Here is a 256,240-nt window from a genome sequence, read left to right as displayed (position 1 = left end):
GTCCAAAGTTTATTTTGCGTGCTTGTAGAAACGAACAATAGAATCACGACCGGTTTATTTCTCTCTCGGTTCCCTAAAGTTTCTGAACAGGAAATGTTTCGCATGGATTTGAAAAATGCAAGTCATTTGCCAGCTGTATAATGCAGGCTGTAAAGTTTAGCTTGATGCAGCACGTTGTGAGGCTGAGTAGGAATATATATTTGGAGAGAAAAACAGAAGCCTTTTGGCTCATCAGTTCCTTTCCTCCAATGAACTTTACACAGAACATAGAACAGTACAGCACAGTACAGGCCCTTCAGCCCACGATGTTGTGCCGAACCTTTAACCTACTCTAAGATCAAACTAACTACCTACCCTTCATTCTACTATCATCCATGTACCTATCCAAGAGTCGCTTAAATGTCCCTAATGTATCTGCTTCTACTACCACCGCTGGCAGCGCATTCCACGCACCCACCACTCTCTGTGTAAAGAACCTACCTCTGACATCTCCCCAAAACCTTCCTCCAATCACCTTAAAATTATGCCCCCTGGTGATAGCCCTTTCCACCCTGGGAAAAAGTCTCTGGCTATCCACTCTATCTATGCCTCTCATCATCTTGTACCCCTCTATCAAGTCACCTCTCATCCTTCTTCGCTCCAATGAGAAAAGCCCTAGCTCCCTCAATCTTTCTTCGTAAGACATGCCCTCCAGTCCAGGCAGCATCCTGGTAAATCTCCTCTGCACCCTCTCTAAAGCTTCCACATCCTTCCTATAATGAGGCGACCAGAACTGAACACAATATTCCAAGTGTGGTCGAACCAGGGCCTTATAGAGCTGCAGCATAACCTCGCGGCTCTTAAACTCAATCCCCCTGTTAATGAAAGCCAACACACCATACGCCTTCTTAACAACCCTATCAACTTGGGTGGCAACTTTGAGCGATCTATGGACATGGACCCCAAGATCCCTCTGTTCCTCCACACTACCAAGAATCCTGTCTTTAAGCCTGTATTCCGCATTCAAATTCGACCTTCCAAAATGAATCACTTCACACTTTTCCAGGTTGAACTCCATCTGCCACTTCTCAGCCCAGCTCTGCACCCTGTCAATGTCCTGTTGCAACCTACAACAGCCTTCCACACTATCCACAACTCCAGCAACCTTCATGTCATCGGCAAACTTGCTAATCCAGCCTTCCACTTCCTCATCCAAGTCAGTTATAAAAATCACAAAGAGCAGAGGTCCCAGAACAGATCCTTGTGGAACACCACTGGTCACCGAGCTCCATGCTGAATACTTTCCATCTACTACCACCCTCTGACTTCTATGGGCCAGCCAATTTTGTATCCAGACAACCAACTTTCCCTGAATCCCATGCCTCCTTACTTTCTCTTTTATAGTCCAATATATCACTGGTAATTTGTTGTTTACTTGAATATTGGCTCGTCTCTCTGCCACCTACCATTTATACTTCTCCCACCTCCCTACTTCATGCACCATGCTCCTGCTGATAGGAAGAGGAGGCTGTTCAGCCTCTGTAACCTGTTCTACTATTTAGTTCGATCCATCCCATATGTACTTCAACTCCATTTTCTCACCTTTGCTCTATATCCCTTGATAACCCTTACCGAACAAAAAGCTGTTGATCTCTGATCCCATCCTTTGCTACATTTAGCCAACCACTATACCCTCTCTCTTATCTCCTCTGTTCAGGCTCATTGCCTTCCTCTGCTCCAACCTGAGCTTCTTCCACTGTGCTACTCCACAGCACACATTGCTTGTTCTCTGCGTGCTTGTCCTCTCCAATCCGCTCAGTAAGTCTTCCCATGCGCCCTCCAATTCTCCTAGTTAGTCTCAGGCTCTCCATTATCTCCATATCGTGCTGCAAAATATCCATTAGATCACAAACAATCATCCCCTCAAGCCCATTCTGCTACTCAATCAGATCATGGCTAATCTGTACCTCAACTCCATTTACCTGCCTTTGAATCTTGTCCCTTGATACTCTCGTATGATAAAAATTAGTCGCTCTCAGTCTTGAAAATTTTAATTGACTTTAATTAAATCCATAGCCTTTTGGGGAAGAGAATTCCATATTTCCACTATATTTTGTGTGAAAAAGTGCTCCAGATTTCAATCTTGAATGGCCCAGTTCTAAATTTATGATCGGTGTCCTTTGTTCTGTATTGCCCACCAGAGGAAATAGCCTCTCTGTATCTGCCCTATTGAATTCCTCGATTGTAAATGCAACAATTAGATCACTGCAACCATGTAAATTCAATGGAGTAAAAGCCAAGTTTATGCAAGTAAGACCTTGCTCATTCACAACTTTATTCTGGATGGCCATGTAGACATTTGACCCTGAACAAATTCTGACTCACCAACAAAACCTTTTCCTCCTCACCAAGTAGTCCTTCTTTCTACATGTTTGTCTATTCTTCTCCTCCCACTCAAATCTTCCCAAAGATGGCAGGTGTCTCCAAATCTAATTTTGGCCTTTGGCCATATGCCTCTGACATTTATGATCATTTGAACATCTCATTCTTCCCACTTTTCAAGATTTTAGCTCCCTTTTGCATTCTCAGCACCCGCTACCTCCTGCTAACCTATGTCAAACTTCAGGATTTTGACACTTGTTCACTTCATGGAACAAAATTTGGGATTGAGTTTTTGTAAGTGTTGTAATTTAAAACAAAATTAACCTGCATCAGTTTTTACAAAACTCAGGCTGTAGGTGTTGAAAATGTGTATTGAAGCCAGTTGGGCCAGTCTGTGGAATGTCACATCACACCCTTTATTTCAAACACAATGAGAGTCAATTGTCTTGACCCAAGCCCATGAGCCAGGATGATTCCTCGTTTTGAGAACTTCAGCTGTCTTTCTTAAACACATACCAAAGTGGAGTTGGAGAACTGTCCTGAAATGTTAACTCTGTTTCTCTCTCCACAGATGTTGCCAGACTAGCTGAGTATTTCCAGCACTTTCTGTTTTTATCTCTGTTCCAGCACCCCATCTAGTATTATACCCTTAACTTTATATAGCCTCTCCTCATTCTTCCTACAAGAATGTATCACTTTGTACTTCTCTGCATTAAATTTCATCTGCTGCAAGTCTGCGCATTCCACCAGTCTATGTCCTCTTGAAGTTTATCACTATCCTTCTCACAGTTCACAATACTTCCAATTTTTGCGTCATCTTCAAAGTTTGATATTGTACGCTGTGCACCCAAGGCTACGTCATTATTATAGATCACGAAAAGCAGTGGTCTGAAGAACGACCCCTGGGGAACTCCACTGTATACCTTCCTCCAGTCTGAAAAATAACTGCTTACCACTACTCTCTGTTTCTTGTCACTCAGCTAACTTTGTATCCATGCTGCTACTGTCCCTTTTGCTCCATAAGCTTCAACTTTGCTGGCAAGTCTATTATCTGGCACTTTATCAAATGCCTTTTGGAAGTCCATGTACACCACATCAACAGCATTATCCTCTGTTACCTCATAAAAAAACTCAATCATATAATAAAAGCAAAATACTGCAGATGGTGGAAATCTGAAATAAAAACGCAGTGCTGGAAAAGCTCAGCATCTGTGGAGAGAGAAGCAGAGTTAATGTTTCAGGTCAGTGACCTTTCATCAGAACTGGCAAAGGTTAGAAATGTAATAGGTTTTAAATGAGTAAAGTGAGGGTGGGGGGGAAAGAGAACAAAAGGGAAGATGTGTGATCAGATAGAGGGCTGGAGAGATTAACTGACAAGGTCATGAGACAAAGGTAAAGAGAGTGTGCTAATGGTGTGATGAAAAACAAAGTATTAGTGCAGAGGGAATGTTAATGACAGAATACTGAGCAGCCCTAGCCAAAAACACAAACATGAAAAAGCAGTAGGCAGGCAGATGGTAAAAAAAGATGGAACAAAATAAAAATAAAAAACGCCCAGTCATGGTCTGAAATTGTTAAACTCAATGTTCAGTCTGGTAGACTGTAGCGTGCCTAATTGGAAAATAAGGTGTTGGTTCCTCAAGCTTGTGTTGATGTTCACTGGAACACTGCAGCAGGCCCAGGACAGAGATGTGGGCATGAGAGCAGGGGGGAGTGTTGAAATGGCAAGTGACCGGAAGCTCGGGGTCCTGTTTTTGGACTGAGTGGAGGTGTTTCACAAAGCGGTCACCCAATCTGCGTTTGGTCTCCCCAATGTAGAGGAGACCACATTGTGAGCAGCGAATACAGTATATTACATTGAAAGAAGTACAAGTAAATCGCTACTTCACCTGAAAGGTGTGTTTGGGGCCTTGGATAGTGAGGAGAGAGGAGTTAAATGGGCAGGTATTACACCTCCTGAAATTGCATGGGAATGTGCAGTGGGAAGGGGATGAGGTGTCGGGGTAATGGATGAGTGGACCAGGGTGTCGTGGAGGGAATGATCCCTTCGGAACGCTGTCAGGGGAAGGGAGGGAAAGATCGTTTGGTGTGGCATCACGCTGGAGGTGGCGGAAATGGCAGAGGATGATCCTTTGGATTTGCAGGCTGGTGAGGTGGAAAGTGAGGATAAGCGGAACCCTGGTGTGGTTCTGGGAGGGAGGGGAAGGGGTGAGGGCAGAAGTGCAGGATATAGGTCAGACACTGTTGAGGGCCCTGTCAACCACAGTGGGGGGGAATCCTCAGTTGAGGGAAAAGGAAGACATGTCAGAAACGTTGTTTTTTTTTTTTGGTTCATGGGATGTAAGCATCGCTGGCTACACCAGCATTCATTTTGACCCAGCGACAGTGAAGGAACAGCGATATAATTCCAAGTCAGGATGGTGTGTGGCTTGGATGGGAACTTGCAGGTGGTGGTGTTCCCATGCATTTGCTGTCCTTGTCCTTAGAGCTATAGAGTCATAGAGTTATACAGCACAGAAACAGGCCCTTCGGCCCATCGTGTCTGTGCAGGCCATCAAGCACGTATCTATTCTAATCCTATTTTCCAGCATTTGGCCTTGTATGCTATGGCATTTAAAATGCTCATCTAGATACTTTTTAAATGTTGTGAGGGTTCCTGCCTCTACCACCCCTTCAGGTAGAGTGTTCCAGATTCCAACCACCCTCTGGATGAAAAATGTTTTCCTCAAATCCCCTCTAAACCTCCTGCCCCTTACCTTAAATCTATGGCCCCTGGTTATTGACACCTCCACTAAGGGAAAAAGTTTCTTCCTATCTACCCTATCTGTGCCCTTCATAATTTTGTCTACCTCAATCAGGTCTCCCCTCAGCCTTCTCTGCTCTAAGGAAAACAACCCTAACCTATCCAGTCTCTTTTCATAGCTGAAATGCTCCAGCCCAGGTAACATCCTGGTGAATCTCCTCTGCACCCTCTCTAGTGCAATCACATTCTTCCTATAGTGTGGAGACCAGAACTGTACACAATACTCCAGCTGTGGCCTAACTAGCATTTTATTACAGCTTCATCATAACGTCTCTGCTCTTATATTCTATGCCTCGGCTAATAAAGGCAAGTATCCCATATGCCTTCCTAACCACCTTATCTACCTTTGCTGCTGCCTTCAGTGATCTATGGACAAGTACACCAAGGTCCCTCTGACCCTCTGTACTTCCTAGGGTCCTACCACCTGTTGTATATTCCCTTGCCTTGTTAGACCTCCCAAAATGCATCACCTCACACTTCTCAGGATTAAATTCCATTTCCCACTGCTCCGCCCATCTTACCAGCCCATCTATATCATCCTGTAATCTAAGGCTTTCCTTCTCACTATTTACGACACTACCAAATTTTGTGTCATCTGCGAGCTTACTGATCATACCTCCTATATTCACATATAAATCATTAATGTACACTACAAACAGCAAGGGTCCCAGCACCAATCCCTCTGGTACATCACAGGTCACAGGCTGCGAATCGCAAAAACAACCCTCGACCATCACCCTCTGCCTCCTGCCACTAAGCCAATTTTGGATCCAATTTGCCAAATTGCCCTGGATCCCATGGGCTGCCATGCGGGACCTTATCAAAAGCTAGATGGAAGAGGTCATGGGTATGGAAGGTATTCTCTAAGGAGACATAGTGAGTTGCTACAGCACATCTTGTAGATGGTATACACTGCTGCCACTGTGCGTCGGTGGTGGAGGGAGTGAATGTTTGTAGCTGGGGTGCCAATCGAGTGGGCTGCTTTGTACCGGATGGTGTTGAGCTTCTTGAGTGTTGTTGGAGTTGCACCCATCCAGGCAAGTGGAGAGTATTCCATCACACTGCTGACTTGTGCCTTATAGATGGTGGACAGGCTTTGGGCAGTCAAGAGGTGAGTTACCCCCTACAGGATTCTTACCCTCAGGCCTGCTCTTGTAGCCATGCTATTTGTATGGCTACTCCAGTTCAGTTTCTGGCCAATGGTAACCCCCAGATGTTGATAGTGGGGAATTCAGCGATTGTAATGCCGTTGAATGTCAAGGGGAGATGGTTAGATTCTCACTTGTTGGAGATGGTCATTGCCCCTGGCACTTGTGTGGCGTGAATGTTACTTGCCACTTATCAGCCCAAGCCTGGATATTGTCCAGGTCTTGCTGCATTTCTACACAAACCGCTTCAGTAGCTGAGGAGTCGTGAATGGTGCTGAACATTGTGCAATCATCAGCGAACATCCCCACTTCTGACCTTATGATTGAAGGTAGGTCATTGATGAAGCAGCTGAAGATGGTTGGGCCTAGGACACTACCCAGAGGAACTCCTGCAGTGATGTCCTGGAGCTGAGATGATTGACCTCCAACAATGACAACTATCTTCCTTTGCGCTAAGTATGACTCCAACCAGCTATTGTGGAAGGTTGCATCATTAGAGCAGATGCGTCGGAGATGGAGAAATTAGGAGAGTGGAATGGAGTCCTTACAGGAAGCAAAGTGTGAGGAAGCATATTCGAGGTAGCTGTGGGAGTCGGTAGGCTTATAATGAATATTAGTGGACAGTCTATCACCAGAGATCTTCTTTCAAATCAGAGGTGTTGCTCTGGGTACCCGTATGAGTCCTAGTTATGCCTGTCTTTTTATGGGGTATGTCAAACATTCCTTGTTCCAATCCTACTCAGGCCCCCTCCCCCAACTCTTTTTCTGGTACATTGATGACTGTATCGGTGCCGTTTCCTGCTCCAGCCCCGAACTTGAAAACTTTATCAACTTTGCTTCCAATTTCCACCCTTCTCTCACCTTTACATGGTCCATCTCCGAAACTTCCCTTCCCTTCCTCGACTTCTCTGTCTCCATCTCTGGGGATAGGCTGTCTACTAATATTCATTATAAGCCCACCGACTCTCACAGCTACCCCGAATACGCTTCCTCACACCCTGCTTCCTGTAAGGACTCCATTCCATTCTCCCAATTTCCTGCCTCCGAAGCACCTGCTCTGATGATACAACCTTCCACAACAGCACTTCTGATACGTCTTCCTTTTTCCTCAACTGAGGATACTGCCCCACTGTCGTTGACAGGACCCTCAACCATGTCCGACACATTTCCCGCACTTCTACCCTCACCGCTTCCCCTCCATCCCAGAACCACGACAGGGTTCCCCTAGTCCTCACTTTCCACCCCATCAGCCTTCATATCCAAAGGATCATCCTCCACCATTTCCGCCACCTCTAGTGTGATGCCACTACCAAACGCATCTTCCCCTCCCTTCCCCCATCAGCATTCCGAAGGGATCATTCCCTCCGCAACACCCTGGTCCACTCCTCCATTACTCCACCACCTCGTCCCCTTCCCATGGCACCTTCCCAAGCAATCGCAGGAAGTGTAATACCTGCCCTTTTACCTCCCCTTTTACCTCCCAAGGCCCCAAACACTCCTTTCAGGTGAAGCAGCGATTTACTTGTACTTCATTCAATGTATTCACTGCTCACAATGTGATCTCCTCGACATTGGGGAGACTAAACGCAGGTTGGGTGACTGCTTTGCAGAACACCTCCGCTCAGTCTGAAAACAGGACCCCGAGCTTCCGGTTGCTGGCCACCACCACCAACCCCACCCCCCACCCCTACCCCACCCCGCTCTAATGCCCACATCTCTGTCCTGGGCCTGCTGCAGCATTCCAGTGAACATCAATGCAAGCTCAAGTAACAGCACCTTATTTTCCAATTAGGCACGCTACAGTCTACCAGATTGAACAATGAGTTCAACAATTTCAGAGCATGATTGGCCCTTTTTTATTTTTATTTTATTTTATTCCTTTTTTTACTATCTGCCTGCCCACTGTTTTTTCATATTTAGAAGTACTTTGTGAGGTGGATGCCCATCAGTTGGATAGTGATGAAGATTTGGACCTTCAATTAGAGTTCTTCACAGAATCACAGAATTGTTGTTGCAAAGAAGGAGGCCAATCGGTCTATCATGTCTGGTCAGAACAGTTGCTGGGAAGAAGAGAAGGCCTGATATAAGGAACTGCCAGGCCCCTGGCCGGAAGGACATTTCTTGCATAGTAACAGATATTGCTTGGAACAAAGGACCAGTCCCTGCTCCCAATACACAGAACAGACGCGGTCAGAACAGTTTAGTCACATGTTGCAGAGTTTGAACTGAGAGTTTTAAATTGGAGAAACAGTGTTTGAAGATTGAAAATTCTTGGCTCCTGGATTGAAAAGAGCCTCTCCTATCTGCTCCCATCTCTTTCTCACCAGCTTCGGAATCCATTGAAAACACAGGAATCCCAAGACAGAAAGGTTTCCTATAGTGAACAAGGTTTAAGAAGAATACTGGACCCCAATGAAAGGCAAGAATTACCTACAAGCAAGGACTCTACAGTGAGCTCAAAGAACTGTAACAACTCTTCAGATATTGCCTCAAGCCTTTCCACTTTATTTTTTCTTCCACACTTTTCTGTCCCTATTTGCATGTGTGCATCACATATGCATGCTAGCATGGGGCGTGGCGTGTATCCGTAGGCGTTAACCGAATTAGATTTACAATTAAAAGTTTAAATAAATTTCCCTTTCCTTCTTTAAACCTAAGGAAGCTTGTTTGTGCTCATTTCTTTGCCTTATAATTGGAAAGCGGTGAACAAGGATTCACCAAGGGGGAGCTCAAAACACGGTGTGTTTAAAATTAAACCCTATTACAATAAGACCAGGGTGAAGGCTGAGATGGGCCCCTAGACACCTTTGTCACCTGGTCGTAACACTATATAATTCCCTTTCAAATGCCTTAATTGAATCTGCCTCCACCGCACTCTCTGACAGTGCATTCCAAATCCTAACAACTCGCTGCGTGAAAAAAAATTTCCGCATGTCACCATTGCTTCTTTTGCCAATTACCTTAAATCTGTGTCCTCTCTTTCCTGATTCTTTCTCGAGAGGGAATGGTTTCTATCAATCTACTCTGTCCAAACCCCTCATGATTTTGCATACCTCAATCAAATCTGCTCTTAGCCTTCTCTTCTCCAAGGAAAACAGGCCCAACTTTTCCAATCTATCTTTGTAAATGAAGTTCTCCATCCCTCTCGTGAATCTTTTCTGCATTCTCACCAATGCCTTCACATCTTTCCTTAAATGTGGTGCCCAGAACTGGACACAATACTCCAGCTGAGGTTGAACTTATGTCTTATACAAATTCAATATAACCTCCTTGCTCTGGTACTCTTTGTCCCTATTAATAGCACTTAGGAAACTGTATGCTTTATTGACTGCGATCTCAACCTGTCCTGTCGCCTTCATGATTTATGCACATATACACCCAAATCCCTCTGTTCCTGCACCCCCTTTGGAGTTGTACCCTTTATTTTATATTATCTCTCTATGTTCATCCTACCAAAATTAATCACTTCATATTTCTCCGCATTGAACTTCATCTGTCACTTGTCTAACCATTCCGCTAGCTTGTCTTTGTCCTTTTGATGTTCTACACTATCCTCCTCACAGTTCACAATGCTTCCAAGTTTTGTATAATCCATCAATTTTGAAATTGTGCTCTGTACACCAAGGTCTAAGTCATTAATATATATCAGGAAGAACAAGGGTCCCAACACTGACCCCTGGAGAATTCCACTACAAAACTTTCTCTTGGATGAAAGCTACCAAAAAGATGATCTGTCAAATGTCTATGAGGTGTAGTCAGAATTTGATAGATTTCAGAAAACAGATGGTCATTCATTGGAAGAATATATCATTGACTTTAATGGATTGTATAAAAGGTTGCCAAAATTCAATTTTGGGATCCCTGGATCAGTACCAGCATTTAAATGACTGGATTATGCTTAGGTGCCACAAATGGACAGACTACTGGTTCCAGCTGGTGTTTGGTTCTTGGAGAAGGATACCCTGTTGGAGTGATGTCTGCTGCCTTAAAAAAAATCCCAGGGAAACAGTCATTTCCTTCAGCCTTCATGGAACAAATGAGACAGTCCACAGTGACACAAATAATAGAGGATTCAATGATTACCAGATTTCAAAATAGTCTAGATATTGGATGCAGGCATCAGTCGAACAGAAGGATTAAAACAGGCAGACTGAGGATAAAAATACCTCGAGCAGAAGACAAAATTAGAATAAAAATAATGGGCAGACAAATTCCAGGAATGCCCAAGGAACAGTTAATAGGTGTTTCAGGTGTGATTTGATGTATCATTATGCAGTGAACTGCCCAAAGTGAACAGGCAGGGTCCTCAAAAAGACACATGACAAAGAGAATTCTGAGGAACAGAACGAGTTATACTGATTACAAGGAGTTTTATCCCTGTGATGTGTGTGTTAGTCACGGACTCCTTAACTGTGCAGTACTAAAGAGTGTTTGTACTTCAACAGTATGTGGAACAGATTGATTAAAATGTTATCTTGATTAACTAAGTAGTGAGGATCAATGCAAGGATAAGAAACATAAAAGTATTACTTTCTTTAGGTTCAGCAATGACAACACAATGAGGTCACTAAAGAGCCTTGTAATTCCATGTAAGGTATCTATTTTATAAGTACTGATGTAGTCTCTAGTGAGATACCTATGCTGGACAGTAAACCTTCTCTTGAAACTTGACATGGAGCATGATAAGGCAATTATTTTTGGAAAGTCAATTGATCTGCAGTTTTCTGCAGTCAGTATATTATTGTATTCCCTTAACAAAACACGATGTTTCTCAAGTTCGACAAGTATTAATGGCATCAGGTGATAAGAATCAGAGATGAAAAAATTGTCTTAAAGTTATATAGACCATTTGATCACCCTACTTGCCAAAGGTATCCTGCTAAAAGATGCAAATGTGGTTGTTGAAGAGTATATGAGGCCAATAGAAGAGATTAGTGAGAAGTGTGAAATCTATAAAAAGTATCAGAGGATGCCACCAGTCCTATTGTAAGCCTTCCATTGGCACATGACTTTAATGAGGTAGTTGCCATGGATTTAAAGTTATGGAACAAAGACAGAAATACGTTCATCCTATATTTTATTGACTTGGTGACCAGATTTAATCTTTCTACTTAATAAAGGCAAAAGGATTATCATGGAGAAATGGATAGGGACAGGACTTGGGGCAGCAGAGAAGTTTCTGACTGATAGTGGAGGGGAATTTGCCAATGATGAAAACATGAACATCATGGTCATGAATGCTGCAGTTGAAAGCCCTTTCAGCAATGGATTTTGTGAAAGAAATCATGCAGTGATCAATGAAATGTTGCATAAAATTTTAGCTGATCAACCAGTCTACAAGTTGCAACATGGTGGGTACAGAATTGGCTCAGTAGCAGGAAACAAAGGGTAATTGTTGATGTATTTTTGCGACTGGAGAGTTGTTTCCAGTGGCATTACACAGGGGTCAGTACTGGGTCCCCTGCTTTTTGTGGTATATATTAGCGATTTGGATATAAATGTAGGGGGCATGATCAATAAGTTTGCAGACGACACTAAGATTGGCCGTGTGGTAGACAGTGAGGAGGATAGCTGTAGGCTGCAGAAAGATATTGATGGTCTGGTCAGATGGGCAGAGAATTCAACCTGGAGAAGTATGAGGTAATGCATTTGGGGAGGTCAAACAAGGCAAAGGAATACACAATTAATAGGAAAATCCTGAGAAGTGTAGAGGAAGTAAGGGACCTTGGAGTGAATGTCTACAGATCCCTGAAGGTAACAGGACAGGTCGATAAGGTGGTTAATAAAGCATATGGAATCCTTTCCTTTATTAGTCGAGGTATAGAATATAAGAGCAGGGAGGTTATGCTGGAACTGTATAACTCATTAGTTAGGCCACAATTTGGGTATTGTGTGCAGTTCTGGTCACATCATTACAGAAAGGATGTAATTACACTAGAGAGGGTACAGAGGAGATTTACGAGGATGTTGCCTGGACTGGAAAAATGCAGCTATGAGCAAAGATTGGATAGGCTGGGGTTATTCTCCTTGGAACAGGGAAGACTGAGAAGAGATCTGACTGAAATGTACAAAATTTTGAAGGGCCTGGATAGAGTGGAGGTGAAGGGCCTATTTACCTTAGCAGAGAGGTCAGTGACTAGGGGGCATAGATTTAAAGTGAATGGTAGGAAAATTAGAGGGTAGTTGAGGGAAAATGTTGTCACCCAGAGGTTGGTGGGGTTCTGGAACTCACTGCCTGAAAGGGTAGTTGAGGCAGAGACCCTCAACTCATTCTAAAGGAGTCTGAATATGCACCTCAAGTGCCGTGATCTGCAGGGCTACGGACCAAATGCTGGAAGGTGGGATTAGAATAGGTGGATCGTTTTTCAGCTGGCAGAGACATGATGGGCCAAGTGACCTCTTTCTGTGTATTAAACTTTCTATGAGTCTATGATTCTATGAAACTTTTCAAATGACATAAAAGGATAGGAGGATGGTGTGAGAAAAAGGCATTGAAGTGGATGATCAGTCATTACCATATTGAATGGCGGGGCAGGCTCAATGGGTTGAATGACCTACTCCTGCTCCTTTGTTCCTGTGTTCCTATGTTCAGAAAGAAGAGATTCTGAAACCATCCAAAGAGACAGAAGATATATAATTTCTACCTAATTAAGCCTATTATATCTATGTTTCATCACCATCCCCCACCCCACCCCACCCGGCCCCCGATCAGTATAAAGGCTAACAATGAAGATAGGTTGTTTTAACTAAGTAATGTCTAAAATGTAAACATTCAATAAAGTGCCATTACCTATTATGTAAAACAGTGCAATAATACAAAAGACTACATCGACAGCAATCATAGTCCGTGTTTTTACATGGATCATCTAAATTTTGCAATAATGAATCTTTTAATTTTATCACTAAGTTCAGAATAAAACTATACAAAGTGTCAATGATCTGAGGTCGCAAAATGCTTAATGAGATGACTGTATCTTGACATGTCGAACATCAATAATGAATCGATGAACCCATGTAATGAGGTAGAGAAGTCTGACGAAGCAAGATCGACACATCTTCGATGAAATGGACAATAAGGCTGCTCAGCACTGGTCCGAGATTCTATTTGCAGAACTAAAAAAAACTTATAGTAGCAAAAGTTAATCCCGGCATGGCCTCTACCTTGGCCTGTGGCCAATCTAGAGCTTGCCAAATATTAGTCAATTTAGCCTGCAACAGCAAGCATTGTACCCTTTTAACAATTTCCTCAACTAAATAATCGCTACAGTCAAGAATCATGTCTATGCCCTGTAACTGGCTAAGTATAATACGAAACTTATTGAGTTTAACAGGCGTATAAATAACACAAGGAGCAGAAGAAATTCTAGATCTAGAGGATTTAATATGTAGGAAGGTGTGAGCACAGCAAGTAACATCCTCAGAGGGCATGTTCGTGGAGAAGTAAGGTTCTGTAGCTGCCGCTTGATCTTGAACCGATAAAGTTCTGTTGAGATAAACTAAAATGTGCTTTAGTCTATTTTTAGTCACATTCCAGCCAACGTCCTCACGCTAGGAATAAATGAATAGAGCTTAACGTCAGGGAATTCTGATGTGTTCTAGATAGAAGTGTTATTCAGAACTTGATTATCTTTATAATTCCATCAGAAGCTAACTTGGCGATACAAGCAAGAACCTTACCGCCATTTTTCCTTAGCACCATCACACTCTTCCAGTGTTATAATGAATAAGAACATCACATGCATTACCTCCCCTCCAAATGTCACTAAGGGCAAATGCAGTAAAATGTTTTATTTCTGCTTCTCAGCAAGAAATTGCATAGTGTGAGGTGTTCAAGCAGTAAGACATCCCTGGCATATCACATGAACTGCTTGCATCCAGAAGACCTTCAACAAAGAATCTACCAGTACCTTTATCCTTGCTTTACACAAGGGAAGGTCTCATCACTGAGAGTCTTAGGTGCTTTGTTCCTTTCCCACAGTGTTTCCTACTCCTGTTGTTGTGACTTGACTATCGCTTGTTACGTCGGGTGTGGTTCCCTGTGAAACCAACCTTTGAGGCGCTGCAAGGCCCTGCGTGGAGGAGGAGGAGTTATTGATGCAGTTGGTTGCAGTTTGATTAGCATTGTTTCCGATGCCATCCTCCATGCTGGGTCCAGAAAGACAGTGTACGACTACACCTTATACTGTTCCTCCATTCCTGTTCCCTTCAGCATACCTCTTCAGGTTGGCTACAGAGACAATTTTAAAAGAGTGCTTGCCATTCGGCTGGTTAGCAAATATTTTGAGACAGTTCTTTCATTAATAACAGAATGTATTTGAACAGGTTTCTTCCACTCCGGTCTCAAACCAGGTTTCTGTACAAACGTTCTCTCCTGAACCTAGTCCCCGGTTACAGGTTGCCGAGCTTTGTTAGTTACCTGTTTTTGTCTATTCTTCTCTCTGATCCTCTGATCAATTTCATGAATTTGATTTGTTATTTCCTGTTTCAATCTAATTGTTGCTGTCGGATCAAGGAATCAGAAAGCATAGAGGCAATAAAAGAAACACGAGTAAGTGGTGTATGCATTTCAACAACAAACATTAAATAATACGGTGTTCTAGGGAACACTGTCCCTGATGCACAGATGGGCACATTATTTAGTGATAGCTGTACCTCTGGAATGATGACGGCCCACTTATTCCCTCTGGTTCTCAATAGTATGGTCAATAGCTTTTTTGCTTCCTGGTTTTTACGTTCCACCAGTCCCACTGACTGCGGATGATGTGATGTGCTGTGTTCTAACCCAATCCCCCTTTGCACACAATCGTCTTTGAAAACCTTGGAAACAACGGCTCTACCTTGATCAGAGTGTAGGATTTTGGGTGCACCAACTACAGTAATAATGTCAGCAGTAGCATTGACAGGTGCGGTTTCCGAAAAGGTTTTGTGGGGACCAGCCAGCAAAAAGAATTGCAGCCATCAACACTGATGAGGGCAAGTTGTATGAAAGAGCAAAGCTTAGCAAAAATGCACAGCAAAGTGGCATAAACAGCAGGTGTTGACACAAGAGTGAAGTAATGGGAAGTCTGGAAAAACCACAATTGTAACGAGTAATGACCAGACACTAAAATAGGAGATGAACCATTATACGGCGACTTGCTGAAGTTGCAGAAAGGGAGACTTGGAGAATTGTGTAACTACCTGTGTACATGCTTCCAAGAAGTAGGAAGAATTATTTAACCATCATATACGTGCTTTAACTGTGATTGGATAAGCTTAAAAGATGCACCGTAATCAATGTAATGCGAAGATAACGATTGGATATTAATGAAGTAATGCTTTGTGTGCTAATTGGGGAAGGGGCCAGCCGAAATGTATAATTACCAATGTCTGTGGACGTTCAGAGAGCCTGTCCTTGATCTCTGATTGAGTTACAGCTCCCCTGCATATGCTTGAATAAACCAGTGAAAGAGAACTTCCATCTCATCTGTTTACTGCATAGTGAGGAAAGGAGAAAACTCCCACAACAAACACAACTGAGAACATGTTTATACCCCATTGATGGGGGAAGTGGTCCAATGAAATCAACAAAAAATTTCTCCATTGATTTATTCGGCTTCACTGGAGCCAACGGTCATGGTTTAATAAGTGATGATTTGTTGATCAAATTACATGACTCACAAATTGCCACATATGTTTTACAGGCTTTAAGCATACCTGGCCACCATATAAAGGAGTGAATTTGCAGAATGTTGCTTGGGCACCACTGTGTACCTGACAAGCTGTTCTCGTTTGTGACTTGGGGGTACTTCCCAGACACCCTTGGGCAACTTAACCAGTACAATACCAGTCGGGTTCTCCGAATAGAAGTACTTTGATGGATATTCTTTTGGATCCTTTGTCGTTGGGTCTAATAGCTGAAACAGTTCCTCATCCTGATTGGCTATCCGTCCTGCCCTAGTGATTACATTATCTATGGCAGGCCCCTCTTGAGGGGGTGTCATGCAGACTGAATGTTTTACCTGTCCATCTGCAAGACTGTTGCCCTTTGAATGTACTGAACCAGTGGTAAGCCCGGGTACATGAATTACCTGACAATTACGTTTCTTCTTTCACAAATGGAGAATATCTTCCCACAATGATTTGTGTTTTATGAGTTTACCTTTATGATTGGTAAAGCCTGTTTGCTCCCAAGGTCTTGGTTGTAAGCCTGTTTACAACAGTCACTATCTGTACAAATTAATGTGGGCTTGACAGGGTCTGCCTTTTCTAAAGCACACCATAATGCTGCAGCTTCGGCATGGATAGAAAGAATAAGAATCCAGAAAGGTACCTATTACTGTCCCTATCCCAGCTGATGATTGTTGGGATGTCCCTTTGTAAATCATCATTGATGACCCATCACAGTAAATAACCTGATGATAATCTGTAAGTGGTTTCAGAGGTACTTGTTTAACTCCCTCCTCGGTATCATCACCTTCCATAACAGGGAGGTGTTCTCAGTCCATGTCTGAGGATAGAAATTTAAAAATGAGTGATGGATCATTCAAAATGGAGGCTCATTTGTTGTATCGGATTTGAGTGGCTCTACTCTCATCAGAGGCTATTCACAAAACTGATCTCAAGTCTGGTATTTCAGTATAAATTGTAATGGGGTGTATCCCGTGAAGGGGTCGTGCTTTAATGAGGCAGTGAACTAACGTCGTCATAACTGTTTCCTTTTTATTGTACTGTCTTTCAACATTGGAAAAATTATAAGAATGAAACTGAACTGGCACAATTTATTTTTCAGTATAAAAAACTGCAACTGCTACTTTAAGAGATGTTTTCACATGAAGATTAAGTGGGACCTGCAAGTCCCTTTGCCCCAGATCTTTAGCCTTCTGTACATCACGGCAGTTATTGCAATTTCAAGTAATCATCTGGGGGAAAAATGAATGGGCTTTTTACTGTCTGACCTACTTTAGCAGACAAAGGTGCTGAGAGCTCAGCAGAAGTCTGTGTAAAAGATCCAGCAAAGTTCAGGAGTCCTAAACTTGCATGCAGATTTTTCAAAGTTTGGGGATATTGAATTGTATTTAATTATCCTCTATTGGACTGAGTTAATTCCCTACCATTCCCAGTTATATGGAGGCCTAAGAAATCTACTTCCTCTCGAATGAACTGACTCTTTTTAATGTTGATCAGGTATCCAACAGCAGTGAGCCAGGATAAAACTGTATCAACAGCCTGCAAGTGTTCTTGGAGATCACTATGGGAAATTTCAGTGAGTCTTGAAAACTGACCATTTATTCAATCTTTAATTCTAGAAGGTATAATATATTAACTATACCTAAATTCTACCTAATTAAGCCAATGATAGCTATGTTTCATCACAGGTCCCGGAGACAGTTTGTCAACAAAAAGTCTTTGTTAGTTCCTTCCTGTAGATAGGAGCCATCAATATGCAATGGGCTTCTTTCAATTTCAATGTGTTCCACCCCAGCGCTAATTCAGACGGGGTTCACAAGTTTCATCTTCCACAGATAGATGTGTTTATTGACAGCACAGGAGGGAGAATGGGACTAACTGGATTGATCTACAGATGTGCCGAATGGCCTCCTTCTGTGCTGCAATGACTCTATGACTCTACGGCTATTTTGAGTCTGATCACCCTGAAATCTTATTTTACTGTGCTGTATTATTATTTTTAATTATATATTATCATATTTTTATTATTGTTATATTATTATATTTTATCATTTTTATATCCTGGCAGGACAAAATCACGAATTTGGCAGTTGTCCGAAAGGCAGAGCTCCCAAGTGTGTTGGCACCAATCAAACAGAGGCGGCTTTGGTGGATCGGGCACATCTGCAGTATGAAAGATGGTCACGTACCCAAGGACCTTCTGCATGGTAAGGTTGTCGGAGCCAGATGAGCAGTGGGGCACCCAAAATTCCACTTCAAGGATGCCTGCAAGCATGACATTAAGGCCCTAAACATCGACTGTCGCGCCTGGGAGTCACTGGCTGATGAAAGAGGGAAATGGCAACACCTCTTATGGGCTGACAGGCACCACCACCATGACCAATGGCGACAGCAGCTTGGCAACAGGCACCAATACTGAAAACAATAACCGAAAATGTCACTTGGCAGCTTCATGTGCGGTACGTGTGGCAGAACCTGCCTGTCAAGGATTGGCTTCCACAGCCATCAGCAAAGGTGCACCAAGGTACACCCCATCTAAATGTATTGTTTGCTGCGTGTCCATCATTTCTCGTAGATGGAAGGACGCCGACAACAAATATATTCTTGGTATTTTAACTCTTGCATTGTAGCTTATTTTATGACTGTAATAAAACATATACTTTGTACAAGGCTCCCTCTAGTCATTGAGTACTAAATACTGAATCACATATCATTTACATACATATCGGAGCCCAAAGTGGGGCCTTGAGGTGCTGTTTTGACGAAGTATCTCCATATGTGTTTAGATTGTTGCACCTGTCAATGTGTTTTTGGATCGTAAGAGACCTGTGTAATATTCCAGCAGCAGTACCATGGTGGGCTCACTGATGGACTCACGGGTTGGGTGGGTTGTTTAACATGGTAAAACATGGACTCACGGGTGGGTTGGTTATCATGATAGAACACAGACTTATGGGCCAGAATTTTACGCTCCCCCCATACAGAGGGTTCATGGCGGGTGGGTGGGGGTAGTAAAATGGATTGGGAGGCTCGGGCAGAGGTGGAAGTCCTGCCTCAGACCAATTAAAGGCCTGGGCACTATAAAATGGGGTCTGGATCCCCAGGCCAGGCAGAGGCAGGATCGCCACCAACTTTTCAGTCGGTGGACAGCTCCCATCCGACGAAAGTAAAATTCCAGCCATGGGGTGGAGTGTGGAGTCCTCTTCTTCTTCTTTGGCCTCCTTGTCTCGAGAGACAATGCGTAAGCGCCTGGAGGTGGTCAGTGGTCAGTGGTTTGTGGAGCAGCGCCTGGAGTGGCTATAAAGGCCAATATTAGAGTGACAGACTCTTCCACAGGTGCTGCAGAAGAAATTGTTTGTCGGGGCTGTTACACTGTTGGCTCTCTTGTGCTTCTGTCTTTTTTCCTGCCAACTGCTAAGTCTCTTCGACTCGCCACACTTTAGCCCTACCTTTATGGCTGCCCGCCAGCTCTGGCGATCGCTGGCAACTGACTCCTACGACTTGTGATCAATGTCACAGGACTTCATGTCGCGTTTGCAGACGTCTTTAAAGCGGAGACATGGACCGCCGGTGGGTCTGATACCAGTGGCGAGCTCGCTGTATAATGTGTCTTTGGGGATCCTGCCATCTTCCATGCGGCTCACATGGCCAAGCCATCTCAAGCGCCTGTTGGAGATACGGTCCTGCCACCTGATGCCAAGGATTCTCCGGAGGCAGCGAAGATGGAATGAATTGAGACGTCGCTCTTGGCTGACATACGTTGTCCAGGCCTCGCTGCCATAGAGCAAGGTACTGAGGACACAGGCTTGATACACTCGGACTTTTGTGTTCCGTGTCAGTGCGCCATTTTCCCACACTCTCTTAGCCAGTCAGGACATAGCAGTGGAAGCCTTTCCCATGCGCTTGTTGATTTCTGCATCGAGAGACAGGTTACTGGTGATAGTTGAGCCTAGGTAGGTGAACTCTTGAACCACTTCCAGAGCGTGGTCGCCGATATTGATAGATGGAGCATTTCTGACGTCCTGTCCCATGATGTTCGTTTTCTTGAGGCTGATGGTTAGGCCAAATTCATTGCAGGCAGCCGCAAACCTGTCGATGAGACTCTGCAGACACTCTTCAGTGTGAGATGTTAAAGCAGCATCGCCAGCAAAGAGGAATTCCCTGATGAGGACTTTCCGTACTTTGGTCTTCTCTCTTAGACGGGCAAGGTTGAACAACCTGCCCCCTGATCTTGTGTGGAGGAAAATTTCTTCTTCTGGGTGGAGTGTGGAGTCCAGAGTGGTGGTTAAAGAGTGCTTCACTAACAGAGTGCTCAAGCCAGGAATTTGGTGCAAGTGGGAATTCTCTGCCAAGTATTTCTCAAGCTAAAATTCAGTCTAACATTTAGAATTTGACTTAAAACCATAAAAAACACTGCAAGCTAGTTAAGATACCTTGTTAACTGAAACTGTCGGTCTGTTAACTGTCAATCAACTGAAAATGGCTGCCTGACTCTGTGTTAATTACTGTAGCAGATAGTTGAGTTAGCAGTTGTAACTTGCAATTGAGTCATAAGCTTTAAAGCTTTATATATGTAAACATTATTTGCCACTGACCAGATTGTGGAACAGAATGGTCATGAAAATGTATGTTGTTAACAGAGTGCTAAAGTGGGAGTTCAGTGCAGAAGGAAAGGAAGTGCTGCTTTTTATTCTTTTTTTACCTCCAGTAGCTGGTGTGTGTTTTTCTTTTGTCTCTAACCTAGGAAAATGCAACTTGCTATGACTTTACTAAATTAGTAACTTAAACTAGATAAACCAATAAATAAAGCTAAAATAAATGATTCAATTTAAAAAATAAACTAATTAACTACTCAAATAAATAACTAAATAAGGATAGATCGACATGACAAGGCAGGTGTGGTGCCATACTGCAGCATGTTGATGTTTGTGAAGAGCATTGCAATCTGCAGTAAGTGTCTGTAGCTCGAGGAACTTCGGCTCAGAGCTGACCTTGTGGGGCATCAGGGAGGGGAGAGTTAACAGGACACTTTGTTCCATGAGGTAGTCACATCCATTAGGTTAAGTAGAACTTGAGAGTTGGTTAATGGTCAGGTACAGGAGGGTGTGACTGTGAGTCAGGCAGGTATGGGGATCTAGGAGGAGGAGCCTAGGCCCTTAACTTTGACCAACAGATAAAAGGTTCTTGTTGCCTGTGTGGATGAGAACTAGGACTGCAGGGTGGATGGGAAAACTGACCATAGCACATGGTACAGCAGTGGGAGGAGTGAAAAGGAATGTGCTAGTTATAGGGGTCAGTATAGTCAGGGGGATAGATAATGTTCTCTGCAGCCCCGACCAGACTTCCGAAGGTTGTATTGCCTGCCTGGTGTCAGGGTCAAAGACATCTCCTCAAGGCTGGAGAAGAACTTGGAGTGGGAGGGGGAGGATCCAGTTGTCGTGGTCCATGCAGGAACCAACAACATAGGTAGAACTAGAAATAAGATTGTGCTGAAAGAGGTTGAGGAGTTAAGGTTCAAATTAAAAAACAGAACAAAACTAGAAATCTCTGGTTGTTACCTGAGCCACGCACCAATTGGCATAGGGATAAACAGATTAGAAGGTTAAATGCATGGTTGAAAAAGTGGTGTGGGAGGATGGTTCATGGGCCACTGACACCAGTACTGGGGAAAGAGAGAGATGCTCCATTGGGACCGGCTCCACTTAAACCAAGCTGGGACCGGTGACCTGGTGAATTGAATACTAGGGCAGTAGACAGGGTTTTAAGGGCCTTTTCCCGCCTTCACTTCAATTTTGTGAAAGGCAGAGGGTCCCACCACCGTGGGGAAATTTTGCTAGGTTAAGCCTTGAGGCCTCTGGGTCGGGGGGTCCCTCCTTTGGGGGCAATCGAGGGCCGCCAGAGGGCACGACTGGTGGTGATTGCCAACCCACCTAGGAAGACACCCCCACACCCTCACCAACACCACTACGTCCCCCCACAATCTTGTCGCCAGTGCCTGCCTGACTGGCCCAGCGACCCCAGTCCCACTCACCTATCCCGGGGACTCTGGACATCTTCGGTGCTACAGGGCCTCCTGCAATACTGGCAGTCACCACTGCTCCCAGTGACCCTGCCAGTACTGCAGAGCAGTCGGTCTTCCAATTAGTCGGCAGCTCTGGAGGCACGAGCTCATCCGTTAAAGGGACGGCATCCCTGATGCGGGAGGTTAATTGGCTGCCTGCCATGAAATGGCTTCTGGGGTCTGATGGAGGGCTGAGGCAGGGTCCCCCCTCACCTTCCAGCCTGCTGCCGGGACCACCATCACCAGAATAAAATGCAGTGTGGTCTCACCAATGCCCTGTATAAATGTAGCAAGACTTCCTTATTCTTGTACTCCAAACAATGGCCAACAAGCCATTTCCCTTCCTAATTGCTTGCTGTACCTGCATGATAACTTTATTCCGAAGAAGGGTCACTGACCCGAAACGTTAACTCTGCTTCTCTTTTCACAGATGCTGCCAGACCTGCTGAGTGTTCCAGCATTTCTTGTTTTTATTGCAGATTTCCAGCATCCGCAGTATTTTGCTTTTATGATAACTTTATGTGTTCCTTGTACGAGTACACCCAAGTCTCTCTGAGCATCAATATTTACAAGTTTCACACCTTTTAAAAACACCTGCCCTAAAGGGAGTGCAATGAATATTCACTAGACTGGTTTCTGTGATGAGGGGATTGTTCTATGAGGAAAATTGGCCTATATTCCCTGGAGTTTAGAAGAAAAAGAGCTGATCTAATTGGAATATATAAAATTCTTCAGGGACTTGACAGGGTCGATGCTGAAAATATCTTTATCCTGACTGGGAAATCTAAAACATACGGTGACAGTCTCAGAATAAGGGGTCAGCCATTTAGGACTGAGATGAGGAGAAATTTCTTCGCTCAAACGGTTGTGAATCTTTGGAATTCTATGTTGAGATATTCAAATATTCAAGACAAAGGTCAATAGATTTTTGGGTGCTAAGGGAAATAAAGAAAATAAGGGATATGTGGATAATGTGGGAAGGTGAAGGTGAGATAGAAGATCAGCCATGATCTTGTTGAATTGTGGAGAAGGCTCGAAGGGCCAATGACGTACTTCAGCTCTTATTTCTTATGTTCTTACAGTTTTATATGAGTTATTTAATTTAGTGACATATTATCATAGGGACTCTCAATTTTTTTTAACATAGGGGTTGGCAGATGCAGACGTTGTGACAAAATGTAGGCTGAGAATAAAATGTTGAAAGATAAAGCACAGAAGAGGAAGGATAGGTTTACATCAGTCCTTTCAGAGGTTGTGAAAGTGTTGCACAAAAAATTTGTGTTAGCCACTAAAAGAAAAGGGTTAGGATAAAGAGAAAGAAGTTAAAAGCTCCTGATCTGCATTCTAGAGCATTTATTTTTTTGAAAGTCTTTACTAAAAATGTGTCAGTGTGATGTTTATATTCAATGTTAAATTCACATTCTTCTCACAGAGCTAAAACCAGTTTAACTCCTTGTCATCTTATCTTTGATGTTGGAAGTAATTTAAGCATTTTAGTCAATGCCTTCTGTAAGCATATGCTACTTTAAGTTAATTGTTCTCTATAAGTATGTATAAACATGTATATATTTTGAGATATATTGAGCCCTGTTTTTGGTTTTGAACTGATTTAAATTTTGTGGATATTTCTTGGGTTTGTAACCTGAGAATATAATATAATATTTAATATTTCCTGAGTTTCTAACCTATTATAAAATTAATATTTTTAGGATACATGAAAGTGTGAATATTTTTGTTGAGTATGTTCATTTCAATTTAAGGTTGTGTACCCAGACTAGGGTAAAATTCTGTGTTTTACATTTTAAGTTGAAGATGCTGGTGTGGATTTATTTTGACAGAAGTTACAGTGTATCTGTGAAAAGGAGTGAAAGTTTGTTTTATTACAAAAAAGAAAGGATGCAACCTTGAATAACTATTAAGTTATAGTTGCAGAATGGTATCTGGTACTTGCAGTTTAAATAAAAGATGTGTGATTTTATTTTAACTTATTTTGAACATCTGCAAAGTATTGTTTTCTTAATTTGGTTACTGCAAGTCTAAGACTGCTATGATGATTGGCTGCTCGCCCAGTTTTGACAAGCAAAAAGTAATTTGAAATAGAGGAGAATTTGCCTCTGCGGATGGCAGAGGCTGAGAAGAAGAAATAGCCCTAAGGGGTGGTTGAAGTCTGATCTCTTTCCAGGCCAGTTTGAGATTGCCTTAGAAGTGCAGGAACCATGTGTGGCCTTGCAAGATCATATAAATAAAGTTGAAACAGGAACAAAAAAAGAAAGTGCTGAAAATACTTAGTAGGTCAGGCAGCATCTGTGGGGCAAAAGACAGAATTAACGGGCTGAATTTTACACCACCCCGACGAGTGGGATGGTGGCCGGGGTGGGGGGCGGGGGTGGGTGGTGTAACATTGGTGTGGGAGCTCCGGGAGGCCTTTCCAACCCGCTCCCGCCTCCGCTGCCACTTTACATAGGGCGGCGGGGGCAAAGAATGGCCCACCCGCCCCAGGCCAATCAAGTCTCTTAAGTGGCCAAATTAATGGCCACTTAAGGGCCTTCGCCCGCCTCCACACTGATTTTACTTGTGGCTGGTCGGGCGGCCGAGGACCGAAGAAGCCGCCTGGCAAAACCAAGCACCTTCTGAGCGTCACGGGGTGGTCCTCATGATCAGGCACCCTGTGCCCAATGGAGGGCTGTCCCCCGCTACCCAACCACTCCCAAGACCCAAAACGCCCGCCTTCCCCCCAATCGACCACCCTTGCCTAGCCGGGGCCCGACCGATAGCTCCCGGCGAGGCAACCAAAACCTACCTCTCTTCCCGACTCCCAGGCATCTTCCCTTCATTGCTGGGCTGTAGTCCCAGCAGTGGCCACCGCTCCCACTGGCACTGCTGGGACTAAGAGCTGCCGGCCCGCTGATTGGCCAGCAGCTCTATTAGGTTGGCCTTCCTACCTCAAGCACATGGAAGTCCTGCCTCACACAAATTGAAGCTCGGGGACCCACAATATATAGGTCGGATCCCTGGGTGAGGCGGATGCGGGTTCACCACCGACTTTTCAGTTGATGGCCAGCTCCTGTCCACTTACCGTAAAATTCCGGCCAACGTTTCAGATCTCTGACCTTTCATAAGAACATAAAAACATAAGAACTAGGAGCAGGAGTAGGCAATTCAGCCCCTCGAGCCTGCTCCGCCATTCAATACGATCATGGTTGATCTCAGCTCAGCCTCAACTCCACTTTCCTGCCTGTTCTCCACAACCCTTCAACCCATTACTAATTAAAAATCTGTCTATCCCTTTGAGAGAAATAATTTCTCCTCAACTCTGTTTTAAATCTGCTACCCCTTATCCTAAAACTGTGACCTCTCATTCTAGATTGCCCCACAAGAGGAAACATCCTCTCTACGTCTACTTTGTCAATCCCCTTAACCATCTTATATACCTCAATTAGATCTCCTCTCATTCTTCTAAATTCTAGAGAGTAAAGGTCTAAACTGCTCAATCTATCTTCATAAGACAAACCGCTCATCCATGCAATTCAATCTAGTGAACCTCCTCTGAACTGCCTCCAATGCAACTACATCCCTCCTCAAGTAAGGGGACCAAAACTGTACTCAATACTCCAGGTGCGGTCTCACTAATGCCCTGTACAGTTGCAGCAACCGTAAGATCTGACTCCACAGATGTTATCTGACCCACTGAGTATTTCCAACATTTTCTCTTTTTGTTTTAGATTTCCAGCATCTGCAGTATATTACTTTTGTGTTGAAAGTGAAACACCCTCTTTTGATCTTGTAGAGGTGCAGGGTGAGAACCTTTTGAAACACCTGTCCATAGGCCAGAACTCAGCGGGGGATTTTGTTAGTAGTTTGCTTGCAATTCCTCACAACTGTCAATGTAAAATAAGGGAGAGCCCCTCCAAAAAGCCAAAAGTAAATGACTAGTTCATAACTTGTCATGTCTTTCTAACTACATCTTGCCAGATTAAACATTAGCCAAACCAAATGTTTTGTAGTCAGAATTTCTTATTGAGTTAATGACCATAATAATAACTATCATCATCTGCTTTGCATTGCTAGTTATTTAGAATAATTCATAAATCAATCAGTAAGAGTTTGTGGTGGACCAGTTTTAGTAAATGCCATGTGTATTTTTAAATTTAAAAAATATACTAATTAGCCTTTACGATAAGCAGAAGCCACCTGATTAACATTGGTTAGGAAACGGGACGAAAGATACTAAACTCGGATTGTTTTCACTGGAACGACGGAGGTGGAGGGGCGACATGATAGAGGTTTACAAAGTTATGAGTGGCATGGACAGAGTGGATAGTCAGAAGCTTTTTCCCATGGTGGAAGAGTCAGTTACTAGGGGACATAGGCTTAAGGTGCGAGGGGCAAAGTTTAGAGGGGATGTGCGAGGCAAGTTCTTTACACAGAGGGTGGTGAGTGCCTGGAACTTGCTGACGGGGGAGGTGGTGGAAGCAGGTACGATAGCGACGTTTTAAGAGGCATCTTGACAAATACATGAATAAGATGGGAATAGAGGGGTACAGTCCCCGGAAGTGCAGAAGGTTTTAGTTTAGACAGGCATCAAGATCAGCGCAGGCTTGGAGGGCCGAATGGCCTGTTCCTGTGCTGTACTGTTCTTTGTTCTTTGTAAATCAGTCCAGGCAGTCTTCAAAGGTGAGGGTTCATGGTAAAAACATGCCTTTAACAGAAAAGACAATTTTACAGTACAGGATATCAGGGAAAATGTATGGTCCCATAGTAACTTCACAGTAAAGTGGTCTATTGAGCCAATTACATAGTATGGAATGAGAAGGATGAGAGAAATTTGCAGATTGGTTATGTTGGCCCATTTAAGTGGACTCAGAAGAATAATCAGCTCATCAGCTTGGTTACAATTGACTGTTTTTTCAAACAGGGTTAAGGAGAAAACATAAGATATTATAAATTGGTTAGCTAGTCAAAGGATAAATTAGTCTATAATGGAATAAAGAAAGAGAAAGGGGAAGATTCTGTCCCTTTTCCACTGTTACATGCTGCAGGAGTTCTTTTGATTTTCAGCATACTTGCTCTTTAAAAAGCCTGTGTAAATGTTATGGAGCCTACACGTTGTAGGAAGTCCACCATTTTTCCCCTTTTGTATAAGAATATTAAAGATTTTGTTTAGCTGTGAAGGCTAACATTTTGTTCAGTCATTTAGAAATACACCTACAGAAAGAATAAAAAAAAGGCATAACTTACTGCTTTTTGTAAGCGTGTGCTATTTTGATAATTTTATCTGCTCTGTATTGTGTTATGTTTAAGATATTGCTCTGAATTAAATTAAAGTTATTGTGGTTAACTAACCTATTAATAAACCTATAAAAAGCCAGACTTTTATTGTGACAATGGTAAAATTCTGTTTATTGTAAATTACGTGGTGATCTCTAATTCTGGACATGAAATAAACACATACTAAAAAAGGTTACATTTTTGAATTTCTTAAATGTTTAATGATTTTGAAGTGGGTAAGGAATTAATGTTGAGTGCAATTGATGTGTTTGGAGTGGTGTTGAGTGTTAGACAGTGTGAGTATAGACCTGGACTTTGCTGTACTAATAACAGCAACCCTGTTAGCACTCGCTGTTATTACAGGGTAAACCTTTCTTTCTGGCATGGTTAAATGCAGAACTCTGGACATTGCTGTCGGTGATAGGTTGCTCTTCCACAGGCTGCACTGTTGCAGCCTTCGCCAATGGAATCTGAACAGAAATTACTGTATTGGCATGAGCGTAAGGTAATTACCCCTTAGTCTTATACTAACCATGCTTGCTGATCTACATTAACTCCTGGTTAAGAAACCCCCTGAATTTAAAAGTCTTATCCTTGTTTTCAAATCCCTCCATGGCCTCAACCCTCGGAGATATCTGCGTTCCTTGAATTCTGGGCTCTTGAGCATTCCGATTTTAATCGCTCCACCATTGGTGGCCATGCCTTCAGCTGCCTAGGCTCTGAACTTTGGAATTCCTTCCCTAAACCTCTCCAATTCTCGACCTCACTTTTTTCCTTTAAGAACTTCTTGCAACCTATCTCTTTTTGCACTCGTAGCCAGAGAACATGCTCGGCTGAACATTGACATCTCGGCACTCAGTGAAGTTCAAATTGCAGAGCAGGGATCATTGACAGAGCCTAGAGCAGGTTATATACTTTTCTGGTCAGTGAAAGCTAAAGATGAACGATGCCTCTCAAGTGTTGGATTTATGATTGAGAACTCCATTGCCAGCAGGCTTCAGAATGACCCATTGTTTTTTCTGATCAATTCCTATTCCTATGACTATCAATCCAGGACAACCAGTTCACCATCATTATCATCATATATGCTCCTGCCCTACAAGCCAATATAGTGACAAAAGGACAAAAGAAAGCTTCTACCGTGACCTACACAACGTTCTACTGAAGGTTGACTCCAATGGATAAGCTCATCATACTTGGAGATTTCAATGCAAGAGTTGGGCGTGACCAAGAACATTGGCAAAGTCCTTAGGGCAGATATGGCTTTGGCAACTGTCATGACAATAGTCAACTTCTGCTGAAATTCTGCATGGAGAATGAACTCAGCATCACTAATTCTCTATTCCAGCAAAAAGCCAGATTTAAGACCAGCTGGGGGCATCCACATTCACAGCACTGGCACCTTTTGGATTATATTCTGGTGTGCCAACATGACATATGGAATTATGCACATTGCTGACTATTACACTGACCACAAGCTGGTGCGAGCTAACTTTGCCTACAGAATCAAACCATCACCCAAAAAGAATGGCCCACAAACAAGGAAACTACAAATCCATGGACTCTATCTACCAGACATAAAAGCAGTTTTCCAGGGCAAGCTTGAAGACAGGCTCCACAGTGATCCGACTCCGGGCAGTGATATTAACCCAGCAGAGCAGTGGGAACAGTTAAAATCCATCCTACAAGAAACCGCTGCAGAAGTGATTGGTGAAAATGACATGAAATCCAAGAGCTTCTTCAAAAGAAACACTCCTGCCACAATAGATTACTTGCAGTTCCTGATGACCAGGCTACAAAAGCTGCATATAGGGAAGGCTGCAGCATTCTGCAAACCAACCTCTGAGTCATCCAAAAGAACTGGTGGACAGCACTCGCTGACAGGGTGCAAATGTATACAGATATGGGAGATATGAGATCCTGCCTCGAGGTCTGTATATGGATCTTCCCATCAGGTGCAGGCACCACTAAAATCTTCAAATGGCACAATTCCGCTCATCAATAAAGAATCCATCTTGAACCAATGGTCAGAACACTTTGAGAGCCTATCTGGTGAACAGCAAATGATGCAGGAGACGCCCATAACAAAGATCTCCCAGAAGGAAGTGAAGTCTGATCTGGATGAAACACCAACCCGTGAAGAGATTAAAATCACACAAATCCCTCAGAATAGTTGAGATTCCAGCTGAGATCTTTAAACAGGGAGGAGATGTGATTCTTGATTGGCTTACAGATCGGTTTACAGCATGCTGGGAGAAAGGTACACTGCCTCAGGACTTTCGAGACGCAGTGGTTGTCTCCCTGTACAAAAACAAGGGAGATCAGAGGCCCGATTATTAGAAATCTGCACTGACAAGCCCATATTCACAGCAAATTCCAGGCCATTGTTGTTAAAAGTTAGAAGGATGTGAAATGGACCCTGTTTGTTTAATAATCTTGGTTGTACTGAAATATGATAGCTCCTAGCAAACCCTTTCGCCTTATGATTGTGGTTAGAAAAAATGACTGAGATTGTCAATATAATTTTGGACACCTCTGTAATAATTCTGAATGGTTTAACAACAATCGGTGTTTAATCTGAAAAAAGCTATCTTGACAAGAATATGTATAAAACTAATCCAGAATTTAATTGTATTAGGATCTTTGAACACGTTTTAATGGCACAAAAACCTTTTAGAAAAAGTAAAATGGAGTATAGACTCCTCATTTGACAAAGTTTTTTGAAAAACAAGTTTTCTGAAGTGATGCAAGTGCATGAGTTTGATAATATCTCACTCTGTCTTCTCATAAACAAGCAGAGAAGTTAACCATTTCTGTTGACAGCTGCTTTTAATTCACCAAGCAGCAACTTCTGCTTTGCTGAACATAAATATTTCCTCATGGTAGCAGAAGAAAATGGAGAACTGAAAAATGAATTCATTGCATTCTTAAGCAGAGCCACAATGGATTCTCAGAGTTATGAAGTAACTTTTGCTGGAAAAATGTTGATGCAGGCAGAGGGGAATTTAAGTTCGTATCAGCAGGCATCAAATGTCACAGCATAGTGATGTTTTGCATTAAAAGTTTGTCTCTCAAAGACTCGGCTTTAAACCACCTCAAGACAGAGGGCTTGGGGGTGGGGAGGGCTGCAGGGGAGATGTGGGAGTTATCCCCAAAAGTAATTGCGAACAATTGTATCTCTAATGTCGCACCACTAAATCTGGGCATCATTTATTCCCGATATGAATTGCTGCTCAAGCACTGAAAAACTGAAGTTTGCTTGAAGTTTAACAACAACTTATATTTATATAGTGCCTTTAATGTAATAAAATGTCCCACGGTGCTTCACGGAATTTGGCAGGCAGTGAATAGTGGAGTGCTGCAAGCATCAGTGCTGGGTCCTCAGTTATTTACAATCTATATCAATGACTTAGATGAAGAGACAGCGTGTAATGTATTTATGTTTACTGATGTTACAAAGCTAGGTGGAAAGGTAAGCTGTGGGGAGGACACAGAGAGACTGTAAAGAGATATAAACAGGTTAAGTGAGTGGGCAACACGATGGCAGATGGAGTATAATGTAGGGAAGTGTGAAGTTATTCACTTCGGTTGTAGAAAAGGAGAATATATTTTAAAATGTGTGAAACTTGTAAGTGTTGCTGTTCAAAGAGACTCAGGTATGCTCGTACAAGGAATGCAGAAAGTTAACACGCAGGTACAGCAAGAAATTAGGAAGGCAAATGGCATGTTTGCCTTTATTGCAAGGGGATTGGAGTACAGGAATAAAGAATTCTTGCTACACTTGTACAGGGTTTTGGGGAGACCACATCTGGAGTACTGTGTGCAGTTTTAGTCTCCACATTTAAGAAAGGATATACTTGCATTGGAGGCAGTACAGCGAAGGTTCACTAAATTGGTGCTGAGGCGGTTGTCCTATGATGAGAGGCTGGGCAAATTGGGCTTATATTCTCTGGAGTTTAGAAAAATGAGTGGTGATCTCATTGAAACATACAAGGTTCTGAAGGGGTTGGTTAGGGTAGACACTGAGAGATTGTTTCCACTGGTCAGGGAATCTAAAACACGGGGGCACAGCCTCAGGATAAGGGGCTGATCATTTAGACCCAGAAAAATGTGAAAAGTTAGACCCCACGTCCTCCTCTGTGAATGCAGACTCTAGAAGCACCCCACCAGAGTTGCAAACAGCATTTACAGGAACCTGCAGAGACAAAGAGAGACCTCTCGGGGGCAAAGAAATCATGAGGGTGTGCCTCACCGAGTCGAAGTATCACAGGAGAATGCTGTTAATTTTCCCCAATACCTGCAGGTAGGAGTGTCCCAGAGAACAAAGGAGAGAGTAATAAAGACTCCTCCCTCACAGTCAAAGGAAAAGGGAATCTCCTATCCCCTGAAACCAAAAGTCTTTGCATGAATCAGGGAGTTCAGGATAGTCCCGCCCGCCACCCCCACCCACTAACTCTCCTGAGGGAAAAAAAGGGGGAAGTTAATGCAGTCCTGGCGCCCAGAACAGACCATTTTTAATGAGCTTTAAGATTGGTGAATGAGTGGAAATGAATGAGAGAAATGCATGGTTTTCTTTCTGTATCTTATATTTCTCTCAAACTCTGTTATGAAATTTGCCGTTTTCTTCAAATCACATTTCATTCTCCTGGGTGTGGAGGTGTCAGGCAAACCCCCGACCTGCCAAGACTGAGACACACATTATTTCACCACATGAACAAAAACTTAAAATTGCAAGCCCTGACTGAAAGAACATTTATATAGTACCAGACAATGTTGAAATGATGGGGACCCAGCAGTTGCTTCTCCAATACACAGAAGTGGTCAGGCCAGTTTTAGTCACATGACTTTGACTGTTGCAGAGAATTTGAACTTCCAACAAAGTAGATTGAAGAGACTGTTCCATATAAGAAGCTAGTCACAGGACTAGCCTGCTGGGCAACCTGGTAGTTTTTTTTGAATTTGAACTCCCAACAAAAGGATTTGAACAGAGAACGCCGTGTGCTCATAGACTGAGAACACCTCCTCTCCTGTCTGCCTGCCTCCATCTCTTTCCCACGGAACTGAATCTTGTGAAGATACGTAAACTCAAAGAGGAAACAGTCTCCTATGTGAACAAGGTTTAAGACGAATACTGGTCCCCAACGAAAAGCAAGACTACTTCCAAAAGGATTACATTGAGCTCGAAGCACCATAACTAGATCGTGCCTCAAACAGTTCCACCTTTTCTTTTCTTCTCTTTTTTGTCTCTATTTGCATGTGTGTATCACATGTGCATGCTCGGGTGGGCATGTCGTATATCCGTAGGCGTGAACTGTATTAAAGTTCAAGTTTAAATAAAATTTCAGCTTTCTTCTTTGAACCTAAGAAAGCCTGTGTGAATTGGTTTCTTTGTCTTATAATTGGAAAACTGTGAACAAGGAGTCACAAAAAGGGGAGCTCAAAACACTGTGTGTTTAAAATTAAAATTAAACCCTGTTACAATAAGACTGCAAGGTGAAGACAGCAAAAGACCCCTAGATACATTGCCCACCTGGCTGTAACAATTGATTCTGGTATCACCGGGATTGCCAAGACCACACCTATCAATAGGCTGTTATTGACAATACATTTCTCAACAGTTTTATACACATGTGTTAAACCTCTGAACTGGCAATGGTTCTGGTTCTGGTGATGGGACAAGTTAGATTTGTGGGTATTTAATATCCACAGGAGAACTTCACCCTCATGTAGCTGTCTCAAGCTCGCCCGAGTCTGCTCAAGCATCCAAGATCCATAAGTGCTGCAGACATCGTTCCTAACCGCATCCTCTGAGATGTTACGCTAAAGGCCTGCTACCCAACCCGAACCCGACTGGACCCAATAACGTGTTGGGTTTGGGTCGGGCCCCTCTTCCAGGTCCGGGTTTCAGGCTCGGGTTGGGTCTGGCCGGACACACACGGTAAGTACTCTGCCGGTAAGTAGTAAAAATAAAAAACTTATCTGAGCTGGGAGTCCGGGACGAAACTGAGTCTGCGCAGTGAGCAGGTGACGTCCATCATGCATGCGCTTTGTGAAGCTTCCCAGTCGGAAGGTATGTAAAGGGATGGTCGAGTCGGGGTCGGGCTCAGGTTGGGTCGGGCGCGGGGCGAAATTGGAGGGACTCGGGCTGGGTCGGGCTCGAGTCCGCTGTGGATCAGTTGGGTTCGGGTCAGGTTCTTTCTCCCGACCTGAGCAGGCCTTTATGTTACGCCCCTCGCCAATTAATTCATTAATGGTCCATGCGTGACTCTCAAGCACTATCACCAAATCTTGAACTGTCCATGTCAGGGTTTGACCCGCACCGAGCTGTCTGCTCTGGATCTTTTGTCTCTGTCTGAGGATTACTTTAAGTTGGATGCTTAGCGTCTGGACCTTTTGATCCACTGAAGCCAAGTCAATCAAATTTATGACTGAAGTTTCAGTATTAAATAATGTGGCAGCATCATTCAGTAGACTACGGTTTCATCGGTACCTCCCCTGAGTGACGGAGCTCCCCTTGGTCGCGCCCCCCCAGCATTGACCCAAGATGCCTGCATTATTACTTGTTTTACCAAAGCCTCATACAATGTCCAGGTTTCCACCAGGCACCACTGAGGTAATTTAATGTCAGAAATGTTTAGGACAGTGAGTACCAGCTCATGGTGTACATTATCATACTAAGTCTTACTAGTTTTTGTCAATACTAGCCCGTTCTCTGGCCCAGGGTTTAGTGTTGGGCAAGGAGGGGTCCGTTAATTGTGTTCTTAGCGTCGGTGTTCTGTTCGTTGATCCCTATGATCTTGAGGTCTGTTGAGCTATTGTGATATGATCTGTTTGTCGCTTGACAGGTTGAACCTTTGCCGATTCTCAGTCCCGGGAGCATCAATATTGTGAATAGCATTCTGTAAGATATAATGAGCCTTCCACTGGTCAGTTTTGATTAAATTCTGCAAAACAAAATCAGTCAGTTACATGTTTCAGTTGCGTCCAGTGTTTCCAGTGTCCCTTCCCTCTAATGTCCATACAGGCACAGGTGTCGCTTGTCGTTATTACCTTGTAGTGTCCTATCCACCTAGGCACGAATCCAGGTTTCTCAGGCATTACCTTTACCATTACTTTTTCTCCTACACTAGGCACCTTCGCCTGTTCCTCCTTCATGTCTGTTTCTATATCCTGTATTATCTGCTGATCTCTGACCTCCTGTTTTAGCTCATGCAATTGTTTGCACAGCTCTTTTACCAATCTTTTAACCCTTTCTCTCGCGGGTCCTATTTCCTCACTACCTGCTACAACAAACCTTGACAGTCTCATCACCCTTCCTGTCATTAGTTCAGTGATTCTACATGTAACAAATCACATCTGCATACTTACACCGGTATTACAATATCATGCCACACATTCTCAACTCTCAGGTGACCTTATCAAAAGATCAAATGTCAGGGGCGGGGTGGAGGGGGAGGGTGTGGAGTGGTGTGGGGGGGAGCTGGTGATGTCTGTCTGAGATCTTTGTTTACCTCCCCCCTGCAGGGTCCAGATGTCTCGGATCATGGCCTGACTTTCAAATGTAGCTCTCTTTAAAAAAAACTCATAGGCAAGGATACCAATATCTCCAAGAGAAAACTATCAAAGTACCAGTCTCATCTACACTTTCTTGACTTTCACTAGAAAGGTCTAGGCTTCTTGGAAATTCTACACTATATTAATTAGATAGTTTGAATTCTGATTAGCTCCTGCATCAGTCAGATCTAATTGCCAATTCCCATTAATTATAATTCTATTTCATTCATGAGTCCTGGAGAAAAAGTACAGTCATAATTCTTTAAAACAGAAATCAAACATTCCCATTTGATTCCAGACATTACCATATTTTGTTTATTTTTTTTCCCTCTATCTTAGATGACATTTTAATTTCTGAAAAGTAACAGGCTAAATTACACTGGATTTTCGACATCTCAAATTATTCCAAATTTAAATAACAGTGTTGCTGGAGTGACAGGTTTTATTAATGTTCCATTTAATATCTCCCCAAAAGAAACTTTCATTTTGATACTTAGGAACCACCTGGACTGTTTTTTCGGTTTTCTAAACTTTGATTATCCTATTAAATGTCAGATAAATTTCCCTTTGAGTACTTTAAATAACCACTCATATCAATTTAATTTTATTTATCGATTCCAATTTCTTATGCCCGGACTTGGTGGTGTTGCATTTTTTTTACATTAACGACAGAAGTGCTTGCAACTATCTCTCCTTCTCAAGCACTTTGTCTCATAGATAACAGATGCTGTGACATTTGTTGTCTGCAGTTATGTTCTTAAATTCTTAAAGCTGCTGGATCTCTTGCTGTGGCCTCAGTTCTCATGTGGCCTTGGAGCCTACCGTCACCTTCTTAAGAAACACAAAGAATATATTGTGACTCTGTCCGGAGACTCAATGGGTTAATTTGTCCAATTATATGTCAGTTTAGAAATTTAAAATGTAATAATGTCCAAGCTGCAGCGGGGATAATTTCTTTGCTTGTCTCGAAGGAGTGGAGCCAAACATTCTCAGATGCATCACTTTACCTAACTTTTAGAACAAACTTTCTTGATTGAAAAAGAACAAAACTCCATGTTAAACTGTTTTTTTTCTTTTGGTATCCTGAGGGTTTAAAACAACAAAATCTTTAGTAACATTATCAACTTCAAAGGAAAGCATTCTCCATTAGAGAAGACAGCATTTTAGATTAAACTCCAATTGTTTCCAAACTTTTAGCATCTTTTGTAATTAAAGACTCCCTCGACTTGACAAAATAAACTTAAAAGTTAATTGTGGCCACCACAACTTAACAGGTTAGTTAACCTTAATAGTATAAACTTAATTCAGACTTATTAACTTATAATACTTACTAACTACATACAGAATATCACATGGTTTTTTTTAAGAAAAGGTACATTACGACATTTTTTTTCTTCAGGCATCTTTTCAAATGACTGTAATAAAGCCCAAAAACTAAAGAAAAAGTTATTTAGCATTCTTTAAACATTCCAATCTTTCCTATATCTCCTTTGTTTGTCCTTCTCTCCCTTAAAACAATATCCAATTCCTGACATTTACTACTTAAAAACAGTCAATAAGACATGTCCTAAATTTAAACTGCAAAAAACAAGAACGGATTTTGAACTTTGGTTCAATTAAAGCAGTGTTTTAAACTTCAAATTGGATTCCTGCCAGACATCCTCAGGCCTTCAAGGCTGAAGCTTATCTCTTAGCAAATTGTTCATTGCCTTTTCACAGTTGCAAAACCAACCTTTAAAATAAAAATAAAACTTTAACTTAAAATATAATTCAATTTTGTATCCCATTCCTGGGTGCACAATCTTAAATTGAAATGAACACACTCATTTTCACACTATTCAATTCCAAACTTAGAAAATTGATTCCTGTAATGGGTTATGAATTCAAAGTACCAAAATCTGTGTCAAATTCCCCGTCCTGATTGAAATGAACACACACTAGGTTCAACTAGTTCACACCCAAAACATGACTCAAGGTTCCCACAAAATATATGTATAAAAATAGAACCACAGACTCATGCTTTCAACATTAAAGCCGGGTAACAAAGAGTTAACAACTCAACTCCACAGTACACATTCGTGTAGTCCTGAACAAAGACACGGCGACTTGTTTTTACTCACTTAAAATTTCACTAAAAACATAGTCTTTTTATGCTGCTCTGCCATAAACCTCGTCATGCGGACCCCAGTTGGAAAACATTTTGTTACTCAACTTCTTATCTGACATGTTAGCTTCCTGAGGTCACCCAGCGTGGTCCCCTTTCCCCCTTTGTCTCTCCCGACAAGCGCGGCTTCATGTTTCGTACACCTTACGGTAAATGGTTCTGACCTCTGCATGGTGTCGGACTTACTGTCCCACCTTCTGCCTCCTTACCCAGTGCGTCTCCTGTCCTGAGTCCTCCTTCAGATTCTTTGAATACTCGACCGGACCTTCACTTGGACCTTTACTACGCTAACTATAGGTGGTAAATAAATATATTCACCCGTTTGCAGTGCTGCTCCGATGGTCCGATGCAAGTATCCTGCCAACTACGCCAAACTGTTGTGGGACAATTCAACCACCACACGAGGAGACTCAGGTACAAGTTCAATTGATTTATTCAAGCGTACGCAGGGAGAGACACCACCTCGGGTATTCCAAGGTAATACTCTAACTTTACATTCAGGAGCACAAATTTATATACCATTCTTATCATACAATGTGTTCAAAATGAACACACATCCTCAGCCTTATCAATACTCATACCAGATGGTTCCATGCCGAGCTTATTACCTCTTTGTTTCCCATTACACCAACCTTCCACGGAAACAGTGGCCTCGAGGTCTCGGCTCCAACATTTGTACCCTAATCTTGTCCTTTACCCTAGCAGCATGTTTCTTTCTTTTCTCAGCCTGACTGTTCAATTCTCCTGAGATGCTTTTCTAAAACTCAACTTGTTTCTACTTAACCCCTTCAATCTTATATTATGAGGTCATAGTACAGGAACTGCTGGCTATTGTGGGGTGTATGGGAGTGGTTCGGAGGCTGCTTGGACTAGGGAAATGTTGAAATCTATTGACCTACAGGAACAAAAGCAGGCTCAAGTTCCCATATTGGAATGAGTGATTTAATGTATTTAAGGAAGATGTAAAGCCTAGAATATGCTTGGAGTGAGACTGGACACAGTCATGTGTTACCACATGGCTATTTGAAAACTGATCACCAAACCTTGTAGACGCTGACAGGTTGTATTTTTCTTATTTTACTATACTATAAATCTAACCTTTGTATTTAACTCCTTATTTCTTGTATTGTAGCTTATTTTATGATTGGAATGAAACATATATGCTTGTACAAGGCCCCCTCTAGTCTTTGAGTACCAATTTACCCACATCATGACAGTGCTCAATAAAGTCAAGAAAATGGACTAACGGGATTAAGGTTAAGGTTGAGGTTGGGGTTGGGGGGCACCTGATTTCCTGTGCCCTGCACACCTGAATCGAGCTAATGGGGTTGATCAATGCCCTTGTGGGTAAATTCTGTTTGCCGTCAACTTGTCCCATTCGAATTCTTAGCTTTGAATTTTGTTGCATAGCTTCCACTTCCGTACGAATGAGAAACAATACTCCCCAGAAGTTTCTGAACAGTAAAGGTTATCTTGCCAACATATCGGGTAGGATTAAATCTGATCAATGGCTATCACTTGAATTGGTAACCGAGAACCACTCTCACTCCCTCCTTTCATTCCGAATTTAATAGATATGAATGCAAAGGAAATCCTACCAATCATTCACATAGTGTTCAACTCACAACCACTTGCAAACACTTCAGGCAGCATGTTATAACAGAGGAAATGTGCAACCATTGTAAGAATAAAAAATACTGAAATGTTGTATCTACAGCTTGTGGAAAATTACCAAGAAGTCATTTCTACACAACATAATGAAATCACTGAACAAGGGAACTGATAAGGGGATGTGAGTAAAGAACTTGAGACAGTACGGCAGTTAAAAATTGTGCTTATGCAGAGAAAAGAAAAACAGCAAGAGTTAGAACAAAGGATGTAGTGAATGAGTAACTGACAGCTGCAAGTTAACACACACACAGGAGGCTTGCAAAAGAATGGAGAGCCAAATAAGGTAAAACAAAAACAAGAGTCAGGGGTTAGAAAGTTAGAGTAGGGAGAGAAGTAAACAGAGGAGGAGACTGTAGCAACCATAGGATAGGTTAGTGTCATAATACGTTATAACCAATAATGTAAAATAAAGGCGTGGACAAATGGATTTGTATTGTATGTTGATCGGTGTGCCTGCTTGTAGGACACCCGATCTTGCAAGAACGTTAAATAAACTTACTTCTTCAGAGTTTGACTTGGTGTAAATTATTATCAAGTGGGCTATGTTTCTCACACCATTAACACGAAAAGGCTAAAAAAACTGGATACCGCGACAACAAAATAACAAAGTGCCGTGTGTCCTGCATAAAGTTCATTAATCCGGATTTATTTTGAAGTACGTTCAATGACTGTGCTCTGCATCAAGTGTTCAGCTTTGTTTTTTTACTGGCAGGCTTCGCATTTGGTATTCAGACACGCCCTGTGGTTACCGAATTGCTAAATTACAAGTGAGACCGAGAGAACAATTCAGACTTTTTCAGCACAGCAATGACAACATCGGCGGGCATGTATCAAAGCTTCTTGTTCCTTCTGATGACTTGGACTGGGTCCTCTCTTTGCGGCAGCGTGCTTGTCTGGCCGATGGAAACCAGCCACTGGCTGAATGCAAAACATATCATTGAGGAACTGATTAAACAGGGTCGTAATGTGACAGCTCTGCTGTCTAGAGCTTCTGTCTTCAGGCTACGCGATCAGCCAGAAAGCATGAAGACTGAAATCGTGCAGGTTCCATTTGGACAAAACAAAGTAGAGGAAATGATTGATGACTTGCTAAAGTTATGGATGTATGATAAGCCTGTTGTAGGGTATTCCCAAGTGCAGAGGCATCTGCAGTAAATATCATACAGTTTAAATGTTATTTGAGTAAGTAGATTCATATAATCCTAGTGAATATATATATATATATATATATATATATACAAGTTGAAAGTATAGCCACATATTGTTACAAAATGGAGTACTCATCCAAGGCATTGTGGGAACAAGATTGGCTAAGTCATATCCCTGGGAATGGTACCGTGAGACCCAGACAGTTAGGCTGACCAAGGAGGCCCCTCATATCAGTGTATAAGACAGTTGCTTTGTGTAACTGCAGACTGCACGAAGCAATCAGGAATGCAAGTTTGATAAAGGTAGAAGGATTCATTGTGAAGACTCAAGGATAGTTGATAAGGGGGTCTGGGAAACATCACAAGATGATCAGGGGGCTTGCATGAGCTGATCACGTAGCCACATGATGCCTAATGAGCAATCTAATTGGTAATATGTATAATGTATGTAATCAATAACCGTTATGATTGGATCATGTCCAGCCAGGATGGGTTGAGTAACTGTTTGAAAAATGTATAAGTATGGATGATTTTCCTTTGTTCGGTGGAGAGGCATCTGGACAGACCAGTGACCTGCTCCCCGCTGGCGTAACTAAATAAACTGTTTGACATTGGAGCAGACCTGAGTGTCGAGTGATTCTTCTAGATTCATTCCCGCTAACAAGCCCTACCTGTCTTCATGGAAGTTCTATGAAAGAATTAAAGTCATTATGGCCGACATCATCATGACTAACAGGCAATTCTGCAGTGCTGTGTTGAGGAATGAAGAGTTAATGGAAAAATTGAGACAATCGCAGTACGATGTTATCCTTGCTGATCCAGTAGTTGTTGAAGCGGAACTGCTGGTTTTACAGCTTAAGATTCCTTTTGTTTATACTCTAAGATTCTCCCCAGCTTTTACACTGGAGAGACACTGTGGGCAATTGCCAACCCCTCCTTCATATGTACCCGCTACCTTGTCAGAGCTCAACAGCTCAATGACCTTCACACAACGAATAGAAAATATGCTCTCTTACATCATTCAGGATTATCTCCTCCACATTTTGGGGGGAATGGGATTCATACTACAGTGAGATTTTAGGTAAGATTTTCAACCTTTTAATTGTGTATCACTGTGTTATGAGTGTGTAATTAGAATTTTAATTGACAATATAAAGTATACAAGAGAGATAAAAAAAAGGTGGTGTGGTAAGCTGATATTATTTGACTTAATGTCTGTATTAAATAGCAAACCTTTTTTTTATTCTTTCATGGGATGTGCGCAACACTGGCAAGGCCAGCATTTGTTGCCCCTCCCTAATTGCCCTTGGCAACTGAGTAGCTTGCTAGACCATTTCAGAGGGCAGTTAAAAACCAACCACATTGCTGTGGGTCTGGAGTCACATGTTGGCCAGATCAGGTAAGGACAGCAGTGAACCAGGGATAGTTTCATGGCACCATTACTGAGACTGGCGTTCAATTCCAGATGTTTTTAATTAACTAATTGAATTTAAATTTCACCAGCTACAATGGTGGGATTTAAACCTATGTCGCAAGGATATTAGCCTAGGCCTCTGGATTACGAGTTCAGTGTCATTGTCACTATGCCACTATCTCCCCCTATGCAGGAAGATGGCTTTTGGTAAATGTCCTTTGAAATGTATGCACTTAGTTTGTTGCAATATCTGAGACCAATGTAAACCATCTTCAAGATATTGTGGTGTAGTTTTTTTTCTCTCAATTGGTTTTAATGCTAAAATAGAACCAGGAATGCACTTCGTAGTGACCCAGTGTGACCCTGACTGATTTTCCCAATTTTAACCCATAACATGATCTTGGGTAGGCTCCAGGTGCTATTTTCACCCTCTGTTGAGAGCATTTAAGTGGCTACATCAGAGGAAGTGCCAGGATATCCATTTTGAATGCTTCAAAAGTTAAAGAAGTCACAAGCTTGATCCTTGGCACATAGAGCTCCCAAGTTTACAGATTTAGCTCTAAATCCAATCTTTCTGAATTTAGCACAGAGATTACACCAAAAAATGGGGTTAAAATAGCAAGACAATTTAGTTCTGTTTAACGAAATGTTTCTCCCCTCCACTCCTCTGCTGTCTCAGTTACTTGATGAAAAGGTCTAAGTTTTAGTTAGATCTTGAAAATCCAAGCTGCGTGACAAAGGCCTAGAGAACAAGATTTAGAAAAGTACAACAGATGATACTATTGGAAGTCTGGGTTTTAAAGGTTAATTTTGACTTAATTTAGCTAGTAGCTAAAGTAAATGTTGGTCCTTTAGAGGATGAGAAGGGGAATTTAGTTATGGGATATGATGAAATGGCCGAGGCATTGAAGAGGTATTTTGTATCGGTCTTCACAGTGGAGGACATTAATAACATGCCAGTAATTGACAAAGAGACGAACGTAGGTGAGGACCTGGAAACAATCATTATTACGGAAGAGGTAGTGTTCGGCAAGCTAATGGAGCTAAGGATTGATAACTCTCCTGGCCCTGATGGAATGCATCCCAGGGTACTAAAAGAGATGGCGGGAGAAATAGCAGGTGCACTGGCGGTAATTTTCCAAAATTCGCTGGACTCTGGGGTAGTCCCAGCAGATTGGAAAACAGCAGATGTGACGCCACTGTTTAAAAAGGGAGGTAGACAAAAGATGGGGAATTATAGACCGGTTAGCTTAACCTCTGTAGTGGGGAAGATGCTTGAGTCTATTATCAAGGAAGAAATAGCAGGGCATCTCGATAGAAATTGTCCCGTTGGGCAGACGCAGCATGGGTTCATGAAGGGCAGGTCATGCTTGACAAATCTTTTGGAATTCTATGATGACATTACGAGCAAGGTGGACAATGGGGACCCAGTGGATGCGGTGTACCTAGATTTCCAAAAGGCCTTCGACAAGGTGCCGCACAAGAGGCTGCTGCATAAGATAAGGATGCATGGCGTTAGGGTTAAAGTATTAGCATGGATAGAGGATTGGTTGACTAACAGGAAGCAGAGAGTGGAGATAAATGAGTGCTATTCTGGTTGGCAATCAGTCACTAGTGGTGTGCCTCAGGGATCGGTGTTGGGACCGCAATTATTTACAATTTATATAGATGATTTGGAGTTGGGGACCACGTGTAGGGTATCAAAGTTTGCAGATGACACTAAGATGAGTGGCAGAGCAAAGTGCGCAGATGACTGTGAAACTTTGCAGAGGAACATAGATACATTGAGTGAGTGGGCAAAGGTCTGGCAGATGGAATACAATGTTAATAAATGTGAAATCATTCATTTCGGTAGGAGTAACAGTAAAAAGGATTATAACTTGAATGGTAAAAAGTTGCAGCATGCTGCTATGCAGAGGGACCAGGGTGTCCTTGTGCATGAATCGCAGAAGGTTGGTCTACAGGTACAGCAAGTAATTAGGAAGGCAAATGGAATTTTGTCCTTCATTGCTAAAGGGATTGAGTTTAAAAGCAGAGAGGTTATGTTGCAGCTGTATAGGGTACTGGTGAGGCCGCACCTGGAGTACTGTGTGCAGTTTTGGTCTCCTTACTTGAGAAAGGATGTACTGACACTGGAGAGGGTGCAGAGGAGGTTCACAAGGTTGATTCCGGAGTTGAGGGGGTTGGCTTATGAGGAGAGACTGAGTAGATTGGGATTATATTCATTGGAATTCAGAAGAATGAGGGAGGATCTTATAGAAACATATAAAATTATGAAGGGAATAGATAAGATACAAGTAGAGAGAATGTTTCCACTGGCAGGTGAAGCTAGGACAAGAGGGCATAGCCTCAAGATTAGAGGGAGCAGATTTAGGACTGAATTAAGAAGGAACTTCTTCACCCAGAGGGTTGTTAATCTATGGAATTCCTTGCCCAGTGAAGTAGTTGACGCTTCTTCAGTAAACATTTTAAAAGCTAAGGTAGATATCTTTTTGAACAATAAAGGAATTAAGGGAGACGGTGAGAGCGCGGGTAAGTGAATCTGAGTCCACGAAAAGATCAGCCATGATCTTATTGAATGGCGGAGCAGGCTCGAGGGGCCGGACGGCCTACTCCTGCTCCTAGTTCTTATGATCTTATGATTAAAGAAAGAAAGGAATAACTGACTCCAAGGGCTGGATTTTAATTTTGAACTCGGCACCCTGGCATTGGCAGCATTTCGGGTCCCATTTCCACTCTGAGGGGGAAGCAGTCATGGTATGTGATTTTCCCAGAGGTTGGTTCTAATTAGCTGGAGGGCAGATTTGCTGGCCAATTAAGTGCAGTGGGCATAGGAAGAAGGCAGGAGGATGAATGCGCAGGTCTGATTTAAAAGGTTGATGGCAGCCATTATTGTGTACATGTTGTTGTGGACAGGTGGGAAGTGTTGTGGGTGTTGTGGTTTTCACCTTTGAACTGGCTGCAGATTGTTTTTTAAAAATTGTGTTTTAGTCCCTGAGTGTTTTAAGGGTCAAATAAATAGACAAACAATAAGTTTTTTCATAGGTTATAAAAGGAAGATAAATATTTATTTTATACAATAACACACACACACACACGAAAAGATAGAATAGAGTGGTAGCATGCAGTTAGAGTCCAGTTGTGGGAAAATAGTTCATTGCTTTAAGAAAACTTTTTGAAGCTTTTCAGGAGGAAATCTTTCAATGATGCAAGCCTGAAAGTTTATTATCTTGAAAAGTATGAAGTGTTGCAGGCTTCTTGTGGTTAAGCCTCAATCTGAAGTTGATGGTGGAAATCCTGGTTCACTTTCGCAGATGGGGAGTTCCAAAGTTACCTTGCAATTTATCTGTTATAATAGTTAAAAGATGGCGTGAGTAGAGCTCCTGCTTAGCTGGATCTGTCTCACAGCTGTTCTGGCTGAAAAAGACCTCTGGCTGTTCTGCCACTCTCTCCAGAGAGATAACTTTTAAGGTAGAAAATCGTCAAGTTGGGGTGTTGGTCAGGTGACTAAGTGCTCTCTCCCCTGGGTTGATTCATACAAGGTTCCAGGATATGGGACCCATTGTTACATTATAGCATCTGAATGTGGGCCATTCAGATAAATAGCTGTTATTTCACACCTATTATTTTGCCTTGGCTTCGGAGTCAGTCTGTCTGCAAAAGCCTTTGTTAGTTCCATTCCTACAGATATGAGTTATTAGCATGAAATGGGCTATTTTCCATTTTAATTTGTTTTCCCTAAACCTAATCCAGACATGTATAATATGTTTCGTCTTCAACAGACAAACATATCTATTGAACGGTACAGGAGGGTTGTTAATCTGTTAATTGTGTCAATTGTTTAATTATATGCAGGTGGAGGGTATTAATTGGGGTCTTACTTGAGCACTGATAGCAGATTGTGTTTTAAAAATTGTGTTTTAGTCCCTGAGTGTTTTAAGGGTCAAATAAATAGACAAACAATAAGTTTTTTCATAGGTTATAAAAGGAAGATAAATATTTATTTTATACAATAACACACACACACACATGAAAAGATAGAATAGAGTGATAGCATGCAGTTAGAGTCCAGTTGTGGGAAAATAGTTCATTGCTTTAAGAAAACTTTTTGAAGCTTTTCAGGAGGAAAACTGGTGAAGGTTTTTGAGTAAGGAGCTACATGCTTGTAATCCTTTTATTCTGTACAATAACTGTGAAACTGAGTAAAGACAGGCTCCAGCATTATCCTTCCACAACAAGATTTCTGGAATTTAACAGGGGTCACCTGATCTCTACTCCATTTTGTCTCTGGCATAAATGTATCCATTTTCTTCTATTTCACTTGGATCTACTGTTGGAATTTGTGGATGAAATCTACAAGAAAGATGACCTATTGAATGCGTATGAGGTATGGTCAGACTTTGATAGATTTTGGAAAACAGATGGTTATTCAATGGAGTTTAACAGACTGTATAGAAGATTGAGGAAATTCAATTTGGAGATCCCTGGTTCAGTGCCAGCATTTAAATTGCTAGATTGTGCTAGGGTGTTGCATATGTACAGGCCCCTGGTTCTAACTGGGCTTCGGTTCCTGGAAAAAGACTCTCTGTTAGATCAGATGCTTGCTGCCTTAAAGAAATTCCTGGGGAAACAATCATTTCCTGCAGCCCTGGTAGAAAAACCAGAGCATTCTGCAGTGAGCAAAGAATGGAGGACTCAATGTTTACTGGATTTCCAAATGTTCCAGCTACTGGACGCAGGCATAAGTACAATGGAAGAATTAAAGACAGGAGGAATGGGGAGAAAAGCACCTTTAGCAGGTCTGATTATTACAGCGGAAGGCAGAATTGGAACAGCAATAATAGGCAAATGAATCCCAGGAATGCCCAAGGAACAGTTTCTTCAGATATGACTCAAAGTATCATTATGACCAAGGTAATGAGGCAGAGTCCTCAAAATAACACATGACATAGAGAATTCTGAGGCAGAAGAGGAAGGTAATGATGAATCTGAACAAATTGTCCTAATCACAAGGAGTTTTAGTCCCATGATGAATGTGTTAGTTGCAGATTTGTTCAACTATGCAGTATTAGATAATACTTGCATGTCGACAGTATGTGGAACTGATAGGCTACAATGTTGTCTTGATTCACACAGTACTTGGCCTTACAGCTGCACTCAGAGCTACAGCTTGTTCTGTTATACTCTCGGTCACGGCCCCTTACTCTGCATTGGCCTTGTGTACCCCAATAAGTACCATAGGTTTACCCCACAACTTCTAGTATTCTGCATGAAGGTGTCTCACCTTGTGGCAGTGGAAATACTTAGGCTTTTGGACCTCATTTCCACCCTCAGCATCTTCCTTTCTGGCCTGAGGAGGAGATCCCGGGGCGTTCCCAGCTATCACTTCTTGTCCCTGGCTACTTGCCTTCCTTTCACCCTCCCACCTTCTATCCTTCTTGGGTTTGTGGGCATGACAGACAAAGGGTTTGGGCTCACCACCACCTTCTCAAGGGCAATTAGTGATGGGTAATAAGTGCTGTTTTAGCCAACGATGTCCACATCCCATGAACGCATTTCAAAAAAACAAGCTTGTAATCATCTGCGATCTCAGTTGCCTGTCTGGCTGTTGAAACCTTCTGGTTCTCTACATGGGTTCTTACTAACAGGTGGAGTGAATTTTTAAATTCTTCCAGGAGAATTATTTCACTAAGGGTCTCATACGTGGCCTCTACCTTTAGTGCCCGCATCCAACAATCAAAGTTAATTTGCTCTACCCTCTCAAGTCTTCCTAGGTTGTGTAAGAGGTTCCATTCCTGTACCCCCTTACTACAGTGCATGGACTTTAGGAATTACAAGAACAAAATTGCACACCACACAGGGTTTGACTTAACCATGAATTGTTGTTTTATTGAATCTAATAATATCCCTAATACAGACACCTCCATGGTTAGTTGAAACAGAAATAAGACAAAATTGTCCTCAGTACAAAGCCTCCTGCAGTAACTTAAAATTTACACCCCAATTCTCAGCTGAACCCTTCAGCGATTTGACCACTGTTCCCAGTTACCCAAAACAAAGTCACTACGACTTGGCTCTTCACTTCCCAGTTACCCAAAACAAAGTCACTACGATTTGGCTCAAACTTACAAATTTCAGGCAAAAACACTACGCTTTTGTCCCGAAACCCTCAGACCAAGATCAGTACGATTTGGTTGAACCACAATTACGGGCAAAACACTCTGCTTTGTCGCAAACCCTCAGACCAATATCACTACAAATTGGCTGAACACAAATACGGGCAAAAACACTACGCTTTTGTCCTAATCCCTCAGATCAAGATCACTATGATTTGGTTAAAAACACTTACACTCACCCACATGGCTGGTCGGTCCCGGTGTTGATTGTAGGTCCTGAGTCAAGATGACCAACTTTGACCCTTCTTCTGACTGCAGCCCCCACAGTACAAACTCCTTCAAGATTTGACCGAAAAACTTACAATCACCCACATGGCTGGTCATTACCAGTGTTGATTGTAGGCCTGGACCTGAGATGACCAGTCCCCGTCCTTCTTCACATAACTGCGGGGCCAAACCCTTCGATATTGTCCTTTTTATGATGATCCTTATTGAAGTATCATAAACACATCTCCTGAAGTCATCCTGCTGGATGGTCAGCACTTAGCACCTTTTAATCTCTTTCCTCTGTTACCTGCCTGGTCCAGACAGATCCATTTAGTGCTGATGTGATTTCCATGCCTGAGAACAATGAACTGCACCAAGGTGAGGTAATCCAGGCTCCAAAGCTGATATCCATGAAAAACGTTTCTGTCCTGTCTTGACAGGAGTGAATGCAGTGGTCTGGGGCCAGTTAGTTGTAACAATGGCCTCCCTTAACATGATGGCAGTTATCCTGTGTTACTGTTATGTTAATGTATCAAATACCAGTCCTTTAACAGTATCAGTTCTGTTGTGATGTTGGAATGTTTGAAATTGACCCATTGGAATGCAGCCTGCTTCTGTGTGCTTTGTGTTGAGGTTTGGCTCTCATTTACAGTACTATTGTCCGTGGGGGTTGGGGTTCCTTCCCCATACTCCACAAAGTCCAGTTTTAAAGTCCAGTTGGGGGGTGGGGGAGGAATTCTGATCCTACAGTTGGTTCTGGAGGTTCCGAAATTTCTGCCTGTAAGCTTCAGGGACTAACTCACAAGCAGTGAGAATAGCCTTTTTTGCCATATCATAATCTGCAGAAGCCTCCTCAGAAAGCATGGCATATACTTCATGAGCTCTGCCTATCAACCTTCTTTGCATGAGCAGTGTCCAGCTTTCCTTCGGCCACTTCATCTGCCTGGCTATCTTTTCAAAAGAAATGAAAAATGCTTCTATATCCCTTTCCTCAAACTTTGGGAGGGCTTGCAGAAATTTGAAAAGCTCCCCACTGGGTCCTGGGTTGAAGTCAGAATCTTCCTCCTCAGAACTTTCACTGGAGTTCTGTTTTAGTTCCAGCTTTTAAAATTCAAATTCCCTTTCTTGCTCCCTTTCTCTCTCCTGCCTCTCTTTTTCCCTTTGAAATGCCCTTTCTTTTCTATTTTCTTCTATTTGAAGTGCTTTTCTTTCAAGTTCAAGTTTCTTCATTGCCAATTCTCTTTCCTGTTCAAGCAGCTTCATCTGCAACTGGTTTCTAGCCAAATCAACTGAATTATCATCTGGATTGCCTTTTCCTTCTTCCAATTTCAAATGTTGTGCTATTACTTCAATTATGTCTGCTTTGTTAGACCCTGGTTTTAACTCTAACTCCAACTTTTCTGCCAATTTTTCAGCCTAGCTTTGATTAAGTTTTTCAAATCATTCGGGGATAAATCCTCCCTCTCCAGAAAGGTCGTAGCAACTGACAAAGCTATTCCAGTAGTGTAAACATTATGCTAATGCACAAGAAGCCTGGTGTTTTCTTTTTCCCTTGTCAATTATTATTAGCTGACTTAAAATTGCATGCCATCGGTTTTGGGGTATTCCACACAGAGCCCCAATTATATGTTATGACCAAGGCTGGAGGAGTGCACAGTCTTTCTCTAGTTCTATTTCTCCACTGGTCACAACATATACTTAAATGTTTACCCAGTTACCTGATACAGCCAATTATGTACTCTATTTTTATTTCAGAATAAAATCCACCAACCAGGTTTTTTAAAATTAACAACAGAATTATCCATTTATTATAAAACAAGACTTATTCAGTGAAGATGCAAAGCATTAACACACAGATTGAAATATGAAAGATCCCTTCTAAATTCGCCCAACACACACACACACAGGTTAAAGAAAAAATAAAGAAGTTTTCACCGCAGGGATCTCTTTACCAAAAGATGAAAAAAATACTTTGGCCAAATACTTGTTAATTCTTGAAGGAAAAGGAGAAGATATGGAATTATATCAATTGTCCCTTTACTCTGGCATCCCAAATACACATAGACGGCTGTCACTGGGATCTTTTGGAGCAGTGCTTTTCAGGTGACATCGAGGATTAGTCTGGCAGGCTTTACAGGAGAAATGTGGCATCAGGAGTTTCAGCTACCACAATGGATTCTCAGGGTTTCTCAAAGAAATGGAGCAGGATGAACTGATGTCTTCTCTCTTAGCAGGCTGATCCCCAACTGACTCAAAACAATATCCAAAATGAAACCAACTCTTGACCACCATAAATCTTGACATGTCACTTCTCAGTAAACAACTCCCTCTAGTCACAAAGGCTAATGCTGTTTATTTAGCTTAAGACATATGACATCCAGTAAGGGTTGTTTTAAAACAAAAATCTCAGGTCCTTCCAGTGACCTTTCAAAACAAAAACGCATGTTCAGCAGCTCCTCAGATAGTTCCAGAGACTTTTACCCACAAGTCCTCAAAAAATATTATAACATGGAAACATCTTCATAACACAATCCCCACCCCCCTTCTCCCCATAACCCCGCACGTTCTTCCTTCTAATATAACTGTCTAATTCCCTTTTGAATGCTCCAATTGAACCTGCCTCCACCACACTTTCAGGCAGTGCATTCCAGACCTTAACCACTTGCTGCGCGACAAAGTTTTTCCTTATGTCACTTTTGCTTCTTTTGTTAATTATTTTAAATCTGTGCCCTCTTATTCTTGATCATTTCACGAGTGGGAATAGTTTCTCTCTATCTACTCTGTCCAAACCTCTCATGATTTTGAATACCTCTATCTAATCACCACTCAGCCTTCAAGGAAAACAGTCTTAACTTCTAGCACAATCCATCTTCATTACTGAAGTTCCTCATCCCTGGAACCATTCTTGTGAATCTTTTCTGTACTCCCTGCAATGTCCTCACATCTTTCTTAGAGTGTAGTTCCCAGAACCGGACGCAATACTCCAGCTGACGCCGAACTAGGGTCAAATACAAATTCAGCAGAACTTCCTTGCTCTTGTACTCTATGTCTATATTAATAAAGCCCATGATACTGTATGTTTTATTAACTGCGCTCTCAACCTGTCCTGCCACCTTCAATGACTTATGCACATATACACCCAGGTCCCTCTGCTCCAGCACCCCCTTTAGAATTGTACCCTTTATTTATATTGTCTCTCCATGTTCTTCCTACCAAAATGAATCAGTCCATATTTCTCTGCATTGAACTTCATCTGCCACCTGTCTGCCCATTCCACCAACTTGTCAATGTCCTTTGTGAGTTCTACACTATCCTCCTCACAGTTCACAATGCTTCCAAGTTTCGTATCATCCACAAACTTTGACATTGTGCCCCGTACACCAAGGTCTAGGTCATTAATATATATCAGGAAAAGCAAGGGTCCCAACACAGACCCCTGGGGAACTCCACTACAAACCTTCCTCCAGCCCAAAAAACATCCATTAACCACTGTGCTTTGTTTCCTGTTACTCAGTCAATTCCATATCCATGTTGCTACCATCCCTTTTATTCCATGAGCTATAACTTTGCTCACAAGTCTGTTGTGTGACACTGTATCAAACGCCTTTTGAAAGTCCATGTACACCACATCAACTGAACTTCCCTCATCAACCCTCTCTGTCACCTCCTAAAAGAAACTCCAGCAAGTTATTGAAACATGATTTTTCCCTTAAGAAATCCATGCTGGTTTTCTTTAACCTGCACTTGTCCATGTGACTATTAATTTTGTCCCGAATTATTCTTTTTAGATGTTTCCCCACTACCTGTAGTTGCTGGGCTTATCTTTACACCCGTTTTTGAACAGGTGTAGACCATTCGGCCCGTCAAGCCTGCTCCGCCATTCAGCCAGATCATGGTTGATCTTCTACCTCGACGCCATTTTCCCACACTATTTCCATATCCCTTGATATCTTTAATATCTAGACATCTATCGATCTCTGTCTTAAATATCCTCAATGACTGAGCCTCCACAGCCCTCTGGGGTGGAGAATTCCAAAGATTCACTATCATCTAAGTGAAGAAATTCCTCCTCATCTCAGTCCTAAATGACCTACCTCTTATTCTGAGACGGTATCCTTTGGTTCTAGACCACCCCCCCCCCCCCCACCCCAGCCAGGGTAAACATCCTTCCTGTATCAATTTGTTGAACCCTGTAAGAATTTCGTATGCTTCAATGAGATCACCTGTCCTTTTTCTAAACTCGAGAGAGACAGGGCCAGTTTCTTCAATTTCTCCTCATAGGACAATTCTTCAATCCGAGGAATCAGTTTGGTGAACCTCCGTTGCACTCCCTCTGTGGCCAGTATATCACACAAGAACACAAGAAATCGGAGCAGGAGTAGACCATATGGCCCATCAAGCCTGCTCTGCGGTTCAGTATGATCGTGGCTGACCTTAGGCTTCAATTCCACTTTCCTGTCTGCTCGCCATATACCTTGATTCTCTGAGAGACCAAAAATCTGTCTATCCCAGCCTTAAATATATTCAACGAAGGGGTATCCACAACCCTCTGCGGTGGAGAATTCCCAAGATTCACAACCCTTTGAGTGAAGTAATTTCTCCTAATCTCAGTCCTAAATGATCGGCCCCTTATCTTGAGACTGTGCCCTGTGTTTTAGAGTCCCCAATCAACAGGAACAATCTCTCAGCTTCTACCCTATCCAGCCCCTTCAGAACCTTGTATGAAATCGCCTTTCATTCTTCTAAACTCCAGAGAATATAGGCCCAATTTACTCAACCTCTCATTATAGGACAAGCCCCTCATCCTACGGAACAATTTAGTGAACCATTGCTGTACTGTCTCCAATGCAAGTATATCCTTTCTTAAATTTGCAGACCAGATGTGGTCTCACCAAGACCGCTGATAATGTTTTAAAAATAGCGTTTTAGTCCCTAAGTGTTTTAAGGGTCAAATAAATAGACAAATTACAGATTTTCTCATAGGTTAAAAAAGAAAGATAAATATTTATTTTGCATAATATCTCAAAAATGTTCACAACCTCACCCAGTCATGTATTCACACACACACACATGAAAAGACTGGTAGCGTGCAGTTAGAATTTAATTGTGGTAAAAGAGTTCATTGCTTTAAGAAAACCTTTTGAAGCTTTTCAGAAGGAAATCTTTCAACGGTGCAGACCTGAATGTTTGTTAACTTGAAAAGGATGAAGTGACACAGTCTTCTTGTGGTTAAGCCACAATCTGAAGTCAATGATGGAAATCCTGGTTCACTTTCACAGATGGGGAGTTCCAAAGTCATCTTGCAATTTCTCTGCTGCAATGGTTAAAAGATGATATCAGCAGGGCTTCTGCTTAGCTGGAACTATTTCATAGCTGTTCTGGCTGGAAAATACCTTCTCTGGCTGTTCTGCCTCTCTCTCTCTCTCCAGAGATATAACTTTTAAGGCAGAAACTTGTCAGGTAATGGTGTTGGTCACTTAACTAAGCACTCCCTACCCTGGGGTGATTCATACAATATTCCAGGATATGGGAGCCATTGGTACATGATGGCATATGAATCTGGTCCATTCTGATGAATAGGTGTTACTTCACGCCTATTATTTTGACCTTGGTTTTGGAGTCAGTCTGTCTGTAAAAGTCTTTGTTCGCTTCATTCCTGCAGATATGAGTTATTAGCATGGAATGGGCTATTTTCCATTTGAATGTGTTTTCCCCAAACCTAATTCAGAGATGTAAAATGTGTTTTGTCTTCAACAAACATGTCTATTGAACTGACCTCTGCTCCATTTTGCCTGTGACGCAAATGTGTCCATTTTCTTGTAGTTCAGTTCAACAGTTGACTTTTATTTCATAATTCTTGCAGTTCATTTCATATTTCATCACTGTTCCCTTCGTGAGTGTGATAATATTGTGTATTAAAACGCTATAGCAGGGAGAAAGGAGCAGGAAAGGACAGAGGATAGACACCTGTGGCAGGGCAGCCCCAAGGTTCAGTGATGCTGGCCTTCAGGTGCTGCTGGAGGTGGTGAGAGTTAATCGTGATATCTTGTCCCTGGAGAATGGCAGGAGAAGACCATCCAGCTGGACCAAGCAGGCCTGGCTGGAGGTGGCAGAGCACAATGACCTTCATTCTGACAAGGTGAGTGCAATGCGTCGCCTAGATGACAGACCTCCAGGTCTGCAGCCACCAGCAGACACACCAGCTGAGCATCCCGAGGGTGCAGGGTGCCTGAATATGGGAGAAATGTGTGCCAGGCTAATTTCTGACCCATGAGAAAGGCTCAAAAACCTGGCGCTCCTGAGGAGCTGGTAGCACTGATAAATGCAGCATCTCATTGAAATAAGCTGCTGGAATTGGTGATATAATTATTGCCTTATCTCTCTCTCTCTTTTGTCTTTGCAGGAGAAGAGGGTGCACAATGCCAAGGAGAAGGGCTCGCACCATCTTTACTAGAATGGAGGAGACGGCCCTTGGCATTGTGAGGGTGGCATTTCATGAGGAAGTGGGCGATGGAGAAATGGGAATACCTGTAGGAGAGGGTGTAAAGATATTGAATTTTGTAGATGAAGGGGATGAAGTGCCCTCCTCCCTGTGTGACAGCACACCAAAACTTCAGCTGCATTGGGAAGTCTCAGCTTTGCAAAAGGATCTGCTGTCAGAAGTGAGTTCTCATGAACTTCTTATGTCCCCCAGAGGGCCAGTTGTGGAGGGAGAGCATGCCAGTGCCACAGCAGCATCACTGGGGTCCTCAGAAGAGATGGAAGCCACAGAACTAGCACCATCACATCATTCCAGCACACCCTCCGCCAGTGCAGATACACTCACATCGGTGGGTCCTCAAGTGCGATTAGAAAGGGTGGCACTAAACAGCGCATCAAGAGTGAGCAGGAGGAGGTGAGAGAGACAGAAGCAGCTGTGGGCAGTTCTCCTTGGAGGATGGAGGACAGCCTCAGGCGTCACAAGCAAGGTGGCTTTACTTTGACTAGTAGCATGAGATGTGTATTCACATGTCAGAGTTCCCTGAGGCAGTGTGGGGTCACGGGCTGAGAATGGAGCAGTCCATGCAGCTCACATGCACCACCATGGCTCAGGGTTATGAACACATAAGCTCCTCCATTAAGAGAGTGGCTGACCTCATGGAGAGCCATATGCAGCAGCACTCTGAGTGGATGCAGGAGCAGTGCACTGACGTGCACAGAATGAATACTATTTTCTCTAGCATTGAGAGGTCAGTCGCGAAAATACATGGAGTGAATGGCAGTTGCGCCCAAGCTGAAGATCACTTCAGTGATCCAGAGCACCATCAAAGGGCTGAGACACTCACCAATGAGGATGAGGGTGCCACCCCTCACAGGGCACCATCATCATCATCGGCCTCTTTGGCCCCTCTGAGGGACGATCTATTCAGCAGGGTCTTGTGACAGAGGATGTCCCTGCATTGGCACCAGTGCAGCAGCCTCTAGAGGTGCCCCTGCTGGCATATACACAATGAGGATGACCACCTCGGACATCTCAGCTGTAAGCAGACACATGCTATCTCTATCTAATCTGAAGCCAAAAAGGGAGCACTGGATAGAAGTGTCTGAGGGCAAAGTGTTGTGGAGAAAATAACCACACTTTTGAGTCCACAGAATTGAAGCAAATAAAGGCTTTTAATCAAGCATATGCAAGGGAGAAGCTCTCTGGTCACCCTTAGAACCTCTTAGTGAAACAGAGTCTGTAACACACATTTATAGAATAAAATAACCATTACTCATTGTTCATATTACCCTGACACATTCCAGGTCTACAGCTTGATCAATAACCTGGATTGTATCACCCCACAAACATTCTCCTGCTATCTCCTCCCAATCCTTGAAGCTGCCAGCTTCCATAGTTTTTTGCTTACTGCATCTTGTCTCGTCTCCAGCTTTTCCCCTTATCTCTTTGATTAGTGAAGCAAAGACAGCATGTTTACACAGACTGTGGAGGCAATTAAGTAGAGTTGTCCAATCCCAGCATAGTGGTCAAGCATCCCATCATTCAACGGGCCCCGAACAACTACAGTGATTCTTATAAACCTATCAATACATTCTAATACTAATTCTACTAATGTTGCCCTTCTGGTCCCACTTCAAAGGCCATTGCCTCGTTCGTTGTACTGAGTGGTTCACTTGGATGACTTTCATTTGTGCTTGTGTGAATTGTTAATTTTTAATTAAATTGGAGATATTGTGCCATGATCCCCAATGGGTGAGCTTCCATTCTTCGATGGCAAAACTGCAAAAGAGGGAAAAAGTAGTGAAGGGAAGCAATCGTCTTTGAACGGAGACACTGAGACCTCTGGAGAGATGTGGACCATGCATTGGCAGTAAGAAGGGAACTATTCAAAGTTGTGTGTTGAATGGATGTGTCCTCACAATTAGAGCAAAGTGAGTACCAGCCTATGCAGTTCTGCTGGGTGAGTAGCGCTCAGGTGAAACGTGCCTGGATCAGATGTGCCCTAGTGTTCACACCATCCTGATGAGTGCCCTGTCTCCTGAGATGGCCTGGGCCACCTCCCTGTACAACATGGGCACCATTCAGCTCTTCATCTTCCTCCTCTTCCTTCTCCTCCTCCTCCGATGAACAGTGTTGTTTTGGGAGCCGTTCTCCTGCAGCGTTTTCTTCCAATGTTTTCCTATGGACTGAATAGTCAAGCAGGATGGCCAAAAACTGAGACAGGTTGACCACCGCTCAGGGTCAACCAGCTGTGAACCTCAGCTCTTGTGCGCCAGTAGAATAGTGAAGTTTTGTTTCCATTCCCCTCAGACTCAACAGTCTTCAATTGTTAAATGCTTCAGGTTCAGTCCTAATGTAGCCTGTGCCTAATCTATAACCTTGTGTTTGCATTGTGTGCAACAGGGCTAAAAGTTTGATTACATCTGTTGGTGGGTACGGGATTCATGATGCACGATTTACCGTGTGCCTCATCACTGTGATTGTGGTGTGCAGTCCAGAACTAAATGCACTGTTGACTGGCTGCACACTCAGCAGGAGTCGCAGTACATGCGTGGCTAGCATGAATTACAGTTAACCTGTGCTTCTTAAAGAAACCTGCTTCTTTTAAAGGGAAAGTCCATTCAGGATGCAGCTGCTGATGGATTTGTGTTGCAGGAAAGGAATAAGACTAGCAATGGAGCAGCAGGCCAGGGAGAGGGTTAGGAATAGGACGGTTGGTATCCAATTAGATAAAAAAAAATTGCCTTGAGGACAGAAAACAGTGAGTTACGGTAAATATTGTTTTTCAGACTTGAGAATGGTAGACAGTGGTGTTCCCCAAGGGTCACTGCTAGGACCACTGCTTTTTCTTTGTTATATATAAACAAAATGATTCCTGACAACGCAGCCGGCCACTGACATCATCAGGCTGCGCCAAGGTGCGCACATGTGCAGACGGGCTCCTGCTCTCTGCGCGTGCGCTGCGTTCCAACTTGCCAGGACTGGTTAGCCGATGACGTCATCGCGTGACCTGTGCATCTTCGGGCAACGCGCCTGGTCAGCCTCTGTGCATGCACTTTACGCGTACAGCAATGCAACGCCAACGGGTATTCACGTATGCGTCAAGCTCTGTTCCCCCCCACCCCTCGCTGCTCTCTCCGGCCGCTCTGCTCCCCACCCTCGCTGCTCTCTCCAGCCGCTCCGCTCTTTCAGCCTCTCTGCTCACCCACCCTCGCTGCTCTCTCCGGCTGCTCCGCTCTTTCAGCCGCTCCGCTCACCCACCCTCGCTGTTCTCTCCGGCTGCTCTGCTCTTTCGGCCGCTCCGCTCTCCCCCCGTCCCCGGCCCGCTCCCCACTGTCCTGCTCCGCTCCCCCCCGGCCCGCTCGCTCGCTCTCTCCCTCCCGCCATTGTGTGCTGCCATGTGTTTAGGTTAGGTTGCCTTCGTGTGATTATTTGAGCAGCGCCTGAAGTCGCAGACTGTGACGTTTTAGTGGCACATGCTGCATTTGCGCATTTTCAGACTTGAGAATGGTAGACAGTGGTGTTCCCCAAGGGTCACTGCTAGGACCACTGCTTTTTCTTTGTTATATATAAACAAAATGATTCCTGACAACGCAGCCGGCCACTGACATCATCAGGCTGCGCCAAGGTGCGCACATGTGCAGACGGGCTCCTGCTCTCTGCGCGTGTGCTGCGTTCCAACTTACCAGGACTGGTTAGCCGATGACGTCATCGCGTGACCTGTGCATCTTCGGGCAACGCGCCTGGTCAGCCTCTGTGCATGCACTTTACGCGTACAGCAATGCAACGCCAACGGGTATTCACGCATGCGTCAAGCTCTGTTCCCCCCCCCACCCCTCGCTGCTCTCTCCGGCCGCTCTGCTCCCCACCCTCCCTATCAAATTTGGAGAAGTGGCAAACAATGAGGATGCTACAAATCACCTGCAACAGGACATAGATAGGCTAGCAAAATGGGCAGACAAGTGGCAAATGGAATTTAATACAGAGAAGTGTGGGATGATGCATTGTGGCAGAAGGGATAGGGTGAGGCAACAGAGACTTAATGGCACAGTTCTAAAGAGATTGCAGGAACAGAGGGACCTGGGGGTGCATGTGCAATGACCTTTGACAGGCCATATTGCAAGAGTGGTTAGCAAACCATATGGGATATTCGGCTTCATAAATAGAGGCATTGAGTACAAAAGCAGGGAAGTTATGCTGAACCTTCATAATGTTCTGGTTAGGCCCCAGCTGGAGTATTGCATCCAGTTCTGGTCACCACGCTTTAGGAAGTATGTGAGGGTCCTTGAGAGAGTGTAGAGGGCTGTTCCTGATCCCCCTGCTGTTCCGCTGCTATTTTACACAGGGTGGTGGCGACGGTGAGAAATGGCCCACCTGCCGCAAGCCTATCGAGGTCATTAAGTAGTCACTTTACTGGCACTTAAAGGCCTCCACCAACCGCTGTGGGTATTTTACCCTTGGCTGGTGGGCGGCCTGGGCCTCAAGAACCCTGCCTGGTAAAACCAGGCGTCCTTCTTGCAGGCTTGGGGGGAACCCTCCTGATCGGGCACCATGTCCCATGGAGAGTCACCCCCGAATCCTCAACAGCCCCCAACACACAACACTCCCCCCACCCCACCCCCAACCACCCGTTCCCCCTAACGGTCCCCCCCCCCTTGCCTCATTGGGGCCCGACCGATTGTCCCCGGTGAGCCCTAAAAACCTGCATTTTTTCCAGGGCCGTCCTTCATCTTCATGCGATGGCTGGGTGCAGTCCCAGTAGTGGCCACCACTCCTGGTGGTGCTGCTGAGACTAATAGCTGCCGGCCCGCTGATTGGATGGCCCCTCCATTAGGTGGGATTTCCTGCCTCAAGGAGGTGGAAGACCTACCCAAAACCAACAAAAGACCTGGGGAGAGAAAAATCCCGGTCCTTGTCCCCAGACTTGGTGGAGGCAGGCTCGCCACCAACTTTTCGGCCGGTGGACGGTGCCTCCCGCCCAATGAAAAATTCCAGCCTATGACTCTATGACTTAATAGATTATTAACTTAAACAAGCAATAGCAATAATAAGTGACATTTGGGTTAATGCATATTCAGCAGATCAATATTAGTATCACTTCCCAGATAGCTGCCTGAACAGTTTCCCCTTGAAGTCTGTGTTTCATTCTGCCTCTTTTGGTGGCCTTAGACCGCTTTGCTTCTGCTCTCTGTGGCTGAGGACTGCTCTATCTCCTTCTGGTGTCTGAAGTTTCTTTGCATCTTCCTTTCCACTGTTCAAACATATCTCTTCTGTTTCTTGTTCTTGACAAGTTAACTGTGCCCTCGAGCTCTACCCTCAAAATGTTTCCATTCCTGGTGCATTGGGTCTGGCGTAGACTGCCAGCCTTCTCAGACAGCAGACCCAACCAAATCTATCCCAGCCACAGACTGTTACTCCCGCAAGGTCTTGTCTTCATGGTAGCACTCTTTCCCCTGAGTCAGAAAGGTCCTACTCCAGACAAAAAAGCACTAAAGCATCAGCGAAGGTGGCATCTAGTTCGAAAAATGTCGACATGTCCAGACAGTGACCAACTGCAATCAGCAGAAGGAGCGTTCAGAAATTCAAGCATCCCGTTCACTCGCCTCACCAAACACCACCTGCCCCACCTGTGGTAAAGTGTGCGGATCCAGAATTGGACTATTCAGTCACCTAAGGACTCAAAACGCTGGAGTAGAAGAAACTCATCCGCGTTCCCGAGGGACTGCCTAAGACTGAGAAGACTGAAGACTCCAGACACGAGCATATATTGTGGGCTGATGCTGCAGTGCAGTTTTGAGAGCCTGCTGGACTGTTGGAGTGTTATCTGTTAGATGGGATGTTTAGGCAAGGCCCCGTTTCCTCTCAGATATATGTAAATGATTCCATAGCAGTATTCAGAGAAGATTGGGAGTTATCCCTGGTGCCCTAGCCAATTTTTATCCCTCATCCAACACTGTTACAATGGATTATCTGGTCATTATTTCATTAATGTTTGTGGGACCTTGCTATGGGCAAATTGGCTGATACATTACAACGGTAACAACACTTCAAAAGTCCATCATGGTCTGTAAAGTGCTTTTGAATGTTCTGAGCTTGTGAAAGGCGCATTATCTTCTATGCCGGTTCAATCCTTTTCCACAGACCTCCTGCCCATCCATTGTAGGTTTCAGCTCAATCTTCTGTTGTTGCAGAGGCTGCCATGCCTGATACTTATGGCTGTGTGGTTCCCAGAGGTATCTGCTGATACAGCATGTCTTCTTGTCCTTCATGTCCTCTACATCCATGCCAACAGCAACAGAAGTAGCTGCTTAAAGTCTGTTGTGTTCCAATCAGCTGTTTCTGGTTTGCAGCCAGACAGGGCCACAGTTGGCTATGTATTGGTGTTCCATTTGGATGCAGTGCTCTTTGTGTTTGGGGATGGTGCCATTGCTACCGTATGAATCGATGGACACAGCAGTGTGTGGCTGGAGAGGAACAGTGGGTGTTTCAAGGTCCCATGTGGCATTAGGGCAGCAGGTCAGCTGATTTACTGAGCAGGGATTGTTACCGCTTCTTAGGTGTGCATATACATTCAGAGAAATCATTGGTTAACTTCCCAGTTAATAGAATCATAAAGCACAGAAAGGGGCCATTCAGCCCATCAGGCCTGTATCAGCTCTTTTAAAGAGTGACCAATTAGCTCCACTGCCCTTATCTTTCCCCATAAGCCTGCCAATGCTTCATTTTCAAGATTATATTCAATTCATTTTTAAAAGTTACTATTGAATCAGAAATTCAATCCTGACATTTTTAAAATCCAGTACAGGTTTTGAATTTCTTGCAACTTTATTACGTAAGGGTGAACTTTATCTCCCCAATGACTCATTGTTTGATAGTTAAATTGACCTTATTTGTTCTGACCCATACTGTATGTAAAGGTGTGATTCAAGGAGTCAGTGTAGATCTACGACTCTGCACCATTCCCAATGGACATGATGCGTCTGTTTGCAATGTTTCTCTTTCTCCAGAGGGTTACTGGTGAGAATGTGCTAATCTGGCCTGCAGAAGGCAGTCACTGGATTAATTTAAAACTTGTCATTGAGGAACTGATCGAGAGGGGTCATAATGTTACCGTGGTTGTGCATACAGCAGCACTTTACATAAACAATTCTGAACCCTCACCCATGAAATTTGAAGTATTTCAAGTACCCTTTACGAGTGAGACAAACCTAGATGTTCTGAATATGTTTCTGCAATTCTTGATTTACGAGAAACCTCATTTATCCTACTGGAGCACATACAGAAGATTTTCTGAATTCATGGCAAATGAAACCAATCTGATGAGACAGATCTGTGATGGAATACTAAAGAACCACGGGCTGATGCAAAGACTGCAAGAATCAAAGTTTAATGTCCTGCTGGCTGATCCTGTACATTATTGTGGTGATCTTCTGGCTATGAAGCTGGGAATTCCCTTCATCTTCACTCTAAGATTCTCCCCAGGATTTGCAGTGGAGAGGCTCTGTGGACAAATCCCAGCTCCTCCTTCCTATGTACCTGCTACTCTGTCAGAGTTTTCTGATAAGATGACGTTCATTGAGAGGTTTCAAAATGTCCTTTACTTTCTCATGTATGATTGGGTGTGCACTCAGTTGTGGCGTGATTGGGACTCATATTACAGTGAAGCTTTAGGTGAGTTGAGCAGTTTTTCTTAATGTGAAATGGCTTGAACTATTATCAGCAAATGAACATATACTTGTAAAATTCTGTTGCCTGCTGATTTAACAATGCCAATAATGTTATTCTAAACATGTTGACCTCAAATTTTCTCCCTGAACAAAACCCAAAAATGCTCCTTTTCCCATGCCCAATCTGCTGATGTCAAGTCACATTTGGATTTCCTGTAAACCTCATTAGAATACAGCTGAATGTAAGATGGGTGGAAATCAACATAACTAATTAGGTTGAAAGGCAATTCCCAACCCAGTCCTTATATTCTTCCTTTAATTATGAAGTATAACATTTACACTCATTTCAGCATCATCCATGCACAGTAGGCCCAGTGCATATTTAAGAACTGGCAACGAGTGGGGGTGAGGTGGGGGGGGAGTAGCTTTTCAATTACCAATGTGATGAATACTGATGCTATAAGAATGCATTGAAAGAAACAAAAAATAGAGAGCAGGTCTTGGTGAGGATACATTAAAAATTAAATGCTCAAAAGAATTGCAATACAACACCAGAAAAGGTACTTTGCTTCCTGCTGTGCCTGAAAATCTGTTGTAATTTAAAGAGAACCTCTGAGCAGGTGCAATTGCAGGAACCCACGTAGATGAGGCTCTGGAACTTGTGGGCCGGTATTATGGGCGCAGAGGTGTTTGGATGGAGGGATTGAAAAATGACTGAGGAGATTTTGGCATTTGCATTTACGGACATAACTCAGTGGAGGGGTCATTCGGCCCATCATTTAAGAGCTGCCAAATAGTCCAGGTTTACCAATGTACGCTTCACTTTACGTTAACTCTTCTGAACCCTCACCCACGAAATTTGAAGTATTTCAGGTATTGTTTACCAGTGAGACATATCGACAGGAATTTAAACTTTCTTGACTGGCCAGGTGGCGGCTGGGCCAGTAGAAGAAAGCCAGGGTTCCCTGCCAGCTTTGGAGTTTGAACTCCATGATGTGCATGTAATGTTACCAACAGGTTTCCCCGCCCAGATTCCAGCTTGATTGGCAGTGTTGGCTTCCACTCGGGCGGGTAGCAGTCTGAAGGAAGACACAGGACTAAGTATGACCACACCCTGACCAGGGAGGAATGCCTGTCTAACTCTGTAAGTTGGCGACTGGACACTGATCTGGGTGAGGGGGGGGGGGGGGGGGGTGTCTTAAACTGTGAGGGGGGAGGAAAATAATCCAAGTGGTGTGGTCTGATCCTGAGGTCTGAGGTGCAGCCTATCCCAGAGAGAGACTGAGAGGGAGAATCTGATCCCGGGATTCTGGGGAAGTTCGCAGGCTTGGGGCTTCGGATGCTGGCAGGGTTGGCAGAGTCAGAACCCTCGGGTGGTGAGATCAGAGGTCTCGGCAGTATGCAGAGATTGGTGACTTCGGGAGGACAGAGATCGGAGACCTGAGTGGGAGGTCAGGGGCATTGGTGGTGGTGGGGGGAGATTGGAGGCCTCACGGGGAGAGGTTGGTGGGTGATCTGGGAGAATGGGGGTGTGGTGTCCGATTGCTGGCTGAGTTAGATTTCAATTGGTGAATACAAATGAAACACACAGCCTCATTATAACCTTTAAAGCTCCAACCTGGTTCCTTGGAGCCAGGATGGCCACCTGCCCCTCTCAGTTAAAATGGCAGGTTGGAGGCAGGTTAGTCTTTAATATTTTCCAACTGGACTGAAACCCACACTTTTTTGGGGGGAGAAAAGTCCCACCCATTGTATTTTTTCAAAGAGCCTTCTGGCGTTCTGGATCTATGAGCAATCTCATTTATCCCACTGGAGCAAGTACAGAAAAACAGCAGCAATCATTGCCACTGGAACAAAACTGAATAGATTTGTGATGAAATAATAATGAACCACAACTGGTTCAGAAACTGTAAGAATCACAGTTTAATGTCCTGCTGGCTGACCCTTGGTGATCTTCTGACTATGAAGCTGGGAATTCCCTTCACCACTCTGAGATTCTCCCCAGGATTTGCAGTGGAGAGGCTCTGTGGACAATTCTCAGCTCCTCCTCCCTATGTACCTGCTACCCTGTCAGAGTTTTCTGATAAAATGACCTTCATTGAGAGGTTTCAAAATGTCCTTTACTCTCATGTATGATTTATGATTGGGTATGCATTCAGTTTTGGCATCATTGGGATTTGTTTCACAGTGAAGCTTTAGGTGAGTTGGGCAGTTTCTCTTCCTGATGTCAAATGGCTTGAACTTCTTCTTCTTCTTTGGCCTCCTCGTCTCGAGAGATAATGGGTAAGCGCCTAGAGGTGGTCACTGGTTTGTGAAGCAACGCCTGGAGTGGCTATAAAGGCCAATTCTAGAGTGACAGGCTCTTCCACAGGTGCTGTAGATAAAATTGGTTGTCGGGGCTGTTACACAGTTGGCTCTCTCCTTGCGCTTCTGTCTTTTTTCCTGCCAACAGCTAAGTCTCTTCAGCTCGCCAAGAGTTCACCAACTCCACCGGCAGCAAGACTGAGGCAATTATCTTACAATCTGTGTTTTGCAGCGCTCTAAATACATTCTGGAAAGAAATTGAGTGTTCTTGTGAAACAAAATCAAGAAATGCTGGAATCACTCAGCAGGTCTGGCAGCATCTGTGGAAAGAGAAGCAGAGTTAACGTTTCGGGTCAGTGACCCTTCTTCGGAACTGACAAATATTAGAAAAGTCACAGATTATAAACAAGTGAGGTGGGGGTGGGGCAAGAGATAACAAAGGAGAAGGTGCAGATTGGACCAGGCCACATAGCTGACCAAAAGGTCACGGAGCAAAGGCAAACAATATGTTAATGGTGTGTTGAAAGACAAAGCATTAGTACAGATTAGGTGTGAATACACTGAATATTGAACAGCAGCAAGTGCAAACCTGAAGAAAAACAACCTGAAAAAAACAGTGGGTAAGCAAACTGAACAAACTAAGATGAAATGAAATAAATGCAAAAAAAGATTGTAAAAAATGTAAGAAGGAATGTAAAAAAAGGAAGAAAAAATAACTAAAAATGAAAGTAAAATGGCGGGGCTGTCATGCTCTGAAATTATTGAACTCAATGTTCAGTCTGGCAGGCTGTAGTGTGCCTAATCGGTAGATGGGATGCTGTTCCTCGAGCTTGCGTTGATGTTCACTGGAACACTGCAGCAATCCCAGGACAGAGATGTGAGCATGAGAGCGGGGGGAGTGTTGAAATGGCAAGCAACCGGAAGCTCAGGGTCCTGCTTGCGGACTGAGCGGAGATGTTCCGCAAAGCGCTCACCCAGTCTGCGCTTGGTCTCCCCAATGTAGAGGAGACCACACTGTGAGCAGCGAATACAGTATACTACATTGAAAGAAGTACAAGTAAATCTCTGCTTCACCTGAAAGGAGTGTTTGGGGCCTGGGATAGTGAGGTGAGAGGAGGTAAATGGGCAGGTATTACACCTCCTGCGATTGCAGGGGAAGGTGCCCTGGGACGGGGACGAGGTGGTGGGGGTAATGGAGGAGTGGACCAGGGTGTCGCAGAGGGAACGATCCCTTCGGAATGCTGACAGGGGAAGGGAGGAGAAGATGCGACTGGTAGTGGCATCACGCTGGAGGTGGCGAAAATGGCGGAGGATGATCCTTTGGATATGGAGGCTGGTGGGATGAAAAGTGAGGACAAGGGGAACCCTGTCACGGTTCTGGGAGGGAGGGGAAGGGGTGAGGGTAGAGGTGCGGGGAATGGGTCGGACACGGTTGAGGGCCCTGTCAACCACAGTGGGGGGAAATCCTCGGTTGAGGAAAAAGGAGGTCATATCAGAAGCACCGTCATGGAAGGTAGCATCATCAGAGCAGATGCGTCGGAGACGGAGAAACTGGGAGAATGGAATGGAGTCCTTACAGGAGGTAGGGTGTGAAGAAGTGTAGTCGAGGTAGCTGTGGGAGTCAGTGGGCTTATAATGGATATTGGTAGACAACCCATCCCCAGAGATGGAGACAGAGAAGTCGAGGAAGGGAAGGGAAGTGTCAGAGATGGACCATGTAAAGGTGAGAGAAGGGTGGAAATTGGAAGCAAAGTTGATAAAGTTTTCTAGTTCGGGGCGGGAGCAGGAAACGGCACCGATACAGTCTTCAATGTACCGGAAAAAGAAATTGGGGGAGGGGGCCTGAGTAGGACTGGAACAAAGAATGTGTTCTTGTGAGCTTGATTATCTGAAACCAACATAAGAAATTAAAGTCTTTAGCCCCGCCTTTATGGCTGTCCGCCAGCTCTGGCGATCACTGGCAACTGACTCCCACAACTTGTGGTCTATGTCACAGGACTTCATGTCGCATTTGCAGATGTCTTTAAAGCAGAGACATGGACGGCCGGTGGGTCTGATACCAGTGGCGAGCTCGCTGTATAATGTGTCCTTGGGGATCCTGCCATCTTCCATATGGCTTACCTGGCCAAGCCATCTCAAGCGCCGCTGGCTCAGTAGGGTGTATAAGCTGGGAATGTTGCCGCCTCGAGGACTTCTGCATTGGAGATACGGTCCTGCCACCTGATGCCAAGGATTCTCCGGAGGCAGCGAAGATGGAATGAATTGAGACGTCGCTCTTGGCTGACATACGTTGTCCAGGCCTCGCTGCTGTAGAGCAAAGTACTGAGGACACAGGCTTGATACACTCGGACTTTTGTGTTCTGTGTCAGCGTGCCATTTTCCCACACTCTCTTAGCCAGTCTGGACATAGCAGAGGAAGCCTTTCACATGCGCTTGTTTAATTCTGCATCAAGAGACAGATTACAGGTGATAGTTGAGCCTAGGTAGGTGAACTCTTGAACCACTTCCAGAGCATGGTCACCGATATTGATGGATGGAGTATTTCTGACGTCCTGTCCCATAATGTTTGTTTTCTTGAGGTTGATGGTTAGGCCAAATTCGTTGCAGGCAGCTGCAATCCTGTCGATGAGTCTCTGCAGACAGTCTTCTGTTCTGTGGGATGTTAAGGCAGCATCATCAGCAAAGAGGAGTTCCCTGATGAGGACCTTCCGTACTTTGGTCTTCGCTCTAAGACGGGCAAGGTTGAACAACCTGCCATCTGATCTTGTGTGGAGGAAAATTCCTTCTTCTGAAGATTTGAACACATGTGAGTGCAGCAGGGAGAAGAAGATCCCAAACAGTGTAGGTGCGAGAACACAGCCCTGTTTCACGTCATTCAGGATAGAAAAGGGGTCTGATGAGGTGCCGCTATGCTGAATTGTGCCTTTCATATTGTCATGGAATGAGGTGATGATACTTAGTAGCTTTGGTGGTCAATTGATCTTTGCTAGTAGTCTGAAGAGACCACATCTGCTGACGAGGTCAAAGGCTTTGGTGAGATCTATGAAAGCAATGTAGAGGGGCATCCGTTGTTCATGGCATTTCTCCTGTAGCTGGCAAAGGGAGAACAGCATGTCAATGGTGGATCTCTCCGCTCGAAAGCCACACTGTGCCTCAGGGTAGACACGCTCAGCCAGCTTCTGGAGTCTGTTTAAAATGACTCGAGTGAAGACTTTCCCCACGATGCTGAGCAGGGAGATTCCACAGTAGTTGTTGCAGTCACTGCGGTCACCCTTGTTCTCATAGAGGGTGATGATATTGGCATCGCACATGTTCTGTGGTACTGCTCCCTCATCCCAGCACAGGCAAAGCAGTTCATGGAGTGCTGACAGTATCGCAGGCTTGGCACTCTTGATTATGTCAGGGGTAATGCTGTCCTTCCCAGGGGCTTTTCCACTGGCTGGAGAATCAATGGCATCACTGAGTTCCGATTTTGTTGGCTGTTCGTCCAGCTCATCCATGACTGGCAGAGACTGGGCTACATTGAGGGCGGTCTCAGTGACAGCATTTTCCCTGGAGTACAGTTCTAGGTAGTGCTCCACCCAGCGATCCATTTGCTTGCGTTGGTCAGTGATCGTGTCCCCTGATTTAGACTTGAGGGAGCGATCTTCTTAATGGTTGGCCCAAAAGCTCTCTTAATGCCATCATACATTCCTCTGATGTTTCTGGTGTCTGAGGCCAGCTGAATACGACTGCATACGTGTTGCCAGTAGTCATTTGCACAGAGCCTGGCTGTTCTTTGTGCAGCGCTTCTGGCTGCTTTAAGTGCTACAGATGTTAACTCGCTGGGGGCTTTCTTGTAGTTCAACAGTGCAATGCGCTTAGCGGCTATGACAGGTTCCAGCTCTTCAAAGTGAGGTTGAAACCAGTCTGCATTCTGCTTCTCATGTTTGCCATAGGTGGTCATTGCTGAGTCATAGATAGTGTCTCTGATGTGGGCCCACTTGGTCTCTGCATCCCCTGCAGGAGTGTTTTGAAGGGCTTTTTCAAGTGAATTTAGAAACTTATGTAACAGCTATGGATAAGAAGTTCTGTTAGTGTTGATGCGCAGCAGCCCTTCTGCTTGGAGTGATGCAGCTTCTTTGATTTGAGTCTAACTTTGCTGCGCACCAGGGAGTGGTCGGTGTCGCAGTCTGCACTGTGGAAGCAGTGTGTGATTTGAACGCTGTTTAAGGAGGCTCGCCTTGTGACGATGAGGTCCAGCTGGTGCCGACAACGTGATCTTGGGTACCTCCATGAAACCTGGTGACAGGGTTTAGTATGAAAGAACGAGTTGGTGATGCAAGGTTGTGATGGGTACACAACTCAAGCAGTCTCTGTCCATTCTCATTCATCCTTCCAATGCCATAGCGCCCTACTAGTGGCAAATTAACATGCACATATTAAATCTCTTGCCCTGCTGACTTAACACTGCAGTTACCGTTATTTTAAACCTGTTAACCATAAGTTTACTCAGTGAACACAACCTGAAAATGCACCATTTCCTATGCTCAAACCACCAATGTCAAGTTACGTTCAAGTTTTCTGCAAACCTCATTGGAATGTTTCCATATGTAAAATGGGCAGAAATCAGTATAAACAATTGGATCCCAAACAAACTCCCAACCCACACTATATATTTCTTCTTTAATTATGAAAATTAATTACGTATTTAGTCATTCATTCGAAAAAGATGTCACGCTGGAGGACTGGTGGGTTGCTAACGTCATATATATATTGAAGGAGGGTGATAGAACATGTCCAGGAACTGTAGACCAGTCAGCTTAACATTCGTGGTAGGAAAAATAATGCAATCCTTACTGAAAGGGGGAATTTAAAAACATCTAGAAACCAAAAACATAATGAATAAACTGCGAGGATTTCAAAAGGTAAAGTCTGGTTTTACCAACTTTACTGAATTCTTTGAAGAGGTAACAGAGCGAGTAGACAAGGGTAATGTATTAGATGTAATTCATCTAGATTTCCAAAAGATTTTCAGTAAGGTGCCACATTATAGACTAATGAATATGGTCAGAGTGTGTGGAATTAGGGCACAACTGACAGAATAGATAGCTACCTATACTCAAAGGATAACAAGTCAGGTCTCTTTGCTCTTGAAAAGAGAACCCTAAAAGAGTGTGCAGGAACAGAGGGACCTGAGGGTGCATGTGCATCAATCTTTGAAGGTGGCAGGACATATTGAGACAGTGGTTTGTAAAGCATATGGGATCTTGAGATTCATAAATAGAGGCATTGACTACAAAAGCAGGGAAGTTATGCTGAACTTTTATAAAACTCTGGTCTGGCCCCAACTGGAGTATTGCATATGGCTCTTGTCACAACATCTCAGGAAGGATGTGAGGGTCCTTGAGAGGGTGCAGAGGAGATTTACCAGAATGGTTCCAGGGATGGAGAATTTTAGTTAAAAGGTTAGATTGGGAAAGCTGGGTTTGTGTCTGTGCTGTAACTATTCTGTCATTCTGAAACTGCTTCTGTTCTCCTTAGAACAAAGGAGATTGAGGGGGGATTTATGAGATTTACTGGAAGTGCACAAGATTTTGACAGGCTTAAATAATTTACAAGGAAAAGCTGTTCCCATTAACAAATGGTACAAGGACTAAGGGCCACAGATTGAAAGTTTTGGACAAAAATGCAGGGGGAATATGAGGAAGCACTTTTTACGCAGTGGCTGGTAATGACCTGGAACTCGCTGCCCACAAGGGTGGTGGAAGCGGAGACGATGAATGTCTTCAAGAGGAAGTTTGATGATCACCTGAGAGAAATAGACTTGCAGGGCTACGGGGATCGAGCTGGGGAGTGGGACTGACTGCATAGCTCCGTGGAGAGCCGGCATGGACTTGATGTATCAAATGGCCTCCTTCTGTGCCATAAATAAATAAATGACTCTAAATAAATGACTAAATGACCTAATGAAGGTCTTGATAATTATGAAAGCTTTTATAGAGCAGACACAGAGAGCGTGTTTCCACTTGTGGGTATGCACAAAACTAGAGGTCACCAATATAAGAAATCATATCGGGAATTCAGAAGAAACTTCATTATCAAAGACTGGTGAGAATGTGGAACTTGTCACCACGGTGGTTGGTTTAGGCAAATAGTATAGATGTATTTAAGGGGAGGCTAGATATGCCAATGAGGGAGAAATGATAGAGCGTTATTCAGATAGAGTTGGATGAGGAAGGATGGGAGGAGTCTTGAGTGGAGCATAAATGCCAGCATGGACGATTTGGGCTGCATATTGTATGTAATTCTATGTAAAGTTTAAACTTATTTTATCAACAATTATGCACAGTACATGTTTTAAGAACTTGCAATCAGGGAAGCTTTTCCAGTTTTTAAAAATTCATTCTTGGGATGTGAGCGTCACTGGCCAGGCCAGCATTTATTGCCTACCCCTAATTGCCCTTGTGAAGATGGTGGTGAGCTGCCTTCTTGAACTGCTGTCATCCATGTGGCGTAGGAATACCCACAGTGCTTTTTTTCTGTAGCAGTTTGATACAACTGGTTTGCTATTCCATGTCAGAAGGCAATTAAGAGTCAACCATATTGCTGTGGATATGGAGTTACATGCAGGCTTGACCGGATAAGGATGGAAGATTTCCTCCCCTGAAGGATATTCGTGAATCAGATGCTTTTTGTAGCAATCCAGCAGTTTCACAACCATTATTAATAAGACTAGCATTTTATTACAGATTTATGAATTGATTTTATATTCCCCCAGCTGCCATGGTGAGAGTTGAACTCATGACTCCAGAGCATTAGTCAGGGCCTCTCGATTACTAGTCTATTATGCTATTGTTCCCCTTAATTTTTGACGTGACCTATATCATTAGGGCCCAACTGTATTCAAACCGTGAAAAGTGCATCACAGACTGTGAAATCTCGTGTCCTCCATAAAATCAGCCATTTTGAGAACTTCGCTCATTTTAGTGATTGACACAAGGCTCACCTCGTCGATTGGTAGATGAGGAAGGGCTTCTGGTGCAATTTTGAGAGTAGCATTCACAAGTATTAACAGACAAGTGAGAATGACAGAATGAGCAAATCAAAAACGGCCACAACCATTACTGCAGTACATCAAGTGAAAGAATTTGGAAGCTAAATTCTACATGCCGATGGTGGTTTAATGTTTTGTACAAGCTGCAATGTTTCATTGGATCACACACAGCGGGCAATGGTTCCACGTCACTTAGAGTCCAAAAGCCATCGCAGCAGAAAGACAGCATCTGACACTGCACAGATGGAAAACAAATATGCAAAAAAAAGCAACAATTTCATCTCTAGGAAGTTGGCAGAGAGCTCAGAAGATCATCAATTGTTTACAATGGAACTTGTGGATACTTTTGCAAACGCCAGCATACCATTGGAAAAACTTGATCACCTAAGCTGTGGGTATTCATTCAATGTAATGTGCAAAATGGTGGTTGCTTGCCAAGTGCAAATAAACTACAACAGGACTACCTACCAAAGGTTTTTGCTGTACATTGTGAGCAGATGAAGTCTCAGATTAACACGTGAGTCTTTTGCAATTATTTGTGATGAGTCCATTGATGAGCAAGACAACAATATGCTGCAAGTTTTGTTTGATTTTATGTCTGGTAAGGCCAAAAATGTACAGTCAGGAAAGCTAACAATTGTGCTCACAAACTGCGTCCACTTAGAAAGTGTTGATGACACCACAGTTTCCCAAGCAATAATCAAAGTTGTTTCAAAATATGGTGCAGATCTTAACAAAGTCGTTGTGTATTCAGACTAAATCTGCATGAGGTCTTTACTGGGAGAAGCTATGTGAAATTTTTTTTACACTTCGTCACAGAGAGGCAGCAGAGAGGCACTATAGGACTATACAAATAGTTAGCTATTTTAGGTTTCACACTAGCTCAGCCAGTATCACATCCTTGTGAGCTTCAGAAATTTCTCTGGCAGACTCTGGCATGTTACTTGTGTATGTAAAGAAATTCACAGGTAACTCATTAGCTAAAAATGAATCAGCCTTCAGTTCCTCAATGTCAGACATGCTCTGACTGATCCCTACGGTAAATAAATCAGGCCAGTTTAACTGTATTTTTAAGTCAATTTCTTCCCATTAGGGAGACTTTATTCCCTCCTACTACTACCAATGGCAAGTATTCCACTCTAACACTAACTTCACTGTTATACATAACTACTGTTATTGGACTAACTAGTCAGTTTCACACCAGTTTTTTGTAAGAGAATGTGACTTTGGGACTTCTTGAACTCTCTGAGATAACAGACATGCTGCAGCTAAATCAACGATGAAGGTAAGCTGTGAATCTATGACTTTCATTTTTACTGTGGGCACTGGAATTATATCTTCAGCCCTTTATCTCTCATCTTCCATATGTTTTTTTTTTGCTCTCGGACTGAATACAACTCTTGATGTTCCTGCTCGATAACATCAATTTCTGTTTCCATAGCAACCATATGCACATTTGAGGACTTCCAGGCTCCTAAACTAGCTTTATGTCTACCATGACCGTGACCTGATACATTGCTGCGACCTGGAGCTTTACTGCAGCCTGGAGCATTACTGTTTCCTCCACTCCTGCATGCCATCTGGATACGACTGACATTCCCAGGCACAGCATTTTGACTGGAAATAGCAGCATTTAGATGGCTGGTGGCTACCAGGGCAATGCTAGCATCTAAATTTCTGACTCTGAGTCTGTGAACTTGCTGCCATTCCCTAGTTCCTGTGGAAATCCAGTGGACTTGCCCTGCTTGCTCAGGAAAAGAACTTCCTTACAATCTGCCACTATCTTTACCTGCCATTTCCATGGTTGTGGTCTCATCACAGGCCTCCTTACATGTCAGCTTATTGCCTTTGTTCAAAAGCTTGGCCTGGATTTTATTGTTCTTTGGACCCCCAACAAACATGTATCTAAGGTTAACTTCAAAGTTTGCGCAATAACCATAGTGACAAGAGAATTTCTTTAATTTAAGAATATAATTTGCAATAGACTCACTTGGCAACTGCTTCCTTTCACGAAATGCAACTTGCAGTGCAATTTCGTTCTTAGTCATGCTACAAGTACAGAATCTCATTAATTTCTGAGAAGTCCAAAGTACTGGGGTCTTACGGTAACATTGGTTAAACACTACCTCAAAATCATCTGGCCCTATCATGGTGAGAAAAACATTAACCTTTATCCGCACCCCCTATTTTATTAGCTTGCAGCCAAATATGTAACCTTCATTCATAATTACACCAGTGCTCTTTGTGAGGGTTGAGTTCCCCCATTGTCCTAAAATATGTGCCATTTTTTTCAATTATATACTGTGCTCAGACACAAGCGAAGCAATATTTCAAATAACGCAAACTTCCTCAAAATCAACTTTGGGAGTTCCAAAAGGTGTGTCACAATGTTCTTCAGACTATAATCTCTCAAATGAATGTAAAAAAAAAAATCCATCCCGCCACATTGCCATGTTTCTGTTGTGTATTCACAGAGTAAATCTGCATGAGGTCTTTACTGGCAGCAGCCAAATTAAACTTTTATTTTACACCTTCCTAACAGAGAGGACAGCAGAGAGCTATTATAGCAGATACGCAACCTTAGGTTGCAATTCTATGGGTTCCCTCACCTCCAAACCCATCTCGGGTTGGGGGGTGGGGAGGGCATAAAATTCAGCCCATAATTTCTCTTGTCAGTGAGCTGTGGAAAAGCGAATTTGGCAAAGTCAACAAACTGGTCAGCTACTTTAAGAAGATCTTCAAATATTGCCCTAGCTGCAAGCTTCAATACAGGCAACATAATGCAAATGTGGTTGCAATGGCTGAAACTGGGGCAAAACATCTTCCTTCCTCCAGAATCAGTAATTACACGTTGAAATTCTTGGTTTCAGGCTGTACAGTATCATGCAGCTCACCTGAAATATTACTCAGACTTCGCCTCAGAAGAGCTCACACTGACACCGGTTTTAATAGACATTGTAGCTCTTCTAATTGATTTTCAGCTTAATGAGGAGATTCAATTTGTTACCAAGAATGCTACACAACAGATGAATTTAATCATTTGGTTTGAATCTCGACATGCCACAATCCACAAAGCTTACAATAAAGTAATGGATATACTGTTCTGGGCTGAAGCACAGTCAAATGAACAACAGTCTGATGATGCTGAAATATTCTTGCATGGCAAAGAAGCTCAGACAATATTACTGCTGCGGGGAGGAGACAAGCAGTGAAGAAAAAGTGGCTCAGAAATTTCAACAACCTTCTGTGGCATTCCTGAAAGCTGTGCATATCTTTGATCCTGCAGAAATGCACCTGTTGATGGTTGATTTAAATTTGTTTGATGCAATTCCTGGCTTTGGCAAGAACTATAAGCTGGATATTCCTGCTCATAAAAACATTGCAAAAGAAGCAGATTGTACTTTGCCTGTTCTGCAGTTTTGGTACTCTGTGGAATGCAGAATTCCCCACCTTACAAGTCTAGCACAGTGCTGTCTCATAATTCCAATAAACTCTGTGGATGCGGACAGAGCTGTGTCTAAACATGGACAGGTGTTCACAGCAGAGATAGGGAATGAAAAAAGCGATAGTTGCAGATTGCTCCATGCTCATATTCAACCATTCACTTCAGTGAGTAAAGAATGTGACCTGTTAATAGTCAACATTTTACAATAGTCTTTAAGCACACAATGTGGCACAGTGGCGCAGTGGTTAGCACCGCAGCCTCACAGCTTTAGTGACCTGAGTTCAATTCTGGTACTGCCTGTGTGGAGTTTGCAAGTTCTCCCTGTGACCGTGTGGGTTTTTGCCAGGTGCTCCGGTTTCCTCCCACAGCCAAAGACTTGCAGGTTGATAGGTAAATTGCCCATTATAAATTGCCCCTAGTATAGGTAGGGATGTGGTAGGAGTATGGGATTAGTATAAATGGGTGGTTGATGGTCGGCACAGACGCGGTGGGCCGAAGGGCCTGTTTCAGTGCTGTATCTCTAAATAAAAAAATGCCATTTGAAACCTTCCTTGCCTTTTTTTTTGTTTTAAATAGATCATTTTCATGGTTTGTTGCGACACTGAAATTTACAATTTAAATACGTAAAATCGTGAAATTCATGATTCTTAAAATGCTGTGACGTGAAATTTGTTAAATTAGACTGTGAATTTGGTCGGGCTCTATTTCATTTACCATAAAGATGCATTGAAAGAAACAGAATATAGAGCAGCACTCAGTGAAGATAAATCAAAAAATAAATGCCCAAAAAATTGCGATAAAACATCAGAAAAATTCATTTGTTTCCTGTTGTGCCAGAAAAGCTGGTTGTAATTTACACAGTGGGCTGAATTTTACACCGCCCCAGCTGGTCGGATAGTGGCGTGGGGGCGGCGTAAAATTGAGCGGGAGGCTCCAGGAGGCCTACCCGCCCCGCTTCCGCCTCCGGCCAAATTTATGACGTCGGACGGGGGGTGGGAAACGGCCAGTCCGGTGGCGCTCCTGGGACTAAGAGTTGCCAGCCCGCTGATTGGCCGGCACCTCACTGAGGTGGGACCTCCTCCCTCAAGTGGGTGCAAGTCCCGCCTCGGGACAATTAAAGCCCAGGGACCTGTAAAATGCAGGATGGATCCCCGGGCTAGGTGGAAGTGGGTTCACCACCGGCTTTCACGTCAGTGGCGAATTCCCATCTGCCTAAGGTAAAATCCAGCCCAGTGTCTCTGAGCTAGTGTAATTTGTAGGAACCTTGTAATATGAGGCTCTGTAATTTAGGAGTAGAGCCATTATTATGGGCAGAGAGGTGTTTGGATGGAGGTGTCGAATAACAATTGTAAATGATCAAGGAGATTAGGATATACTGTATTTACTGGGCATAACTCACTTATGTACAAAATTCCACAACCTCTAGGCAGTGTTTATGCTTTGTGCCCAGATTGCACATGGCCCTGGATGATAAAAACGCAGGAATTTTCAGGCCGTTAACTTCTTTACTAATCTCTCATTTATCATTCCAAATCACATATAGGGAAAACCACTAGTGCAAACCACCATTAGGGTTTCAAAGCAAGGCCCGTCAAAAGTAATGTTTAGAAAGTGATAGATCGACAACTGTTTGATTAAAGTTCCTCATTAAATAAAAGGATTCCACATTCTTTGTTTTTAATTCTATTTCAAGGAATGTTCACATATCATCATTAATAGAATATAACTACTCAAGTGGACACTGTGGCTTCAACATTAATATGAAGGTGGCTTCCGAGTGGGCAAGTAGAATGCATAGGTGATAGCCAGCAATCAATTAGGGTGGCAGCCATGGCTCAATGGGTAGGACTATTACCTCTGAGTCATAAGATTGTGAGTTCAAGCCCCATTCCAGCGACTTCAGCACAAAATCTAAGCCTACAGTTCCAATGCACTACCGTACTGTCAAAAGTGCCATTTTTGGCTGAGGCATTAAAAGCAGAGCCTATTAGGAGCAGTGTGGCAGATTTCAACAGTGTGTGAGTGTCTGCAGCAGCAAAACCAATCGGGAGCAGAGCAACAGACTTAAGTAGCTTAGGTGTATTGGTAGCAACCTATTGGGATCAGAACGGCAGACACCAGAGAAACAGTTTTCACGGTGGAGGACACTAGTACTATCCCAATAGTAACAGGTTATAGAAAGGGAGGAACTTAGAACAATCATCATCACTAGGGAAAAAGTACTGATCAAACTATTGGGGTTGAAGGCAGACAAGTCCCCAGGGCCTGATGGCCTACATCCTAGGGCCTTAAAGGAAGTGGCAGTGGAGATAATGGATGCATTGGTTATAATATTCCAAAATTCTCTGGATACGGGAAAGGTTCCAGTGGATTGGAAAAAAGCTAATGTAACGCCCTTATTCAAAAATGGAGGGAGGTAGAAACTAGGAAACTATAGACAAGTTAGTTTAACATCTCTCATTGAGAAATTGTTAGAATCCATTATTAAGGAAGTAATAACAGGACATTTAGAAAGTCAAAACGCAATCCATCAGAGCCAGCATGGTTTTATGAAGGGTAAATCGTGTTTGACTTATTTGCTAGAGTTCTTCGAAGCTGTAACATGCAAAGTGGATAATGGGGATCCTGTAGATGTAGTTTATCTGGACTTCCAGAAGGCATTTGATAAGGTGCCGCACAAAAGGTTAATACACAAGGTAAGTTTGCATGGGGTTAAGGGCTATTAATTAGCTTGGATAGAGGATTGGCTAACCAACAGAAAACAGAGCGTGGGTATAAATGGGTCTTTTTCTGGTTGGCAAGATGTAACTAGTGGGGTGCCACAGGGTTTGGTCCTCGGGCCCCAACTATTTACAATCTATATAAATTACTTGGATGCAAGGATAGAAGGTACTATAGTCAAATTTGCAGATGACACTAAAATAGGTGGGACAGTAAGTTGCAATAAAGAAATAAGAAATCTACAAATGGATATGGATAGATTAGATAAATGGGCCAAAATTTGGCAGATGGATTTTCATGTGGATAAGTGTAAGATTATCCATTTTGGTCAGAAGAATAGAAAGGCAAATTATTATCTAAATGGAGAGAAAGTTCAGAGTGCTTCAGTGCAGAGGGATCTGGGTGTCCTCGTGCATGAATCGCAGAAAATTAGTTTGCAGGTACAGCAGGTGATAAGGAAGGCGAATGGAATTTTGTCATTTATTGCTAAAGGAATAGTCTATAAAAGTAGGGAAGTGTTGCTGCAACTGTACAAGGCATTAGTGAGACCGCACCTGGAGTATTGCGTACAGTTTTGGTCCCCTTACTTGAGAAAGGATGTAGTTGTCATTGGAGGCAGTTCAGAGGAGGTTCACTAGATTGATTCCAGAGATGGGGGGGGTGCTTGTCTTATGAAGAGAGATTGAGCAGTTTAAGCCTTTACTCTCTGGAGTTTAGAAGAATGAGAGGAGATCTAATTGAGGTATATAAGATGATTAAGGGGATTGACAAAGTAGACATAGAGAGGATGTTTCCTCTTGTGGGGCAATCTAGAACGAGAGGTCATAGTTTTAGGAGAAGGGGTAGCAGATTTAAAACAGAGATGAGGAGAAATTACTTTTCTCAAAGGGTCACTGAATCTGTGGAATTCACTACCCCAGAGTGTGGTGGATGCCGGGACATTATGGAGTAGATAGACAGATTTTTAATTAGAAATGGGTTGAAGGGTTATGGAGAACGGGCAGGAAAGTGGAGTTGAGGCTGAGATGAGATCAGCCATGATCGTATTGAATGACGGAGCAGGCTCAAGGGGCTGAATTGCCTGCTCCTGCTCCCAGTTCTTATGTTCTTATAGGGAAAAATGTCACAACCAGCACAGAATGTGGAGCAGTGCAGGTATGTTTCAGATAAGTATTAAGTTTATTGTTTTTAGTGATTAGCATTTCTTTTTTGCTGTTTGCTAAACAAAGCAGCCTGAAAACTAAAAAGAATCTACAAATAAATATAGACTAAGAGGTCAGGGAGTGTAAACGTCAGGGAGAGAGGTATAAAGCACTAAAGTGAGATGAGTACAAGGGAAAAAGTTGATTGGAGAGTAGCTGGTGAGTGTTTTTTTTTGCAAACCATATCAGGAATGAATCTTAACTTTCCTCCTTCTAAGTTTAGTTAGTAGTCTAATAAATAGAGGCACAGCAGAGCACCTCTGTCTTATCAAATGCCCATCTTGTGCCAAGTGGGAGTTCTGCAGTGAGTAACTTACCTCCTGACTCCCCAAAGTCTGCCTCCCTTCTACAGGGCACAAGTCAGGAGTGTCAAGGAATACTCTCCAGTTGCCTGGTTGAGTGCAACTCCAATAACACTCAAGAAGCTCAACGCCATCTAGGCCAAAACTGCCTGCTTGATCATCCACCAGCTTAAGCATTCACTTCCTCCACCCCCATTCCGCAGTGGCGGCAGTGTGTACCATCTACAAGATGCACTGCAGCAGCTTGCCAAGTCACCTTTGACAGCACCTTCCAAACCCAATGACCACTACCACCTAGAAAAGCAAGTGCAGCAGACACATGGGAACACCACCACGTGAAGCTGCCCTCCAAGTCATACACCATCCTGCCTTGAAACTATATCGCTGTTCCTTCATCGTCATCACTGGGTCAAAATCTTGGAACTCCCTCCTTAACAGCACTTTGGGTGTATCAGGGAACTCCTCTTTGCTGATGGTGCTGCATTAACATCTCACACTGAAGAGTGTCTGCAGAGTCTCATCGACAGGTTTGCGGCTGCCTGCAACGAATTTGACCTAACCATCAGCCTCAAGAAAATGAACATCATGGGACAGGACGTCAGAAATACTCCATCCATCAATATCGGTGACCACGCTCTGGAAGTGGTTCAAGAGTTCACCCACCTAGGCTCAACTATCACCAGTAACCTGTCTCTCGATGCAGAAATCAACAAGCGCTTGGGAAAGGCTTCCACTGCTATGTCCAGACTGGCCAAGAGAGAGTGGGAAAATGGCGCACTGACACAGAACACAAAAGTCTGAGTGTATCAAGCCTGTGTCCTCAGTACCTTGCGCTACGGCAGCGAGGCCTGGACAACGTATGTCAGCCAAGAGCGACGTCTCAATTCATTCCATCTTCGCTGCCTCCGGAGAATCCTTGGCATCAGGTGGCAGGACCACATCTCCAGCACCGAAGTCCTCGAGGCGGCCAACATTCCCAGCATATACTCCCTACTGAGTCAGCGGCGCTTGAGATGGCTTGGCCATGTGAGCCGCATGGAAGATGGCAGGATCCCCAAGGACACATTGTACAGCGAGCTCGCCACTGGTATCAGACCTACCGGCCGTCCATGTCTCCGCTTTAAAGACGTCTGCAAACGCGACATGAAGTCCTGTAATATTGATCACAAGTCGTGGGAGTCAGTTGCCAGTGATCACCAGAGCTGGCAGGCAGCCATAAAGGTGGGACTAAAGTGTGGTGAGTCGAAGAGACTTAGCAGTTGGCAGGAAAAAAGACAGAAGCGCAAGGGGAGAGCCAACTGTGTAACAGCCCCGACAACCAATTTTATCTGCAGCACCTGTGGAAGAGTCTGTCACTCTAGTATTGGCCTTTATAGCCACTCCAGGCGCTGCTCCACAAACCACTGACCACCTCCAGGCACTTACCCATTGTCTCCCGAGACAAGGGGGCCAAAGAACTGGGTGTACCTACACCTCATGGACCGCAACCATTCAAGAAGGTGGCTCACCAACACCTTTTCAAAGGCAATAAGGGCAATTTGCAGCGAGGCTCACATCCCATGCATGAATAAAAAAATAAATTCAAAAGGGCGAGAAGCAAAGCTGGAAATGGAAGGCAGAAAACTAGCAAGTATGGAAAGCAGAGACAGTGGCGCAGTGGTTAGTACCACAGCCTCACCGCTCCAGCGACTTGGGTTCAGTTCTGGGTACTGCCTGTGTGGAGTTTGCACGTTCTCTCTGTGACTGCGTGGGTTTTCTCCGGGTGCTCCGGTTTCCTCCCACAAGCCAAAAGACTTGCAGGTTGATAGGTAAATTGGCCATTATAAATTGTCACTAGTATAGGTAGGTGGTAGGGAAATATAGGGACAGGTGGGGATGTTTGGTAGGAATATGGGATTAGTGTAGGATTAGTATAAATGGTCGGCACAGACTTGGTGGGCCGAAGGGCCTGTTTCAGTGCTGTATCTCTAAAAACTTGCAGGCTGATAGGTAAATTTCCCCTAGTGTAAGTAGGTGGTAGGAGAATAGTGGGGATGTGGTAGGGACTATGGGGTTAAATATAGGATTAATATGAATGGGTGGTTGTTGCTTGGCACAGACGCGGTGGGCCGAAGGGCCTGTTTCAGTGCTGTATCTCTAAATAAAAATAAATGAAACAGAGGCTAGAAAATAGACTACAAAGGAGTTTTGCACTGCTTAATGTGCATACTTCAATGTAAGGAGTCTAGTGAATAAGGCCAATGAGATGAGGGTAAAGGTAGATATGGGCAAGTACACTATCATAGCTAGTACTGGAACATGGCTTAAAGAAGGGCCGGAATGGCAGCTCAACATTCCTGGGTACAGGGTTTTCTGATGAGTTACAGAAGGGGATTAAAAAGAGGAGGGGTTAGCAATTTTGTGGAAGGATCAATCACAGCTGTGGGAAGAGATGATGTGCTGGAAGGATCATCAAATGAGTCCAGATGATTGAACTGAAGAACAACAGAAGGGTAATCACACTGCTGGGAGTGTACCAAAGGCTCCCAAACAGTTATTGAGAAGTAGAAGAGCAGATATGTAGGCAAATATCTAAGAGATGTAAAAACATTCTGTCAACAATAGTAGGGGATTTCAACCATCCTAATGTAGCTGGGATGGAGTCAGTGTGAAAGGTATGAAGAGGGCAAAATTCTTAAAATGCATTCAGGAGAATTTTTTTATCCATTAAGTAACAAGCCCAAAAAGAGAAGGGGCTATTCTGGTCTTAGTTTTAGGGAACGAATTTTAGCAGGTAGAAGAAATATCAGTCAGATAGCATTCATAATTCAGTTAGATTTAGCATAGTTATGGAACAGGACAAAGATAAACCAGGAGTAAAAGTTTTTAACTGGAGGAAGGCCAATTTTACTAAGCTGAGATGTGATTTAGAAAACGTGGACTGGAAACAGCTGCTTGAAGATAAATCAGTGACAGAACAGTGAGAGACATGCGAGGAGAAGACAGTGAGAGTTCAGAACAAAATGTTCCAGAAAAATAAAGGGTGGGACTCCAAAATCTAGAGCCCCTTGGATGTAAAGGAACAAAAAGGTAGATAAGGCAAAAAACAAAGCTTATGTCAGATACCGAAATTCTAGAGGAATATTGAATGTGCAGGGGTGAAATTAAAAAGGAAATTAAGAAAGCAACGAAGAGAATGAAAAAATATTGGCAAATAAAATCAAAGAGAACTCACAGATGTTTTATAAGTACACAGAGAGCAAAAGAATAACTAAGGAAAGAAGAGAACCTAATAGAGACCAAAAAGTTAACTTATGTGTTGAGGCAGAAGATGTGGGCATGGTTCTTAATGTATATTTTGTATCTTTCTTCACAAAAGAGGGGGATAATGCAGACATTGTAGTTAGGGAAGAGGAGTGTGAAATATTGGTTGGGATAAACATAGTGAAAGATGAAATATTATGCAGTTTAGCATCTGTGAAAGTGGATAAATCCCCAGGCAGTTTGTTCCAGGCAGTTAAGAGAAGCAAGGGAAGAAATAGCGCAAGCTGTGACCATCATTTTCCAATCATCTCTAGCTATAGGCATAGTGCCAGAGGATTAGAAGGCAGCTAACGTTGTACCGTTGATTAAAAAGGGAGAAAGGGATGGGCCAAGCAATTACAGGCCAGTCAGCCTACCTTTGGTGATGGGCAAATTGTCAAGGGACAGTATTAATCATCATTTAGAATGGCGTGGATTAATCAGCATGGATTTGTTAAGGGAATGTTGTTGTGGCTAACTTGATTGAATTTTTTGAGGAGGTAACAGGGAAGGTTGATGAGGGTAGCACATTTGATATAGTCTACATTGATTTTAGCAAGGCTTTTGACAAGGCCCTACATGGCAGATTGGTCAGAAAAGTAAAAGTCCATGGGATTCAAGGGAAAGCAGCAAGTTGGATTCAAAATTGGCCCAATGGCAGAAAGCAAAGGGTACTGGTTGATGGGCATTTTTCTGGTTTGAAGGCTGTTTTCAGTGGGGATCTGCAGGGCTCATTATGAGGATCTCTTGCTTTTTTGTGGTATACTTCAATGATTTAAATTTAAACATGGGGGCCATGATTAAGAGATTTGCAGATAATACAAAAGTTGGCTGTATGGTTGACAGAGGGGAAGAAAGCTGTAGACTGCAGAAAGATATCAATGGACTGATCAAGTGGGCAGAAAAGTGGGAACTGGAATTCTATCCAGAGTAGTGTGATGTCATGCATTTGGGGACGGCAAACAAGGCAAGGGAATATACAATAAATGGTAAGATACTGAGAAGTGTAGAAGAACAGAGTGACCTTGGAGTGCAAGTCCGCAGATTCCTGAAGGTTGCAGCCAGGTAGATAAGAATGCATACGGGGATACTTTCCTTTATTAGCCGAGGCATTGAATATAATAGTGCAGGGAGGCTATGCTAGAACTGTATAAAATACTAGTTAGGCCACAGCTATAGTATTGCGTTACATTACAGGAAGGACATAATTATGCTAGTGAGGATACAGAGAAGATTTACGAGGATGTTGCCAGGACTGGAAAATTTTAGCAAGGAGGAATGATTGGATAGGCTGGAAACAGAGGAGGCTGAGGGGAGATTTAATTGAGGTGTTAAAATTATGAGGGGCCTAGATAGAGTGGATAAGAAGGACCTATTTCCGTTAGCAGAGGCCAATAACCAGGGGACATAAATTTAAAGTAATTGGTAAAGGATTAGAGGGGAGATAAGGAGAAATGCTTTCACCCAGAGGGTGGTGAGGGTCTGGAGCACAGTGGATGAATGGATGGTAGAGGCAGAAACCTTCATCACATTTTAAAAACACATGGATATGCACTTGAAATGGTGTTACCTATAAGGTGATGGATCAACAGTTGGAAAGTGGGATTTAGGCTGGTACAGGAAGGATGAGCTGAATGGCCTCCTGTGTGGTAATTTATATAATTGATATAACCTTTCAACTAGCAATTCTGATACAATCAAGAAAATAAATCCTCCCAAGGATGTATGGCGATCAAATGGTTACAATATTGTCAAGCCCATAAGAAATTATTAATTGACAACAACTCCTGACTAATCTTTTCACAACTTCTGCCTTGTGTTCTTTTAATTATTTTGACACTTTATTGGGTAATGTTTTGACTTTATCACTCTGCCATATATATGTTAAACTCAAGATGTGATTTCCTGATTATCTCAGTTCTCAGTGTTGTTTGGGTTGAATATACAGCCAATTGCACAATCCAGCTTTATCATATGTTTGGTGGGATTTTTATATTGGTGGGCCCTGCTACTGTTATCACATATCTCTACTTCCTGCCATTTCTCAGGGATCTTTTGCTCCCACCAATGACTTGCGTAACTATATTTTCTCCAGCAGGTTTTGAGGACTGTGCTTGTGGATAGAGCAAATTTAGAATAGTGCTCCTTCCAAATAGTGCCCAGTGGTGCTGCATTTTTATGGGGGAGCCTGAGGGCTTTGTTCTCCTGGGAAAAGATAATTTTTACTTTCAGAATGGTGCATTCTGTTTAATTTCAACACTTTTACTTCATACTTGATAGATTATTAACTTAAACTAATCATAGGAGTAATAAGTGAGGTTTGGGTTGATCTATATTCTATAGATCAATATTTGCATCACTTCCATGATTGGTACCCGAGTAGTCACTGTTCAATTGCACACTAATGCTGTTGTTCACTAAACTACTCTCCACAACTACTGTCCACCTCTAACCCCTGCCCAGTTCAGTGGTGTTCTCCTCCTCTATTCCCCTTTATATCACTGTAAATAGAGCAGCATCTCTTCCCTCCCACCAACTTGGTCACAGTTGACTGCTCTGCTTTACCCATTCTGAAGTCTGTGTATCATTCTGCTGCTTCCTGGTGGCCATAGACCTCTTTACTTCTGCTCTCAGTGGCTGAAAACTGCTCTGTCTCCTGTTGGTACTCAAAGATTCTTGTCTCCTTCCTGGCTGCTGTCTCTGTCTCTGTCTCTTGTTCTTGATAAATTGACTTTGCCCTGGAGCTCTCCCCTCAAAATGTTTTCATTCCTAGTGCATTGAGTCTGCTATAGACTCTGTCATCCATATCAGAATCCAAACCCAACCAAATTTATTCCAGTTATAGACCATTACTCCCAAATTGTCTTGGCTTAGAGGTAGCACTCCATTCAAGAGGCTTGAGTACATAATCTAGGCTGATGCTGCAGTGCAGTATTGAGGGACTGCAGAACTGTTGACTGTCGTCTTTCAGATGAGAAGTTAAAGCAAGGCTCCGTTTCCCCGTCAGGTATATGTAAACGACCGCATAGTAGTAGACAGAGAAGATTTTTCCCTGGTGTCCTAGCCAACATTTATCACTCATCAATAAACCAGAATATATGGTCAATATTTCACTGCTGTTTGTGGGACTTAGCTATGTACAATTGTTTACCACATTTCATACACTACAGCAGTAACTATACCTCAAAAATACTTCTTTCACCACAAAGTACTTTGGGACATCCTCAGGTTGTGAAAAGTGTTTTAACCCCACGCTGGTTCAATTTCTTTCCACCAAACTTCCTGCTTTAAATTCTGGCTTAGTCTTTTGTTGTTGTTCAGAGGCCACCACGCCCGAGACTTGAGTCTATTCCTATTGGTTGTGTGGTTCCTGGAGGTATCTGCTGATCCTGAATGTTTGCCAGTCCTTCGTAAGCTATCATCAATAGTAACAGCTGCTTCCAGTTTGGTGTTCTCCAGTCAGGGCCACAGTTGGCTCTGTATTAGTGTCCCATTTGATGCAGACCTCTTTGTGTTAGGGGTGGGCACCATTATTGCTGTATGAATCAAGCGACACAGCAGTTTGCGGTTGGTACCGAGCAGTCAGTGTTTAAAAGATGCCCCATGGCACTAGGGTGGCATGTCAGCTGATTTACTGAGCAGCAATTGTTACTGCTTTTTATATCTGATTCACTTTTGAAAGTTACTATTGAATCCGGATCCGATCTGAATATTTCTTAATCCAGTGCAGGAATTTTCATTTGCTTTCACTTTATATTGCGGAAATGAATTTCGTTCCCCAAAAGTCCCGTAGTTCAATGGCTCCAATTTGTTCTGATCCATACTGATAGGAGCATCTTTCTGGTGTGTCTGTAAAGGTGTGATTCAAGGGATCGGTGCAGATCTACACTCTATATCATTCCCGATGGACATGATGCAGCTCAGGCGTCTGTTTGCAATGTTTCTCTTTCTCCAGAGGGTTACTGGTGAGAATGTGCTGATCTGGCCTGCAGAAGGCAGTCACTGGATTAATTTAAAACCTGTCATTGAGGAGCTGATCGAGAGGGGTCATAATGTTACCGTGGTTGTCTATTCGGCTGCACTCTACATAAACTATTCTGAACCCTCACCCATGAAATTTGTCGTATTTCAAGTCCCATTTTCCCCTGAATCATACGAAGATTTTTTGAAGGAATCAACAGCATTCTGGATGTATGAGAAACCTTATATATCTTACTGGGCTGGGTACAAAAGGTTCTCAGTGATCATGGCAAATGGAATAAAACTAAACAGACAGATATGTGATGGTGTACTAAAGAACCACGAACTAGTGCAAAGACTACAGGAATCAAAGTTTAATGTCCTGCTGGCTGACCCTCTACATATTTGTGGTGACCTTCTGGCTATGAAGCTGGGAATTCCCTTCATCTTCACTCTGAGATACTCCCCAGGATTTGCAGTGGAGAGGCTCTGTGGGCAAATCCCAGCTCCTCCTTCCTATGTACCTGCTACTCTGTCAGAGTTTTCTGATAGGATGACCTTCATCGAAAGGTTTCAAAATGTCCTTTACTTTCTCATGTATGATTGGGTGTGCACTCAGTTGTGGCGTGATTGGGACTCATATTACAGTGAAGCTTTAGGTGAGTTGGAAAGTTTTGTTCCTCATAATTGATGTGATCATTAAGTTACTTTTGGCTTTCAGAATCTCACCTATTTCTGATAATCCAGTAAATTCATTGTAGTTTTAAAAGCTTGCAATTACTGTTGTTGATATTAGCAGAGAAGAGGCAGTAACCTGGTTACTTTAGATGGATTTAAGGGCTCCATCAAAATATCAGATAGACGGTTGCAATTTATAAATAAAGAACTTGTGTTTATATTACACCTTTGACAATCTCAGGACATCTAGGACCACTGTGGCACCTGCCTAAGGTGGGGTAGTGGGGGAGGGAATTTGCTGTGGTGCCTTGCCTCATTGTAGTGTGACTTATTCTGTGCTTGATTGTCTCACCAAAGTCCTCTTTAAACTTGAAACACACAACTTATTAACCCTGGACAGCAGAAATTTACCCAGCACCATTGCCTACAGTGCTTTTAAAGCACAAGTGACAGAAAGCGCATTGCATGACATGATTCCATGATTTGCATTGTATTATATTTAATACTTTGTATATGGGCAGCACTGGCAAGGACAGCATTTATTGCCCATCCCTTATTGCCCTTGAACTGAATGGCTTGCTGGACCATTTCAGAAGGCAGTTAAGAGTCAACCACATTGCTATGGGTCTGGAGTCACATGTAGGCCAGACCAGGTAAGGACAGCAGACTTTCTTCCCTAAAGGATATTAGCAACAATTTACAATAGTTTTATGGCACCATTACTGATAGTAGCTTACAATTCCAAATTCTTTAGACTAATTGAATTCAAATTCCACCAGCTGCTGTGGTGGGATTTAAACCCATGCCCTCAGGGCATTAGCCTGGACTTCTGGATTATTAGTCCAGTGACATTACCACTATGGCACCGTCTTCCCGTAGGTATATGGGTATACCTATCCACATTTGGTTGGACATATTATGGGGGGAGTTTTATGCTGGTAGCAGGGGTCTCGACGTCAGGGGAAACTGACGCCGAGATCCCCGTGTTGCCAATTTTCTGGAAGGCTCACCGAATTTAGTGCCAATTAGACACTTAAGTGGACAGCAGCAGGCCTTCCATTGGATTTAGGACCCCGGAGGCAGTGGCTGTTGCTGGGGATGACTGTCCTGGAGGCTGAGGATCATCACTGGACCCAGGCCACAGGTAGGTCAGGGCGGGAGGGGTCTCGTGGGCTGGGGGTCATGGGAGGGGTTCGGCAGCAAGGGCAGGGGATGGCCCTCAGCAGGCCCCCACCCCTCCTGATGCCAGGTCCCACATTCAAGCACTAAGTACCTTTGAATGAGGGACCCCCTCCCGAGCTGGGGAGCAGCCTGAACGGTTTCCGTGCCGTGCTTCCTGTGCAGTGACAGGGCTGCCCACCACACGGCTAATTGCGGCTGCGGAGGGACGAGGCCGTTAACTGGGGGTTAATTACCCAGTTAAGGGCTTTAATTGGCGTCCGGGCGGGAACGTCATTCACAGACTTTCCCTCACTGAACTAAATTTTGACGGAGGCGGGATGGTGGCGAGAACGACCATCCCACCCGATTTTACACTCTCCCCACCTCCAAACCCACTGCAGGGGAGAACATAAGATTTCCCCTATATGTTTAATGCCATTTCCAAAGGAAATCCCAGAAGTGGTTCATTACCCAGTTTCCTCCCCTGCCCAGTCAAGTTATGCCAGTTTAGCAGTTTACTGATATAACCAATACAAATGGTCCCTTGTAGTTTTCATACTTGCCAAATGATCATGTTACAATTTACTATTTATTCTAAATAAATAACAGAAAATGTTGCCAGGGCTCAAAAGTTGCAGCTATGAGGAAAGATTGGATTGGCTAGGATTGTTTTCCTTAGAACAGTGGAGGCTGAGGGGTGACATAATAGAGGTGTACAAAATTATGAGGGGCCTAGATAGAGTAGACAGGAAGGACCTGTTTCCCCTAGCGCAGAGGTCAATTACCAGGGGGCACAGATTTAAGGTGATTGGTAGAAGGAATAGAGGGGACATGAGGAAAAACATTTTCACCCAGAGGGTGGTGGGTGTCTGGAATTCACTGCCAGGAATGGTGGTGGAGGCAGAAACTCTCAATTCTTTTAAAAGGTACCTGAACAGGCACCAGAAGTACTGTAACTTGGCGCTGGAAGGTGGGATTAAATTGGGCGACTAGGTTTTTCAGCCGGCATGGACACAACAGGCTGAATGGCCTCCTTCTGTGCTGTAATTTTTCTATGGTTCTAAAATGCTAGAAACACTCAGCAGTTCAGGCGGCAACTGTGGAGAGAGACACGGAGATGCTTTAGGTTGGTGACCTTTCATCAGAACTGGGAGATGGTGGAGATGAACAGCTTTTAAGCAAGTACACAGCCAGTGAAAAGGGGCAGAAAGAGAACAAAAGGGAGAAAACTGTGTTGGGTGAAAGGCAAGAGTGATTAAATGACAGAAGTGGTGATGGCGCAAGGCAATTGGGAGTGTTAATGGAACAAGTGTAGAAACAGAAAAGGGGTACGGGGGAGATGCCTCTCTCCACAGATGCTGCCTGATCTTCGTGTTTCCAGCATATTCTGCTTTTATTACACACTTCCATCATCTGCAGTATTTTGGCTTTGGTTTAATGTTAGTTGTTTACACGAGGAAACTTTAGGCTTGCGTGGTAATCTCTGCCATCCATGGAGAATTTGGTAACTGTGGTGCAAAACTGTGGTGGCTGTCAATCTCTTGTGAGGACAGAATATAGAAAAATGTTTTCCTCAAATCCCCTCTAAATCTCCTGCCCCTTACCTTAAATCTATGCCCCCTGGTTATTGACACTTCCGCTAAGGGAAAAAGTTTCTTCCTATCTAACCTATCAATGCCCCTCATAATTTTGTATACCTCAATCATGTCCCCCCTCAGCCTTCTCTGCTCTAAGGAAAACAACCCTAACCTATCCAGTCTCTGTTCATAGCTGAAATGCTCCATCCCAGGCAACATCCTGGTGAATCTCCTCTGCACCCTCTCCAGTGCAATCATATCCTTCCTATAGTGTGGCGACTAGAACTGTACACAGTACTTCAGCTGTGGCCTAACTGCCATTTTATGCTGCTCCATCATAACCTCCCTGCTCTTATATTCTGTGCCACGGCAAATAAAGGCAAGTATCCCATATGCGTTCCTAACCATCTTATCTACCTGTGCTGCTGCCTTCAGTGATCTATGGACAAGTACACCAAGGTCCCTCTGACCCTCTGTACTTCCTAGGGTCCTACCATCCATTGTATATTCCTTTGCCTTGTTAGTCCTCCCAAAATGCATCACCTCACACTTCTCAGGATTAAATTCCATTTGCCACTGCACCATCCATCTTACCAACCCATCTATATCATCCTGTAACCTAAGGCTTTCCTCCTCACTATTTACAACACCACCAATTTTCATGTCATCTGCGAACTTACTGAGCATATCTCCTATATTCACGGCTAAATCATTAATGTACACGACAAACAGCAAGGGTCCCAGCACCAGTCCCTCTGGTACACCACTGGTCACAGGCTTCCACTCGCAAAAACAACCCTCGACCATCACCTTCTGCCTCCTGCCACTAAGCCAATTTTGGATCCAATTTGCCAAATTGCCCTGGGTCCCATGGGTTCTTACCTTCTTAACCAATCTCCCATGTGGGACCTTATCAAAAGCCTTACTGAAGTCCATGTAGAAGATATCAACTGCTTTACCCTCATCTACCCATCTACTCACTGCCTCAAAAAATTCAATCAAGTTAGTTAGACATGAACTCCTCCCCCCCACACCCGATAAAGCCATGCTGACTATCCCTGATTAATCCCTGCCTCTCCCAGTGGAGATTAATCCTGTCTCTCAGAATTTTTTTCAATAGTTTCCCAACCTCTGCTGTTAGACTCATCGGCCTATAATTACCTGGTTTATCCCTGCTACCCTTCTTGAATAATGGTACCACATTTGCTGTCCTCCAATCCTCTGGTACATCTCCTGTGGCCAGAGAGGATTTGAAAATTTGTGTCAGAGCCCCTGCTATCTCCTCCCTTGCCTCACATAACAGCCTGGGATACAACTCATCTGGACCTGGGGATTTATCCACTTTTAAGCCCACTAAAACAGCTAATACTTCCTTTCGATGCTAATATGTTCAAGTATATCACAAGCCCCCTACCTGATCTCTGCACTTTCATCATCCTTCTCCCTAGTGAACACAGATGAAAAGTAATAATTTAAAACCTCACCTATGTCCTCCAGCTCCACACACAGATTGCAACTTTGGTCCCTAATGGGCCCTACTCTTTCGTTGGTTATCCTTGTGCCCTTTTTATACTTATAAAACACCTTGGAATTTTCCTTTATCTTGCCTGCCAGTTTTGTTTCATGTCCCCTCTTTGCTTTCCTAATTACTTTTTTCAGTACCCTCCCACACTTTCTATACTCCTCTAGTGCCTCCGCTGTTTTCAGCACTCTGACTCTGCCACGGGCCTCCTTTTTTTTTCCTGATCCAATCCTCTATATCCCTTGACATCCAGAGTTCCCTGGATTGTTGGTCCTACCTTTACTTCCTCTTTGAATGACTCCCACTGGTCTGATGTAGACTTTCCTACAAGTAGCTGCTCCCAGTCCACTTTAGCCAGATCCTGTTTTATCATATTGAAATTGGCCTTCTCCCAATTCAGTACCTTTATTTCCAGTCCATCTTTGTCCTTTTCCATAACTGCCTTAAATTTTGCAGAGTTATGGTCATTATCCACGAAATGCCACGCCACCCCCCCCCCCCCCCCCCCCCCCCCCACTGACACTTCTACCACTTGTCCGACTTCATTCCCTAGGGTTAGGTCCAGTACCGCCCCTTCTCTTGTCGGACATTCTACGTACTGGCTCAAAAAGCTCTCCTGTATGCATTTGAAGAATTCTGCTCCCTTTAAGCCTTTTGCAATAAGACCATCCCAGTTGATACTGGGGAAGTTGAAATCCCCTACTATTATTACCCAATAACTTTTACATTTCTCTGGGATTTGCCTACATATCTGCTCCTCTATCTCTCCCTGACTGTTTGGAGGCCTGTAGTACACTCCCAACCAAGTGATTGCCCCCTTTACATTTTGACGTTTTTAAGGCCTACATCCTAGGGTTCTAAAAGAGATAGCTGCAGAGATAGTGGATGCGCTGGCTGTGATTTTCCAGAATTCCTTAGATTCAGGAATGGTTCCATCAGATTGGAAGTTGGCAAATGTTACACCGCTTTTCAAGAAAGGAGGTAGCGAGAAAACAGGGAACTACAGGCCATTTAGCCTAACATCATTCGTTGGGAAAATGCTGGAAATTATTAATAAAGAAGTCTTAACAATGTACTTGGAATAGGAAGCTTAGAACAAGGGAGATCCTGTTTGACAAATTTATTCGAGTATTTTAAGGATGCAACTAGTAGGGTAGATAAAGAGGAAACAGTAGATGTACCTGGATTTCCAAAAGACATTCGATAAGGTGCCACATAAAAGATTAATAGGCAAGATAGTGCTCATGGTGTTGGGGGTAATATATTAGCATGGATAGAGGATTGGTTAAGACAGGAAGCAGAGAGTTGACATTAATGGGGCATTTTCAAGTTGGCAGGCAGTGAGTAGTGGAGTGCTGTTTACACTCTATATTTATGACTTGGATGAAGAGACAGAGAGTAATGTATCTAGGTTTGCTGATGATACAAAGCTCGGTGGAAAGATAAGTTGCTGAGAGGACATAGAGAGACTGCAAAGAGATATAGACAGGCTAAGTGAGTGGGCAACAAGATGGCAAATGGAGTATTAGGTAGGGAAGTGTGAAGTTGAACACTTTGGTCATAAAAATAGAAAAGCAGAATTTTTTTAAAAGATGTGAAAATGGTAAGTGTTGATGTTCAAAGAGAGTTGGGGGTACTCCGTCAAGGAACGTGCAGGTGCAGCAGGCTATTAGGAAGGCAAATGGCATGTTAGCCTTTATGCAAGGGGATTGGAGTAAAGGAATAAAGAAGTCTTACTAAAACTGTAGAGGGCTTTGGTGAGACCACACCTGGAATACTGTGTGCAGTTTTGGTCTCCACATTTAAGAAAGGATGTACTTGCACTGGAGGTGGTGCAGCAAAGATTTATTAAATTCATCCCTGGGTTGAGGGGGTTGTTCTATGATGAGAAGCAGAATAAATTGGGCCTATATTCTCTGGAGTTTAGAAGAATGAGAGGTGATCCAATTGAGACATACAAGATTCTGAGAGGGCTTGATAGGGGAGAAGCTGAGAGATTGTTTCCACTGGTCGGGGAATCTAGAACGCGGGGGCACAGTGTCAGGATAAGGGCCGATCATTCAGGACTAAGATGAGGAGAAATTACTTCACTCAAAAGGTTGTGAATCTTAGGAATTCTCTACCCCATAGGGTTGTGGATGCTCCATCATTGAATACATTTAAGGCTGGGATAGATAGTTTATTGGTCTCATAGGAGATATGGGGAGCAGGCAAGAAAGTGGAATTGAAGCCCAAGATCAGCCAGGATCGTATTGAATTGTGGAGCAGGCTCGATGGTCCATATGGTCTACTTCTGCTCCTATCACTTGTGTTCTTGTGTTACAAACCCTAGGGCTAACCATTTTGGTCTGAAAGCTCAGGACTGCTTTTGAGTTGCCTCACACACATGAAGATTTCAACATGCATGAGCGCACGAGCATTATAAATTTGGAACAGGCAGGCATTTCTGCATCTGCAGTCGTTATTTCAGGATGGTATGTTGTCTTCCTAGCACCAGGGTCAAGGATATCATTGAATGGCTACAGAGCACCCTGAGGGGCGAAGGGTGAACAGCCAGCAGTCGTAGCCCATGCTGATCCCAATGACGAAGGTTGAAAGTGGGAAATTAGGAAGGAGACTAGCAAGCAGGACCTCAAACATTAGTAATCTGTGGATTACTCCCAATGTCATATGCTAGTGAGTATGGAAATAGGAGGACAGAGTAGTTGAACGTGTGGCTGGAGATATGGTGCAGGAAGAATTGCTTTAGAATCCTGGGACATTAGAACCTGTTCTGGGGGAGGTAATGCAGGGAAATTATCCCCTGTTACGACCAGGTGAGCAATGTGTCTAGGGGTCTCTTGCTGTCTTCACCTGGTCTTATTATAACAGGGTTTAATTTTAAACACACTGTGTTTTGAGCTCCCCTTTGCGAATCCTTGTTCACAACTTATAATTATAAGGCAAAGAAATGAACACAAACAGGCTTTCTTTGGTTAAAAGCAGTAAGATGAAATTTATTAAACCTTGAACTTAAACTTTAGTATGGGTCAGGCCTATTGATATATGACACGCCCACGTTAGCATGCACACGCGATATAAACATGCAAAAAATAGGGACAAAAAAGAGCAATAGAACAGTTTGAGGCAATATCGTGTCACTGTTTCCCAAGCTTGCTGTAATCCTTGATTGAAAATATGGTGATGCCTTTCGTTGGGGCCCAGTATTAGTCTTAAACCTTTTCTCTCTCTGAGTTTACGTGTCTTCAGTGGTTTCAGTTCCCTGAGAGATGAGCAGGCAGGCAGACAGGCAGGAAAGGAGATGTTCTCAGTTCATGAGTACGCGGCGTTCTCTCTTCAAATCCCTTTGTTGGGAGTTCAGATCCAAAAGCTGCAACCAGCTAGTCATGTGTCTAAAACTGGTTTGACCACTACTGTGTATTGGAGAAGCAACTGCTGGATCCCCATTGTTTCAACATTGTCTGTTACCATGGAAATGTCTTTCTGGTCAGGGCTTGCAATTTTAAGTTTTAATGTTCATATGGCGAAATAATGTGTGCCTCAGTCTTGGCAGGTGGGGTTTGCCTGACACTCCCTTAAGCTTGTGATCCGAGAATTTCGGCGAGCATGACGAGGTTCAACATCAAACAGAACAACACTAATGTACGATTCAAAATCAAAATCTTTATTAAACAGTTCCCACTTTACTTTCACTTACAATAAGCTTACACTTAGTTGCACGTGTGATCCATATGAGGATAAAGCCCCTAGGCTATCCCTCACTTAGTTAGCTGTTCCCAAAGTTCCTAGTATAATACAGTCATCCCTCGGTTGGTCTTCTGATGGCGATGTAGGTCCTAGTAGAGCTGACCAGACTCTACTTGCTTTCTGTGACTGGTGATAGCTTCAGTGTTATACTGCAGATCTTGGTTCATATTTGTACAGTCCTTCGCATGCAAAGTTGAGCTCCACATAACTCTTTGACTGGCGGTTGACTTGGCTGATCTCGTTAATTTATGCCCTCATTCATTTTAAACATGCTTTAATCTTTCTGCCAGAGGCACAAAAGCCATCTATCTCACCCCATTGTCTGATTATAAAGTTAGCAGATGCCAAACATGTTTTCCTACTCTCAGGAGTTAATGGTCACTTTAAGACCATCTAGAAGGACAAGGGCAGCAGATGCAAGTTCCCCTCCAAGCCACACACCATCCTGACTTGGAACTATATCTGTCACTGGGTCAAAATCCTGGAATTCCCTTCCTAACAACATTGGAGGTGTACCTACCCCACATGCACTGCAGCGGTTCAAGAAGGCAGCTCACCACCACCTTCTCAAGGGCAATTAGGGATGGGCAATAATTGCTGGCCTAGCCAGTGACGCCCACATCCCATGAATGAATTTTAAAAAAAGCTTTGATCCCCATCCTTGTTCTTTGTTCTTGCATTGCTGTTCTTTCGTGCCGCGGTTTGGCTCTAAGCAAGCAAAGTCTCCCACCAGAGGTGAACTCATTGTGTCCTTAAGTGGGACCTATATAGGCCAGATGGGTTGCACCTCAATGCAGCTGGATGGAACCAATGTTCTCGTGGGGTTGTTTGCTAATGCTATTGGGGAAGGTTTAATCTTACTTGGCAGGGGGATGGGAACCAGAACGTGACATTAGAAAGGAAAAAACAAGGTCCACAAAGGATTGGGAGAGACAGATATCAATAATTTGAAAAGAAGGATGAGTAAGAAATAGTAAGGTATTAGGTTGAGTCAGAGTAAGAGGGAATGCAATAATGTCTACATTAGGTTTACAGTGCATGTATCTGAACACATGGAGTGTGATAAGTAATAAAAACAAGAAATGCTGTGAATACTCAGCAGGTCTGGCAGCATCTGTGGAGAGAGAAGCAGAGTTAACGTTTCAGGTCAGTGACCCTTCTGCGGAACTAGCAGATATTAGAAATGTGAAAGGTTTTAAGCAAGTAAAGCAGGGGTGGGGCAAGAGATTACAAAGGAGAAGGTGCAGATAGGACAAGGTCACAGAGAATAACCGACCAGAAGGTCATGGAGCAAAGGCAAACAATATGTTAATGGTGTGTTGAAAGACAAAGCATTAGTACAGATAGGGTGTTAATGGACTGAAAACTGAACAGCCACAAGTACCTACATGAAAAAAACAGTGGGTAGACAAACTGAACAAACTAAGATAAAATAAAGAACAAAGAACAGTACAGCACAGGAACAGGCCATTCGGCCCTCCAGGCCTGCGTCGATCTTGATGCCTGCCTAAACTAAAACCTACTGCACTTCCGGGGACCGGATCCCTCTATTCCCATCCTATTCATGTATTTGTCAAGATGCCTCTTAAACGTCGCTATCGTACCTGCTTCCACCACCTCCCCTGGCAGCAAGTTCCAGGCACTCACCACCCTCTGTGTAAAGAACTTGCCTCGCACATCCCCTCTAAACTTTGCCCCTCGCACCTTAAACCTATGTCCCCTAGTAACTGACTCGTCCATCCTGGGAGAAAGCATCTGACTATCCACTCTGTCCATGCCACTTATAACTTTGTAAACCTCTATCATGTCGCCCCTCCACCTCCGTCGTTCCAGTGAAAACAATCCGAGTTTATCCAACCTCTCCTCATAACTAATGCCCTCCAGACCAGGCAACATCCTGATAAACCTCTTCTGTACCCTCTCGAAAGCCTCCATGTCCTTCTGGTAATGTGGCGACCAGAATTGCACGCAATATTCTAAGTGTGGCCTGACTAAAGTTCTGTACAGCTGCAGCATGACTTGCCTATTTTTATACTCTATGCCCCGACCGATGAAGGCAAGCATGCCGTATGCCTTCTTGACTAACTTATCCACCTGCGTTGCCACTTTCAGTGACCTGTGGACCTGTACTCCCAGATCTCTCTGCCTGTCAATACTCCTAAGGGTTCTGCCATTTACTTCCCACCTGCATTAGATTTTCCAAAATGCATTAGCTCACATCTGTCCGGATTAAACTCTGTCTGCCATTTCTCTGCCCAAGTCTCCAACCGATCTATATCCTGCTGTATCCTCTGACAATCCTCATCACTATCCGCAACTCCACCAACCTTTGTGTCGTCCGCAAACTTGCTAATCAGACCAGCTACATTTTCCTCCAAATCATTTATATATACTACAAACAGCAAAGGTCCCAGCACTGATCCCTGCGGAACACCACTAGTCACAGCCCTCCATTCAGAAAAGCACCCTTCCACTGTTACCCTCTGTTTTCTATGACTGAGCCAGTTCTGTATCCATCTTGCCAGCTCACCTCTGATCCTGTGTGACTTCACGTTTTGTACCAGTCTGCCATGAGGGACCTTGCCAAAGGCTTTACTGAAGTCCATATAGACAATATCCACTGCTCTTCCTTCATCAATCATCTTCGTCACTTCCTCAAAAAACTCAATCAAGTTAGTGAGACACGACCTCCCCTTCACAAAACCATGCTGCCTCTCATTAATAAGTTCATTTGTTTCCAAATGGGAGCAAATCCTGTCCCGAAGAATCCTCTCTAATAATTTCCCTACCACTGACGTAAGGCTCACCGGCCTTTAATTTCCTGGATTATCCTTGCTACCATTCTTAAACAGAGGAACAACATTTGCTATTCTCCAGTCCTCTGAGACCTCACCTGTAGCCAATGATGATGCAAAGATTTCTGTCAAGGCCCCAGCAATTTCTTCCCTTGCCTCCCTCAGTATTCTGGGATAGATACCATCAGGCCCTGGGGACTTATCTACCTTAATGCTTTGCAAGACGCCCAGCACCTCCTCCTTTTTGATAATGACATGACCGAGACTATCTATACTCCCTTCCCTAGACTCATCATCCACCAAGTCCTTCTCTTTGGTGAATACTGATGCAAAGTACTCATTTAGTACCTCGCCCATTTCCTCTGGCTCCACACATAGATTCCCTCCTCTGTCCTTGAGTGGGCCAACCCTTTCCCTGGTTACCCTCTTGCTCTTTACATACGTATAAAAAGCCTTGGGATTTTCCTTAATCCTGTTTTCCAATGACTTTTCATGACCCCTTTTAGCTCTCCTGACTCCTTGCTTAAGTTCCTTCCTACTGTCTTTATATTCCTCAAGGGCTTCGTCTGTTCCCAGTTTTCCAGCTCTTACGAATGCTTCTTTTTTCTTTTTGACTAGGCTCACAATATAAAATAAAAAGAAAAAAAAAGAAAGAAGAAAAAATAACTAAAAATAAAAGTAAAATGAGGGGCCCGTCATGCTCTGAAATTATTGAACTTGAGTGTGATAAGTAGATTGGTGAGCTGCAGCTGCAGATAGACATGGGGGATTATAATGTTGTAGTGATAATGGAGACATGGCTCGAAAAGGGCAGGATTGGGTACTAATTATTTCTGGATACAAGGTCTTCAGGAAAGACAGGGAAGGATAGAAAGGAGGAGGGGTGGCAGTATTAATTAAGCAAATTATTACAGTGCTTCAGAGAGAGGATGTCCTAGAGGGGCCAAGGACAGAATCTATCTGGTTAGAGCTAAGGAGCAATAGAGGTACCATTACATTATGGGGTGTATTCTATAGGCCACCAACTAGTGGAAAAGATATAGAAGAACAAATTTGCATGGAAATTACAGAAAGGTGCAAAATCTATAGAGTAGTGATAATGGGGGACTTTAATTATCCAATTTAACAACAGTAAAAGCAACATATAGTTATATAGCACCGTTAATATAATAAAACATCCCAAGATACCTCACAGGAGCATTATAAAACAAGATGTGGCACTGAGGCACATAAGGAAATATTAGGTCAGATGACCAACAGCTTGGTCAAAGAGGTAGATTTTAAGGAATGTCTGAAAGGAGGAAAGAGAGATAGAGGGGCAGAGAAGATTAGGTAGGGTATTCCAGCACTTAGGATCTATGCAACTGAAGGTGTGGCCAATAGTGGAGCGATTAAAATCAGAAATGCGCAAGAGGCCTGAATTAGAGGAACGCAGATATCTCAGGGGATTGTGGGGCTGGATGAGAGAGGGAAGAGGCCGTGAAGGGATTTGAAAAGAAGGATGAGAATTTTAAAATCAAGACATTGCTTGACTGGAGCTTAATATAGGTCAGCGAACGCAGAGGTGACAAGTGAACGGGACTTGATGTGAGTTATGACATGGGCAGTAGAGTTTAGGATGATCTCAGTTTGCAGAGGGTAGAGTGTAGGAGACCAACCAGGAGTGCATTGGAATAGTCAAGCCTAGAAGTAACAAAGTCATGAATGAGTGTTTCAGCAGCAGATGAGCTGAGACAGGGGAAAGTCGGGCAATGTTATGGAGGTGGAAATAGGCTGTGATGGTGTAAAGGGCAGCAACGGGAAAAGGTTTCAGAAGTGTGTTCAGGAGAATTTTCTAGATCAATATGTTTCTGGTCCAACGAGGAAAGCGGCATTGCTGGACCTAGTTCTGGGGAATAAGGTTGGTCAAGTGGATCAAGTGTCAGTAGGGGAACATTTAGGGGACAATGATCATAATATCATAAGGTTCAGGTTAGCAATGGAAAAGAACAAGGAACAGTTTAGAGGAAAAATAATTAATTGGGGTGAGAACAGATCTGACCCAGGTAGAATCAAAAATTGGCAGGCAAAATTGTAACAGAGCCTTTAAGGAGTAGATGGTTCAGGTACAGTTGAGGTACATTCCCATGAGGGGGAAACGGTACGATAAACAAATCCAGAGCTCGCTGGATGATAGAGAGGATAGAGTCATAGAGAGATACAGCACTGAAACAGGCCCTTTGGCCCATCAAGTCTGTGCCGACCAACAACCACCCATTTATGCTAATCCTACATTAATCCCATATTCCCGACCACATCCCCATCATTATCCTACCACCTACCTATACTAGGGGCAATTTACAATGGCCAATTTACCCATCAACCTGCAAGTCTTTGGCTGTGGGAGGAAACCAGAGCACCCGGCATAAACCCACGCGGTCACAGGGAGAACTTGAAAACTCCACACAGGCAGTACCCAGAACCGAACCCGGGTCGCTGGAGCTGTGGTGCTGAGAGAATAAGATGAAACTCAAAAACAGGCCATTTGACAGATGTCAGTTTGATAATACAAGTGAAAACCAGATTGAATATAGAGGTATACCTTCCTCCAGTCCGATAAACAACTGTTCACCACTACTCTCTTTTTCCTGTCATTCAGTCAACTTCATATCCATGCTGCCACTGTCACTTTTATTCCATGGGGTTCCCCAGGGGTAAGTTCTAGGACCACTGCTTTTCTTGACCTATAAGAATGACCAAGATTTGGGTGTGCAGGGCACAATTTCAAAATTTGCTGATGACACAAAACTTGGAAGTATTGGAGGATAGAGGATAGACTTCAAGAGGAGATGGACAGGCTGGTGGAATGGGCAGTCACGTGATAGATGAAATTTAATGCGGCAAAGTGTAAAGCAATACATTTTGGTAGGAAGAACGAGGAGAGGCAATATAAAATAAAGGATACAATTCTAAAGCAGGTATAGGAATAGAGGGACCTGGGGGTATATATGCACAAATCATTGTAGGTGACAGGGCAGGTTGAGAAAGTGGTTAAAAAGGCATTCGGGATCCTGGGCTTTATAACTAGAGGTGTAGAGTACAAAAGCTAGGAAGTTATGATGAAACTTTATAAAACACTGGTTTGACCTTAACTGGATTATTGTGTTTAATCCTGGGCACCACACTTCGGGGTGGATGTGAAGGCATTTGACAGGGTACAGAAAAAATTTATAAGAATGGTTCCAAGGATGAAGGACTTCATTACATGGATAGATTAGAGAAGCTGGGGTTGTTCTCCTTAGAGAAGAGAAGGTTAAGGGGAGATTTAATCAGGGCGTTTAAATTTATAAGAATGGTTCCAAGGATGAAGGACTTCATTACATGGATAGATTAGAGAAGCTGGGGTTGTTCTCCTTAGAGAAGAGAAGGTTAAGGGGAGATTTAATCAGGGCGTTTAAATTTATGAGGGGTCTGGACAGATTAGATTGGGAGAAACTGTTCCCATTGGCAGAAGGGCTGAGAACCAGAGGACACCAATGTAAGGTGAATGGCAGAAGAACCAAAGGCTGCATGAGGGAAAATATTTTTTACGCATCAATTTGTTAGGATCTGAGAGTGTGGTGGAGGCAGGGTCAAACGTGGCTTTCAAAAGAGAATTGGATAACTATCTGAAAAGTAAAAGATTTGCAGGGCTATAGGGAAAAGGGCGGGAATGTGGGACTAGCTTATTTGCTCTTGCAGAGAGCTGGCACAGACACGACGGGCCAAGTGGCCTCTTTCTGTACTGTAACCATTCTATAATTCTATTCTATGGAGCCCACTTTAAGGATAGAAACTAAAATTTTCTTGATTCAGAATCTATCAGAGTCACAGGACTTCAACTTCCAGTGTACACTGCAAGAAAAATGTCTTTTCTATTGTCAACTTCAGCCTCTAAGAGATGGCTGCCCCATGTGGAAAGAAGTTGTTTGAGTGACTTGCAACCTTGTATCAGTAAGTTTAGTTCATCGTTTCTCCAAAGTTGTTTAAATTCTTTCTAGATGTATGCAGCAGGGCATCTGAGTGGCCAATGTGGACACTTAAAGTAATTTGCACAAATTGTGGAGGTTAACCGTTGTTCATTGGTTTTGTTCTGGTTGGTTGTTTTACAGTTAATATGGCTTTTGAGCTAATCATTCTGGTTTTCTCAACAGATTATAGTTTATGATTCCTTTTTTAAAAATCAATGGGACATTTCAGAGATTCACAATTTTTTTGCCCTACAGGTAAGTGTCAGCCGTGGCTCAGTGGTCACACTCTCATCTCTGAACCAGAAGATTGTGAGTTCAAGTCCCACTCCAGAGAACTGAAGTACATAATCTAGGGTGACACCAGTGGAGTACTGAGGCAGTGCTGCACTGTCTGAGACTCTGTCTTTTGGATGAGACTCTAAACAGAATTTAATCTGCCATCTTAGGTGGATGTAAATGATTCCATGGCACTATTTGAAGAAGAGTAGGGAAGTTTCTGCCAGTGTCCTCGCCAACATTAATCCCTCAACTTGTTGCATGTAAATTGACTGCTGGGTTTCCTACATTACAACTGTACTTCAAAGCTACCTAATTGGATGTGAAGCACTTTGGATTATCCTGAGGACATGGAAATTGCTATTTAGATGCTGCCAGTCATTGTTTTTTCATATTCCCAAGGTTTATCCTGATTTGTCATGGGTTTGAGTTTAATTAATAGTCTTTCATATGGAACATTATGAAAAACCTTTTAGAAGTTGAGGTACACCATTTAATGGGGTTTATCACAGTCCTGATTTGGGACCTCCTGTGAGAATAAAAAATACTGAAATGTTGTTTCTACAGCTTGTGGAAAATTACCAAGAAGTCATTTCTACACAACATAATGAAATCACTGAACAAGGGAACTGATAAGGGGATGTGAGTAAAGACCTTGAGACAGTACGGCAGTTAAAAATTGTGCTTATGCAGAGAAAAGAAAAACAGCAAGAGTTAGAACAAAGGATGTAGTGAATGAGTAACTGACAGCTGCAAGTTAACACACACACAGGAGGCTTGCAAAAGAATGGAGAGCCAAATAAGGTAAAACAAAAACAAGAGTCAGGGGTTAGAAAGTTAGAGTAGGGAGAGAAGTAAACAGAGGAGGAGACTGTAGCAACCATAGGATAGGTTAGTGTCATAATACGTTATAACCAATAATGTAAAATAAAGGCGTGGACAAATGGATTTGTATTGTATAAACATGAACTGAATATGTTGATCGGTGTGCCTGCTTGTAGGACACCCGATCTTGCAAGAACGTTAAATAAACTTACTTCTTCAGAGTTTGACTTGGTGTAAATTATTATTAAGTGGGCTACGTTTCTCACACTCCTAAGGTTGTGAAAGGTGTTATATTAAGAAAGAAAGCTTTGCATTTATATATTTCTAAGCCCTAGTTCATTCTTTTCCCACACCCACCAGACATCAGGCTTTTAATGATACAGATTTCACTTTGGTATCAGGTAGTGAATAATAAATCCTGTTTCCAATCACTGCATTTCTGAATCTAGTCCGGGGTTTTGAATTTGCTGCCACTTTATTACACAACTGAACTTTGTGTCCCGAAGGTTCAGTATCCTTTCGGTAAATTGATTTGATTCGTTCTGACCCATACTGATACGAGGAGCTTTCTGGGATATATGTAAAGTTGTAATTCACGGAGGCATTGTAAATCTATGATTCTACACCATTCCCAATGGACATGACGCAGCTCAGGCATCTGTTTGCAGTGTTTTTCTTTCTTCAGCGGGCTACTGGCGAGAATGTGCTGATCTGGCCTGCAGAAGGCAGTCACTGGATTAATCTAAAACCCATCATTGAGGAACTGATCGAGAGGGGTCATAATGTTACCGTGGTTGTACATACAGCTGCACTTTACATAAACTATTCTGAGCCCTCACCCACAACATTTGAAGTATTTGAAGTACCTTTTACGAGTGAGACTTATGCAGATTTTTTAAATAGCTTTCTGCAATTCTGGATCTATGAGAAACCTCAATTATCCTACTGGGGCGGATACAGAAAATTTACAGCAATCATCGCAACTGCAACAAAACTGAACAAACAGATCTGTGATGGAATAATAAAGAACCACAAAGTAATAAAAAAACTGAAAGAATCAAAGTTTAAAGCCCTACTGGCTGATCCTGTAAATCCTTGTGGTGATCTTCTGGCTGTAAAGCTGGGAATTCCCTTCATGTACACGCTGAGATTTTCCTTTGGATCTGCAATGGAGAGGCTCTGTGGACAAATCCCAGCTCCTCCTTCCTATGTACCTGTTACTCTGTCAGAGTTTTCTGATAAAATGGTATTTGCTGAGAGATTTCAAAATGTCCTTTACTCGCACATGTACAGCCTGATGAGCAAGTGGTTCTGGCATGACTGGGACACATATTACAGTGAAGCTTTAGGTGAGTTTGGACAGTTTCTCTTACTGGAGCAAAAAGGGTTGAAATTTCATTTTATTGCATGAGGCCTGGGTGTGGACCCGCTGTCAATGCTGGAATATATCACCGATGAAGAGCATTTAGAAAGGAACAGAACAAATAGATGAGGCACTGGAAAAGCATACACACCCTTAGGCATGAAAGCACCTTTCACACCCTCAGGAAGACCCAAAGTGATTTGGAACCAATGAAATCAGAGTTACTTAGTGAGCAAATGCTGCAGCTAATATATAGTCAACCAAATTTGCGACTGAGCCTTAAAATTCCAGTCTTTGGGGACTGGAGGGCTTTCCTTCTCCATGTCAAGAGGGTATTATGGAGGAAGTTCATGGGCATCTCCAGGGTATTACTCCCTTTAGGACCTCAGTGGAGACCTCAGCAAAGTCCCTTTGAGGCATACTGAAAGCTTCAAAAATTTACTAGTGTAGCTTAATTGGTCCTAGAGGTGAACTTCTTTAGTCAGAGTGACCCAATACAATCCACAGAGTTGTAAAAAAAAATATTACCTTTCAGTCCAGTTGGTCTTTGGTAGGATCCAGCTGTGCCTTGGAAGGGTATAAACAGTACTTGGTGGCCTGCCTGGCTATGCAAATAATCCTCAATCCTGGCTTTGAGTGAGGGCCTTCCTCTCTGCTGCACTTAACTCCAACAGGTCAGGGCCTCAGATAGTTCCAGGGCATTATCTTAAGTTAATCAATGTAAACTTCAGTCTCTTAATGATCAATGTAGAACTTTCAGAAATATGGGGGAAGGTGAACTACACCCCGAGCTTGGAAGATCATGCACAATCTCTAGTTCAATTGCTTTTGTAATAATTGCTCTCCACCTAAAGTATGTTTTTGTTTTAGATATTCTTAGCTCCATTCTTTGAACAAACTTGTTCAGATTTTCTCCCAAGTTCTGTTGTTTTCCTGAAGACTCCTGACACTGTTCAACTCCAGCAGTCATTTATACGTTACCTTACTCGTCTATCAAATCTCCTCTCAACCTTTTCTCTAAGGAAAACAGCCCCAGCTTCTCCAATCTGTCCATGTAACTGAAGTCCCTCATCCCTGGAACCATTCTTATAAATCTTTTCTGCACCCTGTCAAATGCCTTCACATCCTTCTAGTGTGGTGCCCAGAATTGGGTATAATACTCTAATTGAAGCCGAGCTAGTGTCTTAGAAAGGTTCACCATAACTTCCATGCCTCTATTTATAAAGCCCAGGATCCCGAATGCCTTTTTAACCACTCTCTCAACCTGTCCTGCCAACTTCAATGATTTGTGCACATATACCCCCAGGTCCCTCTGCTCCTGCACCCCCTTTGGAATTGTATCCTTTATCTTATATTGCCTCTCCACCAGCCTGTCTATGTCCTCTCGAAATCTATCACTATCCTCCTCGCAGCTCACAACACCTCCAGGTTTTGTGTCATCTGCAAATTTCAAAAATGTGCCCTGCACACCCAATGCTAGTTCATTAATATAGATCAAGAAAAACAGGAGTAATAAAGCTGAGAACGCCACTATATACCTTCCTCCAGTCTGAAAAACATCTGTTCATCGCTACTCTCCTGTCACTCAGCCAACTTTGTATCCGTGCTCCTACTGCTTCAGCTTTGTTGACAAGCCTGTTAATGTGGCACTTTATAAAAATTTTTTTTAATTCATTCAGGGATGTGGGCATCGCTGGCTAGGCCAGCATTTATTGCCCATCCCTAATTGCCCTTGAGGAGGTGGTGGTGAGCTGCCTTCTTGAACCGCTGCAGTCCATTTGGGGTAGGTACACCCACAGTGCTGTTAGGAAGGGAGTTCCAGGATTTTGGCCCAGCGACAGTGAAGGAACGGCGATATAGTTCCAAGTCAGGATGGTGTGTGACTTGGAGGGGAAGTTGCAGGTGGTGGTGTTCCCATGCATTTGCTCCCCTTGTCCCTCTAGTTGGTAGAGGTTGCGGGTTTGGAAGGTGCTGTCTAAGGAGCCTTGGTGCATTGCTGCAGTGCATCTTGTAGATGGTACACACTGCTGCCACTGTGCGTCGGTGGTGGAGGGAGGGAATGTTTGTAGATGGCGTGCCAATCAAGCAGGCTGCTTTGTCCTGGATGGTGTCGAGCTTCTTGAATGTTGTTGGAGCTGCACCCATCCAGGCAAGTGGAGAGTATTCCATCATACTCCTGACTTGTGCCTTGTAGATGGTAGCCCCTAGGATGTTGATAGGGGGGATTCAACGATGGTAATGCCGTTGAATGTCAAGGGGAGGTGGTTAGATTCTCTCTTGTTGGAGATGGTCATTGCCTGGTACTTGTGTGGCGCAAATGTTACTTGCCACTTATCAGCCCAAGCCTGGATATTGTCCAGGTCTTGCTGCATTTCTACACGGACTGCTTCAGTATCTGAGGAGTCACGAGTGGTGCTGAACATTGTGCAATCATCAGCGAACATCCCCACTTCTGACCTTATGATTGAAGGAAGGTCATTGATGAAGCAGCTGAAGATGGTTGGGCCTAGGACTCTACCCTGAGGAACTCCTGCAGTGATGTCCTGGAGCTCAGATGATTGACCTCCAACAACCACAACCATCTCCCTTTGCGCTAGGTATGACTCCAGCCAGCGGAGGGTTTCCCCCCCTGATTTCCATTGACCTCAGTTTTGCTAGGGCTCCTTGATGCCATACTCGGTCAAATGCTGCCTTGATGTCAAGGGCAGTCACTCTCACCTCACCTCTTGGAATACTTTTGGCCAATACAAATGCCTTTTGGAAGTCCACGTATACCACACCAACCGCATTACCCTCATCAACCCTCTCTATTACCTCATCAAAGAATTCAATCAAATTAGTTAAACATGATTTTCCCTTAACAAATCTATGCTAGCTTGCCTTAATTAATCCACATTTGTCCAGGTGTCTTGGATGATAATTTCTTAAAGATTTCCCATTACTGAGATTTAACTGATTGGCCTGTAGTTGCTGCGTTTATCTTTATACCCTTTTTTGAACAAAGGTGTAATATTTGGAATTCTTCAGTCCTCCGGCACCACTAGTATATCTAAGGAGGATTGGAAGATTATGGCCAGTGCCTCCGCACTTTCCACCCATAGTTCCCTCAGTATCCTCGAATGCATCTGATTCATTCCTGGTGATACATAAAGTAGAAATTACTTTGTCTGATATTTTAATGGTCATTAATCAGACAAGAGAATTTTGCACAAGTCCATTAAATAATGCATTAAATAGCGCCCGGAGGAATTTCTAACTCTTAATGCCAATGTTTTAGCTAATATTAAAGGCTATTTTTCATCATTACAGTAGGAATTGTCTAATATTGCATATCATGATTTCAAACAGGAGAGGTCTAGAACATTTCTTGTGAACACATAGTGTATGACATTTGCTGTTAGTTCCCAAATGCAGGCACTTGTGTTCAATGGGTGCAGGTGGTCCCTACCCCACTCCCACCCCAGCATAATTCCATGTGTGAGACTTGAGTTGGGACCTACCTGAGGATGCAAGACAACAGACAGACTAAGATATTTTCTCTGTACCCATCTGTACCCAGAGATGTTAAGACTGGGAAAATCCTAAGTAAATTTCAGGGGCCTGTGTTTCAGATTCTGTGCAATATTTTTCAGAGCTCTGTTTCGACTGCACCAGAGGGAGCCAATGTCTTATTACCTAAACCATATTGCTGAATTATATGGAAAGAGCTCTGTAAGGAGGAGACCTGGAGGAGTGTTTCTAGACAGACAATGTTTTATGACAACCAGGCCCCATAATACAGGATATTTTGCAATGTACTGATGTCTGTAAGATGTCTCATCAGGGGGGTTATTAGAAAAATTCAGGCATATGGTATGAGGAAATATAATAGAGTGGTTAGAAAGCTGGTTGATGAACTGGAAATAGAGTTATGGTAAATCGTTGCTGCTTAGGCTGGAGAAATGTTTGAAATGGGTCACTGTTGTCCCCACTTTTGTTCTTGGAGTATATATCCGATTTGGAGTTGGGAACGCACAGTAGGAGGGTTGGCAAACAATGAGCTGGATGTTTGAAGACTTCAGGTAGACAGAGACAGGTTAGGTGAATTGAGCAGACAGGTAGCAGATGTGATTTAATCTAAATAAATGTGTGGTACATTTTGAGAGGATAGAAAAAAGGAAATGGTGTATACACTCAATGGAAAAACAGTGAACGGTGTGGATGAACAGAGAAATGTAGGATTTGAATGCAGTGCAGGTAAGAATTGCAGGTGCGGGTAAAGTCATAAAAGGGCCAATAGAATTTTTGGTTTTATAAATAGGGGCATAGCGTACAAAAGTAAAGAGGTAATGATAGATTTATTAAAAACATTAATTAGATCACGGTTACAGTAGCGTTGCAGTTTTGGGAGTCCCATTACAGGAAGGACTTTAAAACCATAGAAAAGGTGCAGAATCGAGTCATCAGGATTATACGAGGGATGATAAAATATATTTATGAGGAGGGAGTTGAAATATTGGAACTCTTTCCATTGGAGCAAGCAGGCTAACCGTAGAATTAATAGAGGGTTTTAAAATGATATAGAGTTTTATAGAGTGAAAAGATGAAGGGTTTTATTTACTGCTTGGGGAGTCAGTGATGAAGAGTCATCAATTTAAAATGTTCACATTGAGAAAGAGGTGAATGCTTACGAGAAAAATTTTCATGCAGAAGATTGTTGAAGTTTAGAATGCTTTGCCACTTTGCCATAGAAAGCAATTGAGGCAGATTGCATTGTAACATTTCAAGGAAAATTGATAAATCTTTGGAGCAGAGAATGATTCAAGGCTGGGGAGAGAGCAGGTCAATATGATATGTTTTTGGATTGCTTGAACAAAGAGTGGGACAGACACAAAAGTCAAATGGGTGCTTTTGTTGAGCCTACATTGTATAGCATTCATAAGTGTATTTTGCCCCTGAGATACGCAGGATAAAATAGCTGAAATGATTTAACCTTACTGGAGATAATGTTACTAATAATAGTTCTCTGAAAAATAGTTCATATCACGCACACACTCATTTGCTATAATTTCCCTTTTGTTCTGCTTTTGATAAAGGTGAACCAACAACATTCTGTGAAACAATGGGCAAGGCTGAGCTTTGGCTGATTCGGACCTTTTGGGATTTTGAATTTCCCCGCCCCCTTCTGCCCAACTTCATTTTTGTAGGAGGGCTTCATTGTCGACCAGCAAATCCCCTGCCTCAGGTAAGACTGAAGAAACAATAGAAGCTGCATTTATCACACCAAATAAGCAGAACCATAACAATAAATAAAAGAATGCAGTACCCCTGTGGGGGTGTTTTCCCAAGGTATAATTGGATACTGATCACCCAGCATTCTGTCTGGATTGTGTAATTTCATCCAGTCAGGATGCAGGCAGAGTATTCACACTATTCAATGAACATTCATTGTAGAAAGGCACTGCCCTCATTGAAAAAATATTTGCGGATTTTGTTTATGAATGTGGCTGGGCCAAAGCCCTGTCCTATTTCTGGTTATGGTAGAAAGAAAGACTTGTATTTATATAGTGCCTTTCACTACTTCAGGATGCCCAAAGCACTTCACAGACAGTTTAATACTTTTGAAATGTAGTCACTGATGTAATGTAGAAAATGTAGCCAGTTTTCTCTTCCTACGACCTATTAGGCCTATACTTCAAGTCTGAATAGGGTAGGCAGTCTGCTCTATTTGCCTGCAAGTGCCCTCTTTAGCTACGAGAATGCTTGCAGTAGTGAACGTGCAATAGTATTGCCATCTGAATTTCCCTTCACCTCCCCCACACCCCAAGCTCTCTGCCCAGACCTCCTATCCAACATAACTCGGATTTGGAACTGTTGAGAATTGGGGTTCAGACTGTACCTTCAACTTTGCAACGCATTACTGTTCCAACGCTGTGTGGTGCCTGCTGTTTTTCATCACCATAAAATCAGATGCAAGTGATCTAAGATACATTTCAATAAGACTTACACCATCATGTTGTGATTCTAAGCAAAGAGTAAAATTTTTGTGAAGCACTTTTTCTTCATGAAAAGTAATGGTACCCATTTAAGCCATGTGCTGTCTTCTCACACCCTCTCTGAACTCGTTGCTATCTCAATCAGCCAGTTATCAATGAATGTTGGAGAAAAGGGGAGACATTTGGAGGAGAGAAAGACACCGGGTAGAATCTTATGAGTGCCCTTGCGTTCCTGATGGCAGGGCCAGAAGTTGTCGTATCTTCTGCTCCCCACCACAAATCCTGTTTCCCACTCGATTTTGTATTTAAATTAGCCATGTGGCAACAGGCAGGGGGGACACATGGGATCAGGCGGAGACGGTGGACGTTCATTGGTGGAACCTTCTGTTACTGCCCCGAGTCCCATGATCGCCACAGATACAAAAAATCAAAGTGATTCCTGACCACGCAGCCGGCCGCTGACGTCAACAGGCTGTGTCAAAATGCGCACATGCGCAGATGGGCTCCTGCTCTCTGCGTGTGCACGGCGTTCCGACTTGCCAGGACTGGTTAGCGCATGCGCCGACAACGTCATCACATAACGTGTACATCTTCGTGCAACGCGCCTGTCCGGCTCCGCTCCCCCCCCCAACCCCACCGCTCTCTCTCCCTCCCCTACCCCGCCGCTCTCTCCAGCCACTCCGCTCCATTCCCTACCCCGCCTCTCCCACCCCCTGCCACCCGCTCTCTCCCCCCGCCACCCGCTCTCTCCCCCATCCCTCCAGACGCTAGCTCAAGGCGACGCCGCTTCTCTCTGCCACGTGCTCCTACATCGCCTTGCTTCTTAGGGCGGTGCGGGAAAGAAGCAGGGGGCAGAGAGCGAGCGGCCAGAGCGGAATGGCACTGAAAACGATTAGAATTCTGCAGCACTGACAGAGATGCTGTACTTTAGATTTCTATTCTGTGCCGCCATAGGTTTACTTTGTCATTCTGTGATTATTTGAGCAGTGCCATCTTTAGTCCTGGCAGCTGCCTTAATTTCGCAGACTGTGACGTTTAAGTGGAACAGGCTGGATTTGCGCATGTGCCAGTACAGTGCCACCTAGTGGTTGCGTTGTCAGCAAATGCAGCCGTTTGTGTCTCCATTACAGGTGCCCACACTCGAGTCACAGAGTACCACGAGGCCCAAGAAAGCTCCTCTGGGGAGGAAGCTGAAGCTAATGCCCCAGAGGATGCACCATCACCTGACTTTTCTTCCACCTCTGCCAGCGCAGATACATCCACACAGTCCACAGGGGTTTAACATTAGAATCTGGGTCAGAAGCTGGTGTGCACGACACAGACATGTCCCAGCAGCTGAGGGAGCATGTGTCAGCTGGGTCCCCTGACAATCGGAGGACTGCTGGAGACCAGGCCTCTGCTCAGCCCCACGCTCATGATGATTCTCTGTTTGTTGCTATGAGAAGTCAACTGGGTGTGCAGCAAAGCCATGTGGAAAATACGTCGGAGATGCCTGAGGTCATGCATGGCTTTGCGTGTGCCATGGAGGAGTCCATACAACCCATGATGTCTGCCATGTCCCAGACATTTGAGTGTATTTTATTTTTATTTATTTTTTTTTTATTTAGAGATACAGCACTGAAACAGGCCCTTCGGCCCACCGAGTCTATGCCGACCAACAACCACCCATTTATACTAACCCTACACTAACCCCATATTCTCTACCACATCCCCACTATTCTCCTACCACCTACCTACACTAGGGGCAATTTTACAATGGCCAATTTACCTATCAACCTGCAAGTCTTTTGGAGGTGGGAGGAAACCGGAGCACCCGGAGGAAACCCACACAGACACAGGGAGAACTTGCAAACTCCACACAGGCAGTACCCAGAATCGAACCCGGGTCGCTGGAGCTGTGAGGCTGCGGTGCTAACCACTGCGCCACTGTGCCGCCCTATATGGCTTCCATGGAACTATAGAAAAATTACAGCACAAGAGGAGGCCATTCAGCCCATCGTGTCTGCGCCGGCCGAAAAATCTAGCGCACCTGGTCCGTAGCCTTGCAAGTTACAGCACTTCAGGTGCATGTCCAGGTACCTTTTAAATGAGTTGAGGGTTTCTACCTCCACCACCATTTCTGGCAGTGAATTCCAGACACCCACCAGCTTCTGGGTGAAAAGGTTTTTCCTCGTGTCCCCTCTAATCCTTCTACCAATCATCTTAAATCTGTGCCCCCTGGTTATTGACCTCTCCGCTAGGGGAATCAGGCCCTTCCTGTGTATTCTATCTAGGCCCCTCATGATTTTGTACACCTCAATTAATGCTCAGTTGAGAGTTTGGCAAGCTCCATGGTGAGTGGTCGAGCACTCAAGCCATAAGTGATCTGCCCTGCACTCCATCGCTGTTGCGTTGGGCTCCATGCAGCTGAGTCTAAGCGAGAGGGGGATGAGGAATCTGGACCTCCCTCCTGGTGCTCCTTCCCCTCAGGGAGACAGGCAGGTGCCATTGTGCTCACAGATGGAAGAGGCGCGTGTGGCAGCTGCCTGGGGCCTTCTTCTTTGGACACCCCCAGGGTAAGCGGCATCTCGTCCTCCCCTCCTACATTGACCCCCTTACATCCAGCAGGCGAGCACATGGGGGATACTCAAGCATCAGGGCTACAGACCCCCAGTAGGATGGAGCCAACAAGGCCCCGTTCCGCCAGAGGACGCCTGCCATGGTCAGCCACAGCTACAGGGCAGCGCACTGAGCCGACTGCCTCCATCTCAGCTGCTAATGTCAGGGTAGCACCCAGCCAAAGTGGGAAATAAAGGAAACTAAAACAGTTTTGATCATGAAGGTGGCAGGGGTGCTGTACTAATTGTCACGATTGCAAAAATGTATTAAAATATTTTTATTTCATGCAAAATTTGATCCACTCGCGGTAATGATTTGCTTGGTTACAGACGGATACAAAGGAGTTTTTTGGAGGCCTATGGCAGGAACGCAATGATGTTTGCAAAGCATCTCAGGAAATGTCCAGCGTCCATATCTCATTGGAATTGAGGCTTCATTCTTCAATGATGGCTAGTTTCCGATTGATGATTGAAAACCTTTCCCAATACAGTCATCCCTTACCTTTGTTTTCTATGGTTATAACTTAACACTGCTTGCAGTGGTGCATAGTTGCATTCATCGTAGCCCCTGGATGGCACAGTGGCGTAGTGGTTAGCACTGCAGCCTCACAGCTCCAGAGACCCGCGTTCGATTCTGGGTACTGCCTGTGCGGAGTTTGCAAGTTCTTCCTGTGTCTGCGTGGGTTTTCGTCGGGTGCTCCGGTTGCCTCCCACAGCCAAAGATTTGCAGGTTGATAGGTAAATTGGCCATTGTAAATTGCCCCTGGTGTAGGTAGGTGGTAGGGAATATGGGATTACTGTAGAGTTAGTATAAATGGGTGGTTGTTGGTCGGCACAGACTCGGTGGGCCGAAGGGCCTGTTTCAGTGCTGTATCTCGAAATAAATAAATTTCAGTTGCGAATCACATGAAAATGCAGCAATGCTTCGTTAAGTTTGCAGAGATGAATGACACCTCATGCAAAAGGGAATTTTTGTGGGGAATTATGTTTCTCCTCCCAACATTCCTTGATGATGTGGCTTATTGTTGGCTGAAACCATGGCCCTCATATTGATGATGGCTTCGTTGTCATTGTTGTCCTCCTCCTAACCCTCTTTATAGTCATCCTCATCTGAGGAGGACTGGTGTTCCACCACCTGCAGAATGTTGCTGCATCTAATTGCAAGGTTGCGCAAAGCACAGCAGACAACGATTATTTGTGGCACCCTCTGTGGTGCGTATTGAAGAGCCTCCCCAGACAGTTCAAGGCAATGGAATTGCATTTTCAGCGTGCCAATGGTGTGCTCAATGATGGCTGTGATGGACATGTGAGCAACATTGTACCTTTCTTCAGCAGAGCTTTAGGGATGATGTACTGGTGTTATCAACCATGACCAAAATGGGTAACCCTTGTCGCCTAGGATCCATCCGTCCACTTCGGCTGGTTCCTCAAAAACTGCTGGCAGCTGAGAATTCCGCAAAAAGTAGGAATCATGACACTCCCTGGGAAGCGTGCACAAACATGCATGCTTCTTTTCCTGTGATCACAAACCAGCTGTACATTTAAAGAGTGGAAGCCTTTATGATGGACAAAGACAGCAGGCTGGTCCCAGGGAGCTCTAATGGCTACATGAGTACAGTTGATCACCCCTTGTACTCTAGGGAAGGCAGCGATGATGCTGAAGGCCGCAGACCTTGTTGCCTGGCTGTCCTCGTTTACAGGTAAGTAGATGAAATCATTGGCATGTCGAAAAAGGGCATTGATCACCTCTTTGATGCACCTATGGGTCGCAGACTGCAAGATACCACGTATGTTGCCTGTGGATCCCTGGAAGGAGCCGCTGGAGAAAAAAATTGAGTGCAGCAGTCACCTTAAGGGCAACTGACATGGGATTCCCACTGAAGTCGAGGGGTTGCATGTCATGTTGCAAGATCCTATAAATTTCTGTGACCATTTCACGTGACATCCTTAGGCATCTCTGGCATTGTGTCTCTGACATTTGAAGGTAATTTGTCCTTGTCCTGAGGATGCAATGACATGCCAGTGCCCATCTTCGATAAGGCTGTTCCTCAATGTTATCATTTGGAGCGTCTTCGTTTTCCTGTTCTGCCTGTTGCTGCCACTCAGGTATCATGATTTGAGGGAAAAGAGCCCTCCTTAGTCTCTCTCTTTGTTCTTTTCCCTGTGGTACTAGACAAATTGGGTGTATGAGACCCATGTCGCTGCGGCTTTTCTGAACAATAAATAAGCAGAGCGTGGTTGTTGAGCCCTCTGTTGCTAGTGAGCTGAAACATCGAGGCAATGAACAGCTCCCTGATATCTGCCTTCAAATTGCAGCCAGATAGAAGAGACACCCACTGTTGTTTGCCTCCTCACACTCTCCTTGCAATCTTTGAATGTCCACGTGGTTTCCAGTATTATTGGACAAAATGTGCACATAGAATTCAGAGCAAGTCTCCCCACCTTCCAACCTCTCCTGCAACCCTGCAGCTTGAACCTGTTATCCTTGACCCACCCAATGTTCCTGTTACCCTTCTCTCTATTACCATTGAGACTCCCCCCTACTCCCGTTACTATCGACATGCTGACTCTTATCCTTGAACCTCCTTACATCGCACTGTCCATTGTTGTTGAGTCCCATTTCCCTCCTTATGAAGTTGCCAAATACCCACCCCATTACTCGTGACCTTCCCCCCTGTAGAATCTTTTTTCCCCCATTGACTGTGACTGTTCCCTCTGCTAGTCAGTACCCTCAATTTGCCCCACAGCTCCCCGATGTTGACAGCACTCACCCCTTCCTTTAGGCCCTTGCCAAATATCTTCACACTGCACTGATCTAATCCACTCACCACCCCCGCAGCCGACAACATGCATCTTCATCATCAACATCAACCATTCAACAACCTGGTCACTCCACTCTACCCTGCCCTGCTCCTCCATGCACCCACTCAACCTTGCCCTTCCCTCCCCAACTACCCTGCACTGCTCCTCCATGTAGCCCCACCAATGCTGTCGCTGCCAGCCCCTGAGATGATTCACCCTTGCTGGTGCCAAGCCTGGAGGCAAATATCCATACCAATGCTGGAATTAGTTTAGCAGCTAAGTGAAAGAGAGAAGAGCATAGTGCTGAGACTCAACTGCATAAATCCGACTATTGCACGTCACGTTGAAACATTCATGAACCTGGTGGCATGGAAATATCAAACATACATATGAACATACAAACTAGGAGTAGGCGTACACCATTCGGCCCCTCGAGCCTGCTCTGCCATTTTATAAGATCATGGCTGATCTATTTGTGGACACAACTCCACTTTCCTGCCTACCCCCGATACCCTTTAACTCACTTGTTTGTCAAGAATCTGACTACCTCAGCCTTAAAAACATTCAATGACCCTGCCTCCACCGCTCTCCGGGGAAGAGAGTTCCACAGCGTAACGACCCTCTGAGAGAAAAAATTTCTCCTCGTCTCTGTCTTAAATGGGAGACCCCTTATTTTTAAACTGTGATACTAGTTTTAGTCTTTCCCACAAGGGGAAACATGCTTTCACCATCCACCCTGTCATGTCCCCTCGGGATCTTATATGTTTCAATAAGGTCACCTCTCATCCTTCTAAACTCCAATGAATACAGACCCAACCTGTCCAACCTTTCCTCATAAGATAACCCTCTCATCCCAGGAATAAGTCGAGTGAACCTTCTCTGAACTACTTCCAATGCAATTATATCCTTTCTTAAGTAAGGAGACCAAAACTGTATGCAATCTTCTAGATATGGTTTCACCAATGCCTTGTACAACTGCAGCAAAACATCTCTACTTTTATATTCTATTCCCCTTGCAATAAATGACAACATTGCATTTGCCTTCTTAATTGCTAACTGTACCTGCATCCTAACTTCTTGTGTTTTGTCTACTAGAACACCCAGATCCCTCTGCATCTCAGAGTTCTGCAATCTCTCTCCATTTAAATAATATGTTGCTTTTCTATTTTTCCAGCCAAAGTGGACAAGTTCACACTTTCCAGTGTAATACTCCATCTGCCAAATCTTTGCCCACTCACTTAACCTGTCTATATCCTTTTGCAGACTCCTTATGTCCTCTTCACAACTTACTTCCTTACCTATCTTTGTGTCATCAGCAAATTTAGCAACCGTACATTCTGCCCCTTCATCCAAGTCATTGACATAGATTGTAAATAGTTGAGGCCCCAGCACTGATCCCTGTGGCACTCCACTAGTTACAGCTTGCCAACCTGAAAACAACCCATTTATGCCCACTGTTTGTTCCCTGTTAGCTAACCAATCCTCTATCCATGCTGATATGTTAACGCGTATACCATGGGCTCTTATTTTGTTTAGTAACCTTCGATGTGGCACCTTGTCAGATGCCTTCTAGAAATCCAAGTACACCACATTCACAGGTTCCCCTTTATCCACGTTGCTTTTTCACTTCCTCAAAGAACTCTAATTATTTAGTTAAACACGATTTCCCTTTCACAAAAAGCATGTTGACTCTGCCTGATTGCATTGAGATTTTCTAAATGACCTGCTATAACCTCCTTAATAATAGATTCCAGCATTTCCCCTATGACAGATGTTAAGCTAACAGGCCTGTAGTTTCCTGCTTTCTGTCTTCCTTTTTTCTTGAATAGCGGAGTTACATTTGCTATCTTCCAATCTGGTGGGACCTTTCTAGAATCTAGGGAACTTTGGAAAATTAAAACCAATGCATCCACTACCTCAGTATCACTATTGCTTGCCGTTTACTTAATCTGTCAGGTAGGACTAAATTGTAACTATGCTTATGATAATGAGTACTCTTGTTATTAAAATGAATGCAAAGTTGCAATCTGGCAGCCCCGCTGGGGGAACCCTGGAATGCCACAAACCCACCAAGGACTTAATTCCTCTAAAATATTCTGCTGTTGGGAATCCGAAAAAACACCTCCCGCCTAATTATATTATCCCGCACACCACCAAATTTGCCGCGGCGAACTGCATAAAATTCGCCCTCACTCTGTAGTAGGTCAGAAATATGACAAGGTCGTCTGACAATGTAAAGACATTAACCACCATGTGTATTTTTTTTATTTGTGTAATCATTTTACTTTTTGTTCTTTTTGGCTGTCATGTCCTGCTTGAACCTAAAGGCTGCCGTGATTGAGGCAAGTAGTCTGAACTGAAATACCTTGAGGGGTTTTATTTCAATATATGCTACATGGGAATAGTACATTCCATACATATTATAACAGTATGTCACTGAAAGGGAAGTGGTAATTTTGGGCCAAGTGGCTAGTTCCTAGATAGTACACTCAGTGCTTTTTTAAAATTCTTTTTAAGGACATCCCATTTATAGGATGTTAAATTCCAGAAAGCTTGTTGTGGAAGGATAATGTTGGAACCTATCTTTACTCATTTAGTGTACAGAGTAAAATGATTACTGATTACTCACTCCTCACTCAACATCCTCCACCAGTCCAGTAAGTGTCTGCTTATAAGTGCTCAAGTAAGACCCCAAATAATACCCTCCACCTGCATATAATCAAACAATTGGTACACAATTAACAGATTAACATAGGACACCAGGGAACAAGTTTTAGCAAAATTTCAGCAGAGACTGAATTGAAAAAGAAATGGCTTAATGACAGAACTGGCACATTGACACCATTGATGGGAAGGTGATGTGTTCAGAGGTTCCAGTTTACTGGTGTGTATCCAGGTATGGGGCAGTGATTGGCCTTCGTACACCCAACCTCACTTTTGGTGTGAGATCAGGAATGTGGTGTCAGGTGGCAGAGTGCCATCAGAATGTTTCCTTGTCTGATTTTCTCTCTCGCCTGCTCTGTGCTCTCTAGAGGATGATATATCGTAATGCTGTTTAAGAAATGGCCACCTTGAATATAATTTGATAACGCAACGATTTCTTAGCATTCTCTGTTTGAAGCAATGGCTGTTTGTTTTGCAGGAGTTAGAAGAATTTGTTCAAAGTTCTGGAGAGCATGGTGTTGTGGTGTTTTCTTTGGGCTCGATGGTTAAGAACCTTACAGCTGAGAAAGCTAATCTGATTGCGGAAGCACTGGGCCAGATTCCACAAAAGGTTTGTTTCACTCTGCCAATCTTTATTATGTGTGCACTTGCACCTGATCTTGCCAAAGTGAGGATAAGTTGGAGAAAATGAGGCTGACTTTAACATTGGTGAAGATAACTTTTACAGGCCACAGTATTTGGTATCTTGGTTCACTAAAGTCCAGTCCCAATTTAAAGTTATCTAAAATTCAGTCAGGAAATACGGGTGGAGTTCCTCAATCATCAAAGATGATGTTTTTTGTTTACTTTATGCTGAGCGCAACAATTCTAAGCAACGTCATTTTTCTGAGCCCTTCTGGGGAAAGTGCTAATATATTAAAAACAAAGAGATGGGACAAGGGTAACAAGGCCTTTTGCCTGACCATTGACCTCAGGATTGTCTGGTCAGAATAAAAGTTTGAGGTGTTCAGACTGTGCTAATATTCTTCAAGAGAACTAGCGATTAAAAGGATTAGGCAGTGTTAGGGGATGAAAATTCTGGAGTAATCACCACTTCACAATTCTCACAACAATTTCTTCCTGGTCACTGGTGTAGTAACCGATATACTTCACTCTTTAGAGCTCAGTTTAGCCTAAAAGTAACCATTTAATATCAGCAATATTAGCTATGGCTCAGTTAGGAGTACACTCACTTCTGGGTCAGAAGGTTCTGGGTAATTCAAATCCTACTCTTGGATTTGAGCACAAAAAATCATGGTAACTCATGAGAAGGTGATGTTGCTGCCTTAATATTATAAGGTGGTGATTTTCACCCAGTGATTGTGATAGAATGGAGATTATCATTTCCACACCATGCTTTTTAGAATTCTCATCCTTGGGTACAAATCCCTCCATGGGCTTACTCCTCCCTATCTCTGGAACCTCTTCCAGCCCTACAACCCTCAGAGAACTCTGTGATCTTCCAATTTTGCCTCTTGTCTATCCCTCCCTTCCTTCACATCATCCTTGCTGGATGTGCTTTTAACCGTCCAGGCCCTAAGCTCTGGAAGTTCCTCCTGAAACCTTTCCAGCTCTCCAACTCTCTCTCCTTCTTTAAGACACACCTTAAAACTTATCCATTTGAGCAAGCTTTTCGTCACTCATCCTAGTATTTCCTTCCTTGATGTGGTCTTAATATTTGTATTATTACAGTCCTTTGAAGGGCCTAGGGATGTTTTACTATGTTAAAGTTGCCATATAAATGCAGGTTGTTGTTGAAGGTCTGTATCCAAGTCAAGATTGTGATGGTGTTCTCACGATTTTTGACGCTCTTGCTCTACTACTGAGAGAGGTCATGGGGCTGGGAGCTCATTTCAATATTAGACCCAGCAGGAGCCTAAATTACATAATATAATTTTCTAATACTGTTGTACATGTTCAGATCACCCTGCCTGCAATCTTCGCTGCTGTCCCTCTTGAGGCCCTGAGCAGCTGGGATTTGGTGGATTTTGGGTGCATCTGCGCTCCCCAGTTCAGTTGCTCAGGAAGGATATATTGGCCTTGGAGAGGAATGATACTGGGACCAAGAGGGTTAAATTGTGAAGGCAAGTTGCATACGCTTGCATTGAGTATTCCCTTGTATTTAGTTTGGAGATATGATGTAAGTGAGATGTTTAAAATGTTAAAAGGATTCAATAAGGTAAGTAAAGAGAAACTTATCCCTTAGTGGGGAATCACGAACAAGAGATCATAATCTTAAAATTAGACCCAGGCCATTGTTACGACCAGGTAAGAAATGTTTTCACAGGTTTAAAAGCGAAAAGTGAAATTTATTAAAACTTAGACTTAAACTCTAATACGCTTGATGTCCACGGATGTACAACACACCCGCGCTAGCATACACACACGATATACACATGCAGATAGGGATAGAAAAGAGAAGAAAAGATAAAGTGGAATAGTTTGAGGCAATATCTTGTTACTGTGCTTGGAGCTCACAGTATATAGTCCTTTTGAAGGTAATTCTTGCATTTCGTTGGGGCCCAGTACTCTACTTAAACCTTGTTCACGTAGGAGACTTTTCTTTCTTTGAAGTTCATGTGTTTTCACAAGATTCAGTTCCGTGGGAAGAAGATGGGAACAGGCAGACAGGAGAGGGTTCTGCTTCAGTTCCAGGAGCACACGGCATTCTGAGTTCAAATCTGTTGTTGGAAGTTCAAATCTCAACAGCCAGCTAGTCATGTGATTAAAACTGGTCTGACCACTTCCTCTGTGTTTGTGGATTCTGCTATCTTAGCAGTCAACCTGGAATGCTAGCTCCCCCACCTTCAACGTCTGGTAATCAAAAAGTCCATTATTGATTGAATGGGCCAGGGCATGGTCCTTTGTCCCTTGTTCCAACTCTGCTAGTTACTGTGCTAATGTCTTTCCAGTCAGGGGCTTGCAATTTTAAGTTTTAATGTTCATGTGGCAAAATCATGTGTGCCTCAGTCTTGGCAGGTGGGGGGTTTACCTTACACCTCCACACCCAGGGGAATGAAATGCGATTTGAAGAAAAATGGCGCATTTCATTTCAGAGTTTGAGAGAAATATAAGGTACAGAAAAAAAGTGAATTTCTCTCATTCATTTCCATTCATTCACCAATCTTAAAGCTTATTAAAAATGGTCTGTTTTGTGTGCCAGGGCTGCTTTACAAAGACTTTTGACTTCAGGGAATGGGTGGTTCCCTTTTCCTCAGACTGTGGGAGAGGAGTCTTTGTTACTCTCCCCTTTGTTACTCTCCCCTTTGTTTTCTGGGGCACTCCTACCTGTAGGTATTTGTGCAGACATGGCTGCACACTCCTGTGGCACTTCAGCCAGGTGAGGTATCACCCTCACGGTTTCCGTGCCTGCTAGAGGTCTCTTTTTGTCTCTGCAGATTCCTCTAAATGCTGTTAGCAACTCTGGTGGGCTGCTTCTAGAGTCTACATTTACCTAGGAGGATGTGGAGTCTAACTTTTCACATTTTTCTGGGTTGGTTGACCAGACAGTAGGGGGTTTTCATCCGGGATTCTGCCCAGATTTTCTTTAACCTGCCCTCTTGGTCACTTTTTTCCCCCTTCTCCTTGTAAACTTTTGCCAGCCATGTGCTTGCCTGTCCCCTTTTGTTCTCGGTGGGGGTCCCTTACAGTTCACCAGCCCTCTCCTGGAGGGTCCTCCTAACACCAGTATAGGACTTAGGGGTGCCGGTTTCACTATAGGTTCGGGTTTCCCCTCAACCTGGCACATGTGGCAACTTCGGCATTACTCCACCACATCTTTGTGGCGTTTTGGCCAGTCAAACTGCTGTCTTATGCGGGCTTTGGTCTTTCATATACCGGCATATACAACCACTGTAGTCTCGTGGGCCCTTCTTAATATTTCTCCCGGTACCTCTGTGGCATCATTAACTGGTGAACTACTGTCCACTCCTTGCCCTCAGGTCAGTGAGGAGAACTCCATTTCCTCATCAGTACCTCATTTTTTAAATAGTAGCAATCAGGGACACCCTCTGCTTTAATTTCAGACTGGGCAGCCTGTGCTGGGTCGGCTCACTGAGCCTCACCTAGGGAAAATCCATTTAATTCATTCCCTGGGACTCCTAATTATCCAAAGAAAGTCTTGGACAGGCAGACCTCGTGGTCATTTGCCTGCAGCGCCAATGCAGTCTCCTCTGGGGGAGCTGGTTTGATCATGGTCTGATCCACTACACATTCAGGGACTTTACAGGGGACCGTCTCTTGCCACTGCCCTGTCTTCCTGACTTCCTGTGGTCTTTCTTTAACTACTGGGGGGGCTACCACCTTCACCCCTGCCACATCATTACCTAGGAGCAGGTCAACCCTGTCCACAGGCTAACTAGGGACAATTCCTAGTCACCGATCCCGAAACTAGGTCGCACTCCAGGTACAGGCATACACTGCCCTCCAATACCATTCACCACCATTTTGGTATTCACTGCACTCTCTGGGGTAAAGGTCAGGCCTTTTCCCAGTAAAAAGGATCTAGTTGCCCCTGTATCCCTGCGAATTACTATGGGCTTGCTTGCCCCACTCGAGGGATATGGGGTTACTTTCCCTTCAAATACAAAACCCTGATAGCCTTCAGGAATCCTATTAACTTTTCCTGCACTGGCCATAGTAAGCTTTCTAGGTTGCACTCTTAGTGCAGTTAAAGCCAAAGCTTCTTCTGTGTTTTGCATCAGGCCCTCGTCTTCGCTGAGCAGTTGTGCCCTGATTAACCCTACCGGTTTTCCCTTTAGTTTCCAACAGTCAGTTTTTAAATGCCCTGCTTTATTACAATGGAAGTACACAGGTCTCCAGGTCCCACTCTTGCACACAGCACCTTCCTTTTTGGCCGAAGAAGGGCCCCCTGTGTCTCCTGCTTTCCTTTCTCTTCCAGGACTGCTTGGGCGGATATCACCTTCCCACTCTTTGTCCTTTTCGGATTTGTGGGGATGATCAGGAAAGGTTCTCCTCTGGGAAAGCAACTTATAAATTAAGGCCGCGTTTGCTGACAACGCAATCACTAGGTGGCGCAATACTTGCACATGTGCAAATGCAGGCTCTTCAACTGGAACGTCAGTGTCTGCGATTTTCAGGCAGCTGCCAAGATTAAAGATGGCGCTGCTCAATTTATCACAGAAAATGCTTATGGTTAGATCGTTCTAGCAAACTAACCTTACATTAAGTTGGATGGAAGCCCAGTAATGTGCTATGTAGTTATAGGATACTAACTGTAATCTTCAGATCCATTTAATATTCCAGTAATCCTATTAAATACAAAAGGAATTTTATGATTGCATTTCCATTGGAAGACAGTGAATTGACACTCTGATGGATTGAAAGGAAAATCGGGCTGAGTATAAAATCTGCTGCCAATTGGTTATTGTGATTCGTTTATATGACTGACCAGGACTGAGTTCACCCGAACCCAGCCTCTCGCTCCCGCCCCAATGGGCGCTCTCGCCCTGCCCCCCCACCCCTCGACAACTCACTTTCTCCCCCTCCCAACTGGCTGCTTCCCCCCCACCCCCACACCGGCCGCTCGCTCCAGACCTCGCTGCTCCCCTGACTCCCCTGCCCAATTGTTCCCCTCTCCTCGGCACCCCACTCTCCGGTTGCTCGCTCCCTGCTTCCCCCCCGACTCTGCCCCAGCCACTATCTTCATGTCGCGCCACTCCCCTCCTCTCGGTCATTCGCTACCATGTTTGATCGGTCTCAACACGCTGCCCAAAGAAGCAAGGGGTGACGGGATGATGTAGGAGCGAGTGCCCGAGAGGAGGGAAGCGGTGTGGCATAGAGCTAGCAGCTGGACGGGGGAGGGGGGGTGGCGGGAAAGCGGTGAGCGAGTGGCTAGAGAGTGGGGTGGCGCGAAGCGTGGAACGGGGAACAATCGGCCAGAGGAGTGGGGGGAGCAGCGAGATCTGGATCGAGGGGAGGAAGAATCGAGGCCTGGAGCAAAGGGGGAGACCTCCAGCCTCAAAGTCTCCCATTCAGCTTCTTGCTCCAGCCGAGTGGGGGGCTGGATACACGATGACACTCTATCGCGCAGGCGCGAAGATGGACCAGGTGCAGATACGCAATGTCATTGGTGCTGCACGGTGACGTCAGCCCGCACATGCACCACTTAGTCCTGGCAAAATGTAGCTGCGCATGTGCACAACTTGGCGCACTCTGATGATGTCAGCGGGCCGCTGCGTTGTCAGGAATCACTTTGATAAAGTAAAACAAACTCATCAGCCAGAATGGTCGCTTGCAGGGCTTGCTGGACTCGCTACATAGATCTTTATTGAGAATGGGAGAGAGTTTTTAAATTCCTCTAACAGAATTACTTCTCTGAGAGTCTCATAGCTGAGCTGTATTTTTAAAGTCCTCAGCCACTGGTCAAAAGCCAGCTGCCTACTTCCTTCAAACTCCAGATAAGTTTGATTGGCTTGCTTTTTGAGGGTTCTAAATTTTGGTGCTAGGCTTTGGGTACTAATTCATATGCCCCGAGGATAGCATTTTTGGTCAGTTCCTAATTTGATGAACTCTCATCTGGCAACAAGGAATAAACCTCATGGGCTTTTCTGGTTAGTTTGCTTTGCAGTAAAAGATACCAAGTCTGAGCTGGCCATTTTAACTGCCTTGCTAGTTTCTCAAAGGACATGAAAAACACTTTCAAATCTTCCTCATTGAATTTTGGATTTAATTGAGCAAGTTTTAGCAATCTTGTACCAGCCCTGAATTATGTTACTCCATATTGGCCATGCTATCACTGGGGTTACTCTGTCGCCCCCTAGTTAACTCAAGCCGCTTCAACTCTCTTTCTTCGTATTCTTTGCGGAATACTCTTTCTCTCTCTCTCTCTCTCTCTCCCTTTCTCCCTCTCCTGCCTCTCTGTCTCTTTATTTCTTCTAATTCAGGTTTCCTCTGTTCCAATTGTATCTTCACTAACAGTAGCCTGTCGTATTCTGTTTGTAAGTCTGTTACTGCTTCTTCAAATTTAAGGGAAAAATGGTGGGCCACAAACCTTAGGAGTTCAGACTTCCTAGCCTTGCCACATAATGCTCAGCCATTTTTCTCAGCTCCTCCATAGACAGTGCTTTTATTTATCCCAAGTTACTTTAGCCTGGCTTGGAGAGCTACTTGCTTCAGTTGCAGACATGTTAATATTCAATCATACACTACCACAAGAAAACCTGTATTAAAATCTTGCTGGGTTCCCACTTGCAATTTCACTCATTTGTCTGTGGGTAAAATTCCAGATGCTAGCACCCAAAATGCTAGCACCCAAATTTCTGTTACAACCAGGTGAGAAATGTGTCGACGGGTCTTTTGCTGTCTTTACCTGGTCTTATTGTAACAAGGTTTTATTTTTAAACACACTGTGTTTTGAGCTGCCCTTTTTTGAATCCTTGTTCACAGCTTTCCAATTATAAAGCAAATAAACCGACACACCAGGTTTTCTCAGGTTTAAAGGAGAAAAGTGAGATTTATTAAAACTTAGACTTAAACTTTAATATGTCCAACATCTGCAGATATACAATGCACCCGCGCTAGCATACACACACGATATACACATACAGATAGGGATAGAAAAGAGAAGAAAAGATAAAGTGGAGTAGTTTGAGGCAATATCTTGTTACTATGCTTTGAGCTCATGGTATAGTCCTTTTGTAGGTAATTCTTGCATTTCGTTGGGGCCCAGTATTCTGCTTAAACCTTGTTCACGTAGGAGACTTTTCTCTCTTTGAGGTTCACGTGTTTTCACAAGATTCAGTTCCGTGGAAAGGAGATGGGAACAGGCAGACAGAAGAGGGTTATGCTTCAGTTCCAGGAGTACACGGCATTCTGAGTTCAAATCTGTTGTTGGAAGTTCAAATCTCAACAGTCATGTGACTAAAACTGGTCTGACCACTTCTTCTGTGTTTGTGGATTCTGCTATCTTAGCAGTCAACCTGGAATGCTAGCTCCCCCACCTTCAATGTCTGGTAATCAAAAAGTCCATTGTTGATTGAATGGGCCAGGGCATGGTCCTTTGTCCCTTGTTCCAACTCTGCTAGTTACTATGCAAATGTCTTTCTAGTCAGGGGCTTGCAATTTTAAGTTTTAATGTTCATATGTCAAAATCATGTGTGCCTCAGTCTTGGCAGGTGGGGTGGGTTTACCTTACACCATTCTGAAGTGAAATCGCTTTTTCAGACAGAGGATAGTAGAAATCTGGAACTCTGTCTCCCAAAAGGCTGTGGATGTTGGGTGAATTAGAGGTTTAAAAATGGAGATCGATAGATTTTTATTAAATAGGGTTTCAAGGGACATGGAGCAAAGACAAGTGAATGGAGGTGAGGTGCAGATCAGCCATAATCTAATTGAATGAGGGGATGAATGGCCTACTTGTTCCTATGTTCCTTCCCCTCACACACTGAGGCAGCTTGAAAATCTATCAAATGTCTGCTAACCCTGGAGGTGGCTTCTGGGTTGCCTCAAAGAGGGGGTTGTTTGTTTAAAATAAATTTCCACCTCTCATCTCTGGCTCCAGGCCCCAATCCCAGCCTGAACACCAGGAAGACCCTACATCGGCCCTATCATTGAGATACAGCTGGTAAAATTTGATGTACCTTTGCCCAACCCCATGCTGGCTCCTGACTGAGGGTTAAGGCATGGGTCTCCAATTTGTGGAATTCCTGTCCCTGGTCAAGCTGCCCTTAAACTGATGGCCTTGTAGTGGCGGTAGTTGCTCCATTCCCACAAAGACATGTTACCTTGCGGCCTTTTTGACAGACTTTCATCAAAATTACAGTGGGAGACCTTCGGAACAGCTGTGTATTTTCAGCCTCAAATTACTGAAGACTGAGCACCATGTTTTGTTGAGCTTGTCTATTTATTCTCAATGTTGGTATCTTTCAGGTTCTTTGGAGCTATGCTGGTGAACAACCAAAGGCGCTGGCACCGAACACAAAGCTGTATAAGTGGCTGCCTCAAAATGACCTGCTTGGTAAGAGGCAGAGTTCTTTTTGTTTCCTCACCAATATTCTTTCCTCCTTTGCCGGAAATTTAGAATGAAGGTTTTGATTCCTTGCTGGGATAGGGTTTCATGTAGGCTAATTGCTATGTGATTGCTTACCTACATGGCCATTCTGCCTGTGAACCTAGATAGTGAATGTTGGCAGGCTCGTTAGCTGTAGGCGGCATCACAGCTGAGCCTGATCATTTCTCATCCAAAGTCTCCACAGATGTACTTGTAGGATGAGGTCACTGGACAGTGATCACAAGTGAAATTCCTGGCTGATTCTCTGCCTGCTCTATGGATGCTAAGATGTATTGTAGTGTCGTACTGCGACCAAGGCTGAGATCAAGCACAATTCAGCACAGACTGGGGCCAAACCTTGGACCTTCATGGTCTGTGTGGCTCATAAATGGGAATGGGCATCCTGTAGCATTTTTTAATGAAAATGTGACAAGATAAGGAATACAACTGTTATTCTGTTAATTTTTCAGAATAGTGATTGCTAAAATTGCTCAGGTATCAAATTTTACTGAGTATACCTTGGGGTGCTTTTACAGAGTTATTATCAATGGGTTTCTGAAGAGCAGGACCTGTGCAACCTGCTGTTAACCAAGTGCGAAACTGCAAAAATCTCCATGGCTGCTCGTCTTTATGGGATAAGTTTCCATGGGGTTCTGCAGCTAATCTGCCATAACCTTGGCAGAAAAGCTTCAGAAAGCCCAAATAATAGTGTGTGAGTGTGTGTGTGTTTGAAGATGTAGATGTTTACAATGGTTTTTAATTCTGGATAACAATTCATTTCAGATGTCAAACTTTGACTCAGTGCTAGGACTTTTATCTCTGAGTGAAAAGGTCATGGATTTAATCCCTACTCCAGAGGTTTGAGCATGTAATCTGGGTTAACATTTTAATTCAGTACTACAGGTGCCTTCTTTCATATGAAATTCTAAACTAAGGCTCCATCTGCTCTCTCAGGTGAAATAAAAGATTCCATGGCACTATTCAAAGAAGAGAAGGATATCCCAGTCAACAGTTATCATTCAAGCATCATTAACACATTATCTGGTCATTTATCACATTGCTGTTTGTGGGACCTTACTGTACACAAATTAGCTGCCATGTTTCCCTACATTACAACAGTGACTGCACTTCAAAAGCCATTGGCTGTAAAGTTCTTTGGGATGTCCTGATAACATGAAAGGCGTTACATAAATCAAGTCATTTCTTTCTTTCTTTGAAAACTACCCTTTGGTGATCAAAATATTGTCATCACAACTGAAACATTACGCTAGCCTTGCCTCCTGTTACAAAAGTCATTAATTTGAGTGAGATGTTACTTTTCATTCTGTGTAAATTGAAGGAAAAACCTGCTGTCATATAAGAGCTGAAATTTTATTTTCTGCTGCTGGGTTTGCCCATTTGATTTTAGTGGAAGTGATAGCATAGAAAGGTTTACTGCCCATGCTCATCCCTTGTTGGTGGATACATTCCCTGGTTTCCCACAACTTTATAATAGGACACTAATGCTGGACTGAAAGAGGAAATGGAGTACACAAAGGTGCTACAGGAGGCTGAGACTGTATGATGATGCTGTCTTGTGTCCAGAGTATCATTTTGCTCTGTACCTTGAAACCATTTTCAGAAGAAGGGGGTGGGGGGAAAATGTAAAAAAAAACAAAGTAATTCATGACAACGCTACTTCATCGGACAACGTCATCAGGATGTGCCGCGGTGCGCACATGCGCAGACGGTCTCATGCCCCCTGCGCATGCGCTGTGGTCCGGCTTGTCAGGACCGCTTTGCGCATGCGCAGACGACACGGTACGCGCATGCGCACACAGTCTTCTCATCACTGCGCATGCGCTGCGGTCCGGCCTGCCGGTCAGGTTGTGCGCATGCGCAGATGACGTCATCGCGTTATTTCGTCTTCCTCGCCGACGCGCCTGTTTGGCTTCTGCGCATGCGTCAAAGCTTCGGCGCGACTTTTTGAAAGTGGAAGGAGGGGAGGTTTCGTCGGGCATTTTATCTGAATTATTTATTCGTTTTGGAGACTTGCTTCATTTTTATTTGACACAGGAGATTGTTCCAAGGTAAGTTGCTCTGCCTTTGTAAGTTGCTCTGAAAACATTTCCATTGTCTGGGCCACTGCATGTTCTCCAGTCCCTGTTGTGAGTTGCTCTGAAAATATTTCCATTGTCTGGGCCACCGCATGTTCTCCAGTCCCTGTTGTGAGTTGCTCTGAAAACATTTCCATTGTCTGGGCCACCGCATGTAGCAGGATGAAGGCACAGTGACTGTGATTTCTGGCGCCAAACAGTACACACTGCAGATACATGATGGCCAGGCTACCTGCAGCTGCATCTTCTCCATTCAGACTTTGTTGCCCTGCAAACATGCTGTTGTTGTGCAGAGGCATCTGGGTCTGCCTTTGGACAGGCTCGCCCCCAATTGTCGCTGGCGTGCATCTCAGACACCAACGACGACAGGCATGGCTGCTGCCATTGTGATTACAGAGGAACAGCCAAGGCCCCTCAGCCACAATGAAAAATACCGCTTGCTTTCAGATCAATTGTACCAGCTACAACAGGCCGTTCTGCAGAGTGGAACAGCAGCATTCATGAGGAGACTGGACTGGCTGCGGCAACAGACTCCGCTGGCAGCAAGGACTGGCTGATGAGATGGAGCCATTTACTATGCCCAACAATTGCCCGGAAGCACCTTCGGATGGAGGTGGCCGCACGCTGGACATCAGTCACGTGTCGCAAACCCTGGATCCTGAGCGTCTCACCCCCTGGCCTAATGATCTGATGGACCATACATATGCCTACCTGTTCAAATCTCCACTTCCCCTACCTGCGGTACCCTCTCCTTGCTGCTCAGTTACACAGTCACCTGCTCCTACACCCATCAGGGCAGTGCTCATGGGCACACAGTCACCTGCTCCTACACCCATCAGGGCAGTGCACATGGACACACAGTTACCTGCTCCTACACCCATCAGGGCAGTGCTCATGGGCACACAGTTACCTGCTCCTACACCCATCAGGGCAGTACTCATGGACACACAGCCACCTGTTACCCCATCCGACGTTGAAACAACCATGCAGAGCCTTGTGAGACTCCGCAATTGCCAGTTGCTGCCTGTCAAGCAGAGAGGGCGTCCAAAGGGGTCAAGCACTTGGGGAACATTCAGCAAGAAGAGACTGAGCACTAAAAGAAACAAGCATGCCGTGTCCAGTGGTAGCAGAAATGTGAATGCTCTTGCTGTGAACACAACTGGTGATAGTAGTAGGCAGGATTAAATGGGAATGGATGGAAAGACGCACGAGTAACATAACCACTGGCAGGGAACTGCTGGGCTAAATGGCCAGCTTTATGTTCATAGCCCAAAAGAAATGTGCTTCTTTTCCAGCACCCTCACATCATTCATGTTTTCCCTGAGAGCAGCATTGAACCATCACGAGATAGGGGCAGTATCATCATCCTGACTCCTACAGCTGAGGTGGGTACTAAGTGATTCATTGGCGGTGTTATCAGTACATGCCTTTACCGCAGAACACAAAGCATTCTCAACAGTAATTTCATTGGAGGGAGGGAAGCTCTGACACTGATGTTCTTTCCTTATTTTCTTTCATGTAAAACGTGCCCTTGAGAAAACAATCCTTGACACTTAAGGACAGCATTCAAGCAAAGGAGGCAGTGCGGGAGAGGACGCAAGGATGTGCTGATTCCTGCATCTGAGGTGGGTAATAAGTGCTTCATTGGCGACGTTATCAATTGGTGCCTTCACTGCAGAACTTAAAAAGGTGTGCACAACAGTAATTTCAGTGGATGGAGGGAGGCAAGCTCTGACTCTGATTTGCTTTATTTCTTTTCATGTAAAACATGCCGTCGAGAAAACAATCCTTGAGACTTAAGGTCAGCATTCAAGCAACGAAGGCAACTGGATCATGCTGCGGAGCTCATCACGATGTGGAAAGGAACATACAACACTCATGTATCCATGCACAGCAGTTCCTCGGATACTTAATGAACTTAATAAAACTTTTCAATAATTAAACCCAGAATTGTTAAGGTTTTGTTCTGCATGCTATTTCCCCGACTTTGCAACTGCACTTCAGATATTCAACTATGGTGGGGGGGTAGAGGGAGGGGTGGATGAAGAGGGGGAGGGGTGGGGAGAGGGAGCACGCAAAATGCAGGGACCAAACAGTTGCAATGCCTGAAGTACTGAGGAGAAGTAGAGAAAGCAACTGGGTAGGGGAGAAAGCAACTGGATTGGGCATCCGCAGCTGGAGGGAACGGCTGAATGGAGAGGGCCGGAAGCGAGAGGCCGTAGAGAGCCGCGGGGAGCGAGCGTGCGAAGACCTTGGTGTCACCGGGTCCAGGGACTGGCCAGTAAGTCTTTTGCTGTTGCGTTTATGGCGCATGCACAGAAAAAGGCAATCCTCTTCCGTTCCGCTGCTACCCCCCCCCCCCCCCCACTCTCTCCCCTTCCTCCCTCTCCCCCCAGCTCTCCCCCTCCCTCTTTCACCCCCTCCCCCTTTCTCTCCCTCTTTCTCCCCCTCCCCCTTTCTCTCCCTCTTTCTCCCCCCCTCCCTCTCTCTCCCCCCCTCCCTCTCTCTCCCCCCCTCCCTCTCTCTCCCCCCCCTCCCTCTCTCTCCCCCCCTCCCTCTCCCTCTTTCTCCCCCTCCCCCCTTCCTTACCTCTCCCTCTTTCTCCCCCTCTCCCCTCCCTCTTTCTCCCCCTCCCCCCTTCCTTTCCCCTCCCTCTTTCTCCCCCTCTCCCCTCCCTCTTTCTCCCCCTCTCCCCTCCCTCTTTCTCCCCCTCTCCCCTCCCTCTTTCTCCCCCTCTCCCCTCCCTCTTTCTCCCCCTCTCCCCTCCCTCTTTCTCTCCCTCTTTCTCCTCCCCTCCTTCTCTCCCTCTTTCTCCTCCCCTCCCTCTTTCTCCCCCCCCTCCCTCTTCCTCTTTCTCCCCCCCCTCCCCGGCACCGCTACCGCTGGTCTCCCCGCGCTGCTGTCCCCAGCCCCCGCGCTGCTGTCCCCGGCTCCCGCGCTGCTGTCCCCGGCCCCCGCGCTGATCTCCCCGGCCCGCTCCACTCTCTCACTCCGGCCATTGTATTCTGCCACGTGTTTGTTAGGTTTCATCTCTGTGATTTTTTGAGCAGCGCCATCTTTAGTCCTGGCAGCTGCAACAGTCGCAGGCTGTGACGTTTTCATGGCACATGCTGTATTTGCGCATGTGCCAAAACAGCGCCACCTACCGATCGCGTTGTCAACAATTGTGGTCAAAAAAAAAAAGTGAATGTTGAAATTCATCATTGACCACCAAGATGTCATTGAGTTACAAGTGAAAAGTTGATAAATGAGCAAATCCAATAAGCAGTGCTGATGGTTTTTGTTTAATAGGTCACAACAGGGAATTCTGGGTGATAAGCAAAAAATTACTACTTGATTTATGTTGTGAAAATGTGCGATAAACTGGCCCAGTTTCATGTGCAGAGTTATGTTATGTTATTAGGCACACATAATTACAGAACTGCAACCCAAAAGACATCTTTGTGCCCCATCCAGGTACTCTATTTAATGGAGCATTTATGATGTCCTTTGTGTATTATCTGCATTGATTTCAAGTCCACCAAAGCCTTGATTTTGAAATTATCTTTCTTGTGTTTAAATCCCACATGCCCTCACCCTACTACCCCCATACCCACAACCTCTGTAACCTCCTCCAGCCCTACAACCCTCCATGAACTATATTTTCTTCCAACTCTGATCTCTTGTATATCCACCACTTACTTCACCCATAAATTGTCAGCTGTACCTTCAGGCCCTAACTGTCAGAATTCCCTCCCTAAACATCTCCTGCTCTCCACCTCTCTCGTCCTTTAAGGCATTCCTTAAAACCTACTTCTTTGACCAAGCTTCTGCTAGTGCAATGAGATCTTTTATGCACCTGAGAAGGCAGAAGGGACTTTAGTTTAACATCTTATCTGAAAGATGGCACCTCCAGAGTGCAGCACTCCGTGATTCTGTGCTGAAATCGCTGGAGTGAGACTTGAACTGGGATGTGTATATATTATCTATTATATTATAATTTTGAATATCCAATCATGTGACAACAGTCTCGCTGGCAGTTTAATTATAATGATAATTTTTACTTTCTACAAATATAATTGCAGGGCATCCTAAGACAAAAGTATTCATCACTCATGGTGGTACAAATGGGATATATGAAGCTATTTATCATGGGGTGCCCTTGATTGGCATTCCTCTGTTTGCTGATCAACCTGATAACATGGCTCACATGAAGGCAAAGGGAGCTGCCATGGTCCTTGAATTTGCCACATTGAATACGCAGGATTTAGTTGATGCTCTCAACACGGTGATCAATGATCCAAGGTAAGAGAAACACGTTACAAGGAAGCACAACAGAATCATGGGGATGAATCTTAACTCCAACGTCAGAGGTTAAATTGCAAGTAAAGTCTGGAACAGGAAGTGAACACACATTGAACCCATACACTTGTGGTTTTAGTGAAAGCAGGCGAGGGGCGTAAGCCAAATCAGCTTTCAGGAAGCGAGTTGCTCATTAAGATATTGTACTGAGGCTGCATGCCTTCATTTTAACAGTCATTCCATTTTTAACCACAGGCAGCCACGTTTCTCATGCTTTGGAAAATTTGGCAGCTTACAGGAGGCAAGAGGAGCCGAATCCATCTGGTAACTGCCCTTACGTCATTGCTTATGGGTCAGGAAGAACAGGAGTGCTTCCACCAGGCCCAGTAAGCTACCCAGTAAACAAATAACCCATCATGTGATCTGTCTGCTGGCCCCACCTGACCACTGTCTGATCCTGCTCGACCACCATCCGACCCTTCCCCTGCAATCAGGACCCCAGGTCCACCATGTAACCAACGTTCCCCTGTGATTGGGACCCCCTGGGCCCTCAGCGGGCCGGCAGCTCTTAGTCCAAGCAAGGCCACTGGGAGCGGTGGCCATTGCTGAGACTGGAACCCAGCTGAAGAATGAAGATGTCAAGGAGCACCGGAGAACAGGTAGGTTTTTGGGGCCACACTGGGGGTGATTGGTTGGGGCCCGGCGAGGCAAGGTGGGGTGGGGGGGGGGTTGATTGTGGGGTGGGGTGGGGGGGGGGAACATGCTGAGCATTGGGGGTGGTTGGGGCATCGGAAACAGCCCTCCAATAGGCACAGGGTGCCCGATCAGAAGGGCCCCCTTCCCAGGCCTTCAGAAGGCCGCCTACTTTTATCAGGCGGCTTTTCTGAGGCCTCGGGTGCCCGCCTGCAAACTGTAAAATTCCTGTGGTGGTGGGCGGAGGCCCCTAAGTGGTCATTAATTGGTTGGCCTGGGGCAGGTGGGCCATTTCCTGCCACCACCACCCCGTGTCAAATGGTGGCGGAGGCGGGAGCGGGTCCCCCCCACCCCCACCGAGCCTCCCACTCCATTTTACGCCACCACCCCGCCACTAGCCCGCTCTTTTGGGGGGCGTAAAATTCCGGCCAGTATTTCTAACAAATCATAGAAAAATTACGGCACAGAAGGAGGCCATTCAGCTGGTCGTGTCCATGACGGCCAAAAAAAAGCACTAGCTGCCCAATCTAATCCCACCTTCCAGCATCTGGTTCGTAGCCCTTCAGGTCACAGCATTTCAGGTGCATGTCCAGGTACCTTTTAAAAGAATTGAGTGTTTCTGCCTCCACCACCATTGCTGGCAGTGAATTCCAGACACCCACCACCCTCTGGGTGAAAAAGTTTTTCCTCATGTCCCCCCTAATCCTTCTATCAATCACCTTAAATCTGTGCCCCTGATAATTGACCTCTCCACTAGGGGAAACAGGTCCTTCATGTCTACTCTATCAAGGCTCCTCATAATTTTGTACACCTCAATTAAGTCACCCCTCAGCCTCCTCTGTTCTAAGGAAAACAACCCTAGCCGATCCAATCTTTCCTCATAGCTGCAACCTTCAAGCCCTGGCAACATTCTTGTAAATCTCCTCTGTACTCTCTCCAGAGTAATTTTTCTGGTGACCAGAACTGTACGCAATACTCCAACTGTGGCCTAACCAGCATTTTATACAGTTCCAGTATTACATCCCTGCTTTTGAATTCCATACCTCAGCCAATAAAGGAAAGCATTCCATTTGCTTTCTTCACCACTCTATCTACCTGTCCTGCCACCTTTAGGGACCTGTGGACATGCACTCCAAGGTCTCTCACTTCTTCTACCCCTCTCAATATCTTCCCGTTTATTGTGTATTCCCTCGCTTTATTTGCCCTCCCCAAATGCATTACCTCACACTTTTCTGGATTGAATTCCATTTGCCACTTTTCCACCTACTCAACCAAACCATTGATATCATTCTGGAGTCTACGGCTATCCTCTTCACTATCAACTACACGGCCGATTTTTATGTCATCAGCAAATTTCCCAAGCATGCCTTCCACATTTAAGTCCAAATCATTAATATATACCACAAACAGCAAGGCACCCAACAATGAGCCCTGTGGAACGTCACTGGAAACACCTTTCCATTCGCAGAAACCTCCGTCGACTACTACCCTTTGTTTCCTGTCCCTGAGCCAATTCTGGACCCAACCTGCCACATTCCCCTGTATCCCATGGGCATTCATTTTACTGACCAGTCTGCCATGTGGGACCTTGTCAAATGCCTTACTAAAATCCATGTAGACCACATTCACCACACTACCCTCATCAATCCTTCTTGTTACTTCCTCAAAAAACTCAATTAAGCTAGGAAGACATGACCTTTCCCGAACAAATCCATGCTGACTATCCCTGATTAATACCTACCTTTCTAAGTGGCAGTTTATCCTGTACCTCAGAAAAGATTCTAACAATTTACCCACCACCGAGGTGAGACTGACTGGCCTATGATTATTTGGCCTATCCCTCGCACCCTTTTTAAACAATGGTACAATGTTTGCAGACCTCCAATAGTCCAGTACCTTGCCTGTATCGAGTGTGGATTTGAAGATGATCCTCAACGCATCCGCTATTTCCTCCCTGGCTTCCTTTAACAACCTGGGATGCAATCCATCTGGCCCTGGCAATTTATCCACTTTCAAGGACGCCAGACCCTCTAGTACTTCCTCTCTCATTATGCTTATCATATCTAATATATGGAGGGATGTGACTAGTGGTGTTCCGCAGGGATCAGTGCTGGGACGTTTGCTGTTTTTAGCATATATAAATGATTTGGAGGAAAATGGAGCTGGTCTGATTAGTAAGTTTGCGGACGACACAAAGGTTGGTAGAGTTGCGGATAATGATGAGGATTGTCAGAGGTTACAGCAGGATATAGATCATTTGGAGACTTGGGCGGAGAAATGGCAGATGGAGTTTAATCCGGACAAATGTGAGGTAATGCATTTTGGAAGGTCTAATGCAGGTGGGAGGTATACAGTAAATGGCAGAACCCTTAGGAGTATTGACAGGCAGAGAGATCTGGGCGTACAGGTCCACAGGTCACTGAAAGTGGCAACGCAGGTGGATAAGGTAGTCAAGAAGGCATACGGCATGCTTGCCTTCATCGGTTGGGGCATAGAGTATAAAAATTGGCAAGTCATGTTGCAGCTGCACAGTACCTTAGTTAGGCCACACTTAGAATATTGCGTGCAATTCTGGTCGCCACACTACCAGAAGGACGTGGAGGCTTTGGAGAGGGTACAGAGGAGGTTTACCAGGATGTTGCCTGGTCTGGAGGGCATTAGCTATGAGGAGAGGTTGGAAAAACTCAGATTGTTTTCACTGGAACGATGGAGGTGGAGGGGCGACATGATAGAGGTTTACAAAGTTATGAGCGGCATGGACAGAGTGGATAGTCAGAAGCATTTTCCCAGGGTGGAAGAGTCAGTTACTGGGGGACATAGGTTTAAGGTGTGAGGGGCAAAGTTTAGAGGGGATGTGCGAGGCACATCTTTTACACAGAGGGTGGTGAGTGCCTGGAACTTGCTGCCAGGGGAGGTGGTGGAAGCAGATACGATAGCGACGTTTAAGAGACATCTTGACAAATACATGAATAGGAAGGGAATAGAGGGATATGGGCCCCGGAAGTGCAGAAGGTGTTAGTTTAGGCAGGCATCAAGATCGGCGCAAGCTTGGAGGGCCGAATGGCCTGTTCCTGTGCTGTACTGTTCTTTGTTCTTTGTTCACACTCCTCCTCTTGAACTACAATGTCTGCATCAACCCTCTCCTAAAGCATTAAGAACCCTGCCCACATCTTCTGCAACCACTCATAAGTTCCCTTGTACATCTCTGATAGGCCCTACCCTTTCCTTAGTTATCCTCTTGCTCTTAATGTACTGATAAAACATCTTTGGGTATTCCTTGATTTTACCTGCAAATAATTTTTCATGTCCTCGCTTTGCTTTTCTAATTTTCTTTTTTACTTCACCCCTGAACTTTCTATACTGCTCTAGGATTTCTAAAGTATTAAGATTTTTGTGATTGTCATAAGCTTTCTTTTTCTGTTTTAACTTACCCTGTAAGTTTCTAGATAACCAGGCGGCACTAGATTTGGTAGTATCACCCTTTATCTTTGTGGGGACATGCCTACACTGTGCCTGAAGTATCTCGCTTTTGAATGCCTCCCACTGGTTTGCCACTGATTTTCCTTCAAGTAGCTGTATCCAGTCCATTTTCGCCAGGTCACCTCTCAGTTTTGTAAAATTTGCCTTCCCCCAATTTAGAACCTTTACTTCTGTTTTATCTTTGTCCTTTTCCATGATTATGCTAAAACTAACTGTATTATGGGTACTATCTCCAAAATGGTCACCCACTGTTACTTCATCCACTTGCCCAGCTTCATTACTGAAGACTAAATCTAGAATTGCTCCCTCTGTCATTGGGCTTGTTACGTGCTGGCTAAAAAATTTCTCTTGAATGCAGTTCAAGAATTTTGTCCCCTCTGTGCCCTTCACACTGTTTGATCCCAGTTGATATTGGGGTAGTTGAAATCCCCAACTATTATTGCCCTACAGTTTTTGCACTCAGAAATTTGCCTACATATTTGTTCTCCTATCTCCCTCTCACTATTTGGGGGTCTGTAGTACACCGAGTAGTGTGGCTGCCCCTTTTTAATTTCTGAGCTCCACCCATATGACCTCATTTGATGATTCATTTAGCAGATCATCCCTCCTCACAGCTGTTATTGATTCCTTAACTAATAATGCTACACCCCCTCCTTTTTTATCTCCCTCTCTATCCCCCCTGAAAACTCTATATCCAGGGATGTTGAGTTGCCATTCTTACCCCTTGTTACGACCGACTGCTCCTGTCAAAGCCCCCAATCAAAATATGTGGTGGCAGAGACGCACTGATAATTCAATCCTGTCACTCCACAGGTTGCCTAACATATCATTTAAAAAAACTTCCCAAATTAAAGAAAGAGCCAACCAAATTGTACCAGCAATTAACCCCCGAATGAGGCAAACCAAACCAGGTGTCTTTAAATCAATAAATTAACTCTTTAATTAGAAGAACTAAATTCTTAAACACTATGAAGGTATCAACAACATTTAAAATAGAAAAATTTAGAGTCCTTGCAAATTTACAGTCCAATGTTGCTCGAAGTCCTCGCAGGATGTTGCTCGAAGTCCTCACAGAATGTTGCGTTCCTTCTCCAGCGAATTTCAACAATTAACAACTTGCAAACACTTTCAACAGAATCAATCTGACTTTAGAGTTTTTGAGGGGTAAAATATTGTCACAGTCTAACTTCCCTTTCTTCAATTTAAATTACCAGAGATCTCTGTTTTGGCTTGACTTTTTTTTTAGAATTTTGAGAGATAATAATTAAACAGACTAAAATCCTCTTCCTTCAGTTTAAATGGTTGAGAGCTCTTTTTCAGGTGTGCTCATCACAGCTGTCTGTGTCTTCTGGGTGTTAGAACAAACTGTCTTCAACCCATAAGCCATTTCAAAACTGAATTGTAACAAATGTATCGCATCAGGCTCACTCCCAGTGGCTATATCTATGGTAACGAGAATGCACCCTGTGAATCGCAGTCTCCAAATGGCTGTTTCTACGGCAGCAAAAATGCACCTTTCTATAACTTCTAAGGCTTGCTGGTTCTTAAAGCAATACTGATCCCTTGCAAGCCTTAAAGGCAAACCGCATATTCCCATTAAAAAACTACATGACCATGACACCCTCTTTATACCAAGTTTTCATTATAGCAACGATATTGTGTTGCCATGTGTCTATCCTTGCCCTCAGCTCTTCAACTTTCTTTACTATACTCCTTGAATTTAAATAAATACCCTTTCACACTGCTACATTCCTGTGCAGTACACTTTTTAACCTTTGCTTCTTCTGTCTTTCAGAGTCACTTGCTTATTTTCTGCCTCCAGTACCCTGCCCTGAAATTGTCCCATCTAAGACTGTGCTCAGGTTTCCATCCCTCTGCCAAACTAGTTTAAACCAACCCCAACAGCACTAGCAAACCTTCCTGCAAGGATATTTGTCCCAGTCCTGTTCAGTTGTAGACCGTCGGGCTTGTCCAGGTCCCACTTTCCCCAGAACCGGTCCCAATGCCCCAGAAATCTGAAGTCCTCCCTCCTGCACCATCTTTCCAGCCATGCATTCATCTGGTGTATTTTCCTATTTCTATACTCACTAGCATGTGGCCTTGGGAGTAATCCAGAGATTACTACCTTTGAGGTCCTGCTTGCTAATCTCATTCATAACTCCCTAAACTCAGCCTGCAGGACCTTATCCCTCTTTCTTCCTATATTGTTGGTACCAATGTAGACCACAACATGTGGCTGTGCACCTTCGCCCTCCAGAATGCTCTTTAGTCACTCGGTGATTTCCATGACCCTTGCAGCAGGGAGGCAACATACCATCCTGGAATCATGTCTGTGACCACAGAAACGCCTGTCTGTTCCCCTAACTATAGAATCTCCACTCACTATTGCTCTCTTGTCCTTTCTCCTCTCTCCCTGCACAGCTGAGCCACCCATGGGCATGACTCTCACTGCACTCTCCGGAGGAACCCTCTCTCCCGTTGGTACTCAGAACTGAATACTGGTTAGAAAGTGGGATGCTCTCCGGGGACTCCTGCACTACCTGCCTTGACCTTCTTGTTTGTCTGGCAGCCACCCTGTCCCTCTCTGCCTGTGCTCTTAAGCTCCTGGGTGACCACGTCTCTAAACATGCTATCCACCTAGTTCTCTGCTTTGCAGATGCACCACAGTGACTCCAGCCGCTGCTCAAGTTCTGAAACCCGGAGCTCAAGCTTCTGCAGCCGGTGACATTTCCTGCAAATGAGTTTGTCAAGGACACATGGTGCGTCCACGGCTTCCCACATACCACAGGAGGCACACTGCACTTGGCCGAGCTGCCCTGCCATACCTTAGCTTTACAGACTAATTATTGCTAATGTAATAAGTAGGATAACTTAACAATTATTTGCCAATCAGCTTCTTCAGCTGTACCGTGAAGGCAGAAAAGAAAAGAAAGAGACCAAAGAGCACCTCCTTCCCCTTGTCAGTGAAATCCCTCTCACACAACTCACAGCCTTACTCTCTGTCCAAACAGCAATATTCCAATTAATTAGTACTTATTAATAAATTACAGTAACTAAAAAAAACATTAGTAGTACTAACCTTCTCACTTACAAGGTAGCTATTTGAGGGTTTTATTACGAGACGAGTTTAAACCAAAATATTAACTCACATAACTCCAAATGGAGACATTCGGGAGAATTTTTACTAGTGTGTGGTTTTGAGAGCGAGTTGGGGGTTAAAAGCACTGAAATTGACAGCGCTTCAGGAAACTGGCTCCAACTCTCAACTTCTGCATTTAAATCTGTGTCTTAGGCTGCCTGCAAGCAACCCACTTGGGGTAGGCGGGTTGTTAATTTCCGTATATTAATAGCTGATTAAGAGCGATACTGTTACGACCTCAGTGAGACCTTAACATTAAAACATGAGATATGAACTCCCCAGACCAATTTAAAGAAGTAAATGACAATATTTCACATTTTAAGTCTTTTACTATAACAACTAAACTAAAAATCAACATTAATGAAACAGTACTTTGTAAGTAGCTAACACACTAAATTACACACAAAGGCACTTTCCTTTAACTTACTAACTTGAAAACCCCACATCACATTTATACATTACACACTGTCCTCATTGACATGGTTTTTTTGCAGTTAAAAAGTCCCAAACTCCTCCCAGTTACAGTGGGTTGGATCTCCCAGTCCTTCTCAAGCCACTCACTTTTTCCAAGAACTTTTGACCTGGACTTCTGTGAATAAGGCGATCTCTGGAGACCCCGTTGGTCTTTATTTCCTCCGCAAATCTCAGCTTTCGAAATGTGTTCAAGTCTTAACAACCTTTCACTTTATGAATGTCCTGACAGGAGATGCTTTCTCTCTCTCTTCTGCAGCTGCCACTGCTGATCTGTGCGTCTTCTGGTCTTCCTTGCAGCGTCCAGACTTCTGAAAGCCTATTGAATTTATCCAGAATCAAAAGTCAATAGTCATTTTCCTTTTTTAATATTCAGAATCTGTAAGTCTGGCCATCCCCAAGCCTCTCTTTGTTTCCAGTTGATCGTAATTGCAGCTCATATTTGCAGTTTGAGCCTTTGGCTCCCTGTTTACGATCTGAGAGTCTGGAAGAGCGAAACCCATTGTCCAGCAGGTGTTACAAGCTCGTACTCTGCTTTCAAAAGGGTCTTTGATAGGGATTCCTTGTTGCATGGTAACCAAAATCCCTGGTTTGTTTCCGGGCAGATTTGGTGTGAGGCCACTGCATTAAAGATCAGAGTTTTTAAAACACAATCATACCATAAAGTCCAGCGTTCATAACAATACTAACATGGGTTTTGCATTTTAACTGTGTTTGCACGGGTTTCCCAGCCTTCCTAGAATGACCGGCAAAAATTCCCTTACGTACAGCTGCTTTCGTGCCTAATTGTGTGAAAGATTTTTTGGCCCTGAAAAGTGCCCAGTCTTCTTCTTTGGCCTCCTTGTCTCGGGAGACAATTGGTAAGCGCCTGCAGGTGGTCAGTGGTTTGTGGAACAGCGCCTGGAGTGGCTATAAAGGCCAATACTAGAGTGACAGACTCTTCCACGGGTGCCGCAGATAAAATTGGTTGTCGGGGCTGTTTCGCAGTTGGCTCTCCCCTTGCGCTTCTGTCTTTTTTCCTGCCAACTGCTAAGTCTCTTTGACTCACCACACTTTAGCCCCGCCTTTATGGCTGCCCGCCAGCTCTGGCGATCGGTGGCAACTGACTCCCACGACTTGTGATCAATGTCACAGGACTTCATGTCGCGTTTGCAGACGTCTCTAAAGCGGAAACATGGACGGCCGGTGGGTCTGATACCAGTGGCGAGCTCGCTGTACAATGTGTCCTTGGGGATCCTGTCATCTTCCATGCGGCTCACATGGCCAAGTGATCTCAAGCGCCGCTGACTCAGTAGTGTGTATAAGCTGGGGATGTTGGCTGCCTCGAGGACTTCTGTGTTGGAGATACGGTCCTGCCACCTGATGCCAAGGATTCTCCGGAGGCAGCGAAGATGGAATGAATTGAGACGCCGCTCTTAACTAACATACGTTGTCCAGGCCTCGTTGCCATAGAGCAAGGTACTGAGGACACAGGCTTGATACACGCGACTTTTGTGTTCCGTGTCAGTGCGCCATTTTCCCACACTCTCTTGGCCAGTCTGGACATAGCAGTGGAAGCCTTTCCCATGCGCTTGTTGATTTCTGCATCGAGAGACAGGTTACTGGTGATAGTTGAGCCTAGGTAGGTGAACTCTTGAACCAGTTCCAGAGCGTGGTCGCTGATATTGATGGATAGAGCATTTCTGACGTCCTGTCCCATGATGTTCGTTTTCTTGAGGCTGATGGTTAGGCCAAATTCGTTGCAGGCAGCCGCAAACCTGTCGATGAGATTCTGCAGACACTCTTCAGTGTGAGATGTTAATGCAACATCGTCAGCAAAGAGAAGTTCCCTGATGAGGACTTTCCGTACTTTCACTCTTAGACGAGCAAGGTTGAACAACCCGCCACCTGATCTTGTGTGGAGGAAAATTCCTTCTTCTGAAGACTTGAACACATGTGAGAGCAGCAGGGAGAAGAAAATCCCAAACAGTGTAGGTGCGAGAAGACAGCCCTGTTAAACGTCACTCAGGATAGGTAAGGGGTCTGATGAGGCGCCGCTATGCTGAATTGTGCCTTTCATATTTTCATGGAATGAGGTGATGATACTTAGTAGCTTTGATGGACATCCGATCTTTTCTAGTAGTCTGAAGAGACCACATCTGCTGACGAGGTCAAAGGCTTTGGTGAGATCAATGAAAGCAACGTAGAGGGGCAACTGTTGTTCGCGGCATTTCTCCTTTAGCTGACGAAGGGAGAACAGCATGTCAATGGTCGATCTCTCTGATCGAAAGCCACACTGTGCCTCAGGGTAGACACGCTCGGCCAGCTTCTAGAGCCTGTTTAAAGCGACTCGAGCGAAGACCTTCCCCATTATGCTGAGCAGGGAGATTCCACGGTAGTTGTTGCAGTCACTGCGCTCACCTTTGTTTTTATCGAGGGTGATGATTTTGGCATCGCGCATGTCCTGTGGGACTGCTCCCTCGTCCCAGCACAGGCATAGCAGTTCGTAGAGTGCTGAGTGTATAGCAGGCTTAGCACTCTTAATTATTTCAGGGGTAATGCCGTCTTTCTCAGGGGCTTTTCCACTGGCTAGAGAATCAATGGCATTACTGAGTTCCAATTTTGTTGGCTGTTCGTCCAGCTCATCCATGACTGGCAGAGGCTGGTCTGCATGGAGGGCGGTCTCAGTGACAACATTTTCCCTGGAGTACAGTTCTAGGTAGTGCTCAACCCAGCGGTCCATTTGCTTGCATTGGTCAGTGATTGTGTCCCCTAATTTAGACTTGAGGGGGGCGATCTTCTTGATGGTTGGCCCAAAAGCTCTCTTAATGCCATCATACATTCCTCTGATGTTTCCGGTGTCTGAGGCCAGCTGAATATGACTGCATAGGTGTTGCCAGTAGTCATTTGCGCAGCGCCTGGCTGTTCTTTGTGCAGCGCTTCTGGCTGCTTTAAGTGCTACGGATGTTAACTCGCTGGGGGCTTTCTTGTAGTTCAGCAGTGCAATGCGCTTAGCGGCTATGACAGGTTCCAGCTCTTCAAAGTGAGATTGAAAACAGTCTGCATTCCGCTTCACGTGTTTGCCATAGGTGGTCATAGCTGACTCATAGATGGCGTCTCTGATGTGGACCCACTTGGTCTCTGCATCCCCTGTGGGAGTGTTTTGAAGGGCTTTTTCAAGTGAATTTAGAAATTTTTGTAACAGCTGTGGATAAGACATTCTGCTCGTGTTGATGTGCGGGTGGCCCTTTTGCTTGGAATGATGCAGCTTCTTTGGTTTGAGTCTAACCTTGCTGCACACCAGGGAGTGGTCAGTGTCGCAGTCCGCACTGTGGAAGCTGCGTGTGATTTGAACGCTGTTCAAAGAGGCTCGCCTTGTGACGATGAGGTCCAGCTGGTGCCAACGACGTGACCTTGGGTGCCTCCAAGAAACCTGGTGACAGGGTTTATTGTGAAAGAACAAGGTGGTGATGCAGAGGTTATGATAGGGACACAACTCAAGCAGTCGACCTCAAATTACCCTGGAGGGGTAACATATCCAAAAAATTTGAGCAACAGGTAAAGCCAGCTGTTTCATGCTGATACTGCTACTGCAGTACCAACAAATGTGGTATTCGCCACTAACAGGTTGCTGCCGTCAAGCCAAAAAGACGTCCTGCCTATCACACAAATGAGTAATGTGATATATGAATTTCAATGCCAGTGTGATGCTAGGTGTATAGGCCCAAAGACAGGCAGATCATATCAAACAACATATCCCTTCCGCTGTTCACAACGGGCAAGGTACGGGCTGTACCCAACCAGCCCATGCTTGCAAAACTCAAAGCACAGTATCCAATATGAGATGCGATTCCGCAATGGGACAACATTTGCTAAATAATCCACAGTATGCTAAGAATTACGCTGACAACCAAATTATGATTGTCAGTAGGTCTCGCAGTGTGGCGCATTTGTGCATGCTGGAAGCTACATATATTAATACGCAGGGCCCAGTTCTTTGCAGACAGAAAGAATATATACAAACATTGTGCCTGTTTCAGCTGAACAAAATAAGTGACAGCCATTTGCTGGTTCGTTCCTCATGGCAATGCCTTGGCCAATCAGAGTCAAGCTGCCTGGTTTAAATTTCAAACAAAACTTGACAGTTAACTGTCAGTCACCCTAAACTGGTGCATTCTTCATGGCAATGCCTCTGCCAATCAGAGTTCACTTACCAACCAATCAGCACTCTCTTCTCATGCAGTATAAGTTGTTTTCCCTTACATTGGTTATTCTTGCAATTGTCCTGATGAGTGCAAGATGAAAAGCTTTGACAACCTGTCTCTATTTTCAGAAATATGAAAGATTTTTGTTCAGAGTGCTTGTGACAGGTTGGTAAACTCTCATTGAGATTAGAACATACGGACAGACGAATTAGGAGCAGGAGTTGGCCGCTCAGCCCTTCAAGCCTGCTCCACCATTCAATAAGCTCACAGCTGAACTGATTACTCCACATTTCCACCTACCCCCAATAACCTTCAACCCCCTTGCTTATCAAGAATCTATCTACCTCTGCCTTAAAAATGTTCAAAGACTCTGCTTCCACTGCCTTTTGAGGAAGAGAATTCCAAAGACTCACAACTCTCTGACAGAAAAAAATTTCTCCTCATCTCTGTCTTAAACGGGTGACCCCTTATTTTGAAATGATGACCCCAAGTTCAAGATTCTCCCACAAGGGGGAACATCCTTTCCACATCCACTCTGTCAAGACAAAGAACAAAAAACAGTACAGCACAGGAACAGGCCATTTGGCCCTCCAAGCCTGCGCCGATCTTGATGCCTGCCTAAACTAAAACCTTCTGCACTTCCGGGGTCCGTATCCCTCTATTCCCATCCTATTCATGTATTTGTCACGTTGTCTCTTAGACGTCGCTATCGTACCCACTTTCACCATCTCCCCCAACAGCAAGTTCCAGGCACTCACCACCCTCTGTGTAAAAAACTTGCCTCGCACATCCCCTCTAAACTTTGCCCTTCTCACCTTAAACCTATGTCCCCTAGTAACTGACTCTTCCACCTTGGGAAAATGCTTCTGACTATCTAACCACTCTGTCCATGCCGCTCATAACTTTGGAAACCTCTATCATGTCGCCCCTCCACCTCCGTCATTCCAGTGAAAACAATCTGAGTTTATCCAACCTCTCCTCATGGCTAATGCCCTCCAGACCAGGCAACATCCTGGTAAACCTCTTCTGTACCCTCTCCAAAGCCTCCACGTCCTTCTGGTAGTGTGGCGACCAGAATTGCACGCAATATTCTAAGTGTGGCCTAACTAAAGTTCTGTACAGCTGCAGCATGACTTGCCTATTTTTATACTCTGTGCCCCGACCGATGAAGGCAAGCATGCCGTATGCCTTCTTGACTAACTTATCCACCTGCATTGCCACTTTCAGTGACCTGTGGACCTGTACGCCCAGATCTCTCTGCCTGTCAATACTCCTAAGGGTTCTGCCATTTACTGTATACTTCCCACCTGCATTAGACCTTCCAAAATGCATTACCTCACATTTGTCCGGATTAAACTCCATCTGCCATTTCTCCGCCCAAGTCTCCAACCGATCTATATCCTGCTATATCCTCTGACAATCCTCAACACTATCCGCAACTCCACCAACCTTTGCGTCATCCGCAAACTTACTAATCAGACCAGCTACATTTTCCTCCAAATCATTTATATGTACTACAAACAGCAAAGGACCCAGCACTGATCCCTGCGGAACACCACTGGACACATCCCTCCATTCAGAAAAGCACCCTTCCACTGCTACCCTCTGTCTTCTATGACCGAGCCAGTTCTGTATCCATCTTGCCAGCTCACCTCTGATCCCATGTGACTTCACCTTTTGTACCAGTCTGCCATGAGGGAGCTTGTCAAAGGCTTTACTGAAGTCCATTTGGATAACATCCACTGCCCTTCCTTCATCAATCATCTTCGTCACTTACTCAAAAAACTCAATCAAATTAGTGAGACATGACCTCCCCTTCACAAAACTATGCTGTCTCTCGCTAATAAGTTTGCTTGTTTCCAAATGGGAGTAAATCCTGTCCTGAAGAATCCTCTCTAATAATTTCCTTACCACTGATGTAAGGCTCACCGGCCTATAATTTCCTGGATTACCCTTGCTACCTTTCTTAAACAAAGCAACAACATTGGATATTCTCCAGTCCTCTGGGACCTCACCTGTAGCCAATTAGGACACAAAGATTTCTGTCAAGGCCCCAGCAATTTCTTCCCTTGCCTCCCTCAGTATTCTGTGGTAGATCCCATCAGGCCCTGGGGACTTATCTACCTTAATGCTTTGCAAGACACCCAACACCTCCTCCTTTTTGATAATGAGATGACTGAGACTATCTACACTCCCTTCCCTAGGCTCATCATCCACCAAGTCCTTCTCTTTGGTAAATACTGATGCAAAGTACTCATTTAGTACCTCGCCCATTTTCTCTGGCTGTACACGTAGATTCCCTTCTCTGTCCTTGAGTGGGCCAATCCTTTCCCTAGTTACCCTCTTGCTCTTTATATACATATAAAAAGCCTTGGGATTTTCCTTAATCCTGTTTGCCAATGACTTTTCATGACCCCTTTTAGCCCTCCTGACTCCTTGCTTAAGTTCCTTCCTACTGTCTTTATATTCCTCAAGGGATTCGTCTGTTCCTAGCCTTCCAGCCCTTATGAATGCTTCCTTTTTCTTTTTGACTAGGCTCACCATATCCCGTGTTATCCAACGTTCCTGAAACTTGCCAAATTTATCCTTCTTCCTCACAGGAACATGCTGGTCCTGGATTCTAATCAACTGACGTTTGAAAGACTCCCACATGTCAGATGTTGATTTACCCTCAAACAGCTGTCCCCAATCTAAATTCTTCAGTTCCTGCCTAATATTGTTATAATTAGCCTTCCCCCAATTTAGCACCTTCACCCGAGGACTACTCTTATCCTTATCCACAAGTACCTGAAAACTTACGGAATTATGGTCACTGTTCCCGAAATGCTCCCCGACTGAAACTTCGACCACCTGGCCGGGTTTATTCCCCAATACCAGGTCCAGTACAGTCCCATCCCTAGTTGGACTATCTACATATTGTTTCAAGAAGCTCTCCTGGATGCTCCTTTCAAATTCTGCCCCATCCAAGCCCCTAGCACTAAGTGAGTCCCAGTCAATATAGGGGAAGTTAAAATCACCCACCACTACAATCCTGTTACCTTTCCATCTTTCCAAAATCTGTCTACATATCTGCTCCTCTACCTCCCGCTGTCTGTTGGGAGGCCTGTAGTAAACCCCCAACATCGTGACTGCACCCTTCCTATTCCTGAGCTCCACCCATATTGCCTCGCTGCACGACCCCTCCGAGGTGTCCTCCCGCAGTACAGCTGTGATATTCTCCTTAACAAGTAATGCAACACCCCCATCCCTTTTACATCCCCCTCTATCCCGCCTGAAGCTTCTAAATCCTGGAACATTTAGCTGCCAATCCTGTCCTTCCCTCAACCAAGTCTCTGTAATAGCAACAACATCATAGTTCCAAGTACTAATCCAAGCTCTAAGTTCATCTGCCTTACCTGTTATACTTCTCGCATTGAAACAAATGCACTTCAGACCACCAGTCCCGCTGTGCTCCGCAACATCTCCCTGCCTGCTCTTCCTCTCAGTCTTACTGGCCTTATTTACTGGTTCCCCCTCATTGATTTCACTTGCTGTCCTACTGCTCTGGTTCCCACCCTCCTGCCACGCTAGTTTAAACCCTCCCGAGTGACGCTAGCAAACCTCGCAGCCAGGATATTTGTGCCCCTCCAGTTTAGATGCAACCCGTCCTTCTTGTACAGGTCCCATCTGTCCCTGAAGAGGTCCCAATGGTCCAGATATCTGAAACCCTCCCTTCTGCACCAACTGTTCAGCCACATGTTTAGCTGCACTATCCTCCTGTTTCTAGCCTCACTGGCACATGGCACAGGGAGTAATCCCGAGATTACAACCCTGGAGGTCCTGCCTTTTAACTTTCTACCTAACTCCCTAAACTCCCCCTGCAGGACCTCGTCACTCTTCCTGCCTATGTCGTTGGTACCGATGTGTACCACAACCTCTGGCTGTTCACCCTCCCCCTTCAGAATGCCCCCTGTCCGTTCAGAGACATCCTTGACCCTGGCACCAGGGAGGCAACATACCTTCCTGGAGTTTCTTTCACGTCCACAGAAGCGCCTATCTGTGCCCCTGACTATACTGTCCCCTATAACTATAGCTCTTCTGCGCTTTGTCCCTTTCTGCTGAACAACAGTGCCAGCCGTGGTGCCACTGCCCTGGCTGCTGCTGTTTTCCCTTGATAGGCCACCCACCACCACCCCCCCCACCCCCCAACAACAGTACCCAAAACGGTATACTGGTTAGAGAGGGGGATAGCCACAGGGGATTCCTGCACTGACTGCCTGCCCCTTCCTGCGGTCACCCATCTATCTGCCTGCACCTTGGGTGTAGCCACTTCTCTAAAACTCCTGTCTGTGACACTTTCTGCCACTTGCATGCTCTTAAGTGCATCCAGTTGCTGCCCCAACCGATCCATGCGGTCTGCGAGGAGCTGCAACTGGGTACACTTCCTGCAGACGTAGTCGTCCGGAATGCTGGAAGCGTCACGGACCTCCCACATCTCACAGGTGAAGCACTTCACCCCTCGAACTGACATTTCTAGCACTAATTAATAAATTAATTTAAAATAAATAAATACTTATTAAATCCTTACTAAATTGTTATAATTAACTATATGGTCCTTAGTGCTAGATTCGTACTATAAATATTAAATGCTCAGTAAATACAGTAATCTCCTCCCTCTGGTTTAGTTACTCCACCTATTAGTTAATTAATTAGGGTTTTAATCAATTTTTATCAATGTTTTTATTTTCAAATTCAGTAACAAAAAGTTCCCTACCAGCCAATCAAGTCACAGCTTTCCTGTGATGTCACTTTCAGGTTTTTTAACAGAGGTAAGTTTTTTTATACTTACCGGTCCGGAACTCCGCCCTCCGAGTTTTCTCCCAGTCAGCTGTGCTCTTTGGAAGCTCTCGGCTCCCCTCACTCTGAGGACAGGTAAGAAATAAAGGAGCTCCTCACTCCCTCCTTACTGAACTTCCTCAGTTACCAAATTTCCACTCTAGCTCTCGAATGCAACGCAAGTCAGCACTCCAATGCAAACAAAAACCCCTCAGCATCTTATATGTTTCAATCAAGTTGCCTCTTCTAAATTCCAGCGGATACAAGCCTAACCTGTCCAATCTTTCCTCGTAAATTCCTAAATGACACTTTGCTTCAGTATTCACTAGTGAGAGGGACCTGGTCGTTTGTGAGGACAGCGTGGAACAGGCTGATATGCTCGAACAGGTTGAGGTTAAGAGGGAGGATGTGCTGGAAATTTTGAATGATATGAGGACAGATAAGTCCCCAGGGCCAGACGGGATATACCCAAGGATATTACGGGAAGCGAGGGAAGAGATTGCTGCACCTTTGGCGATGATCTTTGTGTCCTCACTGTCCAGTGGAGTAGTACCGGATGACTGGAGGGTGGCAAATGTTGTTCCCTGGTTCAAGAAAGGGAATAGGGATAACCCTGGGAATTATAGACCAGTCAGTCTTAAGTCGGTAGTGGGCAAATTATTGGAGAGGATTCTGAGAGACAGGATTTATGATTATTTGGAAAAGCATGGTTTGATTAGAGACAGTCAGCATGGCTTTGTGAGGGGCAGGTCATGCCTCACAAGCCTTATTGAATTCTTTGAAGATGTGACAAAACACATTGATGAAGGAAGAGCAGTGGATATGGTGTATGTGGATTTTAGCAAGGCGTTTGCTAAGGTTCCCCATGGTAGGCTCATTCAGAAAGTGAGAAGGCATGGGATATAGGGGAAGTTGACTGTCTGGATACAAAATTGGCTGGCCCATAGAAGACAGAGGGTGGTAATAGATGGAAAGTATTCAGCATGGACCTCGGTGACCAGTGGTGTTCCACAAGGATCTGTTCTGGGACCTCTGCTCTTTGTGATTTTTATAAATGACTTGGATGAGGAAGTGGAAGGCTGGGTTAGCAAGTTTGCCGATGACACGAAGGTTGCTGGAGTTGTGGATAGTGTGGAAGGCTGTTGTAGGTTGCAACGGGACATTGACAGGATGCAGAGCTGGGCTGAGAAGTGGCAGATGGAGTTCAACCTGGAAAAGTGTGAAGTGATTCATTTTGGAAGGTCGAATTTGAATGCAGAATACAGGCTTAAAGACAGGATTCTTGGTAGTGTGGAGGAACAGAGGGATCTTGGGGTCCATATCCATAGATCGCTCAAAGTTGCCACCCAAGTTGATAGAGTTGTTAAGAAGGCGTATGGTGTGTTGGCTTTCATTAACAGGGGGATTGAGTTTAAGAGCCGCGAGGTTATGCTGCAGCTCTATAAGGCCCTGGTTCGACCACACTTGGAATATTGTGTTCAGTTCTGGTCGCCTCATTATAGGAAGGATGTGGAAGCTTTAGAGAGGGTACAGAGGAGATTTACCAGGATGCTGCCTGGACTGGAGGGCATGTCTTACGAAGAAAGATTGAGGGAGCTAGGGCTTTTCTCATTGGAGCGAAGAAGGATGAGAGGTGACTTGATAGAGGGGTACAAGATGATGAGAGGCATAGATAGAGACTTTTTCCCAGGGTGGAAAGGGCTATCACCAGGGGGCATAATTTTAAGGTGATTGGAGGAAGGTTTAGGGGAGATGTCAGAGGTAGGTTCTTTACACAGAGAGTGGTGGGTGCGTGGAATGCGCTGCCAGCGGTGGTAGTAGAAGCAGATGCATTAGGGACATTTAAGCGACTCTTGGATAGGTACATGGATGATAGTAGAATGAAGGGTAGGTAGTTAGTTTGATCTTAGATTAGGTTAAAGGTTCGGCACAACTTCGTGGGCCGAAGGGCCTGTACTGTGCTGTACTGTTCTATGTTCTATGTAAGACAGCTCACCCATTCTAGGTATTAGTCTAGTAAACTTTCCCTGTACTGCCTCCAATGCATTTACATCCTTCCTTAAATAAGGAGACCAGTACTGTACACAGTACTCCAGATGTGGTCTCACCAATGCCCTGTAGCTGAAGCAGAACTTCCCTACTTTTGTATTCAATTCCCCTCGCGATAAATGATAACATTCTATTAGCTTTCCTAATTACGTGCTGTACCTATATACTAACCTTTTTGCGATTCATGCACTAGGACATCCAGATCCCTCTGCATCTCAGAACTCTGCAAACTCTCACTGCTAGAGCTTGATAGAGTTATACTGAAGTTAATAGACTGTAATTGAAGTTGATATAGTTATAGTAAAGCTTTTTGGTTTTTTTATTCATTCATGAGATGTGGGCTTCGCTGGCTAGGCCAGCATTTATAGCCCATCCCTAATTGCCCTTGAGAAGGTGATGGTAAGCTGCCTTCTTGAACTGCTGCAGTCCATGTGGGGTCGGTACACCCACAGTGCTGTTAGGAAGGGAGTTCCAGGATTTTGACCCAGTGACAGTGAAGGAATGGCGACATAGTTCCAAGTCAGGATGGTGGTGTTCCCATGCATTTGCTGCCCTAGTCCTTCTAGGTGGTAGAGGTCACGGGTTTGGAAGTTGCTGTCTAAGGAGTCTTGGTATACCAACTGTATACCACTGTGCCACCACTTCTGGTGGGTCTGTCCTGCTGGTGGGATAGGACGTACCCAGGGATGGTAATGGCGATGTCTGGGACATTGTCTGCAAGGTATGATTCCATGAGTATGACTATATCAGGCTGTTGCTTGACTAGTCTGTGGGACAGCTCTCCCAATTTTGGCACAAGCCCCCAGATGTTAGTAAGGAGGTCTTTGCAGGGTCAACAGGGCTGTGTTTACCGTTGTTGCACACATCGAATGTATTTGAAAGTGCCATTGTACTCACCTTTCCTGAACTGATTAGATCAATAAGCCACTTTCGACACTGAATCCAGGAATGTGGCACCTCATCTCCTTAGCAACCTCCAGACACAATTTGTTGCTGTCACTGGCATGCTTCTTCCTCTCATCAGTAGAGCCCTGATAGCCCCCAGCATTACATCCAGGGAGGCATCACTGAAGTGAGGTGTAGACTTGGAATGTTCGGACTCCAATCTGATAGTTCCTTCTTTTGTTCTCCCACCTCCAGAATCCACCAACTGTCATCTTTTCAGTGTTCCTTTGAGTACTGGAGTTGAAATCGACTCAAGCGAATCAACCAAAATGTTCAGGAAACCCAGAAGTCAGATGTAAATGCAATGGCTGGGTTAAAAAGCCATTGACAGACACACTGCTGAAACTTCTGGGTTTCCCACGCTCTACCGTATACTGCGTGCTACCATATACATCCCTCCTGCCCCCGACACCCTCTCCCCCCTGGCACCCAGTGCCTTGTCAAGTTAAAATTGCCCCCATTCTCTCTGAAAATCTTAGCACCTTATGAATCAAGCTGTGACTATTGTCTAACCAGTATTTTAATAAGAAATAATTTGTAAAACCTAATTAGTAACAAGCCTACCTACTCTTGTGGGCTTCATCCTTGTGAAGCAGGCTTCCCAGTTGGGAAATCTTCTGCCCCTCAATCAGAATGCTTGTGTGCACTTAAAGGAGTCCTGCGGTTAAATTTTGCAGGACATTTGGGAAGCCTGTTCTTCTGTGTTTCCTGACCTCACAACACCCCCAGCACAGAAATGGCCTCCAGGCTAAAATTCACACCTCGGTTTGTTCTAGAATGCAGTGTAAATATCTGCCTCATATAAAACAGTGCAAGGATGCAGCAAGGAGTTTGATTTCTCACACACTGCAGTAAAACTCAGATCTGGTGTAAAACCATATTGTAATAGGAACATAGGAACAGGAGTAGGCCATTCAGCCCCTCGACCCTGAATCCTGGGTACGATGGATAGCCTCCTGTTTACTATGGTAGTACCCAGGAGGGCTGAGAGATCGCAAATAAAAAATGTACACAAAATCTGTCTGATATCATGAAAGAATGAGCACTCCAACATTAAAAATTAGTCATCTGTAGACTTGAGTCCTGCGCATGTGTCCAAGCAATCATAATTGATGTTTGACTTGCTGTGATTTAGAGAAGTATGTTTCTAGTCATGTAACATTGCGTACTCCATTGAATTCCACAAATTCACCACCCTTTGAGTAAAGAAATTCCTCCTCATCTCAGTCTTAAATGGCCTGCCCTTTATTCTGAGACTGTGTTCCCTGGTTCTAGACAGAAGAAACATTCCTATCCATATCCACCTTGTCACGCCCTATAAGAATTTGTAAGTTTCAACGATATAACCTCTCATTCTTCGAAACGCTAGCGAATACAGGTCTAGTTTCTGCAATCTCTCATCTTAAAACAATCCCGCCATCCCAGGGATTAATCTGGTGAACCTCTGTTGCACTCCCTCTATGGCAAGTATATCCTTCCTTAGATGAGGAGACCAAATCTGTACACAATACTGCAGTCTCACCAAGGCTTTATACAATTGAATGAATACATCTTTACTCCAGGACTCAAATCTCCTTGCAATGAAGGCCAACGTACCATTTGCCTTCTTAATTGCTTGCTGCATCTGCATACTAGCTTTTAGTGACTCATGAACAAGGACACCCAGGTCTCTGTGGACATCAACACTTCCCAGCTTCTAACCATTTAAGAAATACTCTGCCTTGCTGCTTTTTCTACCAAACTGGATAACTTCACAGTTATTCACATTGTATTCCATCTGCCATGTTCTTGCCCATTCTCTTAGCCTGTCCAAATCCCCTTGAAGCCTCCTTACATCCTCCTCACAACTTACATTCTCTCCTAGTTTTGTATCATCTGCAAATTTGGAAATGTTACAATTGGTCCCCATATCCACATTATTTATCAATAACAGCCTGACATCCTGAGAATGACCCATTTATTCCTACTCTTTGCTTTCTGTCTGTTAACCAATTCTCAATCCATTGCAGTATATTACCTCCAATCCCATGTGCTCTAATTTTGTTGACTAACTTCCTGTGTGGGACCTTATCAAAAGCGCTTGTCAAGAGGAAGAAGAAGGCTTATGTTTGGATGAGACGTGAAGGCTCAGTTAGGGCGCTTGAGAGTTACAAGCTAGCCAGGAAGGATCTAAAGGGAGAGCTAAGAAGAGCAAGGAGAGGACACGAGAAGTCATTGGCGGATAGGATCAAGGAAAACCCTAAGGCTTTCTATAGGTATATCAGGAATAAAAGAATGACTAGAGTTAGATTAGGGCCAATCAAGGATAGTAGTGGGAAGTTGTGTGTGGAATCAGAGGAGATAGGGGAAGCGTTAAATGAATATTTTTCGTCAGTATTTACAGTAGAGACAGAAAATGTTGTCGAGGAGAATACTGAGATTCAGACTACTAGGCTAGATGGGATTGAGGCTCACAAGGAGGAGGTGTTAGCAATTTTGGAAAGTGTGAAAATAGATAAGTCCCCTGGGCCAGATGGGATTTATCCTAGGATTCTCTGGGAAGCCAGGGAGGAGATTGCAGAGCCTTTGTCCTTGATCTTTATGTCGTCATTGTCGACAGGAATAGTGCCGGAAGACTGGAGGATAGCAAATGTTGTCCCCTTGTTCAAGAAGGGGAGTAGAGACAGCCCTGGTAATTATAGACCTGTGAGCCTTACTTCGGTTGTGGGTAAAATGTTGGAAAAGGTTATAAGAGACAGGATTTATAATCATCTTGAAAAGAATAAGTTCATTAGCGATAGTCAGCACGGTTTTGTGAAGGGTAGGTCGTGCCTCACAAACCTTATTGAGTTTTTCGAGAAGGTGACCAAACAGGTGGATGAGGGTAAAGCAGTGGATGTGGTCTATATGGATTTCAGTAAGGCGTTTGATAAGGTTCCCCACGGTAGGCTATTGCAGAAAATATGGAAGTATGGGGTTGAAGGTGATTTAGAGCTTTGGATCAGAAATTGGCGAGCTGAAAGAAGACAAAGGGTGGTGGTTGATGGCAAATGTTCATCCTGGAGTTTAGTTACTAGTGGTGTACCGCAAGGATCTGTTTTGGGGCCACTGCTGTTTGTCATTTTTATAAATGACCTGGAAGAGGGTGTAGAAGGGTGGGTTAGTAAATTTGCGGATGACACTAAGGTCGGTGGAGTTGTGGATAGTGCCGAAGGATGTTGTAGTGTACAGAGGGACATAGATAGGCTGCAGAGCTGGGCTGAGAGATGGCAAATGGAGTTTAATGCGGAAAAGTGTGAGGTGATTCACTTTGGAAGGAGTAACAGGAATGCAGAGTACTGGGCTAATGGGAAGATTCTTGGTAGTGTAGATGAACAGAGAGATCTTTGGTGTCCAGGTACATAAATCCCTGAAGGTTGCTACCCAGGTTAATAGGGCTGTTGAGAAGGCATATGGTGTGTTAGCTTTTATTAGTTTTAGTTTAGTTTAGAGATACAGCACTGAAACAGGCCCTTCGGCCCACCGAGTCTGTGCCGACCATCAACCACCCATTTATACTAATCCTACACTAATCCCATATTCCTATCACATCCCCACCTGTCCCTATATATTTCCCTCCCACCTACCTATACTAGGGGCAATTTATAATGGCAAATTTACCTATCAACCTGCAAGTCTTTGGCATGTGGGAGGAAACCGGAGTACCCGGAGGAAACCCACGCAGACACAGGGAGAACTTGCAAACTCCACACAGGCAGTACCCAGAATCGAACCCGGGTCCCTGGAGCTGTGAGGCTGCGGTGCTAACCACTGCGCCACTGTGCCGGGTTTCGGAGCCACAAGGTCATGCTGCAGCTGTACAAAACTCTGGTGAGACCGCACCTGGAGTATTGCGTGCAGTTCTGGTCACCGCATTATAGGAAGGATGTGGAAGCTTTGGAAAGGGTGCAAAGGAGATTTACTAGGATGTTGCCTGGTATGGAGGGAAGGTCTTACAAGGAAAGGCTGAGGGACATGAGGTTGTTTTCGTTGGAGAGAAGGAGGAGGAGAGGTGACTTAATAGAGACATATAAGATAATCAGAGGGTTAGATCGGGTGGATAGTGAGAGTCATTTTCCTCGGATGGTGATGGCAAACACGAGGGGACATAGCTTTAAGTTGAGGGGTGATAGATATAGGACAGATGTTAGAGGTAGTTTCTTTACTCAGAGAGTAGTAGGGGCGTGGAACGCCCTGCCTGCAACAGTAGTAGACTCGCCAACTTTAAGGGCATTTAAGTGGTCATTGGATAGACATATGGATGAAAATGGAATAGTGTAGGTCAGATGGTTTCACAGGTCGGCGCAACATCGAGGGCCGAAGGGCCTGTACTGCGCTGTAATGTTCTAAAAAAAAATACAAATACACGATATCCACTGGCTCTCCTTTAACTATGCTACAAGTAACATCCTCAAAAAACTCCAATATCATTATTTTCTAAGTGTCCAGTTATCTTATCCTTTATAACAGATTCTAACATTTTGCATACCACTGAGGTCAAACTAACAGGTCTGCAGTTCTCAGTTTTCTCTCTTGCTCCCTTCTCAAATAGTGGGGTTACATTTGCTACTTTCCAGTCTGCAGGAACCCTTTCAGAATCTTTGGAATTTTGAAAGATAACCACCAATGCATCCGTAGTCTCAATAGCCACCTCCTTCAATACTCAGGGATGTAGCTCATCTGGTCCAGGAGATTTATCAACTTTCAATCCAATTAATTTTCCGAGTGCTACCTCTTTATTGATACTAATTATTTTCAGTTCCTCATTTTTACCAGTCCCTTGGTTGCCTAGTATTTCTGGGAGATTTTCTGTGTCTTCCTCAGTGAAGACAGACGCAAAGTAATTGTTTAAGTCTCTTGGCCATTTCCTCATTCTCCGCCACAAACTGACCTGCAATGGACCCACATTCGTCCTTGCTAATTATTTCCTTTACGCATACCTAAAGAAGCTTTTACAATCCACCTTTATGTTTCTAGCCAGCTTACATTCATAATCTCTTTTCCCTTGCTTTATCAATTTCTTGGTCCTCCTTTGCTGGGTTCGAAATTTTTCCGAATCCTCTGGCTTACCACTTTTTCTGGCGACCTTATAAGCCACTTCCTTTGACTTAATGCAATCCTTAACTTCTTTTGTTGGCCACGGTTGATTCACCTTTTCTGATGGGATTTTGTGTCTTAGGGGAATGTGTATTTGTTGTAAACCATTTAATACTTCTTTAAATACTAGCATTGCCTGTCTGCCATCAAATCGTTTAATGTATTTTTCCAATCCACCATAGCCAACTTGCCCCTCTTACCTTCATAGTTTCCTTTGTTCAGATTTAGGACCCTAGTTTCAGAATAAACTATATCTCTTTCAAACTTAGTATAGCATTCTATCATATTGTGGTCACTATTTCCCAATGGTGCCTTTGCAGCAAGGTTATTAATTATCCCTTTCTCATTGCATAGTATTAAATCTAAATCTAAATCTAAATCTAATCCCTAGTTGGTTCTTCAACGTACTGCTCCAGAAACCCATCTCGTCCACACTGCAGGAATTCATCCTCCACAGCATTAGTGCTAATTAAGTTTAGCCAATCTATATGTAATTTGAAATCACCCATTATTACTGTCTTGCCCATGTTACATGCGGCTCAAATTTCCTGATTTATACCATGCCCAATATTACCACTACAGTTTGGTAGCCTATAAACAACTCCCACCAATGTTTGCTGCCTCTTGCTATTTCTTAGCTCAACCCAAATGATTCTACACTTTGCTGCTTTGATCTAAGATCCTCTGTCATGAATGTACTGACTATTAACAGCGCTACTCCACCTCCTTTTCCCCTCCGCCTATTCCTCCTAAATGACAAATATCTCTGGAATATTCATTTGCCAGTCCTGGTCACCCTGTAACCACGTTTCCATAATGGCAATTAAATCATACCTATTTACCTCCATTTGTGCCTTCAAATCATCTACCTTTTTGCGAATGTTGCGTACATTCAGTTAGAGTGGCCTTAACTTTGTCTTAACATTATTCCTCATTCCGATCCTATTTGATGTTTGCCTTCATCTCGTCTGCCTTTCAATTTTGCTTATTACTTCTCTACTTCCTATTCCCAGGTGACCAGGTTTGCTTCCCTCCAATCTGAGCTCCCTCTTAGGTTCCTAACCCCCTGACGATTTAGTTTAAACCCTCCCCAACAGCACTAGAAAATCTTCCTGCAAGGATTTAATCCTGGTCCTGCTAAGGTGCAACCCGTCCATCTTGTACAGGTCCCACCTATTCCAGAACTGATCCCGATGTCTCAGAAATCTGATGCCCTCCCTCCTGCACCATTTCTCCAGCCACGTGTTAAATCGCTTAATCCTCCTATTTCTATGCTCACTAGCACGTGGCACTGGGAGTAATCCTGAGATTACTGCTTTTGAGGTCCTGCTTTTGAATTTATTTCCTAACTTCTTAAACTCTGCTTTCAGGAACTCATCCCTCTTCATATCTATGTCATTGGTATCAGTGTGGGCCATGACCTTTGGCTGTTCACCCTCCCCCAGAAGAATGTCCTGCAACCGCTCTGTGACATCCTTGACCTTGGCACCAGGGAGGCAACAAACCATCTTGATGTCACGCCTGCGGCTGCAGAAACAGCTGTCAATTCCTCTAACTAACGAATCCCCTATCACTATTACCGTTCCATTCTTCTTCCTCCCCTCCTGTGCAGCTGAGCCACCTGTGGTGCCATGGGGTTGGCTCTTGCTGCACTCCTCTGAGGAACCCTCACCCTCACTAGTATCCAAAATGGAAAACCGGTTAGCAAGCGAGATCGAATCAGGGAACTCCTGCATTACCTGCCTGGTTCTGTTAGACTGCGTGGTGGTCACCCTCTCTGCCTGCACATTCTTAACCTGTGGTCTGACCACCTCCGTAGATCTAGTGAACCTTTGCTGTACTGCCTCCAAGGCAAGTATATCCTTCCTGCTTGCCACTGACTCACCAACCACAGGAAATAACCTTTCACAATTTAACCTTTTAATCATTAAATCCTTTTATGATTTTGAAAACTTGTATTAAATCTTCTCCTAGCTTTGTTTGCTCCAATGGAAATAGTCTCAGTATCTTAAATCTCTATTCATAACTCAAGCTTGTCAACACCGGTATCACCCTGATGAATCTATGCAGAACGCTCTTTATGTCCTTTCTATAATGGGGTATCCAAAACAACACACTGCACTCCAACTGTGACCTACCCATTGCCTCATACAAATTTGCAATCACCTCTTTGCATTTCTATTCTATGGCTGGAATTTTATGCCACCCTGATGAGCGTGATGGTGGTGGTGGGTGGCGCAAAATGGAGCGGGAGGCACCAGGAAACCTTCCCGACCTGCTTTCACCTCCACTGCCACTTTAGACAGGGCGGCGGTGGCGGAAAATGGCCCGCCTGCCCCAGGCCAGTCAAGACCCTTTACTGGCCACTTAAGGGCTATTGCCTGCTTCCACGCGGATTTTACACGTGGCAAGTGAGCGTCCTGAAGCTGGGAGAAGCCGTCTAACGAAAGCAGGCAGCTTCCAAGCCTCCCGGGGTGGCCATCATGATCAGCTACCCTGTGCCCGATGGAGGGCCGCCCCTGCTACCCCAACCACCCCCAAGACACAACACACCCCCCTTCCCCCCCAATCGACGACCCTTGCCTTGCCGGGGCCCAACCGATTACCCCCGGCGAGGCAACCAAAATATACCTTCCTTCACGGCTCCCACGCATCTTGTCTTCATGTTGGGCTGCAGTCACAGCAATGGTCACCGCTCCTGGTGGTGCTGCTGGGGCTAAGAGCTGCCGGCCCACTGGATGGCTGGCAGCTCTGTTAGGTGGGACTTCCTACCTCAAGCAGGTGTAAGTCCTGCCTCACACCAATTGAAGCCCGGGGACCCGCAAAATATGGGTCGGATCCCTAGGCGAGGCGGAAGAGGGGTCGCCACCGACTTTTCAGTCAGTGGCCGGTTCCCATCCGCCTACTGTAAAATTCCAGCCTATGCTTCTACTACTGAAATCCAAAATGCATTTGGACTTTGTTTAATGGTGTTATCCACCTGCACCCATACTTTTAAGGAATCATAGCCAGAAGACATGAGCGTTGCTATATAAATGCAACTTCTTTGCAATTAATTGCAAAAATAATCCAAATCATGGGAGGACAACATACATACTGTATGTTATCAAATCGTTTGTGTGGCGTTTTTCCTCTGTAGTTAAAAATACTTCACCTCCTGGTTACACTCAATATGTTACATAAAGAGACTAGGTGATCATATCTATCCGTCACTTGCAAACATATATAGGGAACATTTTGAAAATTAGAAAGCCATGGAGGCTAACATGCTGGCATGAAATGAACTTTTTGAAGGAAACTGTTCCATCAATGGAACCTGCTTGCTAATTGTCTGTTAAGATGAAAATTCACTAAAAAAAAAGGGTAACGAAGTAAAACCAGTGAGCAACTCACTATGTTTCTGTAATAATTGTAATGATTATCTTTATCACTACACTTCCTGATTTACTTGTCCTCCCCTTTGCTCTTTACAATCTCGATAGCGATCTGCACGATGGGACAGAATATGCAAATGGGACAATACTGTTCACCCATCTCCCCGTGCTTATTGACCTACATTGGTTACTAGCCCATCAAACTCTCACATTTAAAATTCTCATTCTTGTGTTCAAATCCTTCTTCTCCAGTCCAATAATCTTCAAGAACTTTGTGTTCCTCCAATTCTAGCCTCTTGTGCAGCCCTGAATTCCTTCGTCCCACAATTGGCAGCTTGCCTTCAGCTGTCTAGTTCCTAAGCTCTGGATTTATCCTCCGCCCCAAACCTCTCCGCCTTTAAGACCCTCCTTAAAACCTCTTTGACCAAGCTTTTGGTCACCTGGCCCAATGTCTCCTTCTTTGGCTCGGTATCAGTTTTTTGTTGGATTATGCTCCTGTGAATTGCCTTAGGATATTTTACTAAGATAAAGGCACTCACTGATAAATGTATGGCGTTGTTGATACATGGGTGTTGGGGGTTAAATGGGGTAAAATAAGGCAGCAAAAAAAACTGTCTTTCTTTCTTTAGGTACAAAGAAAATGCAGTGAAGTTATCTCAAATTCAGCATGACCAGCCAATGCGTCCATTGGAGAGAGCGGTGTTCTGGATTGAGTTTGTAATGCGCCACGGAGGAGCTAAACATTTGCGGCCTGCTGCACACTCGCTGTCCTGGTACCAGTACCATTGCCTAGATGTGGTAGCATTCCTGTGTGCCTGTTTAGCAGCCATCATATTTGCTGTCAGAAAATGTTGCATGTTTTGCTGCAGAAAATTCAAGCACACAAGGGGAAAGAAAAACAAGTCTGAATAATGGTTTAATAATTCATAGATCACCTTGAAATTTATAATACCATTTAATTACATTGGAATTTCTATTATTGTGGGTTGAAGTTGCACAGTGCCTCAAACCAATGAATACTATTGTCTAAATAGAGTACAAAAAAATCTCATTAGAGTGCATGATCATGTTTATTGCCAACAGTGTGATTTCAACTGCTGCTGAATCACTCATTGCATCCAATTGATGCATCTTCCAAAATTCAAGCTATGCTTTGTGTTGGACTTTTATACTTTTTAAAAATATTCATTCTCAAGATGTGGGCATCATTGGCAAGGCCATTTGTTGCCCATCCCTCATTGCATTTGTACAGCTGCTGGTGGTCCTTCTTGCTGCAGTCCACATGCTGAAGATATTCCCATATTGCTGCTAGGTCAGGAGTTTCAAGATTTTGACCCAGCGATGATAAAGGAATGGTGATATATGTCCAAGTTGGGATGGTGTGTAACAGTTTATAGAGGCAAACCAATGGAAAAATGTCCGTCCATTTATTAATTTGTACACGTGCATCTCTACACTGGAGCAAAAATGTTTGTAGGAATTATGTAAAATGGATGTTTTGTGCCTCAATGCTTTAAATATTGATAACATGGCAAACTTGACAGCATCACAGATCAAAATGTTGCACAAAATCTGCCAGATTAAGACTTCCACTTACCCCCTCATCAGCAAAGTTCTATCCAAGTATCGTGATTAGTTCCCTACCTGTCATGGTACCTGCTCCTGGCTCAACTTGCCACAGCAAATAATTAACTGTGTGCTGCAGATAAAGGGTTTCCTGATTTTATGATTTAATATGTGCTAGGTTACTTCACAAGGCCACAACTCAAAGGGTTATGAATCTTTGAAATTCTCTATTCCAGAAGGTTGTGGATGCTCAATTGTTGAATATATTTAAGGCTGAGATAGACAAATTTTTGGTCTCTCAGGGAATTAAGGGATATGGGGAGCAGGCAGGAAAGTGGAGTTGAGGCTGAAGATCAGCTATGATTGTATTGAATGGCAGAGCAGGCTCCTGCTCCTATTTCTTATGTTTTTATGTTCTTATGACTTTATGCTCTGTAGCACTGAGCTGAGAGTGTGAATTGTAGGAGCTGCGCAACAAGAGGGAAGGAACTAACCATAATATCGGACAAGCTTTCTCCCTGGCCCCAAGCCAATAATCTGCCAATATAGGTACTCAACTGCACAGAACACACACACCTGACTCCATGTTTCTCTGCGCATCAGTTACCCAGCCTGCCAAATGATCTTTTGTTGCCAAAAGTCACTTCATCTCAACCCCATAAGGTAGACATGAAGTTATTAATAAAATATCCTGCAATCCAATGTATTAAAGAGGAATTTAACATATTCAGACACCGTGAAAGTTTGGTGAAAACTGTCTTTTGCGAGCATAATAGGGTTTGTGCAGATATTAAAATGATGGCAGAGTAGGAATTCACTTCCCCCAACAATTTTTAATTAACTCTACATGAACAACTTATTTGTATATTAGTATTCTGAAATTTGCCTTGTAATCTAAATGGATGAACTCCAGGCTATCAGGAACTCCAGAACTTGTAGAACATCTCGAGAAACAACGCAGCCTCCCTTCATGTGCCATCTTTAATACTATAAACTATGAAACTGTTTCTCACCACCTTAGCATAGAGTTCCCTATGTTCAAGTTTTACATTGTATTTTTGAAGCTGTTTGTAAGCTTTACCGAACTTTGTAAGTTGGCACGTGATGCAGTCTGATCTGGGAGCCATATGACTCACCAAGTTTCTGTTTTCTCAATGATCTTTTGACTTGCATCTCCCTACCTCACTGTTGCCTCAGTCTTACCAGCCTTTCATTGAGTACTTTCAGTCACTGGTGTCACTCTCTTTGACCTCTTAACACACTCTCCAATTGTGTTCATCCTCCCTGTGCATAGCTCCAGCGTCTCATGCTGTTTCAGTCTTGACATCGGTCATGCTTTGACGGTTTTGGCTCTGCTGCTGGCCAAAGTGCCTTTATCCACTGCTATTGGAGAGGAATATTACAAATTGAACAGTCAAGAAACTTCATCCTCTTTGAGTTTTTGGCCAGGACCTGTGGTAAAGGCAGCATCTGGTTGTTGAAAAAGGGCTTCTCCTTCATTTGACCAAAGAGAAAGTCGCCTTCTTTAATCCTCTAAGGTCCAGGCAAGTCTGGCAACTCATGTCGCCAATCTTTGTTGCACACAAATGTGCAAAGAAGAACAGAATTGTGGCCTAGATGAAAGGAGTTCCTTGGCTATATTCGACCCATGGACAATGTCCCAGACATCGCTCTCCTCGAAGCCGTTTGTGCACCCTTCTTTCTCAGCCAATTAATCCTGGCAGGGTAGATAATAAAATTAAAGTGGCTTGTCTGTGTGAGGGGAGCAGTCATTCATTTTCACAATACAGTTTTGATGGTCATAGATGACTTGATTGTTGATGGAATTCCCATGTGCTTCATGAAGTTGACGAGATTGTTTATGAGGTTTTATTGAGAACACAGTTGAGTTTGGGGAATACTGCCATGTGAAAACAAAATTGAACAAATATCTCATTCTGCTGTCAGCTACCAATGGGAATCATGATAAAATTGTTTGTCCCGGTGAAGAATACATTAGTCACCTGCTTGATCTGTGAACTGCAGATTGACTGATATTGCTGATGTTCCCGGTGACAACACAATGAGCCAGAAGTATAGAAGGCAAAGGCAAACCTCTGACATTCTATGGTAGATGTGCCTCAGCTTGTAGATAGCATGTTTGTGGCTGAGGGAAATCCACCTCTGACAGCACAGAAAAAGAGAGATGTCCATTTTCAAAATTATAATTGTAAGATGTGGCAGCCAAGCTCAAGCAAATAACTGACAAAAAATAGCACATATAATTTTTAATACACCAGCCCAGTGGGAATGGAGCAGGTGACAGTTTTGTGGGAGGGTGTTCACACCATCTTTCCCATGCATTCAGCAAGCGCACAGCATTTTAATCGCAGGCCCAACTAAAACCGGCGCAATATCCAACTGGCTAGTGAAAGTTGGCAGCAGGCAAGAGCCTAGCTGCAAGAGGCCTAGTTAAGTAAGATTTTAACAATTTTTTAAAAGTTTCTTATGGGTCAGGAGGAGGAGGAGTATTCCATCTGCACGCCTCCCCCCCACAACCCCACTCCCCACCCCCCCCCCCCCCCACCTCAAAAATACCTTGGGCCTTCCCAGCCCTAGCCACCTCTCTTACCCCGGCCTTGATTGGGGACTTACTGACCCCCCTCAATTCCTAACTTATCTTGCTAGGTACCATTTCCCTGGGTCCCTGGAGGTGGTCTGACCCCATAAATATTGACTGCCCTCTATTGGCGGTGGCATCATTCCCGCTGACTTTGAGTGGGTATCTGTGTTGGGGCATTCAGATGAGGCCCTGGAGTTAAATCGGTCAGGCATCATACTCTGGGTGGGGCTAGGGGTGGGGTGGACAATTTGCTGCCCTCGTACTCCTGATTCCAGCCCCAAGTTAAAATCAGGGCTAGAGTTTTATTGTTCAATTGATGAGTTATTTTTACTTTCTAATTCTTTCTTGACATGTGTCTGCAAGTACATTCTCGCAAAGAGACCGAGCAACTGAAATGCTCCCAGATCTTTACCAGTACCAGTCCATAACTGATTACGAAGGAAATGTTTGAAAATGATCCCGAGTGACTTGCCATTTGCATAGATTGTTGTATTTGGTGCTTTCCTCTAAGGGTACAATTGGCATTAGGAATTTACAACATATGAAATAGCAATTACAGTATATTTTGCCACTTCATGGCAGTTCGTGCTCACCCAAGTGTGTGAGATACTTTGGGATTCTCACAGAAAAGGGGGCACTGAGAATATAGTGCACCAAAACCTTCCACAGGGACACTTGGGAAAATTCTAGATTTCCCACATTGCTTCATCTTTGTAAGTGTTTATTTTTACTTGCAGGGAATATCCTAGATTCTTACATTAGAAAAGCCCTTGGTCTATGGAAAAACTCCTAGGGTTGGATTTTCATTATGGAGGTGGGAAACTTGAGCCGGGTCTGTTTTTGGGTCAGAAATCTGCCTCTGGTGGGAAACTGATTCAGGTTCAGATTTTCAAATGGATAAGCTCTTAATTGACATGGAGACAGGTTTCCCGCCCACTTAGAACCAGTGAAATTAAAAATTGGAATGGGTCAGATGAAGTCTGGGGCTCATGTAGACACCCCACAGCAGCCATTACTGAAGCTGCTGGTTGTCCTGAGGGAGAGATCTGCAGTTTGTGCCAAAACCTTCCACTGCACCAATGGGATGCGAAATATCACAGGGGAGCTGAGGCCTGGCACCTGGGGCAGGGCAGACCCTCACTTCATCGATGCCGACCTGGATCTAATACTGGCCGTGAGGGAAGGAGGGAGGCCCTCTTCCTGGAGGGTGGCAGGAGGAGGCCACCTCGTTATGCAGCAGGGGCATCTCCCTGTTCAATGTTATCCCCCTGCATCCCCTCTTCTTCCTCCCCTCTTACCTCCTGCTCCTTTCCCGATTAACTGTCTCTTTCCAGGGCCTCACTGTCCTCACCGTGCACACCTCTTTGGAGGGCCATGTTATGGAGGACACAGCAGACTACCATAATGACCAAGGCCCTTGCAGGAGGGTATTGGAAGGCACCACCTGAGCAATCCAAGCACCGGATTCGCATCTTCAGAAGCCTGATGGCCTGCTCAATCGTTGGCCTGCTGAGCAGGTGGCATTGGTTGTATTGCCTCTGTGCCTCTGGCTTCAGCTCCCAGAGAGGGGTCAGTAGCCATGTCTCCTTGGATCCATCCATGCACATTTTGGGGATGGAGTGAAGATCTGTGCAGCCTGGACTGGCGGAGAATGAAGGAGTCATGACAGCTGCCAGGAAAGCGAGTGCACACATGGAGGAAGCTCTTGTGGTCGCAGACCAGTTGGATATTGTGGGAGTGGAAGCCCTTCACGTTGATGGCACAATCAATGATGCCCTGGACCTGAGGGAATTGATCGATGGAGGCGAAACCCACTGCCCTCTGTGCCAATGCAGGCTCATCTGAGTCAAAGTGGATGTAGTCCACCACCCTCCTGAATGTGACATCCATGACCTGCCTGATGACATGATGAACTGCCAACTGTGAGATGCCACCTAGGTCTGCAGCTGATCCCTGGAATGACCTGGTTGCATAGAAATTCAGGACAACGGAGACCTTGACAGCTGCAGGTAAAGGACTGCCTTGGAGGCTGTGCAGCCTCAGGTCATTGTGGACCAGAGCACAAAGGTCCGAGACCATCTGTCTGGATAGGCACAGCATCAGTGGCACTGATGCTCTGTCATTTGCATGTAGCTGTCTCTCGAGCAGTAGACCCGACGTCTTGGGTAGCGCCTTCTTCTCCTTGCAGACCCCGCTGTGCTGCTCTGGTTTCCTGCTGTACAGAAGGTTACACCTGCTGAAGCTCATCCTGGCTGCTCTGTCCAATGTCAGAATGGTCTGTTGCCATCTGAACTCCCTCAGCTGGGCTTGGTGTGTTCACCAGGCCTTTCCTGCCAACCCCAGCTGCCCCAGTGATGCCAGTGGCCTCCGTCCCTCTCCAGATTCCTCCCACTCACGACCGACACAATCAAGTCTTACAGCTCCAGCAATCTCTACTCTGTGGCACTTTTGGAGCAGTTGAGCTTTATTTTGGACCTCAGCATCATGTTAATCAGCCCTTCCCATAGTCCTCATGAAACTCCGCATTGTTCATGTCTTTAACATCCCAGCTGTGCTCCAGACATGACATTCTCCCCGTGCCCATCCTTTGAAAATCACAAATTGCTGCTGCAAGCCTGTTAATGAACTCCACAATGAGTTCAACAGCTGATTAATTAGAGGCATGCAGCCTTGCTGTTTCCTCCCTCCAGGCGTCCTTTTAAAAATAGCTTTGCATTCCAAAGGCTGCGGGACCTGGTGCTGACCTCCGAGAACGCGATCTTCAAATAGTGCCCACATCTACATCCGCTCCCAGCGGGTTTTGAAAATCCAGCCCCTAGTCTTTCGCTCCAGTGACTGGATAGATATACTACTTTTCTCCTTTCCTGACAGGCAAAACGTTTTTTTTTTTAAACAGACTTTTTAAAACACGATGTTCAAGCAAAAGGGGACGGTGCCGGTGGGGGGGGTGGGGGGGGGGGGGTGGTGGGTGGCATTGCTTGTTCCTGAGAGAGCATTTGCAAGTGGATGCTGCATGGTTTTGGATATCTGAGGCTGTACCATTTGGTTGAGAAACGCTAACCTCAGTGATGTCTACAGTCTAAGATGTATCTTTTGTAAAGGAGTATTTGCACCACTTAAGTCTCAACGTATCATGCAGAGTGGAAGCACCATTGATTTTATCTGATGGCTTTTGAGTTGTTAGTTATATTAGAAAGAAAGAAAGACATGCATTTATAGAGTGCCTTTCATGACCTCAGATGTCCTAATATGTTTTACATTCAATGCCTTTGAATTGTAGTCTCTGTTTTGTAATGTAGGGTAATGGATCAACTGATTTGCACCCAGAAAGGTTCCACAAACAGCAATGTGGTAATCACTACATAAACATTTTTTAAAGTACTGTTGGTTTAGGGATAAATATTGACCAGGAGACCTACCCTGCTCTTCTTCCAACAGTGAAATGGGATTTTCTTATGTCCACCTGAGATGGCACAAGGGTCTTGGTTTAACATCTTATCCAAAAGTTGGCTCCTCTGACAGTGGACACTCCCTCAGTACAATGCAGTGTTAGGACTTGAAGCCACAACTGTCTGACTTGGGCCAAGAGTGCTACCACTGAGCCAATATGGGACTAAAGTCTGTGAAATATGGGGTAGATGAGTGGTTTATATGGGTGGTTATTAGTTTTCATTATATTCATTGGAGTTCAGAAGAATGAGAGGTGATTTTATTGAAACATGTAAGATTCTGAGGGGGCTTAACAGGATAGACGCTGAGAGGATGTTTCCCTTTGTGGGTAAATCTAGAGCTAGGAGGCACAGCTAAAGGGTCTCCCTTTTAAGATGGAGATGAGGAGGAATTTCTTCTCTGAAAGAGTCATTAATCTTTGGAATTCTCTACCCAGACAGCAGTGGAGGCTGGGTCATTGAATATATTCAAAGCTGAGCTAGACTGATTTTTGATCCAAGGGAGTTATGGTGGGTAGGCAGGAAAATGGAGTTAAGGCCACAATCAGATCAGCTATGATTTTATTGAATGGTGGAACAGGCTCGAGGGGCCAAATGGCCTCCTCCTGCTCCTATTTCTTATGTTGTTATTATTACTCATTATTTCTTACCAGGCCATATTCACCAACTTTGATTTCCCTAGGTTATGCATGGTCTTTTCAATCACCGTACTCCTTCACTATTGGAGCGCTCGCGTGTTTGGATGTAACATTGTTTAACATCATACTAAATTGGTGCCTTATTAAATTCATAGTGGTACAGCATTGCAACTCAGGAAGAAGGAGGAAGCAACCATTCCAATGGTGCTTGCTGCATAGCCAGCTGAACTCTGAAACATTTATTTAGAGATACAGCACTGAAACAGGCCCTTCGGCCCACTGAATCTGTGCCGACCAAGAACCACCCATTTATACTAACCCTACAGTAATCCCATATTCCCTACCACCTACCTACACTAGGGGCAATTTACAATGGCTAATTTATCTATCACCTGCAAGTCTTTGGCAGTGGGAGGAAACCGGAGCACCCGGTGAAAACCCACGCGGTCACAGGAAGAACTTGCAAACTCCGCACAGGCAGTACCCTGAATTGAACTCGGGTCCCTGGAGCTGTGAGGCTGCGGTGCTAACCACTGCGCCGCCCAACATATTTGAGGAGTACAAGAGTTGGGCTGTTCTATTGTGTCACCGAGCACACTAATGTAACTAATTTTAAAACAAGGGAGAAATTGACTTCAGCTGAATCTTTTTGGGACTTAGACCAAGCTATGTGCTTTGTAAATCTTTTTATCTTTTTTAAATTCCTCAATACTGAGGCAGGGCAGAGTGGAAGATTGGTCCCCTGCCATCAAATGGAGCAACTGCTCTCCAGCTCTGCCCTCACTCTTGCAATGAAATTAAATGAAATCATTCGTACACACTTGGCATTGTGAATTGTTCTTTAAACAAATTAATAAAATGGAAGATCTTTCCAAGTTCTGCTTGTTGTTTGCTTTTTTCTATTTGTGTTTATTGTGTTTCACTCATTACAGCAAAATCAGTAGGAGAATGGGCTGCTCAGAATGGAATACCTTAAATGCCCATTATTTTGTTAGTTTATAAGTACACTTGGTACCAATTATGATAGTATCAAAACTATATAGAATGTGAAGTCTTTTAAAGAAGGAACATTCTGATGGTATCTGCATGGGATGTTCCCTTATAAGGAATCTACTTATCAATGGTGTCAGTGTGATGCACCTCAATGTGGCAGACGGGGTGACTTAATAAGGCAGGAGTTTTGTTTTGGTTTATTGTTTTGTTTTAGAGATACAGCACTGAAACAGGCCCTTCGGCCCACCGAGTCTGTGCCGACCATCAACCACCCATTTATACTAATCCTACACTAATTCCATATTCCTACCACATCCCCACCTGTCCCTATATTTCCCTACCACCTACCTATACTCGGGGCAATTGCTAATGGCTAATTTACCTATCAACCTGCAAGTCTTTGGCATGTGGGAGGAAACCGGAGCATCCGGAGGAAACCCACGCAGACACGGGGAGAACTTGCAAACTCCACACAGGCAGTACCCAGAATTGAACCCAGGTCGCTGGAGCTGTGAGGCTGCGGTGTTAACCACTGCACCACTGTGCCACCCTTTTTCCTGACGGCAGGTTGAGAATCAGATTAAGTTAGCGGTGTCTTTGTGACGGGTCAGTCCTCATGCCGACCTTTGGCAGGTTCCATTTTTTAATACATTTGCATGCAATGAATACTCAGTAACTTATAATTAATTACAATTAAGTCCTACCTTCCAGATTAACTGAGTAGCGTACAGGAATCTCATGGCACCTGCTTCACGGTCATTTCAAGGTGGCGCTCAACAGTCGTGTTTGTGCAGTCGTACCTATGGTCAGCGGTTTAGTTTGTTGAATTCAGCAACACAAGGAAGGGCAACAGGAGAATGGCAGTTTGACTAGAGGCTCGGGAACGGTAAGGGGGAAACGGGGTGGGGGCGGTAGTTTGGGTTCGGGTGAACGGAGGAGGGGCAGAGGGATCCAAAAAGAAGGACAGAGGGTGGGGACAGCTGAATGTAGGAATGAAGTGGGAAGGGTCTGGCATCCTGGTTGTGTTGAGGCGGATGGTGTGCAGTCAGTTAAGGTAACGGAAATGAGGGGCCTAAATGGAGGCGTCAGTAGTGTCCATATTGGGGGCCTGTGGTTCAAAGTCAGGGTGCTGGCTGACATAGGGAATGATCACAGTCATGGGAGGAGTTTGGTTTGGTAGGGGAGGGCAGGTCCAGTCTGAGTTTGGAGGATTCAAAGGTCTCATAAGGCAGGTCAGGTAATCTAACAAGTACTGTAAGATAAGGCGGGAGGGTCTAGGATCAGAGGGGGCATGAAGAAGGGGACGGGCATAGGAGAGAGGGCAGGGTAATGGGGTTTGGTTGAAGGGTTAAAGAGGGAAGGTGCAAGGTGATGTTGGGAGGGTCAAGGGTGATGGATGACAGGACGAGGGTGGAGGGTCATGGCCTCAAGCTGATGGCTCATACCCACCATAGTCTCAGGATATCTCAAGGTGCATGTGGGGCTGCAAGGATTGTGGATCAAATTGGGAGGAGGCCAGAGTGGGGTGGATGGAGTGTGTGTGGACAATGGGAGGAGTTTAGGAACTCAATGCATATCAATTCTATGGATGAAAGCATTGGACAAGGGTGTGTTCATATAACTGACTGCCTTATGAACACAGTTATGTTGTTAGAATAACCCGGGTCTCATATACCCAACTTTCGCACAAACCTGGGAGTAGGGGGAGAGGATGCTGCTAAGGAGGACTTTTGCTGCTCAGCAACTGAATCTGCAGCACCAGCAGCAGGCAGCACGACAGTGCACAAATGAGAGTGCCAGCTGAGCCTGCATGTTCAGCCATGTCTAACAGACTGGCAAGTTCAATACTGGACGCTAATGTAAACATTCATTAAAGATTATTTGATGAAACTCAGCATCATTATTTCCACATTAAATGCAATGTCTGTACCTCCTCTGTAACCATCAAAGTGTGCCAACCATGAGGCATGCCATTATATTTAACTCTCCGACTAAGCTAGTCCAAACAAAATAAAGTTAATGCACACATGAGTAACTTCATACAGATATATTGTGAAATATTTACACGTTACAAAAATAGTTGAAGGACACCATGTCACCATTGTGGTCTCAATAACTCTTATGTTTATGTTTATGATCATTCTTTTGGGCCTCCTTATCTCGAGAGACAATGGATACGCGCCTGGAGGTGGTCAGTGGTTTGTGAAGCAGCGCCTTTATAGCCACTCCAGGCACTGCTCCACAAACCACTGACCACCTCCAGGTGCTTACCCATTGTCTCTCGAGACAAGGATGCCAAAGAAGAAGAAGAAGAAGGTCTGCAAATTTACATGGGGATACATTATTCTGGATCTAGTGACTGTAATATCACTATAAAGAAAATACAGGTCTGACTTCTCTGGTTAAGGCAGTGAGTCACTGAGCTATGCAGATCAAGAAGGTCTAAGAAAGGTCCCCAGTCTGTGCAGACTCAGCTGATTTCAGCTAAAACAGCACCAGGTGTTGATACAGTTAGCCTCAGCAGCCTGTGTTTGGAAGGCCAATATAAAATTTGCTATAGTTCTGCTTCTGGTCATTATAAAGCAACTTTTGCTACGAAAGAATAAGTGTGGACAACAATGAGGGAAGAATCACTTTAGGATCAGTCTTTCAAATGTCTCCATGGCCTCGCCCCTCCCTATCTCTGCAATCTCCTCCAGCCCCACACCCCTCCGAGATATCTGCGCTCTCCATATTCTGCCCTCTTGTGCATCCCTGATTTTAATCGCTCCACCATTGGTGGCTGCGCCTTCTGTTGCCTCTGCCCCAAGCTCTGAAATACCCTCCCTACACCTCTCTGCCTCTCCACCTCGCTTTCCTCCTTTAAGACATTCCTTAAAATCTACCTCTTTGACCATTTTGGTCATCTGACCTAATATTTCCTTTTGTGGCTCAGTGTTATACTTTATTTTATAACGCTCATGTACAGCACCTTGGGATGTTTTATTACATTAAAGGCGCTATATAAATATAAGTAGTTGTTGTTGTAGGATATGATTCCACCACCCCACCAATGGATCGATTAAAATAGGGATGTGCAAAAGGCCAGAATTGAAGAAGAGCAGAGATCTTGGAGGATTGTAGTACTGTAGGGGAGGGGCCATAGAGGGATTTGAAAACAGGATGAGAATTTTAAAATGAAGACATTGCTAGACCAGGAGCCAATGTAGGTCAGTGAGAACAGGGGTGATAGGTGAATGGGATTTGGTGCGAGTTAAGACATGGACAGCAAAGTTTTGGATGATCTCAAGTTTACAGATGGTAAAATGTTGGAGGCCAACCAGGAGTCCATTAGAATTGTCAAGTGTATCACAGAATCACAGAATTGTTACAGCGCAGAAGGAGGCCATTTGGCCCATCATGTCTGCACTGCCTCTAGATTCCTTCCCTGCTTGGATGCAGGAACAGTCACAGGCCAACCCATAGAGGGGTTCCCCCGCAACCCTCCCCCACCCCCCCAACAACCCCTCTCACCTGCTCCCCCGCCCCCACCCCTACACAGCAGTAGCCTGGATGCTGAATCTATCTTTGAATTAAAAGTTGGACAGAGGGCGCCGCCATCTTGAAGTGCCCTCTCGCTTACTTACCTTCCATTGCAGCCTGCTGCTCCTCTCAAGCTGGAAGAACTCTGATTGACCGTCCAGCTTTGAGAGCTTGCCCACCACCCTTAATTGGACAGCGAACCTGTCTCAAGGCCATTAATTGTCTGCACCAGGGACAATCACAGGTGAGTGACTGTTTCCTTACGAGGGCGGATTTGGGACTTGGAAACAGTCTGACCTCTGTTTCCCGTCCCCAGAACAAAAATCCAGCCCATGGTGTGGTGCAGCAACAAGAGAGACATGGTGCAGATGAGTAATAACTGAGAAAGGAGCTAATGTAATATAAATACAGGCATACCCCAGCGCAGTAGCAACTAAGACAGAGTCCAGTGTTAAATCAACAGCGAAAAGGTCTAATGAAATTATAAGTGGGACAGTGCCTAGTGGAATATAAACAGAGGCATGGTCTAGTGTAGTAAAAACAAAGACAGGGCCCAGTGCAATACATGCACAGTATAATGCGTAAATCTAGAGTTACTGTCAGTGTTCCTATGCTCCTCCATAGGGTATATGTAGAGGTTCCCACAGACAACAATCTCCATTGCAATCATGAATTGATGAGAACTTTCACTCTAACACTATAACACTCTCATTGTAAAAACCCTGGAAAAAGTTACACCTCGTTGCATGTAACTGGATTTTTAACTGCATGCTAACTTCCTAATTACAGGTAAACAATCTTACTGTCCCTGAAAGGCTAAGTTTATATTTGTAGAATGTCAGATTTCTCCACAATGATTAAACATTCCACATATTTTGAAAAACATATTTTGTTTTTAAAAGTTTGTTTAACATTATTTTAGCTTCTATCTTAATAGTCATACATATATTTCACTATCAGAAAATTTTAATTAAAAGGGAAATATTTTAAGTGCCGTTAACTTCCCATTTTGCTGTGTATGAATACTTGAATTTGATTGGTTGCCTACCAGCTTGATAATATTACTGCTGCTGCATGCCAAGACATCCATTTGATTTGGCACCAGATTTAAACTAATGTGGGGAAAGGGAAATTCCTGCCACAGAGATCGCTAAAGCTTTGTGGTCAGCTTTCTTTGAGGTCAGCAGGTAGCATCCTTGCTTTGCTGCTGATTGCAAAATCCAGGCTATTAGGGAAGGTGACCAAACCCTTGGTCAAAGAGGTAAGTTTTAAGCAGAGTTTTAGAGGAGGGAAAAGAGGTAGAGAGGTGAAGAGGGTTCAGGAAGGATTTCCAGAGTTTAGGGCCTAGTTGACTGAAGGCATGGTCACCAATGGTGGAATGAAGGAAGTGGGGGATACACAAGTGACTAGAGTTGGAGGACTGTCTTGGAGGATTGGAGGAGGTTACAGAGAAAAGGATGGACAAAGCCATGGAGGGATTTGAGCATGAGGATGGCAATTTTTAGATTGAAGCATTGGTAACCTGTGAGCCTACGTAGGCCAGCGAGCACAGGAGTGATGGAGTAATGAGATTTGGTGCGAGTTAAGATATGAGCAGCAGAGTTTTAGATGAACTAAAATTTATGGAACGTAGAAGATGGGAGGTTGGCCAGGATAACATTGGAATAGTCCAATGTGAAGGTAACAAAAACACGAATGACTGTTTGGGAACCAGATAGGTAAGGCAGGGGTGGAGACGGACAATATTATGGAGGTGGAAGTATGCGATCTATGTGATATTGAGGATATGGGATCAGAAGCTCCACCTCTCTCCTCCTTTAAGCTTGTCCTTAAACCTTACTTGTTTTACTAAGCTTTTGGTCATTTGGCCTAATTTCTACTTATGTGGCTTTCAGATGTTTTATTACATTATAAATGACCTGGAAGAGGGTGTAGAAGGGTGGGTTAGTAAATTTGCGGATGACACTAAGGTCGGTGGAGTTGTGGATAGTGCCGAAGGATGTTGTAGGGTACAGAGGGACATAGATAGGCTGCAGAGCTGGGCTGAGAGATGGCAAATGGAGTTTAATGCGGAAAAGTGCGAGGTGATTCACTTTGGAAGGAGTAACAGGAATGCAGAGTACTGGGCTAATGGGAAGATTCTTGGTAGTGTAGATGAACAGAGAGATCTTGGTGTCCAGGTACATAAATCCCTGAAGGTTGCTACTCAGGTTAATAGGGCTATTAAGAAGGCATATGGTGTGTTAGCTTTTATTAGTAGGGGGATCGAGTTTCGGAGCCACGAGGTCATGCTGCAGCTGTACAAAACTCTGGTGAGACCGCACCTGGAGTATTGCGTGCAGTTCTGGTCACCGCATTATAGGAAGGATGTGGAAGCTTTGGAAAGGGTGCAGAGGAGATTTACTAGGATGTTGCCTGGTATGGAGGGAAGGTCTTACGAGGAAAGGCTGAGGGACTTGAGGTTGTTTCCGTTGGAGAGAAGGAGGAGGAGAGGTGACTTAATAGAGACATATAAGATAATCAGAGGGTTAGATAGGGTGGATAGTGAGAGTCTTTTTCCTCGGATGGTGATGGCAAACACGAGGGGACATAGCTTTAAGTTGAGGGGTGATAGATATAGGACAGATGTCAGAGGTAGTTTCTTTACTCAGAGAGTAGTAGGGGTGTGGAACGCCCTGCCTGCAACAGTAGTAGACTCGCCAACTTTAAGGGCATTTAAGTGGTCATTGGATAGACATATGGATGAAAATGGAATAGTGTAGGTCAGATGGTTTCACAGGTTGGCGCAACATCGAGGGCCGAAGGGCCTGTACTGCGCTGTAATGTTCTAATTCTAATTCTAAAGGCACTATATAAATGCAAGTTGTTGTTGCCCTAATGTTATCCTATGTTAAAGGTGCAATATAAATGAAAATTGTTTTTGTCATGCTTATGTTGTGCTAAAATAAATTGTAGCTATGAGGCCTTTCTCCAACTTTCCCTGAAACAGGATGTGTTGCTAAAATGCACTACTTGATTTGTCAAATCTTAACATTTAAACAATAACATATTTTAATGCACCCCACTGCCTATTTTTAAATAGTATTATTTTCACAGGAAAACAAACAGTCCCTCCCAGAAAAGCACACTTATACATTGTATTCTCATGGTGCAATATCCATCGCTATCTTAAACATGTACATTATACTTGCTAGCAAGGCTTGGGAAGATCTGCATTTGAGAAGCCAGAACAGGTCATTGTTTTGGATGAAAGGAGAGGGGAATGGTGATCCTGAGTTGTCCTCTAGATGGGGCAATAACAACTTGCATTTTATATAGTATCTTTAACATAAGAAATGCTTCCCTGGGTGCATCACAGGAGCGCATTCAGACAAAACTGACACCGAGCCAAAGAGGAAGATGTAATTTCTAAATAATGAAAAAAATTGTGGAAGAGCAGAAAGACCTAGGGGTCCATATATATAAATCACTAAAAACTAGTGGACAAAAAGTAATCAAAAAGGCAAATGGAGTGATAGCCTTCATCTCAAAGGGACTGTAATACAAATGGGGTGGAAGCAATGCTACAGTTGTGTAAAATTCTGCATTTGAAGTACTGCATACAGTTCTGGGCACTGCACCTCAGGAAGGATTTGAGAATCAAAGAATTATTACAGCAGTTTACTGTTCTGGTTGAATTTTTACACACGGCAATGAGAAGGTGAAAAGCATGCAAGGGCAAGAATATGGTTAAACTCCCTTTAGTTACACACTACTTAACAACTGTGCTAAAATTTCTTTGTACATTAATTCAAATGTCATTGAGTTGTTTTCCCGTGAATGGTTTAAATATTGATAGATTTTTGTGAGGTGAGGATATTAAGGGACATGGAACCAAGACAGGTAAATGGAGTAAAGATGCAGATCAGCCATGCTCTAACTGTCAGAACAGGCTTAAGGGGCTGAATGGCCTACCCTTGTTCCTATCTTCCGAGGAGGAGTGGTGACAAAAGCTTGGTCAAAGCAGTAAGTTTTAAGAAGCATGTTTCTTGTTCTGGTTGAACTCTTATGCACAGCAATGAGGAAAAGGTGAAAAGGATTCAAGGACACAAATTTAGTTTAACTCCTGAATGGCCTACTCCTATTCCTATAATAAAAACAAGAAATGCTGGAACCACTCAGCAGGTCTGGACACATCTGTGAAAAGAGAAGCAGAGTTAACGTTTCGGGTCAATGACCCATCTTCGGAAATGACAAATATTAGAAAAGTCACAGGTTATAAGCAAGTGAGATGGGGGTGGGGCAAGAGATAACAAAGGAGAAGGTGTAGATTGGACAAGGCCACATAGCTGACCAAAAGGTCATGGAGCAAAGGCAAACAATATGTTAACAGTGCTTCTCTTTTCACAGATGCTGCCAGACATGCTGAGTGGTTCCAGCATTTCTTGTTTTTATTTCAGATTTCCAGCATCCGCAGTATTTTGCTTTTACTCATTACTATGTTCCCTCTAGTTATGTACCACTTAACTGTGCTAAAATTCTGTTGTGTGTTAATTTGTGTGTCATTTGTGGCTCAGTTGGTAGTACTCTTGCCCCTGAATCACAATATTCTGGGTTCAAATTCCACTCCAGGACTTAAGCACAAAAATAAAGGCTGACACTCCAGTGCAGTACTAAGGAAGAGTACTACACTGTCAGAGGTACTAGCTTGCAGGTGAGATGTTAAACTGAGGCCCATCTGCCTGCCAAGGTAGATGTAAAAGATCCCATGGTACTATTTTGAAGACAAGCAGGGGAGTTATCCCTGGTGTCCTGGCCAATATTTATCCCTCAAACAATATCACAAAGACATATTTTTTTATTCTTTCATGAAATGTGGGCGTCGCTGGCTCAGCCAGCATATGTTGCCCATCCCTAATTTCCCTGAAGAAGGTGGTGGTGAGCCACTTTCTTGAACCGCTGCAGTCCATGTGGTGTAGGTACACCCACAGTGCTGTTAGAAAGGGAGTTCCAGGATTTTGACTCAGCAACAGTAAAGGAATGGCAATATAGTTCCAAGTCAGGATGGTGTGTGGCTTGGAGGGGAACTAGCAGGTGGTGGTGTTCCCATGCATTTGCTGCCCTTGACCTTCTAGGTGGTAGAGTTCACAGGTTTAAAATATTAAAAATATATTAAAACATACTAAAAACATCAAGGGATACAGGGACAGTGCAGGAAACTGGTGCTGAATTAGAAGATCAGTCATGATCTCATTGAATGGGCTCGAAGGGCTGAATGACCTACTGCTATTTTTTTTTGTTTTTTTATTCATTCACGGGATGTGGACGTCACTGGCGAGGCCGACATTTATTGCCCATCCCTAATTGCCCTTGAGAAGTTGGTGGTGAGCTGTCTTCTTGAACCGCTTCAGTCCATGTGAGGTAGGTACACGCACAGTGCTGATAGGAAGGGAGTTCCAGGATTCTGACCCAATGACAGTGAAGAAACAGCAATATAGTTCCAAGTCAGGATGCTGTGTGACTTGGAGGACAACTTGCAAGTGGTGATGTCCCCATACATTTGTTGCCCTGTCCTTCTAGTTGGTAGAGGTCACGGGTTTGGAAGGTGCTGTCTAAGGAGCCTTGGTGCATTGCTGCAGTGCACCTTGTAGATGGTACACACTGCTGCCACTGTGCGTCGGTGGTGGAGGAGTGAATGTTTGTGGATGGGGTGCCAATCCAGTGGGCTACTTTTTCCTGGATGGTGTCGAGCTTCTTGAGTGTTGTTGGAGCTGCACCCATCCAGGCAAGTGGAGAGTATTCCATCACATTCCTGATTTCTGCCTTGTAGATGGTGGCCAGGCTTTGGGGAGTCAGGAGGTGACTTACTCACCGCAGCATTCCTAGCCTCTGACCTGCTGTTGTATGGCTTATATTTATATGTCTACTCCAGTTCAGTTTCTGGTCAATGGTAGCCCCCAGGATGTTGATAGTGGGGGATTCAGCAATGGTAATGCCATTGAATGTCAAAGGGAGATGGTTAGATTCTCTCTTGTTGGAGATGGTCATTGCCTGGCACATGTGTGGCACAAATGTTGCTGGCCACTTATCAGCCCAAGCCTGGATATTGTCCAAGTCTTGCTGCATTTCTACACGGACTGCTTCAGTATCTGAGGAGTCGCGAATGGTACTGAACATTGTGCAATCATCAGTGAACATCCCCACTTCTGACCTTATGATTGGAAGGTCATTGATGAAGCAGCTGAAGATGGTTGGGCCCAGGACACTACACTGAGGAACTCCTGCAGTGATGTCCTGGAGCTGAGATGATTGACCTCCAACATCCACAACCATCTTCCTTTGCGCTAGGTATGACTCCAACTAGTGGAGAGTTTTCCCCCTGATTCCCATTGACTTCAGTTTTGCTAGGGCTCCTTGATGCCATACTTGGTAAATTCTGCCTTGATGTCAAGGGCAGTCACTCTCACCTCACCTCTCGAGTTCAGCTCTTTTGTCCATGTTTGAACCAAGTCTGTAATGAGGTCAGGAGCTGAGTGGCCCTGGCGGAACCCAAAATGAGCGTCACTGAGCAGGTTATTGCTGAGCAAGTGCCGCTTGATAGCACTATCGACAACACCTTCCATCACTTTACTGATGATTGAGAGTAGACTGATGGGGCGGTAATTGGCCGAGTTGGACTTGTCCTGCATTTTGTGTACAGGACATACCTGGGCAATTTTTCACATTACTGGGTAGATGCCAGTGTTGTAGCTGTATTGGAACAGCTTGGCTAGGGGCGCGGCAAATTCTGGAGCACAGGTGTTCAGTACTATTGCCGGAATATTGTCAGGGCCCATAGCCTTTGCAGTATCCAGTGCCTTCAGTCCTTTCTTGATATCACGCGGAGTGAATCGAATTGGCTGAAGTCTGGCGTCTGTGATGCTGGGGACTTCAGGAGGAGGCCGAGATGAATCATCAACTTGGCACTTCTGGCTGAAGATTGTTGCAAATGCTTCTGCCTTATCTTTCGCACTGATGTGCTGGGCTCCCCCATCATTGAGGATGGGGATATTTGTGGAGCCACTTCCTCCAGTTAGTGGTTTAATTTTCCACCACCATTCATGGCTGGATGTGGCAGGACTGCAGAATTTAGATCTGATCCGTTGGTTATGGGATCGCTTAGCTCTGTCTATCGCATGCTTCTTACACAGTTTGTCATGCAAGTTGTCCTGTGTTGTAGCTTAACCAGGTTGACACCTCATTTTGCGCCTCATGGATGCCCCGTTTTGCATTGCCAGATCTGTTTGAAATCTATCCCATTTAGCACAGTGGTAGTGCCACACAACATGATGGAGGGTGTCCTCAATGTGAAGGCGGGACTTCGTCTCCACAAGCACTGTGCAGTGGTCATTCCTATCAACACTGTCATGGACAGGTGCATCTGCGGCAGGCAGATCGGTGAGGACAAGGTCAAGTATGTTTTTCCCTCACCACCTGCCGCATACTCAGTCTAGTAGCTTTGTCTTTTAGGACTCGGCCAGCAGTGGTGCTACCGAGCCACTCTTGGTGATGGGCATTGAAGTCCCCCACCCAGAGTACAGCCTAAACCCTTGCCACCCTCAGTGGTTCTTCCAAGTGGTGATCAATACGGAGGAGTACTGATTCAGCAACTGAGGGAGGGCAGTAGGTGATAATCAGTAGAATTCCTTGCCCATGTTTGACCTAATGCCATGAGAATTCATGGGGTCCAGAGTCAATGTTGAGGGCTCCCAGACCAACTCCCTCCCCCCTGTATACCACTGTGTCGCCACCTCTGGTGGGTCTGCCCTACCGGTGGGACAGGACATACCTGGGGATTGTAATAGTAGTGTCAGGGACATTGTCTGTAAGGTATGATACTGTGTGTATGACTATGTCAGGCTGTTGCTTGACTAGTATGTGGGACAGCTCTCCCACCTTTGACACAAGCCCCCAGATGTTAATAAGGAGGACTTTGCAGGGTTTGCCATTGCCATTTCTGGTGCCTAGGTTGATCTGTCTGGTTTCATTCACTTTGTAGCAGTTAGATACAACTGAGTGGCTTGCTAGGCCATTTCAGAGTCAACCACGTTGCTGTGGGTCTGGAGACACATGTAGGCCAGACCAGGTAAAGACAGCAAATTTCCTTCACTAAAGGAACCAGATGGGCTTTTACAACAATTGACAATGGTTTCATGGCCATCATTAGACTAGTTTTTAATTCCAGATTTATTAGTCAAATTCCAATTCCACCTTCTGCTGTGGTTGGATTCAAACCCATACCCCCCAGAGAAATACCCTGGGTCTTTAGGTTACTAATGTAGTGACAATATGACTACGCCACCGCCTCCCCCCAAGGTGGAAGGTGTCGTCAAAGGAACCTTGGTGATTTGCTGCAGTGCATCTTGTATATGCTACATACTGCTGCAACTGTGCATTGGTGGTGGAGGGAGTGAATGTTGAAGGTGGATGGGGTGCCAATCAAGCAGGCTGCTTTGTCCCAGATGGTGTTGAGCTTCTTGAGTGTTGTTGGAGCTGCACCCATCTCGGCAAGTGGGGAGTATTCCATCAGACACCTGACTTGTGCCTTGCAGATGGTGGACAGGCTTTGGAGAGTCAGAAGGTGAATTTTTTGCTGCGAATTCCCAGCCTCTGGTCATTATCACATTGCTGTTTGTGCGCAAACTGGCTGCTGCGTTTCCTACAAGTTGCTACATTTTAAAGGTACTTCCTTGGCTGTAAAGTGCTTTGAGATGTCCAGTGGTTGTGAAAAGTGCTATATAAATGCAAGTCTTTCTTTTTCCTTTTTGTATGAATTGTTTCCCATGGATTGTTTTAGCAGGCGGGGGAGTGGGACTAGGTGAGTTATTCTTGCAGAGAGGATGGATACAATGGGCTGAATGGCATCCTTCTGTGATTTTTAGATAATAGAAAATAAAACTGGAATTATTGTTACAAAGCAAAGCCATCAAAAAGGCAGGTCATTTTATCTGGTGTGGACCTTTTGTCAGAAATGCTGTTATTTTCCAGCAATTTATTTTTTGTTATTACAGATTTTCAGTTTATTTTTGAACTGTACTACCAAAGTCTAAGTTAATGGCGGCTTAATTAAGCTAGATATTCTTTTTGGTCGAATGCAAGTTTCATTTAGCAAGTTCCCCACTGAAAACTCCCCAAAATAAGGACTCTTGAAACCTTCTCAGCACAGGAGTGAGGGTGAGGGAGGGGGAGACGCTGATTGTGACTTCACGGCGGCGCGCTTTGTGACGCAGGGCGGCGTGGAGGCCTGTGGGATGACGGCGGCCTTGTGTGGCGGCGCCATTTTGCGAGCAGCGGACGGTCGGCAGCAGCGACGGTGCAGCCCCGGGGCGGAGCGACCGCATTCGGCCCTTACCACACCACCCATGGCGGCAGAGAGTCGGGACGATAAAGGTATACAAACAGCCGCCGTCACTCTCCCTCGGTGTGTGATTGCGACCGGAAGAGGAGAGAACGATCTGGGCCTCCTGTGGGCCTCTTTTGTTTAAGTGAAACGAGGTGGTGGTGCGGGGGGAGGGAAGAGAAGCAGCCGCAGGACTGCGCGGATCCCGGCCTCGGCGGCGTGGGCTGAGAGAGAGAGGGGCCGGAATTACAACACTGTGCCCGTGCCTGCTTATCGCTTCTCCCCCACCCGTATGATGTCCGAATCGCTTCAACATTTGGACAGCTCCGGGGATGGGTGGTGAAGGCCTTGCCGCCATGTTATTTATATCGAAACCGATCGCCGAGGCTGCTTCCCTCCCCGGGTGGAGAGAGGAAGAGTGCGCAGAGGCAATGTAAAATAAAGGATGTAATTCTGGAGGGGGTGTAGGAGTAGTGAGATCTGGGGTGGGGGTTTATGTGAGCAAAGCGTTGATGGCCGGCACGGACACGATGGGCCGAACTTAATGACCTATGGCAGGGCAGGTTGAGAACGCAGTTAATGAGGCATATGGGATCCTAGACTTTACAAATGTGACCATAGAGTACGAAAGCTAAGTTATGATAAACCTGTATAAAACATTGGTTGAGCTTCAACTAGAATAGTGTGTTGAGTGTTGGGCATTGTACTTTAGGAAGGATGTTGAGGTGGGTGTATAAGAATTTTTCCAGGGATGTGGGACTTCAGTTACGTGGATAGATTTGGAAAAACAGGGGTTCTCCTTAGAGAAGGTTGAGGAGATTTGATAGAGGTGCTCAAAATCATGAGGGGTCTGGGTGGAGTAGATAGAGAAATTGTTCCCATTGGTGTCGTCACTCTCCCTTGGTGTGTGATTGAGAACCAGAGGACACTGATTTAAGGTGATTGGCAAAAGAACCGAAGGTGACATGAAAAGGTTTTTTATGCATGAGTGGTTAGGCTCAGGAATATGCTATCTGAGAATGTGGCGGAGGCAGTGACGGTCAGGGCTTTCAAAAGGGATAGGATATGTGCCTGAAGAGAGAAAAAAATTGCAGGGTCATAGGGAAAGAGTGGGGGAGTGGGACTATCTGAGTTCTTCTTGCAGAAAGCTGGCATGGAAACGATGGGCCATGTGGCCTCCTCGACTGTAACCATTCTATGATTCCTCCCAATCAGAGGAAACCAGTGGCCAGCCATCTTCCTCTGCGTGTTTGGGAAAACTGCACAGCAGATCCACAATCTGGAGGAGTACTGGAATCATAGTCAAACAGCACAGAAACATGCATTTCGGCCCACCGGCCATCGAGGCTGTTTATTCTAATTCCATTTTCCAGTACTTGGCCCGTAGCCTTGTATGCTATTTTTCACTTTTGCCCCGTGAGTCAGAGCCGATTGTGGGTTCAAGACCCACCCCAGAGACCTGAGCACAAAATCTAAGCTGACACTCCAGTGCAGTAATGAGTGAGTGCTGCAGTTAGAGGAGCTGGATTTTGGATGAGACATTAAACCAAGGCACTGTCCTCTCCCTCAGGTGGCCCTAAAAGATCACACAGCAGTATTTGGAGAAGATCAGGGGAGTTCACCTGCTGTTTGGGCTATTATTTATCCCTCAGCCAGCACCTAAAGCAGATTCAAGAGCAATTTACTGCAGAGCTGGAAATCTGAAATAAAACCAGAAAATGCTAGAAATACTCAGCAGGTCTAGCATCTGTGGTGAGAGAACTAGCATTAATGCTTCAGGTTGATGGCCTTTTGTCAGAATTGGTAAAAGAGAAGTAACTGGTTTTAGGCAAGTAAGAGGCAATGAATGAGGGGTGGTGGGAAGAACAAAAGGGAAGGCCTCTAAAGCAGATTATCTGGTTGTTAAACATAGCTGTTTGTAAAGCTTGTGTGAAAATTTACTGTGAAGTTTCCGAAGAGTGACTCTACCTCAGGTCCTTTCTTGGTGATAAAGTGCACTGTGGCATCGTGAAGTCGTGAAAGGTATTCTTTGTAATTGGGGGGGGGGGGGGGGGTGGATGAGCTGGTTTCCTGCCCCTTTGCCAGTAAAACTACTGAGGTTTGCAGCCCCTCAGTTCTGTTTGCTCAGAGGAGAGTTGGAACTTGCTCCTTTACCTGAGCAGGGAGAATTTAGGCTCTGGTTTGTATCAGTCCAGGGTACTGCTGGAGTTTAATCATGTTTAACAAACTAAACAGTGAAGAATCTGGCAGAAATGCATTCTCTGCATAAAAAGGAAGACTGTCACTCTATCTCTTTCCAAGAGTTAGAATTCATAATGGTATTTTTAACTGTGGTGTTTGTTGCCTTGAGACAGTGTCGCACTCTGCACCCTTCCTCCAGCCTGTGAATGGTGACGGTTGGTACTTGTGCTGCAAAATTTGGATCTGCAATTAATTGTATAACTGTCTCTCTCCCTTTGTTTCCCCATTTACCTACAAGTAGGAATTGTTCACTACCCACAGTAAAGGCCCCAGGTTTAATTCACCATTTTACTGGCTGCTCCTCTATTGCTGCTGCTGTTCCTAGCTTTGCAGAAAATTCTGTCCTCCATGCAACTTTGCTCCCAATACCTCTGCGCCAGATTGTCACGAGTCCTGTTGTAGCACACAATTTAATAAGCGCAGTTCCTTAGCCATCTAACCATTAACTAAGTTGGAGGAAGATTTCCCAAGAGTAGTTGCAGTTTACTTTTGTTTCACATTTGTATGAAACCGAGGATCTAATCTCCAGATACATGATTTGGGCTGTCTGGAATTGTTAAAGATGTGAAGTCCACAGATTATCCATGGCTTTTCCACCGTCTTGGTAAAGAACATTAATTTGGTTCTTATGCACACTGTACATAAAGCTGGTAAATGAAAAAAACACATGCATTAGATGGTCTGGGGAATTGTTTGCTGATAGCACCTGGAATATATTTTTATACAGTGCAGTGTTCCTGTTTAAGAATGCACAACTCATTACTGAGGCAAATCTACACAAACTACTCTGTTTCTTCCATTCCCTGTGTACATTTAAATAAAAATTGGGATATTAATCTACCATACTATCCAGCTGTGGGTTTGAGGCGAGAAAATTATTCTCCATGGTAGTTGACCTGATGTAAGTTTTTTTTTTTTAGTCTTTTGTGTGCTGCTGAAAACTAAGTACTATATTCGTTGAATGACAGATTAGCATACACAGCCACTCCTGTGACCTTGCATCTCGTGACCTAGCTCCCATCATTTCTTATAGATAAGGCCATCTCTGATCACTTCCTTCTATCGCTGTCCATCCACTTCCACCTCCCAACCCTACTTCCTTCTGTTTCCATCACTGGAAAAATCTCCCTCCCAATTTACTTGCTATCTAGCCTTTGGCTCACCATTTACCACAACATTTCTGCAGCTAATGATCTGTTCAACCACACTGTCACCTCTACTTTCAATGCCATTAAAACCAATAATTTCTCTCAGTCTGACTGTTTCGCCTGGTACAACCCTTATCTACACAAGAATATAAGAAATGGGAGCAGGAGTAGGCCATTCAGCCCCTCAAGCCTGCCCCGTCATTCAATAAGCTCATGGGTGATCTGCCCCAGATCTCAACTCCTGTTTCGTGCCAGCTCCTCATAGCCCTCAACTCCCTGATATTTCAAAAATCTATCTACCTCTTTAAATACTTTCAGTGATCTAGCCTCCGCAACACTCTGGGGTAGAGAATTCCAGACATTCACTATCCTCTGAGAGAAGAAATTCATTCACATCTCAGTTTTAAATGAGTGTTCCCTTATTCTGTAACTTTGTCCTCTGGTTCGAGATTTCCCCCACAAGTGGAAACATCTTCTCAACATCTACTCTGTCAAGCCCCCTTAGAATCTTGGACATTTCAATAAGATAACCCCTCATTCTTCTTAACTCTAATGAATAAAGGCCTACCCTGTTTAGCCGTTCTTGATAAGTCAAACCCTTCATCCTGGAATCAGCCTAGTGAATCTCTTTTGAACTGCTTCCAATGCCAGTGTATCCTTTCTTAGATACGGGGACCAAAACTCCAGGTGCGGCCTCACCAACACCCTGTACAGTTGTAACAAGACTTCCCTATTTTTAAACTCCAACCCCCCAGCAATAAAGGCCACAATTCCATTTGCTTTCTTTATTACTTGCTGCACCTGCTTGCTAACTTTTTGTGTTTCATGCACAAGAACACCCAGATCCCTCTGCTGCACTTTTTTGAACACTCTCTCCATTTAAATAATAGTCTACCTTTTGATTCTTCCTGCTAAAGTCTGTCACTTTCCTACGTTAAACTCTACCTGCCAAGTTTTTGCCCACTCACTCGACCTATATCACCTTGCAGATTCCTTGTGTCCTCATCACAACATGCCCTCCCACCTATTTTTGTACTGTCAGCAAATTTGGATATATTGCACTCTGTCTGCTCCTCCAAGTCATTAATATAGATTGTAAATAATTGAGGCCCTAAGACTGTTCTTTGTGGAACTCCACTCATTAGAATCATAGTTATACAGCACAGAAACAGGCCCTTCGGCCCAACATGTCTATCTATGCTGGCCATCAAGCACACAACTATTCTAATCTCTTTTTCCAGCACTTGGCTCGTAGCCTTATATACAATGGCTTTTCAAGTGCTCATCTAAATACTTAAATCTTGTGAGGGTTCCTGCCTCTACCGCCTCTTCAGGCGGTTCCCACCACCCTCTGAGTGAAATTTTTTTTCCTCAAATCCCCTCTAAACCTCCTGCCCCTTACCTTAAATCTATGCCCCCCTGGTTATTGACCCTTCCACCAAGGGAAAAAGTTCCTTCCTATCTATTCTATCAATGCCCCTCATAATTTTGTATACCTCAATCATGTCCCCCCTCAGTCTTCTCTGCTCTAAGGAAAACAACCCTAGCCTTTTCAGTCTCTCTTCATAGCTGAAATGCTCCAGCCTAGGCAACATCCTGGTGAATCCCCTCTGCACCCTCTCTAGTGCTGTCACACCCTTCCTATAGTGTGGTACCCAGAATTGTACACAGTACTCCAGCTGTGGCCTAACCAGCATTTTATACAGCTCCATCATAACCTCCCTGCAGTTAATAAAGGTAAGTATCCCATATGCCTTCCTAACCACTTTATCTACCTGTGCTGCTACCTTCAGTGATCTATGGACAAGTACACCAAGGTCCCTCTGACCCTCTGTACTTCCTAGGGTCCTACCATCCCTTGTATATTTCCTTGCCTTGTTAGTCATCCCAAAATGCATCACCTCACACTTCTCAGAATTAAATTCCATTTGCCACTGCTCCGACCATCTTACCAGCCCATCTATATCGTCATGTAATCTAAGGCTTTCCTCACTATTTACGACACCACCAATGTGTCATCTGCGAACTTACTGATCATACCTCCTATATTCACGTCTAAATCATTAATGTACATGACAAACAGCAAGGGTCCCAGCACCAATCCCTGCGGTACACCACTGGTCACAGGCTTCCACTCACAAAAACAACCCTTGACCATCACCCTCTGCCTCCTGCCACTAAGCCAATTTTGAATCCCATTTGCCAAATTGCCCTGGATCCCATGGGCTTTTACCTTCTTAACCAATCTCCCATGCGGGACCTTATCAAAAGTCTTACTGAAGTCCATGTTGACTGCATCAACTGCTTTACCGTCATCTACACATCTAGTCACCGCCTCGAAAAATTCAATCAAGTTAGTTAGACATGATCTCCCATGACAAAGCCAAACTGACTATCCTTGATTAATCCCTGTGCCTCCAAGTGGAGATTAATCCTGTCTCAGAATTTTTTCCAGTATTTTTCCAACCACTGATAGACTCACTGGCCTGTAATTACTCAGTTTATCCCTGCTACTCTTCTTGAGTAATACCACATTCGCTGTCCTTCAATCCTCTGGTACCTCTCCTGTGGCCAGAGAGGATTTGAAAATTTGTGTCAGAGCCCCTGCTATCTCCTCCCTTGCGTCACATAACAGCCTGGGATACATCTCATCTGGGCCTGGGGATTTATCCACTTTTAAGCCCGCTAAAACAGCTAATACTTCCCTTTCAATGCTAATATGTTCAAGTATATCACAATCCCCCTCCCTCATATCTACACCTACATCGTACTTCTCCATAGTGAACACAGATGCAAAGTAATCATTTAAAACCTCACCTATGTCCTCCAGCTCCACACACAAATTGGCCACTTTGGTCCCGAATGGGCCCTATTCTTTCCCTGGTTATCCCCTTGCTGTTAATATACTTAGAAAACGCCTTAGGATTTTCCTTCATCTTGCCCGCCATGTTTTTTCATGTCCCCTCTTCGCTCTCCTAATTACTTTTTTAAGTACCCCCCTACACTTTCTATACTCCTCTAGTGCTTCTGCTGTTTTCAGCGCTCTGAATCTGCCATAAGCCTCCTTTTTTGTCCTTATCCAATCCTCTATATGCCTTTGCATCCAGGGTTCCCTGACTTGTTGGTCCAGTTATGTCTTTCCAACCTGAAAAACACCCAGTAATCACGACTATCTGTCTTCTGTGAGTTAACCAATCCTCAATCCATGCTAATACATTACTCCCAATACCATGAGCTCCTATCTTGTACAATAATCTTTTATGTGGCATCTTATCGAATGCCTTCTGGAAATCCAAATACACTACATCTACCGGTTCGCCTTTATCAACTCTGCTTGTTATATCCTCAAAGAACTCTAGCAAATTTGTCGAACATGATTTCCCTTTCACAAACCATGTTGACTCTGTTTGTGTTCAGCTTTTCTAAATGTTCTGCTATTTCTTCCTTAATAATGGACTCTAGCATTTTCCCAACGACTGATGTTAGGCTGACTGGCCCAAAGTTTCCTGCTTTTTGTCTCCCTCCCTTCTTGCTGCCTTAAGTCCAGGGGATGCAGGTTTGAACAGATAACGCAGACAACTGACAGATACGGGTCGACTATTCAAAACACCATCTTGTCTGCTTTCATCTGATAAAATTACACACTCTCCCAGTCATCCTGGTATGCAGCGATAGCCCCTGGCTTCTTTATACTGTCTTAAACCCCTCTCCTGTGACTTATGCACCCTCACCTCAACAAGAAATGCAAGGAGCTCATGGACTTCTTTGTCACTTAAGGTTAAGACCATCCAATCAGCTGCCTATGTACTTTCCCCCAACCCACCCGGACTAAACCTCTCCTAAGGTTCCTCTCTGCCCTAGCCTGAAAAATCGTTTCTCTCTTGTCTCTCATATCCTCTCTGAGATAATCGTGTCTATGTGACCCGCCTTGTGCATCTTTGACCATATCCCCACTAAACTGACCACACAACTTCCCTTCCTAGTCCCCATGTTAGCTGATATTGTTAATGGTTCCCTCTCTTTGATGCTGTCCCCTTCTCCTTCAAATCTCCTGTCGTCACCCCCTCCTCAGAAAACCAACCCCTAAACCCCCCCCCCCACCAAGTCCTCGCAAACTGTCGGCCCATTTCGAACCTACCTTTCCTCTCCCCGTTCCTTGAATGTGTCGTCTCCCAAATCCTTGTCCCATCTTTCCCAGAACTCCAAGTTTGAATCCCTCCAATCAGGCTTCCATTCCACCACAAAACCATGCCATGATATAGTGTGTGACTGATAAAAAGCAATCCCTCCTCATCCTCCTTGACCTTTCTGTAGCCTTTGACACAGTTAACCACACCATCCTCTTCCAATTTTTTGCCACCTTCATGCAGCTGTGTGACCGAGCACTCACCTGGTTCTGTTCTTACCTATACAATTGTAGCCAAAGAAGTACCTGCAGTAGCTTCTCCTTCCACGTGCACTGTTACCTTTGGTGTCCCCAAAGCATTTAACCAGGGCATCCTCCTATTTCTCATCTATTCCTCGGCGAAACACGTACACTGACAACACCCTGAACCTCTCAACCACCTCTCTCGACACCTTCATTGTCTCTAAATTATCAGACTGCTTGTCCGACATCCAAAAGTTTCCTCTGTCTAAATATTGGGAAGACTGAAGCCATTGTCTTTGTCCCCGTCACAAACTCCATTCCCTAGCCACTGACTCCATCCCTCTTGCTGGCAACAGCCTGAGGCTGAACCAAACTGTTTGCAAACTTGGTGTCAATTTTACCAAGAGATGAGCTTCCGATCACGCACCCATTCCACCACTAAGACTGTCTACTTTCACTTCCATAACATCACCCAGCTAAGTCCTTGTCTTACCTTTAGTTTAGTTTTAGTATTAGAGATACAGCACTGAAACAGGCCCTTTGGCCCACCGAGTCTGTGCCGACCATCAACCACCCATTTATACTAATCCTACACTAATTCCATATTCCTACCACATCCCCACCCTGTCCCTATATTTCCCTACCACCTACCTATACTAGGGGCAATTGCTAATGGCCAATTTACCTATCAACCTGCAAGTCTTTGGCTTGTGGGAGGAAACCGGAGCACCCGGAGGAAACCCACGCAGACACAGGGAGAACTTGCAAACTCCACACAGGCAGTACCCAGAATTGAACCCGGGTCACTGGAGCTGTGAGGCTGCAGTGCTAGCCACTGTGCCGCCCCGTTGAACAGCTCATCTGTTGAAATCCTTATCCATGCCTCAACACAATTTTAACACATTCCTGGCCTTTGTAAACTGCTGCTGGTGTCTTAATGCACACCAAGTCCAGTCCCCTCTCTGCTGTTGCCCCGTAACCCTGCAAGCTTTTCCTTTTCCCAAGTATGTATCCTTATGTAAGTTTGTACTGAATCTGTTAGCAAGACCAGATAGTCAGGACGCACTGTGTTTTTCTTGTAGAAAGTGATACCAGGTGTTGTGTTTTGCAGGTATAGCATGGCAAGTGAAATGCGTCTTTGACTACAGTTCTAATAAAGTCCCTTTGTTGTATGCTACATTAGTATTGATGTCCTTTGACGTTGACAATGTCTACAGCTACAGAAATCTGAAAGTGGACAGAAAATGATATCTGGTTGATCAAACCTGCCTCATCTAGCTACAGAGCAGCCAAGCACATTGTCAATCTGCCTGCCGAGTTGCATGTTCTCCTGGGAGAGGCTGTAAAAAAAAAGCGAATGAACTCCAGGAGATTGTGTTAACTGATGTATCTCTTCCCAGCTACTCTAACTTCCCTTGGATAACTTAATGCGTTCCTCCCCCAGGAACCTACACACGTTTGTTTTTAGGGGATTGCCGGAATACGTACTAACCCGATACTTGAACCAGAGGCGGAAGAGTCTTTACAAAAAAGAAATACTGGTTAACATCTAATCTAACTCTTTTGCCTAGGTACTTCATTCATGTGCTCCTCGGTTCTGCCATCTCTATCCATCTCAAATAAGCAATTCACCTGGTTAATTTCCAAGATGACTGTATCACTACATCTGCCACCCATAAGCCCAGTCTCCTAACTTATCTGAATAGGCTTTTAAACGATTGATTTGGTATTCGACTCCCATTCCAAGTCATTTAGGACGATGGTAAACACAAGGCTCCCGACATGGAAGGACTCAATTCATTTCTGCATGGGACCTTGCATACGAACATTCGAATTAGGAGCAGGAGTAGGCCACTTGGCCCTTCGAGCCTGCTCCGCCATCCAATAAGTTCATGGCTGAACTGATTACTCCACATTTACACTTACCTCCGATAACCTTTCACCCCCTTGCTTATCAAGAATCTATCGACCGCTGCCTTAAAAATATTTAAAGACTCTGTTTCCACCACCTTTTAAGGAAGAGAATTCCAAAGACTCACGACCCTCTGAGAAAAAATTTCTCCTCATCTCTGTCTTAAATGGGCGATCCCTTATTCTTAAACAGTGACCCCTTGTTGTAGGTTCTCCCACAAGGGGAAAAATCCTTTCCACATCCACCCTGTCAAGACCCCTCAGGATCTTATATGTTTCAATCAAGTCGCCTCTTACTCTACTAAATTCCAGTGGATACAAGCCTAGCCTGTCCAGTCTTTCCTCGTAAGACAGCCCACCCATTCCAGGTATTGGTCTAGTAAACCTCCGTGCTGCCTCCAATGTATTTGCATCCTTCCTTAAATGAGGAGACCAGTACTATACACATACTCCAGATGTGGTCTCACCCATGCCCTGTGTAGCTGAAGCATAACTTACTTTTGTATTCAATTCCCCTCACGATAAATGATAATTCTATTAGCTTTCCTAGTTACGTGCTGTACCTGCATACTAACCTTTTGCAATTCATGCACTAGGACACCCAGATCCCTCTGCATCTCAGAGCTCTGCGGTCTTTCACCATTTAGATAATATGCTTTTTTATTCTTCCTGCCAAAATGGACAATTTCACATTCCCACATTATACTCCATTTGCCAGGTCTTTGCCCACTCACTTAACCTATCTATATCCCTTAGCCCCCTTATGTCCTCTTCACAAGTTATTTTCCTACCTATCTTTGTCATCAGCAAATTTAGCAACCATACCTTCGGTCCCTTCATCCAAGTCATTTATATAAATTGTAAAAAGTTGAGGCCACAGCACTGATCCTTGTGCATACCACTCGTTACATCTTGCCAACCAGAAAATTACCCATTTATGCCTATTCTTTCCTGTTAGCTAGCCAATCTTCTGTCCATGCCAACTGCTACACCATGAGCTTTTTATTTTCTGCAACAAGCTTTGATGTGGCACCTTAGCGAATGCCTTCTGGAAATCTGAGTAACATCCACTGGTTCCCCTTTATCCACAGCACATGTAACTCCCTCAAAGAACTGCAATAAATTGGTTAAACATGATTTCCCTTTCACAAAACCATGTTGACTCTGCCTGATTACCGTGACGTTTTCTAACTGTCCTACTATAACGTCTTTAATAATAGCTTCTAACATTTTCTCTATGATAGATGTTAGGCTAACTGGCCTGTAGTTTCCTGCTTTCTGTCTCCGTCCCTTTTTGACTAAAGGAGTAACGTTAGCTATTTTCCAATCTAACGGAACCTTCCCCGAATCTAGGGAATTGTGGAAAATTAAAGCTAACGTATCAACTATCTCACTATCCACATCTTTTAACACCTTAGGATGAAATCCATCCGGACCTGGGGACTTGTCAGCCTACAGCTCCAACAGTTTGTTCAGTACCACTTCCCTGGTGATTGTAATTTTCCTGAGTTCCTCCCTCCCTTTCATTTCCTGACTTAAAGCTAATACTGGGATGTTGTTTGTATCCTCAATAGTGAAGACATATGCCAAGTATCTGTTCAATTCATCTGCCATCTCCTTATTGTCCATTATTAATTCCCCAGACTCACTTTCTATAGGAACAACGCTCACTTTGTTAACATATCCTTTTAAATATCTATAGAAACTCTTACTATCTGTCTTTATATTTCTAGTAGAAGTATTGGGGGGGTGATAGGTGGAAGTGACGATTTAATTAGTTCTCTACAGTGGAAGGATGAGGGGTCATAGTTACAAGAAGAAACTTGAGAATTTGTGGCTTTTTTCATTGAGATCTGAAGATTTGAGGACTTCAAAATTTGAAGAATCATAAGGTAAATAGCAGTAGATTGTTTCCGTTGAATGATGAGATGGGAACAATGGGACACATTTAAGATAGGCTGCGTTTGCTGACAAAGCAGCCACCAGGTGGTGCTGCACTGGCACATGTGTAAATGCAGCCTGTTCAATTAAAACATCACAGTCAGCAACGTTCAGGCAGCTGCCAGGACTAAAGATGGCGCTGCTCAAATAATCTCACAGAGGCAACATAAACACATGGCTGGAGAGATCGACAGGCTGAGGAATGGCTGGAGAGAGCGGGCAGGGGGTTGGGTGGAATTGCCAGAGAGCGCGGGCGGGGGTGGGAATGGCCGGAGAGCGCGGGCGAAGGGGCAGGAAGAGAGCGCACCCGCTGCTACCAAGGTCTTCGGCCGCTCCCTCCCCCCAAGCCCGCCCTGCGCTCTCCCGTGCTCTTTCCCCCCCGCGTTACGTGATGCATCATTCACGCATGTGCCAACTGGTCCTGGCAATGCGGAACACAGCGCACTCGCAGAGAGCTTGAGCCCGTTTGCGCATGTGCACTGGTTGGTGCAGTCGGATGACGTCCCCACCTGCTGCGTTGTCAAGAATCACTTTGTTTAAGATAAGGCTGCGTTTGCTGACACTGCAACCACTGGGTTGCGCACTGCTGGTACATGTGCAAATGTAGCCTCATTGACTGAAACGTCATCATCTGTGACGTCGCAGGCAGCTTCCCATAATAAAGGTAGCACTGTGGGATCGAGCGGCAAGCAATCGAGAGTGGTGGGTGTGGGAAGGAGCAGCGGGCAGATGGGTGCGGCGACTGCAGGAGTAATGGGTATAAGCGGTGTAATGGAGGTGGCAGATGTGGCCAATGAGAGGTGAGGCAACACTCAGACATCATTACGTGGTGACGTTGCTGCGTGAATGTGCGAATTCATGCCGGCAAATGTTCAGGTGCACTGGCATCGGCAATGGCTCTGCGTGCATTCTGCGTTCTAGAAAAATTATGGCACAGAAGGAAGCCATTCGGCCCATCGTGTTCACGCTGCCCTTGTAATTGGCCTCTGTGCTATGGGAAACGGGTCCTTCCTGTCTACTCTATCTAGGCCCTTCATAATTTTATACACCTCTGTTAAGTCACCCCTCAGCTGCCTCTGTTCTAAGGAAAACAACCCTAGCCGATCCAATCTTTCCTCAGCTGCAACTTTAGAGCCCTGGTAACATTCTTGTACAGCTCCTCTGTGCTTTCTCTCCAGAGCAATTATCTCCTTTCTGTAATGTGACCAGAACTGTATGCAATCCTCCAACTGCGGTCTAGCCAGTGTTTTATACAGTTCCAGCATTACATCCCTGCTTTTGAATTCCATACCTTGGCCAATAAAGTAAAGCATTCCATATGCCTTCTTCACTCTTTACTTGTCCTGCCACCTTCAGGAACTTGTGGACATACATGCAAAGGTGTCTCACTTCTTCTACCCCTCTCAATATCCGCCTGTTTATTCCCTCGCTTTATTTGCCCTTCCCAAATGCATTACTTTACACTTACCTGGGTTGAATTCCATTTGCCACTTTTCTGCCCACGCAACCAAACCATTGATATCTTTCTGGAGTCTACGGCTATCCTGTTCACTATCAACTACACGGCCAATTTTTGTATCATTAGCAAATTTCCCAATAGTGCCTCCCACATTTAAGTCCAAATCATTAATATATACCACAAACAGCAAGGGACCCAACACTCAGCCCTGTGGAATGCCACTGGAAACAGCTTTCCATTTACAAAACATCCATCGACTACTACCCTTTGTTTCCTGGCCATGAGCCAATTCTGGATCTAACCTGCCACATTCCCCTGTATCCCATGGGCTTTCATTTTACTGACCAGCTTTGTCAGCAGACAGTCCGTTAAGATGAACCTTAACTTATACGTTTTTGTAATTAAAGTTTTTTTTTCAAGCAAGTAATCTGTCATAATCTGCCCAGGGGCGTGTCCTCTACTCATTTCTCCACACCTCATCCGCTCTTGCACTTTCCTCTTCATTTGCTCATAACAGCCTCTGACTGTGGAAAAAGAAACCATGAGATGGTTTCCCATTGCCTTCCTCGTGTGCTTTAAAGGAAACAAGTCCTTCTCGAAGGATCCCCCGCCTTCAAGCAGCCGTTATCCCTCGAGGTTCTAGCTCTTCTGTCGTTACCACCAAAAATTCAAAGACAGCGAATAGTAAGAATGTGAAATTCTGACACATTTGCTGCTGTCTGCTAGTACTTTCAAACAGGAAATAGATGATTGCTCAAGAAATACATTAAAAGGTATAGGGAACAATCAGTGGAGTGTTATTAGAAAAGGCATCACATTTGGAGAAAAGGACTGGTGCAGACGTGATGGTCTATTTTTGTGCTTTAACATTCTATGATTCTAAAATGGGAAAAGAAGAAAAGATGGTAGTTGGAGAACAGAATAAAAACTGCAAAGTGGAAACTGCAAAAGAAAAATGTAAGACAGAGAATGGAGAAAAGGCAAAACAAAGCCAGAAAATAGTGGAAGCAGACAGCAGGTCTGACAGCATCAGTGCACAGAGCAGATAAGACAGTGTTTAAAGTGTGGAAATGTGAAGTGAGATCTGCTCAGAAAGCATCCAGATTGAAAATGCAACAATAAACATATTCATCTAGTTTATTAAAAAATTGCATTAAAATGCAAAATTTATGCTTGTAAAATTGTAACATCCGACCCTTTGTAATTCGTTGGACTGGCTGTATAAGTAGGTTTGTGACAAAGCAAAAGTGTAAGATACCTGTTGAATTTCTTGTCTTTTAGATGGTGAAGTCAATGTTTTGGATGACATCTTGACAGAAGCTCCTGATCAAGATGATGAGCTTTATAACCCCGAAAGTGAACAAGACATTAGTGAGAAGAAAGGTAAGTTTGACATAATGGTACTTTTTGTTGAATAGGCTAGTGTCTTACAGTTCCACATTGCCACTTGGCAAGAGCCCTTTGAGTTGTCATGGCTGGTGCAATTGGTTTGCAAGTGGTGTACAGCGAAAAGACGCCAACAGCGTGGGTTCAATCCCCGTGCTGGCTGTGGTAGTTCATGGAGGCCTGCCTCCCTCGCCTTGCCCCCCACGCTTGTGGAGCAGTGACAGTCAAGCTGTACATCACCAACAGTGTCTCTCAAATGGGAGAGATGCTTATGGCTACAACAAAGATGCAGTAATGCTTCTTGGTATGGTACTTGAAAATGCATCCAAGGCTAGCTGATTCTATGAGTTGTAATTGGCTTTTTTAAAATTGTGGATTTACCTTCGAGTTGCACACCTGATTCGAGTGCTCAATTGTTTTTTAAAACAAGGTATAGGACCTTCAGGTTTGTTTCACTATTAACTTATGAACTGAAACTTTAAAAAAGAAAATGTTCCTTTTTTAAAAAAAAATTAAAGATTTTTAAGTGAATCACCAGCTTGAGGATTAGTTTTTCTCTTGTTTTGGATTGCTTAGCACGTGTGTTGCCTCATTACATCAGTCTCGGCTTATTTCTACGCAAAAGGCAAAGTACAGCCCTGTCACAATTTGTTCATTTGATCATCATGCATTGTAGTTTATCAACAATTCTGCTTTTGATGAATGTACAGTAGCTTTAATAGATATTTTGAAGCATGTATTTAATATGTTTTAACTTGTGAAACTACCAGTGACGAAAGGCAATTTCAGCAGGCTCTACACAACCACAGTCAGTATCTTTTTGAAAGGGTATCCTTATTGCATATAAAACCGTGAAAGCACATGTATTATTTCATCATACTTTTTAGTTATGGATAATAGGTATCAGCTAGTCACGCTTACAGTGGAACCATTATATTTTCACTTGTGCAATACCTTTAAGCTGTTTGCTTTTTTCACTCATGTTTTTGATACATTTTTTGAGACATAAAGGATGTTAACCTTTATTGAACAGCATCAAAAAGAAAAAATGAAAAGGAACGGGCTGACAGTGGTGATGGGAAAAGGCAGAAATCTTCAAGCCATTTGGTGCGGCAAGTTAGCAAGAGGTCTTCCTGCCCATCTGCAGGAGACAACATAAAGGCTTCCATTTCAAAAGGTAGACATGTATCTACCTTTAAGAAGGATGAATACCAGAGATATGAACGAAGCAAAACTGCAAGCAGCGACAGAAAGAACCATACCCAAGGTGGGAGTTCCCGAGAGTCACAAAAAGATCGAACAGACAAAGTGGGGAGTAGAAGAAGAGAGTCCGACAGAAAAACTAAATCAGCAACCCCAGATGAGTCGGAAACTTACAGCATGGTAAGGCAAAACTGAGTAGTTTCTAAATTAGCTATGCACCTACCTCTAATAGCGTTGATATTTCCCGCAGTTGAAAACTACTAGCTCTGGCGTATAGCATTTAAATAGGAACAAGATGGTTGTCATGGGGTAAATATAATGACAGTCATGTCCTATCTCTAAGAAGTGTTCCAACAATGAGTAGGCGTTTACAATTTTTATAAGCAAAAACAGGTAAACATAGGTAGCCCATTGCAACCAATGTTGCTGAATGGATTCATTGCAGTTAGACATTTCCTTTTGTTGCTTTAACACATCTGCAAAATAGAGCTCCATGGAAGAGGTCTATACTTAGATATCTGTCTGTAGTTATGGACAGCCTGGAGGTCATTGTAAGCATTGAAAACAGTGCAGTAGCAAAAATTGCATTGCTATTGTACTGCTTCCTAGGCTACACCCGTGATTGAATGTGTTTTGTCAATTATTCTTAGTATAAACTGGAAATGCTGTATGTGTCCTGTCTGTCAGATTTTTATTGCCTACAATTAAGTAGCCATATTGCCACATTTAAATGAAAATTCGGTACTTTTTTAAAAAAACGTTTACCCCATGTTTGTGAACGTTTACATATTAGGTTTGGTAGTGCAATGATTTGGTTCAATTCGATGTATGCAGGAAGCTGAGCTATGAGTTCAAAGGCTTTTCCTTATCCCTGACTTTTCTTAAATGCACAATATGTTTTCTGGACCCTGATGAATTTGCTTTCCTTTTGCTGTCAATTTCTATTCAGGCTCAAAGGTTAGGTAGGCTACTTACTTGCAATCCTCTTCTAGGGCCTCAATGTTAATAGCTAAATGTCAAAGATTCTGGAGAAGTACACACTCTCTACTGTGTTTTACTCCAGCAAGATTGAGATTTGACAATTCTCATGTTCACAGAAGGGGTCATTGATGATGCTACTTCGTTCCCATACTGCTCTACTGCTGGAGAAATAATTAGCAAGAATTTTACTGAGAAAAGGCATGTATGTGAACAATGCATGTTAATATGTAAATTATCTGGTAACTTGTGGCAAGAAAGTTATGCCCCATGAATTGCGAATCATATTACTACTGGGTGATATGTGCTGTTTTGCCATTAGCTTTGCGAACGTAGCATAAAGACCTGCCAGGGTCTGCAAATAAGACCCAATTCGAGCCTGGCGGAACCCGATCTGTGCCTGACCCGGCCTAAGTCCTTCTATTTTTTGCCGTGCCCAACCCAACCATCAGTTAACCTACCTTCCGTTTTTCACTTTGTTCCTTACCTGCACAAGCTTAAAATAACTGTAGCAAAACCACCTTTAATGGGGGGAAGGAAGGAGGGAGGGGGTGGTGGTGGGGCGGAGAGGTTGAGAGCGCACCCACCGCCATCAAGGTCTTCGGCCGCTGCCCTCCCCTGCGCTCTCCCCCCGCGTTACGCGATGACGTCATCTGCGCATGCGCCAACCAGTCCTGGCAATGCGGAACGCCACGCAGAGAGCAGGAGCCCGTTTGCACATGTGCGCAGCTTGCCGCAGTCTGATGACGTCAGCGGCCGGATGCGTTGTCAAGAATCACTGTAAATGTGTTCAATGTTGGAGCATCCACAACCCTCTGGGGCAGAGCATTTCAAAGATTCACAACCCTTTGAGTGAAGTAATTTCTCCTCATCTCAGTCCTGAATGATTGACCCCTTAACACTGTGTCCCCGTGTTCTAGATTACCTGACCAGTGGGAACAGTCTCTCAGCTTCTACCCTATCAAACCTGTTCAGCATCTTGTGTGTCTCAATTAGATTGCCCCTCATTCTTCTAAACTCCAGAGAATGTAGACCCAATTTACTCAGTCTCTCCGCATAGGACAACTCCCTCATCCCAGGGACCAATCTAGTAAATCTTAGCTGCGCTGCCTCCAGTGCAAGTATATCTTTTCTTAAATGTGGAGACCAAAATTGCACACAGTATTCCGGGTGCGGTCTCACCAAAGCCCTGTACAATTTTAGTAAGACTTTATTGCTGTACTCCAATCCCCTTGCAATAAAGACCAACATTCCATTTGCCTTCCTAATAACCTGCTGCACCTGCATGTTAACTTTGTGCGTTCCTTGTATGAGTACCCCCAAGTCTCTGAACATCAACACTTACCTGTTTCACATCTTTTAAAAAATATTCTGCATTTCTATTTTTAAGACCAAAATCTACAACTTCGCACTTCCCTACATTATGCTCAGTTTGCCATCTTGTTGCCCACTCACTTAACTTGTCTATACCTCTGAAGCCTCTTTACATCCTCCCCGCAGCTTACCTTTCCACCGAGCTTTGTATCAGCAAACTTAGATACATTACTCTCCGTCTCTTCATCCAAGTCATTAATATAGAGTGTAAATAGCTGAGGCCCCAGCACTGATCCTTACAGCACCCCACTATTCACTGCCTGCCAACTTGAAATCACTGCCTTCCAACTTGAAAATGACCCATTTATGCTCACTCTCTGCTTCCCGTCTGTTAACCAATCCTCTGTCCATGCTAATATATTACCCCCAACGCCATGAGTCCTTATCTTGCCCAGTAATCTTTTGTGTGGCACCTTATCGAATGCCTTTTGAAAATCCAGGTATACTACATCTACTGGTTTCCCTTTATCTACGCTACTAGTTACATCCTCAAACAACTCTAATAAGTTTGTCTAACAGGATCTCCCTTTAGTAAAACCATGCTGACCTGTTCTAATCATACTATGCTTTTCCAAGTGCAATGTTAAGACTTCCTTAATAATAGTTTCCAGCATCTTCCCAACGACTGATGTTAGGCTAACTGGCCTGTAGTTCCTTGTTTTCTCTCTACCTCCTTTCTTGAAAAGCGGCGTAATGTTTGCTGACTTCCAATCTGACGGGACCATTCCTGAATCTAAGGAATTCTGGAAAATCATAGCCAGAGCATCCACTATCTCTGCATCTATCTCTTTTAGGACCCTAGGATGTAGGCCATCTGGTCCCGGGGATTTGTAAGATTTTAGTCCCTCATGTTTTTCCAATACTTTTCTCACATATCAATATCCTTATTTTCCTTACTTTTTTAGCCCCTAGGTTACTGCCTATTTCTGGTATGGAACTTGTGTCTTCTACTGTGAAGACAGACACAAAATATTTGTTCAATGCCTCTGCCATTTCCTGATTCATGATTTCTCCTGTCTCTGCCTCGAAGGGACCAACTTGAACTACTCTCTTTTTTATATACCTATAAAAGCTCTTACAATCTTTTTATATTGCTGATTAGTTTACTCTCATTCTTTTTTTCCCCCTTTTTATCAACTTTTTGGTGGCCCTTTGCTGGTTTCTAAAACACTCCCAATCCTCAGACTTGCTACTATTTTTACAACGTTGTAAGCCTCTTTTAGTCTAATACTCTCCTTAACTTCATGAGTGAGCCATGGATGGGTCTTTCTGGGCAAGTTATTGCTTTTGAACGGAATGTACTTTTGTTAAATCCTTTGAATTGTTTCTTTAAATGTTTCCCACTGTTCATTTATTGCCATACCTTCCAGTCTATTTACCCAATTAACTGTAGCCAGTTCTGCCTCATACCTTCGTAATTGGCTTTAAGTTTAAGAGTCTAGTTTGTGAATGAAATGCGTCACTTTCAAACTTAACGTGAAAGTCAGTGGTACTATGATCACTATTTCCCATTGGATCTTTCACTATGGCATTGCTTATTAATCCTGCTTCATCCCTAGTTGGTTCTACAACGTATTGCTCCAAGAAACTGTCACAAAAGCATTCTACAAATTAATCTTCTAGACCACTGTTGCCAATTTGATTGTCCCAGTCTGTATGCAGATTAAAATCCCCCACAATTAATACATTACCTTTTCTACATCCTCCAATAATTTCCTGTTTTGTGTTCTGTCCTATAATATAACTACTGTTAGGTGGCCTGTAAATTACTCCTACCAGTGTTTTCTGACTCCTATTCCTAATTTCCACCCAAACCAATTCTACTTCATGATCTTCTGAGGCCAGATCCCCCCTTCTTAATGTCCTTACGACATCCTTTACTATCAGGGCTACCCGTCCTCCTTTGCCATTCTGTCTGTCTGAAATATTGTGTACCCTGGAATATTTACTTCCCAACCTTGATCTCCTTGTAACAATGTCTCAGTAATGGCAATTAGATCTAGATCATTGACCTCTATTTGTGCCACTGGTTCATTTATCTTAGTACAATTGCTTTGTGCATTCAGATAAAGAGATTACCTCTCTTCCCTGCAATGCCCTTATTTGCCAATGTACAATTTTTGTTAAACTCTGTCCCTTCCTGCCCCATTCTGTTGAGAGTTACCCACATCACTATCCTGCTCTGATATCCTGACCCCTCTCTTTGGATTTCTAAATTTCCCTTCACCCAAACCCTTCCCCCGCACCCCCCCCTCTCCCCCACCTTTAGTTTAAAGCCCTGTCCACAGCCCTAGTTATGCGATTGGCCAGGACACTGGTTCCAGCCCAATTGAAGTGAAGCCCATCCCAACGGAATAGCCGTTGTTCCTGTTCACCAAGTTTCCTATTGCCCTTGTTATTGGTTTGCACTTCAACTTAAAGGACAGAATCAAATGTGATCTGAAGCGTACAGGAAAATGTCCAGCTAATAGGGCATACCAAGAGATGCTCTTCCACAGTACATTCTGACCCAGTATGCTTTTGTTTACTATATCCCCCATTGTATTGGGTGCGATGACTCAGCATGTGCTGTTTTATAACAATATGATGGATGCCTACAATGTGTGGTGGGGCAGTGATCCATGAAGTAAATGATACTTGCAGGAAGCGTATGCTGTACATGGGGCAACTAATATATTGAATTTTTTCATTTATTTAAAGAATTATTCTAGACAGTTTTTATTGCCACTCATTAATTTTCTCAAATCATTAGTATTAACCTTAAAAGGTCCTGCTAGTAATTCTTAAACCCAGTCTTTTCAAAATAAACTGTAAAATGTATGAGTTTAGTTGCAAATGATTTTCTTAAAATTTGTACCATTGCTTCTATACTTGGTATGTGTGTGAGTATCTATATATTTTTTATGCTCCCTTTCTTAAAAAAACAAGTACATGAATGTGATTAACCTGGATATTCTTTTATCACATTTTAGAAAAAGTTATTTGTATTAACTGATTCATTTATATTTAATTCGGGTTATTGGCTTGGAATCTGTTAAAGCAAAGGAGATCAGTTAAAAATTTAAGCTGACCAGGGTCCTTGGTTGAGGTACTTGGGGTTAATGCCCAGAGGATAATACATCTCCTCAGTACTGGCCTCTTAATGTCTCCAAACCAGTTTTCCCAATTATACAGCATTGCTGTCTCGGAGTTTTAATTAACTGATTTTTTTTTTTAAAGGGACATACTGCTGGCAAGCATTTTTTATATTAATTTGAAAAAACTATTTTACCGACTATTTTAATGCAGAAAACTGTAAGGAGTATTGAGAGTGTGAAGGTGCATCGATCAAGCCATTCCTCTAAAGAAGAAATTCATTCTGATTATCAGTCTGAAGCAGAGGTTGAGACTGATGGCAATACTTCATCTGAAGACCAAGAGAATCAAGATGAAGCAGTTGACGCGATAAAGCCTGATGAGGATGATGCTGAGGAAGAAAAGGAAGGGGAGGAGGAAGAGGTAGAGGAGGAAGAATATGAACAGGATATGTCTGAACAAGATGATTTCAGAGAAAGAGATCCGAGAGAAAGCAAGGAGGAAGGTCATGAACAGGATTATGATACACGTAGTGAAGCAAGTGACTCTGACTCGGAGTCTGTCTCTTTTTCGGATGGAGAATCTGCCACCAGAACTGGTTCTGGTTCTGATGCATCAGGTACATTATAAGACTAAAAATTGCAGTTTGCCATTTAATTGTGTAAAATCCAGTGTATAAATCATTTCCCTAACCATTTGTTACAAATTGCACTGGCTGATTCCTAAGATGACAAAAAGTACATGTCCAATTATAAACTTGTAGAAACAACCTTGTCTTTAAAGATAGTCTGGTTTTATGGTTATACACATAGTGATAGACTCCATTGTACATTAATGCTTAATATCCCACTAATGAGTTACTGGCCTAGATGTTGTCCCTGAGTATACTCATCCATTGGCAATCCCTTTCTACTTGCTTAAAAATAGGTAGCAAGAATTCAATTCATGTCATAATCATTACGCTGCATAAATAGTTTTTACCATTTGTTTGGATCAAAATCCAGCCTTTACAATTGGGTTTTCTTTTCTGATAGTAATTTTCTTTATGAGGTTGCTGTAAAACATATGGTTGAAGCAGGAAACGAGAGGAGAGAAGGAAAGTTAAGATTGGGAGGGGGGAGTTTAAAATTGTATGTATATGTATATATTTTTTAAAAAGGACAAAAGGTTGCAACAGTAACAGATGTCAACTGTTCATGTAATTAAAATTATTGGTTTGGAAACTAATTGAAAGGAGATCAGTTGACTTTTAGATGAACTTGGTGCTCAGCTGAGGCACTTGGGGTGAATGACTTGATACAATAATTCAGCAACTTTTTATGGTGGTAAACTCAATCCTCTTAAGCCAATTTCCCAATTTATGCAGCAGATAAGAGGGCAAAGAAATCTTTTGAAAAAATATATAGATTTTAAAATTAGTTTTTAGTTGGAGGAAGTGTTGCAGTAACAAAAATTCATTTTATGTATCTTTATTACTACAAGATTGGTGTTTTTCAGTTATGGAGCCCAAGTTGAAAGCTTAGAAAATCTGTCATTCCAGAAAGTCAGAAGTTAACTTGAAGCCACTGCAGTGCAGGAACATAGGAAATGGGAACAGGAGTAGGCCATGCAGCTCTTTGAGCTTGCTCCACCATTCAGTTAGATCATGGCAGATCATCTAACTCAATGCCATTTTCTCGCACTATCCCCATATCCCTTGATGCCTTTAATATCTCAAAATCTATCGATCTTAGTCTTGAATATACTCAATGACTGAGCTTCCACCACCCTCTGGGGTAGAGAATTCCAAAGGTTCACCAAGAAATTCCTCCCCCCTCGGTTGTAAATGGCCTACCCTTTATTCTGAGACTGTGTCCCCTGGTTCTAGACCCCACCTACCCTCCCCTCCCCCCTTCCAAAACCCAGGGAAACATTCTTCTTGCATCTACCCTGTCGAGCCCTATATGTGTTTCAATCAAACCTGTCTGGAAATTTACAGTGAATTGTTCCATGAATTTATAATAGTGGCAATTTTTATGTTTCTTGACATTTTGGTATAGATGCTCCAATTCCTACCTTGCAGATAGGCATGATATGGAAATGGAGACTAGTGAGGGAGAAATAAGATTTCTACAAAAATAGATTCAGGCCAGCAGTCTGTCTAAATGTAGCTACCTGTGTCCTAATCTGTGCAATTCGTTTCGCTAAAATCTCCATACGTGATTCAATTGTGATCACCTTCCAATTTGTTAAAAATTATTTCCTTGTTTTTTTTTGTTTTAAGCAGTGAGCTTAATCAGAATTAGAATATTGTCAGGTAATATATGTACAAATATCCCCTTTTTAGGAGAGAGTGGGAATGTTTGTCAACCTAATGTGTAATGATTCAGGGGGTTGAAAATTATTTATTTTCTTTGGCTGTGCGGGTCAGGACTCTACGTTGCTGCCATTGAGTGGTCATGGCTGCTGATGAGATTGGCCACGATACCCATTTAAACAGTGGACGGTGTGACTAGTGAGACTAGTTTAAAATTTTGTATAGCTGAAGCTGCTTAATTGCAACCATTTGGGGCAACCTCAGAAATCATGATAAAACAGGAAATTCTATAAAGTGAGAAGTAACAAAAATCAAAGCTTCTGTGCTCTGTTGTGCAGCAATCTATTTGCCTAAGCGTTTCCACACCGAGTTCTGTGACATGCTCGTTAGCTTCAGCTTTCAACGGGCAGCCTTCAGACTGAACTTTGAGCACTTTTTTGCTTAAACCATCTAAGCAGTGCTACTTGTTTAACTCCAGAAAGCTTGTTATAGAAGGATAAGGCTGGAGCCTATATTTTCTCAGTTTCACATTTATTGTGCTGAGTAAAAGGACTACAAACATGTAGCTCTACAAATAAATCCCTCCACCAGTCCCAGTGAGTGTCTGCTTTTAAGTGCTCAACTAAAGTGCCAATTAACTCCTTCACCTGCATATAATCTCACAATTAACACACAATCTCCAAATTAACAGATTCCCTTCTTTCTTTAACAATACAACTTAGATTAACACGCTCAGAATATTTAAAAATAAATCTAAATTGAATTCCATATTGGGCACAAAGTCTTTGTTATGAAACGCCCCCCATCCAGCACCTCGAACAATTTCTTTGCACTTGCATTTCTCTTTGTGAAGCAATCGGATAGCTGATGACTTGCGTCTACCCATTTGAGTTTGGAGATTTTGTTTCAATCCAGCGAGGTCAATACGTAGTCTTTTCTCACTCATTTTTTGTAGAGTGTACATTGTCCCACAAAGAACGATTATCCACATAACATTCAATGGGTATCCTATCTTCAGGATGTTGCTTGTTCAGAATTTCATCCAAAATATTTGACAAACAGAACCCCATATCCACTGCCTCCACAAGACCCAGTGTTTCAGCAGCTAACATGCTTTTAACAACCCATTTTATTTTCTTAGTCTCCCAAGCTAAAGGACAACATTTTCACCCATCAGAAATATTATGAAGCCAGCTGCACTCGAATGCCCATCAGCATGTGAAGCATCACTAAAAATTATTAGCTTCATGTTCTTTGGGTCACCTAAGGATGGGAACTTCAGTACACAATTCTCCAGATTTAGTTTTTTCAACATTTTATTTGCCCTTAAAACATTCTCAACTTTTGGATGTTTCATTATCGTGCTTAACTCCAGAACATCAAAACTAACATCAGGCCTAGTCTCAAAGCCCAACCAGTTTAACTGACCCACCAAGCTTCGCAATTGCTCAATCTCTGCTTTAGATAGATCATCTTTCTGTGATGACCTAACATGATTAACTGGGATGGGAGTAACACTCTCTAAATAGGATTGTTGGCTCAAAGTTATTCCAGACTTATTCTGTTTAATGTCTAAACCAATATATTTAAAGGCCCCACAAGCCTGACTCCCAATCTAAAATTCTGCCTTAATCTTAACATATTTCTCAAAATCCATAGTACCACCCCATAAGAAATCATCAATTTCAGGCATCTTCATGATGCACAGTTTCCCTTTGATACCAATAAAACATTGCAGGATCTGCTTTTAGTTGAACACAATCAATTTTCAACAAAACAGATCTCTGAGAAATACCACACCCTGGAAGCATCATTAAGGCCACAGACGCATTTGTTCAGTTTCCATAGTTTTCCTTCTGTAACTGCTGTCTCTTTAGGTGGTTTCAGATACTGTTCTCTCTGAAAAATATCACCTTGCAGAAATGCAGCTTTCATGTCAATGGATCTACATTCCCATGAATATGTGGCCAAAAGAGCCAAAAAGATTTTCAAGATTACTTTTTCAGCTGTGGGAGAGTCCACTCTAACATCAGTATCCCCCAATCGCTCTTCAAAACCCCTCGCAACTAACCTCGCTTTAACCTTTATAAGTTCCATCGGGAAGGACTTTTTCAGTACAAATCCATCTGTGACCAGGCCGGCTGTCCCCTATCTGGTACCTCAGAATCGACTCCAAACTCTCTCCACCTCTCTAATTCCTTATGTTTTGCTTCTCTTATTAGTTTATCCTCAAGTTTATTGGCAGCCACTAAACCTTCACAATCATGAGGACTTCTGCATCTAGTTCCATTCTGAAACTGCCCTCTAGCCTTCATTTCATTGTATAATCTGTTCATACTGTGGCCTCTCTTAGCAATTTGATGTCTTTCGGAGCTACTGCTAGAAGATCTCCCTTGCACTTTATCGGAGGCTCTTTCTCCAGAACGTGATCGCTTCCTAATGCAAGAGTCACTTCCTGACCCACTATTAAAAACTTGCACTGTGCTTTCTTACCCTCCACTCTTTCACCCCATTCTGCCAGTCCATGGCTCTGGCTTCTTGGCCATCATCTTGAACATTTAACCAATATTTAAACTTGCCTGTAGATTTTCCTGCATGCCCCACAATTGTTGCATCCCTCCAATTATCAGACCCCTCTGGAATATGTCGCCCGAGTACCTACTCAAGGCAATTGGCCTTTGGATGCGATAGCTCTTTCCTGAGGAACATGATCGGTTTCATTACTATCCAACTCTTGATCTACCTGTGCCTCAGGACCTTCATCACAAAACACATGAGTATTTGAGATACAAGGTGCCTCTGTTCCCTCTATCAGCAGCTCAGATTCTGAGATTTTGTAATCAACCCCGATTAATTGTGAAGAATGAACCTTAACAGTTTGATTTCCATGCTTGATAACTACTGTCCTACCACCATGATCGATTACCTTACCAGGGCCCTCCCATTCCCTATGAACCTCTTTTTTAAAATGCACCAAATCTCCTGAATTAAATTCTGCCTCAGATCTCTGCGAATTTTGAGACCTCAGCCTTGATGAAAGCCCGTCTCACTGCATGTAAAGCATTCAAATGTGTAGAAAAAATGGAACTAATTGTAGTACCTTTTGAGCAGGAGGACTGTCGCACAGTACAGAAGGCAATTTGGGATTCTGCCCACAGTCCAATTGATGAGGACTGTATCCTCCAAACATCTGGTGAATTCTTTGCTTGAACTGCCCATGTCACAGCAGTTGTCACCAAGTGGTTTGGCTGGTCAGCCAAGATTTGGTGTAACATTTCATCCACCACTGCGTGATTCCTTTCACAAAGGACTTTCAGCTGCAGTATTCATAACTGTAATGTTCATGTTTTCACACGGATCCTTGAACACAGCATTGGAAAATTCCCCTACATTATCAGTCAGAAACTTAGCTGGTGCCCTAAGTCCAGTCCCTATTCATTTCTCCATAATTTTATCTATAATCGCCCTTTGTCCTTACTATTATTGTAGAAAGACTAAAGCTAGTAGCTAGGTCTATAAAATGTAGAATGAAAACATTCTTGTCTTTGTCATGTACCTTTAAAACCATGGCAGCTACCTCCTTAAAGTCAAGTGCCAATAGAAGACTGACAGGATGTGATAGTGTCCTCCGACACTTTACAAATCCCTCACTTTTCACTAATCTCTTCTATTATCTCGTGTACTCTCCATCAATCACAGCTGCATCCTTTAGTAGGGTTTTTAATCTCTGACCAGGGTGAGCAAATTGCCTGTGCAACCTAAAGACGATTTGCCTTTTATCTCTCTATTCGTAATACCTGATGCCATCAACACTTCTCTAACACTCTGACTAGAAATATCAGGTTTTGTTAAGGGGATACAATAATGCCCTGACTGGGTAAATTGAAAATTCATTGGCTTTCCAAAAACAATTGCCTTATCATGCTTCATATCAAGTTTCATCTGTGCCTTTTTCATTGAACGCTTATTCAAGAGTGAAGGTATCTCACTGGAGACTACATTAGTACTGTTAAAGTGGCTTACCTGAGCTATTTTACATGGGATTACTACTCTCTTCAGTGACTTCAGTGTGTTGTCATCACCAAACCTAAAGCTGGTAGTACTTTTCTACTCCTTAACCTTGAGTCAATCATCACTACTGAGTGGTTACAGTGTTTTCTGGATTCAATCAGTTCCACATACTGTCGATATACAAGCACTATCCGGTATTGCACAGTTGAACGAATCCACAGCCAACACATTCATCACAGGACTAAAACTCCTTGTGACGAGTACAGTTCCTTCAGATCCATCAGTATCTTCCTCTTCTGCCTCGGAATTTTCTGCACCATGTGTTATCTCAAACTCTACTCCTCCGCTTAGGGCATAATGATACTTTGAGTCACATCTGAAGCACCTATTAACTGTTCCTTGGGCATTCCTGGGATTCATTTGCCTTTGATTGCTGTTCCAATCCTGTCTTCCACTGTAATATTCAGACCTGCTAAAGGTGCTTTCATCCTCATTCTTCCTGTCTTTAACTCTTGCATTGTATTTAAGCCTGTTTCCAGTACCTGGATTATTTCTAAATCTTGCAAACATTGGGTCCTCCATTCTTTGTGTCACAGCACAGTGTCCCGCTTGTTGTGCCAGGACTGTGGGAGATGACTGTTTCCCCAGGAATTTTTTTTAAGGCCACGGACATTTGGTCCAACAGGGAGTCTTTGTCCAAGAACCGAAGCCCAGTTAGAACCAGGAGCCTGTCCATATGCAACACCCTAGCACAATCTAGCAATTTAAAAGCTAGCACTGAACCAGGGATCTCCAAATTGAATTTCTTCAATCTTTTATACAGTCTGTTAAAGTCCATGATATATTCTTCCATTGATAGATTTCGGAAAACAAATAGTTATTCAAAGTCCGACCAATACACATTCAATTGGATATCTTGTAAATTTCATCCAAGAATTCTAACAGAATTAACAACCCTTCATTAGTATCCAACTGATGAGCATCCAGTTCAGAAAACACTTTACTTCTGATTTTACTTTTGGTAGGAAGTGACAATGCCAAGGCCACACCTTGTTTCGTTTTTGGTAGAAATGTAACCCAACCCGTGTCCACATATCCACTTCTCTCTTCCACTGGTCATATGGTTCAGACTCCAAAAACACTACAGGGTAATCATACCCTGACAGTTTGCGCTTGCTTTCTGCCATATTTTTCACAATGGCCCTTGAGACTTTAGTTTTCTATCCTAAAACAGTTCCCCATTTTCCAACCTTCAGCTTTAGGCAACTATCCCCTGCTACCATGTTTAACTCCAGAAAGCTTGTTATAGAAGGATAAGGCTGGAGCCTATCTTTATTCAGTTTCACATTTATTGTGCATTTAAAAGGACAACAAACATGTAACTCTACACACTAATCCCTCCACCAGTTCCAGTGAGTGTCTGCTTTTAAGTGCTCTACTAAAGCCCCAATTTTCTTTTCAAAATTCTAGAACCTGAGATTCAGGGATGCTGTGCTTCTGTGTGACTAACTTTTAAATCATCAATTTCTTAACACTATTCAAAATATCCCCTTCCTTACTCAGTGACAAGTCACCATGCTTTTTGTTTTGGGCCACCTTGAAGTGTTGGACTTCCACCCAGTACTAATAAACATTAGAGGTGACTTGTAATATGTTTTTAGGCACATTGACCAAAAGATTGAGTCCTGTTATAGCAAGTCATTTGCCTGCCACATCTTTCACAATAGGAATTATGAAGGGGAAAAAAAGCCTAAGAAGTGGTTGCATTAAAATTGCAATTACGTGATGTATAAATAGATGGGTATGACTGTATTAGCTTTCAGTTTGTTAACCCAACCACTGAGGCTTCTGACTAGTGGCCATGCTGACTGCTTGGTGGCTAAACGTAGAGCACTGATGATCCAGGGTCTAATAATAATGCCAAAATGTTCATTCAGATTCTCAACCTGCACTGTAGTAGTACAGTTGACTTCAGACAAATGAGAGCTTGATAAAAACATAGAATGCCCTTGTACCAAACCGTTTACCATTGTAGAATTCCTGATTAAAGCAAAATCTTTGAGCATAAGACATTTCAAATTATCCAGGTTTTATTGCCAGATTTCACCTACAAGGCACATTTTGAGGGCTCTTGTCCTAGAGCTAATAACAGGTATGAATCTGCTATTGTCTGTTATTGGTTCAGTACCCTATTGCTTCACACCGGTGGTGCTGCAAAGCCAATATCCACATTCCCCCCCCACTCCGAATTTTGTACTCATCAAAGGGTTGTTGATATTTCCATATTGATCACCTTGTATTTGCATCATTTACTCTCAGGTTAGGTATAGTATGGTTAGTTATAGAGTAAAGCTCCGTCTACTCTGCCCCAGCAATGTGGTTCACCCAAAGCCTCAGCAGGGCACATGCTACACAAGTTTTGCACTTTTCTGTTTCCTACATTTGCCATTCTGTAGCCCTCCAGTTAGTTTTTTTGTTGCGGGCACCTGCCTCCTCGGAACTGGATTAAGCCTATTCAAACTATCCATTACAGACAGGAGACTTTCAAATCATCATTCTGGGGCTAGAGGTGAAGAACCAGTTTCTAGATCTTGGGTTTTTGAGTTGATCTTACTGGCACCATATGATTTTCCCCATTTAAAATCCGGAGGACCTAAAATAGCCGATGTGAGTAACCAGACCTTTCCATTTGTGTACTTGGAGCTGTATCTTCATCCTATTCTGCAGCAGTGTACAGTTTCTCAGCTGATTATTGTTAATAGTGTTGGTACTCCACCAGTGGAAGCACTATAATGATAGCAACAACCTTCATTTTGTTAATTGACCAGTTCAGTTTGAAAAACAAAATTTCACGGGCGATAGAGATTTATAAATTCTAATCTTAGTTCAGGTTTCATAATTTTTTTCAAATGAGCTCTAATTATCTGGATTCAACTGTACTTTTCAAACCTAAAAGCTGCTCGTGTACTATATATGTGCCAAGCAGCAGATACTGAATACTGCAACAATATAGTTCAGTTTATAATTTTACTGATCTGTAACTTTCAATACGCCCAGACAAAATTTAGTGGAATTTTCAACCCCCATCATTCATACTGCAGTCTCAGTGATTCTTAGAGTATCATTAAATAGAATTGTTACAAATTAACTTTTCTTCAGACGATGAGACAGATAAAAAGGAGAAGAAAAAGCGATCTAGAGACATTTCTCCAATTGTGTTTGATAGGAGTGAAAGCTCAGCATCCGATTCATATGCAGGTATGTTTTGTGTTTCATTTGGAACTTGTTGTGCTTGGAGCTTAAACAGCAAGGGCCTAATGGGTTTTGTGTACTGTAATGCAGGATCAGAGAAGAAACATGAGAAGCTGTCATCATCTGTGCGTGCAGTTCGTAAAGGTATGGAAACACTAGCTTGGAGGTTAGCATAAGGCAGCACACCCTCAATGTGCTGTTGAGCAGCTTGAAAAGCAAATGTTAGGTTAAGTGTCATGCTTGACATCTTCGGACTTAATGCTCTCAGCTCCAAAATAACTATTGTATGTCTTTATAATTTATTAAAGCTGCAGTGCTCCATAATTTATAAACTTCAGCTAAGGTGGGAGATACTACTGTTTAATGGTGAAAGAGGACATTGCTAAATTTGCATAGGCTTGTTCTGTCACTTCTAAAACATTCAATATGCAACATCGTTAAGGATACTTCTAATTTTCAGTGAAAGTTCGAAGAGTTAATTTTATTGGCTTAAAAATATTTTAACTGAAAAAATAGGTGGTTCCATATGTGCATGGTTTTTCTTGGCAAATTTAGTTTGATTTTGAAATGATCTACATATATTTTGTTCCTTATTCTGGCTAGTATTTATCATTCAGAATGAGTATGCTAAGGCACAATATTCTGGTTGCACTGTTGTTGGCCCTCATGTAAACTCTTTTTCTGACAACTTGCTGCTACAGATATTGCACAGATGATTTTTGAGGTGATTGCTACCTAACTTTGGGGCTTTGGTCTTCTATGGATTCCATGTCTTTTCTGCTCCATCTCTAGGAAACGCTGGGATCCTGCGGTGTGATTGTAGAACTGTTTTTTGAATTGATTTTACAGTGTTGGTGTCATAAACCTGTGGTCCCAAGCAACTCTGCTTATCCAACAGCTAATGAGTTTGGCTTTTGAAGTAGGAATTGAAAAATTGTGTAGCATTGCAACTTTATAGATTATAGGCTAAAAGCTTTGGAGTAAATCCTTTACGCAGTTTATAAAAAGGTTAAACATTTGTAATGGACCTTTTTATGTTTAAAATCCTCTTGTTCTATTTCTCCTGCTAACAGTCGACTGTTCTAATCAAAAATGCTTTTTTTCCCCTAATCAATAATGCTATTTGCGCCAGTTCTCGAAAGAGACTGGGGGAGCAGAATCAAAATGAATTGTGATTTTTCTAGTTGATTTAGGCAAATGCTTTTGTCCACCTTTTATTGACTAATTATTTTATTAGCTTAATTGGGGTGCATAGCTTGGCAAGATTGTCAAACTATCCACTGTTGACGTGTTCTCCTGTTGACCATTGTTCAGTTCCTCATGAGATCACAGTTGATGTTCTCGAGGCACTTTTTCCTAGGGAGTTAATTAAAGGATAGGGTATTGATCAAAGTTTCTCTTCCCTCATTTATATTCCACACTTCAGGATAAGTCCATTATCAAGGGACAGGAAGTCATGAGGACAGCAGCCAATGAACACACTTTTTCTGCCATCATTGGGGCTGTAACATTGCGCTAATGCTGTTCTATAGGAGTTGTTTCCTGAACTGGTTACCTGATCATCTTGTAGCCGCAACTTTTGTTTTCTCAGCATTTCCAAGTCTGTCTCCAAATTGCATTGTCACTGCAATGCAGTTCCTGAGTGTTTTCTCTTGAATTGATAGCTAGTTGAAAAGCTTGTTTTCGGTTCCTTTCATTAACATGGCAACTTTTTTTTGTGTGTAAATGTAAAAATTTTTAACATGTGAATTGCAGCAGTGTAAATGTCATGCCTCCAACTTTTATATAGGATGGTATTACAATTTCATAAGTTAGCTCAAGTTACATATAGGATATATATATTCACTTGCTTTTTTCTTGCACATGATTGCTATGAGAAATGGAGGGCTAGTTTTTTCATGGTTTTACCATTGCTGCGTATTAACATCAGCTTAACTTATTCAGGATTTGACCATGCAACATGGGCAGTGAAAACACGCAGAGTTTTCTGGAAATCTAAGTTGAGATTTTTGTTGCAATCTAATGTGGTATTTTGCCAGCGGTAGTACAATGTTGGTTAGAGCTTTATTTCTCATGAATGGAAATCAGTTGGCACACCAAAAAGATCCCCAAGCAGCTTCTGAACACTTTTTGGCTGCATCAGGAGTGGGAGAAGTCTGGCATCAGGAAAAATTACAGACAGTACCCTTCCTGAAAATGGTTAATTACTGAGATTTTTTTGTATGACCTTGTTTTTACTTCCACTTTACAGTGACCTTCCATTCTGTGACTTGAGCAAATTATTCTGTTGAAGTTAGAGATGTGTTTACATGAAATAATTGTATAAACAGATGTATAAAAGGTTATATTTTGAAGTGCATTGAGGGATTAAGGCATATGTTCTGATTATAATTGTGGTCTCATTTGATGTTTCTGACCTGTCATACAAAACTGAAGGTCAAAAAGACTGCTTATGAATGAATTGACAGCTTGTGTTGTCATCTTCTATCTAAGAAAAATGATGGACAATGAGCAAACATTCCAATTGACAGCTTTTACATCGAATATTATTGGTGTGGAACTATGGAAGCAGGCTTTAATGCTGTCACAATCAATGAGCTGTGTGGCTTCAATCCTGTTTCTGCTGACAAGTTTGCTGCAAATTAGAAAAATTACTCCCGTTAGTGCAGTTTGGCTTCAATTTCGGGCACTGTTTATTTTTAAAAGCTCAGATTCTAATATGATTTATGTCTCAGCTGACACCGCCTTGCCTCTTGGCAATACCAGCCATGCAATCAGCCCCAAATAATGGTAGGTGTTATTACACCTTATCTCATTGCCCATCAGAAATGTGGCAAGGATGGCAACTCAAATTCAAGATCCAGCCATGCTTTTAAAAAGTTTTCAAATGTAGTTTTTGTCTGCCTGTAGAATGTTTGCAAAGATGTATATCTTTTCTATGTTAAAGAATAGGGCCTGGTCATAAAATATTCTGTTAATAAAAATAGTGTATATCTAAACGAGAACAGTTGCATAACTTGGCCAGGCCTATTTTAATACTTGGACAGAGTCGACTCTCAGGTCATATGTATTGCAGCTATGCAGGGATATGATCTCTCAGCTGTACCAGTGATCCTGTGCCTATACCTCCTAATGCAGCAGTGTGAAGTTTCACTTGCTGATCAGTCATCCTGAAGTGAGTTTGTTAAGCTTAGAATCGTAGAAACTTGTAGCACAGAAGGAGATCATTTGGTCTGTCCTGTTGTTGCTGGATCTTTGAAAGAGCAGTCGTGCATAGTTCCACTATCTGCTTTTTTTGTCCTCAATTTAAATTGATATTCAATTATTGGCAGTTCTGAAATTCTTCACCTCTGCTGCCTTGGAATTCCAATTAGTTTGTTCAATTTTATTTCACTTTGAACTTTTACAGCTGATATAAATGCCTTATTCAGATTAAAACTCAAATCCCAGTGGCAAAAAGACTGTGTGCTGATCTGTTGCACAGCACTTTTAACTTTTCTTTATGACAAGCCTTTTGTTGAAATTGCTATTTATGGTTGATATTTGTGTGTTATTTGCTTCTCTGGTACAATGTTGACATCTGAACAGAAATAATCGAGCATAATTTGTCCTGTAAACAGTTGTGCTATTTGCAGATATAGGAAGTAATTTTATATTTACATTTTACAGATCAAACTAGTAAACTGAAGTATGTTCTTCGGGATGCACGATTTTTCCTCATAAAAAGCAACAACCATGAGAATGTATCCCTGGCAAAGGCTAAGGTATAAGTCTTGTGTATCAGATATCTCTGAAATGAACTTAACTGTACTTTGCATGGCACATGCTGCAGCATAGTGTTTTAATGTTGGGTGTTTTTTCCACTAATTTGTGAATGATGCCAATCATGTTGATATAGAGGATATGTTGGATGTCATACAGCATTTTCTGTGAATTCTCAGATTCTAAATTTATGTAATGACCGCAACTTGCATACCTATTTTCAGTTTTTAAAGATCCAATTCACAGGCTGAAACAGGTAGAAAGTATGCTTTCTGTGGTGTTCTGCCTACATGCTGACTTGTGATGGTATTCATTGATATTAAATTTGAGCAGTTAATTTATATATAAATTTGATAGTGTTGCACCTCGTTCACCATGTGGGCTGGAGGGCAAACCGAGAACCCCACCAGACTAAAGTTGATGCCACATGACCAAGAGTTAAGACAGCTGTAATCATAGGTTTCTTTTCTGTTATGGTAACACAGTTTTATCATTAATGAATTTGACCTGAAAGGCAAAACTGAAACAGGTGGTCTGGTTCCTTGAAGTGGGAACACATTTGCAAGATTGAAAGATGCCTTTTATGCAGGTTCAATTGTGAACATTCCAGATTGTATCCGAAACAGGAGCGTGGACACTGTTCTGGGTCAGACATAAAACACTGGCTATTTATAAGTCGCAAGTGGCTGTCCAGAGAAACGGCATATTAACAATTGAGACAGTGCATAAGCATCAGTAGCTTGGCACAGAGCCTGTTTACATGAGCAAACACTTGCTGTGTTCTAGCCACAGTCCCTCAGTTTGGTTAATGTTGACGCATATCAAAATAATATATATATTTTGATTTATATATATATATAAAACACATTGCTGCAATGGGACATTATGCTGCAGCTATGTAACTTAATCATCCAACATCGACATGGTTTATAAAATGGGAATGCTGGTGCACTTTTGCTTCAAGATTAGAATGCTGTCTCGGTTCTCCTGTGCTCTGTCAGCAGCAGTTGGGAAGAAACTGATGGGGAGGTGACACTTTTTTTTTCTTTCACACTCAACATAGAGGTCACTCCTTCATTTAAAGTCAGCTTGTTTGCTTAAGTGATGAGAGCCCAGTTTACTGCTAAGCATTTTGGCAAGCCATTGCTCTGAAAAGTTTTAGCAGTTAACATACAATGAGAATACTTATTAGCAATCTCATGAATTACTCATCAATTTGATATTTCAGATTCCATCTGGTTACTCCCTTAGTTTTATAAATAGTGCATTTTCCCTGTAATCTCACCAGAACAGATTGCTGAGACTGAATTAAAAGGAAAATGCTTTAGGATCATGGTTGAATCCTTGACATAAATGTGAGACTGCCAGTCATGACCCTTGCTTTAGAGCATGCGGTGAATTAAGCTCCCTAAACTAACGTGTATTTCTAAAGAAAAATATCTTCTGTTTCTACTGCGGGGCAAGATTGCTTATTTCTTTCTGTAAGTTGAAATGAAGTACTTCCCCAAAGCAAATAAGATTTTAAAAGTCTTAACTGGGTTGTGAAATGTTTACAGCTTTTAATATTGTACTGAAAAGTTCAATATTTCACACACTCCCTATTTTTGTAAATTCTATTTGTGAATAAGCAGATGACTGGAAAATAGCAAATCTGAGTCTCATCTTCAAAAAAGAGAAAAGGGAGAAGCCATTAAATTATAGACTTGTAAGCCTGCCATCTAGTTTTGAAAGTATTATGAAGCATAATATAAGAGGTTTAACAGGGGTTCCTCAGTTTCAGGAAGGCACTTAACACTCTTGTAGCAAACTCCTACATCAGGTCCTAACCAATGGATTAGATGGGAATGTATTTAAAAACATTCGGAAAATGGTTAGTTGACACATGTAACTATGATAGCAAAAATATGATAGAAGCATTTAAAATTGAAAGATTTGGACAAATTGGATCCAAGTAAGGTTTTTTGACTCTCAAAATTTAAGAACAGTAGCTATTATTTTGTTCCTAATTTGTAAACATAGGAATGCAGGATTATTTGTCCTTTAGAGTTTTCTATATAGTACATGCATAAAGTTAAGTTTCTCCATTTAGGTACTTCCCTTCAAATTAACAATTTCATCAAAGGGCTATATTGTACATACTTAAGACTCTTAAAACCTTAGGCAGGAATTTAAAGAGTAACTTGGATGTTTGGATCTGGTTTCCAAGTAAAGAGTGCGGCCTTCTAAAATGATTAGTTTAACTCATTCTGCTGATGTTCCATCCGTGAACGACTAAACAGTGCATAATGGAGTAACTCTCATATATTGTTGAGACTTGTTTTCAGAAAATGACCTGAATTTTCTCGGCCATGTTTGCATTGTTGAAGGAATGGGGAAGGCATTGCATGAGTTGTTTGAATGAGTCAATCTGTTCCCATTATGCTGTTGGAATAGTTGCCAAAGGCTGTCCCCACATAGGTACCGAGATTGTTCTCAACTGGGAATCCTGCATTAAGTATAAGCATCCATTGGGTTCAAAAATTTGCTGTCCAACTTGAGGTTAAAATGTACAGTTCATTGTGATCTGAATGTTCCAACAGCTGTGCAAATAATTTAACGTGTAATTTTTCCCCCTTCTCTTTCTGCTATTAGGGTGTATGGTCAACACTACCAGTAAATGAGAAGAAGCTCAACACTGCATTCCGAGATGCAAGGAGCGTTATACTGATATTCTCTGTTCGAGAAAGTGGGAAGTTTCAGGGTGAGAAAATAGTATGAGGAAATTGAGTAATTGTGTTGGTTTTGTGGGTGTTTTCTGTGGGAAAGAGTAGGTTATCTCTTTCAGTTAGTCCTTCCAGTGTTGATTGTAGGGAGAATGCTTCAGAAATCAAACTTTGCAACTCTGATTTTTGCAATTAAATGGCTCTGGAGCAGCCATTGATCTGTGGTGCAGCCACATGGGATGTAGTCGCTGCTGCCAAGGCCAATGTTTATTTCCCATCCCCAATTTTCCCTCAAGAAGGTGGTGAACCACCTTTTTGAACCATTGCAGTCCGTGTGATGTAGGAACTTAGACAGCGCTATTAGGTAGGGAGTTCCAGTATTTTGACCCAGTGATGAAGAAGGAATGGCAATTAGATTTCCACGTCACGATGGTGTGTAACTTGAAGAGAGACTTGCAGGCAATGGTAGTCCCATGTGTCTCCTGCCCTTGTCCTTCCAGGTGGTAGAGGTTGCAAATGGGGGAGGTGTTGTTGCCTGGCTAGTTCTGGCACAGGGTCTTCACTACAACCAGGATGTTGTCAGGGTCTTTAACCTTTGCTGTATCGAATGCGGTCAGCCACTTCTTGATCACATGGAATGAATTGAATTGGCTGTGGACTCAGATCTGTGATCGGGGAACCTCGGGATAAGGCGGACATAAATCATCCACTCAGCTTTTCTGCCTGAAGGTTGTGGGGGGAGAGGGGAGGGGGCTGGGGAGGGGGCTGGAGAGGGGAGGGGGAGAGGAGGGTCTGGGGGGGGAGGGAGAGAGAGAGGGGGCTGGAGAGGGAGGGAGGGGGTGCTGGAGGGGGGGGGAACAAGGTGGGTGGTGGGGATGGAGGTGGGGAGAGGGTGGGTGGTGGGGGAGAGAGGAGGGGGGGTGGAGTCAGAGCTTGAGAGAGGGAGCGAGACAGTGAGAAAGGGGGTGAGAGGGGGGAGAGACTGGCAGAGGGAGGTGGGGGGGCAGATGGGCAGAGAGGGGGGTGGGGGGGGAGGCAGAGAGAGTGGGGAGGGGGGGAGGCAGAGAGAGAGTGGGGAGGGGGGGAGGCAGAGAGAGAGTGGGGAGGGGGGGAGGCAGAGAGAGAGAGAGTGGGGGGGAGGCAGAGGGAGAGGTGGAAGTTGGAGGAGACGGGGGTGGGGAGGGGAAAACAGGGAGGAAACAATACAGAGGAGGGAACACAGAGAGAGATCACTCCTGACAGATGGATATCTGTCTGGAATATTCCGCATTGCCACAGTTGTGCGGGCAGGCATTGACTGCTTGTGCACGCAAAATCAGTATCCAACATAGTGATGAGAAAGTAAGTCAATAAATTAATCTTCTCATTTAAAGTTTCTTCACAAAAATGCATTTTTGTTGTTTTGATTAATAAGATAACTTTTTAAATCTTTCCAAAATTGTTTCTCAGGCTCCCCTCTTTTCCCCCCCGCCCCCCATAAGCCAAAAGTTATAATGCCCCCCAATGCGAAAAGGTTGGACAACTCTGATTTAGCATATTATAGCATGCTGCATCCGCTGTTTAACATACATGTAGTCCTGTGTTGTGGCTTTGCCAGGTCGGCAAGTTATTTTTAAATATACCGAGTGTTGCTCTTGGCATGCTCTTTGGCTCTCCTCATTGAACCAGTATTGATCCCCTGGCTTGATGCTAATGGTAGAGTGAGCATTATGCCGGGCCATGACTTTACAGATTGTGGTGGAATATTCTGTTGCTAAGAAGTACTGCTCCCAGGTTTTATTTCATCAAATGTGCAGGAAACCAATCCATTTTCAATGTTTTTAAATTAATTTGCAACTGGGTTTCCAAATTTGTTTTTTAATTATACCATTGGTGCCTCCACAAGATCCTGCAAGTCCAGTGGCAGGACAGGCGGTCCAATATCAGCATCCTCTCTCAGACCAACATATCCAGTATCGAGACACTGGTCGTGGCTAGTCAGTTATGTTGGGCAGGCCACATCGTCCACCTGCCTGATACAAGACTCCCAACGCAAGCTTTCTACCCTGAGCTCCATCACGGCAAGAGGCTACCAGGAGGGCAGAGGAAACACTACAAGGATGTCCTTAAAGCCTCCCTGAAAAAATGACATCTCCACTGATTCGTGGGAATCTCTTGCCCCAAACCACCCAAAATGGAGAAGAAACATCAGCGAAGGTGCCAGCCAGTTCGAACAACGTTGATATGCTTAGGCAGCGACCAAGTGCAAACAGTGGAAGGAGCGTTCGGAAATACGAGCATCCCATTCACTTGCCTCACCAAACACCACCTGCCCCACCTGTGGACTACCAGAATTGGACTATTCAGTCACCTAAGGACCCACAACCCTAGAGTGGAAGAAAGTCATCCTTGTTCCTGAGGGACTGCCCTCGGGAAGAAGATATATATATGTTGTCAGGCAAACACCACCTGCCAAGACTGAGGCACACATTATTTCGCCACATAAACATTAAAACTTAAAATTACAAGCCCTGACCGGAAAGACATTTCCATGGTAACAATGTTGAAACAATGGGGATCCAGCAGTGGCTTCTCCAATACACAGAAGTGGTCAAACCAGTTCCAGTCTCATGTCTAGCTGCCTGAAGCTTTTGGATTTGAACCTCCGACAAAGGATGCTGAAAAGACTGTTCCATATAAGGAACGAGTCACATGACTAACCTGCAGGGCAACCTGGGAGTCTTTTTTGAATTTGAACTCCCATCAGAGGAATTTGAACTCAATGCCGTGTGCTCCTGGAACTGAAGCAAGAACATCTCCTCTCCTTTCTGCCTTCATCACTTCCCACGGACCTGAATCTTGTGAAAACACGTGAAACTCAAAGAGAATAAAGGTTTACCACATGACTAAAGTTTTAAGATTACTGGGCCCCAACGAAATGCAAGAATATAACTTCAATCAAGGACTGCAGCTCGAGAAACAGTAACAAGATATTGCCTCAAACTGTTCTACTTATCTGTTCTTCTCTTTTCTGTCCCTATTTTTCATGTTTATATCGCGTGTGCATGTTAGTGTGAGTGTGTTGTATATCCGTAGGCGTGAGCCGTATTAGAGTTTAAGTTTAAGGTTTAATAAATTACATCTTTCTGCTTTAAGCCTGTTTGCGCTCATTTATTTTTGCCTTATAATTGGAAAGTTGTGGACAAGGATTCACAAAGGGGAGCTCAAAACAGTAGGTTTAAAATAAAACCCTGTTACAATAAGACCAGGTAAAGACAGCAAAAGACCCCTAGACATTGCTCACCTGATCGTAACAGAAATTAGGTGCTAGCGTCCGATTGTTACCCACAAACAAACAAGTGCAAATTGGAAGTGGGAGCCAAATTGTTCCCTATCAAAAAAGAGCAAATCAATACAGGTTTTCTTGTGGTTGTGTGTGATTGTATACTAACATGTCTGCAACTGAAACGACTAGCTCTCCAAGCCAGGGTGAAGTAACGGGATAAGTTAAAAGCACCATCTATGGAGGAGTTAAGAAAAATGGCTGAATAGTGTGAGATCACTGTATGTGGCAAGGCTAGAAAGTCTGAACTCCTAAAGCTAGTAGCCAGCCATTTTTCCCTTGAATCTGATGAAGCAGTGTTAGAAGCAGACCCAGACAGGGCACTGCTAGCAAAGATACAATTAGAATAAAATAAACTTGAATTAGAAGACAAGGAAAGAGAGAGAGAGCAGGAGAGGGAGGAAGAGCCTTCCAGAAGGAATGGGAAGAGAAAGAAAGAGCTTCCAAATGGAACGTGAAGAAAAACAAAGGAGAGGGAACGAGAGAGAGAAAGACAGGAGAAGAAAAGAGAGGAGCGAGAGAGAAAGGAAAGATATTCCGGAAAGACTGAAGAGCAAGAGCTGAAGTGGCTTGAGTTAGCTAGGGGGGAGGCGACAGAGTAACCCTAGTGAAAGCATGGCCAGGTAGGGTTAATCAGGGCATACCTGCTCCGTGAAGACCAGGTCCTGAGGGGGAACACGGAACGGGATGTGGCTTTGACTGCAGTAAGGGTGCAGCCCAAGAAGCTTGCTACGGCCAGTGCAGGAAAAGTTAATAGGATTCCTGAAGGTTACCAGGGTTTTGTATCTGAAGGGAAAGTAACCCCATATCCCTTGAGTGGGGCAAGCAAGCCCATATTGATTCTCTGACATGGGCCACCAGATCCCTTTTATGGGGAAAAGGCCTGACCTTTCCCTCAGAGTGCAGTGAACACCAAAATGGTGGTGAATGGTATTGGAGGGCAGTGCATGTCTGTATCTGTACACCGGGTGCACCTGGAGTGCGACCTAGTTTCGGGACCGATGACTGCAGGGATTGTCCCTAGTTTGCCTGTGGATGTGGTTGACGTGCTCCTAGGTAATGATCTGGCAGGGGTGAAGGTGGTAGCCCCCCCCCAAGTCGTGAAAGAAAGACCGCAGGAGGTCAGAGAGACAGGATGGTGGCAGGAGACAGTCTCCTGCAGAGTCCCTGAATGTGCAGTGGGTCATGCCATGATCAAACCAGCTCTCCCAGAGGAGACTGCATTGACACTGCAGGCAAGTGACCATGAGGTCTACCTGGCTGAGACTTTCTTTGGAAAGACCCAGGGAATGAATTAAATGGATTTTCCCTAGCTGAGGCTCAGCAAACTGACCCAGTATAATGGGTGGCGCAGTGGTTAGCACCGCAGCCTCACAGCTCCAGGGACCCGGGTTCGATTCTGGGTACTGCCTGTGTGGAGTTTGCAAGTTCTCCCTGTGTCTGCATGGGTTTTCTCCGGGTGCTCCGGTTTCCTCCCACAAGCCAAAAAGACTTGCAGGTTGATAGGTAAATTGGCCATTATAAATTGTCACTAGTATAGGTAGGTGGTAGGGAAATATAGGGACAGGTGGGGATGTTTGGTAGGAATGTAGGATTAGTATAAATGGGTGGTTGATGTTCGGCACAGACTCGGTGGGCCGAAGGGCCTGTTTCAGTGCTGTATCTCTAATCTAATCTAAAAAAATCTAATCTATTGCGAGAATTAGCACAGGCTGCCCAGTCTGAAAGTGAAGCAGAGGGAGTCCCTTACTGCTGCTTTTTAAAGGATGAGGTACTGATGAGGAAATGGAGTCTCCTCACAGACCTGAGGGCAAGGAGTGAACAGTAGTTCTCCAGTTAGTGGTGCCACAAAGGTACCAGGGAGAAATATTAAGAAGGGCCCACGAGACTACAGTGGCTGTACATGCCGGTATACAAAAGACCAAAGCCCACATAAAACAGCAGTTTGACTGGCCAAAACTCCACAAGGATGTGGTGGAGTAATGCCGGAGTTGCCACATGTGCCAGGTTGAGGGGAATCCCCCAACCTACAGTGAAATCTGTACCCCTAAGTCCTGTACCGGTGTTAGGAGGACCCTCCAGCTGAGGGCTGGTGAACTGTAAGGGACCCCCGCAGAGAACAAAAGGGAACATGGCTGGCAAAAGTTTTGAAAGAGAAGGGGAAAAAGTGGCCCACAGGGCAGGTTAAAGGAAGTCAGGGAAGAATCTCAGATGAAAACCCCTGCTGCCCGGTCAACCAACCTAAAAAAATTAGACCCCACATCTTCCTGTGTAAATACAGACTCTAGAAACGCCCCACCAGAGTTGCTCGCAGCATTTACAGGAACAAAGAGAGACCTCTAGGGGGCAGAGAAACAGTGACGGTGATGCTTCACCTAGTTGAAGGGTCACTGGCAAATGAAGTTAAGTCTGCACAAATACCTGCAGGTAGGAGTGTCCGAGAGAACAAAGGGAAGAGTAACAGACTCCTCTCCCACAGTCAGAGGAAAAGGGAACTACCCATCCCCTGAAGCCAAATGTCTTTGCATGAATCAGGGAGTTCAGGATAGAACCGCTCCCCTACTAACTCCTGGAGAAAAAAAGGGGGAAATTAAAGCAGTCCTACCTCTTCTTCCCCCCCCCCCCCCCAGAACAGACCATCTTAATGAGCTTCAAGACTGGTGAATGAATGAGAGGAATGCATGATTTTCGTTCTGAATCTTCTATTTCTCTCAAACTCTAATGAAATGTGCCATTCTCTTCAAATTGCAATTCATTCTCCTGGGTGTGGAGGTGACAGGCAAACCCCACCTGCCAAGACTGAGGCACACATTATTTCGCCACATGAACATTAACTTAAAATTGCAAGCCCTGACCAGAAAGACATTTTCATGGGAGCAGACATTGTTGAATCAATGGGGATCCAGCAGCGACTTCTCCAACACACAGAAGTGGTCAAACCAGTTCTAGTCACATGTCTGGCTGGCTGGAGCTTTTGGATTTGAACCTCCCAACAAAGGATGTTGAAAAGACTGTTACGAATAAGGAACAAGTCACATGACTAACCTGCAGGGCAACCTGGAGTCTTTTTTGAATTTGAACTCCCATCAAAGGGGTTTGAACTCAATGCTGTGTGCTCTTGGAACTGAAGCAAGAACATCTCTCCTATCTGCTTGTCTTCATCTCTTCACAAGGATCTGAATCTTGTGAAAACACGTAAAACTAAAGTTTTGCCACGTGAATGAAGTTTTAAGATGATTACTGGGCCCCAATGTAATGCAAGAATATAACCTCACTCAAGGACTACAGCGAGCTCAAGAAACAGTAACAAGATATTGCTTCAAACTGTTCTACTTATCTGTTCTTCTCTTTTCTGTCCCTATTTTTCATGTTTATATCGCGTGTGTATGCTAGTGTGAGCACCTGGTATATCCGAATGCATGAACCATATTAGAGTTTAAGGTTTAATAAATTTCATTTTTCTGCTTTAAACCAAAGAAAGCCTGTTTGCGCTCACTTATTGCCTTATAATTGGAAAGTTGTGGACAAAGATTCACAAAGGGGAGCTCAAAACAGTGTGTTTAAAATAAAACCCTGTTACAATAAGACCAGGTGAAGACAGCAAAAGACCCCTAGACATTGCTCACCTGATCGTTACAATGTATTCATCTTGTTTGTTTTAAGCTTAGATCCAGGAATAATATAACCAGGAATAAGATTTTCAACGCTCGTAGGGAGGGCGACTGAGAGATACTGTGCAGACTTGTATTTCGTACTTACATATGTTTTGGAGCCTTGGGAGAAATGACAGCAGATTGGAATGGATGTTACAACTCGACTGATCATTGTTGACATGAATGAAAGTTGCACTTGGTAGTATATTGCATGTATCAGGTTGTGACCAGAAATCTGTGCTTCGAGTGGGAGTCTGGACCCAAAGGACTGTGGTTCAGAGAATCAGAGCTACATTGTCTCTGATCTTAATGGAGCTTCTGTTCAAGCATGGAAACGCCAAACTTTTCCTGATACATTGTCAGAACTTCTGTGCTTGTCAGATGCTCAGTTTAAGATGCTATAATTATATTAACCTGCTATACGTGACTTGTATAAAAAAAAATTCTATATAATGTACGCTCACAAAATGGTATCCCTGTTCCTTTACTACCTCCAAGTGTATTTCAAATTGTATTTTACTTTGTTTTATCAATAATTAAAGGGAACAGATTAAAGAATTTTATCCTGGAGTGTTTTCGAAGAAATGCAGAAAATTTACAAGTTACTGCCCTTTGGGGGAAAAAAACGATGATCCATGTGAATTTCATGTTTGCATGATTTTTTTAAATTGTTCTTTTGAAATTTTCCCCTGCCCCTTGCCCAGTGGGTGTTGTATGGAGCCATCTCACAGGATCTTCTCCACTGGACACCAGCATTGTTCCATAGATTGCCAGTTTGACAGTTATGCTGAAAATGGCAGTCCTGTCAACTTTTTCTGTATGAGATATCTGGGAATAAGAACAAGTTCTTGGTAGTAAAATCATATTTATTTGCTCGACGGGCATCTTTTGCCAGCCAGCATTTTTCGCCACTTTCTCTTTTCAACACCGCCCCCCCCCCCCACCCACCAAAAAAAAAGCTCAATAGTTCCATTAAATGCAAACCACTCAATATACTTTAATTTACAAAGTATTGCTGTAGTTGAGTAAATGTTTCTTGGGGATATGGATGCCTGGTGTGGTCCTGTTTGCAATGGATCATATCTCTCACTAATGGCTTGATCCTCGACAGAATATATTGAATCAAAAATTCATACCTGCAGGTACAATAAATATATCCATGGTACAAGCTTGAGCATAATGTATATGTGAAGGGGGTCCATTAATTTTGTGTAACTATTAACAAACATCGCTTGTTTGCAGGATTTGCCAGGCTTTCTTCAGAATCACACCATGGAGGATCGCCGATACATTGGGTGCTGCCTGCAGGAATGAATGCAAAAATGTTAGGTGGTGTCTTCAAAATTGACTGGATTTGCAGGTACTGTGAGTAGTTAGAAGCTATAACATTCAAAAGCAGATATGAGTTGCATTATGCTATGGAATAATACAATTATGGGTTTCTACAAGCAGTTCTTTATTATATAGACTGCCTGCATGCTTGTGTTGTGTTGAGTATAGACTAGCCACTTTATGGGGATGAAAGGAAAATCTAAGGGAAGTCATGTTGGTTTGTTCATAGGATCATGATAAATATAGGTAATGATGACCTTTAAGACCCAACACTCCCTAATTTCCACCATGGCAACATTTAGTTTCTTTCTTCCAGGGGTTTTTAATCTCCAGTACTCTACCTAGAAACCTATTCCATGGGTTGATCACTCTTCTGTGATGAACTTGCTGATATGAGTCTTCGTTGTACCTTTTACTAGTTTCAGATGTCCCCATGCTCTAATTTCAATTTAATTTGAAGTAGAATTTCAAATTTACCTTTTCAGTGCCATTTATTATCTTGCTATCCTAAAGCTCTTTAAAAGGCCAGCTCCCAGTCTCATTATATGAATGAAAAATCAAAGTTTCTCCTGTCTTTCCTCACAACTGAGAACTCTGCCGACGACAGCAACAACTTGCATTTATGTAGCACCTTTAACATAGAAAAATATCATGGTGCTTCAAAGGTATAATCTTGAAAAAAAAAACAGAAGTTGCCACAACAAAGGAGGAGCTATCAGGATGGATGACCAGAACCTTGATCAAAGAGGTGGATTTTGAGGAGGAGAGGTGGTTGTTTAGGAAGGGACTTCCAGAGCATGGGTGCAGATGGCTGAAGCATAGCTGCCAGTGGTGGGGTGAAGAGAAGACGATGTACGAGATACTTGGGATCAACATTATAGCTCTTGCAAGCACTTGAGGAAATGCAGACATGTCTCTCTTGTCTTAATGACTAGAAATGGACACTGTTGAAAGTTAAAGATTTGACTAGTGCACAGTACCTTTACAGACTACTACTCTGCTCTTTTGCCTTTATAGTTCAGCTTTATTGGCATTAACTGATCTGCAATTGTTGCAGGTATTATTTATCAAATCTACTAGACCTATAAATCATAATTTAATCAACAACAACTTTCATTCTCTAATGCCTTTAATGTAGCATAATGTTTCATGGTGCTTAGCAAGAGCATTGCAAATAAACAGTTTTGACACAGAGCCACTTGGTCAAAGAGATAGGTTTTAAAGAGCACCTTTAAAGAGGTGGAGAGGTTTACAAAAGGAATTGCTGAACTTGGGGCCAAGGCAGTTGAAAGCAGAGATGATGTAGGGTGAAAGACTGGAGGCCAACCAGAAGAACATTGGAATAGTCAAGTCCAGATGTAACAATGGCATAATCCTTATTTCACCACGTATGGAGTATGTATGTTACTGTCTATTCCCTTCCCACATTGGCCAGAATGCTGGGAGAACTTCTTGCTCTTTGAATAGCTGCATAGGATCTTTAACATGTACTTGAATAGTTCTCTCTTCTGAGATGGCACCTCTCTCAATGCAGCACTCCTTTAGTACTGCACTGAAGTAATCATTCCTATACATAAGTTCAGTCATGTTTGACATACCTCCTTGTGCCAAGTGAGGAGGTAAATTGGCACAGAACAAGCCAGTTACCTGTCTGCCTTAATGGCTAAGGATACCCAAGAAAAAGCATAAAAATATTTTTCAAGAAAAAAATACAATAATGAATTAAAAATAGCTGCATGAATGTCCCGCAAGCTGTGTGTGATCTGTAAATTAACAATTTGCATGAGGTAGAATATTTGACAGTTATGCTTACTTATTAAAAAAAAAGTTCTTTTCCAGGCGTGAACTACCATTCACAAAAACGGGGCATCTTGTAAACCTGTGGAATGAAAACAAACCAGTTAAAATTGGACGGGATGGGCAGGTATACAACTCTTAACTTTTCAGACTTATTGCAGACTTGAAATTGTTTGCCTGTTTTTTTTTAAACAATGTGTCATTGGGCCTTTTTTTAAAAATAGGAAATTGAACCTGAATGTGGCACACAGCTTTGCCTTCTGTTTCCACCGGATGAAAGCATTGACTTGTATCAGTTCATTCATAAAATGCGGCACAAGAGAAGAGTGCATTCTCAGCCACGATCAAGAGGGCGGCCTTCTCGGCGTGATCCTGTCCGGGAAGTGGGAAGGTTAGAAACGTTCTTTGGACTGATAGTAGGCACTTGTATTGGAATAACATGATGGAGCACTAAGAGTCACCATTCATGGTACCAGCGATACAGAAGATCACTTTAAAATCCTCATGCCAAGCTGCATGGACTAGTCTGTGGCTTCAGTGAGGATTGCACAGCCTACCCTTGACAGCTGTGGGTGCTTTCGCAGTGGCTTTTCGTCTTCAAGAGTTAAAGAGTGGAGTCATACGTGGTTAAAGCATAAATGTCCAGAATGAACTGTAATAAAGAAATGGGGTGATTATATTATTGTTTTCAATATATGGGTACAGAGAGTGGTACATCCTGTACATATACTGGGTAGAGAGAGTTTGAGGTATTGTGTAGAACTAATGAGATCTTGGTGTGGTAGGTGGAGTGTAAATTATATATTTTTAATGGTAAACTTGCTTTTATAATCTTGTGAAAGCCTTTTCTTTCAGGTGTATTCCTGTGGATAATAATGTGCTCTGGGACTTTAAAAGGATCAGTATCTATTAATTTTGCAGAAGATGACATCTCATTTTGGGTTAAGTTATTTTATCTTGGTCAAGAAGAGCATTAAATGTGGGACTGTTTCACTTGGTGCTACACCCTGGTCACCGTGACGCATACACCTATTGAAAATATTCCTTAAAAAAAAATTAGTCACAGTGAATACATTTCCATCAAGCTGCTGAGCTTCTGAAAGCATCCACGTGATTAGGTTTTTTTTAAAAAGGGAAAATCGATGGCCCTTGGAGACCTGGCAACAAACCAGAGAGTGGATGTTGCTGAGTCCGTGTGCGATCTTCTTAGATGTCCACAGAGCCTCTGGACCTTTACAGTTTGAAGCCACCTCACTGAGCACTGCTATGAACAGTATACAGTTTCCCTCCTAATCCTGGGGGGAGAAAAGGGGTGTTAACACAGTGAAAAGGCGGAGAATTTCAAAGAACTGATGTAACCACTGCTTAGTGCTTTTGCCTATAGCCAACTATCAAACAACAGATTTAAGTCTTTCAATACCCTCCACTCTGTCAAAGGACTATGGATTGATGTAGTTTGCTGGGATGCAGCCTTTGACAAATGTTTCCTTTTATGAAAAGCACCTGTGGTAGGTAGAAAATAATCCAACAGTGGCCCATTTCATTGATGTAGTGGACTGTCGATTAGGTAGGAGGAAACCTGGCAGTGCCCCTCTCTTTGTGGCTATTATGGACTGTGCGGCCAGCTGTCTTTTGAAGTTATGATCCAAGGGGTTCACTGTGCTATTTTAAAGGTCTTTGTGAATGGAATTTGTTCTTTTTTTTGCACTGGACTGCAATAGCATTGCTACCACAACACCTCTACTCAGCCTGCCAGGCCCTCCTTTTATGTTTGTGGCTCACATCATAAGTCATTAGTTGGGACTGCTTTATGAACTTTACTGTCAAATTAAAACCTTCGTTGCGTGGTCAAAAATCAACTACAAGAAGCGGTATGTTCCTCCTTTAACCAGCATTTTTATATGAACTTGCTGTTATTGCCCTTGTTTTGTTTTGAATGATGGGGTGAGGAAAATCCACTTTTTCTTCATTACTCTTGAGTTGCTTGGTTGATGCATCCTCTTAATTTGTTAATGTGAATCTGTTTTCATTTTCCAAAATATCTTAATTTCTGCTTAAAACAGGGTAACCTATTTGAACATTGGTTTAATTGGCTCCCTCCTTATTGTGGCATGCATAGTTCTAAGAAATTTCTACTCCATTCAAATAGTTAATAGGCATTGCCCATATATTTGTTATGCCAAATGTTGTAGTTATACCTGATCATTTTGAAGCCTTAATGCAAATGTTGGTTAATCTACAATGTGGAGTTGATACCCAGACTGTAACTTCTTGCGCCTTAATTCAGTCGTGAGAATCGATGTAGAATTAATGAATTTTTCTCACCATGAAAACCTTTTTATGCTTAATTTTTATTTAAACAATATTTAAAAAGTATGCAACAGAAAGCTGGAGAAAAGTCATTTCGTATGAACATAATTGACATCGCTCTTCCTGACTTTGGGCTATTAAGGCTTCCAAGGCATTTTGTTTAAGGTTTTTGTGTTTTTAATGTTTTATCCCATGGCGATAGTAGAAATCAAATGTGACCTTAAAGTGCACATTTGAATGAATCCCATTGTGTGAATGATGAGATTTGATTTTCTTGGTTTTATCATCATTTATTCACTTGTCACATTTGTTAGTAATACCAATGTGAATTATAAAACTGCACATGTCCTGTTTAGCAGAAAGAGAATAGGGAAAATTAAGTTAGATTTTTTTTTAAGTTTTAAAAAGGTTGTATTTACGTTGTATTTGAAACTTGGGTCTCCATGGTGTCTCCCTCTTTGTGGGGATAAAAATTATGTTTGAACTGCTGTATTTCAAACTATAAGTATAAAATATTTGAAAATGTTGATCAGTCAGCCAGAATGAACAAATGGTAAATCCTTTCTTTGTGTTCATGTGGTAACTTGTATTTTGCTTTGCAACTTCATGAAAATGTTTTTTTTTAAAGTAAGCTTTCTGTTGCCATGACATACATAAAACAGAGCCATCATGAAATGCAGCTGGTCACTTTTGTGTACTCAAATGTTTGGTTGCAATTTTCTTCAACTTTTGAGATCTGAAGATCTAGTTTAACAGTAGCCATCCTACACCATTTTAAAATGAACAAGTTAATTTTTTTTTACAGTGGGTTCAATGCACTTAGCAAGACATATATGCACCGAGTCAAATATCTCAGTGCAAAAATCCAGCTGATAGAGTTGATGAACTGTTTCATTAAAGTAATCAGAATTACTGTACCGATGAAACACAGGAAAAACAAATCCCATTATATGTTTGCATTTCTTGATTGCTATCTTAAAAATTTGCATTTTGTCAGCTTTTCAATTGTATTCATAAAGTTGTGGTTTCATAATGATTCTGTTTACCTAATTTACGTAGGCGTCGAGCAGAAGATTTTGACTCATATAACACCAGAAAGAGACCAAGGATTGACTACCCACCAGAATTCTCTCAAAGACCAGGTCATTATCTTGTAGCATATTGACGTTTTTGAGTTAGAAATGTGGCATTTGAATGAAGTCTACCTTAACTCATAACTGCAATTATATAATCTGCAGATGTTGTTGAATGGACAGAGAGTCAAGTATATTGTGCTGTGTAATTGCAGTTGTGAGTCTGTGTACACTTGCTCAGGTTTTCCATTCAAATCATGCTACATGGAATCCTCAAGTTTCCTATTCACAATACTAATCATTGAGACTTCAGGTAAGTGCAAATATGTCATACGCTGTACAGTTTTTTCATGTCCATTGCAGGTGTATGGTTAGTACTGTTGCCTAACTATAAGATACATTTGCCAATTAGCAGTGAAAAGATGTTGAGCAGATGTAGCTAATATAAAGGTGAGTAATGAAAAGGGAAATACCGGAAGATGTTGACAACAGACATGTGGCAAGTTACATAAAGTTAAAGTCCTTTTTAATAGTCTAGGTGTAGCTGGTTGAATTCTAAAGCCTGGATCTTAGTTGATTTGAATAGCATATTACTGTTAACTTAAAAAAAAAAAATTTGTTCTGAATGTCTGAACATCACTGACTAAGCAGTGTTATTGTCCAGAGGGCAATGCAGTCGCACACTTCCTCCCAGTGACGTAGTGAACCAGTTGGGATTTTGCAACTTGTCTTGGTGGGATTTTCAGTTTGCTGCCACAGGGTAGTTAGTCCATTGCCATAGCACTAGACTATTCAACTTGCATTTATATCATGCCTTTACTGTAGTTTTATCATCCTAAGGGGTTTCACCGCATCATACAAAATTTGGTACTGAGCCAAGCGACAGATAACCAAAAGCTTGGTCGAAGTACCTTTAATGGAATGACTTAAAGGAGGAGAAGGGAAGCTTATGGAGGGAATTATGTCCTAGGCAGCTGAAGGTATAGTCACCAATGGTGGATCGATTTAAAAACAGGGATGCGCATGGGGCCAGAATTGGAAAAGTACAGAGAAAGGGCTTATACGTGTAGTGATTTTTATTTAAACTCAACATATTTTGTGATCAGGAGGTTGTGTATTTCTGTTACGAACATACGAACTAGAAACAGGAGTAAGTTATTTCAATTCAGAGTTTTAATATCGGTTACCAGAAATATTAGAAAATTATCATAGAATGATGCAGCACGGAAGGAGGCCATCCAGTCTGTTGTGCCTCTGCCAGCTCTTTGAAAAAGCTATTAAATTAGTCCCATTCCCCAGCTCTTGCCCTGAAGCCCATCAGATTTTTCCTTTAGTTATTTATCCAATTCCTATGAGTAAGTTGCTATTTGATGTGCTACTGCGACCCTTTTAGTCAGTGCATTGCAGGTTAAAACAACTTGTTTTTTTAAAAAAAAAGAAATCTGCATATTGCCTCTTGCTTTAGCCAGTCACCTTAAAACCCAAGAAACTGTTCAGCAAGGAACACTGCCATCATATCTCCTCTAACCCTCTCTGCACCAAGGATAGCAAGGCGAGTTTTTGTAGTGTCTCAACATCGCTGAAATCTTTCATTCCTGGTACCATTCTAGTAAATCTCCTCTGCACTCTCTAAGGCTTTGACATCCTTCCTGCAGTATTATCTTTTGTTTATCATTCATAGAAAATAAATTTAAATTTTAAAAAAATCCATGTAATTTTGGTTTTTTAGATTGTATTGTACTTAAATTGCCAAAAATACCACATGGAAAATATGTTTTTTAAGACTTGCAATTTTGAATCTTTATGCAATCAGGAATGCTTCACTTTCAAAAATGCCTGTTTAGTTTCTTGTATAAGTCATGAGTTAAATTCTGTTCACTATTTGTATGGATCCTGAAGAATGTCAGCCAAATATTTTTGGAAGTCTTATTGAGGATATTGTGTGGTATGAGATTAGCATAAGATGAAAAATATTATCATAGCAACCGAAGTTATTCTGTTTCTGTGCCACCTGTAATCTTCTCTACTAATTCTCCTTTTGTAGAACTTTGCAAAATGTAGTGTATGTTCCCTCTTTACATTTATGAAGTATTTAGATGAGCACTTGAAACGCCATAGCATACAAGGCTATGGGCCAAGTGCTGGCAAATGGAATTAGAATAGATAGGTGCTTGATGGCCGGCACAGATACAATGGGTCAAAGGGCCTGTTTCTGTGCTGTATAACACTACAACTCTATGTTGGGAATTTGGGTGTCAGTGCCCCATAAAATGTTTCACCCAATGTCACAGGTGTGCTAAAATCTGCCCAAATTTCAGAAATATGCTATTGTCACGAGAAGTGCTCAACTCAAATCTATCCCCAGCATACTTAAAACACAATGTCAACTTGTTCTGCTCCAAATGAATAAAAAATTATCTGCAAGAACCTTTCTGTAAAGCAATTCAAGATGGTGACATTTGTATGCAGCACACTCATGTCACACACATTACAAAGAATGAAAGAGCCTTCTCATAATTTACATTTTTAGTAAGGTTCTGTAAACAAAATGAGCTGTCGGGCAAAATGAAGTGCCCTTATGTTTATCCCACTCTTGCGTTTTACTAGCTTGAGAATTATTGGTGGAAGAGTTTAGGGTTTAATGCACGCTTACATTTATAAATGCACTTTTTTCTTTTAGCTGGCTAAATATTGATTGATTCAGTGTAACTGAATACAATGGTGTGGAGGTTCACATGAGCAAGCAACAGTAAATTATCTAAAAAGATTTAAGAATATATTTCTGCCTTGCACAGGACACTTGCTTACTGTCCACAAGCCTTACTTCCTGTTGTCAATGGTGTTTGGTCACGCTTGTATGGCATTTATCATTATTGCTTTTGTTAAAATTTTCTTACTTCAGATTTGATGTAGTTGCAGGCTCTTGCAACAAGGTGGTGTGGTGGCAAATTATTCTTCGACTTATTGGCAATGCCACAGCCAGTTTATTTATTTAAAAAGAACCTGACAAATGGTACTGCTTTAGATTAAATGACCATGGACAGTTTTTTGTTTTAAGTGATGACTATGGCCTTTCACTTGCATAGTCTTGCAATTGATTTTCTTGGTAATTAACTCTATAGAAATGAATGGCATGTCTCCAGCTATGCAGTGTCTTCCTAAAATTATTGTATTTGGGCTTTGCTGATGAACAGAAAGTAAAAGCAGTTGTAAAAAGTAAACTTATGCTGGTTAGTAAAAGGATGTTATTTCGGGAACTGCTTGTTTGACAGTATGGAGTATGCTTAGAGAAGTTGTTTCAAATTTCGATCTAGAGACTGAAGATTAACCTGTTTAAGCGAGTGACTGGAAATTAGGTAAAACCTGCAAAATCAGCCTTATTAAAGTGGGTTGAGATTTGAGTCTTGTGCAGTTAGGTTATCAGTTAGGTATTGCACATTGCGAATGCTGTTCCTGTTGTTTTTCAATTTATTTTCACCCTTATGGTATATATTTGTCTCAGGCCTATAACAGTGACATAACACACATGCTATATTAAAAATTCCTTACAGATTCACCTAAGAATGTTTTCTCAGTTTTAATGGGGCACAAAGGTTAGGATTAACAGTTCTCCAGAAATAATTATGAAAGGAATGATTTTCTTACTGAAACTCTTAAATTTGTATCAAAATTTGGGTAATACTTAAGGTTTAGCTGTGCTTGAAATAACAATTTCCTTTTTGGTAGATAGAGTTACCAGAGCTTAAATCGAGGAGTTCTATGAACCTGGCTTCATATTGTACACCATCGGATTACTTTTAAGTCTAAACTCGGCTTTTTATATTGAAAGCTGGAAAGGGCATGTGAGAGTTACATGGTTTGAATGATTTTTCATCACTACCTTGTTTCTTTAGTTAGTGACCTTGTCCTAATTAAAATGTATACTTTGTTAAACAATTCTCTGATGCAGAAAATTCTGTAATTTAAAAGAAGGTCTTTGAGGAAAGAGAGCAATTTAATATATTCATGTAAGCTGCCTTTTCCTGAGTCGATTGGTTCCCATACTAAAACAAAACTCAAATGAAAGATTAACAGGTGATTCATGACAAACAGCTCACCAGACTTGCAATTTTTCTGTTTATTACAAAGCTTATTTAAATTTATAGTTCCAATCTTCTTGCCCCTCTTTGTAATTTTTACTCTTGGGGGGTAAAGTTAGAAATTATAATATTGGCTCCCTGGCCCCATGTCTTGATTTTTTTTTAAGGGGTTTATCATAATGGAAGGAACATATTGGAGAAAGCTTTAATGAAATGGCATAATTGCTAAAATATTAGGTTAATAATGACCTGTGGAACCAATTCAGCTCTATGCTATTGAACTCAGTAACTCTTCCAAATCAGTATCCACCAAGGATGTCAGCAGTCCCTGCTTAAAACAAAATATTCCAAGTGAGGAAAAGCCAAAATAAATTACCTGTAGCATTGTCTATGTCTGGATTTTTAAAAAAATACAAGAATGGTGATGGATTTGGAAGAAACTTACTCATTCCAGAGTCGTCTCTAATAACAGCTACATCATAAGAGTTGACTTAGCAAAATTGAACATGATATTCTGACATAGCAAGTGACTGGTAAATGTTGACAAATCATGACCAAAAACTGACCAGAAGAATTATGTGCCCTATGCAAGAGTTTTAATGATCTCTAGCTGTTTGTAAATTTATTTCTTGGGCATATTTGGAATCTTGAAGGCTAGCATAGGTTGAAAAATATTTTTAAATGTGTGGAATGCTCTGCAGGTTGGTAAAGAGTGCAGATGTTTCCATGCTGTTGATTAAAACCATGAATTGTCTAAATGTTCCTGTTAGTTGTAGTAATGGTTTCCTGTGTAAATGATCATTATGCAAAACTTTTCTTGTTAATATGTTCATGTTTGGGCAGGATACATGAAGGATCCACGGTACCAAGAAGTGGAGAGGTAGGTTGTCTAAATTGCACATGTCACTCATTCGCATTTTTATTTCTCTTGCATAAATTCATTCTTCATTTCAATACTTTATATCCCTACAGACGATTTTCTGGCGTTAGACGTGATGTGTTTTTAAATGGAGTAAGTACTTTTTTGTAAAATTTCAAACCTTCGAATCACTAACATTTGTATTACTATATTGGCAAATACATTTCAAAGCCTGGTTTAAACCTACAAATAGATCTTTTATTTACAGTCCTACAATGATTATATGAGGGAATTTCATCACAGCATTGGTCCACCACCACCTTGGCAGGGAATGGTGAGTTGTTGCAAAGACACGCTTTATTTGGTAGAGGACTTTTGCCCATCATTGTTCTTTAGTTGTTTAAGTCAGGAAAGACTCTGACTGTAAATTAAAGTAGGTGATTTTTTTCTCACTTTCCATAGTCTGTCCTTTGTCTTCCACCCCTCAAAAAGGTTGTCCTTGGTGGACAGGTAAGACAGTTCAAACCCTCTGCCCCTGATTTCCCATGCCACCCCCCCCCCCAAACAAAAAAGCTTCATTTTTACCTTGCAACTCCATCTGGCCCAATGTGTCTGACCTCTTTTTGAAACGCTTAGGTACATTTGCAATTGAGCTGAAGGTTTGAGTTCAGTGTGCTTGTGTTGCAGCTACTGACCAATCCTTGAAATGCTTCAGGTCAGTTGTAAACCAGACTGAATAATAACTTATCTAGCATTCAGAGCAGTGTCTGTGCATTCTGGAGGTGAATTTATCCTCTTTTTGTCTCCCTCTTGCTGGGGGAAACAAACTTGACTGTTCTTGGGCTGAGCACAATGATGTTGGCCTGGAATCTAATGGCATCCTATGCTGTTTGTGCACTTTCTTGCTAAACGGTTTCTTGTGATTGTGCGCCCTTGTTGGGAATAAAATGCTGGCAATTCAGTATTGGATGCAATAAATATATTTTTTACTGTTACTGTCATGTCAAAAAAATCTGCAAATGAAAATGAGGATGCTGCGTTAACATTCATGTCTCTTTAATTTACAGCCACCTTATCCTGGTATGGAGCAGGCTCCACATCATCCCTATTACCAACATCATCCTCCACCACCTCAGGCACACCCACCATATTCTGGACATCATCCAGTCCCACATGAAGCCAGATACAGAGACAAGCGAGTGGTATGTACAGTAGGTGTACTTCGTGCAAAATTAGTGCAACTTTCATACTGATAGATGTTCACTGCAGTAACAACTTATCCCATTTTGCTGTGACTGTTACTTTAAGCCGTTCCAGTTAAATGGTATGGAAATATAACCAGTGTGCAATATGGTGTCTGACAAATTTATCAACATTGGGGAAAATGGCAACTGAGATTAGGCACTTTATTATTAAATGTAATAGGGTAGATTATTTTTATTCAGTCTTTCCACCAGTCTTGGCTTCTCTGCATCATGGTTAAGTGAGCAGTTGCGAAAGAGCGTTTCTTTGGGTTGTAGTATTTAATAAGTTGTCTATAACCCCAGAATTTGTAACATCTAAGGCTGTATTGCGTATTAAAAAAATTTTGGGGTTTGCTTTTTCTCTGCTCTCATGGAAAATATGTGGCAGTGGGCATAGGAGTTTGGCTAAAGGACTGAAAACAGTACTGGTTATTTTTTTTCTGGTGTGATAGTCACTTGGAGTACTTTATAGGTCCTCTAGCAGGAGATGCACTGTAGGACAGAGTACACAGGAAGAAATAATGGGGGCTCGTAAGAAAGGTACTGCAATAATCATGGGTGATTTTAATCAACATATAGATTAATGGTAGATCAGAAGATTACACAAATTTTAAAAAGCAGCAAAAAAAGACTGAAAAAGGGTAGAAATTAGAGGATGAGAAAGCTAGCTAGAATTATAAAAACAGATATTGAGTTTCTACAAGTATTTAAAAAGGAAAAGAGTAACTCAAGTGAGGATTGGTCTTCTGGAGAGTAAGTCTGGGGAATTAATAAAGGGTAACAAGGAACTAGCTGAAGAGTTAACAGCTATTTTCTGTCAGTCTTCACTGTAGAAGACGCAACAAACATCCCAAAGTTATTTGAAAAACAAGAGCTACAAGAGAGGGAAGAACTTAAAACAATCTCAAACACCAGGGAAAAGGTATTGGGAAAACTATTAGAGCTAAAGGCTGACAAGTCCCCAGGACCTGATGGACTGCATAAAAGTCTTAAAAATGGCTACAGAGATAGTAGATGCATTTGTCATGATCTTCCAAAATTCCCTAGATTCTGGAAAGGTCCCAGCAGATTAGAAAATAGCTATTGTAAACTCTCTATTCAAGAAAGGAGGGAGACAGAAAGTAGGAAACTATAGGCTAGTTAGCCTAACATCTGCCATAGGGAAAATGTTAGAATTCATTATTAAGGAGGTTATAGCAGCCCATTTAGAAAATCGTAATGTGATCAGGCAGAGTCAGCATGGTTTTGTGAAAAGGAAATTGTGTTTGACTAATTTATTAGAGTTCTTTGAGGAAGTAACAAGCAGCATGGATAAAGGGGAACCTGTAGATGTGATGTACTTGGATTTCCAAAAGGCATTCGATAAGGTGCCACATCAGGGTGAGCTAACAGGAAGCAAAGTAGGGATAAATGGATCATTTTTAGTTTGGCAGGATGTGACTCATAGAGTGCCACAGGGATTAGTTCTGGGGCCTCAACTTTTTACAGTCTACATCATTGACTAGGATGAAGGGACCAAATGTATGGTAGCTAAATTTACAGATGACACAAAGATAGGTGGAAAGGTAAGTTGTCAAGAGGACATAGAGTCTACAAAGGAATATAGATAGGCTAAGTGAATGGGCAAAAATTTGGCAGATGGAGTATAATGTGGGAAAGCGTGAACTTGCCCACTTTGGCAAAAAGAATAGAAAAGCACAATATTATTTAAATAGAGAGTGACTACAGAAATCTGTGGTACAGTGGGATCTGGGTGTACTGGTAGAAGAAACACAGAAATTTAGTATGCAGGTACAGCAAGTGATCAGGAAGGCAAATGGAAGGGGAATAGAATATAAAAATAGGGAAATTTTGCTCCAGCTGTATGGGGCCCTGGTGAGATCACATCTGGAGTACTGTGTACAGTTTTGGTCTCCTTACTTAAGAAAGGATAACATTGCATTAGAAGCAGTTCACAGAAGGTTCACTCGACTGATTTCTGGGTTGAAGGGAAAGGTTGAGCAAATTGGGCCTATACCCATTGGAGTTTAGAAGAATGAGAGGTGATCTTATTGAAATATTTAAGATCCTGAGGGGATTTGACAGGGTGGATGCTGGAAGGATGTTTCCACTTGAGGGAAAGACTAAAACTAGGGGACACAGTTTAGAAATAAGGGGTCTCCCATTTAAGACTGAGATGCAAATTTTTTTCTCTGAGGCTAGTTAGTCTGTGGAATTCGCTTCCTTAGAGAGCAGTAGAGGCTGGGTAATTGAATATATTCAAGGCTGAGTTAGATAGATTCAAGGAAGTCAGGTATTATGAGGACAGACAGGAAAGTGAGTTGAGGTCACATTGCATTGTTACAGCTATTTTTCTTTGCAATATATAAATCTGGGCTATCAAAATTTACAGAAATGTACACAAATGGCAGTGTGGTTCTATCACAAGGATTAAAGTCTCATGTTTGGTCATGCGAAGAAGAAAGGACTACTTTTTGGTTTTGCATTACTTAGTTGTGTTTGGCTTTGAAGTACCAATCTGGTTTCTTACACTGTCTGTAAAGAAGTTAACTATATAATGTTCCAATTACTGCTGTTTCTGCTCCGTACTGTCATGCTGTGACCTTTAAAGAATAACTGGTACAGTTCAAAACAACACTTTATAAACATAAGCCTGGAGGGGAAAGTTAAATTCATTAAATTCAATTTTTGTCAATTTGGAAACCTCGGCATTTCAGGTTCTCCCCTTTTTTAAAATCTGGGAAGGTTGGTGGGGAAAACTTTGGCTCTCAAAAGACCTGTGTAAATTTGGGGAAATCAGTGAATGCTTTATTTTGAACATTGCTATACTCAGGAAAGCAAGTAAAAGATTTACAAATAAGCTACAGTCAGTCAAGAAAAATGACATCCCACTTGAAGATAACATGTTTATGGTGCTCACCATCTTGTTGAACCATTCTCATTTTTTAAAATAAATTAAAGTAAAATTGAAGAACCTATGTTGTGGCTCCAGACATTTACCTACCACTATGACAGGATATTAAAAACTGTTGGAGATTTTGCATAGAGTGCAGTTATAACCTAACTTTTAGTAAACAGTGTCTTGGTACTAACCTCTGCGGACCTATGATTGACATAGTGTCTTAAGGGTGATAACTGTCAAGTGCCCTGCTGCCCTTGCTTCATAACTAACTAGAGGTAAAAGATTAACATTTGCTGCAGTATAAAACCTCACAGAAGTATATATTTGAATGCTGTCTAAGTCTTGACTAGAAGAGCTTCTGTTCAGACATGTGTTCTAGTTGTGGCTCTCTACAAGGCAGATATTTTCATTTTTTAGTTACAGTTCTTATTCATTCCAATAGCATGACTATGACATGAGAGTAGATGACTTCCTTCGTCGCACTCAGGCAGTTGTCACCAATCGCCGAAGTAGACCACGGGAAAGAGAGCGAGAACGTGAACGGCCTCGAGACAGCCGACGAGATCGAGAACGTGATCGAGGCAGGGAACGTGAGCGAGAAAGGGAAAGGATGAGAGAACGAGAAAGAGACAAAGAACGAGGAAGATATAGGAGATAACTTGTTGGCTGAAGCACTGTCAATTTTTTGTGTTTACAGTAGCAGAAAGGTGTTTAGAACTGTTCCTTTTTTATTTTTATTTTTTTAAGTTAAATTACATATTGGAACTTATTATGACCCTTGTACATCTATTGCTTTCATGCATGTGGGACTATATCAACTGAATTTTGAACCCAGAAGCACAGATTTTTGTAGAGGGATGTTTCAGGGGGAGGGGTGCGGTTTTCTGGTGACTTATTGTCATCTGTGAATGTTAATGTCTAATCAAAAATATTTGCCCTCTGTTCAGTTGAAAGCTGTGAGGAACAAATCTGCACTTGGCGTAGACTTTGTTGTATGTAGTTGCACATGGATTAATGAAAAAAAAATTGCTGCTAATAAGTATGCAAGTTAAGTATAATGGGCTGATTGTGTGACCTTGTTATGTTGTAGCAAGTAACTTTTTTTAAAACTCCTCCATTTAGATTTCAACTTTTTTCATTGTTAATGATGAAAGCAATATTCAAAGACACTATTACAATCCAGTTTTAACTTTTTTTAAGAGAAGAAATCCCTTGCTTAATAGCATTTAATCAATGCTAAAGTTCATTATTTTTCTCCCAAAAATTAAAAAAGCACGCAGTGGCCTGATAGATTTACTGTAAGTTTATGGTAGAAAATTGTTACATTACCTTTAACTGCAAAACTTTTGTACAAAATAAATGCGAAAACTGATCACTTTCAGTGTGTGTTGCTTTATTACATAAAGAAGTGGTGTTGAAGAAAGTGATTACTTCCTTTGTACTTTCTGATGTAAAGTAGATAATGTCTTTTGGTATAAAAATGTTTCATGTAGATAGTCTGGACCAAAATTTCTGAATTAATAAATTGTTAAATATGCTAACCTCATCTGCATGTGGAAAAAAAGTTTGGATGATTTTCATTTCCTAAAGCATCCACATATGAAGATACATAAATTTGTTAACCTTAGGACTTTTGTTCTTTTATGCTCATAATTGTAATTAGAATTATATTGCTTCAATTTTAATAAATTTACAGGCTCTGGACTGTTTCTTTTTGACATTTAGTCCATTGTCCCACCTTCCATGAATATTTTTTTTTAAATGATAATGAGAATCCATACAATTCTGCACTGGAAAGATCTAGAAAGCTTCCTCTGATTGCTTGTATGTAACTGTAACATCACAGTTGAAGGAGTAGCTGAATGCTGGTCATATTTTGGAAAAATGTTCATCTTGTTTGGTATCATTCCATTAAGGCATCATCGCTTTTACTTGCTGGTCTTACAATAAAGTTGCTGTTACAAAACCAAACAAGTGTAGAATCCCAACTTTTGATGTGAAAAGTAAACTTGAATTTAAATCATTCTATATTTTGAAGACTAAATGTAACCTGTATCAAACTTTTTCTTGGGAGAAAATACAAAATTGTTCCAGATATAAAAGATACACATAGATGTTGCCAAATTTTAATGTCCTGAGTCAAGATTTTTGATTTTTTTTTTCTCCCTTGAGCAAAGATTTGGAAAAGTTCCATTTAAATGAAATTTTAATTCAGTGTTTTTTCAAAAAAAAAGTAGTAAAAATTCTAATGAGTTAACTGAAGCTGTTTCCAGAGACTGAAGACTATCAGTAATTCTTTTTTTTTTAAAACTCATACCGATTGTGTTGGGAATTTCCAGTGTGCTTAGTTATTGTCTAGCATAGCTCCTCTCTGAACAGAGGCATACATTTTGGGACAGAAACACTGGCAGACTTAAAAGGTTAGGAAGTTGGATAGTAATTGGAAATTATTTTGCTCAAGCATGAGTACCCATTAATGCTGGGAAGTGTAGCACGTTCATTAATTTATTCAAAAATAAACTCTACAGACTGGATTAATTAGTCATAGTTGCTCTATTGCTCTATATGTTCACTTGTTTGAGAAATAAAACGGCTTGATTAGTTTCTGGACTCGTTTTACCCTTAAAACATTTTGGTGGCTTGTGCAGGAGATGCTATATACAGTTCAAATTACTAGATCATTTCCGTTGCATCCCTGGGATGTATATCTAGGTACTAAGCAGTACATAGGTTTGTAGTATGAAGCTTGAAGTCTCATGAAGTTTAAATTCATGTTCCCATTAATTTTCATTTGTAGAACTCAAGTTGTTACTATTAAATTTTGGTGTTCAGATTTAGAAATTATCTTCCAATGAGGTAACTGCTTAAAAATTCTCTTCCAGACCTGTAGGCCTGCAAAATTTTAATATGTATTTCTTGCATGATGGTTGGTGGTAAGAGTTGCCTGAGCTGAGGCTTGATTGCCAGGACCAGAGGGCTGTATGTAGTGATAGATTGAACACCCATCCTTGTCCTAAACTACTGGAGAGGAAAAACTAATGCCCCAAATTTTTGTTATCTTTAAAGTGTATTCTAGTGAAATTATGGGTTGAGGGACCATGCAAGGTGCACACATGCACCTAATCAGATATACATGTAACTTGAGCAATTTATGGACAATCAAAAATAGTTAACGGCCTTCATGATTTAGTTAAACAATTTGGACAAATTGCAAAACTGGCCACTAAACCACTCAGGTGAAAATTCTTAATATTTGTTTCACAGGATGTAGTATTTTGTTACTGATTTTTATTCAATCAAATTAGTTATGTGATAAAACTTGGTAAATTACCTAAATATTATATGCTTGGATTAGGAATAACATTATATCAGTAAATTTGCATACGTTTGGATCAAAATATGCATGCATGCAATTTTTACAATATCCCATGGTAGCATTAAGGTGTATGATCTCCAGAAAAAAAGAACTTCAGAAATTGTCCAGCTAAATGCTGGACAATTACAGGTTTTCTGTTTCACTGGCACAATTCTTTTTGTTCCCTTTCCATGACAGGTTCATTTTTGTTGGCCTGACCATTTTAAGAGGGAGAAACTACAGCTATTGTTTACACAGCTTTTTTTTTTAAAACCAAGAGATCATTTATTGTTTACACAGCTGATTGATTATTTTTAAATTCAGTGAGCTGGGTTTTTAAACTGAGTTTTATTTTTAAAGAGCTGCAGTTTACAGTACCAGCAGCTGCCACAGCCAGCCTTTTACTTTGTGCAGGTCCTTCAGTGGCACTGTTGAGTGCTTCCTGCTCTTTACCTTAGGCCCCATTCATGAAGGAAAACATGGGAAAGTAAAACTGATGGCTGCAGCTACTGCTGTTCAAATCTTTTGACCCACTGCCAGATTAGGTGACAGCTCCGATCTCTTAGCATATTACCTTCTGTGATCATAGAGTTTTAATACCTCCTGGGGTCATGTCTGTAGCCTAGCCCACTGCAGTGTTTTGCGGTCTCCAGCCAGCTGCTGTCCTGCCATATCTTTAGCCACTCTAGGTAGGCAGCCTGCTGTTCTTTGTTTGTTCTTGGTGTGTTCATCAGGAAAAATCAACCATTGCCACAATGTAATGTTTGGTGCTCTTCAGAAAAAATATCTCCCACCGCTGCCACTATGTAACATTACTTATTCCTTTGGTGTGTGAATTATTGTAAGATTCACGGGACTATAAATAATATCTAAAGAATATGTGGGTTTTATTATAACTTAACTAGAACCTATAACAGTCACTACACAAGCCACATCAACACACATCTTAGGCTCCACCCACAACTCCCTGGTCATGTGACATGACATCACTTCCTCGGGTGATCTTCACTTACAGCTTCTTAAGGTGGTCCACTCTTAAGGTCATCCTACAACAGTTGCCACACACTATGCTGAACAGGCCATCATAGATTGGGTATTGCGTAATGAGAGAGGAATAATTGACAATCTAGTGGTGCGAGACCCCTTGGGGATGAGCGACCATAATACGATAGAATTCTTCATCAAGATGGAGAGTGATGTAGTTGATTCTGAGACTAGGGTCCCGAATCTTAGTAAAGGAAGGTATGAGGTGCGAGTTGGCTATGACGGATTGGGAAATGTTACTTAAAGGGATGACGGTGGCTAGGCAATGGCAAACATTTAAAGAGCGCATGGATGAACTGCAACAATTGTTTATCCCGGTCTGGCGCAGAAGTAAAACGGGAAAGGTAGCCAAACTATGTCTTACAAGGGAAATTAGAGATAGCATTAGATCCAAGGAAGAGACATATAAATTTGCCAGGAAAAACAACAGATCTGAGGATTGGGAGCAGTTTAGAATTCAGCAAAGGAGGACTAAGGGATTGATTAAGAAGGGGAAAATAGAGTACGAGAGCAAGTTTGATGGGAACATAAAAACTGACTGTAAAAGTTTCTATAGGTATGTGAAAACAAAAAGATTGGTGAAGACAAACGTAGGTCCCTTACAGTCAGAAACAGGGGAATATATTATGGGGAAAAAAGAAATGGCTGACTAACTAAATGCATACTTTGGTTCTGTCTTCACAAAGGAGGACACAAATATCATACCAGAACTGTTGGGGAACAGAGGGTTTAGAGAGAGAGAGGAACTGAAAGAAATCAGTATTAGTAGAGAAATGGTGTTGGGGAAATTGATGGGATTGAAGGCCGATAAAGCCCCAGGGCCTGATGGTATGTATCCCAGAGTACTTAAGGAAGTGGCCCTAGAAATAGTGGATGCATTGGTGGTCATCTTCCGAGAAGGGTAGCAGGGATAATCCAGGTAATTATAGACCGGTGAGCCTGATGTCAGTGGTAGGGAAGCTGCTGGAGAAGATACTGAGGGATAGGATCTATTCCCATTTGGAAGAAAATGGGCTCATCAGTGATAGGCAACATGGTTTTGTGCAGGGAAGGTCATGTCTTACCAACTTAATAGAATTCTTTGAGGAAGTGACAAAGTTGATTGATGAGGGAAGGGCTGTCGATGTCATATACATGGACTTCAGTAAGGCGTTTGATAAGGTTCCCCATGGCAGGCTGATGGAGAAAGTGAAGGCGCTTGGGGTCCAAGGTGTACTAGCTAGATGGATAAAGAACTGGCTGGGCAACAGGAGACAGAGAGTAGCATTGGAAGGGAGTTTCTCAAAATGGAGACGTGTGACCAGTGGTGTTCCACAGGGATCCGTGCTGGGACCACTGTTGTTTGTGATATACATTAATGATTTGGAGGAACGTATAGGTGGACTGATTAGCAAGTTTGCAGACGACACTAAGATTGGTGGAGTAGCAGATAGTGAAGGGGACTGTCAGAGAATACAGCAGAATATAGATAGATTGGAGAATTGGGCAGAGAAATGGCAGATGGAGTTCAATCAGGGCAAATGCGAGGTGATGCATTTTGGAAGATCCAATTCAAGAGTGAACTATACAGTAAATGGAAAAGTCCTGGGGAAAATTGATGTCCAGAGAGATTTGGGTGTTCAGGTCCACTGTTCCCTGAAGGTGGCAACGCAGGTAAATAGAGTGGTCAAGAAGGCATACGGCATGCTTTCCTTCATCGGACGGGGCATTGAGTACAAGAGTTGGCAGGTCATGTTACAGTTGTATAGGACTTTGGTTCGGCCACATTTGGAATACTGCGTACAGTTCTGGTCGCCACATTATCAAAAGGATGTGGATGCTTTGGAGAGGGTGCAGAGGAGGTTCACCAGGATGTTGCCTGGTATGGAGGGCGCTAGCTATGAAGAGAGGTTGAGTAGATTAGGATTATTTTCATTAGAAAGACGGAGGTTGAGGGGGGACCTGATTGAGGTGTACAAAATCATGAGAGGTATAGACAGGGTGGATAGCAAGAGGCTTTTTCCCAGAGTGGGGGTTTCAATTACTAGAGGACACGAGTTCAAAGTGAAAGGGGAAAAGTTTAGGGGGGATATGCGTGGAAAGTTCTTTACGCAGAGGGTGGTGGGCACCTGGAACGCATTGCCAGAGGAGGTGGTAGATGTGGGCACGATGGAGTCTTTTAAGATGTATCTAGACAGATACATGAATGGGCAGGAAGAAAAGAGATACAGAACCTTAGAAAATAGGCGACATGTTTAGAGAGAGGATCTGGATCGGCGCAGGCTTGGAGGGCCGAAGGGCCTGTTCCTGTGCTGTAATTATCTTTGTTCTTTGAGATTCTATAGACTCTGGAACAGTTCCTACAGATTGAGGGTAGCTAATGTAACCCCATTATTTAAAACAAAGTAATTCATGACAACGCTACTTCATCGGACACGTCATCAGGATGCGCCGCGGTGCGCACATGCGCAGACGGTCTCATGCCCCCTGCGCATGCGCTGCGGTCCGGCTTACCAGGACCGCTTTGCGCATGCGCAGATGACGCGGTACGTGCATGCGCACACAGTCTCCTCATCACTGCGCATGCGCTGCGGTCCGACCTGCCAGGACCGTTGTGCGCATGCGCAGATGACGTCATCGCGTTTATTTGTCTTCCTCACCGACGCGCCTGTTTGGCCTCTGCGCATGCGTCAAAGCTTCGGCGTGACTTTTTGAAAGTGGAAGGAGGGGAGGTTTCGTCGGGCATTTTCTCGCATTTTATCTGAATTATTTATTCGTTTTGGAGATTTGCTTCATTTTTATTTGACACAGGAGATTGTTCCAAGGTAAGTTGCTCTGCCTTTGTAAGTTGCTCTGAAAACATTTCCATTGTCTGGGCCACTGCATGTTCTCCAGTCCCTGTTGTGAGTTGCTCTGAAAACATTTCCATTGTCTGGGCCACCGCATGTTCTCCAGTCCCTGTTGTGAGTTGCTCTGAAAACATTTCCATTGTCTGGGCCACCGCATGTAGCAGGATGAAGGCACAGTGACTGTGATTTCTGGCGCCAAACTGTACACACTGCAGATACATGATGGCCAGGCTACCTGCAGCTGCATCTTCTCCATTCAGACTTTGTTGCCCTGCAAACATGCTGTTGTTGTGCAGAGGCATCTGGGTCTGCCTTTGGACAGGCTCGCCCCCAATTGTCGCTGGCGTGCATCTCAGACACCAACGACGACGACAGGCATGGCTGCTGCCATTGTGATGACAGAGGAACAGCCAAGGCCCCTCAGCCACAATGAAAAATACCGCTTGCTTTCAGATCAATTGTACCAGCTACAACAGACCATTCTGCAGAGTGGAACGGCAGCATTCATGAGGAGACTGGACTGGCTGCGGCAACAGACTCTCCGCTGGCAGCAAGGACTGGCTGATGAGATGGAGCCATTTACTATGCCCAACAATTGCCCGGAAGCACCTTCGGATGGAGGTGGCCGCGCGCTGGACATCAGTCACGTGTCATAAACCCTGGATCCTGAGCGTCTCACCCCCTGGCCTAATGATCTGATGGACCATACATATGCCTGCCTGTTCAAATCTCCACTTCCCCTACCTGCGGTACCCTCTCCTTGCTGCTCAGTTACAGTCACCTGCTCCTACACCCATCAGGGCAGTGCACATGGACACACAGTTACCTGCTCCTACACCCATCAGGGCAGTGCTCATGGGCACACAGTTACCTGCTCCTACACCCATCAGGGCAGTGCTCATGGGCACACAGTTACCTGCTCCTACACCCATCAGGGCAGTGCTCATGGACACACAGTTACCTGTTTCCCCATCCGACGTTGAAACAACCATGCAGAGCCTTGTGAGACTCCGCAATTGCCAGTTGCTGCCTGTCAAGCAGAGAGGGCGTCCAAAGGGGTCAAGCACTTGGGGAACATTCAGCAAGAAGAGACTGAGCACTAAAAGAAACAAGCATGCCGTGTCCAGTGGTAGCAGAAATGTGAATGCTCTTGCTGGGAACACAACTGGTGATAGTAGTAGGCAGGATTAAATGGGAATGGATGGAAAGATGCACGAGTAACATAACCACTGGCAGGGAACTGCTGGGCTAAATGGCCAGCTTTATGTTCATAGCCCAAAAGAAATGTGCTTCTTTTCCAGCACCCTCACATCATTCATGTTTTCCCTGAGAGCAGCATTGAACCATCATCCTGCCTCCTACAGCTGAGGTGGGTACTAAGTGATTCATTGGCGGTGTTATCAGTACATGCCTTTACCGCAGAACACAAAGCATGCTCAACAGTAATTCCATTGGAGGGAGGGAAGCTCTGACACTGATGTTCTTTCCTTATTTTCTTTCATGTAAAACGTGCCCTTGAGAAAACAATCCTTGACACTTAAGGACGGCATTCAAGCAAAGGAAGCAGTGCAGGAGAGGACGCAAGGATGTGCTGATTCCTGCATCTGAGGTGGGTAATAAGTGCTTCATTGGCGACGTTATCAATTGGTGCCTTCACTGCAGAACTTAAAAAGGTGTGCACAACAGTAATTTCAGTGGATGGAGGGAGGCAAGCTCTGACTCTGATTTGCTTTATTTCTTTTCATGTAAAACATGCCGTCGAGAAAACAATCCTTGAGACTTAAGGTCAGCATTCAAGCAACGAAGGCAACTGGATCATGCTGCGGAGCTCATCACGATGTGGAAAGGAACATTGCATTTATGGATGAATTGGGAATGCACATTGGGATGCGCTTGGGGAACATTCACCAAGAATAGACTGAGCTCAGACTCTTGTGACTTTGCCTTCTTCACATGGACAATACAGTAGTGGAATAGAGAGCCAAGCGTTTATTCACCACAAGGCTCTCCAGGAACAATCTCTTTAGCTGTGCATAGCAGAGACTCGGCCTGTCTGTCTAACGGGAATGCTGGACACAACACTCATGTATCCATGCACAGCAGTTCCTCGGATACTTAATGAACTTAATAAAACTTTTCAATAATTAAACCCAGAATTGTTGAGGTTTTGTTTTGCATGCTATTTCCCCGACTTTGCAACTGCACTTCAGATATTCAACTATGGTGGGGGGGTAGAGGGAGGGGTGGGTGAAGAGGGGGAGGGGTGGGGAGTGCGGGGAGGGGTGGGGAGAGGGAGCACGCAAAATGCAGGGACCAAACAGTTGCAATGCCTGAAGTACTGAGGAGAAGTAGAGAAAGCAACTGGGTAGGGGAGAAAGCAACTGGATTGGGCATCCGCAGCTGGAGGGAACGGCTGAATGGAGAGGGCCGGAAGCGAGAGGCCGTAGAGAGCCGCGGGGAGCGAGAGTGCGAAGACCTTGGTGTCACCGGGTCCAGGGACTGGCCAGTAAGTCTCTTGCTGTTGTGTTTATGGCGCATGCACAGAAAAAGGCACCTCTTCTGTTCCGCTGCTTCCCCCCCCCCCCCCACTCTCTCCCCTTCCTCCCTCTCCCCCAGCTCTCTCCCTCCCCCCTTCCTTACCCCTCCCTCTCCCTCTTTCTCCCCCCTCCCCCTCTCCCTCTTTCTCTCCCCTCCCCCTCTCCCTCTTTCTCTCCCTCTCCCTCTTTCTCCCCCTCCCTCTTTCTCCCCCCTCCCTCTCCCTCTTTCTCCCCCTCTTTCTCCCCCTCCCCCTCCCTCTCCCTCTTTCTTCCCCTCCCCCTTCCTTACCCCTCCCTCTCCCTCTTTCTCCCCCTCCCCCTTCCTTACCCCTCCCTCTTTCTCCCCCTCTCCCTCTTTCTCCTCCCCTCCCTCATTCTCCTCCCCTCCCGGCACCGCTACCGCTGGTCTCCCCGCGCTGCTCTCCGTGGCCCCCGCGCTGCTGTCCCCAGCCCCCGCGCTGCTCTCCCCGGCCCCCGCGCTGCTGTCCCCGGCCCCCGCGCGGCTCTCCCCGGCCCCCGCGCTGCTGTCCCCGGCCCCCACACTGCTGTCCCCGGCCCCCGCGCTGCTCTCCCCGGCCCCCGCGCTGCTCTCCCCGCCCCCCGCGCTGCTCTCCCCGGCCCGCTCCACTCTCTCACTCCGGCCATTGTATTCTGCCACGTGTTTGTCAGGATTCATCTCTGTGATTCTTTGAGCAGCGCCATCTTTAGTCCTGGCAGCTGCTACAGTCGCAAGCTGTGACGTTTTTGTGGCACATGCTGTATTTGCGCATGTGCCAAAAAAGCGCCATCGACCGATCGCGTTGTCAACAATTGCGGTCTATTTAAAAAGGGAGGTAGAGAAAAAGCAGGGAATTATAGACCAGTCAGCCTGACGTCGATAGTGGGGAAAATTCTAGAGTACATTATCAAAGATATTATAGCAGAGCACTTAGAGAACAGTGGTAGAATCGAGCAGAGTCAGTATGGATTTACGAAAGGGAACTCGTGCTTGACAAATCTACTGGAATTCTTCGAGTATGTATCTAATAGAGTTGATGAGGGAGAGCCAGTGGTTGTGGTTTATTTGGACTTCAGAAGGCTTTCGACGAAGTCCCACATAAGAGATTAGCATGTAAAATTAAAGCACATGGGATTTGGGGTAGTGTATTGCAACGGATAGAAAATTGGTTGGCAGACAGGAATTAAAGAGTAGGGATAAATGAGTCTTTTTCCAAATGGCAGGCAGTGACTAGTGGGGTACCACAGGGATCGGTGCTAGGACCCCAGCTATTCACAATACATATTAATGATTTAGATGAGGGAACTAAATGTAATATCTCCAAATTTGCAGATGACACAAAACTCGGTGGGAGGGTGAGTTGTGAGGAGGATGCAGAGAGGCTTCAGGGTGATTTGGACAAGTTGAGTGAGTGGGCTAATGTATGGCAGATGCAGTATAATGTGGATAAATGTGAGGTTATCCGCTTTGGTAGCAAAAACAGGAAGGCAGATTATTATCTGAACGGCTATAAACTGAGAGAGGGGAATATGCAGGGAGTGTTCTCGTACACCAGTTGCTGAAGATAAGCATGCAGGTCTAACAGGCGATACAAAAGGCAAATGGTATGTTGGCCTTCATAGCAAGAGGATTCAAGTACAGGAGCAGGGATGTCTTGCTGCAATTATACAGGGCCTTGGTGAGGCCACACTTGGAATATTGTGTGCAGTTTTGGTCGCCTTATCTGAGGAAGAATGTTCTTGCTATAGAGGGAGTGCAGCAAAGGTTTACCAGACTGATTCCTGGGATGGTGGGTCTGACGTATGAGGAGGGATTGAGTCAGTTAGGATTATATTCACTGGAGTTCAGAAGAGTGAGGGGGGAATCTCATAGAAAACTATAAAATTCTAACAGGACTTGGCAGGGTAGATGCAGGAAGGATGTTCCCGATGGTGGGGGAGTCCAGAACTAGGGGTCATAGTCTAAGGATAAGGGGTAAACCTTTCAGGACTGAGATGAGGAGAAATTTCTTCACCCAGAGGGTGGTGAGCCTATGGAATTCGCTACCACAGAAAGCAGTTGAGGCCAAAACATTGTATGTTTTCAAGAAGGAGTTAGATGTAACTCTTGGATCTAAAGGGATCAAAGGGTATGGGGTGTAAGCGGAAACAGGTTACTGAGTTGGATGATCAGCCATGATCATAATGAATGGCGGAGCAGACTCGAAGGGCCGAATGGCCTACTCCTCCTATTTTCTATGTTTCAGTAGGTGCCCCGATTTTCTCTGATTCCAGAACATTGGAGCAGGAGTAGGCCATTCAGCCCCACGGACCTGTTCCACCATTCAATTCAGATCATGGCTGATCTGTATCTCAACTCCATTTACCCACTTTTGCTTCATACCCCTTAATCCCCACTCTGAGGGCCTCATTGAAAAGGAGACAAATTGACATCAGTGTTTGGGAGGAACTTGCCATAAATTGTACCATGTGACAGTGCCTTATCCAACAAGCTGAAACACAGTTGGAAACTCTGCTGCAGAGAAACAACGAAGATGGAAGGAGAAACAGCAGAACCCTGGCTTAAGAACCCCCCCTTCCTCAGGGCAATTCCTGTCCTTTCTGTGGCTGCAGGATTGGCCTGTTGAGTCACTTAAGGACACACAAATTATGAATACCCGGCAGACATCATCCTCGTTTTGAGGGACTGACAACAACAAGTACACTTTCATAACAGAAATCTATGTCAATATTCAAAGCTCCAATTATCCCAGCATCCATGGCCTTTTGAGGGAGCAAATTCCAGATTTCCACTACTCGTGTACATAGTGTGGAGCCAGCAATATAACTCAATGCCGGCAGCTCACGCTATTATCGAAGGGTACTTGCAGAATAGCTTCTGCACATGAAAGAAAGAAACCAAAATTATTGACCATTAAATTAAAAGAAAGAAAGACTAGTATTTATGTAGCACCTTTCACGACCAC

At 43.5% G+C, this 256,240-nt stretch overlaps 2 protein-coding genes and 1 long non-coding RNA gene across 16 annotated transcripts; 2 read left to right on the top strand and 1 right to left on the bottom strand.

Annotated features, from left to right (window-relative positions):
- Positions 1-33,902: 33,902 nt before the first annotated feature.
- Positions 33,903-34,488, bottom strand: LOC137369361 (uncharacterized). Its single transcript, XR_010974937.1, has 2 exons — positions 34,361-34,488; positions 33,903-34,254 (listed from the first exon to the last, which is right to left on the bottom strand). It is a non-coding gene; the product is annotated as an uncharacterized lncRNA (long non-coding RNA).
- Positions 34,489-38,837: 4,349 nt separating this feature from the next.
- ugt2a5 (UDP glucuronosyltransferase 2 family, polypeptide A5) lies at positions 38,838-170,836 on the top strand. Of its 6 annotated transcripts, none has more exons than XM_068030458.1 (7): positions 61,030-61,339; positions 86,256-86,703; positions 109,053-109,201; positions 118,494-118,625; positions 126,944-127,031; positions 133,225-133,444; positions 162,336-170,836. In XM_068030458.1, the coding sequence occupies exons 1-7, from the start codon at positions 61,091-61,093 to the stop codon at positions 162,616-162,618; spliced, it is 1,569 nt and encodes a 522-aa protein (XP_067886559.1). In that variant the 5' UTR covers positions 61,030-61,090; the 3' UTR covers positions 162,619-170,836. The 6 variants fall into 6 exon arrangements, 5 of the variants coding, with proteins under 5 accessions (XP_067886556.1, XP_067886559.1, XP_067886558.1 ...); XM_068030456.1 differs by lacking the exon at positions 61,030-61,339 and adding an exon at positions 103,337-103,963 and having other exon boundaries at positions 85,838-86,703; XR_010974936.1 differs by lacking the exons at positions 61,030-61,339; positions 86,256-86,703 and adding exons at positions 103,113-103,963; positions 133,697-134,100 and having other exon boundaries at positions 162,336-162,425.
- Positions 170,837-183,721: 12,885 nt separating this feature from the next.
- Positions 183,722-245,487, top strand: ythdc1 (YTH N6-methyladenosine RNA binding protein C1). Of its 9 annotated transcripts, none has more exons than XM_068030445.1 (18): positions 183,722-183,884; positions 198,185-198,286; positions 199,323-199,672; positions 205,133-205,538; positions 214,386-214,484; positions 214,569-214,622; positions 218,148-218,242; positions 220,872-220,980; positions 229,160-229,277; positions 231,089-231,173; positions 231,271-231,437; positions 234,416-234,498; positions 239,352-239,388; positions 239,481-239,520; positions 239,636-239,701; positions 239,830-239,877; positions 240,435-240,569; positions 243,956-245,487. In XM_068030445.1, exons 1-18 carry the CDS (start codon positions 183,746-183,748, stop codon positions 244,169-244,171), a joined length of 2,349 nt encoding a protein of 782 aa, XP_067886546.1. In that variant the 5' UTR covers positions 183,722-183,745; the 3' UTR covers positions 244,172-245,487. The 9 variants fall into 9 exon arrangements, with proteins under 9 accessions (XP_067886546.1, XP_067886545.1, XP_067886550.1 ...); XM_068030444.1 differs by having other exon boundaries at positions 239,621-239,701; XM_068030449.1 differs by lacking the exon at positions 214,386-214,484 and having other exon boundaries at positions 239,621-239,701.
- The last annotated feature ends 10,753 nt before the right edge of the window (positions 245,488-256,240 follow it).

This window comes from Heterodontus francisci, chromosome 4 (genome assembly GCF_036365525.1).
Source record: "Heterodontus francisci isolate sHetFra1 chromosome 4, sHetFra1.hap1, whole genome shotgun sequence".
NCBI classification, from domain to species: domain Eukaryota; kingdom Metazoa; phylum Chordata; class Chondrichthyes; order Heterodontiformes; family Heterodontidae; genus Heterodontus; species Heterodontus francisci.
Note: the sequence above shows the minus strand (reverse complement) of the source record. Positions and strands in the feature narration are given on the sequence as shown.

Bases quoted from the DNA above. Each gene is read 5' to 3' on its own strand.
- ugt2a5 (XM_068030456.1), top strand. From the start codon at position 85,989: ATGGACATGATGCAGCTCAGGCGTCTGTTTGCAATGTTTCTCTTTCTC. The intron at 109,202-118,493 runs GTAAGACTGAAG...TTTGTTTTGCAG, and splicing joins CAGCAAATCCCCTGCCTCAG to GAGTTAGAAGAATTTGTTCA. The intron at 133,445-162,335 runs GTAAGAGAAACA...TTCTTTCTTTAG, and splicing joins ACGGTGATCAATGATCCAAG to GTACAAAGAAAATGCAGTGA.
- ythdc1 (XM_068030444.1), top strand. From the start codon at position 183,746: ATGACGGCGGCCTTGTGTGGCGGCGCCATTTTGCGAGCAGCGGACGGT. The intron at 229,278-231,088 runs GTACTGTGAGTA...GTTCTTTTCCAG, and splicing joins AAAATTGACTGGATTTGCAG to GCGTGAACTACCATTCACAA. The intron at 239,389-239,480 runs GTAGGTTGTCTA...ATATCCCTACAG, and splicing joins CGGTACCAAGAAGTGGAGAG to ACGATTTTCTGGCGTTAGAC.